At 45.6% G+C, this 288,358-nt stretch overlaps 1 pseudogene; it reads right to left on the bottom strand.

Moving 5' to 3' along the window:
• Window positions 1-100,259: 100,259 nt before the first annotated feature.
• Window positions 100,260-261,145, bottom strand: LOC136136930 (eukaryotic translation initiation factor 3 subunit D-like; annotated as a pseudogene).
• Between the last annotated feature and the right edge of the window lie 27,213 nt (window positions 261,146-288,358).

The following is a 288,358-nucleotide window of genomic DNA, read 5'->3' as shown; positions in this document are numbered from 1 at the left end:
CACTACTACTTCTAATGATCATCACCATCACCATCATCATCACCATCACCATCATCACCATCATCACCACCATCACCATCATCATCACCATCATCATCACCATCATTACCATCACCATCATCACCATCATCATCACCATCATCATTACCATCACCATCATCACCATCATCACCATCATCATCACCATCATCATCACCATCACAATCATCACCATCATCACCATCATCATCACCACCATCACCATCATCATCACCATCACCATCACCATCACCATCATCATCACCACCATCACCATCATCATCACCATCACCATCACCATCACCATCATCACCATCATCACCATCACCATCATCACCATCACCATCACCACCATCACCATCATCACCATCACCATCATCACCATCATCACCATCATCATCACCATCATCACCATCACCATCATCACCATCACCATCATCATCACCATCATCACCATCACCATCATCACCATCACCATCATCATCACCACCATCACCATCATCACCATCACCATCATCACCATCATCACCATCATCATCACCATCATCACCATCACCATCATCACCATCACCATCATCACCATCATCATCACCATCATCACCATCATCACCATCATCATCACCATCACCACCACCAGCAATCTCTATCAGCACAAACAACACCACCATCCTATAATAATAGCTACTTCTATCAAACACATTTCATGTGCCAGACATTCTGCCACCTTCTTATTTAATCTTCACAATGAGAGAATGTTGACACCGTTTTCTTTATTTTTCAGATAGAAAGAGAGTGGCTCAGAGCTCAGAAATCTCAAATGGGTTGTTCAATCACAGAGCTAAGATGTGGGCAAGTGGGTTTCAAGCCTAGGTTGGCTTGAACCCAAAGGCAGTGCTTTCCACAGGGCAGTCGTGCTCTCTCATTTTATTCTGGATTATCTCATTTCATGATTATTGACTGGACTCCAGCTCATCACTACCGTTTGGATTTTTAAAAAACTCATTTCATCCCACTCTTTCTTCTGTAAGGACTGTGGCTTGGAATTGACATCTGGCTCCTGTGCTCTCAGCCACCCTGGGCAGAGTCCTCCTGACTCTTACCATGAAGTCCTAAAACCAAGTCCACCCTAATTCTCATTCCAAGTGGAAAACTTGAGAATATGTCTGTATAACTGGATTGGTGAAATCGAGTTATTAAGACACATTCACTGATGGGCTCTCAGGGTCCACACATGTTTTTTTGTTGTCTACACTAAGTGCTGTCTTAATTTTAATACAAAAGATTGAAGCTCAGAGAATCCAATGTCTTGATGGGCACATCCATCAGAGCCGCTGACTGGCAAGACCCTGCTTGCCAATTCCCTTGAAAAGATTTCTTAATAGAACTTAAGAGATCTTCTTGAAATGAGTGTGATGGGATGGTGCTTTTTGCTCTCATCACTTTAACCACATTAGAGCCCAGTGCATTAAGCCTCGCTTTTGGAATTGCACCAATAATAAGCTGAAGAGCTGCAGATTTGAGTTACATCTTTGACATCTCAAGAGGAAAAAAAATCGTCAAGAAAAACATGCCTCACATTTTCTCTCCCTTGTCAGACAAATTGGTATTCTGTTGATCTTGTTTTTGAAATGTCTTGCATTGCAAGCCATTAGAAAGAGAAAACACTTATTTATCATCACTTTCCTATGATGCTTAGATGTGCACTGTCAAGGGTGATTTTTCAGACATAATCCAGCCATGTGAGGATTGCTATTTGTGTTAATTAGCATGTGACAGACTGGATTTCTCCAGAGGGCCTCCCAACTCTTGTGGCTTATTTAAAGCAAGGAGAAACAAATTCCACTGTGCAGTAAGGGATTACGGGCCTAACATTTCCTCTGTACAACCCCTTGCCCTAAGTGGTTTTATAAGATGTTTATCTCAGATGTGGCCAAGTGTGTTTTCATGTGGTCAGGCTTCTTTCTCAGGGCCCATACAGACTGTCTCTTATCTTCCATTTTGAAATCCAAAATTCTGAAGGCTGAAGGTTTTTTATAAGTATTTTGCAATAAAACATTACCTGACTTGACATGAGGCTTTTTCTAGTCTTTATCCCTTTAGTGTGGATGGGTTTGTTGGTTACTGCATAAATATTTATATTTGTTCTCCATGACCCCACTGAGGACATGACCTTTCTAAAATTAAAGGAAATAAAGAAAGGAAGAGGAAGGAAGGAGGGAGCGAGGAAAGGAAGGAAAGAAGAGAGAAAGGGAGGGAGAGAGGAGAGAATTCTAAAGCATAAGCCCTAAAACTTCCAGATACTGATTGAGAAACTGTGCCTCTATGTTGATGACACCACATGGATATACAAGTAGTTTTCATCAGTATTAAACCGTGAGTTCTACTGGTAGATTGATGACCAATTGCCAAGTTGGTAAAAACCCCAACCTTGTCTTTGGTCTCTAGGCAACCTCTCCTCCCTTTACTGTCAACATAGAAAACCTCTTCTGTTCTCCATAACCAGAAAGTCTCACCATATTGCAAATCCCACATTCACTCCTCTGACATCTTCCTTGTTTCCCTAACACAGTAATCTGCACTGCTCTCCAGGAGAACAATGCAGGTACCTTTATCACATTCGAACTTTGACTTATAGTTAATTGCACGTCTCCCCTACTTGACTGCAGAGTTTACTCATACACTTATTTATTTATTCATTCATGCAATTATTCAAGTTTTAACGCCAGTCTTATACTGGGTGCTTTTATAATTTTGTTTTCCGATTAGTCACCGCAAAAGCCTTTAACACATTATTAATGCCTCAATTTTTACAGAAGAAAAACTGAAAACTGAGGTTCAGAGAGTTTAGACAACTTAAGGATTGTAAACTGTATACTTAGGATTTTAACTCAGGTCTTTCTGACCCAAAAGTCCATGGTTTGTGGATACTACACAGTGTCTGGGGGACATATCGTCCTATTTGCTTTGTTTTGGTCATGCTATAATGCACTACTGAAGTGGTTGTTAAATAGGTAGTTAGACGTACTATTCATTTTTTCCATTAGATGACTCAGAGGAACACACAGATCTCCTGCCTTACTCTGCCTGATACAGTTAAGGAATTATGCCCTCGTCTTAGATTTTGACCTATTGTCTCCTGTACTGACCATGTTTGTTGACTTTTCCTTTTTATGCATGTTCCAAAAGGAAAGATATTATCTCAAAGTAATGCCACTTAAACACAAGAGAATGTATTATTTTTAGTTTGAAGGATAACTTTATGACTGGCTACTATGACAGCTGAGAGTAAGGCCTCAGATGCTGCTCAGTCAGGGGCTTGCATCTCCCCAAGCACCCTACCTCTGATACTGCAATACAGTTATCGTGAATCTATTATTCATCCCCCAGGATATAGTCAAGAAAGGGAATCTAAGGCTTCTGTTAATCCAACCTGATTCTTCGTTGGGTGATTTCCACAGTTCTCTTGCAAGTGACTTTTTTTCCTCAACATCATATAATGCAACTCATCTTTGCTGATATGCGTAGTGGTGATCTCTTCTGTTTCACTGCTACATGGTATTCCATTGTAAAAGTGCACCACATTTAATTAATCCATTTAGAGCCATTGCATATCAGGTTTTTCTAATTTTCTTCTGTTTTTTTTTATCCGCTTATCCATTCATATATTCAACAGATAGTCATTGAGGGCCTATCCAGTGACAAGCCATGTTCTAGGCACTTTGGAAACAAGAGTAAACCAATGTAGCAGTGTCCTTAAGGAGCTTACATTCTCGAGTAAAGAAGCAAACAAAAATAAATGTGAATACACAGTGTGTCAGATGTGGAAAAAAAAATAAAGTGGGACGAGGGGAATAAGGATTGTTGCAGTTGGAGAACACAGTGTAGTCATGTATTATGTAGTATAGTCAGGGAAATCTTCATTGATAAGGTGAACTTTTGTATAGAGACCTAAATCTGGTGCTCTCTGGAGAAGACGTTATCCAAACAGGATGCAAAGGCCTTAAGTAAGTAGGATTTTGGACCATCTGAGGCATAGTAAGTGGGCCACGGTGCCTGGATCAGGGTGAATGAGGAAGAGTGGAGAAAATGAGATCAAAAATGTTACAGGGAAGCTAAGACAGGTAGGGCTTAATGGCCCAGGATAAAGATCTTTGCTTTTGCTCTAAGTGGGATGGGAAGTCCTTGGGGAGATGTGATGAAAAAGAGTGGCATGATACGAATTATTTTTTAATAGAGTCACTCTGGCTGCTGTGTTGAGTGTGAACATTAAAAAAGCCAGGGATGAATCAAGGAGTCTGGTTGGGGGGTACTGTGAGAATCGACTTCAAGGATGATTGTGACTTGTACCACTGTAGTGAGAAGTAATGCAGTTATATAAATACAGTAGTATATTGATATATTAGCAGGTTTGAGTTTTCATACCTCCCTGTGTCCATGCTGACACTGACTTTGGACTTTATATTTGACTTATTTTGGCCAATAGGACAGTATCAGATTGAGATAAACAGGAGACTGAAAAACTGCTTATGTATTTCTGCTTTCTGGTCACTGTAATATCAACATGCCTGGACAAGCCTGCTTGAGGGATGTGAGAGATATGTTGAAGAATTAAATCGTTGAAGCCCAAGCCACCGAAGCTAGTCACCAGATGACCACAAACACATGAACTGAAGCCAGGTCCAAATAATCAAAACTGCTCTGGTCATCTGTAGGCTTCTCAAAAATAGTAAATCATGATTGTATTAAGGTTTGGAGTAGTTTGTTATGCAGCATTAGCTAACTGATATAATGCATAGAAAGAGCAGATGTGTTGGTGGGAATCTTTTCTGTTTACTTCTATTTGTTCATAGGTATAAAAACTAAGGAGAGTGACTGAGAGTGAGGATTAGGAATGGCTTTTGAGGAGGTTTTTTTTTTTTTTTTTGAGGAGGTTTTTGAGTGAGAAGAAGATCTAAATTATTTATCTAGAAGAATGAGAGAGAAAACAAACAGCAGAACTCAGTAGAATAATGTATACTAAGATCCCAGTTGGGGTTAATGCTTAAAACTGTAAAGGGAGACAGGGCATTATGCCTGTGTGTTTTTCTTCAGACATATTGAGCTGCATGAGATGGAGGCAAAGACTCGGATTTAGCCAGGCTTATTTTAGTTTTGTTTTGGAAAACGGAGGAGATGGTGTCAGGAGTCAGCACACATTTTCTGTAAAAGGAGATACAGGAAATGTTTTAGGCCTTGTGTGCCAGAGACTCTCTGTAGTGACTACTGAACTCTGCCACTGCAGCATGGAAACAGCCACAGGCAATACATGAACAAATGGTATGGCTCTGTGTTTCCAATAAAACTTTATTTACAAAGCACATGACCAGCCCCAGGTCTAAAGACTTGAGGGTATTCAGAAGGGAGTGATTATAAACTCAGTCCCTCTAATCAAATTGGGAAAAGAGGAGATTATTGAAGACATAAAGAATGAACACTCTTACACACATCGATTGGTGTAAATGTGTGTGTGTCGAAATGTTACTCACCTCGTTAACATTACTAGGTAATGGCAACTTGTTTTCCTTACAATCTACACCATTTTATCCTTCCAGTGGCATATTAGGAAAACTCTAATTTCCTCACATCCTTGTCAGTAGTTAATATTTATAGATTTCTCTCTCTCTCTGCTAATTTTGGGATTATAAATGGTATCATATTGTCATTTTAATACAACATTTTCGTGGCTCACCATGTTTTCTGGAATCCCAGAACTGCCATCTTGTTCACTCTGTGGAATGGATGGATGTACAGAGAAGCTCCACACGTGTGCCAGGCCTCTGCTCACTGACAGACCCCTGTAAGAGACAGACACATGGCTGAATCCAGTGCACATGTCCAGGCCTGTTCTAGGCCCTGGCCAACCCTGAACAAGACAGGAAGTACTTTGTGGCTTGAGGCAAATTATTTGATGGAATCTAGAATTAAGTCATTGAGCTGAACGTATTATTTATCGGGAGACTTCAACATGATCTTAAGCAGCACCGTGGTTCTACTTATAGTTACGGAAAGTGGCTCCTTCTGGAACTCATATTTCTCAGTATTAATAAAAATATGAAACCCCCTGATGACTTGGATCTGCCCTTTATAGCGTCTAGTTGCAGACGGGCTTACGGAGATGGTCTCAAGGCTAGCATGTCTCATAGATAGAAACCAATGAGTATTTTATTTTGTCTCTAATGCAAACTTCATGTGGCGAGCACTTTTAACAGTTACGGTATTACAAAAATAACTGCCCATTCTCAAAAAATTTAAAAACAAAGAAAATGACAAAAAATAAAATCAATGCATTCTGAGTTCCACCACACAGCAATGTTAATGTTTGATCAGCCTGTGCATGGGTATCTTCAGGGTCACAAGCGCAAACCACTCCCAGGATATATTACCTAAGGTGTAGATGTAGATGTCACTGTACTTTACACAGGGAGCATCTGCAACGTGTAGTTCCTTAACCCCTTTCTTGTTATGTGTAAGACTTGGTGACACCTGGCTTGAGGTTCATTAGATAGTACCATCCCCTGCCCAAAGGTTGGAGTTTCAGGGTCCCTCATAGAAATGATGAAAGCATGCATGGCTTCTGGAAAGACCCAGGAGGGATTCCTGCACTTGTCACTTACCAGCCGTGTCATAGTACGCTAGAAAGTCATTGGCTGAGATGTGTTATCATGCTATGTGCTGGTAATTGTTCTCAGTATCTTTGTGTTAGTGCCTGTAATTCTCACAAGGCAATAAAGTCTCAATAACGTCTCCATTTTACACAGGAACATATTGAGGCACTGCATAACACACCTTGTCTCAACTCCATTACCTGCAAAACAGCGTATATTAGTCAGGGTTCTCCAGAGAAACAGAGCCAATAGGATATAAATAGAGAGAGAGAGAGAGATAAGAGAAGATTTATTATGGGGACTGCCTCATATAATTACGGAGGCTAAGTCCCAGTCTGCCACCTGTGAGCTGGAGACCCAGGAAACCAGTGATGTCATTCAGTCCAGGTCCAAAGGCTCAGGAAACTGGACCTCTGATGACTGATAAGTGAGGGCAGGAGAAGATAGAAGTCCCAGATCAAGAAGAGAGCGGCTGAATTTGCCCCTCCTCTGTCTCTTTGCTCTATTTGGGTCCTCAATGGCTTGGGTGATGCCCACCCACCTTGGGGAGGGTGATCTTTACTCAGTCTACCAATTCAGATTCAAATGCTAATCTCTTCTGGAGACACATCCTCACAGACACACCAAGAAAGAATGTTTTAACAGCTATTTGGGTATCCCTTAGCCCTGTCAAGTGGACACATAAAACTAACCATCACGCAGGGCAACGATATCTTCCGAAAACTGAGGATAGTATAGAGTAATTAAGTCTAAACCACCAGGCAATGTCTCTGGCTCACAGCACGTACTCAGGAAATATTCATTCCTTTCCTCCTTCTGTTGAGGAATCAGGCCTTCACAACTGATACCTCTATTATTGGTACAACCTTCCAACTCAAAAATCAAAAAAATTAAACAGAATTGCCCGTGAGAAGAGAAGAGGAGAAATAAAGGTAACATATTCATTGTTCTCACAACCCTTTGATGTGATAGACAGGGACTCTTGCAGAAGTGATGCTCTTGGAGCGAGTGGGTCTGTCTGAGCCAGGCCATCCACATTCACCAACCTCACCCTAGTCAAGCAGAAGACCCCAACAGTACTTGCCATGAAAATACAATCTTCCTAAAATAATGCAAAAGACAGAAGAGGTTTGAATGGGACAAATGTCTGCAGCTGAGTGGTCCCAGAAGTGCACCTTGGACAAGGACTTGAGTGCATTGCATTTAGGTGGGAAGAGTTCTCAGGAAGCGCCATAAATGAATGGGGAATTGAGGTGAGGATGGAAGGCACACAGTGAATCATACATTGATGAGCAAGACACTGCTGCAAGCAGGTCGGGGGGTCCATACCATCGAGGACTTAGAAAGACTGGACGACCCACTGCTGAGTTATCTCACCCAAAGGTAAGGATACTGGGTGTGTATCCACCACTCCTGTCTGTCACTGGTTGAGGGTTTTTCTCAGGGGAGTTGCTCCCCAGCACCCTGACTGCCTCTGCTCTGCAGTTCTGACCAGCAAAGGACTCAGCTAAAGAGTCCCAGGTATTTGCAGCAGAAGGGCCTCAGGGTAAGGAAATGGTGAGTGTTGAAGGAAAAGGGACCAGACAGCAACAGCCGCTGCTGCAAATAAATGAGGCGACAAGTGAGTTTAATACAGCAAGACATAAACTGCATCCAGGACTAGCCTCACCACAGCTGCGTTATAAATATTATTCCCAAAACTCACGTTAAAACAAACAAACAAAACACTTCAGCAGGTAGGTGGGGGAACGAAGAACAATTGTTAAACTGGGGGACATGACAACTCGTTGGAACAACTCAACTGGGCTTTCTTTCCCGAAGCTTTTTGAAAACTATGCAGTAGAGAGGTGGGTTTTTTTTTTTGCAGTGAAGGAACTTCGCCAAATGACCTCTCTAGCTTCCTATGGGAAGAGCATCTGAAATGTTGAATAAAGTAAACAAAGTATGCTTTGTATACGTACAGAAGGTACTAAAAAGGAGCAATAAATCCATTTTTTTATCCACTGCATTCGTTTTTAATGTCATGTATTTAATTGCAAGTTTATGCTATAGTATCGTTTTGAATAATGGTTTCCATAACCCAGCTCTCAGTGCCTTTGCTCTTCTGATTTCAAATCCTACACTCAGTCGCTCCGTCCTTGGGAGAGTTTACTTGGTTACCTGTCTGGACGCAAAGGCCCCCCATGAGGTTTTTGATTATCCAAGTTCTACTTTTGGTAAGACAAAGTGTTTTTCCCTCTATTTTTTAAATTTTTCTTTTATTTTCTAATTTTAACTGTTGTTAAAAAAAAAAAAACACATAAGTAAAACTGACCGTCTTCACCGCCTCTCCGTGCACTGTTCCGTCGGGTTGAGTGCGTCCACACAGTTGCGCAGCCATCACCAACTTCCATCCACAGAACTTTTTTATCTTACAAGACAGAAACTCTGTACCTACTGAATTACAGCTTCCCATTTCCCCTCCCTCCAGACCTGGCCACCACCATTTTACTTTTTGCATCTATAAATGAGACTCTTCTAGATCCCTCCTGCAAGTAGAATCACATCATACAGGCTTGCTTTTCGTAACTGACTGCTCTCACTTTGCATGGCATCCTCAAGGTTCATCCACGTTGCAGCACGTGTCAGAATTTCCTTCCTTCTTAAGGCTGACTGTTATTCCATTGCATGGATAGACTGCATTTTGTTTCTCCATCCATCTGGCAATGCATACCTAGGTTGCTTCCCCCTTTTGGCCACTGTGACTAACGCTGCTGTGAATGCTGGTGTCCAGTCCCCCATTTTTTCACGTGGGGAGATGGAGTCTCGGCAATATGGATGAAATGACTTGCTGGTTCAAATGACCACAGGCAGCAGGACCTGGGCTCTGCTCTGGGTTGCCTGAGTCCAAAGGCCATGTTCTTCCCGTTCATTCAACCAATATGCTTTTTAGGATTACTTCCTGTGGCCAAGCCCTGTGAGAGATGCTGGGGATGGAAAAGGAAGTAAAAGAGACTCAGTCCTTGCCCTTTTCATGTTTATGTTCTAAGGAGGGAGACAGACAACAAACTGGCAAAAAAAAAAAAAAAAAAAAAAAAAAAGGACAGATTGTGATACGTTCTATGAAGAAAAGATGTCAGGCTCTAGTCATTGGTGAGCGTGCCCTTTACACAGGGCATGCCTCTTCAAGGGCACGACCCTTAAGAAGAAACCCAAAGGATGAGAAAAAGCCAAGCAGAAGAGAAGTCGAAGAAAGAGCCTTCCAGACAGAAGGGGCAGCAAGCATGCCTCTAGGATGGGAGCAAGCTCGGCTTAACAAAGGAACACGCATGATAGCCATACAGCCAGAGCATCTTGAGCAGGGAGGTTAGGAGTGTGATCTGAGGATTAAGAGGCAGGCAGATGCTAAGCCATGCAGGAACTCTACTGAGGATTTTATCCTAAGAGAAACAGGAAGCACTGGAAGGGTTTCAAGCATTAGGGTGTTGTAATCTGATTAGCGTTTACCACTCTGACACTATTACACTATTATTAATCATCATCATCATCATCGCTAACTTTTACTGTGTACTTACTATAGATGTAAGGTATTAGTTTAAGCTTACATTAACATCTCAATTCTTACAACACTCCTAAGAATCTATTATTGTCTGAGACACAGAGAGGTTAAGCAATTTGCCCAAGGTCACACAGCTTATATAAGTAGTAGAAGTAAAATCCCAACCTTGAAATTTGACTATAGTAACCACCCACGTAGTAAAGACATAAAGTCAATAAAATACTTTGATATAAATCCATTTGGATGCAGTTTTCCATTTGTTTATTTTATGAAGACCTATTGCACAGGGCTTTCTAGACAACAAAAACAATTCCATCTTCGAGTTGTAAAAGTTTTCTAGTTAGCCCAGTGTTTTTACCTATGGCTATCATTGTGTTTAATCCTCTCAACATCCCAGTGAAATAACAGACACGAGGGGCCTCTTATGGTGCTAGATGTTGGTGGGCAGAAGGGAAAGCCTCTTTCCACACCTGACACTCCCTCCAGGTGGAGGCCGGTCACACCGCTGGTTTCTCTTTGCAGCGTCTCCTTCATTGCTCTTCCGGACAAGACTAGAGACATGTGATTGGCGTGTATACAAGAAGAGACTCGAGCCTGCCCAGCTCATGCATTTTCTCTTCTTGGCTGCCAACAGATAGCTGGAGGCCTTGATTGCTCTCGGACACGGGGAAAAGTTGGCAGTAGAGGCTGAAAGAAGGCTGTCAGAGCCAGGAGTCTGGTGACCAGGGGACTGAGTCTCACTCATTCCCCGGATCTGGGTTAGAAGCCTAACTGGCGCTAATGCTGAGTCCTGCAGTCTCCCTCCATGAGGGTGGCGGGATATTTTACATCGGGAGATATTCTGACTTTCCCATCCCGATCTAGATTTCTTTTTGTCATTCCTCAGCTGGTTTAGAAGACAGGCATTGCATCCGCTGACCTTCCGATCCCAACAGCAGGTGCGTAATGGTGACTCAGTAATTTGGGGGTCACTTCTAATTTTCAGAGAGGTTCAAGGACCCCCACTGTGTCACACAGCTAACCAGTGACAATTGACATCAAGCCCGTATCTGTCCTCTGTGCCCCAGGGATTTAATAAATCAGTGAATGAATGAACACACGTAGAGCTTGGCTTCTCAGAGCCCCCACGGTGCCTACCACCAAAGCGCACATCCCATACGGCTTTCTCAGATGTAGAGCCCTCCCTGCTCAACACCAAGGGTTTTCCGCAGGGCAGGGGCACCTCCAGCGCTGGCTCCAGTAAGTCGTGTGCCTGGCTCTGAAACACAGCTCCTCTCGCCCAGAGCCGTAATAGCTCCAGGCGTTGCTAGCCCAGTGACAAACCTGCCATCAATAATTCAAGTAGCTGGAGAAGCTGAGTGTCTGCTGTTTTGCACAAACCCTGCTCCTTCAACCCTCTGCGGGCTGGTCGAGGGAACCGCTTGTCCATCAGGTGGGAAGCAGACAGTCTTGAACCCAGAATAGCGTTTTCTCTCCTGCAAGAAAGAAGTAAAAATAAACACTGTCAATGGTAGATGACATCAGATCACACTGGAACATTATCCAAAGGTCAGAAGGTGGAGTCAAATGTCAAAATACTGGGAGGAAAGATTGCTTTTCTGATGCGGACATCTGTGGTCTCCCCTGGTACCTAATATGCGACCAAACACTTGATTGCTGTAGAGAAGCTCATGACCTCAGGAAAATCTTTGGCTGCATCTCTCGACATTGTTTTTTTTTCTTGCTCTCTTTTATAACAGAAGAAATGGGAAATAGGTTCCATTTTTTTAAAATGAAACTAATCTTTGGGTAGTGGTTAAAATAGCTGCTTTCACCATTAATAAGGAGTGGCTGTCTGAAATGTTGTCTAATTACATTTTATACATTTTTATCGGAAGAATAAAGCGAGGCAAAAGAATATAGAGGTAGGGAGGTGTAAGAGGTACAAACGACTGTGTATAAAATAAGCTACAAGGATACATTGTACCACATGGGGAATATAGTCAATATTTTATAATAACTATAAATGGAGTATAACCTTTAAAAATTGTGAATCACTATATTGTATACCTGTAACTTGTATAATATTGTACATCAACTATACTTCAATTTAAAAAAGTTTAGGGGGGGCTTCCCTGGTGGCGCAGTGGTTGAGAGTCCACCTGCCGATGCAGGAGACGCGGGTTCGTGCCCCGGTCCGGGAAGATCCCACACGCCGCGGAGTGGCTGGGCCCGTGAGCCATGGCCGCTGAGCCTCCGCGTCCGGAGCCTGTGCTCCACAACGGGAGGGGCCACAACAGTGAGAGGCCTGCCTACCGCAAAAAAAAAAAAAAAAAAAAAAAAGTTTAGGGGAATAGTAATAGTCTATTTCTAGAACAATAAAAATAAAACAACTGTGTGTATAATACGTGGTTTTGATGGGCATCCAGCTCCTTTCCTCAGCGTAGATCATGTAATGATACTTTACTCCATACAACCTGTAATTAACCTGAATTCTACAGGATAAAATATTGAAGTCATGGTTTGTAGTCTCTTGAATCTTCTCAAATTTTTACTGTATTTCCACCCTCTAGGCAAAAATCCCAATTCTTGAACAATCTTCAGAATACAACATATAAGACTTTAAAAGCATCTGACTTCAATATAGCATTCTAGACTTAGCTTCCAAAATACCTTCCCCATCCCCTTACCCTTCCCTATTTGATGCCCCGGGAGCAGGAAACGTGTCTGGAGCCAGGCCGTGTCGGGCTCCTAGGCATCTTCACTCACACTTGGACTGGAACGCCTGGGGCTCCTCGGGCCTCTCTTTGTCTCTGCCTCTCTCTCTCTCCCCCCTCGGGTCTCTCTACAAGGTTGTTAAGCTTGCGGTTTGGCTTTTCCCAACCCAGTCTCAGATGTCACATGGTGTCCCTTCTGCCACATTCTATTAGCCAAGGAAACCCCCAAGCCTGCCTAGGTTTAAGGGGAGGAACAGAGATGCCTCTTAATGGATGGTGTGTCAAAGAACGTGTGAACATGTTTTAAAGCCACCACGTACGATTACCCATTGATTGAATACCTTCTATGCCCAGAAGCTGCACCTAACCTTATAATGATCTTTTTAGCAATCCTCTTAGCAATCTCATTGCAATGACTGTTTACCTGTTTTATAGAGGAAAATTAAGATGCAGAGCAGTTACATAAATTCACAGAGCTAGGAAGTGGTCAAACCAGGCCCATCTCCGGATTCTGGGCTACATGCCCACAATCTCACCACACCTAGCACGTTGTGGGTTCTGAATGCATATCTGGTCAACGAATGAATGAATGAACATTGGATTCCAAATCCTTGAAACATTCTATACTGTCTAACACATCTTAAATAGCACAAACTTTTGTCCTGGGCTCTAGACCCTGTTTTTATATTTCCAGTTGCTGGCCTGGATCATTTGTTTCTTTATTTATATGAGTATATCTCTAGCTTGGATCTATTTTAGACTTACTATCCTCCAGACCCTCTGCCAGGAGCTATGGAGAAGCAGTGGACGAGCCCAACCACAGTCCCTGTCACCAGAGAGTGTACACTGTAAAAAGAAGATGACATTTTAATAGACAACTTAATGGATTAATGAATTATAGGTGTGACAAATATCACAAAGGATAATCTTGGGGTTGTGATCTAAATAGAATTGTTCTCCTCCAATTATGACACGGTTACCGGGAGTTTCATTATTGCTTAGAAAAACAAGCTGGTGCCCCGGCTGGTCTGATTGAATCATCTTTGCTAATGACACCAGATTCCAGTCAGCTGAGGCTGACCAGATCCCCTGGGCATGAAGGTTTGCAGTGCTACCTATGAGTGTCTGCTCTGTGGTTATTAGATTGTGATTAGAGTGTTGTAGTGAATCAACGTAATTGATCATTTCATTGGTCAAAGCACAATTTCTCAACCTTGGCTCCAGTGACATTGGGGCAGGATAATTCTTTGTCGTAGAGTCTGTCCTGTGCATTGGAGGATGCTCAGGACATCCTACACCTCTACATACTATATGCCAATATCACCACCCGCCAGTGGTGACAATCGGAAATGTCTCCAGGCGCTGTCAAATGTCCTCTGGAGGACTCAACATCCTACGGGGTTGGAGACAGATACCGGTACAAACCCAAGGACTTCTGTTTCCTTAACCTCCCAAGTCTCAGTGACAGCATCCATAAAATGGACATATGCATAAAGATTTCCTCATAAGGTTTTTGTAAGAACTTTAATAACTTTTGCTAACATTTGTTAAGTACTCATTATAATCTTGGTACTACATTCAGGGTTTTTGCACATTAATTCACCGAACCCCACAGAAATCTCATATGGTAAGTATGATTCTTTATCTCCGTTTTATACATGAGGAAAGTGAGAGAGTCTAACCCTCTGGTCTATGGTCTGTGAAGTGCTTTATGGAAAGGATACACTATTTTTAGCCACAACATATGCCATTACTAGCTTTTTCCAAATGGCTATTGCTTGCCTGACAGATATATCCACAAGAGTTATAAGAGGATTTTTGAGAGATAAAGTAAAATAACAGGTTAATGGGAAAGTTAAAAATTACAGGATATGGCCTCCGTTCCTGGCATCGTGCCAAGTGTTGGGAATCCAGAGATGAACAGGGCTCATGCCCTGTCCTCCAGCGTGTCAGCGCCCCCCGATCTCTCTAATTAAAGGCTCAAGCTCTCTCTGCTGTACTGCAGAGGTCCTCTGGGGGCCTGGACACCAGCAGGATCACGTGTCCTGAAGCTGGTCGGTCAGAAGCAATCCGAGAACGCACCCGACCACCCAGTGACATGCTGACGGTCCAGTCTTGAGAAAGGGTTGGAAGAAAAGGAGTCTGGAGGCAAGGAGATCAGCTCAAAGACCTATTACAGAACCTCTGAGGGGAGAGGAAGCCTTCCTTGATCAGGGCACCAATCGTGGGAATGCCAAGCAGAGGATCTTACAACCCATGTGATTTGGCAAGTGAAATAGTTTTAGTCAGTTTCATCATCAACAAAATCATGACAGCACTGATTTATCCAGATACCATAAAGATTAAACAGGACCAAATCAGATAACGCATGTAATACAGGACGACGACGAATTCCTCAATCAATTTCAGCCACTATTATAACTACTGTAAAGCAATGAGCACAGAGTAGGTCTGAAAAACTAGTAGCTTTTCTTGCCCAATGCCCTTTTCTACTGTTTCCAATCTCTCCCTCACTGCCCTAAGGATAATGTTGTTACAAACACTGACCTAATAAATATGCAGAGAAACCTCTTTTCATACACTGAAGCAATGCAAAGCAAAACAAAACCCTAAAAGGCAAAGCAATTCTCTTTCGTGTTTTGCAAGTTCCACTGGGGTTTCCTTTCCAAGCGAAGATATTCTGTTTCTATTCCAGGAAATAAAGGTATTAAAAATAAGAAAGTTCCCCTTAACATTCACTATTCAGGAGCTCCGCAGTTTGGCCTTTTTATTTTCTCAGTTTCCCATATATCATCTGACTTATATCCACTCTCCTGTGTTCTCTTTCCAAGAATGTGTTGAATACATTTAAAGAGGGAAAAAATAGCCACTCAAATCAAAGCATCCAAATCTAATAAACATTGTTTCTTCAGTTTAGTCTTTCAGCAAATAATCATCGTCCACCTACTCTGTGCTGGGCATGTTCTGGGCACTCAGCAAGCACAGATTTTTTTTTAAAAAATTCTCTGCTCTCATAGAGCTCCTACTTGAGTAGGAGGGGAACACAAGGAAACAAATAAGCGATACCATTTCAGCTAATACTTAGATCTATTCATACCCCGAAGTTGATGGCAGAGACTGATGGGAGGCAGACGCTCCCTAAGACAGGGGGAGAACAGGAACGCCTTCTCTGCAGAAGTGGTCTTTGCGTTTTAACTTAATGACCTCGGAAAGCACGCCGTGGGAAGCTCTGGGAAGGGCAGTTTAGGTAGAGAGCGAGCGGTGAATCCCCCAATGTTAGAACCTATTGGGGGGTCTTTGAAGAACAGCAATCCACAGGTTGCACAAGAATAAGAAAGAGCACAGTGGTAGGGGGTGACCCTGGAGAGGGGCAGAGGGCAGGTCACATAGTACCTCCTAGGCCATGGTAAGAATGTCAGATTTTTATCCTAAGAGAGACGAATGGGTGATTGAAGAGGAACCCTAGAAGGTGCTCAGGGAACAGCTTTATAATGTAAATCCTCGGACTGGCTGATGTGCAGAGAAGAGAATTAACGCAGAACTAGAACAGTGAACCTGAAGGCCTGAGTCCTGTCTCCAAGTATTTCACATGAGCAGCGGGTACTGAAGCTGCGCTAGGAGAGGTGTGTCCGTGTTAGGGGTCCCGGGGTGCAGAGAAGGAGCTCCGGCTGAGGGCAGAACTCTTAGAGGAGCAGCGGCTTAAAGGAGTCTCAACATTCATTACAAAGAAGCCCTTGTAGCCAATACAACAGGGCTATCATAGTGGGCTAATTAATCAAAGGAATCAGCTGAAGAGAATCATAAAAATGATGCATACATAATTCAAGCATTTTGTATTGACTTAAAAACGTAAAAACAGGCCTTGTTTGCCAAGGTTCAGGTGTACGACCAAGTCGTTGAATTGAAGAAGGGTCCCTGATGGACTGCAGGTCCCCCTGGTCTTTTCTGCATAAATCCTACTCGCGATGTATATCTTTGATTTCCAATATAAGTTTCTTGAAAGTAGAGGAAAAATGTAAAGACACTCAGAAAGCAATATGAATACAGACTTCTGCATCTGTTTTTACTTCTTCATCCCCCATTTTTACTGATTTAACCATCATTTTTAAACAACTCACTTTCATCAAATTCTTCCCAAAGCATTTACATTTGTGTTCATAGAAATGACTCTCTTCGTCTTCGCACTCCCATTTCATCATTTACACGGCAATTAATTCAATGTATAAATACAGTAACAAGAACAACTGGCACAAATACAAGGGCTTCTTAAGACGCATAAACTCCCCCCTCGCAGGCAGAGGTACGCAAGCGTGCGGAGAGCAGATGATCAGCTCAGATCTTTCAAGCCTGCTCTACACATCATCAGTGTATTTTAAGAAGAATAGCTAGGTGCTGTTTAACCAGCAAATAATTAAGTAAAGCTCATCTAAGAGACTACTTGGGAAAGAAAGAAGACATTGAAGAGGTTCTATAAGCAGCCTCTCCTTCCACCTAAATTTCTAATCCCACTTTTGGCTAAAGCCAAAGTAATCAATTTACAATGAATATATGATTTGGAACACATCTGCTACAAATTATTTGATTTTTCCTTTTTTGTTTCAAGGTAATATTGATAGTTAACATTTCTCGATTGCCCGTGGCATCCCAAGCACTGTTCTAACCACCTTGCATGCATTAACTCATGTTGTCCTCAGAGAACCCCAAGAGGTAGGTACTATTACCATGCTCGGTTATGGATGGAATGGGGAGTGGGGCACAGAACGGTAAAATCCAAATCCCTTCAGGGCATCAAGAGTCCTATTTTCTGTTTCCTTTCTTTTTCCTTTGCCTGCACAGCTACAGAACTCTAGAGGAGGGGGGTGGCTAACTTTTTCTGTAAAAGGCCAAATAATGAATATTTTCAGCATTATGGACTATAGCTTCCATCCCAACTATTCTACTCTGCTGTTGTGGTAGGAAAACAGCCCTAGGTAATCCATAAACACATGACGGTAGCTGCCTTCCAATAAAACTTTATTTATAAACAGATGGTGGGTCAAATGTGGACCATGCACCATCAGATACAGGCCCCTGCCCTAGATAAAGAGGACAATTCACTATTTCTTGAGCAAATCATAGTCCTTGGTCAGATAATTCCCTACCCTGCCTTCTGAAGTCAATTCTTGTCCAACTCTTATTCCATTGTTCTATTGTTTACTGTTGTCTTGTATTAGTTAAGGTAAACCCTAACGTTCTGTGACTATCAAAGTAGAAACTTGTTTCTTACTCATGGCAAGTCCTAAATGGTTGTTCTCACTAAGGACTAATCTCCTTCAAGTGGTGGTGATTCAGGCACCCAGGTTCTTTCCATCTTGTGGCTCTGTCATCTTCAACATGTGGATTCCAGGGTCATCTCAGAAACAGAAAAAGTAAAGGAGACTGTGCACAGGAAGGCTAGGGGTGTGGAGGTCACAGTCACAGCTTCATAAAGGAAATGCCATTTAACAAGCATCTTGAAAGCCAGGTAAGATTTTACTCAATGTTGTGGGTAGTGGGTATTCACAGCTACGGTAAGATTGTTAGCCAACCTAACACTCTGCACAGGAGTAGAAAGTTCTGGCTGGAGTTTAGAAAACACATGATGAATACCTGGATATTGGAACAACCATGCAGTGGTATATATAGGATCTAAAAGTCAGAGTACAGCTAGTAATCAAAATAGTCAACAATAAATAAATATCAAAGAATTTTGAACTCTGGTTCAAGACTCTCTGATCCTGTTAAGGACAAAAGTTGTGTGGAGGAATTCACAGAGGAGGCGATGTGGAAGGTGGATGAGAAGTAAAGAGGGAGGAAGCAGGAAGTTCAGGAAGAGGTCCCAACTACAATGGCATTCATGTTACAATTACCTAAAATAACACCTGGTGGGCAACGTGAGTGATGGAGCATTGAACGTGAAGGCTGAAAACTTGAACTTAAGACTTGGTTCTGACAACAAGCAGTGGTAACCTTGAGTAAATCTCTTCTCCTTTCTGGGATTCAGAGTCTCTCTTTCTCACAGAAGGGAGTCAGGGTACAAGAAGACAGAAGCATCTTCTCCTAGTACTAACATTTAGTGGCTTGATGAAAATTAAATATAAACAAGGAACCATTTAAAATCTCTGCCACCTGTAGTACAGGGGAAGAGTCTAATTACAAAAGCAAGAAGACTCAAAAATGGACTAGAGACAGTAAATGAGAAACTTCTACCCATGATCGACTCCACGTGGCCTGAGACATGTAGCAGCCTCAGAGCAAGAATGAACGTGCCCCTTTAAGCACACCTGTAGGGGCCTCCATTTCCGCTGATAATAATGTTAATTTATTCAACTTGCTTGCACTATTCTTTTCCCATTGTCCGGAATCCATCAAATTATTCTGCCCTCTCACAAGAACTGCTGATAGCAATAGATCCATTACTTTGTTTACAGAGGCTTGCAATGTCCCAGCTTTAAAATAAAATTAAAATGGAAAAACAAAGTCCTAAAACAACCCTGCAGCAATCAGGAAGTTAATCATATGCTAGTTTCCACAACATGCTGGAGGCTGAGATTAAAAAGCATCAACAAACCGCCCCCGCAAAGGATCACAGCACACAGGGGCCTCCACTCACCACCAGAAAATTATTCTGGAGTTTCCAGTGGAAGCTAAGCAAACCCTTCTCTTTGTGGCCACTCTCACAAGCACTCCCCACAGCACTCAGCCTCGACACTGATGAGTACCTGTGGGCTGCACTTACACAAAACAGAGCAGTTTGGAAGCCATTTTGATAAATGGTACATCCCTTTCAGGTGTTGTCACTTCTAAGTGACATCTACATTGCCCAGCACGGTTAAGGCGTCATTTAAGTTCTAGGAATGTTTTGTCTGATTCGGAAACAGGGAGCCGCTTAAAACGTAGGTATTCAATTCAAGGGAAAAAAAAAAAACAACCCTCTAAATCCATGTTCTATTCAAGTATGGGCCCTACTGCCCTTGATGACATTGTCAATAAATTGGCATGACCAGTAGGAAGACACAGAACCCTAACAGGGCTGTTCCTGACAATGGTTGTCCATCTTCCAATTCGAGCAGGACCAAAACAGGAAGGAAGCCTGGAACTGTGGCCTCTATCTTACACTTGGTGCTGGCCTCTGATGCTTGATCAGACTTTTTTAGGATAGACAGTATCCCTCAGGTAGTGGTATCACCGGGAACTCTGGAATCACAGAGGGCACGGGTCCATATCCCAGTTCTGACACCCATTGGATTTGGAACTCCACGCAAGTTATTTAATTCCTCTACATTGTGATTTTTCTCATCTCTAAAATGAAGAAAAAGAAATACTTTACATTAATGTAGTGCTGTTCTTCCAATGCCCATTCATTTCTTGTCACTGTGATGTTAAGTGAGCGAGTGCCCTCAGAAATTAACATTTTATGAATGAGGAAAGTTTACACTAGTTAGGAGAATTCACCAGAATGCAACAGTCAGCTTGTATCAGAGTCTGACTAGAATTCAGGGTATCTAGTATTAATATCAATGTTACTATTAATAATTATAATAGCAGATATAAATTGAGTGCTGCATTTTAAACATAATTATATCGTGAATTAGTTGCAAATAAGTTACCTATTACGTTTGTTCAAAATCGAACATATGAAAGTATTACAGGGAAAAATCTTTCTTCCCTGATCCTACCTCCCCAACAAGTACCCTCAATTAATAGTTTCTTATGTATATTTACAGAGCATCCCTATGCATAAAAAGCAAATGAAAATACATATTCTTGATTTTCTTCATCTTTACACAAAAAGATACCGTGCTACATAACTTGCTTTCTCAAATGTACTACTATATTTTAGAGGTATTTCCACACGAGCATTTTCTCATTCTCTTTTATAGCAACTTCGAATTTGGTTGCGTGAAAGTATCATGATTAATTGTTGTACAACAATTTTGTACTGCATAACAATGCTGTAGTTAATAATCCAATGCTTAAATCATCTTATACATGACTAATTAACACTATAAGATAAATTCCCAGAAGTAGAATTTCTGGAACGAAAAGCATATGAATTTATAATTCTGATAGACATCGCCCTTCGTATGGGGTTCTGCATTTCTACAAGTAATATGTGAAAGGGTCTGTTTCCCCACAGTTTTACCAAAGAGTACATTAACTTACCTTTTCAATCTTTGACAATATGGTAAAAATAGTAAGTACAATTTTAACTTCCATGTGTCTCATTGCAAGTGATGCTAAAGCATCTTTTCATGTTTAAGAACATTTTTCTGTAAACTCTCAATTCATATCCTTTGCATATTAAGGGTTCTTCCTTTTTCATCTATAAAATGAAGACTTTCCTTTAGTTTCTAATTTGCTTTTTTTTCCCTTTTTTGACAATGCAAAGTCTTCATAAGACCTCTTTTCATCTCATCCAAACTTGACTCTGAGTGGTGGCTTGGAAATCCAAGTTTGGTTCCGTTTATGGACCAAGACTTGGGGTACGATGAATGAAATCACAGTTCATAGTTAGGTAATTTTAACTCTCCTGTGTTGCTTTGACTTATCTGATCTCCCCAGCTGTGGATATCTGGGGGAGCCTTGGGTAGGAAACACTCACTCAAGATCCAGACTTGAAACCAGCTCCCTCTATGTCCCGCCTGCAGGATGAAGAGTCAGGCAGGCGGGCCGGGACAGATTCACTCCACTGCCTTTCCGACTCGGCCCTCATTCTCCTCTACTCTCTTCTTAACCCAGCAGGCCGATATCATCCTACTCAAAACCATCCAAAGGCTCCCATTTCACTCAGAGTAGAAGCGCAACATTTGACCAGGTCCTACAGAATTGGTGCTACCTTCCTCAGCTCTCTGGCTGTATCTCATTTTTCCTCTCATTTTGTTCAGCCACACTGGCCTTCTTACTATTTCTCAAAGTCTACAAGTACACTTCTCCCTTAGGGGCTCCGCACTTGCTTCTCTTCCAAATGTTATGTTTTCAATGAGGCTTTCCAAGAATACATGACTTACAGTTACAACCCCTCTGCAACCCCCTCCTCCCTGCTTTAAGTTTTTATAACATTTCAACATCTAATCACACACACGCACACATTTATTTTAATTATTATCTCTCCCTCCACCATAAATTCCATGAAGGCGGGGATTTTGTCTGTTTTGCTTACTGCTGTATCTCCAGTGCCTCAAATGATTCCTGGCATATATTAGATACTTAATAAATAATTGTTGAATGAATGAATGAACAAAATGGTAGCCAGGAGAGGTTATCTAAATATTGAGGGATATTACTGGCAGATCCAAAGAGGTGGGCACATAAGGCACCAACTAAATGAGGTTTTGGTGGTTAGATTGTGAGTTGTAAATGACATTATTTGTGAATGTTGTACTATAGTGATTATTTAAAGAAGACTTTTACTTCTATTTCTTTGTCAGAAAAGAAAAACCATAATCCTCTTACCTTAAGGAAATAGCTCTAGCCTAGGACAAAAGATCCTCTGGAATGAGCACCACTCAAAATTGAGATTCACAGAGTGTAGGTTATGCTCAGTGCACAGTGACCAGGTTATGCAACAGCGACCAGACTACTGGCTTTGAAGTCAAATAGCCCAGAGTTCAAATCTTGGCTCTGCCTATAATTCTGTGCATGAGGACATTTACGTCCTTTCAACTTTAGTATCCTCTTCAGTACTATGGCAACACCACCATCTCATGAGGAATCAATGGAACAATACAGGTTAACTGTAAAGCGCTCAGTACAACATAAATTGTTTTAGCAATGACAATGTCGATAATACACTCCAAAATCCCACAGCTACATTTCTGAAATCTGAAGCTTTTGGTAAAACTATTTAGTGGAACAATTTAACCTGACCTGAGCCCATTTAGTGGCAATACCTAATCTGGCCTGGCAAGAGGCTAGGCTCTTTATAATTTTTATTCATCCTACTTGTGTCAACATTCATAAGTTCGTGTCAAAAATATTGCTGTGTTTAATGGCAGAGTGCTTTCCCCGACCCCTTGGAGCATATGTGATATAGTATACCCATTCATTACTTTCAAAAAAATTTCAGACTCTATCTGCCTCCAAGGAGCTTAAATATGTGGCTTTGAACCTATATTTTTACAAACAGATACAGCTGGAATAAGAAGGATTATTATGAAGTTCAGGATTCGGCACCATTGGGGCAAATGTGTTATCATGGCGCCTACTTCTTAGCTCTAAAATCAATGTGGCAATAGTTGATCGATGATTTCCCATATTCCAGGATATGAATTATTGACTATGGTACGCCTCTTCCTCTACAAAGAGCTACCTGAGAAAGTCTAAATGTGATGGTATGGGAATGGGGTGACGGTCTCAGTAGAGAAGATCTTAAACTAAAAGGTGTGACCAGTGAATTGAGACACAAACTAAAGGATGGGTAATTGGATTTCCCGAACAATCCTCAAATATTTTCGTGGAAGTTAGTCATTTTATTAAAGCCTTCTTATGTGATCAGTTCATCCATGTGGCCAGTCCCTTTGCCCATGGATGATCGTCTTATACATGCAAATGCAGGAATGAATTTGACCTTCAAAGTCAAGATCTGGGACTCAGAGAGGGAGATGAAATCAGACTAATGTCAAAATTTATCAGTTTTTATCATTATTATTATTATATATAAATCTAGTTTCGGCTGCATTGGGTCTTTGTTGCTGGGCGCGGGCTTTCTCTAGCTGCGGCGAGCAGAGGCTACTCTTTGTTGCAGTGTGTGGGCTTCTCACTGCGGTGGCTTCTCTTGTTGCAGACCACGGGCTCTAGGCCGGTGGGCTTTAGTAGTTGTGGCTCGCGGGCTCTAGAGCACAGGCTCAGTAGTTGTGGTGCACGGGCTTAGTTGCTCCGCAGCATGTGGGATCTTCCCTGACCAGGGCACGAACCTGTGTCCCCTGCATTGGCAGGCGGATTCTTAACCACTGCGCCAGCAGGGAAGTCCCTTATTATTTTTTTAAACTTCCTATATTGACTTTATTTTCAAAAATTTTTATTGGAGTATATAGTTGCTTTACAATGTTGTGTTAGTTTCTGCTGTACAGCAAAGTGAATCAGCTATACGTATACATATATCACCTCTTTTTTGGATTTCCTTCCCATTTAGGTCACCACAGAGCACTAAGTAGAGTTCCCTGTGCTATACTGTAGGTTCTCATTAATTATCTATTTTATACGTAGTATCAATAGTATATATATGTGAATCCCAAACTCCCAATTCATCCCACCCCCCCACCCTTTCCCCCCTTGGTGTCCATACGTTTGTTCTCTACGTCTGTGTCTCTATTTCTGCTTTGTAAATAAGATCGTCTACACCAATTTTTTCAGATTCCACATACATGCGTTAATATACGATACTCGTTTTTCTCTTTCTGACTTACTTCACTCTGTATGACAGTCCATCCACGTCTCTACAAGTGACCGAATTTCGTTCCTTTTAATGGCTAATATTCCACTGGTAAATAAATAAATAAATAATCAGTGTCCAAAGAGTCAGTAGGCAAGTTCTCTTGTTTCCTAGAGGCACTGATAACCTAATTTGCAATATAAAAGAATACGACAGGCAGAGTGGGACGTATGGGGAAGGCAAGTTCATGAAAGACAAGACTATGGATTAAGTCAGCTCAGAAAGCAGAAAGTCTTTACTTGAATGAACGTGGTTGGAGTCTGGATGGCCTGGAGTCCAGGAAGTAGGATTTTTTGGAAGGAAAGCATAATAGACGGTTGATGGTGAATCTCAGGATATCAGTTGAGCTTAAAACCTCAAAGCTTAGTCATCATTCTTGCCCTTAATTCCAGAAGGAGGGAGATAGCAGCTATTGAGCCAGGCTCAAGGAAGCAGTTTGGGAGGAAAAGCCTCCTGATACAGAAATATCTAGGTCTAGGATGGTCCCACTCTGGAGATTTAAGGTTTAAGGAGACAGCAATGTTGCAGAACAAAAGGGCAGGGCCTAAGGAAACTACACAATTAGACCACAGAATGGCAAGTAGAGATTTTTATTTTTGATAAAGGAAAGTCTTTGGTTATCCAAAATGCCCTAAGCAATGAGAAGAGTTAAAATGTTCATTTCCCCAGTTTTGGCAGAGAGTGGAGGCAGCCTAGGAGACTCCTCATACCAAGGGGAAACCCTTTGCATTTCACCCTTTTCCTTTTTAGGAAAGTGAGCTAGCTAACACTGCTCACTGCCTGAACTGGTCTCTTCTTCCTCACAGCATCATCCCCTCCACTGAGAAGACTTCCTACACGCCCAGGACATACACATGTCCTCATTCCCTCGACCTCCTATTACAGCTTGAACACTCAGTGATGGAATTTTTCTTGTCGGAGTCTAGAACATACCATGGAAACCTTGAGGGCAGGGACCACATTACATCTTCAAAGACCAAGACCTACAAGGGACTTTGCCTGCGGAGAACATGCTCCCCCAAAGCGGGGCATTTCCTAAAGCCAGTGGAGAGTGGCAGCTGATACATGTCTATTTTCCTGTGTGCATTTGAGGACACTGGGTATTTCTCCCATCAGTTCCATCTGCTGATGAGCAATCCGTTCAACCCGAAGAAAAATATTTTATTATTAGGAATTTGATTAACTCTTGGCTCCATGGGTGTGCGCACACTGCGTGCTGGATATTAAGGTTAGGATATCAGTACTGGGAGCTAATTTAATTCTGATGTCTCATTTTTCTCTACTTTTTCTCCTTGGTAAAGTGTCAACAAATTGCAAGTTAATTCTGCTGCTAAAATCACCCAAGATATGCAACAGATTTGTCTGCAGGAAATACAGACAGGCAGTCACCTGATTCTGCAGTGTGCCTTGCAACAGGGCTGTTTGCACAAACGTCATGAGATGCTATACTACTTTTAAAAGCTAGTTCTGTGCATTAGGTTTAATGCAGTCAATTCTGCTTCTTCTCAAGCAGAAGAGGCTGAGTTTGCTCAGATGTCTGGCTAATAAGAGCTTCCCTGTCCTAGGGCAAAAGCTGAAAAAAGGGTGCCTTTGTAGTGTGGGAAATCTGACTTATATGGATAAGGGCTCCATACATGTAGATGAAAAGAAGGAAGGCACTGCGGGGGAAGGTGAGAAAGGACAGAGATAAAAGCCGCTTACTGAGTATTTATATGTGTCAAGTATCTTATATGTTATTAAAACTCATTTAATCGTCACTGTGCACTCTGAGATGGCTACTGAAAGACAAAGAAACCGAGGCATGGAAGAGTCATGTAAGTTGCCCAAAGTCAAGCCCATGTCCATAGAATGTGATCCAGCGTAGACGGAACAGAGTTAAGAGCAGTTAATGGACTCAGAGCCGAATCCAAGACAGGCGAAGTTGAGTAAGTCGACATGTCTCTTTGAGCCTCAGTTTCTTGGTACATAAAAGCGGGATGCATGGTATTTATGGCCCACGGATGCCGGAGGAATCAATGTGATGCTGTTCATCATCGCTGAGCATGGAGTCCAGCACAAAGCGACACGGAGTGGGATGGGACCTGGGACCCTCTGCTGTAGTGCTCGCACCTGGATGAATGACTCCTCCAGCAACAGAATACAAAGAAACTATAAGGGACTAAAAAGAGCTGCGTGCAGGCACACGCAGGTGGGGCAAATTATGGACAAGATAGGAAACGACCAAAAACCCAACTGCCACTTCTGGAGAGCTGGGAGCAAAAGCAGGGTACTGCGCATGCCCCCTGCACACAACACCACCAAAGGGTGGGCAAACCACCTGAGCTACCCCTCTGGCCTAACCTCTGGACCCGTCCCTACCCTCACCCCATATCAGGAGCCAGTTCCCTGCTGCAGCAGGAGCCCCAGTAAAGCCTTGCCTGAATTTCTTGTCTGGCATCTTATCAATTTCTATTGATTAAGGAAGGCCAAGAACCCTGGTCAGTAACAGAAGTGTTCAAAAACAGTCCTCCAAGTTTTAATAGTATTGGAGCTGTTTGAGATGCTGTTTTTAGAACTGTTGTTTTGTTTTGGCCTCCCAACTTAAATCCTTCTAGGACCAGTGCCAGGTATGAATGAATGACACATGAACGATACTGGGACATAAAACCTGGCAGTAGGAGAAGTAGCTCGGAACTGCTTATGGAACCTTTGCTTGTGGGTAGAAAATGGGGAGAAGCGGACTTCAAGTCGGCCGACACTGATAAGTCACAGCGTAAATGCATGTGACACGGCGAGGGCCGTAATTGCCTCCTTTGTTGCTCACAATTGTTCATTGCGGCCTGGAAAGGCCCCCAGATCATATAGGGAACATCTGATGTGAAATATCACTGGCCTCATCTCTTTTTTAAATAAAAGAAAAATATTTAAAGGGACAGACAATCAAATTTTAAGAAGTTACAAATCCCTCTCTCACTGTGCTCCCTCTCTGTGCCCTCATCTTTGTGTATGATTGAAAAGAACTGGGAGAGAGGGTGTCTAGAACCAAAGCAGTTCAGAGCAACACAAAAAAAGCGACACCTTAGCATGAATACAGAGCGTCCGGCCTTTTGTCCCCAAACACGGATGGGGCACCTACACCACACTCTGTCTCGAGTGAGGCACGTCTCCCCACCCACCATCCCAGCCTAGAATGGCACATGGTGACAGGTAACCTCCACCTGCTCCTCTCATCTAGCCCTTCGACAGCATCCCACGCTGGCCACAGGGAAATATTCACTGGGATCTCGCGAAAGTCGTCAGGACGAACGCCTCACTTTCAGATGAAGGGAGAGGTTGGCTTCTTGCCCAGCCTGGGATTACTATTCCCCCCAAAGCCAGTCATGGAACTGGACCAGAGTCTGGTTCACCTACCTGAAAGCTCAGTGGTCTCCCCTCTACACTGAATGGTTTCCACTATACTCTGCTTAAGATGGCCTTACATTTGTTCCTATCATAATATCATAACACGAATAATATTAATAATGGTAATAATTATTACCAAAAGAATAATAAACACTAAATGTGCTCCAGGCACTGTTCTAAATGCTTACTATGTAGTAACTAATTTCAACCTCAAACCAAAGTGATGACGTAAGTAGTACATCCATTTCACAAGTGTAATCACTGAGTCACAGAGAAGTGAAAATACTTGGATTGGATCATAAAACCAATGATCTCAGGAGTCTGGAGAGGAGTGTTTATATTTCATTTTTTTCTTTGGTTAGCAGTTAGTATAGGCTGAGATCATGGCGCCCCAGGCTCTGCAACTTGACACAACGAAGGTAAAATCTCATTCACAACACATCCAGCTTGGGTTGGCAGGGCTTTTTTTCCACTCAAGAACTCAGACTGATGTTGTCTGTGTCACCTCTGCACTTCCTTGATCAGTGCTACAGGATAAAGAGATTGCTTTGGGTCTTGCTCTGAAAATTCAATGCTTGTTTCCAGAAGCAATGCAACAGTTCAAAATTTAACTCATCACTCCCCCACTGTTTCCTTTAGTCTCTCCAGCTCTCCATCTCTGCTGGTAGCAACACTTGGTCTCCCCTATGAGACACTGGGGATCGTTCTTGTCTTCTCCTGCCCCTCAGTTGTTGACAGTCACTCACAGTGTCTCCTCTAGGTGGTTCTGAGTCAGCCTCTTCCTCTCCATCACTGGTCCTCTGCCCTTGTCAAGACTTTCATCATCTCTCCCCTGGACCACTGTGGATGCTCTCTGATTGCCCTTCCTGTCTCCAACCTTATTCCTCAGAAGATTATAGAGTAACAAAGAGGTGTCCAATGTACCCCCTTTCTCACCCTCTCAGAGACAACGACTTCCACCCCTTTTAGCTGCTTGGACATCTGCCCAATCTCATTGATTTTGCGTCTTTCTGTCTAAAGTGGTCAAATTTCCCAGAAAAGAATCCTGCAATCTACTGCCTGGAGGCTGAAGTCCCGGCTGCTACGATTTCAGGAACTAAAGATTGGGAAAGGCCCACGGTTTCAACCCCCTGTGTGCAAATACTTACTCACTTTTCCTGTCCTCCCATGGTTCGCCCCTAGTCCTAGGACCCTCTCTCCCAGGGTCAGAGGATAAGCTTCCCTGGGGGATAAACCTTCAGTCTTTATTGTCAGGTGACAGGGAGGCAGTTCTCCATTGGAGCTGGTGTGAGACAATATGGGGATTCGATAGCTTCATAAAAGAAATTTCAACAGAGGTGCCTGACACTGTGTATTCTGAAGCTTTTTTTTGGAAGCTTTTACATCAGCTGGAGAGTTCACAGCTCTCCCGACTTCTGGCTTAGGACTGTTATTTTGTCAGTTCTACTAAAAAATTGTCCCCCATCCATTTTCTTTCAACCTACAAAGTGTTATTTATGTTTCCTCTCCTGATATTCTATTCATGTGGGTTTACATCTGTTTGTTTTTTGTTTGTTTGCTTTTGTTTTTGTTTTTTGCATTGGGCCTTCATTGCTGCACGCATGCTTTCTCTAGTTGTGGCGAGCAGGGGCTACTCTTCGCTGTGGTGCGCAGGCTTTTCATTGTGGTGGCTTCTCTTGTTGCAGAGCACGGGCTCTAGGCATGAGGGCTTCAGTAGTTGTGGCGCACGGGTTTAGTTGCCCCGCAGCATGTGGGATCTTCCCAGACCAGGGCTCGAACCTGTGTCCCCTGCATTGGCAGGTGGATTCTTAACCACTGAGCCACCAGGGAAGTCCCGGGTTTACATCTTTTGAAGTATCCATTTCTCTATAATTTTAGTGGGTATGGGGGAGGGATTGTAAGCGGGCACGTGAGTTAATTGTCCCATATTTAATCAGAAGGCTCTCCATTCTGTTCTTCACTTCTGAGCCTTGTTCACGCCCTTCCTCTTCTTTTTTTTTTTCCATTTTATTTTTTTCATATTACTGAGCCACAAAAAAGGATGAAATAATGCCATTTGTGGCAACATGGATGGACCTAGAGATGATCATATTAAGTGAAGTAAGTCAGAGAAAGACAAATATCATATGACATCACTCACAGGTGGAATGGAAAAAAAAATGCTACGAGTGAACTTACTTACAGAACAGAAACAGACTCACAGACGTAGAAAACAGACTTATGGTTACCAAAGGGGAAGCCGGGGGAGGAATAAATGATGAGTTTGGGATTAACAAATACACATTACTGTATATAAAACAGATCATCAACAAGGACCTGCCATAGAGCACAGGGAACTCTACTCGATATTCTGTAATAACCGATATGGGAAAAGCATCTGGAAAAGAAAGGATACACGTGTATGTGTAACTGAATCACTTTGCGGCATGCCATTCCTTTTCTTGAAAGGTCCTACTTCCTGGAAACTTCAACTGTTTCTCTGAAACTCAACTTCCGCTTCAGGAAGATCCCTGATGCCACAGACTGGACTCCTCTCCCTCATGCTCGCATTATGCCCTGTGCTGACACCTGTAGTGACGTCCACTACTGATACTACAAGGGTCTCTCCTCGTGACCGTCCTCCCTGCCTTGTAGGCAAGATTGTGATTTACTAAGCTCTCCTAGAGCAGGCACTCAATAAATGTGTTTAATGTCCATTTTAGGGTTGGGAGTATAAGTAAATAGAATTTATCTGCACAAACTAAATTAAATCTGTCATGTATTTCTAGTGTAACGACTATTTACAAGTACTTCTTTTAGGATCACACAGACCCGGGATCATAGCTCTGTGGCCCAAATAGCACTTAGAAGTCACTGAGCCTCTCTTAAGCCGTGGTTTCCTGATCTGAGAAGTGGGAAATATGGAGATAATGCTTATCTCCCAGCATCTTGGATGAGCAATACATGAGAACGTGTTTGTGCCCAGAACATGCTAATTGCATCTGAATGGCATGCAATCACAAAGCGTGAACTGCAGAGCAGGAACCAGCTGCTCTTTTCTTTCTTCTCTGAGAAGGAGCAAAGTCTGTTTGTTAAATGTGGGTCCTGGAGCTGGACTGGAAGGTTCATCTCCCGAATACGCCACTTTATCCATCCTTTGCTTCAGTTTCCTCTGCTCTAAAGTGTGTGCGATTATACATATTGTGAGGTTATTGTGAGGATTAAATGAATAAATGCATGTTAGGAGCTTACAAGAGGAACCGGTCCATATTAAGTATTAGTAAACATTTGTTGCTGTTATTTCACCTTTAAGGACATAGGAACAGTTGAAAGTGCAAGCGTTGTGCAGGCAAGAGCATGTTAACCCTGCAGGGAACTGTGTGAAGGCAGCCCGGGGCAGAGGACGCTAAAACTGGAGAAGGCAGATAGGTGTTCTATGAGATCTCAAAGATCCCTTAACTGAATCCTGGGTCATTTATGAATCACTGAGGGATCATAAACAATGAAGTAATACGATATTTTTTTAAAGAAAAATCACTCTGATCATTTCCAACTCAATGAGTAGACAGGGCCTAATGCCATATCCATGAAGTGACACATACAGCGGTGCTGGGGCTTGCATCCAGCCAGACATACATTTTAATTACTGCTGCTTAATCTAAAAGCCCCTTTTCTGCACTCTTTAGCTTTATGAAATAGAAATGCAGCTACAGTGACCCTTTGATCTCCTGACCCTTTGATCCATCTTTCTGAGATGACCCTGCTTAGGAAAATTCTGTCTAATTGAAGACAGATGTGTCACAACTGCACAAGGTCCCTTAGCTATGACAACAGTGATGGCTTTTCTTCAGTAGCCCAGGCACTGTTCTTAGTCCCTTAAAAAGTAAAATGCACTATACAAGGTACTTGACTGCTACAGCTACATTTGGGCCAACCAAAGAAAACAACAGAAAGTTTATCCCAACTTTGTTTTTTAAGAAAATGCCCAGGGCTTCCCTGGTGGCGCAGTGGTTGAGAGTCCGCCTGCCGATGCAGGGGACGCGGGTTCATGCCCCGGTCCGGGAAGATCCCACATGCCACGGAGCGGCTGGGCCCGTGAGCCATGGCTGCTGGGCCTGCACGCCCGGCGCCTGTGTTCCTCAATGGGAGAGGCCACGGCAGTGAGAGGCCCGCGTACCGGAAAAAAAAAAAAAAAAAAAAAAAAGAAAATGCCCAGTATGTGCTCAGGCTGTCCTGGAATTCATTCACTCAGAAGCATGCACTGAGCCCCTGATATCATCAGGAATTCTGTAGGTCCTGAGGATACAAACATGGAAGGTAAATCCAAGGATTCAGAAAGAGTCAATGACCGCCATGTTCATCCCAAGTCCCCAAGCTCCATCCAAGCTCAAATGAAGACACACTGGGTTTCTAAGAAAGAAAGATGCGGAGCAAGTCAGTCAACTAGTAGAATGTGTTGGTCCACAGAACTGCATAATTTCACCAGCCCATGACTTCCATCCTTCATGGGCTCCCTCTGGATTTGGAAAGCAAAGACATTCTGACCTAGAAGGTAGCTCCATCACTCAAGGTCTACCTGTCACTCTTACTGTAAATGCATAACCAGCTTGGCTGCTTCTCCTTCTTACTTTAGAAGCCCATCACCTTCTACACGCATCCCAATGTTCACTGCAGCGCTGTTTACAAGCCCATCACCTTCTACACGCATCCCAATGTTCACTGCAGCGCTGTTTACAAGCCCATCACCTTCTACACGCACCCCAATGTTCACTGCAGCGCTGTTTACAAGCCCACCACCTTCTACATGCACCCAGTGTTCACTGCAGCGCTGTTTACAAGCCCATCACCTTCTACACGCATCCCAGTGTTCACTGCAGTGCTGTTTACTAAGCCCACCACCTTCTACACGCACCCCAATGTTCACTGCAGCGCTGTTTACAAGCCCACCACCTTCTACATGCACCCAGTGTTCACTGCAGAGCTGTTTACAATAGCCAAGACACGGAAGCAACCTAAGTGTCCCTCGACAGAGGAATGGATAAAGAAGATGTGGTACATATGTACAATGGAATATTACTCAGCCATGTAAAATCTAATGAAATAATGCCATTTGCAACAACATGGATAGACCTGGGATGATCATACTAAGTAAAGTCAGTCAGACAGAGAAAGACAAATATCATATGATACCACTTATATGCAGAATCTAAAAAAATGATACAAATGAACTTATTTACAAAACAGAAACAGACTCACAGACTAAGAAAAAAACGTATGGTTACCAAAGGGGAAAGGTGAGAGGGGAGGGATAAATTGGGAGTTTGGGATTGACATATACACACTACTATATTTAAAATAGATAACCAAAAAGGACCTACTGTGTAGCACAGGGAACTCTACTCAATATTCTGTAATAACCTAAATGGGGAAAGAATTTGAAAAAGAATAGGTACATGTATATGTGTAACTGAATCAGTTTGCTGTACACCTGAAACTAACACAACATTGTTAATCAACTAGACTCCAATATAAAATAAAAATTAAAAAAAAGAAGCCGTTCACTTTGGTTGACCACAGACATGCCTTCATCCACGGCCTTCTCAAATTAGGTCAATGTTCTTATTGGGTCACTTTAGGAGAGAGCAGTGGTATGGGACATAGGGCAGAGGTCCTGGACTCTAGACATTCCCGATTTGCCTCACCGAACTATCACCAGCCCCATGGCCCCAGGCAACAACAACAAAAACGACAAAAACAAAACCAGCTGCATCTTCTCCGACCTCTTCCCAAACCCACGGGGATCAGACTGTAGTTTTATTGTGCTCGTGGCCAGATCTCAGAGCACTGTGTAGTTAGCAGACTGGGGTTTAAAGTTCATGAGCAAAGAATGGCAAGAATAGGATTTAAAGTCAGTAACTCCTCCTGAAAATTAAAAATGCCGAAACCTCCTTATCAGTAACATGACAAAAGCGATGCTCACCTTACTCCTAATTCAGAGTGCTCATGAGAATCGGAGGGATGCTGGCCATGAAAGGCCTGTGCAAATCGCCGGGTGCCCTACAGGTGCTGGAGATTATTCGTGAGCAGATGGAAAGAACATGAACTTGAAGTAAGACGCCTTTGGGCTCAAGTCTTGGCTGTTCTACTGTAATGATCCCTGGAGGCCCAGAGTCCCTTTTCCCAACCTGCAAGGTACTAAATACCTGGTTCAGCGGTTCTCACACTTGGCTGAACATTAGAATCATCTAGAGCACCTCCACAAGCCCTCATACACGTGCTCTAACCCCACTGGTTTTATCAGAATGTCTGAGGGTAGGACCCAGGCGTGGGCATTTTTTTAGGCCCTCTTCTATTTCCAGTCTGCAAGTAACCCTGAGAACCTCTGATTTCGTGCTATGAATGTAAGAAATTAGCTCTTCTCAAAACCTTAACATCTCTACATTCTAATCCTTCGTCTGTCACTTTGAGTAGCTGAGGTCAAGTCACTTGATATCTCACAGCCTCAGTTCATTTCATCGTCTATTAAGTAGGAATAATAATAACCACGTCACCCACCTTATTGGATTGCTGTGAGATCAACTTGGACGCCCTCTGTGAACAGGCTACTGCTATGTGGATCTTAAGGTGTTATTAAATCATGCCTGTTGAGATTCCTCAACCAGCAGAAGGCCCACAAGGAAAGTATGGGGATGGTCTGAAGCAAATAATAATTTCTGTTTCCAGAAACAAACACACAAACAAACTACTTATCTTCTGACAAGGAGGACCCCTACCGTCTTCACGGCAAACCACAGAAGGATCTGGGCTCAAGTATGAGCCTGAGAACAACTCTTGTTGTTCAGAGACTTTCTAATGAATCAAATGGCAGCTGGCTTCTGGTTTTCTTCTCCTATGAAATGATTCATTTCCCCTGACTCCCAGGAGTTTCTGTGCCCAAAGAAACAAGGACGAGGGGAGGATTTGGACTCCAGAATGGCGGGCTCTTTTGTTAGGAAGGCTGCTGGCAACTCAGCCGGCCCCCTCTGCCCTCCCTCTTGCTGGCTAATTGATTTAATGGGAGACCTCATGGATGTGTTTCAGCTCCACAAGGGCCTGTCCAGCTGATTTACGTCACGCCAGGAGAAACTCGTATTTGTCCTTCCTGGTTTCTCTTGTAATTGCTACTGAAGGGAAGGTGTGGCACTTCAAGAGGAAGGACAGTCATACTTCAGCTCAACAACAGCCCATATTCAGAAGGTTTCGGCCCTTCTGTTTTAATAAAAATGCCCTTTCTTAAAGGGATGGCTCTGGAGGGCATATGTAGAAATAATGTCAGCAGAGAGAAGCCATTTCTGTGTCTACCATACCCCTGGCCTTTCCCCTCAGCCGGGGTGTGTGTTCAGATGACCCACTGAGAAGAGCAAACTGTCTCCCTTCCGGTGCCTGCACACAGCCGTCAGGAAGCCCCCTGGGTCAAGCCCAGGGTTTCTCAGTCTCTGCACTATTGACATCTGGGGTCCAACGACTCTTTGAGGAAGGCAGCTGTCCTGGGCATTACAAGCTCTCAAGGGCACCTCTGACACCTAATACCCCAATGCCAGTCGCGATACCCTCAAAGTTTTGACAACCAAAAACGTCCCCAGACAAATGTCTCCCAGGGGCGCAGATGGCCTTTCTTCCCCAGCTGACAATCACTGGTCTTTGGAACAAGGAAGCAGGTAGTCACCTTTGCCCCTGACTCTGGCCCCTCTGGATGGGGTCACCTCCTTCCTCAGACGCTCAGTGTTCCCTCCTGAATACGCGTGACAAAGATTGAACGTAACAACGTGTTTGAACATGTTCAGTGAGTTAGAACACACGACAAAGGGGCAGTGACAATTTTGATGGCAACAAAGATGCCTACTGCATTAGGTTCTCTTTGTGTTTCTAGGAGCTTCTAGTGGCAGCAAAGCTTCAGTCAGACAGGTGTGGCTCTTTCACACACCTGGTTTCATTGTTTTCAAACCTTGCTTGTTATAGTGTCAGAGGGCTTCTCTTCAATGTAGTTAACATGCCAGCAGCATCCTTGTGGGTGAACAAGCGTATGTGTGTGCTCACTAGTGTAAATGTGGGTATGTGTGTGTGTCACAACTGAGGAACGAGAGGTAAGCACAGACTGTATAGCATGTGAGGGATGGGGGACTGGCTGTGTGGGGTATGGAACACGGGAAACAAGGGAAGGAATATGAATTGTGTGAGATATGGGGTTATGATGAAAGTGTGAGGGTCCCTCTCACTTTGCGGTATGTAAATGTTCATTTATTGTGTTTTTATATATGAGTGTATACACATGATAAGAGTAATGTGGGAAAGTTCTGTGTGTAACACAGGTAGGAATGCTGGCGTGGTGTGTGTCTGTAAATCACGCTTGTAATTTGGGGTGTGCATGTGTGAACGCGCGTGAGGTGAGGATGTGGGCTTGGAGGCACGCACGCGATGTCCATAGTGGGAGGGTGTTTGTCATTTGTTCATCGTGCCGTTAATGTAAACCACAGGTACTCTGCACTGGTGCAGTGAGATGTGATGGGTACAAACTTGTGTAGAACGTGTTTGTGTGTGTGTGTGTGCGCGCACGCTTATCAATCCTTTATTTTAAGCCTTTAAATCTCGACACACCTTTGTGGAATTTACTTGAATGGAATGAAAATAAAATGCTTCCCCAGTCCAGTTGATCCCAGGGCTCTTTCGTGAATTGGCTCCCGGACAATTCCTTGCTGGCCTCCGGCCCCTCGTATGGTTCCCCACTCCTCCATGAAATCCTCAGTGAACTAACCCAACAAACTGAGCTTTCTGCATTGGGTATCACGTCTCCTAATTTCGCTCTCTAACGAGCTCCCAAATGGATTGGACCCATTAATGAGAAAAAAAATTTGATTTTTCTGGTTGAATAATTTTTTGGCCCTAATCCCCAATCTATTGATGGTGTGGTATAGGACCTCAGCAGTGAAACAGCTGGAGAAATCATCGTGAGAGTAGTAATAAAGTATTAGCTCTGACTTCTGATTGTATTTTCCACATCCCATACTCAAGAAACTACTTCTCGATACAACAAACATGTTTTTGGGCTCTTGCTACGTCATACGTCTGCCGGAGGTTCTGGGAACTCAAGGATAATCAAGACATGACCTTCTTCCAAAAGCTTTCATATTAAATTAGAGAGAAACAGGGACTTCCCGGGCGGTCCAGTGGTTAAGACTCCATGCTTCCAATGCAAGGGCCATGGGTTCTATCCCTGGTCGGGGAACTAAAATCCCACATGCCAGTTGGTGCAACCAAGAAAGTTAAAAAAATAAAAAATTAGAGAGAAACAAACAATAAAAGAACCTATTTCAGTTTGGCAGGGGGCATGTCAGGCTGCTGGTGGGACAACTGGGCTTGGCTAAGCTGGCTAGTTTGGGGAAAGCCGGGGGATCCCTTATCTCATGTCACAGGGTGAGTGATATAATTCATTCCCCTGACAAGGCAAGAAGGCAATTCCAAAGAGGACAGCATGACAGTAGGTGTCTCTCTAGTAACTGACAGACAACTCAGAAAGGCGGGTGTGGAAGTGCTTTAGGACAGAGAGAAAAGCGTCACTGAGACACCGAAGAACCTCGTATGTCAGGAGAGGGGCTTGCATTTTATATGCTACGGCAGCCATTGAGGAGCTCGTGCAAAGAAATGGCATGACCAGCTGTGCGTGATTCTATTCCCTTTTCTCCACCTCCGAATTCCTATGTCAGGAAGTATGTAAGGTATTCCTGTCTGAGGCAGAAGTATCTCTGTTTCACAGCCCTCTTCTGCCTGGTATGTCCAAGTGAGCTGAAGAAATCCCCCCGTTGTCATCTGTTTTTGTGCCATTCGCTTTTGTGGATAAACCGGCTCTAATGGATGTCCAAATACCTTGTTTGAATTTATATTTTAGAGCATTAACATACAGTGTCTGGGAACATTTATGTCAAAGGCAATCTGTAAATACAGCTAGAAAGTTGCCACTGTTGCTAGGGAGTCATTTTTAACGTTTGGCCAACACCAAACCGCCCACATAAAAATGTGTAGGGGATAAAATGCCCTTTTTAATAATAGAATGAAAAAGCAGATACTTCTGATTGAATAAAATATACATAATCATGGTATATACTTGCAGTATGGGCATATTTTTTTTTCCTGCTTCATCTTCTCAAATTTGGAGGATGGAAGAGAGAAAATCTAAGAATGGTCCATGGATGAGGAACACAATCATCGTAAGATGTGACAGCAGATAAGGCAGAAGTGACTCCCTAGGTGTGAATACCCATCCCTGATCGCTCTCAGCATCTCCAAGGGCTTTGAGGAGCTCTGAGTTTGGAGGCAAGAGACCGACCTCTGCCCCAATCTTTCTGTGGAGGCTTTAGAGCATTGACTCTTAAACTTTAATATGATGACACTGACCTGGAGGTCTGCTGAAACCACAGATTGCTGGACCCCACCCCAGAACTTCAGATTCATCATGTCTGGAGCAGGGACTGAGAATCTGCATCTCTAACAAGTTCCCGGGCGATGCTGATGTTGGTGATGCTGCTACCTGTGGGACCACACTTGGAGAACCACTGCCTTCTGGAGCCATCTCCTCTCTCACAATGAACATCTCAAAGTGAGAGATAAATTTAAAAACACATTTTCGGGCTTCCCTGGTGGCGCAGTGGTTAAGAATCCACCTGCCAATGCAGGGGACACGGGTTCGAGCCCTGGTCCGGGAAGATCCCACATGCCACAGAGCAACTAAGCCCGTGTGCCGCAACTACTGAGCCTGCGCTCTAGAGCCCGCGAGCCACAACTACTGAGCCCACGTGCTGCAACTACTGAAGCCCACCCGCCTAGAGCTCATGCTCCGCAACAAGAGAAGCCGCTGCAGCGAGAAGGCCCACGCGCCACAAGAGGAGGAGCCCCCGTTCACTGCAACTAGAGAAAGCCTGCACACAGCAATGAAGACCCAATGCATCCAAAAATAAATAAAATTAAATACATTTTTAAAAATTAAAAAAAATTTAAATATAAAAACACATTTTCAAAAACACATTTTCTTACAATGTAAACAGGCATTCAACCAGGGAGACCTGCAGTTACACAGCATGAATTCAAACAAGTCAGGCACACTTCACAGCTGTCCTAGCTTCCTCTGATCAAAGGAGAGAGGTTACATCATTCCCTAAAGAGTTTTCTACTGCTTTATTTTATATTTATTTCAGCCTAAAATCCACAAGCTATATCCTAATAGTGAAAGGCATTTGGATCCACAATAATATTTAGAAAGGAGTTTTATTGTGTATAAGACCCGTATTCAATCCCCGTATCACTGACATATTTTAAGAATTAGTGAAAAATGTATACTTACCTAGGTGGTTATTTCTGTCAAGGTTTACCACATATAAATAACACTTCCATTATTTAATATTTGTACTTTTCAAAGAGAGTTGCATTTGAGATTAAACTAACATTATTTTTCAATTATAAATCTCTAAAATGTGATGTAGACAGAGCTAATATATTAAAGGACTGAGAATAATGGAGTACTCTTTAAAGACACAGAAATAATATATAGCTCAATGATGATTGTGGTCAGATGGCTCTCTGGTAATTAAGCATTAACTCGTTGATAAAGCTTGACACAAAAGAGGTGATCTAGACTTATTTGCAGTGACTACTGTCAGGTGCCAGAGTTGGAGCACTGTGCCTTCCAAGCTAATTCAGTCATTTACCTGGGACTTGCGGCCTTATATTTTGGTAATATCTATAAAAGTTTTAAATGCTTTTAAAAGCGCTATTGGACACAAACATTTTACTTCATTGAATTTGTTAACAGACACATACTCCAAAAATACAAGTACAAAAAAAATATTGTGACCTTGTTTATAAAAGCAAAAATAGACGTAACTGAAATGTTCTGCAGTAGGGGACTGAGAAAAATTAGTGAGAGTTCATGTACACAGTGGAGAACTTTGAGTACTTACAAAGTATAATTCCATCTCTTTGGAGTGCTTCGGAACCAACTCCAAGATCAAAGTGAGAGAGAAAGGTGTGGAAAAGTGAGAACAGTGTACTACCCACTGCATGCAGAAGAGGGAGGGTATGGTGAAATAGCTACACTTAAACCTACACCTACAGCTATGGCTACACCTATATGCACACTTAAACCTACAGCTACATCTATACTTATAGTTACATCTCATCTACAGGTGCACCTATATCTACATATACAATTATATCTACATCGACACCTATATCTCCCACTTACACCTATATCTCCCAACACATCTATACCCACGACTACACATACATCTTTTGATCACCTACATCTATAACTACATTTACATCTGCAACTATATCTGAACTGCATTTATAGCTACACATGCATCTATCTCATCTATATTTACAGCTACACCGACATCTGCACCTGTACCCGCACCTATACGTCTATCTACACATACATCTGTATCTACATCTCACCTACATCTCCATGTGTCTCTTCTTGTATATGATTTTAAATCTCTGGAAAAGTATGTGATCAATTGCTAATAGTGATTGATTTGGGTGTGACACAGGAGTCTGGGATAAGACAGGGTCAGAAAGAATGTTTTGTTCACTATTTTGTACAGTTCAAAGAGCTAGCTAAGTGCATGTCTTGGTTTTTCACTGTATACACACATACATAAGCTCTGAAAGAGAGCACAAGAGGTAGTCGTGTTGTAACATGCAAGTCTGACTTAAACACAAGTCCTTTCCCACGCTTTTCGGAGTTTCTGTGTCTGCCTTCCAGGTCAACCCTTGGTTGGATTTGACCTCGAAATTCTCTATGGATTCCTGGGTCCTTAAAGGCTTCTGTCTGGATTTTACTTCTGCTGTTTAAGCTTCTAGCCCAAGCTTGTTTTGAGAATTCTGACTCAACTTTCATTTGGTTTCACTAATATAACTAGGGCCAATATTACAAAGACAAGGAAACTGGGGTCAGGGGAGGCAAGTAACCCCCCAGAGTCCTGACACCGGACACTGACCGAATTGGAATTGGAATCAGGACAGCACAGGTTCAAACCTTGTGCTCTTTGCCATTCATATGGTGCCACTTTCAGTATGTCCCTGGATCCATCTTGAAACTTAGAGCTTATCATGATCTTAGGAATACACGATCAGGGAGAGTCAAATGAAAATCTTGCTGGTGTTATGTGCGTGGTCTTAATAACAAAATCTTTTTTCCTTCCTCACCTCACTATCCCATAAGCCTCCTACTGGTCCTTCCATCTCCCTCTCTTTCCAAATTGGTTCTTTCTTCCCCCATCTCATGTCTGGCATCAGACTAAACTGCATACCTATGCATTTTTCATCAATCTGGCAAGTTTCTTAAACACTTGGTATAAACACATCACCACCATATAATTCATTATGAATAGCTTCAACCCCGGTATGATTCTGCTACAAAAGAGTCAGCGTGTTGTACAATTTTTTTTTCTCTCTCTCTCCTTTGTTCTGAAAGCGATTTTAAAGCATTCCTCGTGTGCGTACATGTTAACATCCTTATTCTTCATGCTCTTCAGCCATTCATCTCGGAGCTGCCTTCACTCAGCTCTCTCACAGATGAGGATATTTGATTATATTGGTTCTCATTCTCCAGAGAAATGAGAAAGAAAGAACCCATACGGTGGTCATACAAAGAGACATCTGGGGTGAGGCGTGGTTCACAGCTGGCAGGTAGGTCAGAATTCTGCTTTCCTTTTATGATCTTCTGCAAATTATGGGGAAATGACCAGCTGTTTTAAAATGCTCAGGATAATACAGGTAACACATTATAGCTGGCTCTCCGACTGTACCAGACCCTGTACTTGCTGCTTTTTAATGTTTTTGTTTTTGAATCTACTTCACTCCTCAGGCTCACTCTGTGAGATAACTTTTCTTCTCACTTGCTGAGAAAACAGAGCTTCAACTGCTGAAGTAGCTGCCTCAGTGCCACACGCTGCTAAATGGCATTGCTGATACTCAAATGCAAATCCATTTACTCCAAAAATTTGATTGGTGTTTGTCCGTGTGTCACCCACAAATATGGGGGTGAAGCTAAATAAAATGGAATGCGATGAATGCAGATTTTTTTTTTAAGTTGCTCATGACACACCCGTGTCTGTACATCTTGCCTGGATTTCTGCCGTTACGTAATTACCTTCGTGAACATTTTCTGAGTTGGCAGTTTCTCCTCTCTCAGCCCTTTTGAGGAATATCTGAGACGCTATACAGGTTCCCTTACAGTTGAACTACATTCATATGTTTAATTAACATGAAGCAGCATTAACTCAGTAGTTGGTGTTTGACGCTGGGAAAACTTGCTTCCCCTGTGCTACAAAATTTCAGGACTTGTGAGGGTTTGACCCAATGTATGCTGCTTGACTATGCAAGAGGTCTTAACGTCTGGTGATCCTGGATGCTGCAGTCTGTCTCCAGTGACGGTCATACCTCTCCCAAGCCTGCTCTTTCTGGATCTGTGAGTCCATCAGTGTTCGGGGCTGGATTCAACAGCAGGCTGGCTGTTCTCACTCCAAGACCTGTGGTGCATAGTTCACGCGCCTCCCCCAACACCTGTTTCTGCTCTTGATCTCTTAACCTGCTCATCACTAGACCATCCTCTCAGTGTTCTGAGAGTCGAGGCATCTCTGCCTCTCAAGCTATTTCTCCCTAACCGGTCTATGGATTCTTTCCCGGAAGCACCCCCCGTCGCACAGGGCAGGGGCTCTGCTATTAGGAATTGTCTGCAGCATCTGATGAAGGCTGAACCAAGGCCAGGGCAACCGCTGGATGGGCCAGACCAGATGAAGTTGGGAAACACGGGTCCAAACAGTTACTCAGGATGGTGCAAAAGTGAGGGCTGGGGCAAAATCAGCTGATCAGAGTGGGTGACTCAGAGATGTGGACATAGGAAGGTGAGTCCAAAGGCAGATTCTAACCTGGGAGCCATCGTATTTGCTGTTATTCCACTGGCTGAAAAGTTGCATGGCCAAGCTCAGTGGCAGGGTGGTAAGAAATACCCCAAGGCGTGGACACAGAGAAGTGTGAACATCGGGGGGCATCAATGGAACAATCCACTGAAGTCAGAAGTGGCTCCACTGTCTCAGATATCAGGTCTTAGGACTAGACAGAAACCCTAAAAGACAGAGAATGAATGAGAAAGGTCTGGAAAGGGCTGAGAGGTGACATGCAGTGCAACCCAGAGCAAAAGTGTTCAGGGTCCAGCCTCAGAGTCTGGAGTTGGAAAGAGTCAGAGAGCCACCGGTGTGGATGAAAAGATATTTGGGATCCCCAGCCAGGGAATCAAGCCGTGCCATGGTGAGAGGGGAAGGAAGAGGCTGGCTTCCTTGTAGCACCAGTTAGGTAATTAAAGCTGGCAGGAAGGAAAGGAGGTCTGAGCACAGCTATGATCTATTCCTGAACGTGTTCACAGGAATTATTAAAATGATTCCCACTGAAATGCCTGGAAAAGGAAGCACCTGGCTCTTCCCCTGACACTTTCCAAAACTGCAAAACACCAAAGAAGCAAACGAGTTAATCCCCGAGAATGTCTCTGATAAATAACAGCGTTGCTATACAGTCAGCTGTAATCACCACAAAACTATAAATTCAATCCATCTTCACTCATTTAGAATGATTACTGAGCACCTACGATATACCAGGCACTGTAAATGTGCTATGTCTGCTATGCTGTAGAATGTTCACTCCCAAGAGGGCTATATATCCCATCTATAATACCCTTATTTTAGCACAAGTCATTATTCTTCTCCAATATTACTGAAACAGCCCCTCCCCTCCCCTGAGAATCACTTTCTGGGTGGGAAACAAAATATGGGAAAAACATTTTCTTTTATGTTCCTCTAAGTGGGATTCATTCACGTTTCTATGTAAACAACGGAGCACCATCTTCAATTCAAATGCCTCTGCACTTATTTAGTTTTTTTAATGAGATATAGTTGATTTACAATACTATGTTAGTTTCAGGTGTACAACATAGTGATTTGATATTTTTATAGATTATATTACATTTAAAATTATTATGAAATAATGGCTCTATCTTCCTGTGCTGTACAATATATCATTGTAGCTTATTTATTATTTTTTTGGTGGTACACGGGCCTCTCACCACTGTGGAGCACAGGCTCCAGACGCGCAGGCCCAGCGGCCATGGCTCACAGGCTCAGCCGCTCCGCGGCATGTGGGGATTTTCCCAGACCAGGGCACGAACCCGTGTCCCCTGCATCAGCAGGTGGACTCTCAACCACTGCGACACCAGGGAAGCCCAAGCTTATTTGTTTTTTACCTAGTAGTTTGTATCTCTTAATCCCTTACCCTTCCCTTGCCCCCACTTCCCTCTCCCCCCTGGTAACCGCTAGTTTGTTCTCTGTATCTGTGAGTCTGTTTCTGTTTTGTTACATTTTTTTTTTTTTTTTTTTTTTAGATTCCACATATAAGTGATAACATAGAGTATCTGTCTTTCTCTGTCTGACTTATTTCGCTAAGCATACTACCCTCCAGGTCCATCCACGTTGCAACTGGCAGAATGGCATTCTTCTTATGGCTGAGTAATGTTCCATTAGTTTTTATAGAAAAAGTCAGCTCTGGAAATCCTCAGTGTAGGCACAGCTCAGAATTTCATCATTAGGAAGACGGACAGGCTGAAATCAGCTAAGACTTTAGCAATAAGCCTATAATAATATAAACAGTGATTGATGGCAGTGACATTTAGAGAAGAGGGAAATGTATTCTATTCAGATGCACTGGTCTTCTAAATCTTACTCTTCCTTGGCTTGTTGCTTAAACAAGACTAATGCTTATAGATTATTAACAACTTACACAGCAATTAAAATACTTATATTTTATAGAAAAATCAATAAATGCTTGCTTTTGGTTTATTTCAACAGACTCAGTTACCTACACCTAAGAGTAATTTAATTATGTGCCCTAAGATGCAAAACCTAAATTAGAGATGGAAGCCAGGGAGGCTTGAAGGCTAGCACAGAATCTTCAGAACTCCATCTGGAAGACCTCACAGTATAGACCATCAGTAACATAATTACATTGATCTAGAAGTTTCTTCAAAACTAGTTCATATTTTGTTTGGTTTTTGTTTTTTCAATTTACCAGTGAAGGTAGTTTCTCATTTCTAGAATACCCTCACCTAGGGTAGGTTGTATATCCTTCCTATATCTCTACTCTTATTACTATCAGAGCACAAAATCACCGTGTTTTTGTTTGTTTCTGTTTTGCCCACACACACTCCAGACTCTGAGCTCCTTGAGATTAGCAGTTATATATGATTGTTTTCAAATCACAGTCCCTATCAGAGATCTGGTACACAGTAGTTGTTTCGTGAATGTTCTCAGAAAGAAAATTAAAGTACGTGTCCAGCATGTCCAGGGGATATGTGTTTTTGCGTGTCCTCCATAAACTAAAGCTTATAGGGTAAGGTTTCTAAGGCTGACTATAGAAATGCCTAAATAAAAGGGGTGGAAAACACATAATCTAGACACACAAATACAGTATTTTCTTTTCTGAATCATGTTTTATTTAAAATAACAAGTGGGACAGCTAACTCTCACCTCTGAGAAGAGCTTGGGAGAACACGGCTGCAGAACCTGCTGAGCTCTGGTCCAGAGCATCTCAATGACCTCTTGTGACGACCAGAGCAGAGATGGCGCAGAGGGATGTTATGGGGATGGGGGTGGGGGTGGGGGGATGAAGGGTGATCAAGAAATTCAGGAGTACTGTCATTCCTGTAGTACCCAAAGTCTGTAATATTATTTAAATACAAATTTGATCACATCTACACGCACACAGAACTCCCATCGTATGTAACACCTATTAATCTGTCCACAGAATGTCTGCGTGCTTGGGGAAACACTATTTTCAGCCTTTGTTATCAACCACTATGTTTAAAAATCTTTCTATTCTTTCCTCTCTGGAGAGTGTTGCTTTATCTCATCTGTGTTCTCAGAAATTGAAAACTCACATTTAAGTCCTGAATTTCCCAAGAGGCTTGTACGGTTGGCATTGGAAGCTGCGTGGTACCTTTATCAGAGGTGTCCCCTGTGTCTCTACAAATCACACCCAGATGAAGTTTGCTTCCAAAAGCCACCATTGCTTTTGGCAGACAGCACACCTCAAACATGACTGCTAACTCTGAAAACAGCACCCTTGCTCTTGGTGACCAGTAGGGTGGTAGAGACAGTGCAAGTATAAAATACACCACCAGCCTCTATCAGAGTAATGTGTTCTTCAATTAACCTGGAAGCTTCCTACTAGCACTGGTGGCTAATTTGGGGATGGGGGTTAACCCTTCACTACAACGAATATACCTTTAGCTTAGACTAAAGCTTATTTTTCCTGAGGATCTTTTTTTTTTTTTGCAGTACGCGGGCCTCTCACTGTTGTGGCCTCTCCCGTTGTGGAGCACAGGCTCCGGACGCGCAGGCTCAGCGGCCATGGCTCACGGGCCCAGCCGCTCCGCGGCATGTGGGATCTTCCCGGACCGGGGCACGAACCCGTGTCCCCTGCATCGGCAGATGGACTCTCAACCACTGCGCCACCAGGGAAGCCCATCCTGAGGATCTTTTTACAGCAGCCATAATTACTTTCCTATGCAAAGCTTAAAACATAGCTTAGCTGAACAAACAAGGTTAAACACACTGAGAGTGAGTTTATTTATCGAAAAGAATTAAACAGATCTAGCCTTAACTCTGGACTCTGTTATTTAATATTTGTATCACACTGGACATGCCTCCCTTCTCTCAATAGAACTGGATTAACAAAATATGTCTCAGGGTTTTTCTAAAAGGATGTAGTAACATGAGGAACATACAGCTCCTGGCATTGCATACAGCACAACACATGATAGATCTATTCACCTAATTCCCTGACACTCACCCAAGAGAAACTAGGGTGGATTATAGTAAACAATACAACAAGATATTGGTGAATGGATAGAAAACACAATGGCAATGCAATGAAAAGAAAGAAAACATGTCATCGGTGATTACAGATGTCCTATAACAAACTGCCCAAGCAAGGCATCTGGGAGCGAGAGGGAAGACATTCAGGGTAAAATGGCTTTAGGTTAAAACATCTAGGGCTTCCCTGGTGGCGCAGTGGTTGAGAGTCCGCCTGTCAATGCAAGGGATAGGGGTTCGTGCCCCGGTCTGGGAAGATCCCACATGCCGCGGAGCGGCTGGGCCCGTGAGCCATGGCCGCTGAGCCTGCGCGTCCGGAGCCTGTGCTCCGCAATGAGACAGGCCACAACAGTGAGAGGCCCGCGTACCACAAAAAAAAAAAACATCTAGGAGTCAACTTCAACCTCACATGATCCTGAATCCTTGTCAAACCATCACCGCCATAATCACCATCATCTTCATCATCATGGTTGCTCAGATCTCCAGGCTCTTAAAAAAATTCACAAAATCCTTTCTCCCACTTGACGGTCACAAGAGCCCTGAGATTTAGATGGGTCTGTATTGTCCTTCAACTACAGAGTAAAACTGTGAGGCTCAGAGAGGTTGGGAGGCTGTCCAAAGGCACAGAGCAAATGTCAGAACTCAGATTCCACCTCTGGTCTTATGAGAGCCACTCAGTTCGTCTTCTCAGTCCTCTGCTGCCCCCAAGTCTACAATCACCCTGCAAGTCAAGGAACCCCTACTTTAGAGTGTGACTTCCCTCAGGAATTAGTAACAGTGATTCATTCCTGTCACACAGCTCCCAGTTTCCTCCGTGATCTCCGCTTCTATCCTTAAAAACGTTCCTACAAAGACTCAAAGACTCCTTCAATTGCTGAGGAAATCAGCTTCCTAACTTGCTATTAATTACTCGCAAGGACTCTGGCCTATTACAGAGTAAGGTGGAGTTTCTCTTTTAATTTATTTCCTTCCTTCATTCTGTATTCTAGCTGATGGACCCTCTTGGCATTATAAATCCAGAGCAAGTAATTAACAACTACACTTTGAACCCAATTCTCTGGCTTTTTTTCTTCCTAACTGCCTCTGCCTCCTTTGATTTGGTTCATTTTCTTAATTAACTTATGTGCCTGCCAGACTTGTTTCCTTGTGTCTGTGTAAACTGGGGAGCTTTGGAAACGTGAGAGTGAGGCTGACTTCACAGCAAAGGGGCAAAACAAGGTCATGGCCACAACCACAGCAGCGTGAACCCCAAGAAAGAGCAATTAACAACAACTAAAGCCACTATAACAAAATCACCGCTAACTAAGCCATCACCACATCCCTCACTTCTCATCCTCACCATCCCCTGTGAGGGAGGTACCTGTATCATGCCCCCTTCAGTGATGCGCAATTAGCCTCAGGGGAGGTGAGTGGTCTGCTCAAGATCCCTCAGCTAGGAAGTAACTTCAAAACTGTTTTCTGTCCTACTAAGATGTTCTTAGAGATGGCCTCAAAGTTGGGTGAACAGCAGTCCAGGATAGAGTGTCCAGTGAGGCACGTGGGACTCAGGCCAAACTACAGGTGGCCCTGAGAGGGTGAATGCAACTCAGTAGGCAGGTAGAGAAACAGGCACGGAGGAGCTGGGCTCCTTCCCAAACCCATCAATTCTGGTTGACCAGTCTCTCTGGAGCTGACCTCATGCAGAGCTTGGTGGTACAAGGAACAGAATCTGGGACACAGAACCATGACCAGCAAGCAACAGGCAATTTTTCAAGACTCCAGACAACTAAATGAATCTAAAGTGAAAATGTCAGTCCCAGTGGAGGACTAGAGAAACTCAAGTAACCAAGACAGAAGCCAGGCCATATGGCAGGGCTTCAGGAAAAGACTCCCGTGGGGCAAGTGGGCCACCAGGCCCACAAAACAGAGGTGGTCCAGCTTCCAGATGGCAGAGAGACACTGCAGGACAGAGGCTCACACCGCAGCCCTTCGGGTCAGACAGCTCTGAGCCTAATCTGGATTCAACTGCTGCTTTCCTGCAGCGTGTCCTTAAATCACCTAATGTATCTGGGTTCTGGTTTTCTTATCTGTAAAATTAGAAGGATGGAACCAATCTCATGATGGGAGGTGAGCTATGACACGGTGAGCTGGTGTGTTCAGAGATTTGGTCAGCAATACTAAGTTGGTTTCCACTTTGATCAGAACTCGTTCTAAGACTGGATGGAGCTGGTCTTGGTGGCTGTACCATTTACGCTCGTGATCAATAACTCAATGCTGAGGCTGAGGCTTGGTGTCTCACTCCTTCCTTGTCTGTCTCGTCCATCATTTACTGTAACAACACTTATATGAGGAGCTTAAGAAACAACATGTTACCGGATCATTCATTTAATTTACTTTTCTGGCTGCGTTGAACTTATTAAAGTTATTTATATAAGAATTTTTTATATAAAGGAATGAATTAACTTATAAAACCATTTATACCTCCCACTGCCCTACGCATTGATTATCCTCAACAGCATTTGACAATCCTGACAGGATTGCTCATGAAGGAGAGACATAAGCCCCCTTATGTGAGCAAGGAAGGTTCAAACACGGCAGGGCAGATACCACTCATTAACCCAGCTGGCTAGAGCTGGAGTGGCCTTGGCATTAGTCTAACCCCCCAAACAGAGGCTGCTAGTGGGTCACCCAGGCCACAGATCTGGTTAATGTTAGAGACAGAATCTCAACTCTCTCCTGCGTCTTCAGCTCCAGTCGCCCGTGGGGAATGCCTCAAAAATGATCATTGGAAGAAAGGAAGGAGGACCGCAAAGCTAGAATAGCCAAGGACAAGATGAACAAGCTACATCCGTAAGCTCTTTGGTGAGAAGGTCGCTGGAACGTGGGCGACGCAGCTGACGGAGCCAGGGCCCCTCTTCCTGGACATATAAGTTTCTGAGTGAGGAAAGGCCTGGATCTCCTGATGTTCCTGACAGGGGTTTAGAATTAGCCCAGATGAACCTGAAAGTGCCTTCCCAAGGTCTGCTGAGCTGAATACTTAATTAACCGTAACCACGGCCTTTGCCTCTCTTGTGCACCCACGTTATTCTCTGCCTCTGGATCCATAAGGACACAGAAGGGAGGGCATCAACCCTCCTGTTTCTACACCTTGCTGAGAGTTGCTTCCTCTTGTGCTTGGGCCAACAATTTTCCACCGAAGCAGATGGAAAATATAGCAGTAGGCACAGGCTGAGTGCAAGGCCACAGACTTCACTTATCGGGTGTTACCTAATATGTGGTCAAATCTCAACCGATCAGAAGGCTTGGACAGGAGATTGTATTGAGCTAGAACTGCTCTACAGGGTGATTATCGATTATGCCTCTAATAGCACTGCGGCCCATTGACCGTGAATCCAATTAGAAGTAATTATACGCTTTAAACTAATGTGTCCAATGAACGCACTGGAATTTGCAAAGGCCTCTAGGAATTCTTGCATGATCATGGAATACACCTAAAGAGAGGGGAGTTACCGAGTTTTGTCAAGGGAAGTCTTAGGCTCTGCAAAGCTCTGTTGGCGGGAAGTGTTTGTGGTTACATATGTCAGAAACCAGAAACCTCAGGATAATGGCAGGCAGCCAAGTCCAGTAGACAGATACCAGTCACAGTGATCACCATTAGCTCTATCACAGCTATTATTGTATTAGGTACTTGTATGTTCCAGACATGGAGCTGAGCATTTTACAGATAACATCTGATTGATTCAATGCTCTTGAACAAAGGCTGGCAAACTACAGCCCGAGGGCCAAATTCTGTCTGCCTTGTTTTTGTAAATAATTTTATGAGAACACAGCCACAGCCTTTTATTTGCATATGGTCTATGGTGGATTTCACTATACAGTCAGAAGTTGAGTTTGGCCCAACGAATTGCATTTAGGAGAGAGCTACTCTACCTGGCCTGCCCCATGCTGTGTTCCTAAATCTGCCTGTGAGGCCTCACTTTTCCTCCCTCCAGTCAGGAGTTCTCAGCATGCTGTAGGACAAATACTCTGATGATTGCGTTTCCAACTATGGAACAAAGAAAATACTCTGTTCAATTTAACCCATTTTCCCTAGGAGTAATTCTTAAGTGTACAAGTCACTGGAAGTTAAAAGGTAAGCCTTATCGAGGATCATGAAATCACAGACAAAACTCAATTGCCCGACTACATATAGGTAAAATAAGTTAGGTCTAGTTGATGGAATGGTAAGCAACCAATGAAATGCATCACGGCCATCCAATGTTTATGATGTGATGCTAAGCGAAAAGGGAAGAATGTAAAAGTGAGTCTTTATTAAATTCAGTCGTCAACAATGATCCCACTATGATCCAGGCCTTCTGCAGATGCACCATCTGGAATAGATGTTCTCCACCCTCGGGAAGCTTACAATCTAAGGGGGAAAGGATACGGCACAAAAATCATCCAAACTGCAATAACCAGAGGGAAGCAAAAGTAGGAAAGTACAGGGTACTCTGATATAGTTTAACTAAAGGAATCTAATTTATTTTTTAAAATTTATTTGTTTTATTTATTTATTTTTGACTGCGTTGGGTCTTCGTTGCTGCGCGCAGGCATTCTCTAGTTGTGGCGAGCAGGGGCTACTCTTCGTTGCAGTGCACGGGCTTCTCACTGTGGTGTCCTCTCTTATTGCAGTTGCAGAGCACAGGCTCTAGGTGCGTGGGCTTCAGTAGTTGCGGCCCGTGGGCTCAGCAGTTGTGGCGCACAGGCTTAGTTGCTCCGCAGCATGTGGGATCTTCCCGGACAAGGGCTCGATTCTGAACCACTGCACCACCAGGGAATTCTCAAGAATCTAATTTAGATTAGAGTAAGGAAAAGCTCTCTGACACATGTAGGATGCCTTGGAATCATCAAGCGATAAATAGGGTGAGAGTGTGCCAGATGAGATAAAGCAGGACAGAGATTGAGCTTTGAGAGCAAACTCGGGGGGACGTTTGCAGGCATCTAGCAAATAAGGAGGATATTGATGGGAGATAAAGTCAGAGAGATGATCAGGGCCCGACTGTGTAAGACTGTGTTTGCTGTGCCTGTTAAGGACTTGAAATAGTATTCTGAAGACTCTGAAGGAGATTCTGAAGAGTGTAAGCAGTGTGTAGTATGACCAGATTTACATGTTAAAACAATGTCTCGAATACCTGGGGAGAATGGGTCATAGGGGAACAAAATAAAAATGTAAACATGACACATGTGTGACAAGATATGGACATAAAATGAAATTACTTTGATTTATTTTGGATGAGAGGTGGGTTTTTTTTTTTTTTTTTTTTTTTTTTTTTTTTTTTTTTTTTTGCGGTACGCGGGCCTCTCACTGTTGTGGTCTCTCCCGTTGCGGAGCACAGGCTCCGGACACACAGGCTCAGCGGCCATGGCTTACGGGCCCCGCCGCTCCGCGGCATGTGGGATCCTCCCGGACCGGGGCACGAACCCATGTCCCCTGCATCGGCAGGCGGACTCCCAACCACTGCGCCACCAGGGAAGCCCGAGAGGTGGGTTTTTTAAATTTTCTCTATTTGAAATTCTCTTCATGTTTTCTATGTAATTAGAGTTTTAAAAAATAATAATTCAATTATCCCCCGCCAAACAAATGTAAAAAGAAAATGCAATGAGGCCATCGTCTAGATTGAATAAATACAATCTAGCGACCCTTCTTTTGCTGAAGGAAGCTCCCGCCCTACCAAGCCTGCAGCTCCTCCCTCCTTGGGGCTCACCTGTCCTGCCCCAAGGCTGTGGTCCTTGCTCCAAGCTCCCCTCTCCTCCAGATTGTACCCAACAAACAGCTTTTGCCATCGATTAAATGCTGCCACTTGCCCGGAGCCATTAATCAATTTCACCAGCTGTTTACAGCTTTATTTACTATAAAGGAAGCAAGGTAATCCCTGTAAACTCAATAGATCTGAATTAACTGCATGTTCAGGAGCCAGCTTAGAAAGAATCATTGTTCCCTGACTCTGGGGGACGGAGGAAAAGAATGAACACAGAAACCAGTGACAGAGGGTGACAGAGGTTGTGACTTTCTCCCCAGTGTCCAGGGAGGTCATATCACAAAGGGCACTTACTGATCGTGTCTCTATTAACTAGGTCTTTGAGCCTAGAGTCCAGCTAAAGCCCTTCCTTGTTTGGAATCCACATTTCCTGCCATGAATCCTGTGTCTCTCATTTCTTTCTGTCTCCTTCCCTCCACTCCTCTGCCTTGAATGGCCTTCCATCCTTCCCGTTCTGTAGGAACTATTCCTCTTCCATGATAACAATTTTCTCCACATTCTTTCACTTGTGAATGATCACGATAATCTTTCATTTGTTTATCTCTGTTTCATGAAATCATATTCATTCTGAATTGACTAGGCAACAACTGAATGCCTGGGGAAGAAAGTAATATTTATATGCCAGGAATGGGTCATATAAACGCTTTTACACCACTGGATTTTTTTTCTTATCTGTTAGAACAACTCTGTAAGATAAACACTGATGTTCTTGTTTTAAAGATAAGAAGACTAGAACACTCAGAGAGATGAAATACTTTGCCTAACATAACAAAAATGGCTAGTGGATGGCCCCACTGGGCTTCCCCCTGATTTCCCAATACATGCTTCTCCTCAGTCATCATTCTAGGTCAGAAGCTGGGTGGTTGGCACTGTCGGGTCAAATCGCTTCCAAGTATAGAGAGAAGGTGAGAAAAGGGAAATCCAGGGCGACTTGGGATACATAACCCCCCTCTTTTTTTTTTAACATCCTTATTGGAGTATAATTGCTTTACAATGGTGTGTTAGTTTCTGCTTTATAACAAAGTGAATCAGTTATACATATACATATGTTCCCATATGTCTTCCCTCTTGCGTCTCCCTCCCTCCCACCCTCCCTATCCCACACATCTAGGTGGTCAAAAAGCACCGAGCTGATCTCCCTGTGCTATGCGGCTGCTTCCCACTAGCTAACTATTTTAGAGTTGGTAGTGTATATATGTCCATGCTACTTTCTCACTTCGACCCAGTTTACCCTTCCCCTTCCCTGTGACCTCAAGTCCATTCTGTATGTCTGTGTCTTTATTCCTGTCCTGCCCTTAGGTTCATCAGAACCTTTTTTTTTTTTTTTAGATTCCATATATATGTGTTAGCATACGGTATTTGTTTTTCTCTTTCTGACTTACTTCACTCTGTATGACAGACTCTAGGTCCATCCACCTCACTACAAATAACTCAATTTTGTTCCTTTTTACGGCTGAGTAATATTCCATTGTGTACATGTGGCCACATCTTCTTTATCCATCCATCTGTCGATGGACACTTAGGTTGCTTCCATGTCCCGGCTATTGTAAATAAGGCTGCAATGAACATTGTGGTACATGACTCTTTTTGAATTATGGTTTTCTCAGGGTATATGCTCAGTAGTGGGATGGCCGGGTCGTATGGTAGTTCCATTTTTAGTTTTTTAAGGAACTTCCATACTGTTCTCCATAGTGGCTGTATCAATTTACATTCCCACCAACAGTACAAGAGGGTTCCCTTTTCTCCCAATCCTCTCCAGCATTTATTGTTTGTAGATTTTCTGATGATGACCATTCTGACTGGTGTGAGGTGACACCTCATTGTAGTTTTGATTTGCACTTCTCTAATGATTAGTGATGTTGAGCACCCTTTCATGTGATTGTTGGTAATCAGTATATCTTCTTTGGAGAAATGTCTATTTAGGTCTTCTGCCCATTTTTGGATTGGGTTGTTTGTTTTTTTCATATTGAGCTTCATGAGCTGCTTGTATATTTTGGAGATTGTTTGTCAGTTGCTTCATTTGCAAATATTTTCTCCCATTCTGAGGGTTGTCTTTTGGTCTTGTTTATGGTTTCCCTTGCTGTGCAAAAGCTTTTAAGTTTCATTAGATCCCATTTGTTTATTTTTGTTTTTATTTCCATTTCTCTAGGAGGTGGGTCAGAAAGGGTCTTGGTGTGATTTATGTCATAGACTGTTCTGCCTATGTTTTCCTCTAAGAGTTTTATAGTGTCTGGCCTTACATTTAGGTCTTTAATCCACTTTGAGTTTATTTTTGTGTATGGTGTTAGGGAGTGTTCTAGCTTCATTCTTTTACATGTAGCTGTCCAGTTTTCCCAGCACCACTTATTGAAGAGGCTGTCTTTTCTCCATTGTATATTCTTGCCTCCTTTGTCAAAGATAAGGTGACCATATGTGTGTGAGTTTATCTCTGGGCTTTCTATCCTGTTCCGTTGATCTATATTTCTGTTTTTGTGCCAGTACCACACTGTCTTGATGACTGTAGCTTTGTAATATAGTCTGAAGTCAGGGAGCCTCCAGTTCCGTTTTTCTTTCTCAAGATTGCTTTGGCTATTTGGGGTCTTTTGTGCTTCCATACAAATTGTGAAATTTTTTGTTCTAGTTCTGTGAAAAATGCCAGTGGTAGCTTGATAGGGATTGCACTGGATCTGTATATTGCTTTGGGTAGTATAGTCATTTTCACAATGTTGATTCTTCCAATCCAGGAACATGGTATATCTCTCCATCTGTTTGTATCGTCTTTAATTTCTTTCATCAGTGTCTTATAATTTTCTGCATACAGGTCTTTTGTCTCCTTAGGAAGGTTTATTCCTAGGTATTTTATTCTTTTTGTTGCAGTGGCAAATGGGATTCTTTCCTTAATTTCTCTTTCAGATTTTTCGTCATTAGTGTATAGGAATGCAAGCGATTTCTGTGTATTAATTTTGTATCCTGCAACTTTACCAAACTCACTGATTAGCTCTAGTAGTTTTCTGGTAGCATCTTTAGGATCCTCTATGTATAGTATCATGTCACCTGCAAACAGTGACAGTTTTACTTCTTCTTTTCTGATTTGTATTCCTTCTATTTCTTTTTCTTCTGATTCCTGTGGCTAAAACTTCCAAAACTATGTTGAATAATAGCAGTGAGAGTGGGCAACCTTGTCTTGTTCCTGATGTTAGAGGAAATGGTTTCAGTTTTTCCCCATAAGATGGTGGAGTAGTAAGATGTGAACATCACCTTCCTCCCCACAAATACATCAAAAATACATCTACATGTGGAACAACTCCTACAGAACACCTTCTGAATGCTGGCAGAAAACCTCAGACTTCCCCAAAAGGCAAGAAACTCTCCACATACCTGGGTAGGGCGAAAGAAAAAACAGAGACAAAAGAATAGGGACTGGACCTGCACCTCTGGGAGGGAGCCATGAAGGAGGAAAGGTTTCCACACACTAGGAAGCCCCTTCACTGGCGGATAAAGGGGGTGGCCGGGGGCGGACCTTCGGAGCCACAGAGGAGAGCGCGGCAACAGGGGTGCAGAGGGCAACGCGGAGAGATTCCCGCGCAGAGGATCAGTGCCAACCAGCACTCACCAACCCGAGAGTCATGTCTGCTCACCCACCAGGGCGGGCAGGGGCTGGGAGCTGAGGCTCGGGCTTCGGAGGTCAGATCCCAGGGAGAGCACTGGGGTTGGCTGCGAGAACACAGCCTGAAGGGGGTTAGTGCACCACAGCCAGCTGGGAGGGAGTCCGGGAAAATGTCTGGACCTGCCGAAGAGGCAGGAGACTTGTTCTTCCCTCTTTGTTTCCTGGTGCGCGAGGAGAGGGGATTAAGAGCGCTGCTTAAAGGAGCTCCAGAGACCGGCGCGAGCCACGGGTAAAAGCGCGGACCCCCGAGACGGGCATGAGACGCTAAGGCTGCTGCTGCCGCCACCAAGAAGCCTGTGTGCGAGCACAGGACGCTATCCACACCTCCCCTCCTGGGAGCCTGTGCAGCCCGCCACCGCCAGGGTCCCGTGATCCAGGGACAACTTCCCCGGGAGAACACATGGCGCACCTCAGGCTGGTGCAACGTGACGCCGGCCTCTGCCGCCGCAGGCTCACCCTGCATTCCAATATGACTACCATAACCCCCTTTTGCTACTTTGTCTGATGTCAATCCAGAGCCCCTGCCTAAAGATGCCTTCATGGCCCACGTCTCTCAGCCCATCCCTTTTCTGACTCCGTCTCACCTCTTCCAAACTCCCACTGTCACGACTGTACAGTCTAGCCTTTAACACCTCAAAAGGCTTGCAAAACCCCCAAACAAACCCTGCCTTTACCTAGGCTATTTCTTCTGAAATGTTATGGTCTCCTTGCCTCTCTGGCAAATCTCTACAGAGCTTCCAGGCCTACCTCTGCCACTTACTTGAAAACATACCTTATCCCTTCCACCCTTTCCTGCCTTAGGAAGGGTTAACCATCCCGGTTCTCAGCACCTGAAGCCACCGCACCTATCACTGTGTTGTATTTACCCTCGGGTCCCTGCCACACAGAGATGTGGCCGGCACGGAATTTGTGCTCAGTCACTTTGTTGAAGCACAGGAGAGCAGGAAAGTCTCTGTCCCTCAAACACACTGGGGAGACAGGCCTTAAACACACGCAGAGCCATGAGACAGAAAAACAAGCACATAAGTTCACATCATCACAAAATTATTACCTTTTCCAAAGACAACAACCTCGTCTTTTGCAAAGTGTCATGACATCAGGCAACGTAGCAAGAGGAGGTTATTTATTCCAAGCCCCTGTGGTTTTCCCTTCTCTCGCCTTCTGTGCATACTTTTGTTCCTGGCAAGCTAAACAGGAGCAGATGGATTATACAGCACCCTTTGCTTCCTCCAAAGTCTGAATCCAGTGCAAACTCCAGTCACTATGGAACTACACGCACTTGCTATTTTCACACCCTTCCCACCCCAAGCTAAAAATGTTCACGTTGGGCTTCCCTGGTGGCGCAGTGGTTGAGAGTCCGCCTGCCGATGCAGGGGACACGGGTTCGTGCCCCGGTCCAGGAGGATCCCACATGCCGCAGAGTGGCTGGGCCCGTGCGCCACGGCCGCTGAGCCTGCGCGTCCGGAGCCTGTGCTCCGCCAACAGGAGAGGCCACAACAGTGAGATGCCCACGTACCGCCAAAAAGAAAAAAAGGAAATAAAAATGCTCATGTTCATCCTCCTCCATGGCATCATCATGACCCACCACCAGCCTCTGAGGGCAGAGTTTCCCAGTGCTAATAGATGTTCTTGTGCCTGTCATCTGCACTGACCCATAGGATCCAGTCTGCCGGGGCTTACCAGGATGCTCGACCCTTTCACACAGATGCTGCTGAAACTGTCTACAGCCCAGGTGTATGAACCCCCCAAGGAACTGACTCTCTGGGTACAATTTATAAACAACAAACAGTAGTCCTGACATCTCTTGATCCAGACTGGACAACAGACAGCAATTATGACTCGTCAAAAAGAGTTTTACCTGGTGCTCAGGACTGTACTCTTCAATTTTTAGGTTGTTTTTGTTCCTCATGCCTCTTGACTCTTCTGCAAACAGGAACCTCATGATAAACAGATGCCGAGAGGGTGTTTTGTTTATCAACGTGGTGGTAAAGATTACAAACTATGAAGTCAGCCAAAGCAGGGTTCAGCTCCAAGCTCGGGTGTTTTCCAAGCACTTGATTTGAGAAGTTATTTAACCTCTTTCAAATTCAGTTTTCCTCTAAAATAGAGTTGTCATATGATCCAGCAATCCCACTCCTGGGCATAGATGTGGACAAAACTGTAATTCGAAAAGATATGTGCACCCCTCTGTTCATAGCAGCACTATTCACAATAGTCAAGACATGGACACAACCTAAATGTCCATCAACAGATGAATGGATAAAGAAGATGTGGTACATACATACAATGGAATACTATTCAGCCATAAGAAAGAATGAAATAATGCCATTTGTAGCAACATGGATGGACCCAGAGATGATCATACTAAGTGAAGTAAGTCAGACAGAGTAAGACAAATACCATATGATATCACTTGTATGTGGGACCTAAAATATGACACAAATGGACTTATCGGTGAAACAGAAACAGACTCACAGACATAGAGAACAGACTTGTGGTTGCCAAGGGTTGGGGGAACAGATGGGTTGGGAGTTTCGGATTAGCAGATGCAAACTATTATACATAGAATGGATAAATAACAAGGTCCTACTGTATAGCACATGGAACTATATGCAATATCCTGTGGTAAGGGGGCCTCCCTGGTGGCGCAGTGGTTGAGAATCCGCCTGCCAATGCAGGGGACACGGGTTCAAGCCCTGGTCCGGGAAGATCCCACATGCCGTGGAGCAACTAAGCCCGTGCGCCACAACTACTGAGCCTGCGAGCCACAACTACTGAGCCCACGTGCCACAACTACTGAACCTGTGCTCTAGAGCCCGGGAGCCACAACAAGAGAAGCCACTGCAATGAGAAGCCCGCGCACCACAACGAACAGTAGCCCCCGCTCGCTGCAACTAGAGAGAAAGCCTGCGCGCAGCAGCGAAGACCCAACGCAGCCAAAAATAAATAAATAAATACAATTAAAAAAAATGAAAAAACAAAAAAACACATTCCTAATCATCAACCTAGCAATAACATTGGAAGAAATCTATCCTAGGAAATGCCTCCCTGCCCCCACTGGCGATAAGACAAGCTATGTGCTGGAGTTGTTACATATAAGTGCAAAAATTCTTGGAGGAACATAATGTCTAACGGAAAGAGAAGAGTTCATTAAAGTCAGTGGCATGCTAGGTAGGCCTTAGGAAATGTTCTTATAAAGATGCTACAGACACATGAAAAAATTACCACGTTGAGTTTCCAGAGTGAGACGGAAAATTGTATACAGTCTGATTGCAATAGTGTAAAATTATATAGGCATTTGGACAAGCCAAGAAATAAACCTGCAAGAATGAAAATCATCATTTTAGGGTGATGAGATGGAGGGTGATTGGAGGTCTATCTTCTCTTCTGTTGTAACACTATCTTTACTGTGAAGAAAGGGAAACAAATAAGCACCTTCCGCTACTCAAGTTTTGACCTCAGCTTTAGCTAAAGCGATCTCTTCTCTTGTAGGAAGATGGGGCCTGAGTGCCAGGCGATGGTAACAGTAATCGGAACTTTCCCAAGCATAATAACCCCCTTTTGAGACAAACTCTCTTTCTTTAAACAAGATACAACAATCCTCTAAAGATGACGGGCCTCCCTCACTCTCCTCTTTGTTGCCTCCAGGCCATTTTTGTCACCGAAGCAATCATTCTAAAGCATATGTCTGGGGCTTCCCTGGTGGCGCAGTGGTTGAGGGTCCGCCTGCCGATGCAGGGAACACGGGTTCGTGCCCCGGTCTGGGAGGATCCCACATGCCGCAGAGCGGCTGGGCCCGTGAGCCATGGCCGCTGAGCCTGCGCGTCTGGAGCCTGTGCTCCGCAACGGGAGAGGCCACAACAGTGAGAGGCCCGTGTACTGCAAAAAGAAAAAGAAAAAAAAAAAAAGCATATGTCTGATCACTCTTCTCTGGCCACAAGACACTTAGCTGGTGTCATGGGCTTCTGATAAAGTCCAGAAGCTCTCAGGCAGCTCTGCTCCCGCCATCCCACTATGTCCAGTCCTCAACCACACCTGTGCTCTCACCTCCAGGCCTTTGCTCACACCATTCCTTCTGCCCCAAATTCTCTGCCTCAGATGTCCTCTCTCAAGTTTCATCTTAGAAGTGAATTCTTGACATCTCAGCATGCCCTGCCTTGCCCAGCACAAATACACAAGCCAGTGCATGAACCCACACACATGTCCTTTCTCCATGCTCCTGCTATCACGTTTTTCATGGCACCTAATGTACACGTGGCAATTAGCTGGGCAGTGGGGTGATATTTTCTGAAACATGAAGGGACTTTCTTCTCTTTGGTATTTTCTTGAAATGATTTCCTACCTACTGAGCCAGAGGCTTCTGTACCTTTGGGAAGGTTTAGAATTGCCAGCATGTACAGGAGAAAAATCATCATGATCATGATCATGGGCTCCCACGGTGGGTACCAAGACCTCCTTTCAAAAGGCCACGTGGGACCAAGCATAACAGGGTAGCCGCCAGACTGTAGGAAAGACTGTCCAACTCTGGGGCTCTGTACTAAAGTTCCAGGGCCGCTGGAACAAATTACCATAGGGTCAGCGCCTAAAACATACCCACTGATGATTTCATAGCTCTTAAGGTCAGAGGCCTGGAGACAGGGTGGCTCAGCAGGCTTCTCTGTTTAGGGGGTCACAAGGTCAAAATCAAGATGTCAGCGGGGTCGTCTTCTTTCCTAGAGGCTCTGGTGGTCAACCTCCTTCCGACCGCATTCAGGTCATCGGCCACATTCAATTCCTCACCCCCACTGCCTTGCTGAGTATCAGCAGAGCCAGGTTTTGCTCCCAGAGGTAGCCCACAGCGCTCCACGGGCTCTCCCTGTGACCCCCTCCGACAACAGTGGGTCGCGTCCTGCCCACACTTTGAATTTCTCTGACCTCTCCTTCTGCTATATCTCTTTTACTGCAGCCAGAGAAAGTCCTCTGCTTTTAAGGGCTCATGTGATGAGACTGATAACCCAGGATCTCTCCTGATCGAAAGGCCCTTAACCTTTACTACATCAGCAAGGTCTCATTCGCCGTGTAAAGTAACACATTCACAGGATTTGGGGGTTGGAGCAAAGGCATGTCAGGGGCTGTTCTGTCTACCACGGGCTGCAAAGACCAGAAGATGTTCATGAACCCCTTTCCTGAACAACCACAAGGTCACATCAGCCACACACCCCTTCCTACAACAAAATCTTCTTTAAATTGGAAGCAAGGGATGTGTGTCCTCTGTAAGCCTGAGCATTATCTGGGCTAAAGAAGCTGTTAAAATGTTTCTCTGCATTAGACTCGGACTCGGTTTGCTCACAGAATTGTACAACCATATTTTTTTCTTCTACCCAACAAATGCTGGCTCATGAGGAAAAAAAATGAAAACTTTAGTTAAAAGGAATATATCAGTTATAATTGACTGCCTTTAAAGCAAGGCTGATTTTATCAGGCTTCCAAGATTTTGTAAAGAACATATGAAATTGTGTCCAAAATAGCCTGACACATAGAAAATAGCTACCATTTAAACTTCTGAGTGGATTTCATGGTAAAAAAGTTCACCATGGCCTAAAGAAGGAAGGAGGCTTGTGAAGACCCATCATAGAATAAGAGAGGAAATTATCAGTGGAAATTCTAGGAACTACATTCCTAGAATGTACGTGTAGGGACCACGATGGTGAGTATCCTGGGAGATCTGAGGACCTTTGTCATCTCCACTCCTGGAGAGGTAGGGAAGCATGCCTTTGGTTCTTTCCTATTGATCTTGTCTCTTTACTCATTTGCATTTTTAGACAGAACCTTTAAACAAAAGGAGGCTCTTATCCTAGCTTTGAAAATATCAGGAAGAAGAAGAAATGGAGAATCTGGGGGCCACAGCCCAGGCCAAAGCCAATGTGAGTGAAGAGAAACTCCATGTTTACAGTGGGTGGAGACAGTATCAGGAGTGGAGAATAGACTTGGTCTCCAGGTCGGAGAACTCCTATGAGACCAATAAAGGCTGGAGAAGGGTTTGGGACAGGGGAGAGTGTACTGGGATCCCTGGATTTAGTCTTTATCTGACCACTGACTGGCATAAATACACCAAAGACACATACATTTTCCACATTGAAAACAAAGATATTCAGATGTATATTCATTCGTTCCTTTTTACCTCATATTAATTCTGAGCGGTTCATCCTATCTAGCAGGGGTTAGAGCAAGCCCATGAAGGGCACTGGACTGGCAGGAGTCTATGGATCAGAACGATTAAGCAAAAGATAGAACACAAAAGAGATGCAGTGCTCTCACCCGCCAGGCTGTGTGGAATCATTGCTGAAACCCACTACATGTTCCAAGTGCAGGGACTGCAGGGCTCAGTTCCCCTGGGGCACTATGATTTTTCTCTGTTTTTGAGGGGAAAATGAAGAGTAAGCAAAATTAGTACATTATTTTATATGCAACACATTTAGAATCATTATGTTGATCAATGGAGGCTAAAATACACTTCAGTCTCCACTTCTATTGCATTTTCAGGATTTGAATCATGCATAATGACATGGATTCGGGCTCAGAACAACAAAATTCAGGTCGGAGATTAACTGGGTAAACGTTTTGTTGTTTGATAGAAAAAGCAGATAATTTGATTCCCAAGTTTCAGTAAAAGGAAGGCACAACAATGAGGGAAAGTGGAAAATCCCAGCATGTTTTTTTCTTCTGATATGTTTACACAGCCCATAGCTAAAAGCCGTGGGTTAACTATCCAAGTCAGCATATATTTTTGCATCATGTGTAAGAAAAGAAAGCTGTTTGGGGCCATAAGTTATGAACCTGAAGGGGGAAAGTGCCAGCATGCTCACCCCTTTCTGCTGGCATCTGCGTCGCTCAGATATTGCACTATATACAAACTCCCTGTGTTCCCCCCTTTGCCGAAAGACGTCAGGCTGTGCTGTGGTGGCAAAGGCTGTTGGTTCGCAAACTGGCCCTCGTACATGGAGGGCAAGGAGAGACGGAAGAAAGAGGCAGCCGCCCCAGATGAGCAGGTGGCAGGTTGAGTAAGTACAGAACTTGTAAATGAGGCTTGTCTTGAGCTGCAAGATGAGTACACCTCCACACCCACCCACCACAGTCTTAAAAGTTTACAGAGAGGACTTAACAGGGTTCAGTCACATAGACTGTCCAGGGGGGTCTCAACAAAACCTTACTGCCTCAAGGCTGTGCCCTTGGAACAGCTCCTACTGTGGGAACGATGGGCAGAGCATACATTCCAAGGACAGGGGAGGGGCCAAGGAGCCTCCAATTGCCTTGGTCTAGCTCATGGGTCAACCATCAGTCATGTCCTCCTCCAGCAAAGACACAGGATTGGAAGTCCAGAGATGTGGTTTCTCAGGCCAGCTCTGCCAAGTGGCATCACCTTGGGCACATCAGGTGGGACAGGATGATCTCAGGTCACTTCCAGCCAGCCAGCTTTCTACACATCCCTTTGCAATTATTGTGCCAGATGCAATGTGAAAGACTGGAGAAACAGAAATCAGCAGTCACGGTCCCTCCTTGCTTTCTAAAAACCTACCAACTAGATGAGACACACACATGGAAACTACCGTACAGTGCGATCATCATATGGTCCAGACCAGACTAGCAGGCAACACACGGAGCTCTGCAAAAAGACTGCATTCAGACCCCAGGAATACACTTACTAGTCTCTGAGACACGAGGCAAGTTACTTAACCTCTCTGAACCTCTGTCTCCCAACTACAAAATGCATATGAGAGCCAAATAGTCACATTACATTCCTTAGGCCTTTTATGGGGATTGGATAAAATAATACAGGTAAAGAGTTTATCCCAGATGCTGGTAGCAAATGGCAATTACTTATCCTGTTGCACCATCATCATCGCCATCATCATCATTATTATTATTATTGTCATTATCATCAATAATAATAGTGTCATTCAGAGTTTGAGATCTGCTTCGACTGGAAAAATTTCCTTTTACATTGGCTTCCGGCAAAAATTCTCCTTCCACAGTAAAGAGAGATCGTGGCTATCAGCTGTTCCTGATGCAAGCGGGCATTTCACAATAAGGTGACCCACTCCATGCTGCATCAGATTGAGGAGCCCTGCTCCCTGGGGGCTCACGCTGCTCTTATTGTCCCACCCACTTGGATCATCAAGGTGAAGAAACCTCAGGATTGTTACCTGAGCAGAAGCAAGAAGAACTACAATCCTACAGCTTGTGGAATGAAAACCACATTCACAGACAGACAGACAAGATGAAAAGGCAGAGGGCTATGTACCAGATGAAGGAACAAGATAAAAGCCCAGAAAAACAATGGAATGAAGTGGAGATAGGCAACCTTCCCGAAAAAGAATTCAGAATAATGATAGCGAAGATGATCCAGGACCTCAGAAAAAGAATGGAGGCAAAGATGGAGAAGATGCAAGAAATGTTTAACAAAGACTTATAGAAGAATTAAAGGACAAACACCTAGAAGAATGAAAGAATAAACAAACAGAGATGAACAATACAATAACTGAAATGAAAAATACACTAGAAGGAATCAATAGCAGAATAACTGAGGCAGAAGAACGGATAAGTGACCCAGAAGACAGAATGGTGGAATTCACTGCCATGGAACAGAATAAAGAAAAAAGAATGAAAAGAAATGAAGACAGCCTAAGAGACCTGTGGGACAACAGTAAATGCACCAACATTTATATTATAGGGTCCCAGAAGGAGAAGAGAGAGAGGAAGGAGCTGAGAAAATATTTGAAGAGATTATAGTCGAAAACTTCCCTAACATGGGAAAGAAAATAGCCACCCAAGTCCAGGAAGTGCAGAGAGTTACAGGCAAGATAAACCCAAGGAGAAACACGCCGAGACACACAGTAATCAAATTGACAAAAATAAAAGACAAAGAAAAATTATTAAAAGCAACAAGGGAAAAACGACAAATAACATACCAGGGAACTCCCATAAGGTTAACAGCTGATTTCTCAGCAGAAACTCTACAAGGCAGAGGGAGTGGCATGATATATTTAAAGTGATGAAAGGGAAGAATCTACAACCAAGATTACTCTACCTGGCAAGGATCTCATTCAGATTCGACAGAGAAATTAAAACCTTTACAGACAAGCAGAAGCTAAAAGAATTCAGCACCACCAAAGGAACTTCTCTAAGTGGGAAACAAAAGAGAAGAAAAGGACCTGCAAAAACAAAACCCAAAACAATTAAGAAAATGGTAATAGGAACATACATAATGAAAATTACCTTAAATGTGAATGGATTAAATGCTCCAACCAAAAGACAAAGTCTTGCTGAATGGATACAAAAACAAGACCCATATATATGCTGTCTACAAGAAACACACTTCAGACCTAGGGACACATAAAGACTGAAAGTGAGGGGAGAGAAAATGATATTCCATGCAAATGGAAATCAAAAGAAGGCTGGAGTAGCAATACTCATATCAGAGAAAATAGACTTTAAAATAAAGAATGTTATAGGAGACAAGGAAGGACACTACATAATGATCAAGGGAGCAATCCAAGAATATATAACAATTATAAATATATATGCACCCAACATAGGAGCACCTCAATACATAAGGCAAATGCTAACAGCTATAAAAGAGGAAATGACAGTAACACAATAATAGTGGGGGACTTTAACACTTCACTTACACCAATGGACAGATCATCCAGACACAGAATTAATAAGGAAACACAAGCTTTACATGACACAATAGACCAGAGAGATTAAATTGATATTTATACACCATTCCATCTGAAAACAGCAGATTACACGTTCTTCTCAAGTGCACACGGAACATTCTCCAGGATAGATGACATCTTGGGTCACAAATCAACCCTCGGTAAATTTAAGAAAGCTGAAGTCATATCAAGCATCTTTTCTGACCACAATGCTATGAGATTAGAAATCAATTACAGGGGAAAAAATGTAAAAAACACAAACAGATGGAGGCTAAACAATACGTTACTAAATAACCAGGAGATCACAGAAGAAATCAAAGAGGAAATCAAAAAATACCTAAGAGACAAATGACAATAAAAACATGATGATCCAAAACCTACGGGATGCAGCAAAAGCAGGTCTAAGAGGGAAGTTTATAGCAATATAGTCCTACCTCAAGAAACAAGAAAAACCTCAAATAAACAATCTAACCTTACACCTAAAGGAAATAGAGAAAGAAGAATAAACAAAACCCAAAGTTAGTAGAAGGAAAGAAATCATGAAGATCAAAGCAGAAATAAATGACATAGAAACAAAGAAAACAATAGAAAAGATCAACAAAACTAAAAGCTGGTTCTTTGAGAAGATAAATAAAATTGATAAACCTTTAGCCAGACTCATCAAGAAAAAGAGGGAGAGGACTCAAATCAATAAAATTAGAAATGAAAAAGGAGAAGTTACAATGGACACCGCAGAAATACAAAGCATCATAAGAGACTACTACAAGCAACTCTATGCCAATAAAATGGACAACCTGGAAGAAATGGACAAATTCTTAGAAAGGTATAACCTTCCAAGACTGAACCAGGAAGAAATAGAAAATATGAACAGACCAATCACTAGTAATGAAATTGAAACTGTGTTTAAAAATCTTCCAACAAACAAAAGTCCAGAACCAGATGGCTTCACAGGTGAATTCTTCAAACATTTAGAGAAGAGTTAACACCCACCCTTCTCAAACTCTTCCAAAAATTGCAGAGGAAGGAACACTCACAAACTCATTCTATGAGGCCACCATCACCCTGATACCAAAACCAGACAAAGATACTACAAAAAAGAAAATTCCAGACCAATATAAATGATGAACATAGATGCAAAAATCCTCAACAGAATACTAGCAAACAGAATCCAACAACACATTAAAAGGATCAAACACCATGATCAAGTGGGATTTATCCCAGGGATGCAACGATTCTTCAATATACACAAATCAATCGATGTAATAAACCATATTAACAAACTGAAGAATAAAAACCATGGGACCATCTCAACAGATGCAGAAAAAGCTGTTGACAAAATTCAATACCCATTTATGATAAAAACTCTCCAGAAAGTGGGCACAGAGGGAACCTACCTCAACATAATAAAAGCCATATATGACAAACCCACAGCAAACATCATTCTCAATGCTGAAAAACTGAAAGGATTTCCTCTAAGGTCAGGAACAAGACAAGGTTGTCCACTCTCACCATTATTATTCAACATAGTTTTGGAAGTCCTAGGCACAGCAATCAGAGAAGAAAAAGAAATTAAAGGAATACAAATGGGAAAAGAAGTAAAACTGTCACTGTTTGCAGATGACATGATACTATACATAGAGAATCCTAAAGATGCCACCAGAAAACTACTAGAGCTAATCAATGAATTTGGTAAAGTAGCAGGATACAAAATTAATGCACAGAAATCTCTTGCATTCCTATATACTAACGATGAGAAATCTGAAAGAGAAATTAAGGAAACACTCCCATTTACCACTGCAACAAAGAGAATAAAATACCTAGGAATAAACCTACCTAAGGAGACAAAAGACCTGTATGCAGAAAACTATAAGACACTGATGAAAGAAATTAAAGCTGATACAAACAGATGGAGAGATATACCATGTTCTTGGATTGGAAGAATCAGTACTGTGAAAATGACTATTCTACCCAAAGCAATCTACAGATTCAATACAATCCCTTCTCTTTGCCCTCCTAGATTCGCCTGCTATAATTTTACTGTGAGCATCTTAGGTGACTGCCTTTAGCCAAAGGTGGTGATTCTGGCAGTTGGCAACAGGTAAGAAACGGTGTTTGTGGTATGGTTGTGGAGGTCCAACTATAAGCCTGTTTGCTAAGGAGTGCTGTAAGAAATGAAATTGTATCCATCAGAGTTAAATCTGAATAGCAGAACCTAGAAATATATTATTCAGGGATGTCTGTCTATCTGCCTGTCTGTCTCTATCTCTCTGTCTTTCTGCCTCTCTGTGTGTGTCTCTCTCTATATATAGAATACACATATACGGAAGTTATTGTAGACATCTGAACTGATGCCATCGCAGGTGCTGATAACGCTACTGTTTTGCCATCTGATTTTGGAGCTTGAGTTCTACAGACCAGATAGTCAGGGTGAGCAGACAGATGTAAAATGCGTGAGCACAAACTCACAAGAGCAAGCTGGCAGATCTTGCGGCTGTGAGTGTCCAGAGAAGTGATACCCTTCTTCCCAGAGCACATCTGGCCCAACCGTTGGAGACACTGAAGGAGGACGTGGGACGGTGGAGCAGCCCAAGGACCTGATGCTGCTCTACACCACCAAGGCGAGCCAGCAGGTAAGGGACAACATGTGTGAGCTGCTGCTTCACCTGCACCCTCCCCAATAGGACCAACTCTCCCTGTTTGCCCAGGACTGTCCAGGTTTTTGCACTGAAAATCCCATGACCAGGGAAAAGCCTCAGTCCTGAGCAAACTTAGACGGTCAGTCACCCTGCTTCCTAATTTTGCACCAGAATCTGTGGACCACCCTCACCTGAAACATACCAGAAAGAGGATTCTGGACAATGTTATACATTTGGACCCCACTGACTCATTACAAAGGCACCAGAGAAGCTAACCAGTGGTCATCTTTTCTCTCTTTAAATACAATTCTTTATTAAAATCACAATAGAAACAATTTTTTTATATACAACATAGTATATAACTAAGGATATGAGAAAGATACTATTAAAAATTAGGAGTAGCCATAAATTTTGTCCCTTACTCTATTTTCAATCTCTACTTAACCAAATTTTTGGCTGCCTCTCTACTTTCAGGAATTGTTTGTAATTTTCTCTCACCTCCTGTGCTTTTAGATTGAAGAGCTCTGGGTCCCAAGACCATTGATAGTGACTGACAGATTTGAGCAACTTGGGCACAAAAGTCCTCGTGGACATTCTTCCTGCTGTCTTTTTCACTGAGCACTGTTGCTGGAAGCTTTGTCTCATGTGGATCCCTCTGTCCATTACGGACACATCCAATGACCACATCAAGCTCTACTCCTTGTCATGCACCCCCAAGGACCCCCAATGCCTATTCACCTTCATCGGTGTGCTGGAGGGGAAGAGACTTTCCTCTCCTAGGTCAGAGTACACATGATTGAGGCAAGATAATTTTACAACTATCATCTACCATCACTACTTATGACCAGCAGGAAGTACGTGTCATACTCAACAAGGAGAATGGAAGTGTTCAATGCCAGAACTATTACAAAGACATAGACAAGGTTAAGGTCAGCCAGCAAAGGATGATGAAACACTATGGTCTAATGACGACAGAGAGTAGAGACCGAAGTGGTTAGGCCTGAGGGGCAGGGTGGGGAATGGTTATGGGACCTAGAGAGTGCTGTAGTTATCCTACAGCTACAGGGAAGCACCCCTGGTAGGAGCTGTGGCTTCGGGCAGGCACACTCAATGACCAGCTGCAGCCCAGGGTGTATAAACACCCCAAACTCTCTATCCAGCTCTATCTTCCATCTCCTGTCTCTGCTTCCACCGGCTGAATTCAAGCTAGAACAGGACAGAGAAATGAGGTTGAAGCCTCCCAGGGCACAAAGCAGGCTGGTGAGGCAGGAAGGAACTAAAGGAGAAAATCCAGCGTACACTTCTTACAGTGATGCTCAAACCAACTTTTCCTAATTTCCAATAAGTAAAGGATTATCTTAGCAACAACGTTACTAACCCAGTTGACTAAGCCCTCCAAATACTTCATCATCCAATTAACATGGTCACATCTTTGTAAAGCCCTATAATTCCACGATGCATTCGGATCAATATGCCCTTGAAGGGGTCACGGATTTACTTTCTCTAAATTTTTCTTCTCAAAAAATGCAAGTATGGCAGAACAAATGAATAGAGGCCCTTGCCCTTCCTATCTGCATTCAGAATCTATGCTTTGGGACAATACGGCAAATGAAATCATGTAAAAAGGTGTTACCAATAATTAGCCTAATTGAGCCCCTTGAGCCTAAGAGAGGCTGAAGAAGCAGCACAGTGAGGATGGTGGTCGTGAAGCCAGGAGTGGGAGGGGGTGTGTGTGAGCCCTGCCTTAGGAGCCTGTGACCTTGGGCAAGTCACTTCACCTCTCTCAATCCTGGTTTCCTCCCTGCTCATGGAAACAGTCAAAACCATTCTTTCATGTGTTGTTATGAATTACAAATAAGAAAACATATACGAGTGCACTTTAGACATTGAAAAATCTATATGAGGATTTATTGACTGTTGATGGACAATTGAACTTCTTGCAACTGATTGGCAGGTTCTGGGAAGTCTCAAATTTGTGTCCCAGATATGCTTTGGAGAGAGGAAAGGTCATGACGATAATTACCTTGCAACATTTCTTTAAAAATTATAGGGAGTGTTCATCATTATCTTAACTTAGTAATAATAGCATGACATTTGGGCATTTGCCTTTTCATAACACTTTACTGTTTTTGCTTGGTTCTCTGAACAATTCTGGGAGGTAGACAGAGCACACTATTTTTTTTTTCCTTTTGATGGGTTAGAAAATCCAAAGGATGGGTTGCTAACAGAAATCAGAATACAGTACAAATAGCTAAGGGCCTAGATAAATCCATGAGATGAGGTTCATCTAGAAAAACTGGTGTGAAAGCTGACCTACTCTAGAAGTCAATGTGACCCTCATATCTTCCAGGTAAAGGAACTGACTCAACCCCTACCTCTGTTCCCGACCATCTGTTAGTCTGACCATCACCATACCCACCCGCCTGGATTGTTATGAGATTTTTTATGAAATTACATAGAGGCGTGTATAGCACATTTTCTGGCACAAGCAGGTGATAATCTTAAATGCCATCTGAATCGGGACTCTTATTTTCACGTGAAGATTCTAGGGATCTTTCTCAGGTACCTCGGACTGAGGACCCTTGACCATGGTCTACATTTTATTTTATACTTATTTCCAAAGATACTTCTAGCTTTAGCCCTCCTGTTCATTAGAGGGATGCATGTTATATTCTCTCATCAACACAGATAGTCTTCGTTCATTCATAGTTGTATTCATGCTAAAAACATTGAATGATAAAGTGCCTGTGTATGGATTTCTTGCTACATGCCAAGGATTATGCTAAGTGCTATATAATCATTATCCCATTTAATTTACACAAATCTGATGTGTGTGTTGTCATTTCCATTGTAAATATGTGAAAATTGAGTCTTAGGGATAAGGTGAATGGAATATAACCTACATAGAGCCGAAGACTTTATCTGTTTTATTCTCCCTTGTACTCCCAGCACCTAGACTAGATTCTGGTATTCCATAATTAATTCATGTTTTTTGAGAATTTACATCTGCCAGGCATTGAGCTAAGCGTCCTAAGTATATTATCTTATAGAGTACAGCAACCCTATAACAAAGCTACTCGTTCTTATATCATTTTAAAAATTAAGAAACTGAAGCACAGGGAATTTAAGTAACTTGCCCAAAGTCATATAGTCTCCAAAGGAGCCAGGATTCCAACTTGAGCATTTAAACACTTCTCTGTACTTCCATGAAACGATCCGTGTAACTTTGGGCAAGTCACGTCGCTTCTCTGGGACTCAGATTTTTCATCTGTGAGATGAGGGAGGTTGGCCGTGATTATTTCCAAGTTACTGAGCTGCTCTGACTCACCTGAATTCCACTGTCTTCCACCAACTCTCGGTAATCCTCAGAGTATCTGCAGGCTATGTTTTCTACAGAAGGCTTCACGGACACTGTGAGGTCTGAGCGGATCCCTGAAGGCTACACAGAGACCATCCAAAATAAGAGGAAAACAGATCCTCATTCCAGGGAAATGAGCTTATTGCAAGGACACGGCAACTTGGGGCTGAGGGGCACAGCCTGAAGCTGGGGAGGATTTCTAGGCTCCTAGATGGCTGGGTATCTGTGGAGTTATCTATTTCTGCATAACCGAACACTCCAAAGCTTAGTGACTTCCGATAACAGCACACTATTTCTCATAATCCCGTGTGTGGATCTAGATAGAAAACTTTCTACCATGGCTACAGGTTAACTAAGGGGTGAGCCCAGAGTATGTAGGGCAAGATACCAAGATCTATAGGTTATTACCTGGAATGGTAAATTGAAGGATTGTCTGAAGGATGGAAAGAAAACCAAGGCAATTCCAGAAGAATATGATCCACTGTCAAGTCTTCAGCAAGAAGAAATGAACATATTTAGCTTGACAGCTCATTCATATTGGGATTTGCTGTCTGGTAGAAGGGTCAGGTCAGCAGATTTAATGGAGGTGACCTACCATTTCTAAGAAACTTAATCATCTCCGGGAACCGAATTGCCAGGGTGGAAGACAGCCACGTCTGAATCGCATCTCACTCGGGAGGGGACCCAGCTTTAGACAAAGTTTCAGGTCAAAGAAACATTTAAGCATCACCATAATTAATCGCTTTGGATGGAAAGCTGGTGACCTAAATGCCGGGGTCTGTATCTTAACTCCCATCTGCAGTATCCACATTAGAGGAACTTTACAACCCTTGGAAATTCTCATCCCAAGAGGGTCCTGGTGCAGAGCAGATGTTTGCAAATCATTTAGCCTGTCGGTGATGAATTAGTTTTTAATGGCATTCTCATGTACTTGTTATAAATCATTAAGTGTCCAACAGACTGTCTCCTGTCTTCACAGTCTTGGTCTGCCGGGGTTCCTAAGTAACAAAAGTTCACAGTGATGGGAACGAGGCTGCCTCACCCAGCTGAAAACAGTAATAATCCTCGCTCGTCTTCTCCCTCGTCCTTGACATCTGTCCACAGCCCTCTTCTCCCCTCTCCTCCTCCCTCCCTCCCCACTTCCTCCTGTCACCACCCAATGTCCCCTGCCCTTTTCGACCTCCTCACTCCTCCCTCCATCCTTCCCAGCCTCCCTCACAACTCTCCATTACTCTTATCTCTTTCCTCCCTCCACCCTTTTCCCTACTTCTCTTTTTACCACCCCAGTCTTCCCTCGGCATTAAAAATAAAAGCTGTTTTCTTTCGATAAGCCGAGAGAGAGTCGCGTGCTGACACCGCATGATTCTTAACACCAGTAATAAATTCATGGTCAGCTGTTCCTGGAAATGCAGGAAATTAGAGTTGGGGTGGGGATAGGGACAGAGAACAAGAACAAACCTGAAAAAGAGAAAAAGAGCTCCAAGTGGGTTGAAGAGCAGATATCAGCATTAACTATATGTGAGACAGCGCACTAATCATGAAAACCAACAACACGGTATTCTGTACTGCAGAGTGGTCCCTCCTCTGGAAGGAACACACATGCTTCTTGGACACATGTGAGTAATGGTTTGGACCTTGGGTGTGCCACCGACTCACCAGGTGACTCTGAGAATTTGGGACATCTCTAGTCTAAGATACCGTAAATAGGGCTTCCGTGGTGGCGCAGTGGTTGAGAGTCCGCCTGCCGATGCGGGGGACATGGGTTCGTGCCCCGGTCCGGGAAGATCCCCACATGCCGCAGAGCGGCTGGGCCCGTGAGCCATGGCCGCTGAGCCTGTGCGTCCGGAGCCTGTGCTCCGCAGCGGGAGAGGCCACAACAGTGAGAGTCCCATGTACCGCAAAAAAAAAAAAAAAAAAAGATACCGTAAATAAAAGATGGTAGCACAGAATGGTGTTTCAGAAATAATTGTCTTTTCTCATTTTCGCATCTACGTGGGAGTCAGGAAAGAGAGGAAGATTAGAGAAAAGATAAGTGAAATTCAAATATTGTTAAAAGCAGTCATTTATCCATGGTGTATTTATTGAGTATTGCCATGCGCTAGCCTTGGTCCTGGGTTCAATGCAGGTTCTATGTATTCAGCACTACCACAGGCTTCTAACCCCAATAAAACTGAAAGATAGAACAAGCTTTATTTTGTCACTGTCAAGTTAACCTAATTTGAATCCAAGGCTATTCCTCTTGGCAAAAGCTCTAGACGCTTCCTTCACTGAGATGAAGACTCTGACATTTGAGGACCTTCAACTCCCATTCCCTCCTGATAAAGAGTCTCCGCTCATCACCATCTGTCTGTTCTGCTCGCTTTGTTACCAAAGCCTGTCGGGTTATTCCTACCTGCATCCTCAATGCCAGTCTGAGTGCTCTCTGTGCCACCTGCAGTATCAATTCCTCTCTCTCACCTGTATCTGGACTCTCTTTCTCTCTAACATTGTTAGGACTTTTGGCCTCAGCTTTAAGAAGTGCTCAGGCTTCCCTTGTCTTAAAAGATATAGGTCTCCTTGGCCTCCCCCCACCCCCATTTATTGAGTGACTCTCCTCTGTCCCTTTCACCTCACAGCCAAACGTCTAGAAAGAATGCACCTCACTAGCTGCCACCGTTCCTGATCAGCCCTTCCTTGAGCTCAGTGCACCTCTGTCATCGATAACATCCTTATTCTTTGTCATTGATTTTCCTTTGGCTTCCATGACCGTCTCCTACTCAGAAGACCTTCAGCACCTCATCCGAGCCTGGAGAGTTGAGTCTGGATTAAGTAGCCCAGCTCCCACATTGCTCCCGACTTTCACAATGCTTCTCCTGTTCTATCTGCCACTTCCTCTAGATCCCACTGTCCCGTCACTTGTCTTCTGTCTCTACACAGTCCCGCCCTCCTTGGGAACTCTTTCCCACGCCCCCTGCTTTAACATTAAACCCTCTGCTGTTTATACACAAATGTTCGGGTCCAGACAGTTCTCTCTCCTGAATCCCCAATTCTGGAGTACCTGACATCTGCCTGGTAGCTCTATTTGATCATTTTCTAAACTTCAAATGCAGTACACCTAGAAATGAATCCTTTGTGCCGCCCCAAACTCGCTCTTTTTCTGAACCTTCCAATTGCTAGAAATGTCACCCTTATCCTGCTGGGCACCCAAAGTCTACAGCCGACCAACCTTAGATGCCTCTCTCCTCCTTGGCCCTGGCATCAATTAGGCTGCTCAGTTCTTTCAGCACTGACTTCAGAGCATCTCTTATGGAGCCTCACCACTGTCAGTGCTACTTCCATCATCACCCCTCTGGTCCTTCCTGCAGCTTATCCCCATTCACTCGGGCTATTTCAACAATCCCGTGAATGATCTCCCTGTCGGCAGTGTCTGCCCTTCCCTACCCCTCATCCTGCAGGCCGCTGCCAATCTGTGCTGCTGGTACTCACACATCAGACTGCGCCTGAAATGGTACTGAGATTAGTACCAGCTCCTAACCTCTTGTTCAAATGCCTTCATGTTCTTTCCCAACACAGATCTTAGCATTTAAGTAGGCACTGTGTTAAGCAATATACATTTGGGCGTGTGTGTGTGTGTGTGTGTGTGTGTGCGCGTGTGTGTGCGTGCGTGTGCGCGTGTGTGTGCGCGTGTGCGTGTGCGTGTGTGCGTGTGCGCGTGCGTGTGTGTGATTATTACACTGACAAATAGCAGGTGCTCGTTCCGTTGTGAGATAAATAGTAGCTCAATAAATAGTAGTTGTTGTCATTATTACATTGAGAACCCTGAGTATTTTTCTCATATAACAAGGGAGTGATAATACATAATTCGATGAGTTATTGTGAAGATATTAAAGAATATATTTATAAAGCTTAACACATTATTTACTAAGCACATGGTGATACTCCATTGATATTGGTTTCCTTCCCACCCCCATGAACCTGGGCTTGGTAGTTACTCTCCAGGGCCTTAAAATTGAACTCGAGATCCACACATTGATTTGAGCTTTTATTAGGTTATTATAATATCAAAAGTACACTGTTAAAACCCATGGGACAGGAAGTAAATGCTATAGAATTGCAGAGAAAAATACGGCTTAAGCATAGAAGGAACTTAAAAGTTGAGATGACAGACATGCAGATTTCAGTAGAACTAGAGCACACACAAACCTTCAAGTCTTTATTCCAAATAAAACCTTTTATAACCAGAGTGGAAAGATTTTCATTTTAATCAGTCTCCGCTCATTTTTGATAGGATAATGTGTTGGACCTTCTTTGCAGATAAAAATGACTAACACTTGTTGATTATTTTGAAACAATGCCATGTGCACTATATATTTGCTCCAGCCCTGTGAGACAGGTAATTTGATCCTTCCAGTTCACAAATCAGAAATGGAGAAGCTACGAGCTCATTTCTTGCCCAAGACACACAGCTGAAAAAGTATAATGCTGACACATACTGAGATGACAGACTTCAAGACCGTTTGACTCTACTACATATACTTTTTATAATATTTGGATTATTTAAACAAATACGTATATGCATATGTATGTATGCATATACGTATATGTGTCACACATATATGAGATGCATAGGTATATGCATATATATATATATATATATATATATATATATATATACACACACACACATATGCATGCATATACGTATGTTGCTCGGGACAAAAACCGGCACACAGGAAGTGCTGCCCACAAAATATTTCCAGTCCTCCCTCTTTCAGGCACATGGAAGGGCTGCACTCCCCTTAGGGGTGATCATATGACTGGCTTTGGCCAACGAAATGTGAGTGAAATTGACAGGTCAGTTCCAGAGGGAAGCTTTTACAGTTGGTACCTCCTTCAGGATTCTTGCTTTCCTTATACCACTGACAACAAAAACAATCCAGATGGACTTCCCTGGTGGCTCAGTGGTTGAGAATCTGCCTGCCAATGCAGAGGACACAGGTTCGATCCCTGGTCTGGGAAGATCCCACATGCTGCAGGGCAACTAAGCCCATGAGCCACAACTACTGAGCCTGTGCTCCAGAACCCACGAGCCACAACTACTGAGCCCATGTGCTTGCAACTACTGAAGCCCGTGCGCCTAGAGCCCGTGCTCCGCAACAAGAGAAGCCACCACAACGAAGAGTAGCCCCCGCTCACCGCAACTCGAGAAAACCCACGCAGCAACGAAGACCCAACACAGCCAAAAAAAAAAAAAAAAAAATCCACATAATGGCTGTTCCATATGCCTGGGTACTAGAGACATGGCAACATGAGTCAGAATCCCTAGAGAACTTTGGGTGGACAAGAAGGATGAGTGAGAAATAGACCTTTGCTGTTTGAAGCGCTGAGATGTCAGGGCTGTTTGTTATTGCACTGTAACCGAGCCTCTCTTGGCCAGTGTTTCTGTTGTTGCTGCTTCTGCTGGTTTATTATTATTGGTAGTAGCAGTTGTAATGTCATCATTATTATTATATTTTGCCATCCCCACTCGTGTCTGTGAGGAAAAAGCAGAAATGCCCAGTGTGAGCCTGCAGTACTGCATATATTAAAGCTTCATTATACAGACCGTGAAGTGTGATTCGAATTCCCTTTACCATATTCCACAGGGAGACCCCAAATGGCCTCAAGTCAATCCCCAGAGGAGAAGGGAGAAGGAGTGTCAGCAAGGCCAAGGCTACTTAATCACACTCATTAACTTTGAGGTAAAAGTTGGATTTATAGTGTTATAAAATGCAAAAGCACTCCCTTGCCTAACTCCTTAGGAGACAGGCCTGAATGTCATTCTTGGTTTATTTCTCTAGGGAATTAACTGCTTGGATTCCTTCAGAGTTTAATTAAATTGTCACATAACACATAAAATAGCAAATAAAACAGGCTTTTCCTATGTCCTGGTGTTAATTTTATGTCATCAAAATTGTTTAGCTTGTTAGCTGCCTGACGCCGGCTTCCCCAGTTGCCAATTAAGGGTTCTATGCGAGTGCATCTTCCCCATTTGAACACCAGCTCTGGCTGCACTCTTGTTAAACTTTTCATTGCCTTGGGGTTACAGCTACTAATTTTTTAATAGGTTCTTGGTCATTTAAGTTTTATGCTGTGCAGTTTTAGACGGCAGAAGAAAATGTGGGAAGTTTGACTTAAGGAAAAAGTATCAACAAGCTGAAGTGTTGGTAAAAGGGGACTTTACAGACTGACAGCTCTAACCTGCTTGCGATGCTGACAAAGAAACCGAGGCTCAGAGTGGTGACCCGTGCTGTCGTGGTCCCACGATGAAGCAATGGCCAGGATGAGATTACAATCCAGGAGAGCAGGTTCTGGGCATGACGTTTTTATGGATGTATACAGCCGCCATCCTGCCTGATAACCTCCTCTCCATTCAGTGACACTTCCTGACTGGGGGTCTCATCATTTTTTAGGCAGGCTACTGATGTCATCATCTTTTGACTGGCCTTTCTGATTCTAGGCACACTGTAAGGAAGGAACTCTTATCCATCCCCCATCCTTCCTCTTTCTCCCCCTTCCCACAGCTCAGTTTCCATAAGAAAGATGAGGAGATGTTCATTTCGCTCCCGGGGGTGGGGGAGAAGAGTTGGCTTGAGCACCTCAGGTCATCGGACCCCACCTACCCCCCTTGTCCTCCCATGGGAAAGAGAGTGACCCCCATCTGCTTAATGCAGCTTAGAGGCGTGACACACGCTGGACCACATGAGCTAAGAGCGGAGCCACTGCCCTGAAAAGCCAGTGCAGACCGGGACAGTAACTGTCTCTGCCCCTCTGCTCTACGAGACAATGGGTGTGTGAACAACAGCATGACCTGTATTCCAAGGGCTGGACCACTGTCCTCCCGGCAGATCGTGCTCTCACCATGTGTCCTCTGTCTTCTGTGAGTCTGGGGAGGAAGGAGGAAGCCTCGTTTTGACTTGGGTTCAAACTGCTTTCGTGACTGTAGTTCTGTCGCGGAGCCCTGAACACTGGGGTATAACGGAAGCATCTCACCCAATAAGGGATACTGCGCTCCTATCTCCAAGTCCGTTTCTTTTTACTGGAGTATAGTTGATTTTAAATGTTTTGTTAGCTTCTACTGTACAGCAAAGTGAATCAGTTATACATGTACATATATCCACTCTTTCTTTAGATTCTTTTCCCATATAGGTCACGACAGAGTATTGAGAAGAGTTCCCTGTGCTATACAGTAGGTCCTTATTAGTTACCTATTTTATATATAGTAGTGTGGATATGTCAATCCCAATCTCCCAGTTTATCCCTCCCTGACTCCTTCTCCCCGATAACCATAAAAGTTTGTTTTCTACATCTGTGACTCTATTTCTATTCTGTAAATAAGTTTATTTGTATCACTTTTTATAGATTCCACATATAAGCAATATCATATGATACTTGTCTTTCTGTCTGACTTGCTTCACTCAGAATGACAATCTCTAGGTCCGGCCATGTTGCTACAAATGGCATTATTTCATTCTTTTGTATGGCTGAGTAATATTCCATTGGATATGTGTATCTCATCTTCCATTTCTTAAGTCATTAGAAACCAGTGTGAAGGAGGGGTGAGTAGTTGGCATCCTCAAATTCTTCCCATTTATCCTCCCGACTGATATCCAGATATCACTGGGTGGTTAAAATCCTTGAATATGTCCCCAAGGCTTAAACTTGGCATAAAATTAAAACTATTTAGAATAATGATAAAAGATGTTTCTTATATGGCCCTTCTCTACCTATCTATCCATCTCTCTCTCTCATCATAGCCCTCCTTTTAGCCTAAATCTCAGCTGTACAAAGCCACTGAGAGATCCCTCTGAAATACTGCAGTTCTGGGCATCTCAGAATTACCCCTCTGGGCTTCCCTGGTGGCGCAGTGGTTGAGAGTCCGCCTGCCGATGCAGGGGACGCGGGTTCATGCCCCGGTCCGGGAAGATCCCACATGCCGTGGAGCGGCTGGGCCCATGAGCCGTGGCCGCTGAGCCTGCGCTTCCGGAGCCTGTGCTCCGCAACGGGAGAGGCCACTACAGTGAGAGGCCCGCGTACCGCAAAAAAAAAAAAAAAAGAAATACCCCTCTGCGTGGACTCTGTACCCATACCTGCCCTCCTCCATCTCCACTTCCACACACACATAATTCACTGCTTGGCAAACTTCTACACTTCCCTCTAGAATATGCTAAAGGTTTACAACTTCAATGAGAAGACCAGATTCCAAGTGACTTGATTAGCCAGGATTTCAGCCAGGTTCAAGTACACAAAGGCCACTTGTGAGTGATTTAAAATTCTTCTTTCAGTTTCTCTATTCTTAGTTTAAATGTTTTCATTTTTTTCAGTTATGGTAAGAGCACCTCACATAACATCACCCTTTTATCAGATTTTTCAGGGGCAAGTAATGCTATGTGCAGTATTACGTACAGGCACATCTCTAGACCCCTCTTGCATATCTGAAATGTTATAAATGTTGAACAGCGGCTCCCCATTTCTTTCTCCCTTGGGCCCCTGCCAACCACCATCCTGTTCTTTGCTTCTGTGGATTTGTCTGTTTTAGCTACCTCATATAATCATGCAGTATTTGTCCTTCTGTGATTGGCTTATTTCACTTCGTACAAGTCCCCCAGGTTCATCCACGTTGTCACAAATGACAAGAGTTTCTTCTTTTATAAGGCTGAATAAAACACTCCATTGTATGTATTTACCACCTCTTCTTTACCCGTTTATTTGTGGACTGGGGTTTGGGTTGTTTCCATAGCTCGGCTATAGTGAATAATGTTACAATGAACACAGGCATACATATACTTCTTTGAGATCCTGATTTTAATTCTTTCAGATAAATACCCAGAAGTGGGGTTGCTGGATCACATAGTAGTCCTACTTTTTAATATTTTGAGAACCTTTTATAATGCTTTCGATAGCAGCTGCACCATTTTGCATTCCCACCAGTACTGTAAAAGGGCTCCAATTTCTCCACATCCTTGCCAACACTTGTTGTCTTTTGACTTTTTTTTTTTTTTGCGGTACGCGGGCCTCTCACTGCTGTGGCCTCTCCCGTCGCGGAGCACAGGCTCTGGACGCGCAGGCTCAGCGGCCATGGCTCACGGGCCCAGCCGCTCTGCAGCATGTGGGATCTTCCCGGACCGGGGCACGAACCCGTGTCCCCTCCATCGGCAGGCGGACTCTCAACCACTGCGCCACCAGGGAAGCCCTGTCTTTTGACTTTTTGACAAAAGCCACTCTCATAGGTGTGAGATGATGTCTCATTGTAATTTTCATTTGTATTTCTCTGATAATTAGTTATGTTAAACATCTTCTCATCTGTATATCCTCTTTGGAGAAATGTCCATTCAAGTCTTTAGCCCCTTTTAAAATCAGGTTATTAGTTTTTTTGCTATTGAATCACAGGAGTTCCTAATATTTTTTTTGGAAATTAACCAGTTATCAGATATATGGTTTGCACATATTTTCTCTCATTCCACAGGTTGCCTTTTCACGCTGCTGTTTCCCTTGCTGTGCAGAAGCTTTTTAGTTGTGGTCCCATCTGTCTAATTTTGCTTTTTTTGCCCGTGCTTTTGGTGTCATATCCATTAAATACATTTCCAAGGCCAATGTCAAAAAGCTTTTCCCCTGCACTTTCTTCTAGAAGTTTTACAGTTTCAGGTCTTACATTTAGGTCTTTAATCTGTTTTGAGTTGATTTTTCTGTGTGGTATAAGAATCCAATTTTATAGTTTTGCATGTGGATATCCAGTTTTCCCAACACCATTTGTTAAAGAAACTATCCTGTCCCATTGTGTATTCTTGAAATCCTTGTCAAATCAGCTGATCATATATGCATGGATTTACTTCTGAGCTCTCTCTTCTGTTCCATTGGTCTATATGTCTGTCTTTGTGCCAGTACCATACTGTTTTAATTACTGTAATTTTAGAAACAAATAGCACCGTCCCCTCTCCCCTTCTATTTCCTGGAGTCAAATTACACCCTGGACCTCAATTGCTTGGCTTATCATTTTGATTTCGTCAGTACTCTATTGAGACTGAGTAGGGATATCCCAGATTATAATAAAGTCCTTTCTCATGCCTACTTTTGAGCAGTAAAGATAATAGCCTGAATGTCATAAAGATAAACTCATGAATTAACATCATATATTCATTCATCGATTTTGTTCACCAAATGTTTAATGAACACCTACTTTATGTCAAGACTTCTGCTATTCCTTGAGGATTTGAGGATGATTAATACATATGCCTGTGCCTATGAAGTTCACAAATTAGAGGAGATGGAATTTAGATAAATATAATAAAATGTACGGGAGTGATGGATAGGATTTGATAGGGCCAGAGAGAAAAGCAAACTTCAGCCTCCTTAGGGTAGACAGGACATTTTCAGAGAGGAACTAAAACTCAGCCTGGGCCTTGAAGGATGAGGAACAATTTGCAAAGGGGAGAGGAGAAGCTAAAGCAGTCCAGAATATGAACATGAATGAATGCTAGCAGGTAACACAACGGGGGGAATGGCTTCAAAAGAATATTCTACAATCCAGTGTCCAGAAGGTTTTGTTAACTGTTCAGAGATCCAGTTCTCTACTAGCTAATACGAAGCCTTAGCAAAGATCTCTATAAAATGGAAAACCTGTCCTTTTCAATAATTATTTTCAGCAATTTCTACAGTGATGGTGCTAGTAACTAATACTGGAAACAGAGTTCTTGCTATGTGTCAAGCACTCAGCTAAGCACTTTCCATGTATTACCTAATTTAACATACAGAACCCATCTGTAGGGTAAATTCTATTATTCACATAGTAATTTCTTAAGTAAAATTCTTGGGTCTTAGTCAACAGCAAATGGGGAATGTCCCTGATTGCTGGAGAGATAATAATCATTTGCAGGCTGGGAAGAGAAGCAGAACGGATAAGGGCGGCAGAAGAGGAGCTGCTGTGGACAGCACACCTGCTGTTCAGAAACATGTCAGTAGCTGTGAGAGGTACCTGCCAGAGTGGGCAAGGTGTGAGTACACACTGATTCCTTAGACAAACAATCAGGAGCTTGGTAGGCATGTGATTAGAAAGTTAGAGAAAAGAAGGACTGGGAAACATACGTGAATGGACCGATAAAATGAGCTACAAATTAGGTGGATCTTTATGCCTCCAATTAACGTTCAGAGCCCACCTACCACACAGAAAGAACTAAACAGTCATGCGCATGGAATATCCTGTCCCCTCCCTTCAGACACCCCAGTACTTGTGCAATGGACCCATGAACATGTTGTCTACGGTGGCACATATGGGGTTTATGCACAAATTTAACGACACGGGTCTCCTCTATCTGGGATGACAGACACTGACAATGTTGGGTGCCCAACATGCCAGCAGAGATCAGCGCAAATCTTCTCTATGGCGTCATTCTTCGGGAAGATAGATGAGCCCCTAAATGGGAGGCTGATTACATTATGCGCTTTCTATGCTGAAGGAACACTGATTTGTCCTTACTGGAATTGACGCAAACTCCAGATACTAGCTTTCCTTTCCTAACTACCGTGCTTCCTGCAGCACCATTCCCAGGATTTACAAAATGCCCGACCCATGTTATCCCACACAACATTGCCTCAGACCACGGGAGCCATTTAATATACAGAAGCAACAATGGGCCCACAGCCACAAGTGTCCCTGGTCTAACTGTGTGTCCCATCATCCAGAAGTCAATTGTCTAAAAGAATCATTGCTTAAAAGCTCAAAGGCATAGTGCTAAGACACCACCTGGAGACAACACCTTATGGAGTTTGACTTCCAGGATTTGATTTACACATTAAATTGGGAGTCGGCAAACCACTGTCTGCATGCCAAATTTGACCCAATGTCTGTTATGTGTATCAAGCTTTATTGAAATCGCCATTTTATTTGTTTACCTATTGTCTGTGGTTGCTTTCACACTGAAATGGCAGATATAAGTAGCTGACAGAGAGAAGGTAGGGCCACAGAGTCTAAGCTATTTACTAATATTTACTATCTGGTCCTTTCCAGAACAACCGTGCCTACTCTAAATCAATGACATTCTGCATCCTCGACAGCTAGAATAAATGGGTCTAGAAACCACAAGGTGCAGAGTAGAGTTGGCCCCTCGTGCCATCCCTTCCAATGACCCACCTGGAAGAATGTATGCTTCCCATCCCTCAATCTTAGGCTCAACCCAGTTTAATGTCCTGGTTCCAAGGGAGAGGACTAGATCGGAAACTATGATGACCACATGTCCTCTCTGGGCTCCCCGTGCCAATAAACCAGCAAGAAAAGAAAGGAGACATTAACTTTCTGAATGTAACTGACCCTGATTTGCAGGGTTGCTACACAATGGGGGAAGGGAAGAGTTTATTTGCATGCCAAGTATTCAGTCCGGTGTCCCTTGATGCTCTTGTGTACCATTAGTAGTCAATTGGAGTAGTCATGACCTCTCGAGGGCTGAGAATTAAAGGTTCAGATCCCTCCAGAATGAAGATCTGGGTCACTAGGCAGGCAACCTAGAATAGCCAAAGTGCTGTCCAAGGGTGAGGAAAATCTCAAATGAGTGACAGGGAGTGAGATGATGAATATCACTTATGGTTCCAGGATCAGCTGCAGCACCAAGGACTGCAGCTGGGTTTGTTAATCCCATCTTCTGAGGAGACTGCAATTGGCCACCATTTTGAAAAAGTAGATAAATAAGTTCATCTTGTCCTAGTCTCACAGTGTGCGATCCAAGTGTTCTCTGATAGCGAGTCACTCTGAGTGACACAGGAGGTAGATTTACATAACCCAGTTTATATACTTCATCAGATTCCCTTGGCCCACCTGCCGCCCAGGTTTAGATTCTAGCTCCTGCTGTCTCATCTCCTAACCCTGCTGGATGTCTCATCCTAACCTGGCTGAGGGCTGGGCTTTGATACGTCCTCTGTTGCACCTGCCACAGTCCTTCCGAAAACCAGGTCCAAGCCTGCTGGACCCACAGATGACTTGACTCTTCCCACCACTTCTGATTTCAGATGAAAGGCTTCACCATGAGACATGAGTCTGTCTTTCTCTGTGGCTTCCTGGAGAGGTGTAGCCATACCACTCAGAAGTGTAGGTGAGCTAACACTTTGTAGGGCAAACATGGACCAGTAAACCAGGAGATGGGAAGAAGCTGGGAGATAAACATCCCTCCGTCCTCCCTTGGACTGACTGCTCTGAGGTGATGTGTTACCATTTAGCCGGTCTAACAGTGTCCCTCGTGCCATTCATGAGCTGTGTGTTTCTGTGACCCTATGACCAGGTTGGTAATGAACCTCCTCTTATGCTTTCCCTCCTTCCGTGTCTCACTTTCTCTCTCTCTTGCTACCCTGATATCGCACCTCCCAATAAAGTCTTAACGTGCGATGCTTATTTCAGCTTTTGTTTTCTAGTGGAACAGAGCTAAAACCACCTGTTTGAACATCAATCTTGAATGAGGCTTACCCAAGGAGAATAATCACAGAGGTTATTCAAAGCTTTTCACCTTGAAGGCATCCAAGATAGTCTTTATTCCCAACTACTGGGATCCTATTAGGCAGAAGTAAATATAAGCTTTGAGATCGGACAGATCTAATTTCAATACATGGTTCTGCCATCTGCTTAACCTGGACAGATCACTTATCTTCTCTGAACCTCAGTACCTTTGTCTAGAAGCTGGATACAACCATACCTGTTTAATAGGGCCATTTTAAAAAGGCAGCAAGGCAACATACAAAGAACCAGTATGTCACGTAGCACATGATAGGTAGTCAATAAATATTACCTTTCCTAGTTTGGGGTCCTGACTCCTAGGTATTGTAAGAACTGTGGATATCCTAAAACCAGAGCTCTCTAGCTTCTTTTTGTTTAAGTTCCATACAGAGAAGCCATATATCACAAGAGACCAGTGGCGGCTGCCTGGGACAATACACTTTCAGAATGGCATCCACATGGGAAGGGACTGATATTTCTGACACCCAGGTGGCCCATTTCCTCCCAGATGCCTGTCACATCCGAGAGACCTTATGTCATTCGTCAGCACTGTCTTGCCAGGGGACGCCTTCCATGTGTGGCTTCTACCTCTACTCTCCTTTTGGCAGAAGACAAATGAGAAAATATAACTCAGGGCCACTTTCACACAGTACAGAAAAAGCAGCTTGGTATTTAATTTGGCAATCCTGCCCAATGAACTTCTCCTGAATCTTAGGATCAAGTTCTCTGAATAAACTGTCATTTCCAACCTTCTGTGTGGGATATTCTTTCCCATTCAATCCAGGAATATATCTACATAAGTACGAATATTAACATGCAAATGTATGGAAATGAGGCCCAAATGGGGCTAAATATAGGGTTGTAAAGTGGGCATATAAATGTTCTATATGAAAAAGGCATTTAGTTATTGTTCTCTATATTTATGAAATGTGTTCAGGAGGAAATTGCCTACAACAAGAGAGATCTTAATTAAACACAGGGAAGAACTTGATTTTCTCAGGGCAGGAAAATAAACAGAAATCTAGAATGGGCTGCTGAGGAAAAGTGTGGCAACTGTGTCCAGTCCGCTTTAGGCAGAACACAGAAAATGTTTAGAGGTCAATACACGTGGAGGCGTGGAGAAGAAGAGGATGGTTTTGATTCACAAGATGTCAAGGCAGGGAGAGATCTGAACACGTATGCATCCCAGGCCCTTCACTAACCTACGTCCTATGTAAGGACACTAAGGTCCAGAGAAGTGGGTCTTTACCCCTCAGAACTTCTGCTGTCCCCAGGCTGATGGAATGTTATAAAAAAAGAGACAGAGGAAGACAAATATCATATGATATCACTTATATGCAGAGTCTAAAAAAATTTATACAAATGAACTTATTTACAAAGCAGAAACAGGCTCACAGACTTAGAGAACGAACTTTTACCTGGGTAGGAGAGAAAGATAGGTTGGGAGTTTGGGATTGACATGTGCACACTGCTATATATAAAATAGATAACTAACAAGGACCTACTGTATAGCTCAGGGAACGCTGATCTATATTCTGTAATAAGCTAAATGGGAAAAGAATTAGAAAAAGAATAGATACATGTATATGCATAACTGAACCACTTTGCTGTACACCTGAAACCAACACAACATTGTTAACAACTATGCTCCAATATAAAATAAAAATTTTTAAAATAAAATACAACTTTTAAAAAGAGACTTGGGAAAAAGCAAAGAGATAGATATGAGTGGGAGCAAAGGGAAGCTAGGGGGAATGAGAACCCTGTGGGGCTGAAAGTTGTTTTGACAGTTTCACCCTCATGAGGGGAGTGATCGCCAGCCTTCACTCCAGTCTAGGGCTAATTCTTGTCAATCTGGGTCCCAGAGCTCACCTCACTAGGAGGAAATGTCCTGCTGCATCACATCTAGAGCCGGTACAACACCGTGAGGGGAAGGTCAGAGAGGTATTCAGAGTGAACCTGCAAAAACACACATCTGATCTCCCCTCCTAGACGGGAAGTTACTTCTGGAGAGATGATAAAGAGCTGAGTCTTATTCATCCAAATTGGCCCCTCGGAACACCTAAAGCAGAGCTTACAAAATAGTGGACTCTTCAGCAAACGCCCCACACATCCCATCACTAACTCACTCAGCCTTTACTGGGTTTCCCGACATGACTACCAGCCATGCAGAGCCAGCATCTTTCAGCTGTAAACCACTCAGTATGTCTCACTAGACTTCCGGCCACCAAGGAGCAGGTGTTGTCCAATGCTGCCCCATCCCTGTGGGCGATACCCCATCTCCCCAGGCAGGGTCACTTTGCTTCCAGGTTCCCTTCTTTGCCATTTGTCCCGCTCCCTACCAGTCAGCTAAGCATTTTCTATCTTTGTGGTCTTCCCATTTAGGGAGCAAAGCGTGCCTGAACTCATCAGAAGCTCAGAGGGAGCCTCTGCCTTTTCTCTTCCAGAGTAAAAACCCCAGTCACTTAAAGGAGCGAAACAAAGGCCCAAGTAAGAGAGTGAGTGGGGACTGGAGAACACGGCCAAGTGTGCAACACCGAATGTGCTTGAAAATGAGGGCCTGCTCACCCCTTCTGTGTGTCAAAGAGGAAATGCTTCTGCTAATTTCACGTTTTCTGGATGGACTCTGAAGAGTGAGTAGAGTTTGTTAGGAAGACACTAGGGAGGAGAATGGAGGCCGGGAGGCAGGGGCCCTGAGGTGTGCAGGAGAGCAAGCTGTTTGGGGAGCTCAGCGTGGCGCCCTGTTAATTCTGCTAGGTACCCAGATGGGGTCCTTCAGACGACTTCTCAGAACTGTGGTATTTGAGGCCGACAGCCAAAGAGAGACAGATGGCTGGGTAACGGGAGGGGCCCGAAGCCTCCCTCTCTCCCTCATTTACAAGGGACCAGGAAGAGAGAGCATCTTTGCCATACCTTGGCCCAGAGAAACAGGCCCTGCCCAGCTCTGCTTACTTTCCACGTGGGCACAAGAGGGAGGAAGAACAAGAAAGAGGAACACATGGGCTCCTGCCCCTGCAGCAAAGGAGACCTGCCCCCTGGCCCACGGCTGCCCAGTGTTTGTCTTGGGTTCGGGACCAATCCGATTCTTCCTCCTCTTGCCCAGTGTGGTTGCCAAGAAGTGGGTGGGCAGCTAGCAGGAGCAGACGGCTGGGAGGCCACCTCTGCCGCACTTGGCATCTAGAGGCGGGCAACAGTAGACAATTTCGTACATAGAAATTAGGGAACAAAATAATAGAAATAATAGCTAACATTTACTGAAGCAGCCTCGAAAAATATCTAGCACATTTTACCGATTTCACATCTATTATTTGTTTCAACCTTCCCAAAAAGTCCACGATGTCTGTGTGATTAATACCTCTGTTTGACAGATAAGGAAACTGAGACACAGGGAGGCTCTCTAGTCTGTGATTCAGAGACTTACAGAATGTTCTGGAAGCCCATGAAGGTGTGTACGTGTGTCTACGCGTGTGCAGAGGGTCATGTGACCTGATTTAACAGGGACACAGATATACAAGAGAAATAGTGATCAGGGCGTCGTCCTTGACTCCCCCCTTTCTTTCATTTCTTTCATTTTTTCTCCGAGAAAACACTCAGGTCTACCCTGAACACATGTCCGTGTTCTGACCACCTCTCAGGACTTTCCCTGCTACTGCTCTGGCCCAAGTCCTCGTCATCACCCATCTGGTTCAGCGGCAGCCTCCTAACTGGTCTCTCTGCTTCCATTCTTTTCCTCTTCAGCCTACTCTCAACACAGCAGTCAGAGCCAGCCTGTTAGGATGGAAGAAAGTTCAGATCACTCTTCCGCTGAGAACCATCTGACAACCGTCGGAAGACGGTGAAGTAGGACCAAAATCCTCAAAACGGTCCAAAGTTCTACAAAACCTGACCTCCAGTTTCCTGTCTGACTGCGTCTTGTATTTTTCTGTGCTTTCTTTTGCCACATTCCAGATGTACCGGTCTCCTCCCCACTCCTGGAATAGGCCAGGCACGCCCCTTCCTCAGAGCCTTTGCATGTCCTGCCCCCCTCCCTGGAATGCTCCTCCCACAGATATCCATAAGTCTTGCTGTCTTCCAGTCTTTTCTCGAAAGCGGTGTATCACTGAGGTTTTTTCTGAACACCCTGCTAAAATTCCCCTGCTAATTTTACCCCTCAGCACCAAGTGCTAACACTTACCATGCTTTGGCGTTTCTAAGATGATTTTTTTTTTTTGGTTTTAACATCTTTGAGATCAGGATGTATTATACAATTGATGGTGAGTCTTGGCTTAGGTTCCCCTAAGGAACAGGACTGGGCTTGAGGTACTAAATGCCCACACCCATACCCCCGTGTCATTAACTCCCCCCAATTCAGGGGTATGTTGTGGTCTCAGCTAAGCAGCGTTTTGTGGCACCCTAAAATCACCATGGTGCTCACAGAAGGCAGGCCTCTGACCAGTACAGGTGTGACGCACCACAGCTGCACAGAAATCAGGTGACAGCTGGGATCACACGTGTCAACTACAGCTCATCTTAACTTCTTGGGTATCACTCCTTTCTCACTGGCCCATAAAATGGCAATGCAAATTACAATCAGTATTCAATAATGTCTTTGACCTGATGAAAGATGGTAATTTTCTTACTTGTTGTGTATCTCTGCCACTAGAAGCCAGTCTCCACGAGAGCACTGATGCTCCAAGATGGGTAAAAGAAGAACAAGCTGCCCTTTTTGGATATGCCTGGCACACAGTCGTATATAATAAACTATTACCGAATGAACAAAGCAACTGAATAAATTCTATATGCAAATGCAACTAAATGAACTGTCCACAGGGATCCTCTGTTAAAACTGCAACCACAGAAAAATCTAAAATTATTTAGCAGGATTGTCGAAGTTACTCTGTGACCAGAGGTGGTCTCCTCGACATGGTTAATGACACTGGTCTCCAAGGAAGTTCCAACACCCCTTACCCAACGTCTGCCAGAGAAGGAGTTTGGATATGGATCAAAGTCAAGGATGCTATCTGGCTACCTGGGGAGTGGGCGTGGCTGGCTGGATGTGGAGGGTGGGACTGGAGGAGAGACTTTGGAGTGAGGAAGAAAAGTTTGGTGAAGGCTCTTACCTGTGGGTGGTACAGTCTTCCTTCTGGGATGCCTTTTGTTCCTTTAAGATGTATTTTTTTCTCTGTTCCTACACTGGGATCTGCTGTAGCCTAAGGGGCCAGAAGAAGGACCCTCACTCATTCCCTGAAATGCCTAGCAGGAAGTGGCCCCAGGGGCAGCAAGCAGCCCTCAACGGGTCTCTGTGGCCTAAGGGAGAAATGGTCTCTTTCCTTCATGATCTGGGTTAGACCACATGCAATTCACAGGTATTCCTTTGGACCCAATCCAACTCTGTGTGCTGAAATTCCCTACAGGAAACAGTCACCAGTGGTGATTTTTTTTCAGAGAGCCTCGTCCACCTGTTTCTCATGTGACACTACATCCATTGACCGCTGAGGGGAGAGGCAGGGGTCTGATATTGCTTGAATATATTTTCTTGCATTCCAAGGAAACGATACAAATTCAGAATCCACAAAGGGACAGACCAGCGAAGGTGCCTCTGGAGAACTCTCACCATCTATATTTCTGTATCTCCAGAATCTATTATGGTGCCCCACAAATAATAGCTCTTCAATAAAGTTGCAAGAAAGAGAGTCAAGGGAAGGCTTCATAATGATAAATAAATCAGCACTCCCTGGTATTCTGCCTTAAATGTTTCTTTCTGTTTTACACGGAAAAATTAAGACACAAAATATGGCTCTGCGTAACACTGGACAAGTCACTGCCCCTTCTGGGTTTCCATTTTCCCATCTACAGAAATAGGGCACGATCCATATTACCCCTAAGGCCTTGGGCTTCCCTGGTGGCGCAGTGGTTGAGAGTCCGCCTGCTGATGCAGGGGACACGGGTTCGTGCCCCGGTCCGGGAAGATCCCACATGCTGCCGCAGAGCGGCTGGGCCCGTGAGCCACGGCCGCTGAGCCTGCACGTCCGGAACCTGTGCTCTGAAACAGGAGAGGCCACAACAGTGAGAGGGCCTGCTCTGCAACTGACTGGATGTGAGAGGTTACGGGGATTGGAGGATAAAATCAGCTCCTGAAGATGAGGCTACACGAGCACAGCATCACTACCTGTGCAACATTCCTCACGGGCAAGAAAGTTAACCTCAGAGAATAACACATTACCCCTGGAAATGTGATCAACTAAGTAGCCACTTTATGTGGAACACACTGAAATAACTATGTTAAGGCCACACAACTCGTTAAGCAGGTCTAACTCCCGTGTGTCACGTCACTGGCCTTGCTCTTTTCCCTGCATGACATGTCATCCAGAAATACCAACTTCAAGTAGGGTCCACATGAAACAGACTGAGCAGCGGTAGATCAAAGAACCACCTCAGAGGTTTAAAGTACCACCCCCCAGCATCTGAGAAGTTAACACCATTGTTCATCCCTCACTGGCATTTCTCAAGATCAACTGTATTTCTCCCATTTACCAGACGAGCAAATCCAGACAAGCCTGGAGTGATCATTGATTTGCTCCCATCAGCAGATCATTTTTGTTTATTTAAGCATAACATAACAGCTGTGACCTAACTGATTCCATATGTATCCCTTAGGAATGCTTTTGTCTGCAGGGAACAGGAAACCCAACATAGAATGGCTCTTGGCTCTGAGCAAAGACATTAAATTATCTCATGGAACCAGAAGACCAAAGCTTTTGTTCTGGGGCTTAACTGGGTGAGCAAAAACTCAGACTCTTCCTAATCTTCCTGGTCAACTATCCTTAAGGCCTTGACCTTTTCTTTTTCTTTGTTTATTGCCTTAGGGTCTCAAGAAGACTTCCACAACTCCAGATATCACATCCTTTCAATGATAGTTCTCTCAGGAAAAAGTAAGGCGATGCTATATGCTTTCTCTCTTAAGGCTCTGTCTTTTTATTTGGAAATTAAGCCCTTAGCAGACTTCCTCATATGTCTCATTGGACAGAATTGGGTTATACAATAGACCAAACACTAGCAGAGAATATGAGATTTCCACAGCAGCTTTAGATCAATGAAGACTGATTCTCCAGGGACTAGGGTGGGACCTCCTTTCCTAAAAATCACTTCACAAATCCTGCCAGTCAGGCCAAGAGTAGAACTTGGGTCCCCCAAGTCCTCCCAGCAGTGACCACAGCATTGGCTCCAGGAACCTAAGTCTGACCGTAAAACACCACCAGCAAACTGACAGCTCAACTTTAATAGCAGTTTTCATTATTCACTAAATTTTTTTTGAGGCCCATGTTTTACCGTACAAATAGGAATAAAGTGTTCATCTCGGTGTGCTTCCCAAAGCCAAACATATCAACAGATCCTCACTCCAGATGAAGGGAAAACAATGGTTTGGAGCATGGCTCTTGGCCTCAGTACCATTTCATAGGGGTTTGACTCCATCCTGAGATTCTCAGCCCCACTCACCATCCAAACCAGACCGACCGTCCCCAAGCACAAGCTGTGCTTTCTGAATGAATCCAGGCTGAGTATCAACAGAAGGACATCTGAAGAGCCTGAATCTGGAGTCAAGACTGGCCCAATGCCAGGCTGTGCCACTTATAACCTCTGTGAACTGCAGCTGTTTTGCATAAAGACAGGGAACTCCTTCGGGGCAGGGGCTATGCCGTGATCACCCCTAGCTTCAGGTCATACCAAATGCCTAGTATACGGCTGGGACTCAATAGATGCATTTGTTCATTTGTCCATTCATTCATTCATCAGTGTTAGGTCCTATCTAGACAGTGGAGATTAACAGTGAATAAAACAGATGTATCCCATGTCCTCAGAGCATACACTATAGCTAGCAGTGATACAGACAAGGAAATAAACAGTTACAATGCAGGGCTATAGGTATCTCTATGAGAGGAGGGCATCCTGCAGGAGCACACAGGAGGGATAGTAGTTAAAAGTCCAAGAAATCCTCATTTATGAGGGGATGTATAATCTGGGGTCCAAGGCATGAGTCGAAGTTAGCTGGGTGAAGAGGACAGGGAAAGAAAGCGCACCCTGAGGGATGGAATGAAGACTTGAGAGCAAAAGAGAACATAATGCCTTTGAAGAAGCAGAAGTAATTCAAAGTGACTAGAATATAAAATGCACATGCATTTAGGGTTCAGAATACAGTGGGGAGGTGGCAACTGGTGTTAGAAGTGTTAGGATAGCAAGACACGGAACTAGAGAAGCAGACAAAAACCAGATCATAAAGGTCCTTAGAAGCCCTGCAAAAATGCTTGCCCAATATCCCAAAGGAAAGGAAGGGCTTTCAGCAGGGGAATAAAATGATCATATTCGCATCTTTTAAAATATCCGTTTGGTTGCTGTGTAAAGAATGGATTAGAGGAGGCCAAGACAGGTGATATGAAGATGAATTAAAAGGCTATTAAAGTTGTCCAGGCTAGAAATGCTGGAATAACACTATAATATGGAAATGATATTAACTGACCCATCTATTTCACGTGCGTGTTTATTCATTCATTCTCATTCATTGCCTAGCTCACTCATTCAACCGTGGTTTACTAAATCCCTCCTCAAACGCACCTAACTCCCTACTACAAGGATGGAGAGGCCCCCGTCCTGCCATCAAGGGTTATCGCCCAGTGGAGGAGAGACCAGTAACTAACCGTTGTGTTCACGTGATAAGCGCTGAGGGTAGGGTGGTAATGTGAATGTTTGGCTTGCTGGTTTGTTTTTGGTCATCTAGGTTGCCTTTCCCCTTTCTCTGGACGACAGAAGCTTCCTTTCCTGTGGGAAACTCATCCTGTGTGGTCTGGGTGAAAATAAGCAAGCCAATCTGTTCCCTGACTGCCAAGGTTACTGAAGTTTGGACGTATAAACCTACCAGGGACAACCGAGTCCCCATGAGATTTAGTGTATATACCCTGAAAGAGAGAGGGTGTCTCTTCTTCAGGGTTGTGACTTGTAAAGACAGTGAAGACCCAGCGTTGCCAAGGGCCAACTTGCCTCCACCTCAAAGGTCTGGTGAGACTGAAGTTGGGGTAAGCAGAGCTAAAAGGTAGAGAGAGAGGAAGAACATTAACGCCCTAATTGTAACATTTAAACCATAAAATCATCTCCACCATCTCCTTATCCTAGTTACATAAACCAACATTTTCCTCCTTCTGACTATACAAATTTGAGTCAGGTTTCTGTCACTTACATCCAGAAGGATCCTAATATAAATAGATTCATGAGAATACAGAGCAAGAGGGGTATACAACGGCTTGTAGAAAAATAAGTTTCCTGGAACTCAATCTTGACCTGGTAAGAGTGATGAGTGCGTCAACCAGGTGGAAGGAGTAGAAGAAGAAGACATTGCAGGCACAGAGGAATGGACAGAACCTGAAGGCATGAAAGAATAGGGAATATCCAGGGAACCACACAAGTGTCTATGGGCAAGTGCACAAGTGTCATAGGTTGGTGGGGAGGCAAGGATGGAGCCTTAGGGAAGGTCCAGAGATGCTTCCTCCTTCTCCTGCGTCCACACCTCCCAAAACTCACATATACCCGGACAGGGGAAATGTTTGCTCTAAGCTGTTCTTATTTGATACGTACTTCAGGATCATCTGGGTGTACTGTCCTCTCATCCTTCTACCCACAATCTGCTTTTACATCCTGAAGCCTTGCTTATGGCATCCCCTAGATTTTCAACTTTCCTGACTTTTCCTATTCTCTGAAATCCTTTAGGACTTAACTTTGAGAAGCCCCTCTCGATTCTACCAGGTGGAATTTGTGCCTCTTCCCCTGGGCTCCCACACCCTTGGCATGTGCCTCTTTTAAGCACTTAGTTCATCCTACATCCTATGGAACTAATTTTTGAGTAGCCCCAGTCGGGCGAGCTCTTTGAGAGCAAGGACCTTTACTTATTCATCTTTGAGGAACCCAGCACAGTGCCTGGCCACAAGAGTTGTCAAATACATGTTTTGGCAAATGTTGTAAGTGCCAGCGATACAACCCGAATCAGTTAACAGTGTTTTGGCGTGAGCTCTATAGCAACACCAACGATGAAAATCCAAAGCCGAAGAACGTATTTGAATTTTCTAGGTTGGGAAATAGTTACACATCTTCAACTTCTGAAGCTTTTCATTAAACAAGAGGAAAGAAGTGTGAGACCAGTTCTGCTTACAATATTTTAGCTTGACAGTTTCTGGGCTCAGCTGGACTCCATGAAGGAATTTAAATAATGGAAAAAGTCCACCCACAACGTCTCTTGGAGCAAGAAGAGAAGTGGGGGAGCCTGCCCATCTCACTTCTGGGATTTGGGGACGATTTTTAAAGTGTCAAACAGTCAGGTTGAAAGGGAGAAAATCCAGTCATCCTGCTTCAGATGTGCAATAGTACCTCTGGGTCCTTGGCATCGTAAAGACCATCACTTGAAAGCTCAGGTAATTTTTCATCTTTCATACAGATGTTATGGTATCAAGCAGACTGAATTTATGGAAGGTATTTCTACCAACATGGCTATTCGCTGACCATTCAGAAGGAAGAAAACATGAACTGGATTCCTTGAGCGTAGAGGAGTTTGAAAATGCACATCTTTAAGCCAAAGCACAAGACCTTATGAACTAGAACTCAGGCTTCACAAATAATGTCCAAAAAGCTTTCATACCAATATAGACGATGCTTAGTTCGGCCAATTTAAGTTTAAAATAACGATTCTAGTGCATCTGGCATCGGAGACCAACCACACACGCACACACGTGCGCACGTATGTGTGTGCGTATGTGTTTATGTACGTTTGTTTTGCAGGAGAATAACAATGTATGAAGTCACAGTAAAGACTGCATTTTAGCAAACAGAATCCTTAGGTTTCTTACCCAGGACATTCTTGAGATACAGGGCAAGCCACTATAATAATTAGAAGATTTATGACCCAAGACTCTTTCAGTTGCAAATGGCAGAAATCCTGAGTCAAAATGACTTAAGTGATTGTGTCATGTAACTGATTCTTCCGAAAGATTCGTTTCAGAAATAGCGTGATCCGGGGACAGGACCGGGTCACCTTCTCTTCACCTCTCAGCCCTGCCACCCTCCACGTCGGTCGGTTCCTTCCTCTGACAAGGGCTCCCCTTTAGACACAGGAAGGCTACGGCAGCTTCAGATCTGGCAAGCTCTCAAATTAAGTCCTGCAGATAAACAGTGATTTCCTTTTCCAGAAATCTATGCAAAATTTTGTTGTCTCTGACTGTATCATGTGCTCATCCTTGAGTCTGACAAAGTGACCAGGGAAAAGTAATGCCCGGCTGTGCCTGGGCCCCAGAGCTAGGGAGTCAAGCCCCACCCACTCCACGGGAATCAAGGATCCTGGGTGACCAAAGTCAATGGCTGCCAAGGTCACTGTGACAGAGCGTGGAACTAGCATAAGTAGAGGCGGGGGCTCCTTGACACTTGTCTGCAACGCTGACCGCCCCTCCTGCTGATAGGCTCACTCTGTGATTAGATAAATATCATGAATTAGCCATAAACCAATGACTGTTCTGTAAGTGACATTCAACTCCATGTTGAATGGAGAGATCTAGAGAGATCTTAGGGGGTGCTCTACCAACTATGCCCCACCCCCATAATACATAACGTTGGCATTAAGCAAGGCAAAAATAAACACTGGGGGAAAAGTAAATCCTTTTTCAGTTCATTAATATTTGTTAAATACATGCCACATTACAGACACTGATGATACAGAAGTGAATAATAAAACTGCTATCATAACGTTGTATATAATTTAGAACAGGCGTAGGCAAGAGTAACAGTATTTGTTGTGGGAAGAGCAATGAACAAAGGCAGGGAGGCTTCTCTGTCTTCTCCTCCCCCCTTTACCTTACTTCTCCATAACCTAAACTTCTCATTCTTCCCCAGTTCAAAAGTAGAATACTTTACTTATATGAATGGCTATCAATAGATACTAAAGGAAAAAGAGAAAGGGACTGTGGAAGAGCCTGGGATGGCTGCCTGATCCCAGCCCACCCAGCCAAAAGGCTCTGCTTTGTGTTAATGGAATAGCAGCCACCCTGTACTACCCACCCGTTAGTCTGGTTGTGCTTACGAAAAGTTTAATTTCTTATCCTTATGAAGCTTTGATTTCAACATGAAAAAAAAAAAAAAGTCCTCAAAACAGGGGCAAAAAAGGCTACCCTAAAGGCAAAAATCACGTTACCTAATTGCCATGTGGTAGAACAATTAAACAAATGTACAGAGATTGAGAGCAAAAGATACGCTCACACATGCACACACACATTTATCCACTACAAAAACATATCATTTTGCACACGCATGTGCAGGCGCTGGCCGAGGCAACATTCTGTTGACAAGCAGCACACTTGTCAATTAGGACAGCGTAAGTCAGAGCTACTTGTCATCGACGTCGAAAGTACTGAATAGATGTTTAGGGTACCCAAGAGTTTGGGGGGGGCAGGCAGCAGCTTCTTGGGGAGGGGAGACTGACAGATTTTCAGGGGAAAAGATGCCTGGGTTGGTTTCCAAGGATGATCCCAAATCTCACCCCGAGAAGTGGGAGGGAGAGCACCGTAGGTATAAGTGTGTGAAACAGAAGAATGCGGTGTCTGTGGTGAGGGACTCCGTGTTAACTGATCACCTCCGTTGACAGCATGCAAGTGAAGCGGACAGAGAATTACACATACTGAATGCCTGGGCTCTTATTAAGGGCTGAGCCGGCCAGTCAGTGCCTGGTAACAATCTACAGGGGCAGTGACTATCACTGTTAATACACTGTTTATCAACATGCTGGGGAAAGAGGTATTTTTTTAATTAATTAATTTATTTATTTTTGGCTGTGTTGGGTTTTCATTTCTGTGCGAGGGCTTTCTCTAGTTGCGGCGCGCGGGGGCCACTCTTCATCACGGTGCGCGGGCCTCTCACTATCACGGCCTCTCTTGTTGCGGAGCACGGGCTCTAGGCACGTGGGCTTCAGTAGTTGTGGCTCACGGGCCTAGCTGCTCTGCGGCATGTGGGATCCTCCCATACCAGGGCTCGAACCCGTGTCCCCTGCATTGGCAGGCAGATTCTCAACCACTGCACCACCAAGGAAGCCCTGAGAGAGGTATTTTGATAAGGCATTTAGGGGACCAATGGAGAGTGAACCCTCCCCAGAGATCCTGAAACCCCAGATGGCCACTAAATAGTCTTCCCAGGAGAATAAAATCAGGTCCCTGTAGAGAGTACAAGTCGGGTTGGGCTGAATTTTCAGTGCCTGAGCCAGACAGTCTGAGTGCAGCACCTGGTAGGCTGGCCTCCTTCTCCACCTTTCCTGGATACAAGACTCAGCCTTTTGCCAATATTGCTTGACAGTAAGAAGAATGAGTAGTAGTAGTAGTAAGCAACTCTACTGCTTAATGATTGTGAAGCATATATTCAATAAATATCAACTTGCACTGGGCACCAAGTTACAAATCTGCACATGGGTGGACCTGGTCTTGGTAAAGCCTTTCTGCGTAAGACAAAAGCTCACTGCTTTCACCTCACGGACTGGTCCATCCTCACGAGTCACCACTAGGAGGTGCGTCAAATAGACTAGTTTTTCAAAATGAGGAAACCGAGGTCCCGAGACAGGAAGTGACTTTCCCACGTTACAAAGCTAAAAGCATCAGCTCTAACACTTGGACTCTGCCGATCCAGTCGAGACACTTCTCGCACTCTCACCCACAGCCCCTCACCCCATGCCTCATTCTTCCTCGTCAAAAGGCACAAATTATCCTGGGTTTTCCTTCCTTGTAGAGCAACTGTGAGCATTCCACGTGGCAGCCTGGTGGACAATCTCTAAGTTCCTGTGCTAACAATCAGCCATGAGGCTGCCTGAAAACTGCATTTATTAAAGGACACGCAAACCAGCATCAGCCTTTGCGTTACCGGCCGGCTTTCTCCTTGGGGATTCGCAACGCTGCTGCTGCTTATGGCGATGAATGAGTTAATAATGAAGATGAAGGTTTCTGGGTGCCTGAGCAGAGGGTAGCTGTCCACTAAAATGGATTAGCCTTGGCCAGCGGGAGTGGCCCTGAGGGGAACCCTGCTTTATGCTCCTCCGGGGACCTCGTTTAGCACTGACCACCTTGTCATAAGGATCTGTTGCTAAAGGGAAAGCAATTTTGGCCACCTGCTCGGAAACGCTGACCACTCTGGCTGCCTGGTGATTTCGAGTTTGCAGAGTGGGTCCAGCCCCAGAGGAGGGAGAACAGAGGGGAGACAGAAGTCTGGCTTCTCTGCTTCCTCCAGAGCCAACGGGGTGTGTGACCTGGGAGAAATCACCTCCCTCTAAGCCTCAGTATCCTCACATACCAATCAGAGTACAGGACTAGGTGATCCTTCTAGAAAGACCATCTGTGATCCTATTACTTAAGCCACGATGTAAACTGTCAGTAACGACAACTCACCAACACCTCCACGAGTATTTGCTGTTAAAATGGAGCCAAAGCCAATAAAACACAAAAAAAAAAAAACAAAAAAATTGGAGCCAAAGCCTTCAGCAAAAGGCTGAGTTTCCCAGTTTGACACAGTGAGAATTACCTGAGTTCAGAATGTTAAAATCTCCAAGTTTCAGGGACTGAAACTTTCTCTCTCTCTCTTTTTTTTTTTTTTTTTTTTTTTGCGGTACGTGGGCCTCTCACTGTGGTGGCCTCCCCCGTTGCAGAGCACAGGCTCCGGACGCGCAGGCTCAGCGGCCACGGCTCACGGGCCCAGCCGCTCCGCGGCATGTGGGATCTTCCCGGACCGGGGCACAAACCTGCGTCCCCTGCATTGGCAGGCAGACTCTCAACCACTGCGCCACCAGGGAAGCCCTCTTTTTTTTTTTTTTTTTTTAAGAGACGAAATAGACTTATCCTTTATTCCAACTGACAAGCTGCAGAGAGCGGCAATTAGACAAACATTCCACCAGGTATCCAAGGCCCTCCCCGGCTCGGCAGAATCCCAGACCCCAGCTCCACCTCACTGTCTGGTTTAGGTTTCTTCCTCTTCTTTTTCCTCCTCCTCGTCGTCCTCACCCCAGCTGAAGGTGCCATCGGGCAGGCTAGAGACGCGGACGACCTGCTTGCTGGGGTCGCTGAGGCTGAGGGGTTTGCCCTCCTCCAGCTTCATGCAGGTGTCGATGACACAGCACAGGTGCGCCTGGCGTTCTCCACATTCGGGTTGATCTGACTGGCAAACGCACTGGGCTTGAACTGCTGGGCGCCCAGGATGACGTGGCATGAGGAGTCTTTCTCGTGGTACCAGGACGCGTAACCCAGCTTGAGGTACTCGGATCCGGCCAGCAAGGCACAGCAGGTCCAGCGGGCCAACTTGTAGCTGTTGTTCTTCAGCTCGGTAGCAATGACGGCCCCTCACTGAGAATCCAGCTTCTGACGCCAGTCAACGCCATTAGGGTGCCTGGAGTCCCACTCGTTGAGGGTCTTGATGTTGATGAAGGACACAACCCCACTGGCGCCGGTCATGACACCGTCGTGCTCACAGCGGACGATGAGGTCAGTGTCAACTCTGAGCTTCCACCTGTGGTAACGGCGTGCCACAGAGGCGACCCCATTCTTATCCATGTCGTCCTCCACAAACGGGTTTGGGGTGGGGAAGTTGTATCTTTCCTTCCCCATCCTCAAGTACTGTGGCCAGAAGTGGTGGTTGATGTAGGTTTGCTTCCGTGGCCAGGTTGCGGGGCGAGTTGAAGGAGTTGCCTTCATCTTGAGGGGACTCGTTGGCTGCCTCACTCACCGTCAGGAGGTCAAAGTCACAGTTTTGTCCCTCTTGTCAAAGAAGAGCTTGGACCCGACTCTCTGGACAGCCATGTCCCAGGAATACACAGAGTGGGTGCAGCTTGTCAGTGTGGCCAGAATGGCGTCAGTGGCAAACACGTTCCCCTGAGTCTTTACCAGCTTCCAGATGACGGGGTCGTCCCTGGTGGCACAGTGGTTAAGAATATGCCTGCCAATGCAGGGGACACGGGTTCGAGCCCTGGTCTGGGGAGATCCCACACGCTGCAGAGCAACTAAACCCGCGTGCCACAACTACTGAGCCTGCACTCTAGAGCCTGCGAGCCACAATTACTGAAGCCCGTGCTCCGCAACAAGAGAAGCCACCGCAATGACAAGCCCACGCACCGAAACGAAGAGTGGTCCCTGCTCGCCGCAACTAGAGAAAGCCCGCACGCAGCAACGAAGACCCAATGCAGCCAAAAATAAAAAAATAAATACATTTATTATTATTTTTTAAATCTCTAAGTTTCAGGGGCCACCCCAGATGGAAAGAACTATAATCTACAGGAAGAGGCCTAGGGGGTCCCTTAACAAACAAACACCTTAGGGGATTCTCCTGATCATGCAAGTTGGGAAACAGTGGGATAGAGGAACGTAGCCTTGATGGTGGTGTGTGGAATCTGCAGGTTCCAGACCCACGGTTCTCGAGCCTGGGAGCATGGGAAGCACCAGGAGCTTTACCTTCCCTGCCACTCTGATGCCATTTCCAGAAATTCGGATTAAGTTGGAATGGGATTTTGTTTTGGGGGTGTTTGGGGTCTTAAGGACTCCCCAAGCAATGTTCATATGCAGCCGGGGTCAAGAACCTCCGCCCCAAACTCAAACTGGCTGTTAATCTTACGTCCTCAATGTTCCTCCTCCACCACCAAGGGGGTAAGTGGAAATCCAACCAAGTTCTGATGTTCCTGCCAGGGCTCTGCTCAGCCATCTGGCGCCTGGTAGAGACAAGGGAGGCCAGAGGACCAAGTTCCACCACACAGCAGCACGGGAGCAAGAGATGGGAGGTTCCTTGCGCATAATGCGGGCATCGACTGCTCCATGTTGCCAGGAGATGGGACTCACATTATGTCTGTTCACGTCATAAGTACTCAGTGGAGGCTGGTTGGATTGAAACCTGGGAAGAACCAGGACGGCTTTTAGGAGATCACAGGAATCCTTCAGTCCTAAGATACTTGGCGAATACTGTCAAGAGCAAGTTGATCATTTTATTCAATTTTTAAAAGCAGAAATCGTGGTAACTATAGCTGCTATTTTTTGAGCTCCGACTATGCCCTCTGCACTAGGTTAGACCCAACAATGAGCACCACCAACCCTCACACCATCCGCAGAAATTAGGAGTCTGACCCCATGCGTCTTAGGCAAGGACACTCAAGGTCAAAGATGCGAAGGCTGCACAGCCAGCACAGAAGTCCAAATCCACATCTGCTCCCTTCCCCAGGACACGCCAGCCCCACAGTTTATTCAGTAGATTGTCTGATCTCTGTGTAACGAAGCCTCTCCCTCTGCCCATCACCTAATTCCATGTAATCTCCATGAGCGCTGTCTCTGGAGCACTGTCTCTGTAGGAGAGAGCCGCCCTTCTCAGCCATCTGAAATGTCTACACCAGGAGCGGGGGCCCGTCTGTAGGAGGTGGTGTGGCAGTTAAGCGGCCAACGTAAGTCTATTACAGGAGGAGCGTCCATTCTGAGGGTGACCTGACATTTTTAAAATGTCTATTTGCCACCAACAATATCCTTTCAAACTTTTCAAAATCCTCTAAAACCAACAAAGTCAGCCACAGTGTGAATCAGCCTACCTTCCCTGTCACTGCCTGAGTGGTGCTATTTCAGCAATGAAAGGAGATGTGTGTTTCTGTGTGTAGATGCATGTGTGGGTGTGTGTATGTGTATCTGTCTCTCTCTGTGTATGCGTGTGTGGGCACATAAGCACATGTGTGTACGTGTATTTGAATATATGCATCTATGTGTATGTGCGTGTGTCTATGCATGGGTGGGTACATATGTGAGTGCATATGTGCATATCTATGTATGTGTGTGAGTTTGCGTGCATGCGGAAACATGTGTGTATGTATGTGTGTGGTTTAAATCCTATGGATTTAGAAGCCATAGGGACTAGGACGTGTAGACAAGACAGAAAAGTCCCCAACAACAAAGTGGACACAGGACAGGATAGAAGGACCTGATTCCATTCATTCCTTTCACGACGCAGAAGGAGAGAAAAGAGCACAGATCTGAAGACACAATCAGCCCTCGAATCCCAGCTCACCTCTGGTAATTTATCAAATGGGTTATAGGACTCAGAATCCTCAACTATTATACAGAAGGAGAAAATAGCTGTATATGGAACTGATGCCCACCTTGATCACTTGCAGGTCTCAGCAGGTCATTTAACTTCTCTGTGCCTCAGTTTCCCCATAGGATTATTATGATGATTAAATGAGCTAATAAATGTAAAACAAAACATATGGCATGTAATAAGTGTCACTGTTACTCCTAACTCAAAAATATTATTGCTCTGTTCCACTTCACTATCCTGGGAAAGACATCAAAGACGCATTTCCTTTAATATTCAAGTTAGAGAAACTGCCACCCCCGTGACTGTGAATCGACAGAGCATCCGGTCTTTCTCCTGGGGTTGCCCCCTCTCCGAAATGACTATGGCTCTCCAAGCGCTGCTTAATGGTTCTACTAACCCGCTCTGGTTGCAGGTATTTCTTCTTTCTCCAGCCATTCACGGTCCAAGTTGTCATTGCTCCACAATTTCTTTTACAGAAAGTATCCTGGTTTGTTCTAAGCTTGGGTACAATCTTCTCTGTTCACTTCTCCGCATCCGCTACCCCGCCGGTTTCTAACATTGCCTGGGGTTTGGCAAACCTTACTCCATGCTAGAGGAATAGCAAACAATAAAGCAACGAGTGGCGTATGTTTCTCCCGAGGTTGCTCCTGGGTCTCACAACTGTTAACTCAAACTTGGGATTTCATTTCACATCTGGCAGCCTTCCTGGTGAAGGAGGCATCCAATCCTCATTGATGAGACCCCGCTGCCAATCCCTCCTTCAGGGACCGACAGCCGTTCCTTGGTGCACAGAAAGAAGGTCCCTTCCAGCTCCCTGCCCACATCTGGCTCAGGCTGGCTTCTTCTCTGACCCAGAATGTGAGAAAGCAGGGAGCACCCATTTCTTCAGGACACGCCCTGTTCTTCCATCCACCTACGGGATGGAATCTGATTGCCCAGGACAGACAGGGCAGTCGTTGTTGGCATTTGTTTCTCAACTTAAACAGAGCAGGTTGAGAACACCAAGAGTCCAGCACAAATCCACATTTAGGAGGAGTAATTCTTCAAGGGCTGGGTCAGGAGAAAGACACGCTCAACTTACATCAAAAGGCCAAGTGGGGCTTCCCTGGTGGCACAGTGGTTGAGAGTCCGCCTGCTAATGCAGGGGACACGGGTTCGTGCCCTGGTCCGGGAAGATCCCACATGCCGCGAAGCGGCTGAGCCCGTGAGCCATGGCCGCTGAGCCTGCGTGTCCGGAGCCTGTGCTCCGCGACAGTAGAGGCCACAAGAGTGAGAGGCCCGCGTACCGCAAAAAAAAAAAAAAAAAAAAAAAAAAAAGGCCAAGTGCTCCGTTCAGCAGAACAATAGGTGGTGGGTTTTCCTGATATGAAACCAAAGAGCTTCAGTAGTAATTATCCGACAGATAATTAATGCTCCCAACTGCAGGAAGCAAATGTTATCAGTGACCCCAAAATGTCCACATTCCAATGAAAGAAAAAAAATTAAAGGCCCTATTCCTTGGGCACCTCATCAACAGAGATGTGGTGAAGACAAAGTGAAATGTGCTTTGTGAATTTTAGAAATTTTAGCAAATTAGGGCACAGGGAGACTTGAGAGGAAGACACCAATTCTTCAAATCTGGTAGTTAAATCCTAGAGCAATGACTCAAAAAACTTAAGAAACATCAATGTGTTTTTGCCCCAAGCTGGTGCCACCAGCCAAACGGGAAGCATGAGGGGAGCTGCCTACCTTGCAAGCTGTTTTGAGGATTAAATGAACAAACAGATGTGAAATCTCAGTGTAAATGGTTGTTCTACCCCCATCACCTTTCTTATTTCCACAGTGCCCAGAACTGCACCTTATACACTGCAAAGTCTGAGATGAGTTCTGTACAGTAAGTGATGGATGTAAAGCTGGAGTCTGAAGAAGAGGTGAATGGCACCCTGCTGCCCCAAGGTCAAAGGAAGTGAGGGCTCCCAGGGGCCTCAAAGGTCATGCCGGCCAGTCCCCCTGCTCTGCAGGAGAGGGAACCTGTCCTGAGCGGCCAAGGAGCCTTCCCACGGCCACACGACAACCCTCCTCATTCTCAGACGGGAGGTCACGCAGGCTCCTTTTCTGCTCCAGATCTCCCTGTGGGATCAGGCCGAGGCCGGGACTCCTCCTGAAATTTCAGCCTTGCTTCCCTCCTACCCCTTCCCTATCTTGCACCCTCCACCCTCCACCAATGCTTTTACTTGTAGGCTCTCCTTCGAAAATCCCTTGCACTCAGATCCTTGGCTTGAAGTGTGTTTCTTGGAAGAAACTGACCTAAGACAGACCCTATCACTCTAGCACCCCTTCTACTGGATGTCTTTTTTTTTAAACTCAAAAATGTTATTTTATTTTGAATCCCAGTTTTAATCTTTTCATGCTTAACTTTTTGTTTGTTTGTTTGTTTTAATTTTTATTGGAGTATAGCTGCTTTACAGTGTTGTGTTAGCTTCGATGGTACAGCAAAGTGAATCAGCTATACGTATACATATATCCCATCTTTTTTGGATTTCCTTCCCATTTAGGTCATCACAGAGCACTGAGTAGAGTTCCCTGTGCTATACGGTCGGTCCTCATTAGTTATCTAATGCTTTTTGTAGGTTCAGGAAGTGTCTGTAGGGTTTCAAAGCTACTCTAGGTATTCTGGACAAAATCGGTAGTTTTCAAACTGTCTTCAGAAGCAGCAACCATTTTTCAGATGAAGCAAAACCTTCCTTGGAGCCACAATGTAGAAAACAGATACGAGTCCCTTGCTCAGTCCACAGATGGTTGGACTTGAAGCCCCTTCTGTTGGTGTTCTCTTTACCCCCGTCATCCCCAAGTCACCTCTTGAAGATGTGAATACTCAGTGAAACCCTACTGGCAAACAAGCAAATTGAGGTGTTTGCTGTGATGCCTCCTGATTTGACTCTGGTGCACTGGAATGCAGTTCTCAGGTCAATTTCTATTTTTGTAGAAGAAAAGCAAACGGGTCCCATCCCTCCTTGTTTCAGCAGGTGACCGCTGCTTCTGTTCCTGGCACCATTCCCAGACCCCTGGCTGCTCGCGCCCCACCCCCTTGCCAAGCTCCACTATCAACCTCAGGTGACCAGGCAAGCTGCAATCTACTTTCCTTTTATTGCAGTTTGGGGTCTCATGCATCACGCTGCCAGATGTGACCAGAAGCCTTAGCAGTCAAATGCCCGCTGCCATTTACGGTCTGAATTCAGAAGTGGCGAGCACCTCTTTCCCGGGGCAAGCCTGCCTTTCTGCAAGAACTCACCATCCGTCATTTCACTGACCAGCCCTCTCCCAAAAATACATTAAAAGGCTCAAAGAAAAGTAATGTAGCCCAGCAGTGCATTGTAATACAACAACATTTGCAGGGAAGTGTAAATGACCAGACTCCCTGTCCTCCAGAGCAATATCAACTTGATACCACCCGCTTCATTTATAAACTAATTTCACACTCATGAAATCATTCCTATTTTCTGGCAGAAATATTTATGTCTGAGGTTCTTTGAAAACCCATATATATACTTCAAAACCCAAATGTGGCACTTGGGATGTGCCAGGGAGAAAGTGACCCAGAATGGCCTTCATGGGGAACAGCGGTTGGGTACTGGGACAGTAACGGGTTGCCCTGACTGAGAGAAATTCTTTTACCTCAAAGGCCAGGGATATTGAAAAAGTTTTCACACTTTGTCAGCTCGGAGGGGAGGCAGATTGTGGCTTCAACAGAGGCAGCTGCTGAAGGCATCGCGGCAAAAACGAAAAAACACAACCTCCCCAGCGTCCGTGCAGAGCTGCAGTGTCACAAACAGAAACAGACCTAGAACCTTTGAAAGACGGCAAAAAGACGCAGCCACAAAACGTGCAGTTTTAACTTTCTACATCATTCCGAGAAGAAGAATTTTACATTCTTGGGGCATCAGCCCGGTTAGGAGAAAGCCCACGTTTGATACACACTGACAGAAGCAACGCAAGATTCGCATCCCAGAAGGGAGTATGGGAATGGCGGAAGACGGGACCAACCTTCAACACACACCCATAACCTGTCAGAGCCAGCGACCCCTTTCTCAAGACTTCTTTAGGACTCTTGTGAGGCGGGATTATTATTTAACACCTGTATGACACCTCAAAGAAGCTGTGATCTGAGAGGCAGAGGTTTAGGGGATCTGACAAAGCTGAGTTTGCCCCCATTACTTGCTAGTATGACCCAGGGGAAGCTGATTACTGTTTCTAAGTATTCGCTTCATTTGGAAACGGGAATAATGTCTAATTCACGGGGTGGCTGCAAGAATAAAACGATGCCTGTAACTTTCCTGACATAATGTATGAAATAGAACAGGTGGTTGAAAATGTCCGTTCCCCTCTTCCTTCTCCTTGCACATTGTGCGACTGATAAACACATATACAATCTATCACATAAAAAAAATCATCGGCTCGGAGCCTTCGTCCTGACGGTGGATGACACCAAATTATACCTTGATCTAATCGAACACCACTGCCATCATCATTTAGTGAAGACCCACTGGGTTGACTGAGTTTTGAATGACTGGGTCTGTTCACTTGCATCTTTATGCTCAGCTCTGCTGTTAACAGCCTGTGGGATTTTAGGCAAGTTAATTAAAAAGTCAAAGTCTCATTTTGCTACTGTGAAATGAACATTTATGGCTGAGTAATATTCCATTGTATAAAAAAAGAATGAAATAATGCCATTTGCGGCAACATGGATGGACCTAGAGATTACATACTAAGTGAAGTAAGTCAGGGAAAGACAAGTGCCATGTAATATGGCTTATATGTAGAATCTAAACAAATGATACAAATGAACTTATACATAAAATGGAAATAGACCCACAGACATAGAAAACAAACCTACAGTTACCAAAGGGAAAGGAAGGAGGAGGATAAATTAGGAGTTTAGGATTAACATATACACACTATTAGATATAAAATAGATAACCAGCAAGGACCTACTGTATAGCACAGGGAACTATACTCAATATTTTGTAATAACCTACAAAGGAAAAGAATCTGAAAAAAATAGATATATATGTATGTATATATCTATACATATAGATCACTTTGCTGTACACTTGAAATCACTTTGAAATCACATTGCTGTACACTTGAAATCACTGAATCACTTTGCTGTACACTTGAAACTAACACAACATTGTAAATCAACTATATTCCAATTTTTTAAAAATGAACATTTAGCCCAGTGATCTCTCCTTTCCCTTCCAGACCATTTCCAGAGAATGTGTTACAGACACAAAGTGTAAAGGGAGTTCTGACAGAGATGAAGATACGGTGGGATGCTTCTCCTTGGAAATGAGTGTTTGGGTATCACCACTGCACGAGGTGGAAACTAACCCAGAAAAGAAAAGAGCTGCTTGCAAAAGTGAAGCACATCTGACAATAAGTGACGGGGAAAATATTACATATGCAGATTCATCACCTATGAGGATGTGCTCAATCGTGCTGAAAAGAAAGATCACCAGTTATTAAGGTAAACTCATTTTGGCTTACTCTGATCAAGAAATCCAAGCAAAATTCCATTCTGCTCTCAAGCTGGCTCACCTTCACGAGTTCTCTATGATTAACCCTAGCGATAAGTGACACACCGTCTCACCACTCCTCACCCCAGAGACACCATCACTGCCCTCTCCTCTAGACAACTCATCCTATACTTCTTCCACTTCCTCTCTCATAGAAGCGGTACCAAATTGTTCAAGACGTCTTTCAAAAATATGCAAAACCTTTGCTGTTTCATAATTGCTTACTGAATGCAAGATCAACTCTTTCATGGTCTTCCTTAGAGTCCTTGAGCACCAGCCTTGTGCCGGGAACTACGCCAGTTAGAGAATAAAGGGGTGAGTGGAGCCTGGTCCTTGCCCCCAGAAGCAAAAATTCTGAGTGAGATGCAGAAGACAAGTCAACAGAGCATGTTAATATTGGGGAGAGATGCCTTATGGAAGGAAGTGCTGTTGCAGGCGGAGGAGGAAAGATTCCTCCTGACACTGTCATTGGGGATGACCTTGAGGACAAAGCATAGTAACAGACGGATGTGTTGAGCACACCCCATAGTTTCCTGCCTTCCTGCCTCTGTTCACGGTGTTTCCTCTGCCCACATTCCACCCCATTCCCTCCTTCCTAACATGGGTCAAGCAACAGCTCCTTCCGGGAATTTTCCCCAACACACCCAGCTGGAATTACAGATTTCCTCCTGAGGGATTGCTCACAGTGGGCTGCTGGGCGCTCTGTTTAGCTGTCATTTTATTTTCTGTTCTCATTAGAGCCACTTGTTTACATGTGTCCCCCAGCTCAGCTGTGGGCTCTTAGAGAGCAGACTCCATGCTCTATTCATCTCCTTAGTTCCCATAGCCCTAAGTACAATGCATTGCATCTAGTAGGCAATGGATAAACAGTGGCTAGATTGAACTGTATTCATAGTCAATCCTTGTTTAAAGAGAGCAGCTGAGGTTCATCCTTAGCGTGTAGAGAGGGAACTACATGATAATGCCTTATCCTGGGCATCCCCAAACCTCAGACTTTCTGCTCAGGTCCAGGTGTACTTCCTTTCATCTTTCTTCCATGTATCAGCTCGTCTGCAGGCTCCACTCACTCGTACCCTTGAAATGTATACAACAAATGTATACAACTTCGCTCCATATGTGGATTCTGTTCCCTACTTTGCTTGTAACTATTCTACACTTTGATTTTCTCTTGTTTTTTCAAGCATCACTAAAAGTTACTTCTGTGTCTTGCCCGTGTCTGGCTCCTCTTGTTGAGGACTGGGTTTGTTTCCCCTCTACAAGATAAAACTTTTCTTCCCCCAAACTGTACTTTGTCATCTTCTTTTCCCCTGGAAGCTAGTCAGAGGAAGCAATATAACCCTCATCAATGCTCTCATCAGGCAGTAGATGATGCTCTGAAAAGGTTCCCTCCACGTGGTCCAGGGTGAGCACTCAAAACTCCCCCTCTTTCTCCCCAGAATCTTTGGTCCATGCATCTCACCTCAGACAGCCAAAGGATCCTTGCTGACCAATCTTAACACACAGATTCTGTTTGTGATCAGCTAACCCTCTATCTGCTCACAGGTAAGGATTCTGCCTTAGTCTGTACCTTCTACTAGACTCACAGCCTGCTTTCTACAAAAGAGCTGCCGTTTGTCACATTCTCCTGTAATTTGCTCTCATGAGTCAACCTCCTTAACATTCTTTGAAACTTCACCATTATCTTCATTTCCATTTCAAGTGCCTCACCTGGATGAACCGACAGCACCTCACCTCACTCAAGTCTTAACCTCTCTCCAACCCATTCACTATGGTAACGGTCTCCTTTTTGACTATATTTGATTGCACTCCAAAAGTAAAATATATTTCAGCGTGCTCTCTCACCCTCAATCTCTATCTACCTATCTACCTACCTATCAATCCATCTACCTAGCTACTACCTATAATTTATGAGTTGTATAATCTAGATTTATCATTACCATTACTTAATATCTGAACACAAAACATACATTTCCGTGAGGCTCACCATTAATGATTATGAATAGAATTCACATTCTGCTTTTCTCTTATTCAACAGAGTCACTTACTCACCCTTCCTGTGTATCAGGCAGCGGACTCTTGCACGGGGCAGGGGCTGAACTGGGTCTGCTTACTAACTCAGAGCTGGTGGTAAGTCAGGCGCATTCATACACCTCCACCCCCGAGTCCTCCAGGCAGTGGATTAGAGCTCTTTCTCGCTTCCCGGGCATCTTCCTCCCCACGTGACCCCAGCAAAATGCAGCTGTGCTCCAGGGCTCCACGTAACCTACACAGGGAGACACTCGCTTAGACAACAACCCAGGAGGCTCACGGTCCTCAATTCACGGATTTCCACTTCCTGGGGAACCTACAAACCAGTGGGATTTGATGTGGACACAGGACTCTGTTAAAGCAGGATCCGCTCCGCGTTTTACTGTAGTTGTTTCACTGACCCTGAGAATAAGGGATCTGGAAGAAGCCCTGGCATCACGGTACGGAGGAGGCGACTGGGCTGCTTCTCCTCGGGCCCCTTCCTGAGGCTTTCTGCTCTTCCTCACCTCTCAGCCTTGGGGTGCCCCTGGGCTCTGACCCACTCGCTTCTCATCACCCTCCCTCGTTAGCGGACCTCCTATATTCCCATGACTTCAAATGACATCTGTTTTTCAAGTTTTTTTTTTTTAATTAAGGTAAGTGACATAAAGTGAAATGCACATATCTTAAGTGTACAGTTAGATGATTTTTGACCAACATATGGACTTGCATAACCAATATCCCAACCCCAAACAAGATACAAAATATTTCCGTCACACCAGAAACTTCTTTTATATTCTCCTCCACTCAATTCCTGACCCTCCCCCAGAGACAGCCACTCCTCTGATTTCTGTCCTCCTAGTTTTGCCTATTTGTAAACTTCATACAAGTGGAATCATACAACACATCCTCTTTCCTGTCTGTCTTATTTTGATAAGCATAAAGTTTTCAAGATTCACCCTGTGTTGATGAGTGAATTAGCAGTTCCTTATTTTTCATTACGGACACGTGTTCCACTGTGCAAATATAGCACAACTGGGTTGCAGCTCAACTTGAAGGGAACTTAGAGGTTGTCACTCCCATCTTTACAACAGGAAAAAAACTGAACCATGAGAATCAGTGATTTCTGTTAGACCCATCAGAGAACTGAGGTTACAGGGAAACTACAGCCCTAAAATCTGGAGAGATAGGTGAATGCAGAGTCTCATCTGAGAACAGAAGCATCTGAAGCCGGAAACTGGTGGGAACACTTGCATGGTAATTTTGACAAATCAGTGGAGGCTGAGGGGGAGTAGCCTGTGTCTTAGGGAGGCCACCACACCTTTGCAGGTTTTAGCTCCAGCAATCCTAGTGGGTCCTCACACTGCAGAGCTGAGAGAGGTTCCCTTGTGGCCCTGGCAGGTGGAAGAGAAGAATAATCCTTGTGAAATGCCCCCAGCCCCTTTTTCACAACAGAGTCCAACCCTCCAGGGGAAAATATTTCACCAGCATTCTATCCCACCTTGGAGAAAAGCATTTGCAACCAAACATTTCTGGTACTAACTTCTGTAAGGCTGAGGTGCAAGGCCAGGCTGACCCTTCTCCAAAAAGACCTCTCTGGACCCCCATGGTGCGCACTAAGAACTCTTCTTCCAGCCCCTGGCCCAGCCCCGTCTTTGCAGATATGACACTATATTAAAAATATCTGCCCATATATTTGTCTTCTCTATCAGAATATGATCCTCAAGGCAGAGGCAGTGTCTTGTCCATCTTGGTGTCTCCAGGACCACAGCAGGACTTGCACTTGGAGAGCCCGCAGATCATTCAAGTGCGAGTGTGTGATAATTTGAGTTAAAAGATTGTCTTTGTAGTGAGGGGGAAATGAGCTCAAAATTCTTCTTCAATTTAGGAACTCATGATATTTCACAGAAATTCGGTTCTGTAACTTGGTCCCGTGTGTATAAGCCTCCTCACCACCTAAAGGCATGAGTCTTCATGCTTCCTTCCTTCTGTCCCATTTATTTCATATTATCTACCACTCTCCTAGGCATGGCAATGACTTCTAAAGCTTGAGCTTTTAGGTGCCGAGGGCAAGAGCAGGAAGTTCACAAAGCAAAAATACAAATGGATAATAATTATATAAAAAATATTTAACCACACTAATTATAAAAGCTGCACTCGTACAGCTTTTAAACTATTATATTAGTTTATAATAACACTAAAATATCACTTTTTCCTTCAATTATCAACGTCTTTTTAAGTGAATGTTCCCAGCTGCTGATATTCAGCAAAACACAATCTCCAAAGCACTAATACGTCAATGCCCGCAATGACCCCGTTACATAGATGTGACCTCTATTTCACATTCAGGGAAATGAGTCTCCAAGAAGATAAAGCCTCTGACTGTTTAAATTGTCCATCCCCAATCCCAAATCCTCTTCATCTCTTAACACTATTTCCAGGTATTATCTCTTTCAGGAAACCTCCTAGGATAGAGAACCTTAAGCTGGCATACTCCATAATCTCCTGTGTATATCCCTCCATCTCTGAACTTGCACGGCATTTCACATGCATTGGTTTAACGATCTTCCTCTCCTTTCATGATCATCATGAAAAGATTGACTGCTTCGGTTAATCTCTGTATACCCTCCTCCCATCTTCAGCCGCCCGCCATACCATGAACTAGCCAGCCTCAGTGAACGTGTGTTAAACAAGACTGAAAGATGGTGAGGCAGATCTGAACCTTTACCTTTCTGACCTCAAAATCCAGGCTCTTTCTATTATAATACATAATGCAGCCTTGCTGAATTTATTGATGTCTAGCTGCTGATGGGCTTGGAAATACAGCCTACAGAGCAGGCGAGTCAAGATTCCTCTCCTTTGACTGGTATGTATGATACACCCTGCCTGAAAAACAGCTTGCTTCACCTTTCTTTGGTAGACAAAATTTCAGCAATAATCATGGTGTTCTGTAGGGAATGAGCATCTTCCTGGAAACCCACCTGGCCTTTAACTGCCAGGCAATGAGCGAGAGAGGCTTTTCTTTCTTTAACATATTTATTGGGGTATAATTGCTTTACAATGGTGTGTTAGTTTCACGAAGTGAATCAGCTATATACCTATACATATATCCCCATATCCCCTCACTCTTGCATCTCCCTCCCACCCTCCCTATCCCACCCCTCTAGGTGGTCACAAAGCACCGAGCTGAGCTCCGTCCTATGCAGCTGCTTCCCACTAGCTAGCTATTTAACATTTGGTAGTGTATACATGTCCATACCACTCTCTCACTTCGTCCCAGCTTACCCTTCCCCCTCCCCGTGTCCTCAAGTCCATTCTCTACATCTGTGTCTTTATGCCTGTCCTGCCCCGAGGTTCTTCAGAAAAAAAAAAAAACAGTTTTTGTTTTGTTTTGTTTTTTTAGATTCCATATATACGTGTTAGCATACGGTATTTGTTTTTCTCTTTCTGACTTACTTCACTCTGTATGACAGACTCTAGGTCCATCCACCTCACTACAAATAACTCAATTTCATTTCTTTTTATGGCTGAGTGATATTCCATTATATATATGTGCCACATCTTCTTTATCCATTCCTCTGTCGATGGACACTTAGGTTGCTTCCATGTCCTGGCTATTGTAAATAGAGCTGCAATGAACATTGTGGTACATGACTCTTTTTGAATTATGGTTTTCTCAGGGTATATGCCCAGTAGTGGGATTGCTGGGTTGTACGGTAGTTCTATTTATAGTTTTTTAAGGAACCTCCATACTGTTCTCCATAGTGGCTGTATCAATTCACATTCCCACCAACAGTACAAGAGGGTTCCCTTTTCTCCACACCCTCTCCAGCATTTATTATTTTTAGACATTTTGATGAGGCCATTCTGACTGGTGAGAGGTGATACCTCACTATAGTTTTGATTTGCACTTCTCTAATGATTAGTGATGTTGAGCATCCTCTCGTGTTTGTTGGCAATCTGTATATCTTCTTTGGAGAAATGTCTATTTATGTCTTCTGCCCATTTTTGGATTGGGTTGTTTGTTTTTTTGATATTGAGCTACATGAGCTGCTTGTATATTTTGGAGATTAATCCTTTGTCAGTTGCTTCATTTGCAAATATTTTCTCCCATTCTGAGGGTTGTCTTTTCATCTTGTTTATGGTTTCCTTTGCTGTGCAAGAGCTTTGAAGTTTCATTAGGTCCCGTTTGTTTAATTTTGTTTTTATTTCCCTTTCTCTAGGAGGTGGGTCAAAAATGATCTTGCTGTGATTTACGTCATAGAGTGTTCTGCTTCTGTTCTCCTCTAAGAGTTTTATAGTGTCTGGCCTTACATTTAGGTCTTTAATCCATTTTGAGTTTATTTTTGTGTATGGTGTTAGGGAGTGCTCTAATTTCATTCTTTTACATGTAGCTGCCCAGTTTTCCCAGCACCACTTATTGAAGAAGCTGTCTTTTCTCCACTGCATATTCTTGCCTCCTTTATAAAAGATAAGGTGACCATATGTGCATGGGTTTATCTCTGCACTTTCTATCCTGTTCCATTGATCTCTATTTCTGTTTTTGTGCCAGAACCATACTGTCTTGATGACTGTAGCTTTGTAGTATAGTCTGAAGTCAGGGAGCCTGATTCCTCCAGCTCCATTGTTCTTTCTCAAGATTGCTTTGGCTATTCGGGGTCTTTTGTGTTTCCATACAAATTGTGAATTTTTTTGTTCTAGTTCTGTGAAAAATGCCATTCGTAGTTTGATAGGGATTGCATTGAATCTGTAGATTGCTTTGGGTAATAGAGTCATTTTCACAATGTTGATTTTTCCAACCCAAGAACATGGTATATCTCTCCATCTGTTTGTATCGTCTTTAATTTCTTTCATCAGTGTCTTATAGTTTTCTACATATAGGTCTTTTGTCTCCTTAGGTAGGTTTATTCCTAGGTATTTTATTCTTTTTGTTGCAATGGTAAATGGAAGCGTTTCCTTAAGTTCTTTTTCAGATTTCATCATTAGTATATAGGAATGCAAGCAATTTCTGTTCATTAATTTTGTATCCTGCTACTTTACCAAATTCATTGATTAGCTCTAGTAGTTTTCTGGTAGCATCTTTAGGATTCTCTATGTATAGTACCATGTCATCTGCAAACAGTGACAGCTTTACTTCTTCTTTTCCAATTTGGATTCCTTTTATTTCTTTTTATTCTCTGATTGCTATGGCTAAAACATCCAAAACTATGTTGAATAACAGTGGTGAGGAGAGTGGGCAACTTTGTCTTGTTCCTGATCTTAGTGGAAATGGTTTAAGTTTGTCACCATTGAGAACGATGTTGGCTGTGGGTTTGTCATATATGGTGTTTATTATGTTGAAGTAAGTTCCCTGTATTCCTACTTTCTGGAGGGATTTTACCATAAATGGGTGTTGAATTTTGTTGAAAGCTTTTTCTGCATCTATTGAGATTAATAAATAGTTTTTATTCTTCAATTTGTTAATATGGTGTATCACACTGATTGCTTTCTGTATACTGAAGAATCCTTGCATTTCTGGGATAAACCCCACTTGATCATGGTGTATGATCCTTTTACTGTGCTGTTGGATTCTGTTTGCTTGTATTTTGTTGTGGATTTTTACATCTATGTTCATCAGTGATATTGGCCTGTAGTTTGCTTTTTTTGTGGCATCTTTGTGTGGTTTTGGTATCAGGGTGGTGGTGGCTTCACAGAATGAGTTTGGGAGTGTTCCTCACTCTGCTATCTTATGGAAGAGTTTGAGAAGGGTAGGTGTTAGCTCTTCTCTAAATGTTTGATAGAATTCGCCTGGGAAGCCATTTGGTCCTGGGCTTTTGTTTGTTGGAAGATTTTTAATCACAGTCTCAATTTCAGTGCTTGTGATTGGTCTGCTCAGATTTTCTATTTCTTCCAGGTTCAGTCTCAGAAGGTTGTGCTTTTCTAAGAATTTGTCCATTTCTCCCAGGTTGTCCATTTTATTGGCATATAGTTGCTTGTAGTAATCTCTCATGATCCTTTGTATTTCTGCAGTGTCAGTTGTTACTTCTCCTTTTCCATTTCTAATTCTATTGATTTGAGTCTTTTCCCTTTTTTTCTTGATGAGTCTGGCTAATGGTTTATCAATTTTGTTTATCTTCACAATGAACCAGCTTTTAGTTTTATTGAACTTTGCTATTGTTTCCTCCATTTCTTTTTCAATTATTTCTGATCTGATCTTTATGATTTCTTTCCTTCTGCTAACTTTGGGGTTTTTTGGTTCTTCTTTCTCTAATTGCTTTAGGTGCAAGGTTAGGTTGTTTATTTGAGATGTTTCTTGTTTCTTCAGGTAGGATTGTGTTGCTATAAACTTCTCTCTTAGAACTCCTTTTGCTACATCCCATAGTTTTGGGTTGTTGTGTTTTCATTGTCATTTGTTTCTAGGTGTTTTTTGATTTCCTCTTTAATTTCTTCAGTGATCTCTTGGTTATTTAGTAGTGTATTGTTTAGCGTCCATGTGTTTGTATTTTTTACAGTTTTTTTCCTGTAACTGATATCTAGTCTTACAGTGTTGTGGTCAGAAAAGTTTCTTGATATGATTTCAGTTTTCTTAAATTTACCAAGGCTTGATTTGTGACTCAAGATATGATCTATCCTGGAGAATGTTCCATGAGCACTTGAGAAGAAAGTGTATTCTGTTGTTTTTGGATGGAATGTCCTTTAAATATCAATTAAGTCCATGTTTTTTAATGTGTCATTTAAAGCTTGTGTTTCCTTATTTATTTTCATTTTGGATGATCTGTCCATTGGTGAAAGTGGGGTGCTAAAGTCCCCTACTTTGATTGTGTTACTGTCAATTTCCGCTTTTATGGCTGTTAGCATTTGCCTTATGTATTGAGGTGCTCGTATGTTGGGTGCATAAATATTTACAATTGTTATACCTTCTTCTTGGATTGATCCCTTGATCATTATGTAGTGTCCTTCTCTGTCTCTTGTAATAGTCTTTATTTTAAAGTCTATTCTGTCTGATATGAGAATTGCTACTCCAGCTTTCTTTTGATTTCCATTAGCATGGAATATCGTTGTCCATCCCCTCACTTTCAGTCTGTACGTGTCCCTAGGTCTAAAGGGGGTCTCTTGTATGCAGCATATATATGGGTCTTGTTTTTGTATCCATTCAGCCAGTCTATGTCTTTTGGTTGGAGCATTTAATCCATTTACATTTAAGGTAATTATCAATATGTATGCTCCTATTCCCATTTTCTTAATTGTTTTGGGTTTCTTATTGTAGGTCTTTTCCTTCTCTTGTGTTTCCTTCCTAAAGAAGTTCCTTTAGCATTTGTTGTAAACCTGGTGTAGTGGTGTTGAATTCTCTTAGCTTTTGCTTGTCTGTAAAGGTTTTAACTTCTCTGTCAAATCTGAATGAGATCCTTGCTGGGTAGAGTCATCTTGGTTCTAGGTTTTTCCCTTTCATCACTTTAAATATGTCCTGTCACACCCTTCTGGCTTGTAGAGTTTCTGCTGAAAGATTAGCTGTTCACCTTACAGGGATTCCCTTGTATGCTATTTGTTGTTTTTCCCTGGCTGCTTTTAATACTTTTTCTTTGTATTTGACTTTTGATAGTTTGATTAATATGTGTCTTGGCATGCTTCTCCTTGGATTTATCCTGTATGGGACTGTCTGCACTTCCTGGACTTGACTATTTCCTTTCCCATATTAGGGAAGTTTTCAACTATAATCTCTTCAAATTTTCTCAGTCCCTTTCTTTTTCTTTTCTTCTTCTGGGACCCCTATAATTCGAATGTTGGTGCATTTAATGTTGTCCCAGAGGTCTCTGAGACTGTCCTCAATTCTTTTCATTCTTTCTTCTTATTCTGCTCTGCAGTAGTTATTTCCACTATTTTATCTTCAAGGTCACTTATCCTTTCTTCTGCCTCAGTTATTCTGCTATTGATTCCTTCTAGAGAATTTTTCATTTCATTTATTGTGTTGTTCATCATTGTTTGTTTGCTCTTTAGTTCTTCTAGGTCCTCGTTAAACGTTTCTTGTATTTTCTCTCTTCTATTTCCAAGATTTTGGAACATCTTTACTATCTTTACTCTGAATTCTTTTTCAGGTAGACTGCCTATTTCCTATTCATTTGTTTGGTCTGGTGGGTTTTTACCTTGCTCCTTCATCTGCTGTGTATTTCTCTGTATTCTCATTTTGCTTAACTTACTGTGTTTGGGGTCTCCTTTTTGCAGCCTGCAGGTTCGTAGTTCCCATTGTTTTTGATGTCTGCCCCCAGTGGCAAAGGCTAGTTCAGTGGGTTGTTTAGGCTTCCTGGTGCAAGGGACTGGTGCCTGTGTTCTGATGGATAAGGCTGGATCTTGTCTTTCTGGTGGGTAGGACTGCATCCAGTGGTGTCTTTTGGGGTGTCTGTGAACTTATTATGATTTTACGCAGCCTCTCTGCTAATGGGTGGGGTTGTATTCCTGTCTTGCTAGTTGTTTGGCCTCGGGTGTCCAGCACTGGAGCTTGCTGGTCGTTGAGTGGAGCTGGGTCTTAGTGTTAAGATGGAGATCTCTAGGAGAGCTCTCACCAATTGATATTACTAGGGGCCAGGAGGTCTCTGGTGCACCAATGTCCTGATCTCGGCTCTCCACCTCAGAGGCTCAGGCCTGACACCTGGCCAGAGCACCAAGACCCTGTCAGCCACATGGCCAGGTATGCAGGGAGTTTCTTGCCTTTTGGGAAATCTGAGGTCTTCTGCCAGCGTTCAGTAGGTGTTCTGTAGGAGTTGTTCCACATGTCGATGTATTTTTGATGTATTTGTGGGGAGGAAGGTGATCTCCACGTCTTACTCCTCTGCCATCTTGAAGGTCCTCCCCAAGAGAGGCTGTTTCTTAAGACACACCTCAGTCACCATAATTGGCACCTTACTCCTATTCTCTCCTCCTTTCTGCAGAGTCCAGGCTCCCCTGATAAGTGAACTCTAAAATGAACAATCTCTTGAGTTTTTTTAATGCTCCAGGCAAATAGGCTATTTTACCTGCTTTATCACTTTGAACCTCAAACTAATTCTGCAAGGCAGACTTTAGAATATTATTCAATATTTTTTTTCAGCTGAGAAAATTGTGGTTCAGAGATGTAAGAAACTTGGTTCAGGGTCATCCAGAGAGGAAGAGACTTGGAGTTTTAATGCGGTCTAACTCCTAACCACAATGCCATATGCCAGTCTAGGCCTCCTGCCTTTCCCTTTATGCTTTGTGACCCCATCCTGCCACTGGTGCCCTGACCCAGTGACGCCGTGGATCTGCAGTGAAAATGTTGTATGCCCCCATTTCCAAATCCAGTCACTCATTCCATTGTGCCGCCGAGTGACAGCGACCTCTGCCCCCTTGGAACAGCACCCCACCACCTGTCCAGCCAGTTACAACTTCTCTGGGTCTCTTCTTTCTCCAGATTCAGCACAATCAAATTTTTCCATTATATTAGCCGGCTACAGGTCAGCACCTCTCACAAATTGAAATTTATTATAGATAGCCCGCACACCACTTTATTTTTCTTCCTCTGTGTGTACCTTTCCGAAAATAGAGATGCTTTATTTCTCTACCTTCTCATCTTCTCGAGCAGCTCAGGTGGACGAGTGGAACCACGGCCATGATTTCTCCTATAGTTTCTTCCAGCCAGTGTCTTCCTCACGATGATTGTTATTCGGCTGAATTTTTAAATCCCAGATGGAAGTAAATACATGCCAGGCGGCAGACAATTTCCCGGGAAGAAAGAAACAGAGGCTGCCAGGCAGATGAGATAGTTATAATAAATTTAATTCCCTAGGACACCTACAGGGGAAGGAGGGAAGGAAAGACGATGAATTGTTTACTGAGCACCTACTATGTGTCCAGCCAGTGCTAGGTGCTTCACAACCCACCGTGAGATATTTTCTACACCTTTAAAAATGAGGGATATGTGGGGTAGACAGGGATTCATCAGAAACTAAGCTCATTACAGATCATGCATACCCGTTAGGGAAATCTGAAATGCTTTCTGCAGTCTTGGGGAGCCAACCAGCCACCAACATCAATAGGTCCCACCGTAAGACTTGAGTCTCCAAATCTCAAGACAGCACCGGGAAGTGCATCAACAGCCTGCGGCCAGAGGCAGGAGTGTCTGAAGAGCGTGGGTCTTGGACTTGGGGACCATTCAGCTCCACCCTGCCCTTTTGGCTCAGCCTCTAAGGTTAGGCGCCATCTCCTGTCCTAGGGGACCAGTTGGGCTCCCTGTTTAGAATTTGAACCCGTTGCTTACTAATCTGACTTCCCCTGAAAACTCACGTTTCACTGCAAAATATAAATGGGTTTGATGATAGGATTCTGCCCCAGACACCACTCAGTGATACATACTACCCAGTATATGCACAGCATTACCTCTCTAAGATCCAGAAAACTGAATTCTTAAAGATGCCCCCCTCAAAGGATACAGGTAAGAGACTGCAGAAAAACAAGGTAATCGACCCAGACCTGCTGGGGTGAGGAGTTGATGGAGGGACGTGCAGGCTGACCGGCCTCTGGTTTAGCCCTTCATACCCCCATCTCCAAACTCCCAGGGCTGAGGGGTTACCACCTAGGAGACCATCCCCAACTGCTTCTTCTCGCAGGTCTAGAATGAAACTCTGACCTGAAAAGTGCCTGAGGGAGGGAGGAGGGAAAACCGAAGTGCTTGTGGTCCTGGAAATCATGCTAATTATATAATCCTTCCATGCGACTGCCTAACTTATTCTCGTCAACTGTGTTTTACACTAGTTTCCTTGTTTCCTTCTCTTCTCTTGTTTCCTTCCCACCATCACACAATGTCCCAAACACTTCATCATGCTTTGCCCACATTGTATTCCTGAGGGTCCCAGCAGGTAACACAGGACACATTCAAATTAGGAGAATTTTAGGGGAGTTTAATAACAGGTCTATTTACAGAGGTGAAGGCAGGGCATGGGCAGACCACAAGGGCAGTGCCTTGCTCTGGGCTTGTAACCACCCACTGGCCTGCAGGGGTTAGGGAAAGGAAGGATTATCAACATCCAGAAGCAGAAAGTCTAATGGAAAAGGACCCCTTGGCCTTCCTTCTAGAGATACAGCCTGAGTGAGGAGTGAACCTCCAGCGAGAATGAAGATATACCCTGACTCGACTTTCATTCCTCCCATGTCCTACTGGGGTTCCCACTGGCTGAACCCACTACGTGTTATTTGATCTAATCCCTACAGGTCAGCTTCCGGGGGCAGCAAGGAAATTAGTAAGCAGGACTGGAGACCGATGACATTACCCAGAAGACTGGTCCTCACCCAAATCACTGAGGCAGGAAAGAGGTGGCTCACTGGATGCAATGCAGGGCAGAAGACATTTAAAGATAATTAAACGCACTTGTAATCACCCGTTTTACTTGTTGGTTTCTGGCAGCTCCAGAGGAGCAAAGAGTGTTTCTGCTCATCTTCTCATCAGTAGGGCCCAGCCCCAAACCTGGGATGTAGCCCGTGCTCAGCAACTTGTAGAAGAAAAACAGTAAAGGTACAGGGTGACCGAAGTGAGTCACAGGTCCTTTCAGGTCTAATGGTTATGTTTTGGTTTTGGTGTTTTTTTGTTCTGAGCGTTTGGACTGGATGATCTCTAAATCCCACAAGAACACAGGGCATCCTTGTGGCCATGACAGTAACATCGTTTCATTCATCTCTGTCAACGAACTTGAAAAATGCCCATGGTTGTTATTCAGGCCCTGGGTATTCCGGTTGGCCTACAAAGACACTAACAGGAACTGGAGAATCAGGCGAAGTTAACAAGTAAGCCCAGATCTTCCACTGCCGAAAGCCCTCCCTGTTGAATAGGTCATTCATGCCTTTGTTAATTCACGGCTCCCTTATCCCATCTGTCCTGCTACGGCCTCCACGGCCAAATTTCCAGCTATTCAGAAAACCACAGCTGCCTCGGCTGCCTGAGCATGATGATTTCTCGAGAAGCCAAGCATATTATATGAGAAAGAGACTGCTGGATTCATCTCATCTGGGGCTTTCTCAGTTTACAAAAAAATGCTCTGTGCATACACCTAGTACAGAGGAAGGAACTAGCATTTATTAAGAGCCCTTAGACCATGAATCCCCTGTTGTGTAAGGAGGAGAGGAGACATGCCCGGTCTAGATGGGGCCCCAAGCAAGGAGGTCACTGTCACTGTCTCCCAGAAAATCAGTGGCAGAGCAAGGGGATAAGAAGTCCAGCCTTCCTGATCCCAATCTAGCATTGTTTCTGGAAGCATCTGTCAAATGATTACTACATTCAGCTTCCACACGTTTTTTGTTTTTTTTTTTTTGCGGCATGCGGGCCTCTCACTGTTGTGGCCTCTCCCGTTGCGGACCACAGGCTCCAGACGCGCAGGCTCAGCGGCCATGGCTCACGGGCCCAGCCGCTCTGCGGCATGTGGGATCTTCCCGGCGGGGCACGAACCTGTGTCCCCTGCATCAGCAGGCGGACTCTCAACCACTGCGCCACCAGGGAAGCCCTCCACACATCTTTGGGCCAATTTCAGTGTGTTGAGCATGGCTCCTTGAATCAAAGACAGCTCAGAAACCTCCGTTCTTGCTGCTTGGTAGCTAATAAAGTCTATTACACATGCTATAATAGTGCTGACAGTAATAATATTAGTATTGGTAATTTAATTTCATAGTAATAATAATAGTAGGAGGCAATATTCTGGCACAGTTACTCTGTGCTTGGTTCTGTGGTAAGAACTTTATGTAAATCAACTCCTTTACATCTTATGATAACCTTCTGCCTTAGGGATTAATATTAACCTTGTTTTACCAATGAGGAAACTAAGACATCAGAGAAGTTAAATCACTTGGTGGATGTGGGACAGGGAGTAAGTGGGGAAGCTGAGATTCAACAGACTCTGATTCCAGAGTCCCCGTACTTTCCCAGTCTTATCTGCAAATACCAGCAGGGAATGTAGGGCACTGTTTTAATAGGAGTATTTTATAGGCAAGGATCACGAGGCTGGAGAGTGGAAGTGACTTGCTGATAAACGGTGTACTGTGTCAGTGGTTAATGAAAGGGCCTAACCTATCTGCAGAGTCAGGATTCTTTCCCAGGTCCAGCAACCTGAGAATATATGTCCATATGGGTACTTGCAGAAATTAAATGAGATAGCAGACACGGAAGCATAGAGTAAGGAACAGTTCCTCAGCTATTACTGGTTCTTTGCAGTTTTAAAATTCTGTCCTTCAATGCCTGAAGTCCTTTTAGAAGGTGGAAGAGCCAAGACTCAAACATAGTTTTCCTGACTCAGTCCTTATGCTCTGATATCTATATATCTATAGACCTCAGGCTTGGCCATACGACTTTTGGGAGTAATGAAAATGTAAGCAGAAGTAACAAGTATAACTTCTAATAAGTAGGAGTTCTAATGTAAGAGGGGAGTTGCCTCAAGACCAGAGTATTAGGCTACTTGGGCTGCCATCACAAAATACCATAGACTAGGTGACTTAACAACAGAAATGTGTTTTCTCACACTTCTAGAGGCTGGAGGTCCAAGATCAAGGTGCCAGCATGGTAGAGTTCTGTTGAGACCTCTCTTCCTGGCTTGCAAAGTGCCACTTTCTCCTTGTATCCACACATGGCAGAAAAAGAAGAGAGAGAAAAAGCTCTCTGGTGTATTTTCTTATAAGGGCACTAATTTCATCATGAGGGCCCCACCCACATGACCTCATCTAAACCTAATTATCTCCCAAATACCACTACATTGGGGCTTAGGGCTTTAGTATATGAATCTGGAAGGAACAGAATTCAGTCCATAGCAGCCAACAATTGTCCAGAAAGAGGCTCTCCCTAAGCCTGGGACCAGAAGCGAAGACCTTGTGGAACAGAGACACAGCTGACTCATGACGGACAAGTATCTTGGTACTTGTAAGCCACTGAAGCTTTGGGGCCGTTTGTTACTGCAGCATGCTCTGGCCCATCCTGACTAAAAGACCACCCTACTCCCTAACATCTACTCAGATGAGTTTGCTCCATGGATGAATAGAAAATTCACCCTTTGTCTAGACAGACAGATTTTTAAAGAGGGAAGAGAAGAGACTGAGTTGGACAAGTTCAGTATTTTTTCCCCAGATTTGCTCATCAGTTAAGTTACTTCTGCTTCAGTCTTGAATTGTTCATATTCAATATTTTCCTCTTTGGGGAAGAGGAGTAAAAGTTCCCTTCTTACTATGAAAATCTATTCAGTGGCAAATAAAGTTAACCTATTTTCACACAGGTGTGGGCTGTGCAGGACATTAATACTAAGCACAGGAGTGACAGGAGATTTTTAAAGAGCCACACAAGAGCTGTGATTTTTGTATTCCAATTTGGAACCCAGAGTTTAGAGTGTTCTAAAACATATCCTATCCTTAGCATTGATCCCCTCCGCTCCATATTTGTTCACTTCTTGGTTGACTCTGCCATAAGGTCCTTTAAAGGATGGTAGCAGGTCTAATTCAGATGGTGTTTCTCATACGACCTTCTACCCTTCCAGCCAAGGTCAGCTCTTGGCAATAGTAGGTCCTCAGTAAGTCATTGTTTGTAATGTCTTTGCAACTGGAGATGTGCCCCAGCCCCTTCCCTCCACGCTTTGTGCTTCTCTGAAACAAATTCCAAGTCCTAGGGAATGCCTACCAAGAGCCCCAGGGCCCATGAAAAGGCATCATCCAACCCCTTTGCTATGGCATTGTTCATTTATGACAATTCTGAATCTCTTCTCGTCTTTCTCCCTCATGGCTAGGGATCCACCTGCTCACTGTCGCATCTGCTCCTGCCAAATCCCATCCCCAGGGAATGCGCTTGGCTCTTTGGCAGTGCTAGCTCTAATCCTCCTGCCAAGAACAGAGGAAGGTAAATGACACAGTGCACAGATGAAATAAAGCCGAACTATAGAAATCACGCTGTATTTTTTTAGACGCAGAGTTTTAAAATTAGGCAAGTCAGGAAAGATCTTACGTAACATTTGGCCCAACCTTCTAACTTTCCACACTGAGAAAAATAAGACTGAAAGACTTTGTGGGATTGGGTCATGGTTACCCTATGAGGAGAGTCATGTCTCTTTCAACTTTGCCCTGCTGAGCACTGATTAATTAGAGCGCTGTGCGTCTCAGACATGTTTTCATGCTATAAAGATGTAAGTAAATATCTGAATTCACCTCAACAGTGAGCATTCTGAACATCTCAGTTAACGAATATTCCCCTTAATGTCAGGTCACCTAGTCAAGCAGAGAGAAGCCTCCATAATCATATTGGCCAGTTCCTTTGTCTCTCTCTTTTTCTGTCTCTTTGTCTCTCTCTTCCTCTCTCTCCCCTCCCCGCATTGATTCTATTGATTCTGTTTCCCTGGAGAAGCCGAACTAATACAATACCTCAATTAATGAGGTAATGGTGTAGCCTGACACCCAGTTAATGAGGTTGTCATTAAGTGATACCTTCCTCTCCTCCATCCCTATGGCCTCTGTCAAACTTTAGATCTTCGTTTTCTCTCCCCTGGATACCTGCGACTACTTATTAATGTTCTCCCTGCTTCCTTTCCTCTCCTTTTCAAAACCATCTTCCTCATTATTATAAGAATCACTTGTCGAGAAGACCAACTGCCTAACTTTTTTTCCTTCTAAAAACCCATGAATGATAATAACACGGCCACACTAGGTTAAAAGCACAATTCTAAATGTTTTACGTAATTCAACTCATTACATCCTCCCAGCCACACTATGATGTGGATACTTTCAGCGTTCCCACGCAGATGAGGAAACCAAGGCAGAAAGTGGTCAAGCAACGTGTCCAAAAACACACAGTGGCGGAATGGGGCTACAGGCCCTGGCAGCATAGTGCCCGAGGCCGTGTCCTTAACCTCCATATTGTAACGCATCTCACTTCCCTTCGCCATCAGGAAAAAACCCATATTCCTTGGCATGCAGGTCTTCATGACATTGCCTTAGGGCTGCCACAATGAACAATTCCAAGAGTATCATTCACAGCCTAGTGCACCTTGCCAGCCTCTGGAATTCTCGTGACTCAGTAACTGAAACTCCTGCATATTATACATACCATTCTCGTGAAAGGACTTAAAATTCCCAAGCATACCATGCAAGTTCCAACCTCACTTCCTTTGCACAGGCACCTGACACCACCTGGAATGTCATTTCCATCCCCCCGGGCCGCTTGGAAACTCCCTCTTTTGAGTCTCACTCTTCTTACCTCTTTTGTAATTCCTCCTCTGAGACCCCTGGGCCCTGGGCAAAGCCTCCCTGTGGCCCTAGAGGCCTGAGCTCTATCATAGAGCTATCCAATTGAACTGGAGTGATGCATTTCATACTTCTTCCTCTCTTAGGGCTATAGCTTGTATAGAATCTTGTAGACCTTAATATTTGCTAACTCAATAAACTGAATATATGGCTAAATGAGTGAGTTATTGGGTTTATTGAAACAAAGAGAGTGTTAGAGAATCCAGAAGATTCACAAGAACCACAGGGGCAAGAATGGCCTCCTTCGTGGATACAGACACAGGGCGAAGTCCTCAGGAGTACGATCCTATTGATTAGTTAAAGCCTACAGTTCCACCATCAGCGTTTGACTCTTTTAGCTTAAAGTCATAACCGACCTAAGAAGCAAGTCCAGGAAAGGGTCAGAATCAGCGGAGAGACAAGAGGGCTGAGACACTGGATTAGTGAGTCATTTTTCTGAGTGCGTCAGATGAAGACCTGGGGGGAGCAGCCCCAGCCCAACAGCCGATGATTTTCTGATGACCTCCCTTCCCGCAGACACAGCCCTCCCCCGTGCGCTCCCCCCAGGCCATCTCAATCTTTTACTTTGTGAGGCTAACAGAGGGAGTGAGTCGAAGACTCCAACACAAGCCCTGGTTGGGCCATTGCCAAGCTGTGCATGTGTCCCTGGGCGAGTTGCTTTCACTGCCGTGTATCACGTTCTTCCTCCAGGCCAGGCCCTCTGCTCAGGACTTTAAAGCTAGTGTTTCCGGTTTCCTTAACTCTGTGAAGGAGGTAGGTCTTTACCATTTTACACATGAGGATACAGGGGTCCAGGACCACAGAAGGACACGGCCAAGGCCACAGGACCAGCAAGTGGACAGATGGAAACCCCAACGTGGGTCAGCTCACCCCGACTCCCTGCTCTGCCTGGGCTCCCGTGAGCCTCAGTTTGTTCATCTGTAAAATGAAGGGGTTGGGATGATTGCCTTGCCAGCTCTTTCGTTTTATGACTTGATAGTCAGTCATGATTGGGGCAGGTTTCAAATTATCTCAGAGACCTAGCGTCTGCCAAATCATAATCAAACTGGCTGCCTAGTCGTAAGTCCAATGAACAATACTGTGTCCATGCTTGAGGACAAGCCCTATGTCCAAGCCCTGCTTGAGGATGGCGACGGCGTGTTTCCAGGGATTTCTAGAGCCCATCGGGGGACTGGCCCCAGGTCATGTCATTCCTCACGCTGCACGCAAGGAGACACCAGCCTTCCAAAATACATCAGCGCGTTCCTTTTTGCTGCCATCAAATCCTCTGCTCGATGACTCAATCACGGTGATTTATTTTAATTGAGAAGTCTACCAGTCACCCTTTGCCAAAGCATCTGGCCATCTCCTATTTGATTTCCTACCAGAAAATGCCCAGCTAGCCAGCAACAATTAAACGGGCCGCCGAAAGGGAGGGGGAGAGTTGTAAAAGGCCATTTGGCTTCAGTCTGACATTTAAGAAGATCCTCAAATTTAGATTTTAAACTGTTTTTTCCCAAATGACAATATAAAAAGCGTTGCATGGATTTTTGTAGCAGTTTTTAAAGTGTTTATAATAAGTAGGACCCAATATTTCACCTTATTTTTATATTTTTCTCTTAAAATTCAGTCAATGCATCAAACAAATGAGAGAAGCCAGGATTTCCTTAGTTCCTGAGATAGTGGGGGCGGTCCAGGTTTCACGCCTGTCTTTCCTGCCCTGTGTCTTCAGACACATTAATTTCTCTTGATCTTGGTTTCCTCACCTGTAAAGCTGAGCTACTACCACATACACATGAATGGTCTGGGCTTTCTTTCTTCTTTCATCCTTTTTTTTCTTTCTTTCTACCCTCCACGCTGAAAACTTGTTCACTTTTCAGTGAGGACTAACTGAGAAAGCATCGGAACACATATTTACAAATTTAAAAGGACCAGGCAAAATTAAGTGATTCCTATTAGGGAAAGTGGAGGGGAAAATACACACACACACACACACAGGAAAAATGAGGGAGAAAAGTAGGGAGAGAGGGGGGCAAGAAGAAAGGGAAGATGCAATTGGGAAAAGGAGGTGCAAGAACTATCTGCGTACGAGGTTCTTTCATATTTTTCCAATTGGTCTGCATTTGATTTTCAAAAAAAGCCCATGATAAACAACTTGCAATTCTTATTTTACAGATGAGGAAAGCCAGGCTTGAAGAGTTTGCAAAACTTGTCCCCGGTAACTCTCCTGTGAGCAGAGAGGTCGAGATCTAAATGTAGCCTCCCCACTTCAGTGCCAGGCTGTCCCCCAAAACTGCAGTCAGGGAAGCATCCCTGGAGTGTCCTCTCGGGGTGGCCTCCAGAGTCACTGGGGACACCACGACTTTATCAGGCTCCTGTGGGTGAGGCTGCACCACAATGCAAGGTGCCAGAAACAGACTTATTGCACGTGTGATATTGGAACAAAGCAGGTGTGGGGGAGTGGCAGTTTCCAGGAAGTGACAAAGGAAAAAAAAATTCCATCCTGATAGTTCATGAACTCACAGCACCGCAGGGGGTGGAAGGGAACTCATCCACCTTCCACTCAGTGCAGGAGTTCTCCCTACAAGTTCACAGTCAAGTGGGTTCCTTCCCCCGGCTTGATGGCAACAAGGAGCTCACTCCTCACCGGCAGCAGCCTCTGCGGGGCATCCTTTCCCAGACTGAACTGACAAAGTCTGTGCACTGGGGGTAGCTCTGCCTTCTAACCTTAATCTCCCTCCATCGAACATGAGAGACCTTAAGATACAGGCTCACATTTCTCCTAAAGACTCCTATTCATAAAAGTATCACTTCTTAAGGCAATTCCTCCCGCGACATGGTCATTGCGTGATTAAGCTAATATTCATTACCCACTACGTGGTAGATAACAGCAAGGACCTTTGATGTCTTGCTTGTCAGAGGACCTGGCTGTCAGGCTCCACTCCCTCACTTTCTCTGTATAATATTGATTGGGTTTTCTTCTGATTAAGGAAGTAATACATATTAATTGTAGACACCTTAGAAAATAACATGGATAAACAGATCATTATTAACTTCTAATTCCGAACCAGGCACTGTGCAACGTACACTTGAACATACATTATCTCATTAAAAATGAGATACATTATCTCATTAAAAATTCACAACAGCCTTGCAAGGTCCTCTTTATTCCCATTTTAGAAAGAAAGTTTAGGGAATTCAGGTCGTGTTCTCAAGGTCACACCCATGAAAAGAGAATTCAAACCCAGGAATCTGCCACAGACCAATAAAGACAATGACAACCACCAGTAACCTGGAGGAATTATGCCAGCATATTTAAATGCATCTTCCCTGCACTTATTCTACTCACAGATATGCGTACTTTCGTTTTGTTTTGTTTTCCTTCAAATTGGAAACATGCTGTATGGACTGGAAAAGGTGAATATAAAGTACCATTCAGTGGATATGCTGCCGATGTACTTAAACTTTTCCCTCTTGATCTACATTTAGGTAGATCTCCACTGTTTGCTAACATAAATAATGTTGTGAGAAGCATCTTTATAAATAGATACTTGTGCAATCTGCAATTTTTTAAAGATAAATTCTTAGGAGCAGAATTCTCTTTTAAAATTACCTGGAGCTGAGCACAATCTCCCCAGTAGGGGTACTACAGCACGTACGATAAAAACAACTATGCCCAGGAAATTCTTCATCTTTTTCCAGATAAGTCTATGAGGGCAGCAGCCTGGACTGACTCATTACGCCTGGTATCCCAGGGCCTAGAGCAATGTCAGGCATACCCTGGGTACTCAATAAATACTTGGATAATGACTGACTGAATGAATGAAATGAAAGTGACTTCACTGAGCCTCTTTCAGGGGAAGGTTCTCGTATTCCCTGAGGTTCCTAGGAAATGAATAACTATGTATGAAACAAGGACTGCTAAGTTTACCCGCATGTTTGACCCAAGGATGCTTTGTCTCTCCCTGTTCTCCCCAGATTTCCTGTTCCAGCACATAGGGAAAACCACAGGATTTAGACTCCAAAAGACTTAGGATACAAGCCCATATACCAGCTGTCCGTGTACTAGCTGTGCACGTGCCAGGCTCTGTGTGTACACGTACGCGCACATACACGAGTGCTGTGCATACACAGGGTGGTGGACAAATCTCTAGGTGGTAGCTCCTCATTACCACGGCTGGTTAGATGAGACGATCTCTGCGTAAAACCCTCTCACTTCATCTAAGTTAATGAGAAGATAACTGGTATGTCTCTAAAGGTTAGGATTTGGATTACAAAAAAAGAGAAAGGAATCTAATGCTTCTTAACTGCTGGGTAAAGGCTCAGCTAGTTAATGATCTGATTTCCATTTCTACAGCCCTTCACAGTTCATAGACAACTTTTACACACATGGGTCATATAATAACCTCATAAGATACACCTTATCATTCCCATTTCGCAGATCAGGAAAGTAGAGTCTGAAATTCATTCTCTTAACTAACTCAAGACCACACAGCAAGTAACAGGCAGCAGCAGAATCTGCAGCCGTGCCTGTCTGAGACCCAACCAGCTGTTCCCTCCACTACAGCATCCGCCTGTAGACCCTGCTGCCGCCTCCCCCCTCACTTTCCCCTTCTGCTCCCCCCACTTCCGCACTCCCCTGAGGTCTCCAGTCACATATGGATATGCTCAGACCCCCCAATCAAAGATCCCAGGCCTCCTCTCCAAATGGCCACCTCCTGCCATCTGCCTCAGGGACCAGGCCCACACAGAAGAAAGGGACAGGCCTGGTGTTGAGTCTGTCCCTGTGATAAGAACAAGAAACAATGACTCACTAGGGCCTGGCCTGAAAGCATCCCATGTCTCAGACACACTGCAGCCCAGCTGTCCGACACAAGCACTTCTTATCACCAGGAGTCTGGGCCATTTGCAAACCAGTGACCTCAAGGTAAAAAGATTCGGCCAAGTAGCTCATTAGCAAGCCACAAAGCCTTTGAAGCCAGCCATTCTGCCCCAACTGGCTTGCCCCAATGTGGAATCATTTAGGAGGATGCGGTGAAGGGTGCCATCCGCAGTGATGAATCTAACTGGTGTCATCTTTATTTCCCAGGGGGAGCTTTGTGCACTCCAAGTAGGAGAGAGAGGTTTCCTGGCCCAGCCTTGGAATAAATCAAAGACAGCAGCAGACACCTCGGCTTTCATGGAAATGGTGCCATTTTAAAGCAAGGGACCCTTCCTTGATCACTCAGAAATTCGGAATGGCCAGTGACATTCTGAAGTTCTTAGGAGGGGCCAGTCCCCGGTATGGCTGAAATGATGGTCATGGACGGAGCCTGAGAACTCGGGTGTCCGGCAAGGAGGCTGGCAGGCAGACAAAACTGTGGGAGGACTGCCGGGCAGAAATGAGCCAAGAGGTAAGAAAGGACAGTTGCACAAATTGAGTTCAAGAGTAAAAGCTGAACAAAAGTGGATCCACCTCAGGAAGTTCATTCATCCACTCACGTATTCATTCATTTACCAAATATTTACTGAAATGCTGTTCTGGGTCATTAAAGTCTATCACCGAACAAAATCCACAAAGATCCCTGTCGTCACGCAGGTTGTATTCTGTTGCGGGAAGACAGATGAAAGACAACTAACTTACAAAGTAAATCAATCCCATAGCACATTACCATAGACACAAGAGCTCAATCTCAAGGCAGGGTTTTATCCTAAGATAGAATAAAAGGTAAAGGCAGGTGCAGCTACGAAACGGAAGCATTCAGAGGTGAGACTAGATGGCCCAAGGCAGGGGGAGGAGGAGGCCACATGGGGCAGACGTGGAGAGTCGGTTTGTTCCCATGCCGCTCAGGGCACTGTCATTCATTCACTCACTCATCCAGCCAGTGAGCATACACTGTCCACCTCTGTATATGAGCCACTCTGCTAAGCACACACCGTTTACAAGAGATGCCCAGCCTCAAGGAACTCACAATCCAGAGAAGCGGTTTTGAACACACCTGACATCATCCGGGGAAGATATTAAAATTCAAACTTTCAGACCTCACTCCTGAAAGGTCTGATCCTATATCATTGGTGTTTTCAACAAGATCTCCAGGTGGCTCTCCAGAGATGGGTTTGACATATAAATAGTTAATTATAAATAGGAAGACCAGAGATAGACATAATGCAGACTGAAGGAGTGATCAATGAGGGCTTCCTAGAGAAGGACTATTGATATAAGTCCTCAAGGTGAAGTCGGAGTTGGCCAGGCAGGTTTGAAGTAGGGCGGTATAGGGGCCAGCGGGGAGAGCACAGGCAATGCCACTAAGACGAGGTGGGTTACCCAGGAAATGGTTAGCATTTGGTGTTGCTGGAAGCCAACGGGATTAGAGATAGTAAGGGAAAGTTAGCCAGGCGAAGTCTTACTGAACAGAGCAGCTACGAGATCTGTTGGTTCTCCATTCCACAAGCTCACCTTTCTTCTTGAAGAAGACAGTAGGCGGGACTTCTAATGTGGACTTGACCAACCCTTGGCCATGATTCTCAGCCCTGACTTCCTTTGTTTCAGCTTAGTGTCCACCCACCGTCAAGCACTGGTAAGAGCCACCTCAGCACAGAATAGCTAACCTGCAAGTGTTTGTTAGTAAATTCATTTCACAAGCAGTTACGGGGCTTGGGAAATGCTGCACGGAGGTGACATTTAAGCTGGATCTTAAAAGTCTGCCAAGGGTACTCTTAAAATATATATAGGGCATAAGAACGCAAACCTGTTTGGGAAGCTGTAGTGGCTGCAATACGGTGATTCAGTAATTGTCAGGGGAAAGTAGGACATGAGGCTGATTAAAAAAAAAAAAAAGAAAGAAAAGAAAAAAAAGGTTAAAGCCAGACTTTGAAGTGTCTTGAATGACATGCAAAGGAACCTAAACTTTATTCTGAAGATAAAGGGGCCTTTGGTTATTTTGAAAAACATGCATTGAACACCTGTTTTATGCTGGTCGTTGTGACAGGTACTGAGGACATGACGATGCTTAAGAAGGCGATTCTGTCTTCTCAGGACTTACGGTCCAGAGGAAAAGGGGGACAGCTGGCAGTGCATCAGGGTGAGTGTCTAGCACGGCCCCAGCTGGATGAGGGACCCTAAGCTGGCCACCCTGATGATATCTGAAGGTCATCCCTTTATGTCACCACTGACCCTCCAGTGGTCTCAGTCCTGCCTTCTATTCCTGGGGAATCACAAATGTGCTGGAAAATGGAAGACACTGACAACACAAGCAGGCCAGACTGAGGACATAACAGGGTATGGGATACAGACAAGCCTCACTTCTGGATGCAAGTTCAATAGGCAATGTATTGGAGTCAGTAACAGGAAAAAGTGGGCACTGCCTTCCACATCCCTCTGCCTCCCTGGTGCTGGTTGGCTCCCTGCTGGTCAACGAGCAGGGTGTTCCTGAAGACTGACTCTTGGCACCTTTCTGCCTTACACTGGAAACAGTATTTCTTAAAGCTCAGTAGTGAACTACACCAAACAAATGCAATCACAAATGCCAAGAAGCAAAACCCACGTGAATAAATGATCATTTTCCTTCTCACCGCTTTTGGAAAGCTCATTATATCTGAACTCACTAAACAAGATTTCAGAGACTATTTGTCTAGCTTGTAATTAAAGCACGAGTTTTCCCCAGTCTGAAGTCAAATAAGGGGGGAAAACTTCGGCAACTTGTTCTCAAAATGGCATTCTTTCTAAATTACTTGGAAAATTTACATTGCAATCGGCTCCCCATTAATAGAGTGTATATTTTAAATTTGTGTTATTCTAGCTTAGTTAGCTACTTGCTACTCAAAAAAAAGAAAATAATCGGGAAGGCAGGGGATGGAGAATGCACAATGTCTATGTTCAATAACTGCTTAATGATTACATTGGAAGGTTCATATTTAAACAACTCCAGCACTCCAAAATCCAGGAGTGCCGGCTTTTCTCTACTGGAGGATCAGCCTACAGATTGGTATCCTGGATTTCTTAGAAGGGAAACTGGGAGTAGAATTGTGAACTTTGCCTGAAAGCTGCTATATGGTGCAATGGAACAAGATGAAAACTGCAGTCAGAAGAAGTTATGTCAGTTAAGATAAGGTCCATTTGAAAACAACGGGGTATCCAAAGTAAAACTTAGTAAGACACAAATATACTTCTCTCACCCATAAAAGAGGTATGAAGACTGGCAATATAGAGCAGGGTAGTTTCTTGAATTTTTCAGCACCAAAGTTTCTTCTGTCTTGCTACTCTGGCAACCTCCGCATACAGCCTTTACCTCAGAGTGCAAGATGGTTGCTGAAGTACCAGCCATCACAACTCCCAGCAGGATGGAAGAGGGTGAACAAACACATGCTCCCTTTGGAAACATCTTCTCTAAATCCCACATGACACTTCAAGAACACAGTCATTTTGACACACTGGACTGCAAGGGAAATAGAAAATGTAATTCTATTCAGGGCAAGCACACATTCAGCTGAAATTTGCTGGTTGGAGATGTTTGCAAATAAAGAATTAAAAATAAAGATTTGGAGTCGAAAATCAGTCTCTACTGGGGATAGGAAGTGGTGTACAATTTCTCAGCTCAAGGGATGCACCCATCCAAAGGACTGGGGAAAAACTAACTTGAGCACTTGTTGGGCACAGAAAGCCTTAGCGCTTCTAGAACACACTAACTGCTTTCTCAGATGTCTTGGGGTCCTCTAACCTCATTTCCATTCCTCGTGATGAAAAAGAGGAGAAGCACAAACACTGTTTGCACATCTGTGAGGGAAATTTTGGCTCCTTTCCGCCCCAGTACTAGCTGGTGAAATCTTCCCTTGTTCAATGAGAAGGAGTTTAAGTCATTTCACATTTCAGATGGAATTTTCATATACATATATTCACTTTGATCTGATGAAGAGACATGCCTGGTACAGTTTTTCACGTTCTTTCAAATGACATTGGCAGGCTGTGGGCAGGCGAGAAAAAAAGAAGTTACTGTTGGTGGTGAGATGCCAGGCATTTGCCAGGAGAGGAAATGCAGACATGCCAGAAAGCCAGCATCTGGGAAACCACCCAAAGATCCAGTGCCCGCTCATCCCTGCTGTTCAGAGGAAACCGCCCCTCTTTTTACAGAAGTTCTATCCTTTGTTCCTATCAATTCTTCAAATACATATTCTTGAGAGAAGGAAAAAAGCAACAACACAATGTCAAATCTCATCTCAGATTCATGGGGTGGAAGTAAGGGGGAAAATCACAGTCAAGTGTGGCTCTGTTTAAAAATACAAACCCAAGTGCTATAAAGGGGTGGTGTTAGAATGAGAAATCAAGGGTGGAAACATCGCATCTCCCGATCACACGGGTATCACCCTTTGCCCCGTGTTTGTTTGTGTTTATTACGCTAAGTCAGCTTTTATCATTTCAAAAACAATCCTTGTTCATTTCAGATGATATGGAAAATACAGCAGTAGAAAAATATAAATGAAGAAGTTAAAATTCCCTATTGCTATGGAAGGTTCTCATTTAACTACCCTCTACGGGGCCTAGCTGACCGCCAAGTAATATTTTCCATTACTTTTCAGGTGGGATCTACAGACTGGCATCATTTCCTACTGTTCTTGAGCAAAGTATTCCAAGGTCTACATGAGTATAGTGTGTAATCCCTGGAACTATACTAAATATAAAGGATACTTCTAGCAACCTGGGCAGTCTAAGGTGATAGCGGTAAGTCCACTCCTGTTACAAAATCATATATATGCTGAAAAATTATAACAAACTGACACAGACATGAACTCAAAAGAATGAAAGGAAATTACAGGGTTTTAGTAATAAAAGAGAAATAAAACGAGCACGATAAGCCTGGACTGATGCTGGGAGGACCCTCAGGGTTTTGGACCAAGATCTGTGTCATAGATGATGAGAACAAATGTTCTGCTATCCAGGAAGAGAGAAAAGATGTGGCTTTAAGTCCATGGAAACTATGAACTGGAACTAAGTCCTCGCATAAATTCCAGATTCCTAAAGAGTTTTTCCTTCCATGAAAACTCTGCTGACTGCTCTGGGAAATAACTCTGTCAAGGGTATTAGATGTGGTTTAAAAACACCAATGAGGGGCTTCCCTGGTGGCGCAGTGGTTGAGAGTCCTCCTGCCGATGCAGGGGACACGGGTTCATGCCCCGGTCCAGGAAGATCCCACATGCTGCGGAGCGGCTGGGCCCGTGAGCCATGGCCGCTGAGCCTGCGCGTCCAGAGCCTGTGCTCCGCAACAGGAGAGGCCACAACAGTGAGAGGCCCGCGTACCGCCAAAAAAAAAAAAAAAAAAAAAAAAACACCAATGAGAAAACAAAACCCAGGTCTGTGTCATAAGATCATAAATTAACATTAAAAACTAGTCTGGGGGCTTCCCTGGCAGTGCAGTGGTTTAGAATCTGCCTGCCAATGCAGGGGACACGGGTTCAAGCTCTGGTCCGGGAAGATCTCACATGCTGCAGAGCAACTAAGTCTGTGCACCGCAACTACTGAGCCTGTGTTCTAGAGCCTATGAGCCACAACTACTGAGCCTGCGTGCCACAACTACTGAAGCCCACATGCCTAGAGCCCGTGCTCTGCAACAAGAGAAGCCACCAGGATGAGAAGCCTGCACACCACAACAAAGAGTAGCCCCCGTTCACCGCAACTAGAGGAAGCCCGTGAGCAGCAACTGAAGGCCGAACGCAGCCAAAAAAAGAAAAAAGAACCAAGAAGTCTGATAATGATGGATACACGTCTTTACACAGTTGTCCAAACTCATAGAACGTACAACACCAAGAGTGATGCCTATTGTAAACTGCGGTATTTAAGTGGTTACAATGTGTCAATATAGGCTCATCAACTGTAACAAACGCAGCCCTCTAGCGGGGATGTTGGTAATGGGGAGGCGGTGCATGCGTGAGGACCGGGCTCTATGGGAAATCTCTGCGCCTTCCTCTCAATTTTGCTGGGAACCTAAAACTGTTCCAAAACAAAACAAACAAACGAAAACCTAATCTGGTCCATTAAAAACCCAAGGCCCCTCCAGAATCAATTAGGAAACTCCACACAGTACTCCAGTGAAAAAAACTCAAAAAATTAACAGCTCCATAAAGATTATCAGGTGTAATGAATTTAAGAATTAATGTCTCAATAACTGGCTATTCTTAGAAAACAAATTTAAGGGGAAAGGTGGGGGGGGATAAATTAGGAAGTTGGGATTAACATATACACGTTACTATATATAGAATAATCAACAAGGACCTACTGGATAGCCCAGGAAACTCTACTCAGTACTCTGTAATAACCTATATGGGAAAAGAGTCTGAAAAAGAATAGATATATGTATAACTCAGTAACTTTGCTATATACCTGAAACTAACACAGCATTGTAAATCAACTATAATATAAAATAAAAATTTAGAAAAATAAAAAAAATAAAAAAAGAACTAGCTATAATAGCAACAAAATGAAAAAAAGAGTATTAACTAACTATATTAAAGACACAAAGGAGATTAAAGCATAAATGTAAAAAATAAATTAAATAGAAATACAGTGTGAAGAAAGCAAGCAAATTTGAAAATGTCCAAAATAAGACTTTTACTAATGAACAAAGATTTGTTTAAGTAGAATAACTTTAACTGAAATTAGATATGATTGAAGTAACATTTAGTAAACTGACAGATCTGATGGAAGCATCATGAATGTAAGAGAAAGAAGGAAAATCAGTAACAAAGAGAGTTAGAGGTGGAGACTGAGAAAGTCCAGCATACATCTAAGAGGAGTCAAAAGTTTAGAGAGAATGAGAGGGGCTCATATTTGAGGAAACATAATGAGAAGTTTCTCAACATTGAAGAAAGATGAGTCTCCAGCTCGATAAATAAGTTCTCAGCAAGATAAACACAAAGACACTGTAGTTTTCCTATGAAAAACAAAATAGAACATCAAAGAAAAACAACTGGAAAAAATACTGGAAAGGGAAAACAAATAAGACTGTCAGCAGACTTTTCAGCAGCAACAACAGATGCCCCAAAACAGTGAAATAACCTCTTCAAAGGACTGAGGAAAATAGCTATCAACTCATAATTCCAGAGCCAGATAAATTACCCTTCCAAAGTGAGGACAACATAAAGACATTTTTAGATCAATTCTCAGAGGCTCTTACTGAAAAATGCCACCTTAAAAATGCATTGCAGGGACTTCCCTGTGGCGCAGTAGTTAAGAATCTGCCTGCCAATGAAGGGGATGAGGATTCGATCCCTGGTCTGGGAAGATCCCACATGCCGCGGAGCAACTAAGCACGTGTGCCAGTAGTACTGAGCCTGCGCTCTAGAGCCCGCGAGCCACAACTACTGAGCCCACGGGCCACAACTACTGAAGCCCGCGTGCCTAGAGCCCGTGCTCTGCAACAAGAGAAGCCACTGCAATGAGAAGCCCGCGCACCGCAACGAAGAGCAGCCCCCGCTTGCGGCAACTAGAGAAAGCCCGTGCGCAGCAAGGAAGACCCAATGTAGCCCAAAAAAAAACAAAAACAAAACAACAACTAAGAAAGCTTTAAATAAAAAGAAATGCATTTCAAAATAAAGGAATTTGAGGGCAGGAACAAAAGCATGAAGTTCAATAAGTACAGGTGAACAAATTAAATATCTAAGTTTGTGGGCTTAAAAGAATTGCTTTGGACTAGGCTACCACACATATTTCTTCCTGCTAACAGGGTATACTCCAAATTTATTATTAATTTTATGAAAGTATTTGAGGCTTGGTTTGAATTTGTTGGCCTAGCAATGTTTTGTTTTCCAGGCAGTTATAATCTTTTAAAACCCCAGTGTCCCATTTCAGATAAAGTAAATTTATTTATTTTTTTACAGAGACATCAGTGGTTTAATGGATGAGGGAGCTTACACATCTGAAATAAGGTCCTGGAGCGACACCCCACCGTGGGAGGCGCTTGGCAGGCAGGACATGTTGGTAGCCTTCTTCCAGGGTGGGGGGAAGGGGAGATTACCAGTTACAGGGGAATTGACATCCGGTGGGCTCATTAGTTACGAGGGAAACCAGTCGAGGGGCACACCCCTCACCACCCCTCTGATAAGCTGTCACCAGCTGGGGCCAGGGACAAGTAGGTAGGAAGGGCAGTCAACGTGAGCAGGTGTGGGTGCAGCGGGCACTGGTCAGGCAGGCGATGGACAGGAAGCAAGAGCGCAGCCATCCTGACCACACTCTGCATCCCTACATACCCTGCACAACCCTGACATCTTGGTCCTCCCCTCTTCTGCGCAGTCAGGCATGTAGGGGGCACTGCAACCAGATGCCACAAACTCAATACAGACAGCAGCAGCCAGAGTATGAAGAATAAGACACCTACTATGTTCAGGACAGTCATTTGCCCGGATGTGGGCAAATCCGGAAGCTTACCGAGTCAATGGAGAGGGAGTCAACAGCGGCAGTGCCCTGCCCAGTTATAAGGAAGGGAGGGCCACCTCTGTTTTTCACAAACCCAGAGCCACCCCCATGAGGAGGGGAAGGCCTGGTTTTAAAAGAAATATTCTGGTGGCCTAGCCACCAGACAGACTGTGTTGGTCACAGTACAGATCTTTGCAAACAAAAAGCAGTTAATCTCACTAGCTGGACTTGTGTGTCCAGAAGCCAGCCTATTCCATTCCACCCAGCATAGTCCGGGGAGGCTCAAGGGCAGTCAGTTGTACAGTAATGTCTACCGACGGGGGTCCTTCTGAGGTACTGGCTTGTGGGACAGGAAGATGGTGAGAGTCTTTCTCCCCCAAGGTCAGTAGCTCCCACAGTCACAGGAGCCCCCACAGTCACAGGAGCCGGGTCGATTTTTCATGGAAGCCCGGAGGAGGGCGACAACGGCATCTCGCTGGGGACCCAGCACTTGGTCATTCCACAGGGAGGGCGGTGTTGCTACCCAGTCCTTGAATAGATTTCCTCCCTCAGGTTAGGGAGGGAGTGTAAGACATCTAACAGGCACGACACAGGGAAGATGATGACAATTAAGCAAAATACAAGCAGTAACCACATTCTGAGATAATACCACACCCACCGGTGGTTTGTCTTCGTCTGAAATACAGTTCAGAAAACTCAAGTTTTCAGTAATACAGGAATGTGCCCCAAATCATGCATACAATGGCCACCTAGTTTTACTTTGAATGTCTGAACCACAGCTTTTTGACTTCTGACTTTCAAATCCATCCCCTTCCTCAATGGCCAAAGCAGATGTACAATGCATGTCTGAAAGGCCACAAAACAGGCTGCTCTGATCAGTAAAATTTAAGTTAAACCATGTATAAACCTTCTGACTTCCTCAGACCTCAACATGTGAAGACTCTTCCATCATTTCCCCTTTTGACTGTAAATCTTTCAGTAGAAAGCACTGATGATCAAAATATCCATCCCTCGGTGCTGGGGTGCTGACTCCTACCCTCGGTTCAGATCATGTCCCTCCATGCTAGGCCTTCTTTATGTCTGCCTAGTCATTCACTTTGGGGGAAAACTAACCAGATCTCATGAACAGGCTCAGAGGCACGTTAATGGGGAAACACTTTATAGGCTGTACATTTTATCACTTATACCTCATTGTGACAGAAGCATTGTACATGTGCTTTTAGCTGCAGACTTAAAGCAAGCAGTGTCACAGTTCATGAGTAGCTATACTCTGTGATAATTTCACTAGATAATTTTCTTTCCATCCAGAACATCAGGGCAAAAGTACGGATAACATAATAACTTTCATAAATACAGACCTCAATGAACAGAACTAGAATTTAACATCCACTGAAACATAATATTGTTCTCTCTAAGATTACCCTCATCTCCACCAAATACGGCCAAGTCAAGACTAATTTGTTGGCATAACAAGTCTGGTCAGTTGATCATATAGGCTCCCCCAAACTGGCTGAGGTAGAATTCCCCAGAAGGAGTTCTCGGACTGAATTCCCAACAGACTTCTCAAGGCCAGGAAAGTCAAGCCCAAGGCCTGCCATCAGGCTCTGCCTCAGTGGATTTCTCAGTCCCCAAAACAGAGATTCTTGCACGTGCCAGAAAGACATGCCAGTCCATCCCATTCACCTGACTAGGCTGCCCAGAACTGGAGTTCCCAATTTCTGGTGGGACCAGTCAGAGAGAAAAGAAAAATGTTTCAATTCTACCCACAGGAGTAATTTCCCAAATTGCTATAAATCATAACCAACTTGAGGTGAAGGGCTTCCCTCTATCCTCTATTACACAGCAGTGTAATCTGACACTTATCAGGGACGTGTTATTGTCAAAAGGTTCTTCCTATGGATCTTCTTGAAGATGAAGCACTTACATTTGAAGCCAGGTCCTAGAGCGACACCTTCTAAAGTAAATTTAAATAAGAATTAATTGTAAGAACAAAAACGATGAGGATGATAATCTGGATTGATTTAAAAACAAGGTGGAACTTATGTATTTGGCTGTATTAAGTGCTGATTAACTTTAGACTTTGTAAGAACGCCTAATACAACTGCAGAGGGCCACGAAATAATTGCAATAATTATGTTTAACTTCCAAACAAGAGATGTGAAATAGATTTAGATAAAACTCAATCTTTTATCAGAAGGTGGAAAAGAGAGGGAAACAAAACTAGAAAAAGTTAAATATAAAATGCAAAAATAAGATGTAGAAATAAGTCCAAATATCTGCCTAATCACAATAAACATTAGATTCTCGGATTTTACTTTAAAAATATGTTGTTTACACTTATTCACAACTAAAAAGAAATTCTAGTTTCAACAGGTATTGATGATCCATCCACAAGGCACTGTGGATATACCAATGAACAGAATAGATAACGCTTTATCTTCACGGAATTAATATTTTAGAAGGATGAACTCATAGCAAACAAACAAAAGAGACAAATACTGAATATCAAATATAAATAAGTCTGTAGTGGGTTGAAGAGTGTATCCCAAAATTCAGGTCTACTCAGAACCTCAGAATGTGACCTTATTTGTAAATGGGGTTTCTGCACATATAATGAGGTAAGTTAACATGAATCATATTGAATTAGAATGAGGCCTAAATGTAATGACTGGTACCCTTATAAGAAGAGAAGAGCATCTCCAGAGACACACACAGGGAGAAGGTGTGTGAAGATGCAGGCGGAAACTGGAAGGATGTGTCAACAAGCCAAGGAACCCCAAGGATTGCCAGCAACCACCAGATGTGGGAAGGGACAAGGAAGGATTCTTCTTTAGAGCCTTCATTGGGAGCACGGTCCTGCTGACAGCTCCATTTCAGATTTCCAGCCTCCAGAGCTGTGAGAGAATACATTTTCTGTTGTTTTAAGCCACTCAGTTGTGGTACTTTGTTACAGCGGCCCTTGGGATCAAATATTATGAAAGCTTCCTCATGTAGGTATGATCAATGATTAACACCATTTCTAGCCTTTCCCCCTCCCTGGAGGATGCCGGGGGGAGCTAGAGCTGAAAACTCCAACCTTCTGATCATGGCTTGGTCTTTCTGGTGACCAGCACCTCCATCCAGAAGCCATCCAGGAACCCACCCAGAGTCACCTCATTAAAACAAAAGATGGTCCTACTGCTCTTATCTCGGGAATTTACAAGGGTTTTAGGAGCCATGTGTCAGGCACTGGGCACAAAGACTAAAATATATATTTTCTATTTTCTCACAGACATCAAATGAGTAATTAATTTCCTCTAGTTTCCTCACCTGTAAAATGGGTTTAATAATAGTATCAGTTTCAGGGAGGGATGGACTGGGAGTTGGGGGTCAGTAGATATAAACTATTACATATTGAATGGATAAACAACAAAGCCCTACTGTATAGCACAGGGAACTATATTCAATAGCCTAAGATAAACCATAGTGGAAAAGAATATAAAAATGAAAGTGTATATGTGTATAACTGAATCATTTCGCTGTACAGCAGAAATTAACACAACACTGTAAATACTTCAATAAAAAAAATAATAGTATCCTCTTCAAAAGTTTGTTGTGAGAGTTAAATGAATTAATACACGTAATACATCTACACCACACTGGGACTCATGATAATTACCTATTAGGTGTTACCCTTTATTATGATAAATGCCCATGCTCCCAGGGTACCATGGTCCTCTTTATTTTCATTACATGCTATCTTGGGCAATTTTGGGGTTTTTTTAAATTTTTTTAATTGAAGCATAGTTGATTTACAATGTTGTGTGAGCTCCTCCTCATTCCTGCTACTCTCTACATACTGATGATGTCCACCTTCCCTGGGATCACCACACTAGATACCACAAAGCTTTGCCAAGCCCTCACCATTTACTTCTGATTTACCTCTCAGTCCTGCCTGACCATTCCATTTCTTTAAACTATCTCTTCGTTCAAGATCATTTTAATTATTGGAGGTCAAGGGCCTCACATCAAAGATATCTACTGATCCATTCCCTTCTACATCGCCCTCACTGCTGCTGGCCTCTTCAATCACTCAGTATTCTCCATACCAACTCTTTCAATATCCATTCAGAAAGTCCCTTGTACCTTCAGCCAGTGCCCTCCCATTCTCCCACAAATAGAATTGACTTTTCCAAATAAGTATCAAGTTTTCCATAATAATATTAGTTCATTTAATATTTTTCATAATTCAATTCAATAATATTTCTCTAATTTACCTATTCAGTAGGTCTGGAAAGACTTCTCTTAGTGGAATGTAAATTTAATCACATCACTTCACTTATTACAAATGTCTCAGCCATTCCCCATTGCTACCAGTGAACCCAAGCCCCTTGGAATGATGCACGTGGTCCCCCAAAAGGATCACAGGAGCCAAAGAGAATTACTCCGAGTTTTTTAAAGAGAGTTTGCTGCTTCATGTTTCCATGCCTTTGTAGACAGTTCTCACTCTACCTAAAAGGCTTCTCCCTCTCTTATCTGAAGATCACCTACCTACAGATAAAAGGACAAAAATGACAATACAAATACTGTACTTCTCAGTGTACCTTTTCTACTGACTTGTGTCTTTCTTATTGCAAAATATTCAATCAATGTGGTTTTTAAAAAGTATAATTAGGGCTTCCCTGGTGGCGCAGTGGTTGAGAGTCTGCCTGCCGATGCAGGGGACGTGGGTTCGTGCCCCGGTCCGGAAGATCCCACGTGCCGCGGAGCGGCTGGGCCCGTGAGCCATGGCCGCTGAACCTGCGCATCCGGAGCCTGTGCTCCGCAAAGGGAGAGGCCACCACAGTGAGAGGCCCACGTACCGCAAAAAAAAAGAAAAAAAAAGTATAATTAAATGTCTCATAAGTTTATATTTTTGTGACTTTTATTATAAAAAGATCCACAAATCATAAAATAATTAGTTCGCAAATCTCATGTCTCAATGTGGGGTTTGCACAACCTGGTGAATGGTGAGTTTGAGATCTTTCTGGGAGGCACAGGGCAATTATTTAAGCTCTAGAGGAACAGGCAGGGAGTTCTGCATTGTTTTTTTCAAATCCAAACCTCAAAGACTCTGATTTTGCTATTTGAATTTTGTCTATGATCACATAATTTAATGTACTAGCCTGGATGAAAGGACTGATTATCCAACCAGCTTTTTCTCAAACTAAATTTGGTGAGTCAATGAACAAATCAAAAACTGGGATTACCTTTCCTTAGTAGTGTCTGAAAACACTAAAGTGATTTTATAAAAGAGAGTAAAACAATAAAAGTAAAAAAGTAAGCTCTTATATCTAGTGCTTGGGATAATAATGAACCCGCTGTGTGTTCAGGAAATACAAAATAATTATACTTGTCTAATACATACCAGTCTTGTTTATCTAGAGTAAACCTACCCAAAAGATTCAAATAGCATAGATCTTCCTTTCCATACAGCACAATCTAAGTGAACCAGAATCACGCCTCGTCTTATGTATTATCAGGGCAGAGAAAAAGATATGTGTAAGAGGCTGTAGTCACTATGGCCTAGTCAGTCCTAGGTACCAGACACCACTCAATACATTGTACGTGGACCAACCCTGTGAGGATGGCCGTGCTATGCCCCCAAGGATACTGGTCTTCAGAGAAGTTAGGAAACCCGACTGAAGGCACACAGTGTGTAAACCAGGTGTTTCTGTTAAAATTATGTGCTAATGCATATAAGGTGTTTAGAAAAATGACTAGCACATAGCATGCATTCAGTAACAGTCGATATTAATATTATATATAACATAATGGGCAAAACTTGACAGTCTGCAAGCTATATGTAGTCATGCCCATTAAATCAAGTTTCAAAATAACAACAAAGAAGAAAAATTATGGAAACATAAGCAAGAACCTGCTAGTGAGAAAGGATATTAGAGGTTTGGTGAGGAAGGAAGACTTAATCACACATTCTGATAGTTTGACTTTTTTAGCATATGCACATATGCTTTTATTTAAGAAACTATAATATTCTTTATCTGCTATAAATTAAGATCAGAATATAGATTTCAGTTTTAGCTAGAATGGTCTCAGTAGAAAAGGATCACACGATGAATTACAATTTAGGTTGGGGGGAGGCTGTGGTCTTGGGGAAAAAGGTCACACAATGACTAATCTGAAAGTCATTCATCATCTGTTCCCATCTCTGTCCTCAAATCCCACACTATATCCCAATGTCAGGCAGGCAGGAATCCTGTCCTCCAAGTTCTCAGTCTCAAAAGAAATCTACCCACAGATCCACTCAAGTTAAAAATGGTTACACTGAACTTCTGCTTTGCAAGTATTCATGAAATCTTAGTCCTGTGTACACAGGAAGTTTTATTGGATTATTCCCTTATTTTGCTTCAAATAGGAACTGCTTCATCACACTCAGTAAACTTTGATCTATGTTTTGTTGCAAATGTTTAAAGCTTTATGGAGGCTTAATTCATACACAATGAACTGCTCATACTAAAAGTGTGCATTTGGGACCTCATGAAACTTCAAAGCTCTTGCACAGCAAAGGAAACCATAACCAAGACCAAAAGACAACCCTCAGAATAGGAGAAAATATGTGCAAGTGAAGCAACTGACAAACGATTAATCTCCAAAATTTACAAGCAGCTCATGCAGCTCAATATCAAAAAACAAACAACCCCATCCAAAAATGGGCAGAAGACCTAAATACACATGTCTCCAAAGAAGACATACAGACGGCCAACAAACACATGAAAGGATGCTCAGCATCACTAATCATTAGAGAAACCTCACACCAGTCAGAATAGCCATCATCAAAAAATCTACAAACAATAAATGCTGGAGAGGGTGTGGAGAAAAGGGAACCCTCTTGCACTGTTGGTGGGAATGTGAATTGGTACAGCCACTATGGAGCACAGTATGGAGGTTCCTTAAAAAACTAAAAATAGAACTACCATACCACCCAGCAATCCCACTACTGGGCATATACCCTGAAAAAAACCATAATTCGAAAGAGTCATGTACCACAATGTTCATTGCAGCACTATTTATAGCCAGGACATGAAAGCAACCTAAGTGTCCATCGACAGAGGAATAGATAAAGAAGATGTGGCACATATATACAATGGAATATTACTCAGCCATAAAAAGAAACGAAATTGAGTTATTTGTAGTGAGGTGGATGGACCTAGAGTCTGTCATACAGAGTGAAGTAAGTCAGAAAGAGAAAAACAAATACTGTATGCTAACACATATATATGGAATCAAAAAAAAAAAAAAAGGTTCTGAAGAACCTAGGGGCGAGACAGGAATAAAGATGCAGACGTAAAGAATGGACTTGAGGACACGGGAAGGGGGAAGGGTAAACTGGGACGAAGTGAGAGAGTGACATGGACATATGTACACTACCAAATGTAAAACAGATAGCTAGTGGGAAGCAGCCGCACAGCACAGGGAGATCAGCTCGGTGCTTTGTGACCACCTAGAGGGGTGGGATAGGGAGGGTGGGAGGGAGACGCAAGAGGGAGGAGAGATGGGGATATATGTATATGTATAACTGATTCACTTTGTTACAAAGCAGAAACTAACACACCATTGTAAAGCAATGATACTCCAATAAAGATGTTACAAAAATAAATACATAAATAAAAGTGTACATTTGATGAGTTTGGACATAGGCAAATACCCATGATACCATCACCACAATCAAGGTAATAGACCTAGTACCTATAGTTTAAAATATGGTGCTTTGTACTTCAAAGTTTATTAAGAGGGTATATCTCACATTAAGTATTGTTACCACACACAAATAAAGGACACCAGGCATGGCTTCCCTGGTGAAGCAGTGGTTGAGAGTCCACCTGCCGATGCAGGGGACACGGGTTCGTGCCCCGGTCCGGGAAGATCCCACATGCCGCGGAGCGGCTGGGCCCGTGAGCCATGGCCGCTGAGCCTGCGCGTCCGGAGCCTGTGCTCCACAACGGGAGAGGCCACGACAGTGAGAGGCCCGCGTATCGCAAAAAAAAAGACACCAGGCAATTCTGGAAGATGTTGGTTTATCAATAAACTTCTACTGAATAAGAGATATTGACACTTACTGTGTATTTTCTAACCTGTGAGGTTAAATACCATTATTGCTCTCAATCTGATAATCTGAAATGGAAGTTTAGGGTGACACACTGAAGATCACACGGGGAGCAGAGGCAAGACCCAAACGCATTCTGACTGATCTCCAAGGCCCATAGCTCAACATTACACAATGCTGCCCCAATAAATAAAAGTTATTCCTGTTTTTAGCTCTTACCTCCATTTTTAGCTCTTACCTCCATTTTTAACTCTTGACTCCATTTTTAGAGTCACTGAATTCTCTCATACCTGTGAAAAATGTTTTTTAAGTATCCTACCAACCACTGAAATAACTACTTTATTTTTTTTACTCCTTAAATGTTTGACCATTACCTGTGAACAGTGCATGGCCTGCTGATCTTCCAACCCATCCAGTCGTGTTGCAGTGAGCACCCAGTTTAGACATAGACTCAGACAACCTCTGGACTGTCTTCCTTCCTGCATCCTTTAGGGCATCTCTGGGTAATACGTTCTATGCTTTGAGTTGAAATGATGAATGGTACTTACCCTGAAATGAGCTGAAAACATATGTTTTCACCTTTCCCTGTTGTATCCCTGAAATTCAAAACTCTCACATCGTCTGACTTAGTCTGAAGCCCGGTGAGGTTTTTTTCTTTTTCTATGTCCACACAGAAGCTTAAAGCCTGGCTCTGGGCCCAAATTGTATCATATTTCCTTTCAGTTGGAGTTTTGCTTTATTCCATCCCCTCTGCTGTGAGAGTGATTCCCTCCCAGAGCTGTGAAGCTTGGGTGCCATATAAATTAAAGTTTAATATGTGTTATTATGATCACTATTATTATCATTGCTGTTATTAATATTGTTCTTTTTAGCAGCTTTTGGGAGCCATTCCATCAGTGACATTTGGCTCCTAGCATAATGGATCTTTTTATGTACAGGCTTGTGGACTTGATGCCTGCTGTTTTCACTTCAGGGAGGGCAATTTCCTGACATCAGGAGGCTTGTGGGAGCCAGAAACTGTGAGCCTTAGTTGTATTTTCCAACGTGAACCAAAGCTCTCTGGGTGACCAAGATGGAAAGACTGCCACAGTCACCAATGAAAACATCGAACCCACGTGACTATTTATTCATTTATTTATCGAATAAAAGTTTGCCGTTCACTTGTGGACCATTTATTTTATTCTTTTTAAAGTAAAGTGTGGGCCAAGCTCTGCCGTAAACGCTGGAGATAATACGGTGAGCAAAGTCAATTACTCTTCCCGCCATCTGGAGCTAAGTGCCTTGCAATAATGTGTAAAACGCCGCAAAGACAAGTGCAAAGAGAGTCAGACCCATGAGAGTGATGGGGGCAGAATCTGCAGGTGTTGGAGATGACGTCTTTGAGTAAAAGTGATGATGGGTCTAGAATCTGAAGGATGAGTGGAAGTTGACCAAATACAGGAAGAGAAGAACATTCCAGGGAGACAAAACAGCAGGATGCACAAGAGCCCTGTGTACGAAAATGAGATGAGGTACTAGTCCTCATTCATCAGAGGAGGCTGTGCTAGCAAAGGCATCTGATGAGGGCTGCCATCTACAAACCGACAGGGAAGAGACATGCGCACGCGGCTATATTTAAAATGGATAACCAACCAGGACCTCCTGCATAACACAGGGAACTCTGCTCAAAATTACGTAATGATCTAAATGGGAAAAGCATTTGAAAAAGAATAGGTACATGTGTATGTATAACTGAATCGCTTTGCTGTACACCTGAAACTAGCACATTGGTAATCAACTAGACTTCAATATAAAATAAAAAGTTAAAAGAATAATAATAAAAATGAATCACCCAAGGATACGCATCCTACCTTGCTCCTAATCTAGTAAGGATATAAGACATGCCTGATAGATCGTTAAGTCCCACACACTACATCAGTGAGAAAGTGTGATTAGATTTCAGAGAACAGTGAGACAGTTAACGGCTGTAGGCTATTGGGAAAGTTCCCCGAAGTGCTGCAGAATTTGAACATAAAGATGCCCATCCAGCTCCCTGATCAGTGTTGGGCCTGGGCGGCATGGAACTGGGAGCCACCATCAACAGTTCAGTGTGGGCCTCAGGACAGAACAGGAGTTGGGAGGCTGCAGGGTATAAAGTGAGGAAGGGCAATCAGGGGACAGCATTTGGGGATAAAAGGACCCCAAAAGTGAGGCAGATCATCTAGGTAAGTTGTGGTCCGGACAGAGGAGCCCTTTTGCGGGTCGGTGGGATAGAATCTGGGCCACAGGGAAAAGGGAACATGCAAAGTGGAAGGTGGAAGATGGAAGATGATGCTTGGAAAAACTGCTTGGTCAGCAGGAAGCAGCCCAACCCTTTTTTGTCAGGCTTTGCAGGCCCTGGTATGAGAGGAGAGGAAGCCACAAAAGGGCCCACCAGCCAAGAAGGCTGCCCCCCAGCCCAGGCACAAGGCCACACTGCTTTGGCAGGCAGAACTGAGTCAAGCATCTACAACACCTGACTTTCAACCCAACGTTACTTTCTTGCCTTGTCTTATTTTTATTTATTTTTCTTGTTTTTACCAAACAACTCTCTTGGCTGAGAACAACTCAGCTTTTCCAACCCTGAGGGATTGAGCAAAGCAGCAGCTACGGAGAGAGAGGTCTCTGAGGTCCAATATGCAAATGGCCCCATTTTTCATGAGCCTGAGGGTTCTCGGATGGTAACTCCCGGTAGTTAAATATCCTCCAGAAAGTAGCAGAACGGAAAATTACTTGTTTTCTTTGAGTGTTTAACCTAATTTATAGAGAATGAATTCCCTTAACCATTTGAAAGATTTTTCTGGTTTAGACTCACTGCGAAGTTACTTTGGAAGTTAAACTCAGAATTGTTCTCCCCTATTTTCCTGATGACTAGGAATCCCGAGAAGACTGACCCGGTATGTCTTAACGCTGCCCTACCTGCTCTCAGAACATACTGAGCAGCCTCTTCTATTCTCGTTTTCTTTGTATAGTTTGAAAATGGTTCCATAGCACCTTCATGTGTATTTTGTCATCTGTCACCACCATTCTGTTGTCAAGGAGCTGTTTCTAGTCACATTCTACAGGTAAGGAAACTGAAGTGCTGTGTGATTGAGGAAACTTCCTAAGTTCCCGGAGACACTCAGGTGTCCGATCCCAAGTCCTGCGCTCTTTCTGCTTCCTCTACAGTTTGAGCACTGGAAACCCCACCTCCTCTTGGTAGTCACAGCCTTCCTAGGGTGTCAGAACAATGTGGAGATAGGCACTCCGAGGTGTGTCAGGTGTACCAAGTCAGACTCATTCCCTCACAAAGGGAATCAACTGTTTGTGACAAAAATCACTTGGAACTTCAGGTGACCTGTGAGGCATTTAAACTCTAGAGGCTTAGTTTAGGTAATTATCAAAATCTGGCTGTAGCCATTCAGTTGCTCATTCAAAAAATGCATTTATTTATTGCATGCCTTTTCTTAAGTAGGCACTTGTCTGTCAATGCCTTTATTTTCTCAAGACCCAGTCTAATTTAACTAGATTAATCTCTCTCAACTGGACCTCTAGAGGTGCATTTAGTACACGCAGACTTACTCCTGTATGCACTTTACACAGGGCATTTACTGATGCACTAAATGTGAAGTCCAAATTGGTGAAGCAGTAGTTCAGTCTCCAGGTATCTTTCTTGCTCTCAGTAAGACAGACCTAGTATGTGCTTCTTCCATCCTCATTCTTCCAGCTGGAGCTCTCATTCCTTCTAAGATTCAGCAAAATGCATTCCTTTTTCTCTCTCTTGTTATATGAACTTCCAATGTGGTTAAATACCAAAACATAGAATCCTGGATGCCACTCTTTATATAATCGCAAAATCTGATACAAATCGCAACACTATACCATGTGAATCCTCATCCTACCAAAGAGCAGATGACTGTAGGAAATAAATCAAGGTCCACTTTTTGTCACTTTCATAAGCTAAGTGCTTTAACAGACCCTCAACCCCTGCCCCTAACATAAACCATCCTGAAGAGGACATACCTCTTAAAGCATTATCCTTCTCACAAAAGATAATGTTCATCTTCAATTATTTTCCCATCCCAAGTAGCAAAGGGGAAAAAAGAATCAGAGCTAAAGAATGGTGCACAGGGCTTCTCTGGTGGCGCAGTGGTTGAGAGTCCGCCTGCCGATGCAGGGGACACGGGTTCGTGCCCCAGTCCAGGAAGATCCCACATGCCGCGGAGCGGCTGGGCCTGTGAGCCATGGCCGCTGAGCCTGCGTGTCCGGAGCCTGTTGCTCTACAACGGGAGAGGCCACAACAGTGAGAGGCCCACGTACCGCCAAAAAAAAAAAAAGAATGGTGCACATGAAGTCAGTATTTTGGCAGGAAACTGGGAGGTTCCCTAAAGGCTGATGCTGATAACTGGGAGCTGTGGGACAAAGTTGAGATGGGAGATGAAAGCCTTGGGCTCCAGCACTGAGTCAAGACTTTTGAGGAGCATTAAAGGGGTCTCTGGCTGGTAAGAAACCCCTGAAAGCCAGAAGAAACATCTGTGCTTCAGAGGAAAGTTTCCCCAATGATGTTCTCACTGATTCTGATAAATTAAGATCAAGGAATGATCTCAAAACCAAAGATCAGAGAGTACCCTGGATACCAAACCACCATGGATGAGAGTCAGCAGAAAGTAGAAAGAACACACTTATGTCTCTATGGATTGCAGTTATTGGAACTGGGAGATACAGAATATTAAATCACAATGTATAAAATGTTTAAAGAAATAAAGACATCACCACGAAGATGAGCAAAACAGGGCTTCCCTGGTGGCGCAGTGGTTGAGAGTCCGCCTGCTGATGTAGGGGACACGGGTTCGTGCCCCGGTCCGGGAAGATCCCACGTGCCGCGGAGCGGCTGGGCCCGTGAGCCATGGCGCTGAGCCTGTGCGTCCGGAGCCTGTGCTCCGCAACGGGAAAGGCCACAACAGTGAGAGGCCTGCGTACGGCAAAAAAAAAAAAATTCAATGGGTAGTGACTTCATCATGGCTACATGAGAGATATCATTACCAGACTTATCTTACTACCCTAAGCAACAACAAAATGTATCATCATCATCATCAACAACGAGGCATGTTTTTTTTTTAATTATTTTTTTAATTTTTGGCTGCACTGGGTCTTCATTGCTGCATGCAGGCTTTCTCTAGTTGCGGCGAGCGGGGGCTACTCTTCCTTGCAGTGAGCGGGCTTCTCATGGCGGTGGCTTCTCTTGTTGCAGAGCACAGGCTCTAGGCGCACGGGCTTCAGTAGTTGTGGCATGCAGGCTCAGTAGTTGTGGCTCGCGGGCTCTAGAGCGCAGGCTCAGTAGTTGTGGCTCACGGGCTTAGCTGCTCCGTGGCAGGTGGGATCTTCCCGCACCAGGGCTCGAACCCGTGTCCCCTGCACTGGCAGGCGGATTCTTAACCACTGCACCACCAGGGAAGTCCAAGGCATGTTTTTAGGAACTGGAGAAGAGCCAGAGGAAGACTGTGGTCTTAATGAGAAACATCTGATGTGAGACTATGACAGCCCCCCATCTCCTGAGCCACCTCCTGAGTGCATGTTCCTAACCACAGAGCTGCACCCAAGCCGAATGCCTGAGTTCAGCTGAACTGAGGGGCGTATATAACGGTGTTTGAGTTGCTGGAATTTGTGGGGAAGGCAACCAGAGAGGAGGACATTGTGCACAGAGGTGGCCCCAGAAGTTTGCGTGAGAGTCACTGCAGCTCTTAGCAGAAAGTCAGGATGGACATTTATAGGAAGAAACTCAGCATGCTTAGTAAAGAGTGGCTGCTGCAGGGCTGAAGGCTGAAAGGCAATCTAGAGATTACCCAGTGCTGGAAGACACTGCTGTTCCAAGTTAGCAGAATGGAGAGACTTCACTGAGCATTCTTGCATGCAGCTGAGATCCCAGAAAGACCTCACTTTAAGAATAAGGTCTTCTTTTTTTTTTTTTTTGCGGTACGCGGGCCTTTCACTGCTGTGGCCTCCCCCGCTGCGGAGCACAGGTTCTGGACACACAGGCTCAGTGGCCATGGCTCACGGGCCTAGCCGCTCCGCGGCATGTCGGATCCTCCCGGACCGGGGCACGAACCCGCGTCCCCTGCATCGGCAGGCGGACTCTCAACCACTGCCTCACCAGGGAAGCCCCAAGAATAAGGTCTTCTTTAGTGAGAACAATTTTTTTATTAATAAGGGGAAAATAACAGGCACTTCTATCATAAAAGGTATAAAAACCAATACGACAGGATAGAGAGGATACAACCAATAATTTAACTGTTTTCCCTCTAAAGGAAGACCACATGACCTATAATTCCTACAACCTATCACCCACAAGAGCCACCATGTAACAAAAACTTTTAGAAATGTGAGGAAGCAGGAAAATGCAGCAAATCATTTAAGAAAAAGAAGTTAATAGTAACAACCATGAAATAACACAGAAGGAGAAAATAGCAGAGAAGAACTCTGAAAGAACTATAAAGTATGTGTAAGGATTTAAAAGAAAATATGGGTATAATGAGTGAATAGATGAGAGATTTCAACAATGAACTGGAAACTACCAAAACAATGGAAAGTCTATGAATAAAAAAGTAAAATATTTTAGAAATAGAAATTTCACTGGATGGGCTTCATAGCGGGTTGGAGAGAACAGAAGAATCAGTGAAATTGAAGACAAATCAGTACAATGTTGAATCTGATGAACAAAGTGGAAAATATTTTTCAATGATCAGGGCCCTGATGGGATTTAAGGTAATTTCAAACAGTCTACCATACGTGAAGTCACACCCCTTAGAAAACAGAAGAGAATGAATGAGCCATAAAAATATACATGGAAATTAAATCATGGCCAAAACATCCCCAAATTCAGTTAATAATAATAATGACTTTAACTTAAAGATCCAGGAATTTACTTGGTAAATTTGCTGAGTAAAATGAAACACAAACATAGACATATCATAATCAAATGTCTGAAAATCTAAGATGAAGAGAAAATCTCTAAAAATAAACAGAAAAAACACAAACGACACCTATACATTGAGAGGAACAACCAAGTCAGGAAGATTGCTTAATGGAAACAACAGAAGTCAGGTGAAAGCAGAGTGACATCTTTAAAATGCTGAATAAAACAAAAGTCAACCCAAAATTGTATACACATTTAAAACATCTTTCAAAAATAAGGACAGGGGCTTCCCTGGTGGTACAGTGGTTGAGAATCTGCCTGCCAATGCAGGGGACACGGGTTCAAGCCCTGGTCTGGGAGAATCCCACATGCCGTGGAGCAACTAGGCCCGTGAGCCACAACTACTGAGCCTGCGCGTCTGGAGCCTGTGCTCCGCAATAAGAGAGGCCGCGATAGTGAGAGGCCCGCGCACCGCGATGAAGGGTGGCCCCCGCCTGCCACAACTAGAGAAAGCCCCCGCACAGAAACGAAGACGCAACACAGCAAAAATAAATTAATTAATAAACTCCTGCTCCCAACATCTAAAAAAAAAATAAGGCCGAAAGTAAGACCTTTACAGAGAAACAAAATCTGAAAAAAATTGTGGACAACTGACCTACACTGCAAGAAATGTTACAAGAAGTTATTTAGGCTAAAGAGAATGATACAGCTAGAAACTGAGATCTATCACACAGAAAAAAAACCACCTGAAATATGTATATATGTAAGTAAATACAAACGTTATTTTTTTTTCTTTTATAGTTTTATTGTTTTAGCTCTTATGTTTAGGTCTTTTATCCACTTTGACTTAATTTTTATATATGTTGTGAACTATTTATTGAAGTCTATTTTTTCTTCATTGAATGGTTTGGCACTCTTGCTGAAAATTAGTTGACCAAAGATATACAGGTTTATTTCTGAACTCTCTATTCTATCTCCATTGATCTATATATCTAGCCTTGTGTCAGTACCATGCTGTCTTGATTATTACCACTGCTTTGTAGCAAGTTTTGAAATCAGAATGTGTGGGTTTTCCTAGTTTATTCTTGTTTTTCAGGATTGTTTTGATATTCTGAGTCCTTTGCAATTCCATATGAATTTTTTAATCAGCTTGTTGATTTCTACAAAGAAGGCATCTGGGATTCTGACAGGGATTACACTGAGTCTGCAGTTTAGTTTGGGGGAAATTGCCAATTGTTAAGTCTTTCAAACCATGAATGTGGGATGTTTTTGCATTTATTTAGAGCTTCTGTAATTACTTTCAGCAATTTTTTAATAGTTTTCACAGTGTAGGTTTTTCACTTTTGTTTTTTGTTACTTGTTATTATGAATGAAATTGTTTTCTTAGTTTTGTTTTTGTATTGTTCATTGTGAGTGTATACAAATACAATTGATTTTTGTATGTTGATTTTGCATGCCACAACCTTACTGAACTCATTAATTCTAATAGCTTTTAGTTGATTTTTTAGGATTTTCTATATGCAAGCTCCTGTCAGCTGTGAATAGAGATTTACTTCTTCCTTTCCAATCTGGATGCCTTTTATTTCCTTTTCTTGCCTAATCTCCCTGGCTAGAACCTCCAACAGACATTGAATAGAAGTGGTGAAAGCAGACATGCTTGTTGTCTTTATCCTGATCGTAGACAGGAAGCATCCAGTCTTTTACTATCTTCTTCCCTTTTACATGAGCCTCTGATATAGCCTTCTTTCTCTCAAATGCATCTTCTCACATACCAAAAATTATGCAAAGACCAAGGGCACAGTAATTTTTATCAAAACTACTTCCTTGGCTTCCCTGGCGGTGCAGTGGTTAGGAATCCGCCTGCCAATGCAGAGGACATGTGTTCAAGCCCTGATCCGGGAAGATCCCACATGCCGTGGAGCAACTAAGCCCGTGAGCCACAACTACTGAGCCTGCGCTCTAGAGCCCACGAGCCACAACTACTAAGTCCACGTGCCACATCTACTGAAGCCTGCGTGCTCTAGAGCCTGTGCTCCACAACAAGAGAAGCCACCGTAATAAGCCTGTGCACCACAACGAAGAGTAGTCCCCGCTCACTGCAACTAGAGAAAGCCCGTGCACAGCAACGAAGACCCAACACAGCCAAAAATAATAAATAAATAAAAATAAATTTATTTAAAAAAAAAAAACTACTTCCTATTCCCAAAATAATCCAAGTTTATTCAGTTATCCGTGGTTGGAGAAAAAGTGGGTCGTGTGAGGGGAAGAGAGGTCATCAGGCATCCCGCTTAGGCATTTAAGGAAAAAATAACTTGTTTGTTCCAAGAAAAGACGGTTGTGTTCTGAGTGGCCCTAAGCTTTGCTTTTCTTCTGGGTGCCCATTAGCCTCAGATTTACTGCGGGGAGCAGATGTACTGGCCCCGAATCAGCAAAGATAAGAGGCTTCTTGGCGAGAAATAGACAAAGAGGACTGGAAGCAACAGAGGGGGCCAGAGAAAGAGCAGGAGAAAATGCTGTCCAGGCAGCAGTAAATAAATCATTTTGCTGAAAAGGATTCTGGCTAAATTGCCTCCCAGTGTCTATTCCCACTGGGCACTTTTGATCAGAAAATGCAGAGCATCGTGAAAACAGTTCAGAGATGAGAACCGTGTTTCACTGAAAACATATCCGCGGTTGCAGAGGAGGGAGCCACATCGCCAAACGTGCATGGGGGCTCCAGTCACTCTCTCTGATGTACCACCTAAGTGATCTTGGACTAGAAGTAAATACACGAGTCTCTCTTTATCATCTGTAATACAGACTATAACCTCTGTTTTGCAGAGATGAAGGGTTAAATCACGTGATGCTTGGCTCATCATAGGTGCCCAAAGTAGGTGAGCTTCTTTCACCCTTTCTTCTGATAGCATTTTAAAAAACAGCAAGTTTTAGGGACATCCCTGGTGGTCCAGTGGGTAAGACTCTGTGCCCCCAGTGCACGGGGCCTGGGTTCGATCCCTGGTCAGGGAACTAGATCCTGCATGCATGCCGCAACTAAGAGTCCGCATGCCACAGCTAAGACCCGGCGCAGCCAAAATAATAAATAAATAATATTTTTTTAAGTTTAAAGAAAAATAGCAAGTTTTTTTTTTCAGCATGGTCCATAATATTTTCATAAAAATCCTACCAATTATCAACAATCTCCAAGACTTACATTTAAGTCCTACCTCCTGAATCTAGTAAACTGTCAGCTCGCTCCGATTACTTCTCTCTCTCTGAATCTCAGTTTCCTAATCTATCACCTGGGGAAGGGGCTGGCCATTTTAAAAGATCCCTGTGATCAACTCTCAGTTTTATCCCCGGTGCCTGGTCCACAGCCCGTCCATACAAGACATTCAGTCAATATTGGCTGAATGAATGAGGCATTGGCTGAACACTGAGATAATTCTACGAATAGGCGGGATCTGGCCACCAGACTATCAGGTATCAATTCTGAGATCTTGGACCAGACACTAGAAGAAAAGGCAAAGTACTCACTGCCTTGGCTAAGGGTGCTGCAAAGTGTTGGCATCTGGGGATTCGGACAAAACACACAGAAATCCTTCATCCTGTTCAAATTCTGACTCTATTTTATTTCCCTTTTGACCTTCAGAGTTTAGAAAGGATTGTCGCTTACAAGGCAGAGGGCACAGAGAGCTTAAATAAAAAGTTCTACTTGCTTCAATGTACCCCTGGGCCTCCTCTTCTTGAGACTTCTTACTTTTTTCTTTCCTCCTTTCCCCTTCGTCACATCTTCCTTCTCTCACATCTGCTTACCTTCTCCCTGTCCTCACTTTGACTCTCTTTCTCATCTGTAAAATGGGAGTAACTGAGATTTTGCCTACTGAGGATACTAGGATTCTTTGAGGATTAAATTATTTGTGTGAAGAGCTTATTGTAACACACATAGTAAGTATCATGGCACATAGTACGTAAGAGCTCAAGAAGCGATCTGTCATTATTTCTATCACATTTAGCCCTTCCAAGAACCTCAGCAGGTGAAAAGTGACCCACCAGGGCCAACGAGAAAAATCTAGATCTGGATACAGTGGTCTTCTGATCCTACAGCCCATGGTGATCCATCTTCCCAAGCTGGAAGAGAAAACGGAGAGGTGCCTGGAATTGCATTTGCCCACTGAGACAGATGGCAAAGGAGCTGGGAGGAACCAACCCAATCATGTAAAATAAAATGCAGCCCAGTGCCACAGGAAAGGCACAGTACAAGCACCACAGATATATTTGTAATAAACGTGGGCAATGGAGCACAGGGAGCCAGATTAAGCAAGGTTTCCAACTTGTAGCGAGCGTCTGTATCGGGTTATAATCAAGTCCAGGTAGACAGGCAAGTCCAGGAGACACGTCCAGGCTTGAACGTTCAGAGACACAGCTCTGTAACACAGGAGAGGCTAAAGCCAGGCGGGACTACACTGACAGGAATCATGGCCAATGACTTGGGATGGAGACCAAGGCTACAGCCCTATTAAAAAGACAAAGGCTCTCCAAGAATGATGATCGGGAGGAAGGGACTGAAGTGACTTAATAATGAAAGATGTATTTTACTGACCATCTGTCATTTTCCAGGTGTCTTACATTGTGGTTTATTTCTGACATCAACTCTTTACAGTAGGTATGATCATCTCTAACAGGCAAAGAATAACGAGGCTCAGAGAAGGCAAACAATGTCTCCTAAATTATATAAAACTTAACTTGTCAGCAAGTAAATAAGAGCTAGAAATTCAGTCAGTTCTATTCAGTGCCAAAATAAGTGCTCTTTCCACTTTATCACTGATGTTATAAATTACATTCAAGGTATTCAGAGCCTCATTTCTTAGAGAGTTCTGGGGGCAGGTCTGTGACCTCAGACGCGGCAGACATCTAATAGTCACAGCCATGGGGAAGAGCTGAAGTCCAGAGCTTTTCTGGGTCTGCAGTTCCCTTTTGAGGTCCTTCCCTCCCTCCTTTCCTCCCTCCTTCCTTTCCTCCCTCCCTCCCTCACTCCCTCCCTTCTTTCCTTCCATTCTGGCTCTGCACAGTCTTCTTCCCTTGAACAAAATTAACTGTGCAAAGGTGCAAATGTGCTTTCCTTATCCCTGCAAAGCGCATAACCTTGTCCTTCAGCCCATCTCACCTCCCACCTTGATTTTCTGCCCTCCCCTTCTGTGGAAGGCAAGTCCTGGTGCCACCTGAGTGCTTCTCTCTGAAGACACGCCCCCGGACTGTGTTTCATCAAACAAAGTCATCCAAGCAGAATAAAGGAGTGATGTGCTCTCAGGGGAATGTTCCCACGCAGATGGTGTCAGGGCAACCCATCACCAAGAGGGAGGAACAATGGCAAGACAACCTACCTCATACATGTTACCTGCACTGCAATTTCCTGACGCAGCCCTGATACCCACTGGTAACGCCTCCTCTCTATAATCAGCTGGATCTTCTTCAGACACAGCTAATCACGTGCAGGAAAACAGCTAGATATTTACTCCATGTGTTGGCTATGTAGTCCGATGAATATGGTACAAATAAACTTCTATATCAAAATAAAGCCGAGTCTTTCAGACCAAAGTCTTCACTTAGGATTAGTTCAGATGAAACAGTAAGAGAAACTAATCTCATCTAAGCCTCACAGTAACCCCCTGAACTCAATATCAATATGTCCATTTTACTGCTGGAAACACTGAGGCAGAGAAGCTTGTGAAACTTGGTCAAAGTCCCAACGGTTTTAAGTGACAGAAAAGGGTCATGAAACAGGCTTAACAGGCACTTGTCAATTGTCTTCCACTCCATCGTGTTTCATCCAAAGAAGCTCAATCATAAAATTAAAAGAAAACAGTCATATTTTGAGAGGAAGGGAGTTCCTTAGATAGTATCTAGTCCACTTCCACAAACATACGGCTTCTCCCCTATGGCTGAAGAAACTGAGGTCCAGAGAGGCAAAGTCCATGGCAGATCTGGAACAGGATTCACGGCATGTGAGAGTTACTGTGATGTGCTTCCCAGACCCCACTTCCAGGACCGAGGCCCCTGGGTCCTGCCTTGGGAGTGCAGAATGCTAACCTCGAATGGCTGATGACGGAGAGGAACCTCCCGGCCCAAGGCCAAGTGCCCTCCTTGGGAGTGACCTGCATCCAGTGACTGCTGGACGAGTGGCCACAGAGTCCTGGCCCCCTTGCCTCAGATCCCAGCTCCGGAACCCCGTCCCCTGCAGGATCTGCTGAACCATGGGAGCAACGGCATCACAGTCCGACCTCTTCCTCCACCTAATTCCCACTCCCTTCCAGGCTTTATTCTTGAGAGCAGAGCGCTTCTCAGTGAACTTCCTGCACACAGATCACTGTCTCGGACTCTGTTTCCAGTGAATTTGATCTAAGACAGCTGAGGCCTGAAGTGGTGCTAGGAAACCAATGCTAAAATGGGCTTGGGAGCATATTCACTGTTAAATGAGGAGCCCACTGCTGGTGGCTGGTGAAGTACCCATTACTGTTTGCATTCTGTTAACAGTGTAACCGTTCAAATTTCTCCAGTGGAACTGGGGTGGGGTAACTGCGGAAGGGGGTGTGCTGGCTGGTACAGTTGCTCAGGTGTTTGAGAGTTTCCAGAGAAAGCAGTCATTGTAAGGAGTACGGCAGGCGATGGCTGTTGCCGAGGGATATTTACTGATGCCTTGAAACAAGACAGCGAGAGGCTGGGGATGACTGATCACCAGTTTTTTAAACTGTGGAAGTTAGAGCATCACCTTGGTTTGGCAGCATATCTGGGGACATCCACCTCCTCCAGAAGGAGGACTTAATTAGGAGGGCTCAGGAGCTCCAGAGAAGGTTGAATTCCTCAGCCCAGAGAGGCTACTATGCCTAGGTCAGGTCCCTAACTGGCAAGTTGAGGGATTTTGAGATTCGGGATCGGAATCTCAGTCAATGATCATGAAAGTCTGGAATTCCTAGACTCTGTTGAATTCCACAGCTGGTACCTTCCTCTTTCTTGAACAAGATGGAGAGGCTTTGATTTGCAAAAAAATATGAGACCGCTCAGGATCTGCCCCCATCTCTTCTCTTGGTCAACAGATCAGTAACAAGTCAAGTAATAATATAATGTGGCCGGGGGAGTGTAGGGGTGCTGAGGGAGCAAAGGCATCGCGTGTTTAAGGAGAAGCCAACATTTGGGAGAATCCATACATATGCAGAGACCGGGTCCCGCAGGTGCTGGATCAAGGCGGGAGGGGGCAGACCATAAAGTTGGATAAGGTCCAAACATATGTCAAATATTGTGATACAACATGGCGATAAACTGGCAAGGAAATAACACCCACACACTGATAAAATGGCTTTTAGAAATGTGGAAATAAATGGTGAATACTACATGAAGTAGAAATGCCAGAAGTGCTGTGGCCGATGGTGAAGAGAAGGATCAAAAGACTCAGTGGAGTGAGGCTTCCAGAGTTAAGAGACCACATAAGAGTAAGAAGCCCCCTGGCTAGCTCTGTGTCTGTTCTATGTTCCAATGGAGAGACCCCCTTACCACTGATGAGACAGGCATCACTGGGATGCTCAGCGGTGGCCACCCTCTGTATCCCAGGCCCGAAAATAGGACATGCCACTACAAACGATGGCAATGGGTACATCAGGGTCCAGATATAACAGGGGCCAAATGGAGACACTTAACCCTTTGAAACGAGATGGGCACGAGTGCTGTAAGGAGAGGCGATGTCAGAATAGCAGCCAGGGTGGCCCCACCTGCAGAGTTATGGTGACGATGGTTACAGGACAAGACAGTCCCACAAGTATAAGGAACTGAATTCTGTCAACAATCAAATCAAGTTGGAAGCGGATTCCTCCCTAGAACTTTCAGGCAAGAGCCCAGCCTGCCATATACCCTGAGAAAACCAAAATTCAAAAAGAGTCATGTACCAAAATGTTCATTGCAGCTCTATTTACAATAGCCCGGAGATGGAAACAACCTAAGCGCCCATCATCGGATGAATGGATAAAGAAGATGTGGCACATATACACAATGGAATATTACTCAGCCTTAAAAAGAAATGAAATTGAGCTATTTGTAATGAGATGGATAGACCTAGAGTCTGTCATACAGAGTGAAGTAAGTCAGAAAGAAAAAGACAAATACCGTATGCTAACACATATATATGGAATTTAAGGGAAAAAAATGTCATGAAGAACCTAGGGGTAAGACAGGAATAAAGACGCAGACCTACTGGAGAACGGACTTGAGGATATGGGGAGGGGGAAGGGTGAGTTTTGACAGGGCGAGAGAGAGTCATGGACATATACACACTAACAAACGTAGTAAGGTAGATAGCTGGGGGGAAGCAGCCGCAAGGCACAGGGATATTAGCTCGGTGCTTTGTGACAGCCTGGAGGGGTGGGATGGGGAGAGTGGGAAACATATGTATATGTATAGCTGATTCACTTTGTTATAAAGCAGAAACTAACACACCATTGTAAAGCAATTATACCCCAATAAAGATGTTTAAAAAAAAAAAGAGCCCAACCTGCGAACACCTGGATTCCAGCCTTGTGAGACCCTAAGCGGAACCCAGCTGAATCCACCCAGACTTATGAACCACAGCGCTGTGAGATAAGAGATGGGTGTTGTTTTATGCCACCAGATATGTGATAATTTGGTATGCAGCAAAAGAAAACTAATGCGACCACTGTATACTACAATGTCCCCAATTTGTAGAATACAGGGTCTAGGAGCCAAAGGGCAGTGCTTCTTAACCATAACGCTCAGTGATGCGCTGTTTCCTGTCCCCAAAACATAAGGCTCTGTAGTCTAGAGGGTCTAGTTCACATAGGAGAAATGCTTGCATCAGGAATACGATGACATTCCCATTCGATCTTCAGCCGAGGCTACAGACCAATCACTGCAGGTTCCCTGTGCCAAGAGTCCAGCAGGCAAGGAAATGAGTCACCATCCTGACAGGGGCCACTGACCCTGATCGTCCAGAAGACAGCGGGCTTGTCCAACACATGGGAGGAGGTGGAAAAAAGGTTTGGCACCTAAGTGATCTACTAGGGTGCCTCTTGGTACTCCCATGCCAAATGGTGACAGTAAATGGACAAGCACAGCATTCACATCCCCCAAAAAAGGTTCGTAAACAAGGACATCAGGGATGAGAGACTGGGACGCACCACCAGGGAAGTCCCTTAGGCCCGCAGATGTGCTAAGAGTGAAGGAACCTAGGGTCAGCAGTGGAGAAAGGAGACAATGGGTATCAGCTGTATTCTCACGACCTGATGGAGCAGATCTTAGGGGAGAATAGTTTGTACTATTAACATTCCTACTATAACTCTCCCGAGGCAGAGAGACCAACAAGAATCTTGGAGGAGCTGTTCCCAGATGGGATCAACTATCGTACAAAGCAAATGGACCCAAGTGCTGCAAAAGATGGGCTATAGTGGCCGGTGTGGCACAAATCCTACCCCCACCTCCTCAGCACCAAAATACTCACTCTTCCGGCTGCAGGAAGTACTGGCTGCTGAGCTCTCAGAGCTGAGCACCTCTCGAAGAATGAATTGCCCTTGGCAAAGAAAACTGCCTCCTCTTCCCCAAGGGTAGCCTACAACCAAAAAACTGGTCAAAAATTCAATCCTTCTGCCTCAATTCTGCGCAGGTCTAAGGGTCGTCCTGCCTCCAGAATGCCCTGTAGGACCGGTGTTGCAGCTGCATCACAGTGCAACCTGTCCTCTGCTCAGTCCTGCTCCCCTCACCCCCTTAGGGAAGTGATTCTCAAGAGCATTTCCCAACAAACTTCCCACACACAAATCTCACAGTGCCTGAAACCCAACCTATCATGTCATGTGTTTGAATGGAAAAAAAGTCAGGCTTTGGAAACGGGTCTAGGTTCAAACTAACTCCAAGTTTTATAACTTTGGGGACATGACTGAACTTGTCTGAGCCTCCAGACCCTCAGCAAAAATGGGGGCGGGGGGAACAAGTCATTCAAATGAATGTGTGATCATATCGTCAGCTATTATTCTTGCCATTTGTCATTACTGTGAGTCCCTTTCATCTCAGAGCGTTAACAAAGAACCTCAAGGAGCTCAAGGCTTCACCATTTCATCTCAAGAGAGTAAACACAGAGAGAGTAAAGGCAGGAGTGGGAGATGTCACGTGTTGAGCTTCGATGTTTGGATTTTTTTTTGATGAAGTGGAATTTGTATCTTCCTACTGCTGCCGCTGACATATTCTAACCAGCATAACGGATCTCAAATTAATCCATCACATCTTTATAAAAATGATCATGTGATTTTTCAAAAGACTGTAAATTGACTGCAAGGAAGCCTCTTTTGGACTGTCATCCCATCCTTTGGAAGGTGAAGCCGTGAGAATAAAAGGCCCAGGACAAATGCCGTTCCCACCCCCCCGCCACACTAGAACACTCCTTCTCAGCCAGCTGTACCCAAGTCTTCCAGGCCGCCTGTTTTTTACATCCTCATCCTTCCCCCACCTCCTGGAGATTATTTTTGGAGACCGAGCAAGTTGTTTCAACATTGCAATAATTAAAGAGCAATCGCTGAGAAAAAGCAAACATATTAAATCCAAATGCACGTGGGATGTGGCACATTAGGAGGCTGTTGCTAGTTGGCAGACAAGAATTTATTTTTAAAGTTCCAAGACTCTGCTTCCAAACTTGGTTCCCTCACTACCCAAAGACCTGGGAGGCTTTTCAGTGAGGGCTGCATTTACCCTTTTGCAGGAGATCCTTGGCACTGATGCTGGCTGCAAACTTCAAACGGACTCATCAACTTAATTGTGCCACATGGCCAGGAGTTAAGTACAAGTGCAAAGACATTGCTGTGTGCTCAAGAAGTCAGACTCAGCTCAAATGTGCAAGAGGGGTCATGCTATCCGTGGGGAAGGAATGCAGCCAGGAAGTCAAGAAAGCTGCAGCCAGCACGGTGGAGCGTCCAGAATCCAGAGGCAGGAAGGCTCTGAGCTTGAAACAACTTTACTTCCTGTGAAACCCTGTGTGTGTGTGCTAAGCCTTTCGCTGTAGCTGACACTTAATATTTGCCTAGAGAGAAACTGACAAAAGACGCTAAACCACGATTTATAAATCTTGTGAGTTGCATATCGTAACAGAGGAGCAACCAAACGAATAATTATTGGTTAATAATAAAAACCGTTTTCTGCTCGTGGTTTCAATTCACAGTGTCCAACTATTTTTAAAACATGAAAATGAAAAGTAAAAAAAAAAAAAAAATTTAAGTTTATGGACTTAAATCTTCCTCCATTACTTGAATGGATTTAAAGAGAAAGAAGAACTTTCAGCTGATGTTAGTTGAAATTCTAATGGACAATAATTTTAAAATTTCTTCCTCTATTTAAAATGGAAATGACTGTCCCAGTGCTGAAGGAAAAAATTTTTTCTGCTTATTGGTAACCAGAGAAGTAACTTTCTCCAGTAATAAGTAACTTTCTTCTCAATGTCATGTTGATGCACCGGTTTCTCTTCCTCTCTCTCTCTCTCCCCACCCCAGAATAATAGCATGAACAAACACTAATTATAATAGTGATAGATACAACCTTGGCTAAGGAGACAGCATAATCATCATGACCATGTAAAAAGGGAAAAGAACCCTATTTTTTGTTTTAAAAAAATCAATGAAGGAAAACTATTCATTTTGGGCAGAGTATCTAGAACAGGTCCTTGTGTTTAGTAGCTTATATTTCGCCTCCACCAGCATACTGTATCCCGTTAAAAATCAGAGAATTCAGCAAAGGCAAAACTATATCTTCAGTGGCTAAATCAAACCCTTAACAGGGAGCAAGCAGAGGCTTAATAATAATAAGTTAAAGTATTCATAAAATGTATGAGGTAAATGTTTCATTATGATAGTATTTATTGACCAAAAAAATATTAATAAACAACTCTATGCTAGGCCTTGGGCTGAGAGATTTTTTTGTCCTTTGAAACTTGTGAACAAATCCAAATGAGGTAAGTAAAAAAGAATTATCATCTTTATTCTACAAATAAAAATAATGGCACAGGGGCTTCCCTGGTGGCGCAGTGGTTGAGAGTCCGCCTGCCGATGCAGGGGACACGGGTTTGTGCCCCGGTCCGGGAAGATCCCACATGCCGTGGAGCGGCTGCGCCCGTGAGCCATGGCCGCTGAGCCTGCGCGTCCAGAGCCTGTGCTCCGCAACGGGAGAGGCCACGACAGTGAGAGGCCCGCGTACCGCAAAATAATAATAATGGCACAAAGAATGATTAGGTAATTTACATGAGCTCTCCCAGCTCGTAAATGATGGAGCAGGTATTCAGACCTACGCAGGCTGACAACCTGTTGACAAGATTAGTCTGAAGGTTTTTTGGTGAGTGTGACTGTGGGATGTTGCTTTGCAGCTGAACTGCTGGTTGCACCTCAATTTGCATCCTCCCATTCTTCCCTTTGTATAAGAATCCCTGACTTTAGCTGGACCCATAATCACCCACAGAAAATATGTCTGACTTCACCTGCAGCCAGGTGTGGCCGAGAGATGAGTTTCTGGGCACAGACAGTCCTGGAGAGGTTGTGCCTTTAGAAAGGATGGGGGACCCCAGGCCCCGCGCCTGTTTCTCTCTCTGCCTGTCCCCCGACACCACGGCAGAGTAGGGATTTCAGTAAGTCTCAGTCTGATCAGGGGGATGTAGCTCCTTCCCTCACCCGCTGTGGGGAAGTGCTTTCACTGAGGCTGTGGATGGCCGAGGTTCCTACTTGCTAAGACCCAGCCCGAGCCTCTGGAGCACTGGAAATTGTTAGCTACATCCTCCTTCCAGAAATCATTTCCCTCTTGGGTTCTGGGAAGCCTCTCTCTCCTGCAGCTCTCCTTCCGGTCCCCAACTGCTCCGTTCTGGCCCTTGCCCCACCTGCCTCAATACTGGGTATTTGGCCAGAGTCCATTCTGGGCTTTCTTTGACACTCTATTTGGACTTCCTAACCATTCCACAAATGCGGTTCACTTCAGTGCCGTCTAAATACCCATCTCTTAAATGGCCCCCTTCGGTCTCTACCTCTCCTCTAAGCTGCAAACTTCTAGCTATAACGGCTTACCTTGGCTGCTGGAAGCCTCTGTCTGTATGTCCTACATGCAAATCTAACTTTAACCTGCCCTAAATCCACGTACGAGAAGGACATCTATCCACCTGGCCTGTCTTCTCTCTGTTGTCCTCCCATCTCAAAGCATCCCTTTTTGAGATACCCTTGACTTTCAGTCCTGGAATAAGACAAGGCAGGAAGCCTTGTGCATATTATACTATATATATACAGATAGATATAAAATCTATATTACCTTATATACCTGCATACAAGGTAATGGCTGTACAAGTGGAAGGAATGGAATGATATGCAAACTTTCCACATACAAAATTGGCCTGAGAATCCCAAGTGTCAAGCAGGCTGCACTCGTAATAACGGGGATGGGCTACCTGCTCGAGGTCAGTCCCAGCTCCTGGAGGGCATGCAAGTCACTGGATTCCCCATCTGACCCATCTATCACCTTTGGAGGCTGACTCTCCCCAACTGCAAGTGACCCCAGCCACTGACCTCGGCCAACAAAATCTCTCATATTTGCAAAGTGCTTTAACATTTTAAAATACCACTTTCAGATCTGTCTTTTGTTAACACATTTGTCTTAAGCTCCAAATATGTCTTGGGCCCATCAATGATATCCTTTGGTGGCATGAATCTTCTAGTCATCAGACATGAGTAATGGAGTCACATCCACTTAACATTTCACTTCCCTTGCACAAGGAAAAAAGCGTATTCTAGTTTAGATCAAAGTTCTTTGAGCTGATACCTTCAGGTGTGCCCCATCCATCAGAGGAGTGGACACTGTTAACACAGATATTAACAAGAAAAAAACAAGCAAAACTCGCGGAAATATCTCATTGACACATGACATTAGACCCTAGAGAGCCCTCAGAATTATCTGTTTCTTGCCCACAGTCTTCTCTTTTTATTCTCAACCTTCTTCTACAACACTTGCTTCCTTTACTTGTTAGAAAAGCATTTTCTCCTATTGTTATTTCATCTGGATCTTAATGCCTTCAAACCGAGAGTCCACAGACCAGCTCCCCTCTACCAAAGAGGACATCATTTGAATAGTTTAAGAGATGGGAGGGTGGCCAAAGGAAGATGCGCCAACGTCTTCAGGGAGAAACAATACAGGGTTGGAGGAGACAGCATTTTAATCCCGTGTCTGGGACCAGAATTTCTCATGCTCTAAATGCATGAGAAGATGGAGCCCAGAGAGGAATGAGGAAGTGTCCCGGGGATGCCACTGGCTTCCCCAGATCCAGCCATGCCTGATGAAGATATAGACCCGAACTTTCCAATTACATCAGTCACTGCACGCTTTCCCTGACTGAGAGCAGTGTATCAAGAATGTCTCCTTGCACCCTTACACGTGTGGTGCTCTGTTCCACCGAGATCTCAAATATCCTAATTCTGCACTAATTTGCTTAAGCGGTTTATGTTCATTTCTCTCAAGACCCATTTCCTCATCTGTACAAAAATGTGATGGTCATTAGAAACCTAGGTATAGGGGATTTGGAGGCAGTTCTGGGTGCTGTTACCACCCACCTTGAGAGGTGACCTCTAGCACGTGGAGTGAGGGCTCAGATGGCAGCCCCACACCCGGGGTTTCAACCCACCGTGTCACAGTTTAGCTATGTGACCTGAAACATGTTCCTGATGTATCTGAGCATCATTTCCCTCCTGTGTAAAATGGGAATAATAAAAAAATAGTAACTTACACAGGCATTCTAAGGACGAAGTGAGCTAGTCTTTGAAAAGCACTTAACGCACTGCTCAGAATATAGTTAGTGCTAATTAACGGTAGCTATTCTCAATATGATGAATCCTAAAATTATTTCATGCTTTCCTAAAGTAGAGATTCCAGCAAAAACCCTAGCTCTGAATAATACTTCAGAGCAAATATATATATATATATATACACACATACATACATATGTCATATACATATATACTCTCTCTATACACACTTATATACATGCATACATATACATTACATATATAAAAATACATATTCACATGTATATATAATGATTCTCCAACTTTTCTGGTATGAGGTATTACTACTGTCCTCTTTGATCCTCACAACAACTTTAAGGTCGAGGCAAATATACTGTCCTTCTTGACTGACAGATTAGGAAACTGAGGCCTGACAAAATTGAATTTCCAGCTATTTCCACAGCTGGTGGCAGCAGGACTCTGGCACGCTTCCCAATTTACTGTCACACAACCCAGTTTTTTTCTTCCCAGCAGACAACAGTGCCTAGACAAACTTTCAGGAGCAGCAATTCATTCACTCATTCATGGTTTTTGCTGGAGGCGGTTTTGTTTGTTTTTTCTAAGTAGCAGCAGCAGCTTGCTGCCTTCTGAAACGGGAGAACTGGACACGCAAACCTCTTCGTGGCTAGACGTGCTGGAGATTAAAGAGGTAACTGTCCTTCATAATTCACACTCACAAGTGGTGCAAAATAATCAGTTATTATCGAGAGGAAAGAAAGAGAGTAATTTATAGCCAACCGTGAATACTTAATCATTAGGCCCAGTGACGGTGCTCATATTAACTCAGCCAAAATAAATCAGCCGTAAATCCGCCGCTGACTTCAACACGGCATCGCGAAGATAAATCAACGGGGCCTGGCGTGAAAGAGTCTGTTTGTGAAACAGAATTATTAATAAGTGGGAAACAGAATTATTAATAAGTGCTAACCCGCGACCCTGCCCTTCCCCTGGCACCCAGGCCAAAACCGCCATCAGCCCAGCAACGAAAGTAACAAGACTGCAGATTTTTATAACCAGCAATTAGAGTACCACAGCAATTCCGAACACATTAATTACTCCTAAAAGGCCCCAGGTTGTCTTTCTGTTAATTTTGCGGTGGATAAATTTGCTACCAGGTTGACAAGTTGAGTAAAACTTCATTAACTGAGACTGCCCGGGGACCACAGTCTGAGTTAGTGAAAAGTGCAAATTTCACATTTATAATCAAGGAAATGTGTTGTCTGTGCCTCTGAGAACACCGGGTAATTGGAAGTAGATTAGCAAAAGTTTTATTTGCGTCACTGTGTATATTTGAAAGCAAAAGGAAAAAAATACTGATTTTTACCCAAAAATTATTTTTCCATAGAGATTCTTAGATCCGTTTTAATAAAGAGATAAGATTTTTGTTTATAATTAGCAGAGCGATTATTTACAAATGGCACTGCAGATAATCCGGAAATTTTTTAAAAAACTCTTTAAATGTTTCTCTTCTCTTTCACTTCTGAAGTCTTTCAACATTATATAATCTGGTTAACAACCTTCTGTGTCTTGGGTAACCTTCAGGCTAGTATTTTTCCAAAGTAGTTCTTATAAGTGCACTAAAATTAATGTGGTCACATAACACATCTCTCTCCTATCTGCCTTTCTTCGCCCTGGCCTGCACTAACTCATTTGATGAAGTACCGCAGATTCTGCCATGGTTGCTTCCTCTAAGGATTTGTTAAAACATAAAACAAAAAGATCCCCTTCTTCTCACCTACTGGTGCCACATATGAAGCTGACTCTAAGTGACTGCCCGCTGACTTTTCTTTCAACATTTGTCATCCGAACATATCACATGTTATAAGGCGGCACGGAGATCACTCTCCAGATCTCCCATTTATCCTCTACTTTTGCAAGCATGGGTGGCAGCATCTCTATGTCAACCACAACAAGAGTGTCGGGAGGCCACCTGGTCCCCTTTGTCAAGACTGTGCAGCCCTCAAACAATTGGGCAAATCTCAATGAACCAGCCTGGAGCACGGGCACAGAGGAAGGAACCAGTGCATCAGAACACGTACACCTCAAAACAACCTTCTGAGCCGGGTATTTCCACCACTTGGCAGATGAATAATTGAGAATTGCAATAACGACCCAATTTCTCAAGATGTCACAGTTAATACCTGACTGAGTTGAGATTCAGACCCAAGTCCATTTGAATCTAAATGCCACGAGGAGAGAGAGATTTAACTCGCTGGGTGTCCCTCAGAAACCCAATTTAGTTTCAATCCTCATTGGAAATCTTTCTGCAGGACATCAAACAACACCCTGCCGAGGATGAACGGAGAACAAAGGTGGCCCTCTTCACAGGCTGAGGAGCCAGTGAGTGCGAAGGACGCATGACCGGAGTCAGTAGAAGAAGGAGGTACAGGAGATTGGGCAAATGCAGGCTGGATCCAAGAAAAATACATGGAGATGACGACTTTAAAATAAATTCCTGAAATCAGCTTCCTATGTTTGAACTCTTCTTCCTTATGGTAAAACTTCAGCCGAAATGAACAGAGACTTCCCTGAGTATTCTAGGTAAGGACCTAGTCCTTTAAATAAGGAATGAGGAGACAAAATCATATACGCTAAAGAACATAGACTCTGGAATAAAACAATTTTGATTCCACAATATGTATCGATTACATTTGAGACAAGAGCTCTCTGTCTCAGTAACTTCTCAGTGAAACTTTGAGTTGATAATACCTATTCTGTGTCATGCTGTTAGGTAGATTAAAAGAGAAAACACATAGGGAAAGTTTCCCTCTCTAGCTAGCATGGAGTTTATGCTTAGCATAGATACCAATTATTCCCTCCCTTCTTCCTTTTATTTCCCTGCATCTAAAAAATCATATGTGTCAATAGACCCAGGTTCAATTATTCAGTCTAAAAGGGAAGGAAACATGTTATTGTGGAAAGATCTTGGTTCTTAACAATCGCTGTCATTTGGGACATCCATCTTCATGAAAAAAAAAAAAAAGGAATGATAATTCCTATCATAAAGGATTGTACATATAGAGTGCCCAGGGCAGTGGCTGGCAGGCAATTTTCTATCTTTTTGACTTGAACAAATGATGTTAATAAATTATGTTCATTTTTAGGACCTCAATTTTCTTACATTTATTCATTCTACAAATTATCATGAAGCACCTTCTATGTGACAATGCTGGCGATACAGCCACAAACAGGTGGATAAGGTTCATGGTCTCATGAAATCACATTCTAGTGGGAGAAGCCACAAGAAATAACAGTCAAAATAATGTGAGACAGTGATTCAAGCTGGGAATAAAATAGCCAGGATGATGTGAAAGAGAGGCACCATACGGAGAGTAACGCTGCTTTGAGGATCCTTCCGATTCTAATATCCTGGCACTGTACCTTCCACTAGAACTTAGACTCCAGGCTCCTGATGCTGTGTGGGTGTTCTCTGCTCTAACCCACTGCCTATACGCGCCTTGGGTTCTGGGCAGTTTTCTGATCTGGACAGAGGGGCAGCAAGCTGTCATGAAAAGAGCTCCAAGTTTGCAGGGAGAAGTTCAGGGTCTCATTTTACCCCATCATCTCCCCAAACAGTAGGAAATGAAGCACATAATTGCCCTGCTATTATGTCTCAATTCTCTCGTCCATGAGGCAAATATTTTTGAAACCCCAGTTTTGTTTATAGATTTTTAGTTGTATTCTCACCATTTATCAGCCCCCAACCAGACAGCCAGAGAAGTGCTTCTCAAATTTTGTGTTTAAGATTCTCCAAGGAATCTTGTCAAAATGTAGACTCTGCTTCAGTAGGTCTGGGATGGGGTCTGAGATTCTGTTTCTAACATGCCTTTCGATGATGGTAATCTACTATTCCAAAGACCAAACCTTGAATAACAAAGAGTCAGACCACTCTTCATGTGTATTGCTTCTAGGAAGGGATGATGGACAGAGAGCAAAAGGGTAAAGGAAAAAAAAAAATCTCTTCCTGTTGGTTTTAAACTCCTAAAGATCAAGTTTTCTCACCCTCCACCCTAGCTGAGAAGATGATCCCCCCAGAGGGGTTAGGAAAAAAAATAGACAATTGACAAGCAACCACAACCATTAAGTTGGTGGGAAATGGAATCCAGGAAGAGGCAGATGGGGAAAGGAGCTGAGTCTGAGTGTGTAGACAGCTCAGCCTCCCCTCCTAAGGGCACCTCTATGCCAACACCCAGGAGTGGCATGGGCACTGAGACTCCCCTTAGGTGCACAAGGAGCTATTGGTAGTGGGGATGATGGTGGTATTTACTGTGGTGATGGTTAGCCGTAATGATGGCACTGGCGGTGGTGGAGATGACGGTGATGTGGGTGGTGGTGGTGATGGCGACATTAATGCCGAGAGTGGCAGTGGTCATAATGGTGGTGGTGGTAGGGGTGGGGACAGGGATGGTAAGGGTTGTGGTGGTGGCATTGATGGTATTTATTTACGGTCATGGTTTCAAAGGGAAAGCCTCTGAACCATCCTTGCACAGCCCTGATGAGAACCAGTGTTAAGGTCCCCATTCGGCCAGAACATCGCAAGTCACAGCTCAGTCGCATCCGTAAAATGGGCACAATGAACCCTAACTCCTAGGCTTGTTTTGCACAAGATGTGAGCTCACGTCTACTGCAGAGCTTGAAGAAATAAAAGACTACGTATATACATTTTATCATTATAAATCTATATGCCAAAATCACAGAGAATGTCTGCTTGTTTATCTCACTCATATTTGCCTAGAAACAGGCAGCCTCTAGAGTTATAACTCTTCAACGCAGAACTTTCTGAGAACAGGTTCTCTGACACTTGGTTTTTCCAAGGGAGGTATTTTTGGCCCAGGGCCCTGTTCTGAACATCTTCAGATCACACAGCTCGGGTTACTGCCTACTCTTCCCATGGCCAAGTCTGCATAAATTTCAAATCCTGTTACTCTGTGCCATGGACAGTAAAAAAATAAAAATAAAAAAAAGCTCTCCTCAAAGTTTCCTTAATAAATGTTCAGAGAACAGAGGTCAAGAAGTGTGAGGACTTAATTATAAACACTCTGCAGCCTGCCTTCCCAGAATGAGAGGAAAAAAACCAAATTTTTAAAATAAATTTTAGGAAAAACAAATGGAACTTTTTAAATTTCAAATGGAAAATTTTTCATGAAAAGCTATTTTGACACAGTCCCCAGAAGGAGATACATGCTTCAGATTAAAGCCATGAGGAACGGCATCGTCTAGAGGGAGCTCCCGCTGGATTCGGGGGTAGCTGTGAGTTCCTCAAGCTGCTAAGCTGTTTGTTCAGAGGCAGTGGTTGACCATAAAACATGGCGGGGCCCTGCCGCCATCACCATCATCCACTGAAACAACTCCTGCCTCAGTGTAACTGACGTTAAAGTCAGAGAGAAGGGACAAGACCTATGGTGGCGTGCTCTTCATTCATCCTGGTCCCCCTTCCATCTCCCATTATACCCTCCAATTATTTTCTCAGATACAATTTCATCATTCTTCTTCCTTTATTTCATTTATCCACCTACCTTATTATTTCATTTATTTGATATACATTTATAATGATCTGGAAGATTTAGAAAATGTTTAAAAGGTACAGATATTCCTCTGCAGTGATGTTCAGAGAGATTATATAATACTAGAAATGTTTGTTCTCACTCATCTTAAATTGCCGTGAAAAGACACCAGAAAATCTTGAGTATCCACCCTAGAGGGAAGAACCAAGAGATTTCCTCACCCAACTGGAAAGGCAAATCACATTTTTCAGTTAGGATAGAACAGGTTATACTGAAGCAACAAATACACTCCCAAATCTCATTGTGTTGACACAATAAAAGTTTTCTCACTCATGTCAAAGTCCTATAAGGGTCATGCAGCCCTTGGTGACATTCTTAGTGGTGACTGGGGCACAGGCTGCTTCTGTCCTTTACCTATAACCTCCAAGACACACATCTTCCAAGGAGACTGTAGACAGGAGAGTGAGGGCTGAAGGATCGGCAGAATGAGTTTAAGGGCAACCTTAGACCTTGCTTATACTCTATCTGCCTACGTCTAACCAGCGAGAGCCTAGACATATTGCCCCAGTGCAACCGTAAGTGTGGCGGGGAGATAGAGAGATACTCATGGGTATTCAGCGAATGTCGAGTCTTGCCATCGAGACATCCATGGTCCAGGAGTCTGACCCAAACCCTTCCCTCATCCTCCGACTTTTGTAATAGTAGCCCCACCCTTGGCACCCTCTGTGTGAACTACACTTGCACAGAAGGCTTCCGTGAGAAGGCGCTGGTGCACGCCCGACCTCTCACACTTCACGTCGCATCTCTGAAAAGGGGCGGCACAAAGTGGTTACGTGCTGGCCTGGGACTACCGCCAATCTCCCCCACCTGTCCATGACATACCCTTGAGCACGCCTCTCGATTTCTTTGAGCATCATTTTTGTTCTCTACAAAATAGCAATGATCACGCCTCCTTCGAAGGCATTACTAAGGATAAGTGAGACAATACAAGTAAATGGCTCCTTGAGGAGTTTTATACCGATTGCTAATGTCTGTTGTTACCTGTGACAGGTTCCTACTCTTCTACACGGATCTCACCCTCACTGTCGTCACACACCAAGAGTGAACGCCCAAAGCAAAGAGAGGTTTTGCCATTGCTCCCTTTGTTGACAGAATGATACACTTGCAGTGAGCTTTCATTCTCAGGCCCAGGTCAGCAGAATGGTTGGAAATACTCTACTATAAACGTGTTCACACTGGGGTCTCGACTGAAGGGGTGGTAGTTCTGTCTAAGAGCATGTTCTCTCCAGGGCGGAGGCTGGAAGCACTAGACCGTGCTTCTTATGGTCTAGGCTTGGAACTGGCCCACCGTCCATCCACCCACATCTCGGATGCCAAGGCAAACAGCAGGGCCATGCCCGGCACCGATGGGGTCGGGGGGTGGAAGTGCAGGGTTGTAAGGCAAAGGCACAGGAAGAAAAATCAGAAATAATAACACAATTTACCACATACTATCATCTATTTCACCCCCAATTCCTCCTAAAAATCATTCCCAAATTTGGGAAACAATGGAAAAGCTGGAAATAATTTTAACTAAAAACTCCGTGTTATAGATAAGCAATTAAAGGCCCAGAGAAGGCATCGACCCACTCAGTCCAGCGTCTGGTCGAAAATGCCCGCTCTTGATTGTGAAAGGGCCCTAGAAGGGGTAAGATGGTTGAAATCAGCCCGTGAAGTCTCCGAGACCATCTGTGTCAGGTGTACTGTGATCTGACAGAATAACTTTGCCGTGTAAGTCTTATTTTCTCCACTTCACAAACAAGGCAGGGGAATCAAATTACATGAAAAAAGTATCTGAAAGCCACTCTTTTTTTTTAAAGAGAAACTGTTCAAATTGTACTTGCTAGTTTGCAGCATTTGGGTTACAGGTTTATCTCAAATGTGTAGAATAATATATTTAAGTAACACTTAAAAGTGAAGTGAAACGTGGGAGAATGACCAACAGGGACTTCTGCGGCGGGAGCCAGGCTAGGGAAGGCGTTGACAAGAAGGAAGGCAAAATGCTTTTTCCACTAACATAACAATTTGAGAGCATTTAATGATGGCTGGATTTTGGTGACTGCAACTGAAACACTTTCTCTGTTTGGGGAACAGCACGTCAGAATCCCAATCTAGGTTAAGTAGACACTGTCTTTAATAAGAAGTCTGATGAAAGATAAGAATAAGATAAGAACCACCCCTACATTATAAGGAGAAGAGGCTGGAGCGGGGGGCAGTGCTATATAATTTCCTTGAGACAAAAGCTAAACCGTCTCAGTCAGCAGACTTCAATTAACAAATCTTCCCCGCTGGACAGATGAAGAAACAGGAGACCCAGAGAGGCTAAATAACTAGAATTCAGGTCACTTGAGCTCGATGCTCATTCCTTTGTTGAACAATTACTCATTGGAATTTATCTGTGCCAAGCAGTTCACTTGTCTCTAGGACAGAGAGAAATAAACCAGAAGTCTCTGCACTCAAGGAGCTCATGGTTCCGAGAAACAGACCATCAAAATGATAGATGGTCAAGAAATACATACACACACACATAATATTATATATAATATGCTAATATATTATATGTAATATATAAATGTTCTTTCCACTAATATAAATATCACACGGCTGTGAGGTCATAGACACTCTGGCTACACAGGTGCATATGCTACGCCACAAGAATCTCATGCCTACACAGACCCACATGCGCCAGGACAGACTCAGCAAAAGGCATGCTCATAGCAGCATGATTCCTAGCAGCTCCAAATGTAAAACTGTCCAAATACCTGTGAGCCAAAAGATACGTAAATAAATTATAGCATCTTCACCCAACGGAACGCAACACAGCAGGAAGAGTGGACAAATTACAGCACACGCAGCAGCGTGGTTGAACCTCTCAAAGCCCACTGAGTGAAAGAAGCCAGGACCGCAATTACCCCTGGGGTGGCGAGAAAAGGGAAGGATGGAAAGAAAGCATTAGGATTCTGGACAGGCGGTAATGCTTGTTTTCTTGATCTGATGGTGCTGGTGACAAGGGTGACTGTAGTTTATGGAAATTTATTAAGCCAGGCCCTTAGGATATGTGTGCTTTTCGGTGTGCGTATTGTAAATTACTTGGAAGTATTTTTAGAAAGGCAGTAAACGATGGCCCCATCCACTTCATCTCTTTAGTAATTCTCTGATTTGTTTTCTTTGTCCTGGGCACAGCCAGAGCTCGGATTGCTATAATATACAGTATCCTGGGTTAACAGAGCAAGCAGACATCTTTATTCCCGTAACAAATCAGCAGGCTGATAAACAAGTGTATTATCAAATGTGTGTCTGTTTTTCTAGCTCTTTTATTTTTCACTCCTTTAGCATAAAGACCAACACACCCTGGGTCTTCAGATTCTGCTCCAAAGAAAGCCATCAAGTTCTGATTAGCTGCAATCCAGAATGAATCTTTTCAATGAATGAAAATGAGGTAAGATTTTATGGGCCTATTACCCGAGGGCTTCTAGTGGTATTTTCACTCTCCATATTTGACCTTAAAAATGTTTTGTAGTTTGCCAAGGATATAATTCTCACCCAGTCAGGCTGCAGGGGCAGCTAATTAAGTGGTGTTTAATGACATTTGTTCCTTAAAGGAGGCCTGATTAAATGTACCATGTAATTTTTTACCAAATCAAGCAATTCACCCAATTTCCAAATGTGCTTAATAATCCAGGCCCAAGTCATTACAGCCCGCCAGCTGGGTGACTGATGTGCTCTGGCTGGAAGGACTCTCAAACGTATTTTAACTTCCTCCCTCCTTGCCTCTGTCCAGGCCATTCCTTCCACGCGGACATCCTTCTCCATTCCCCCTTACCTCTGCCAGTCTGACTCACTCTGGAGACTCCATCTGAAACCTGGCTCTTTTCCTTGGAATTTTCTCTGTCTGGAATTCTCTCCAGTGTAGCTGAGATCATCAGCTCTCCCTCTTCCCAACTCCTGTACCTCGTGGTATTTGCCCCTTATCTTTGAATTTGTGCCCACATCTCACACTGTTTGGTCCTCTTTCATCCATGTGCCTCTAATGCCCCCAATTAAATTATAACCAATGTGAGTTCAGAATCCATTATTCTACTTCTTCCAAGTCTCAGAGCTTTACCCGGTCCTAAGGACACAGATCACCTCAAATTTGGGATGAGCAGGGCAGCTGCTTTAGGAGGACATGCAGATGTCACAATCTGGCCACTGTGTGTCTGTGTGGCCTTGGGCAGTTAATGATTCTCCTCTCCCAGTCTGAGTTCCCTCACCTGTAAAAGAATATACACAAATCTCCCTAGTGCGACTCAAGTGGGAGTTAAATAAGAAAAGGCAGCGGCTCTCGGGACTTCGCTGGTGGCACAGTGGTTAAGAATGTGCCTGCCAATGCAGGGGGTACGGGTTTGAGCCCTGGTCCGGGAAGATCCCACATGCCGCGGAGCAACTAAGCCACAAATACTGGGCCTGCGCTCTAGAGCCCACGAGCCACAACTACTGAGCCCGTGTGCCACAACTACCGAGCCCACGCACCTAGAGCCCGTGCTCTGCCACGAGAGGCCACTGCAATGAGAAGCCCGTGCACTGCAACGAAGAGTAGCCCCCGCTCACCACAACTAGAGAAAGCCCGTATGCAGTAACGAAGACCCAACACAGTCAAAAATAAATAAATTACTTACTTACTTAACTTTTTTAAAGGCAGCGGCTTTCAAACTCTGCTCGGCCTAAGAATTATCAGAGTGGTTGTTAAAAATGAAAAATCCTAGGCCACTCTCCTTTCCCCCACCCAGAAAGTCTCACTAGGGCTCGAAAACACTCAGGAATCTGTAAGCATCCGTGCGTGATGCTAGTGCAGGTGTTCAGAGGTATCGGCCTTTGAGAAACACTGAGATGTGAAATAACAGTAACAATAATAATATTTACTATTATTATTATAAAGCAAGTTAATGTCAAAATTTAAAGAGCTAATCAATGGCTCTTCAACTCTCCACCCAATGTAAGGACAAATTAAGAGACAAAGAAGCAATAAATTCCTCATATAAGTGATATCATATGAGCATTTGTCTGACTTACTCCACTCAGTATGACAGTCTCTAGGTCTCTCCATGTTGCTGCAAATGGCATTATTACATTCTCTTTCATGGCTGAGTGATATTCCCTTGTACATAATGTACCACATCTGCTTCATCCATTCCTCTGCTGATGGACATGTGGGTTGCTTCCATGTCCCGACTAATAAGGACCTACTGTATAGCACACGGAACTCTACTCAATACTCTGTAATGGCCTATACAGGAAAAGAAGTGAAAACAAAAGAGTGGATATCTGTATATGTGTAGCAGATTCACTTTGCTGTACACCTGAAACTAACACAACATTGTAAGTCAACTAAATTCCAATACAAATTTAAAAAAAGAAGCAATAAAATGGATAGAGACTGCAATGCCACCCACATTTTGTGGCTTCTATCTGTGAGCAAGTGGACTAATACCAAAGTCAGGGCTTAGAAAGTTCCCGCTTTGCCACTTTGGTTGGGCTTCTTTGGTTGCAACGGAAAAAGCCCTTGTTAAACATCACCTTTCCACCCCTCTCTGCAATTCACATCCCACCCTAGCACACAGGCATGACCCACCTGCCCCGTCTTGTCCTTGGCCGCTGTTTGCACTTGCTGCAGCCCAGCTCTTAGTAACATATGTGCGTCGTGCACGTGCTGTAAGCCTCAGAAATACAACAGGGAACAAGAAAGGTCCAGGACCCAGGCCCTGCCTTGGAGCTGTCAGAGTCTGGGAGGGTTCAGGAGGAAGCAGTTCATGGAGGGATGTGCTCAGGGCTATGGCAGTGGCGTATACACGCCCCCTTGCCGCCACAGTGTGTCAGCCTAGGCCCCGAAAGGCCTTTGTCCACTTTGATCAGAGTCTGCACGTTCAGTGCTGCTGAGGCCCCTTCCCTGGTCTGTCCTGTTCTTTGCATCCATCTCTCCTCTCCCTTTTACCCAGGACTGCACGTCCTCCTCTAGGCAGCACCCTCTCTATTTTTTGTGTTTAAGGGACATGTGAGGCAGAAGCTAAAGTTAAAAAAAAAAAACTTAATGTTTGTTTGTTTGCTGAACAAAAGGTAAGGAAGGTGCCCCCACCTAAGACTGGGAAAGTGAAACCACCAGGACCTGGAAAGGCCTTTTGTCACGTTATCAAAAAAGCCCAGGCCAAGGCCTGTCTCTGCAGGGACCCCTCTAAGCTCTCAGATCTCCCCATCCTTTCCACCCTTCATATGGGGGCAGGAGCCTGGAACAGCTCTTTCCTTTACTGAGCAAGAAAGAGTCAAGAAAGGAAAGGGGAACACAGTGAAGGGGTGCCCTGAGCCACCCTAACCTGATGGAGGCTCGAATTTCCCACTTACTAGCTGGTAACTTAGAACAAGTCACTAACTTTTCTAAGTCTCAAGTTTGCAAAGCAGGAACAATGGTCATGAGTTTAATTCAGACAAAACCATTAAAACAGGCGCTGGTATGCAGCAGGGGCTTTAAATGTGAGTTCTTGCTGCACGAGGCTTGTACCCAACTCTTTCTGAAGATGGGAGGACAGGGTGTGCGCCCAGGCAGACAGGCTAGGGCTTTTTGAAGTGGCTCATGGGCTCATAACAGAAATCAAAAAACTTTTAAGACACCATTGCATCCCTGGATGCAGAATAAAAGCTAGCCAAGCAAGAAGACATACTCGCTTCAGCGGCTCAAATACCCACTGTCGCTTTGCTTTTTACCTGTAAGAAAAAAAAATCAGAACCTTTCTTCTCATTTCTTTTTTTCATGCCTGGGTCTTTGTTCCATGCCTCCCACACCCTAAATCTCTCCCTTAAGATCTGTTTTCATCACCACTTGCCCCAAGAAGTGCCCTCACTGGAGCGGTCGCTGGCTTCCTGACTATGACACAGAGGTGCAGCTTCCCAGCTCAGCCAGGACCGCTGTGTGGGAGGGCCCTGGAGGGCAGGGACTTTCTTGGGGGCAGGTGATGCCTGAGTGGACGGCTGGCAGAGGACTAAGCATTAACCGGGTCAAAGGCAGTGATGCAAGGGGGCACTCACCAGCCTGTCGTGTTCATGGCAGGCTTCCTAGAAGAGGTGTCCATGCTTGTTAGTGAGCAGTAGCAGTGAATCAGGAGGTATTTATTGAGCACCGACTTTGTGCCAAGCCCTAGGTTCTCAAGAAGAGTTGAACATGTGAGCCTACAGCAACTGGAATTCCAGAGTGCAGGCGCGGGGGACTAAGTGACAGGTGCGGGGAGCACAAGTCACTGCTGGAGCACTGCAGGCAAAAGTGGAGAAAACATGGGAGACGTGGCTGGACCAGAGCACAGAGGGCCTAGAGGTCAAGCTTGTGTCCTAAAAGAACTCAGTCCCTGTACGTACAGAGCCCAGGGTCGCACACCCTGGATGGCAGAGCTGGGATTGAAACCCAGGTGGCCCAGCTCCCCAGCCAGAGCTTCCGGCACAGTGCACGATGGCTTCCCCGACCACTTCTTTCCGTCGTGGCAAATAACACCAACAGTAATAATAAGAACAGCACCAATTAAATATTCTGTAATAACCTAAATGGGAAAAGCATTTGAAAAAGAATAGATACACGTATATGTATAACTGAGTCACTTTGCTGTACACCTGAAACTATCACACACTGCAAATCACTTATACTCCAACATACAATAAAAATTTAAAAAGAACAACAACACTTAATGTTTACTGGGTATTCACTGTATGCCAAGTGCTATTCTAAGCACCTTACGTGTTTTTATTTCTTGCAACAATCCTGTGAAATAGATGTTATCATTAACCCTCATTTCACAGAGGAGTCTCTGGAGGCACAGAAAGGTTAAGTAACTCAGTCAAAGCCACACAGTTAGTAAGAGGTAGTGCTGGATTCAAACTCCAGCATTCTGGCTCCCAAATCCATGTGCTGACTGCCTATGCTCTGCCGGCAGGCGAAGCCGATGGTCCCATGGCTGCACTGATCTCAGGGCGGCTGGGGGCCATCCTGGCCTCCAGACCGATCTCTGAACTTCCCATCCGCCCTTTCCTTCAAAGCCATCAGGGACACTGACTTGAGACTGGTAGCTCTGACCTCCTCCAAGACACAAGGACGATGCTCACTACAGACCTGGTCCCATGCCTGGGCAGGCGAGTTGGAAGTGATGCTCGGCTCTGGGCTGGGGGCCGCCACCTTTTGACCCCTGCATGCCTACACCATGCACCTTTCTCTCTACTGTAATCCCCAGCCGGAAACTCCTAGGCCGGTAGAAAACCATGCAAGCCATGGTGTGGGAGCGAAGGGAGAAATGGCAGGAAGATGAAAAACTCTCATGGAGAGGCAGCAGGGGCCCAAACAGCAGTCTGAGCTGTCCGTCTAGGGGCAGCATGCTGTCCTGTTATTTTGCAGGACAGACAGTACATTAGTTTCTTAAATGTGTTAATAAGCCTTTGCTTCCTGGCCTTCACAGGGGAAGAATTGAACTAAATCCCTTTCTTTCAAAGAAGGCTGTGTAAAATGTCTGTGCTGGCCAGACCAAGTTCTGAGGATGGAGAACAGGGAGTGAAAAGGGGCACTTGCTGAGCGGGTACTGCGTGCCAACCCGCAGGTACTGCGTGCTTGGGTCCAGAATCTGAGAAGCTTCACTATTGTCGTGTTCTGTGACTCTGAGCCTCGTGCAGAGGTGACCCATCTGTGTGTTCAGCACCCGTGGATCGATGGTGGAGCACATGCCCGGGCTTGGAAATAGACAAGTGAGAGGCCCGGTTCCCACCGCAAGGAAATCACGCCAGTGGGACTACAACACAGACGTGGACAAGGGCAGCTCAGAGCAACACGTGCTGGCCAAGTCCACCTGGCCATCCCACTGACCCCCTGATGAGGCATGTCTCAGTTTACCGTCACCCCCTCCCCTGGATTCCATATTTCCAATGAATCACAACTATACACTGAGACCGAAAAGCCAGAAAGCTAACAGCCACTCACCTCTCCCCGGACCCTCCTCTCTCAGGTGCCACCAGGGCTGCTGCTTCCAGAGCTTCCACATCTCTGCAGGGCGACCTGGCCACGCACAGAGGTGGCACCCCCACCTCTGCAGGCCCCCCACCTGCACCAATGAACTTTCCTCCGCTCTGACCCAGCTTCCCTCCCACCGCCAGGACCCCTGCATCGCCCTCTGTAAAGCCCTTGGCTGGCTCTCCATCACCTACCACAGGGGGTCCACTATGATGGCAGATGTGAGACCCCTCCTTACCTCTCCGGACTCCCTCCAGGTGTCTGCCCCCAACCACCCCTGGCTGTCCACAGACAGCGCCATCTTCCTGAAATAACGACGATACAGGTAATATCAGCAGCCGCAAAGAGCGGCTACTGACTCTGTACTGCATGCTGCAAAGGGATTACCTTGTTTCATCCTCACCGCCACCCGACAAGGTGCACTATGCTTTGAGACCTATTCTACAGTCAAACACGAAAGGCTCCGAGAAGTCAAATCACGTTTAAGTCCACAGAGCTGTGACAGGTGACGATGGGTCTGACCCCAGATGGTCTGCCTACAGAGCTGCGTTCCTAACACAGCGACACACCCACCCAGTACTTTCTGAGCCAAGCCCGCCTCATCCTTCAGCCGCAGCTTCAACACTGCCTCTGTTTAGGAGGATCCTCTGAGCCCAAGGGGACACGCACCTTCTCCACGATGGTCCTGTGCTCCATCACAGTGCCCATGAGGAAACCGAATACTCGGCGGAACTTAATTCTGTGCACAGCTCTTCCTGGAGCCAGTCCCCACTAGTCTCTGAGCTCCTCGGGGACCACCCTTCTCCCATATGCCTCATCCAATGCCAGCCAGGGCCCCGGGACCAAATTAATTCATATTTGACGAAGGCATACATGAGCCGCGACGCCCTCTGGGCTGGTGGGGTTTGGGGGGAATTCATTTCTTGCTCTCTCTCTTTTTCCTTTCTGGTTTTAGTTGTGGGTGCTTTTTCTTTGGCAGAGGGAGCAAGGACGTTAGGTAAGAGGTGACCCAGAGCAAAGGAAACAGAGAAGCCGCTGCTGAGCCCTGTATGGGGCTCTGGGCTTTGAGAGAGAGAGGGAGATTCATCAAACAAGGAGACCCCTACAGCGCAGGCCGCACCGTAGCGTGGGACCCAGACTCAGAAGCCAGACTGCCTGCTTTCAGGAGGCTTGGCCACGCTCACCAGCTGTGTGATCTGAAGCAGGGCATCTAACCTCAACAAGCCTCCTTTCCTGATGCATGGAACAGGGGCAGTAAAAGTACTGCCCTCATTAGGGTTGCTGCGAGGATGAGATGAGTTAATATATGAAGCAGTCTTAGAAATATGTCTAGCTTTATTATTATTCTGAAAGTGTAGTCTCAACTCTCAAGGGCTGTAGAAAATTTGATAGAGTTTTCTCCATCCATTTAAAATAATTTCTCTACATTTTAAATAATGCAGGATGGTTTATAATAAAATAGTCATTCAGCTGGATGGATGTAACTCATAGAACAGAATAACAAAGTAGGAATCAGGAGAACTGGATTTGCAACCCGATTCTGTCTCTAACCAGCCATATAACTTTAGGGCGAGTTTCTTAACCTCTCCTATCTGCATTTTCTTCAACTGTAAAATAGAGATCATGGTAATGACTGGGATGCTTTTAGTAAGAATTAGAATAAAGACAGCTTAGTCGAATTTTTAGTACTTAACCCAGTTGAAGAGTGCCAAGGTTATTCAATAGAGAAAAAACAGACTTTTCAACAAATGATGTTGAGACAGCTGGATACTGACATGCAAAAAATAAAGATGAACCCTTACCTCACACCATATACAGAAAATTAACTCAACTACCATATGACCCAGCAATTCCACTACTGGGTACAAATCCAAAAAAACCAAAACACTAATTTGAAAAGATACATGTGGGACTTCCCTGGTGATGCCGTGGTTAAGAATCTGCCTGCCATTGCAGGGGACACGGGTTCAATCCCTGGTGCGGGAAGATCCCACATGCCGTGGAGCAACTAAGCCCATGGGCCACAACTCCTGAGCCTGCACTCTAGAGCCTGTGAACCACAACTACTGAGCCCATGTGCCACAACTACTGAGCCCGCGCACCTACAGCCTGTGCTCCGCAACAAGAGAAGCCACCACAATGAGAAGCCCGCACACTGCAACGAAGAGTAGCCCCCGCTCACAACTAGAGAAAGCCCGTGCGCAGCAACAAAGACCCAACACAGCCAAAAATAAATAAATAAATAAATTTATTTTTTAAAAAAAGAAAAGATACATTTCTATGTGTTGATTTGATACATTTACGTATTTCAATACAATCAGCACCGTAGTGTCCCCTAACACCTCCACCATGTCATATAACTATAATTTCTTTTCTGTGGTAAGAAAATGTAAGGTCTAGTCTCTGAGCAACTCCAAAGTATAAAATACAGAATTGTTGATTATAATCACTATTCTGTGCACTCGATCTCCAGAACCTATTTTTCTTCTAACTGCATGTTTGTACCCTGTGACCGACACCTCCCCAGGTCCCCTCCAGATCCCCGGTAACCACCATTCTCTGTTTCTCCGAGATTGTCTTTGTTAGATTCCACATATAAGTGATATCGGACAGTATTTGTCTATCTCTGTCTGACTTATCTTACTTAGCATCATTTCCTCAAGGTCCAGGCACACTGTCACATGCGGCGGGATTTCCTTCTTTCTCATGGCTGAATAATAGTCCAGTGTGTGCGTGTGTGTGTGTGTGTGTGTGTGTCCTACATCCTATTTATCCATTATCGGTCCATTCATCCACTGACAGACTTTTAGGTTGTTTCCATCTTCTGGCTTGTGAGTGATGCCACCACGAACATGGGAGTGAGTGATGCAATTTTAAACCTAAGGGGCCACTGCTGATAGAAGGAGAAAGGCATTCACTGTTAGGGATGCCCTGGGGATCCAGTAAGGGAGTTTTCGGATGAAAGTAACACGGTACAGTACATGCTTTCTCAATAAAGATCACTGTGGTGGAGGGTGGAAAATGGGACGCAGGCTGATTGACTATACGCCAGGAGGCCACCAAGCAGGAGCCTACCAGCAGAGTCCAAAGACAAGCAAGAGTGAATTAAATCAGAGGCACGGCAGAGGAAGTGGACAAACACAGATGGATTCAGAAACCAGAGCGGCCAAGGATCCTTGGATGGCATTTGTGACTCTGCCACGTGCCAGCTGCGGGATTCTAGGACAATCATCATTTCAGTTCTCTGCTCAGTACTAACTGTTGGATCCACTCCCAAGGTGAGGTCAGGATTAAATGAGAGAGTGGACACCTCCCTGCTTTATTTTAATTGGGGTAAAATTCACCGAACATAAAATTCACCATGCCAAGGTATACAATTCAGTGTCTTTTGGTATACTCATAACGCCGTGCAAGCATTGACACTAATTCCAGAACGTTCTCATTGCCCTGAACTGAAACTTTGTACCCATAACCATCACTGCCCCTTCCTTTATCCCCCTCCATCCCCAGCCCCTGGCAACCACTAATCCACTCTCTGTCTCTATGGATTTGCCTATTCTGGACATTTCATTTGAACGTAAACATCCGATATGTGGCCTTTTATGTCTGACTTCTATCACTTAGCATGATGTTTTCAAGGTTCATCCACACTGCAGCGTGTATCAAGACTTCATTCCTTTTCATGTCTTGATAACATCCCATCGTGTGCATATCCTACATGCTGTTTATCCATGCATCAGCTGACGGACATTTTGGGTTGTTTCCGCTTTGGGGCTATTAGGAATAATACTGCGATGAACATTTGTGTACAAGTTTTTGTTCCAGTGCCTCTTTTTGAGCTAAAAGACTGCGTTCACTTCACTTATTCACTCAACACGGTTCATGTGCCAGAGGGTGTGCTAAGTTCTGTGGTTTAGAACCATGCACAGGACAGGTAAGGTGCCTGACCTTGGGGTATGTACACTTTCTTGGGGGAGAGAAGCAGTAAATGAGGAGGCAAACAAATAAACAAGATAATTGCAGGTGGTGACAAGTCTTTTGAATGGAAACAGGGCAATGATAAAGCAGAGCAACTTGTGGAGGAAGGAGACGTGAGACCTTGGGCGGGATGATCTGGGTATCAGTCAGGGTTCTCCAGAGAAAGAAGAGACCAGGAGGATGTGAATACAGAGAGAGAGATTTATTTTAAGAAATTGGTTCATGCCATTGTCATGGTTGGCAAGTCCAAAATCTTCAGGGAGGGCCAGCAGGCTGAAGACCCAGGGAAGAGCCCATGTTGCAGTTCAGCTCTGAAGGTTATCTACTGGCAAAACACCCCCTTGCTTTGGGAGGCCAGTCTTTGTTCCAGCAAGACCTTCGACGAATTAGATGAGGCCCACCCACATTACGGAGGGCAATCTGCTTCACTCAAAGTTCACCCATTTACGTGTTACTCTCATCCACAGAAACACCGTCACAGAAACATCCAGGATAATGTGTACCACATCATCTGGGCCCCACGGCCCCACCAAGCTGACCCGGGAAATTAGTTGTCATAATCGAGAAAGGTGTCCACAGTCAATTCCGGCTGTGATGTGAGAACAAGCAGGTGCCTTCTGTGCAAAAACCTAGGGGAGAAGCGTGCCAAGAAGAGGAACAGCAAGGGCCTTGGGTAGGCAAAGCGTGCACATTAGCTGAGGCTTGAGGGGGATCGGAGAGGTGACGTCCAGAGGTGAGCAGGGCAGGCGCAAATGCTAGGACATTCTTTTTAGGGAAGGAGAAAAGCCGTTTTCTGCTCATGGCCCCCTCCCCCACACCCCACTGCCCCTGGCAACCAAGCCACAAAGCCTCGTTCTGCTGTGGGAGATGGGCTGGAAACAATATCCCCAGGCAACCACACGAAAAGAAATCATCGGGACTTCATCGAAAGAAAACCCAGGGAAAGGTAACATCTAACATAAATATCATTTCTCATGGCTCTCTCCCGTGCTTCCAGAAATAGACAAATTTACTTCTAAGTTGTCCTGCTGAGTCGGCCTTTATTACCCGCCTTAGGAAGGCTGCATCTGGGCCAGCTGGGATGTGGGCTGCCTTCAGCAACGTTCGCGCCTCTCAGCTTAGATGGCGCCAAGGCCAGCAGAAGCTTGATTTCCCCACAGATCCCAGCAGCGGCCCCGTCGCCTTGATTGCTTCTGATCAAGGCAAACTGAGAAAAACGAAACAGGGACATCTGTTCTCTTTCTGTCACTTGAAGCCGGCAAAAACCTGCAGTCAATGCGGCCACTCAAAACCAACGCAAAAGCGAATTCCCAATACAAGAAGCCCTGATCGCAGCATTAGGAATTAAAACTTCGCTCCATCCTCTATTCAGAGGGAAAACCACAGGCTGCTTTTAGTCAGAATCCAATGCCTAGGACTTCCCTGGTGGCACAGTGGTTAAGAATCTGCCTGCCAATGCAGGGGACTCGGGTTCGAGCCCTGGTCCGGGAAGATCCCACATGCCGCGGAGCAACTAAGCCCACAAGCCACAACTACTGAGCACATGTGCCACAACTACTGAAGTCCGTGCACCTAGAGCCCGTGCTCCACAACAAGAGAAGCCACCACAATGAGAAGCCCGCGCACCGCAACAAAGAGTAGCCCCCGCTCGCCACAACTAGAGAAAAGACCCAACACAGCCAAAAATAAATCAATAAAAATAAATAAATTAAAAAAAAAAAAACAGAATCCGATGCCTATGTGTCTTAGTCACACCAGTCTGCCAGGAGAAGCACCGGCTTGTCTTACATCCTGACCTCGTCTTTGACACTTGGTACCTGCTAACACCTTTGACAAACGCGTATCAACACAGTCTGAGTTCGGAAGCACTCTGTGCCATCACCTCTCAGCCGAGCTGCCGCAGAGCCTCCTGACGGGCTCCCTGGGTGTCCCCCGGCCGCTCCATCCACTCCCCGTGCTGCCCTCGGCCGTGGTCCTCTCCTGCCTCCTTTCTCTGCAGACCCCACCTCAAACACGAGGTCAAGCCTTGGGGCTGCTTCCTCTTCTTCCAGCAAGTCATACTCCCTTTCACCTCTGCACCTTTGCACAGGTGTTCCTTCTACCTGGAACATCCCTCCTCCTCAGCCCCCTACCCTAAGGGCATCGACGAGCTAACCCCGATCCCTCATCTGGTCTCAGCTTTGGGAAACCTTCCCCGACCATGCTACCTGCATTAGAACCAAAGTCCCCGCTACGCTTTACCAGACACGAGTCCCAGGATGCTGTGACCTTCGCGTGTGTCCCCACCCCACTGCTCACCACGGACCCCCGGGGCCCAGGAGGGTACCTAGTGAAGGCAGGTGCATCCCGTTACTTGTTGAATGAATGAACGAATGGCACAGTGACAGACTCTGAGTGTACAAGGTTAAAGACAAGAAAGCTGGTGCCTTCCAGAAGCCTACAGACAAAAGGGAAGAAACAAGAGGCAACCACAGGAAGCGATGCCACCAGAGTGGGGATACGCGTGGGGAGGAGGGACGTTACCTGGTCCCTGCCAGAGGCTCAGGAGGCTTCCAGGAGGAGCTGACACCTGACCTGAGCCTTGAAGGATGAGTAGTGATGAGCAAGTGTGGGGAGACAGCCTAGGCTGTGGCATGAATCGAAGGCAGAGGGAACCCGGGCACCCTGGCGTTTGCGGGAAGCCAGTTCTGTACAAACAGAGCTTCGTGTGCGTGGGGAGTGTCAGGGGATGAGGCTGGCGTGGTCAATGCACAGAGATCAGGGCTAGAAACACAGCTCTGACGTGAGAGACGCGCGTACCACAAAAAAAAAAAAAATTAAAAATATAAAAAAAGAAAAAGGTCTGGAGGAAGCAAAAGGTCAAGAGCAAGGGGAGGAGGTGATTGATGAGTGATGCTGAGAACAGGCAGAACGGGCTGGGGTCAAGCCCACTGGTGAGTGGCTGGCCTTGTACAGGAGGAAAAGTGACTCAGGCTTGAAAAGAGAAAGCACGCAGGGGTAGACAGAGGTAAGCTTCCAGGAAGGAACCGAGGGCGTTCATTCCCACCTCAAGCCCTGGCTACTAACCTCCCCTGGCTCTGATTTATTTTCTCCTTTGCCAAGTGCAGAGGACGTATTCCCAGCTTGCAGTGGGTCCGGGACAGAAGAGCACCATGGGATCCTTGAGGCTCTCCTTTGCCGTGAGGATGTGAGATGCTAGTCTGTGAAGCTCGAACACACCTAGAGAAATTCCGACGCTTCCCATTAATTCAAGGAAATGGAGAGACTCCATGAAGACAGACCGTCTTAATGTGTTGGGTTTTTTTGTGGTACGCGGGCCTCTCACTGTTGTGGCCTCTCCCGTCGCGGAGCACAGGCTCTGGACACGCAGGCTCAGCGGCCATGGCTCACGGGCCCAGCCGCTCCGTGGCATGTGGGATCTTCCCGGACCGGGGCTCGAACCCGTGTCCCCTGCATCGGCAGGCGGACTCTCAACCACTGCGCCACCCGGGAAGCCCCATCTTAATGTTTTAAAAGTCAAAAACACCCACATTACGTGAATCAAGTGAGTGTGAACAGAACTCCTTCAAAGATTAAGCTCTGGCAGCACTGGGCTGCTTATAATAGGCCAGTCCTGATGAAAGTGGCATTTCTGCAAATTGAAACGCGTCAACGAGCAGCAATGTTTGACCGTTCTACCTAATGGGCCCCCTTACCACCCCGGCCTTTTCTTGCCCCAAACCTTCATCCGTGCTGTGTCCCCGCTCTTTTCAATGTCCTTCTCCCCAGGGCACCCCACTCACTCCTCCCTATGCGGATGGTCCCCAACATTCGATGGTTCAACGGAGGGTCTTTCGACTTTACAGTGGTGTGACGACAATTCGCATTCAGGAGAAACCAGACTTCACATTTTGCATTTTGAGCTTTTCCCAGGCTAATTATGCAGTAAGCTCCTCTCCCGTGATGCTGAGCAGTGGCAGTGAGCCACAGCTCCCAGGCAGCCCTGCGATCACACGGGTAAAAGACCAGCACACTGGCTACCATTCTGTACTCGGACAGCCGTCCTGTTTTCACTTTCAGTACAGTGTCAACTGCATGCAGTAGTCAACACTGTATCATAAACCAGACTTTGTGTCAGATGATTACGCCCTCCTGTCGCCTGACGTCTGTGTTCCGAGCACGTTTAAGGTGGGCTGGGCTAAGCTGCGATGTTGCGTGGGTCAGGGGTAGCAGATGCATTTTTACTTTTTTTTTTTTTTTAAAGAGAGGAAAGTTGCTTTAATCAGAAAAGCCGGCAATCTGGGGAGAAGGAGCATTTACGCCCTGAGACCAACCTGGAAGATTCTGCGCAGCCGTGATGATTTTTAAAGGGAATAAGGGAAAGAAGCTCGGTGAAGCATCAGGTGGGAGGGTGGATTCCGTATCACTGTCCCCTGCACACAGCCTGGCTGACTCTTCCTTCACATGGTATCTTGCCCGTGTGACGGGCCTGCGGATGGCTAAGGAAGCTGCTGAAGCTGGAGAGCTAGTCATTCGTAACTGATCAGGACCTGACCCCACCGTCAGCCACGGGAGGTCTGAGGCACCTGGCTGACTCCTACTCACCCTTCAAGGCACAGTTCAGGCGTCACTTCCTGCAGGAAGTTTTCCTCACCGTGTCAGTTATCTATTGCTACATAATGGTATTACCACAACCTTAGGGGGTTAAACCGGTACACACTGTATTGCCTTACAGCTCCTGCGGGTCAGGAGCCCAGCCACAGCTTAGCTGTTTTCTACGAGGCTGCAACTGAAGTACCTGTCAGGGCTGAGTTCTCATGCCAGCCATTCATGTGGTTGCTGGCAGAAACTCCTGACTCTGTAGGTCCACCCGTAGGGCAGTTCACATGGCCACTTCCTTCATCAAAGCCAGCAAAGGCCAGGAAGGTAGCACGATGGGCATCACACTCTTGTTTAACCTAATCAAGTGGCATCAGTCACCTTGGCTGTTTTCTACCCAACAGGTGGAAATCACAGGTCCTTTGGGGGAAGGTAATGCACCAGAAGGCGGGGATAAGGGGGGCCGTCTCAGAGTTTATCTACGACAGCCAGTAAGACTTAATTATGGATCCTCTTCTGAGCACTCACTGCCTCAGGCACGTCTATACCTTTAGCTTTGCTACATAAACACGATGATGTTCTGTTCGTGTGCCTCCCCCGCCCCCGAGAACTTGGGAGCTTTTTGCTGGACGGCATTGTGTCCTGCTTATTACATCCCTGTAGGCGGCACAACGCCCGGTGCACAGCAGATACTCGGTACACACGTGACAAACTCACGAATTGAGGCTAAACTGACAAGTCTCTGGACAACCCAGGCCAAAAGTATACTCTAGGCTGTATCCATTTTCAGTCCAGACTGGATATGCTAACCCAATTCTTATACTCCACAGTGAAGTTACAAAATTAAAACCGGATGAATGAAATCAGTAAAGGAAATTGCAGTACGCTGACGAGCAGAGACACTAAATGAGACCGTATGGCGCCACGTCGAAGACTCGTCCTGGCTGCACCTGAGGAGAGCACTCTCACCGCAGAACTACATGACCCAGCAACAAGCCACTCCTCAGATGCGAGTTCTGGAGTCGGTACTTCTTTGTCATGATCGTTGAAACAGAGAAAGAGCAAACACCAGGAGAAAGAGGGGATGGAGAGGGAGAACAAGAGAGGGCATAAGGGCAAGAACAAGGGCGAGAGATAGAAAAATATTAAGATATTTAGTGCGTAGACACCCAAGATACTCCAAAGAAATGGGTGGGGCTTATGGAGGTAAGAAGATGGGAGAGGGTCAAAGCCTGTAAAACAAAGTGACTAAACCAGGGAGAAGCTGAAACTCACATCTCTGCCTGGGATCCAGGGTGTCCAGACCTATGATCATTAAAACTTCTCGTTTATAGAATACCAGTAACAGGGCAGGCTCAGGGCTAGGGGCTATGGATACAGTGGTATCAAGACATACCCGGTCCCTGCACTCATAGGGCGTACATGCCGCCACTGGGGAAGCCTGGTCAGAGATAACAAATGAGTAAATGACCACAACAATTTCAACCTGGGATCTTCTACCCAATAAATGGGTATGGTGAGAATGATAAAGGTTATTCGCTATAATCACTAGTTTTACTATCTCAGCTAGTTAGTTAATCTTCGTGACCATCAATGTTTTCATCTGAAGTTGGGGCTACCAATCCCTACCCGCCAAATAAGCACTGGGATTAAGTCAGTTAATGAAGATATAAACAGCACAGCACATGGCATTGAGAAGACCTTTAATGCCACTGCTATTACCATCCAAGTTAATCGCCCACCTGCATTTCCAATTTAAGTCCTACCGTTACGCTGGACTATAAGCGGATGCTCAGTTTGCACGGGCTGGGCTCTGAGGCTGGGCTACCGTTATGCCAGACTATTAGCGGATGCTCAGTTTGCACGGGCTGGGCTCTGAGGCTGGGCTTTTTGACAGAGGATGCAGGCAGCACTGCTATTTAAACACAGATGCATGTTCCCATGAAGAAAACCATATTTTTTTATTTTACAAGCCTGGGGTGGGGAGGAGTCATTAAATTAAATAGTTCCCTTGCTGACAGCCGACGATAGTATCACTACCCACCACCCAGTCAAGCTAAAATTAGTAACAACCTTACTGATTCAGAAACCCAAACGGGTATATGGATAAATCAACAATATAACATGTCTACATGATATTACGGTCCAAAAAGGAAAAACCAAAATCATGTCAGCAGACCTGGTTTCTAGTAATGATGTGCCATTGACTCAGTGTATGATCTTGAGAAAATCACTTTCCCTAATTAGGTCAAAGTGTGCTCCTTTTATTTTTTTTATTTTTTGCTCCTTTTAAATTAAGTAAATTGGAAGACAGGATTACATAGCTTCTTTTCTTTACCAGAAGGTTTATAGAATTCTTCCCTCTCTGGAAAGAGAAAGCAAGCTGGTGTGGTAAGAATCACTAGGGTGTCTACCAAGTATTCCTGGCTCTTTGCTTGCAGACCTGTAGTGGGATTGCTATTCCCACCCCTGACGAAGTTAGATACGTCCGTGTGCCTTGCTTTGGCCCATGAGAAGTGAGCAGAAGTGACATGTGTCGCCACTCGTCATTAGGTTCAATGACTCACACAATTCACCCCAGTCTCTTTTTCCCTCTGACAGTAACTAGCAATATTTGAGACGGTGGCTGTCCCGTCAGCCTGGTCCCTGAATGCCCACAGTGAGCAGAACCCTCCCTGCTGACCAATGAGATTGTGGAGCTGTTGTTACTGCAGCATGACCCAGCCTATCCTGACCGATAGAGGGGACTCTAATGAGGGAGCGAAGGATAATCCAATTCCGAAGCAAAGGATTCTGGTCAGAGGAGGAACCAACAAAATCAAGAATTGCATGCAGGGCCAGCTTTCAGAGCAGGTCACCAGAGAATTACCAAGGGGCTGTGGAATATCTCTAGAACATACACGAAGACCCTCATTCCCCAGGAACTTCCAGACCTGGAATATTCGGTGATGTGGTTGGTGTTTGGGTGGGATCTGGGAAGAGCTGGTAATTACCAAGGACAGGGGCTGTGGAGCATCTAAATCACGTGTGTCTCTAGTATATGGGGCAGCTGTATGTGCTCCTGGCTACACCACGCAAAGGAACAGACAAAGCTGACTGGTGGCATCTTGGTTCGTTAGAGGGAGGCCAAGACCATCTAGACTGGGGGTCCTGGTACACTTTTCTAATTCTGGCAGCCTATGAATCTGAGATTCCGTTGTGCTTGGAAAAGACAACGCAACAAAAGCCGCATGTCTGGACATCTCTCTAAACAACAAACAACACCAGGCAGAAAGGTGACTTTTTAACAAAGGAGAGGGTGACTGAGTGAGTTATTCATCTTTCCTCGAACGAGGCTGCCGCCGTGAGCCTGGAGGGAGTGGGCTTAACGAATGGCAGCGGGTGGAATGCACGTTAACCCGAGAAGGAGAGCATGTCGGCAAGGGTTACGAAACGCCAGAAGGAGTGACGGATGAGGTCGTGTCATCTGTTCTCCTTGAAGATGCCCGGGAAGGGGACGGAAGGCTCCCCTCTAAGTCAGATGTTGACGAACAAGCCCAGGCCCAGGCTAGTGGGAACTGGGGTTGGAGGCCTCTGATGGGGGCAGGGCACATGGTGGTTACGAGGGGGGGCATGTGGTACTAAGGCGCACTCCTGTTTCCTACCCAGGTTCTCAACAAACTGAGAAATCGGATGAAGAGCAAGGCAGACGGAGGTCAGCATATCACCTGGGAGTCAGGGCCTCAGGGGCCTGTGTGATGAGCCGCAGGAGGCGGCCAGCCAGTGGAGGCCCAGGCAGCCCTCGTGCCGCGCACCGGGACAGAGCCCTGGACAGGGCCTCAGCCTCGTGTCTCTGCGTGCACAGCGCCCTCTAAAGGAGAGTAAGGTCCAAGCTGAGCTGAGCGTGTGTGACTGGTGTGACCTGGTCGGTCCTCCAGTCAGAGAGGCCACTCCTGTGCCTGGGACGGAGGAAGGAAAGAAGCAAAGGGATCACGTCCAGTGGGCTCCCCAGCAAGGAAGGGGGCCCCTAGGGGGACAGGGATACCCCTTCCTGGTACCGGTCACTCCCTGCCTCTCTCCACCTCATGACGTCCAAGTGGTGTCCAAGACCTTCATGTTCCTGATTGCATTTAGTCTTCTGGAAACCCTGGGAGGAAGGTATCAACACCACACACAACTCACAGACGAGGAGACTGAAGCTCTGAGAGCGTATCAGCCAGTGGAGACAGGCCGGGAGCCGTACCAAAGGCTCGTGATCCCACCTTCTCTGTGATCTGTATTTTTTTTTAGTGCGTAAGTCCCAGCAAAGAGCAGTCCTTTACTCTGGGAAAATCTTACCAATAACTGGTCAGAACGTAGGCATCCATAATGATGTTAAATTTCTCTTCACCTCTAAAAGCCACCCTAACCATGAGACCCCGCCATGGTTTTATGGGGAATGGTACACAAAAGTGTCAGAGAGACACAAGAGGAGAGGAGAGGAAAGAATCTCGGATGCCCACAGTTCGGACCCCATCACTTTACAGACCAAAGACTGCTGCTGAGAAAGGGGAAGAGACCGGCTCAGGGCCATCCAGCTGGTGAGTCTCAGAGCTGGGAGCTGGGAATCCCAGTCCTTGCTGGCTTCCTCTGCCAGCACACAGGCATCCGTGGACCCAACATGCACTCAAACGCACAAGGATGTGGTCTGAGCCCGTCACCACGTGACTTTAGGCAGATCACCTAAACCCTTTGAGTCTCGTTTCTTATACCAAAGCAAGAAACCATCCTAATACCAGGTCCACCTGCTCACGAATTCCCTTGTGAGTGAACAGCCATGAGAGGGTGTTATACAAGTAACTAAAAGATGGAAAGTAAAATTTTAAACTTGGGACTGCTCCTGCAGAGTAGAGCAGGACCAAGGGGCTGGCACTGATTCTGCATATAGTTATATCATCCGCGCTCTGGACCAGGGCTGAAGTGGACCAGGCCTTTGTTCCCTGTGGCCGTGTTCAGGGTTAGGGCTTGACAGTTTCTTTCCAGTTCCTTTTACTTAAAATCCCTTCTATTTTGTGACAAGATGACTTAAGCTTTAAACCCAGGCCGAGGGTTCTGGAGAGCACCTCCTCCACCTGCCTGCGGGAAAGGCCCCAGGGCCAACGAAATGGAGACAAGCGATGAGGCCTGGTGATGACTGACCTACCCTCTGCAGTCCACATGTTTTGAAAACATGACTAAATACTTTTCACGTGGGGGGGGGGTTCCATTTTAAGTTAATAAATCCCCTCAAGGAAGGAAATGTAGCGAAGCATACAAACAGCTCACAACTGAAACATTTTCTTCCAGAATATTTTTTTCCCCCAAACTTGGTGATAATGCAGCAGGAGGAAAAGAAAATGTTTTTCAAGTTTATGTCACTTCTGTGAGTGGAAGATTCCATATACTTAACACTTTCAGACATCATCACTGGTGCTTGAAAATTTTGTAGATTCCCCCCAAGCCAGCAAATGTCCACCTACTGTGTGCGTAACACCATGGGGGAAAAAGGACAATGGGAAACACAGGAATGGATAAAGAGGGAGGGAGGTCAGTGATACTGCCAGGTGGGCAGCCTGGGTATCTGACAGAAGAAATCAACCAGTCGTAAATATTTATGAAGACCCGTGAGAGGCAATGACCTCATCCGAGAGCTCATGCGTGACCCAAAGAACAAGCCCCTGCTCTCACGGAGCACATGGTCCATCTCATTCCACAAGGATGTGCTCCTCTCATTACCCGAGTTGTGTAAACAAGGAAAACTGAGGATCAAAGAAGTTAATCAACTTGTCTAACAGCTTAGAAGAAAGGGAGCCAGGACCCAATCCAGACAGTCTAACAAAAATGCTACTCTCTCCACTGCACAAGACTCCCTGTGCTTTGACTGGACCCCAAAGTAAAGCTCATCCTCAAGGTTAGACTGTTTCTCACCCTTTGCCAGGCCAGATCACTTCTCTTAACAAGACAGACCAGCTTCTTTGGTTTCTACAAATCCCGTTAATCTCTCATCACACAACACTGTCCTAAAGAGATTTCAAGGGAATGCTTCAAATTAAAAACAACCTCCGCGCTTCCAGTGCAGGGGGCACAGGTTCAGTCCTGGAGGGGGAACTAAGATCCCACATACCTCGCAGCACAGCAAAAAACAAAAACAAACAAAAACAATTTAGAAAGAAATCAAACTCACAGAAACAGAGAGTAGAAAAGTGGCTGGTTGCCAGGAACTGAGGAGTGGGGGAAATAGAGAGAGGTTGGTAAAAGGGTGCATCTTTCAGCTATAAGATGAATAAGATCAGAGGATCTAACGTATAACATGGGGACCAGGGTTGGTAACACTGTATCGTGTGACTGAGATTCACCAGGAAAGGAGAACTTAAATGTTCTCACTAAAAAAAAAACAAACAAAAAAAAACAATTTAAGTAAATCAATATGTGAGGTGATGGATGTGAAAATTAACTAGATGGAGGGAATCCTTTCACAATGTAAGAAGATATCAAATCCTCATGACGTACACTTTAAATATCGTCTAATATATACCTCCATAAAATTAAAGAAAAATAAAGAACCAAGCAAACCTTGGAGAATAGTAGCAAGGGAAAAATATGAAGTCAACCACCGGGAAGCCACATCTTCCCTCTGTGTCAGCAGCTCGGCATCCCTAACACATCTGCAGGGCGAGCTCATTAACCATGCCTGGAGATGAGTGCGCTCCTGGCACGGAGCATAATTTATTTCACTTCGGTTTCTTGTCTCCTGCAGATTGAGGCTTTCTTTACATATTATATTTTGCAGTTAAAAAAATATGCAAGATGATGATGGCTTTTGTGAGACTTTTTTTTTTTTTTTTTTTTCGTCAGGCTAATGTTGAGAAAACCAATCTGACTCCCTGGCCCTCTCCTCCACGGCTGTGAAATCACAAATCAGGCATAATAATAGTGTTCTCCTTAAGGATTCACCCAAGCGTTGCCGCCAGCTCGGTGTACCAATGATGAAATTTGCACTGTGCTTACAGGACTGTTTTATTGATACAAATGGACTTTTGTACCCAAATGACTGAACAGCTGGTTCCTGTGCCTTGGTGTGTATGGGATCTCTTGTTCTCTTCCTGGATCCCTGGAAGAGGCCAGCCGTGAGTGACCGTGATAGCATGAGAGGACAGAGGCGGTGGGTGATGCTGTCCGTTCCAGCGAGAAAGTCATCTGGCTCCAGCCATGTCCTTCTTCTCTATCCTCCCTGCCTGCCCCTTTCCTTGGAGTCCACAGGCCTCAAGACATGAATTTATCCATGCTTCCCAGAGGCCTGCAATGGCTGAGCAAGTGCAAAGATGGGCCCCTGGGCACGTGGCCAGCCACGGGGGCTGGATGGGGATACGGTGTAGCCACAGCATATGTGGTCAAATATTCCAATGTTTCGGTCAACGGGAAGCTCAAAATTGTAAAGTCTAAAATTCCATGTGCAGCTGCCTTGACATCTTTGAGCCCCACGGAGCCCCAAAGACCTAACCACGAGCGCCCCTGCTCTCCCCAGACACGCTCCCACCCGGCAGGAAGGCTCCCTACCCAGCGAGTCCCCCTTACTAGCCGGACCAGCTGCACCCCAGCCAGTCCTCCGCACAGCAGCTTTCCCCTCCCTGCCAGCCCACGGAATCATTCCAACAAGCCGGCCACATCCTCCCTTGGGGACCAGGGGCCGGCCACCCCACCCTCTTGTCACTACAAAGCCTGTCTCCCACTGCCCCTGCCAGTTCACCTTGTCCCCAAGGACAACCTCTGGGTGGCCTGCGTGGCTCGAGGTATGCTCCTCCGCTGGCCTCTGAGTACAGGACTCACAAACTGCTGTCAATCTCATCCGTCCGGCGTCCTGTGTTTGACCACCATGTACTATTTAGGGCAGGAAATCCATCCCTCCCCAGTGGTGTGAAGAGGAGACCATCAAAACATCTTTTCCCAAATTAAAAAAAAAAACAAACAAAACACAATTCCATTTTAGTTGCATTAACGGATGGAGAGGAAGTGGGATTATTCTGCCCTGAAGTCAACCTGATCACAGGGCATCCCGAGCCCTCTTCAGCCCTAGGAAGCATGTGTTTAGGGAAAGCCATGAGCAAACTGGAGCATGCTCAGAGCACCCTGATCAGCTGGGTGAGAGGGGACCAGGGGCCAGACTCAGACTGGACTCCTTTGCTGAGCGGTGAGACAGGCAGGATGAGGCCAGACTGCAGGTTAGGAAACTGAGGCACATTCCACGGAGGAGCTGTATGTAGCAGAGGCTGCCAGTACTCTGCCCAGCCCCTCCTGCCCCAGCCCCCAGCTTCTACGGACTTCTTTCCAAACGACTCACCCCGAAACCTTATTGAAAAGATTATCTTTGTGGTCCTGGCGCTACTTCCTTTGGGCAAACTGTGAGCCAAAGCTTACGACCCTGGAGCCGTCCAATGACTGACTGGTACGGGAGTGTGGGGGATCCCCTGCCTCAAGGACGGACACACTCTGTGCGGTGTAGCTTACACTCCAGAGCTCCCCTCGGGATCCAGCCCAGGTCAGGGATGCACGGAGGCTGTACTGTTTTTGGCTTCTTCCCTCTCCTATCCTGTTACCCTGCTTTTATGCAGGTCCTCCCCAAAGCACTTCCTTCACGAATCTTCACCTCAGAGAGCCTGAGGGGCCTGAACTAAGTCAGCATCCAAGGGCCATGCCTCAACCAGGTAAAGAGATCATGCACCAGAGGCTGCAGGTAGCCGTGGGCAGACAGAAAGGCAGAAATCAGGGAAGATACGCCAGACAGGAAGAACAGACAGGTGACAGTCCAAATGGGTGCGTCACCAAGGATTTATGGCCCAAGGAGCTAACGCATCATCACCACAGGGAATCGGTACACCGAAGGGCCACCAGGACCCTGGGGTAGGAAACAGGCAATGACAGAAAGAACCATCCGAGTGGAGAAGGTAATCAGCTTGACTCATTCAAATGTATTTCCTGGGAATCCAAGCCGATTACCTTAGAAAAGAAGCAGGATAGCCAACTTCTGATACTTGAATAACACCCACAAAAAAGAAATTTGAAATGTTCTCTGGGGTTCCACAGGGGTAATTTGGATGCATTATGTGGAATGAGGTAGAGATGGATTTGGGCTCGCTTTAAGGAAGAGCATTCTAAGAGCCGTAACGGGTCAAGGGGGCACGGTCCTCCCAGGAGTTAATGAGCATTTGGCCACTGGAAGCGTACCACACTTTTTAGGGACATAATTGAGCACATCAAAGCATCTCTTAGAGGGGATGTGGAATTAGATGACTCATAAGGTCCATTCCAGCCAGAACCCCCAAAATCATAGTTTCTTTCTCTACTCCCAGCCTCACAAAGAGCCTGAGCAAATAGACCAATGTTTCCAGCTCGATTTATTTCCCTCAGGGTTTCTTCAGCACTTTACCAAAAGTTTAATAGGTAAAAAAAAAAAACAATCTCCAAAATGAAGAGTACCCTAAAACAATGGATACAACTATTGTATATTTCAGATTTCTAAAAAATAATAACTGAGTGATCAAGGTCAGGCAACTTAACTGACTTTGCAGTACAGATCATTAAAAACAAAACCTAAAATCAATTTTTAAAAAAGGGTTGTTTTTCCCAAAATAGGTAAGTTGGCGATATTACACTGGCCGATACACCGTGAACAGGTGAAAACTTCATTACATACTAGTTTTGTTCCACAGACCAGTATTTGGGAACCTTTGCCCTGAAAATATATGTCTGCTAGAGTCTCACCGTATCGCTGTTTCCAGTTTTCACAATTTAGAGGATATATTTAAGGAACGCAGTCAGGTAATAAAAGGTCTCTTTCAAACTTCCATAACTGAATTCAACATTCCAGCAATAACAGAGTCAAGACTGCTAGGATTCTACGTTGTTTCATGTGACGCCTCACGAATCACTTGTGCTACTGAGTTAGTTTATAAAACATTTCACTGGGCGCGCTCAGCAGCTGTGTGTCGCTAGGTAGAACGGTGTCATTCCTGCTCAGAAACGTGCACCTGGGCTCCAGGCTGGCTATGAGCTGGGCACAGATGTGCCACTGTGAGGGGGTGGGCCTCTCTCCTCCTGCCTAGCTGCCCGCGCTGGTGCACGGGGTGCACTCACCCTGGAGAAGCGCCTTTACAGTGAGAACACAGCACCTGCCTGAGGAGTGGAGGGAGGGGTCCGGGAGGGAGAGGATGCTGGCGGGGGCAGGGGGCACTCCTGCTTCCTAGGCAGAGGAGTGGGGCAGTCAGGCAAGGCTTCTCTGAGGCCCCGTTAGGGAAGGAAAAACACACCAAGGATTCCGCACCAAAGGGGCAGCAGGGGACAGGCCTACAGACAAGTGGGCCTGGGGGCTTCTGGAGTAAGAGCTGGAGAAAAGGAGAAAAAGCCTGAGGAGAGTCCTGGGAGACGAGGGAGCTCACGCTGAACACGGCGGTTCCTCTCCCCTGCCGCCCCCGTCTCCATCTCCTCCGTCCCAGTGAAGGGGGCCAACCTCCCGTTTCTCAGTCAGAAGCCGGGGAGTCACCCCGACACCTCCCTTCCCGTAGCCTCTCCCTGCACCACCCGTCCAGGTCCGGTCAGTTCCAGTTCTGGTCCCACCCTGGGTGGAGCTGCCATCACCTCCCACAACTTCAGGGGCCTCCTAACTGGCTGTCCCCAGGCCAACGCTCGCCCTTTTCCACAGAGCAGCCTACGTGCTACTCTAAAGACACATCTGACCAGTTCACTCCCCACATAAAACCCTTCAATAGCTTCTCTTTTCATTTAGAATAAAATCCAGGTCCCTTATCGTGACCCCCAGGCGTCCGCATGGCTGACCCCTTCCCGCCCTCCCGCGTGCCTCACGAGGTCTCTGTCCCCACGGCTCACTCACCTCCCCACAGGCTCCCCGCACCCCACACTGCATCCCATCCCAGGTCACATGGCTCCTGGTCCATCCCTCCTCTCCCCCGCTCCTCTGATAGCTCTTCCCACAGCTTCCTCAGGGGAAGCTTTTTCTGCCCCTAAACTAGGTTAGCAATCGAGTAATCCCACCCGCATCGGTCACTCTCGTAACACGGACCACTTCTCATCCTTCACTTCTCTCTATTGGAACGAAATCCCTCTCTGTGTCTTTTGCCCCGACTCAGGCACGCGCTCGGTTTTGTTCACTCGTCTATGCCCAGGGCTAAGCACAAGGACCGGCGCATTGTAGTAGTTTAATTAAATGTTCTCTATTAACCTTAAAAATGAGTAGAAAAATAAAATCAAGAAGAGGAAGATGAAGAAAGACAGGTATGCTGAAGTGTCCAAATGGCTCACAACTGCGAGGAGGAAGTGCTGCAGAGTTTTCAGGAGATCTGCTCAGCTTTGCCTCTCGGAGCAGAAGGCCGGGGCCAGACTGACTGGGCGCGGAGAGAGCAGGCGGGCTGCGGTCAAGCTGCTGCAGTGAACCGGGTGGTCACTACTGAGACCTCAAACTGGACAGTGGCAACGTGCAGTAGGTGGAGGGGAAAGAGTGAAGAGCTACGAGGGGGTGGATTTGGGAGAACGCATTAGCTGGCTGGGTACCTCGGGTCCAACGGGAGCGAAGGAGTCAGGACATGGCTCGGGCTTGAACGACTGGCCAGCCGATGATGCCGTCCGAGGAGACGGGACCCAGGAGCATGAGGGGGGATGCGCTTGTATTAGCTTCCTACGGCTGCTGTAACAAGTTACCACACACTAGCTGACTTACAACAACAGAGACTTATTCTTGCACAGTTCTGGAGGTCAGAAGTGTGAAATCAAGTTGTCATCAGTGTTGGTTCTTTCTGAAGGCTCTGAGGGTTCTCCAGAGAAACAGAACCGACTGGATGAATGGAATAGAATAGAATAGGATAGAATAGTAGAAAAAAAAGATTAAAATATACATATAAAATAGATACATGATATATCTACGGAGGATATATCTCTCTATATAGCTGACCATTGATCAACAGGAGTTTGAACAGCATGGGTCCACTTACACGCAGATTTTTTTTCCCTATAAATACGTCCTATGGTACTCTATCCATGGTTGGCTGAATCCCCTGATGCAGAACCTCAGGTACCAATGCAGTTGTAAAGTGATACACAGGTTTCTCTGCTGTACAGGGGTTGACACCCTTAACCCCTATGTCATTCAAGGGTCAACTATAATATTTTTATAAGTATAATATAAATAGATTTATTATGAAGAATGGGCTCACATGATTACGGAGGCTGAGAAGTTCCACAGTCTCCCATCTGCAAGCTGGTGACCCAAGAAAGCCAGTGGTGTAGGTCAACCTTCGTCCAAAGGCCTGAGAACCAGTGGAGATAAGTCTCAGTCCAAGGCAGGAGAAAACCACTGTCCTGGCTCGTACAGTCAGGCAGAAGGGGGAAATCTTCCTGTCCTCTGCTTTTTGTTCTATTCAGACCCTCCGTGGATTGGCTGGTGCCCACCCACACTGGGGAGGGCCGTCTGCTTTACTGAGTCAACTCTTCCAGAAACTCTCTCACAGACACACCCAGAAATAACGTTTAACCAGATATCTGGGAACCCCATAGCCTAGTCGACATGACACATAAAATCAACCATCACAGGGAGAATCTGTGCCATACTGCTCTCCTAGCTTCCAGCAGCTCCTGGAAATCTTTGGTATTTCGTGCCCGGTGGACACATCTCTCCAATCCCCGCCTCTACTCTCCTCCTGTCTTCTCTCTGCTGTCTCTGTGTCCCGAACCTCCCTCTACCTTTCTCTTATTAGGCCTCATGTCATTGGACTTAGGGGCTACCCTAAATCCAGGAAGATCTTATCTCGAGATTCCTGCCTTAATTATTGATACATCTGCAAAGACCCTTTTTTCAAATAAGACCACAGTCACAGGTACTGGGAGGTGAGGATTTGGACGGATCTTTTGTGGGGGTGGGAGCCACTGCTCAACTCCCTACACAGGAAATGTGGAAATGTTGACTCTCATAGGCCTGTTTTGCCACATTTTAAAGACACGAGAGAAAGAGCAAATGGTCTGGAGTCACTCACAAGGGTAGACTGACACCGAAGACATCCTTAGCAATACATGGGGTTCAACAAAACAGATCCGGCGCTGTTTAAAATGCAGGGATCGGCACTGCGCCCATCTCTCTTTGTCCTTTTCATTTCCCTAAAATCACTTGATTTAAATACCCAGCTTTTGCATTAACTCGCCAGAATAACTGACATCTCAATGTCCTCCTCTCTTTGTCACCCGTTACTAAATATACATTCTCTTCAGCAAAGTTTTCAGATTGACTGCTCCTGACAGGAAACACAGATTTCAACATTTACACAGAAGTTGTCTGTCAAAAAAAAAAAAAAAAAAAAGGAATAGAAAAAAATGCCCTATTTTCGGATGTCTCTTTGCTTAAAACGCAGGAGAGAGAAGAGGGAGAAACCTCTCCCGGTGCAGAACACCAATTTATGCCAGGATGCTCAGTCTGGCTGGAGAGGTTGCTTGGCAACCGCCTGGCGGTATATCAGGGGGGCAAAGGAAGATGGAAGGTAAAAAGGCACCAAGGCCTGGGTACTACAGGACACGCAGAGACCCACCTGGGACAACTCTCTGCCCCCTCCACTGATGGCGAGGGCGACTGGATGGGTGAGTTTGCAGCTCTGTGGCCTGGAAGCCAATAAGCTAGATTCCACACTCAAAGCCCGGCCTGGAACACAGCCACTGTCACTGGCCATCTTTTGTGCAGTGGAACAAGCTTGGGAGTCCAGCAAAGCCTGGTTTCTCCATCTGTAAAGTGGTGATTGTAACTGTAGCTACATCACAGTACGGCAGTGATTGTAACTGTAGCTACATCACAGTACGGCGGTGAGAACTTTCCTGTACTTTCCAGGCCCCCGTACTTACCTGCCTGGCAGCAGCCACTGCGTTACGCTGAGATCTTCCGTTCCTGTCTGCTGTTCCCAGTGGGACTGTGGGGACCGCATCTTCCTCATCCATCATTGTCTGGTGACAAGGACATGGCCTGGAATACAACAGGGGATCATTAAATAATTTTATTTTCTCTGATCTGAATCAAGGCCTCCTAGAGTGTCTTGTAAGAGCATTGATGCTCTAGCTTCGCTTAAATCTCCGCCCGCATCACAGACTGTCCTTGAATCTTCAACACACCCTCCCAACCCCAGCTTGGCCTTCTTCATTTTATCATCACACATCTCCCTATTTCCTGAGTGAACCTTGATCTCTGAACCATGGTTCCCTCTCCCCCATTACCTTCTGGTCAACTCCTACTCATCCTCTGAAACCCAACTCACGCATGGCCTCCTCCATGAACGCCACGTGTGAATTTATTTAAGCATCTAAGCTGCAGGTGGAGAGTATGACAACAGGGAATAGAGTAGACAGTGGCACATCAGAAACCCATTCAGAGATAGATAGATAGATAGGTAGACAGACAGATCTATAGATCTATAGCTATATAGCTATACAGAGAGAGCTGTCCATTTTGTGATCTCTGCTATTCCAAGTCTTGGGGTTGTAATCAATATTTGACTTGCTGAAGGTCACACAGATAGTTACGGGGTAGTCACATCTAAGACAAAACCCAATTCTATCTGGTCCCAAATGTCCTGCATACCTCTTCAAATCATAAAGTGCCTATTACATGTAATGTGAACCATTCCTTCACTAATTCAAATATGTAATCACTTATTAAGCACATGTTTTGGACTAGGTGCTATGGAGGCTGCCACAATATTGTGTATTCATTTACTCATTCAGTTGAGTCATTCACGCTTTCATTCAGCAAAAGGCACCACGCCAGTCCCTGGACATTCAAAGGTGAATACCGCTGCCCCCAGGCTGCTCAGGTGAACACTGTAACGCAATTCTGGGCTGGTGTGTTTCATGTGTGTGATGGGTCTTATCTCCATACTTGGACAGTCGGCACCTTAATGGATGCCCAGGTCTCACATCCTGCCTTCCCGCAGCTGCCGGCTTGGGGCTCAGGACGTAGGAGATGGTTTATATCTTCTTGTTGGTAGAAATGGAGCTCCTGGTATGTTTCCTTCAACTAATTTACGGAATTTGATTCCACAAAGGCAGCGGGGGAAGTAGCAACTATGGAGTACCCACCATGTGTCTCATCTTGTGGGTCCCCTACATTTAATCCTTGCAACAGCTCTTTGAACCAGGGGTCATGACTCCTGTCTTCGTCCGTGAGAAAGCTGAACTCGGGGGCAATAAACAACGTGGCCATGGCTGGTCACTGGTGGAGCCAATGCTAAAGACAGGGTTTCTCTCGAAAGTCTCTATTTCTTCCATGACAGCATGCTGCTTCACACAGGCCTCGGAAGATGGCTGAGAATTCCACAGACACAGACTAGGAAGAGGGGGATGTCAGCGGAAGAAACAAGGGCAGAGGCACGAAGGTGCATTGAGTCAGAAAATCGTGGATGCTTGGGACAGCCAAAGCAGAGTGGGGCCACAGACGGACATGGAAAACGTGGCTGAGATCTGGGACAGAACGTGAAATGCCCCGAGAATCCTTTGCGCGCTGCCTCACGGTCTCATCCCCCCAGAAGTATTCAATGATAACAATTCTGTCTTTTCCCTGTTAAAGCCAGACCTCATCTGTAGAGGTGGACCTAGGAAAGCGTTACTTATTCTGCCGTGTTCATGAATGTTACCCTTATCAGGCCCACGGCAGAAGCTCCCTAGTTCTCAAGGCGGTGATCTCACTGCACCCCGATCACTTTTGAATCCATCTCCCTCTGACTGAACGTGAGCTCCCTGAACGGAGACTTTATTTTGGTTGCAACTCTGTGAAGCCACCACCTTGCAAGATGCTAACCCCATGACAGGGGCTAACCCTGTGCTCTATTTAGAAGCGAGACCCGGAATCAGCGACCAAGTGAAACAAACCATTTCTCATTTCCATGTAAATAACAGCAACTCAAAATCTCGTGAGAAAGCTACCTCATACTTGAGTAAGTACTTAGTACCTGGGGCTCCAGTACTTGATTAACCCCCTTTGCAAATACACGACAGAGCGCACGCGGCACTTTACTAAGTTCCACCGAGCCTGCAGCGATGTGCAACGCATGTCTGATCTGGCTCCTCGGGAAGGATATCCACTCCAGATCTCAAGGCAAAGAGCAGGTAGTCCTGCCGAGCCTGGGGATGGACAGACCCGGAGCTCTGGCTGTTAACTGGGCTGGTCTTAATCACAGTCATTCCTCATGCTAGGGAGTGCGAAGGAGAGGGAGGAAAAGCAAGGGTTTTATTTTTAATGATGCACTTTTTGTGAGGAGCATGGCCCCCACTGACAGCAATGAATGGACGGGGCTGAATTATTAAGTGCATATAATTAGGCCCTTGGTTCCCGGAGCTGGGAAGCGAAGCGCTCTGTGTAGTGCAGGGGTGGGGAAAGGACCATCCATTTTGAGTTTCTCATCATTTAAAATGATAATTAGTGAGAGATAATATGCCTCCATAGCCAATTTCGCCTCTGATTATTTACTTGAATATGGTAATTGTGTGGTTTTGTTTTGTTCCCTCTTCGACACGCTTCCTAAAGTCCTTGTAATGTTTTAGGGGGCTGCAGGTTTCATTATTATCTCTGAAAGTAACCATGGAAATACATAATTAGACGTTATTCAGGGTAGAATGACCCAGGGTGCAGGAAGTCTCCGTGGGACCGTGCATTTAAGTGTGCAAGGACGCTCCTAATAGCAGCTGGGGATTCTTTTCCCGAAGATTCAATAGTCACAGCTCGTAGGGCTGCGGAAGGAGTCTACATCCAGGCAACAGGAGACATGCTTGCCGGTACTGGCTCTGCCCCTTTCCACAAATGGTTTTAACGTCTCTGGAAACTGGGGGGAGGGGGCCCTGCGTGATTTCAAATTCAACACTAAGTACTTGCGTCTGTGTTGTTTTGTACTGCGTTTCTTTATTTCAAGTGGTAGGTCCCTGTCAGATTTCTTCTTTACATTAGAATGGTTGAGTCCATCAAATATGGGTGGGGGGGAGTTCTGGTTTTGTTAAAATATAAATATTTATTTGGAATATCATCGATACATAAGGAGATGAAAAGGGTTAGGTTATGTCATCTGTTTGGAAATCTGAAAAGCAGCACTCAATCTAGAAAGATGGGAATTAAGAAGCTACCAAAAGGGACTTCCCTGGCGGTGCGGTGGATAAGACATCATGCTCCCAACGCAGGGGGCGTGGGTTCGATCCCTGGTCAGGGAACTATATCCCGAACGCACGCTGTAACTGAAGATCCCACATGCCGCGACGAATATCCCGCATGCCGCAACTAAGACCCGGAGCAGCCTAAATAAATAAATAAAAGAAGCAGCTACCAAAAGATGGGGGAGGGAGGGGCGTAGAGGAGGCAGACTGCAAGTGAGGGCTGGAACACCTGGCCAAAGTATAGTACGGACGGGGACTGTAAGGTTTCATCGAAGGTTCAGTGTGTCACCGGGGGTGCCATTTGTGAGCGTAAGGCAAGGAATCCGTTTCAGAAGCTCAGCTCCTTTGCAGGTGAATGCCAGACTCCCGAGCATGGCACAGAGAGCTGTCTGTGACACGAGCATGACCCACCTTCCCAAGGTCCCTGCCTCGTCCCCTCCACACCAGCCCCATGGCCGCTCCCCCCCTGCATTCCAGTCACATCAAACTTCTTGAAATTTCTAGAATGCCCTACACTTTGTATCACCTCTGAGACTTGGTCTGTGTCCTTCCTTCTGTCCGGAATGTCTGTGTTCCCTCTTTGCCTAGATAACTATGAATCACCCTTTAAAACAAAACTCAAGTATCAATTGCTCTAAGAAACCTCCCCAGTTTGGTTCAAAGGTACTCCCTCGGTACCTCCTTAATATCCTGCATCTATTCCAATATTGTCCATACCTAGCACACAGTAGGCGCTCAGTAAGTGTTGGACTGATTAGAATTGATTAATGTAGTTCTCGGAAGACTCATGCACGCGTGCGTGCACACGTTTTGGCACCATCCTGGCTCGGGCACCATTATGCTTGCAAAACCCTCTAAAAGTGACATCAGTCGGAGGCTCGACAGACCAAAGAACTGTGCCGAGAAGTGCCTTGCTCTCCAGAAACCACTCCTTAGGAGAGGAATTTTAAAGGGCAAAGGCAGCAGTGGAGAAAGTTAAGCGACAGGTGTGTGGAGCAAGATGGTGGAGTGGAAGGACCCTGGGCTTCTCTCCTATGACTTATGTAGGATCTCATCTCCTCATGGTGTCGGTTGAGTTGGCTAAGTTGGGACTGGAATAAGAAGGAGACAAGCAGAGCAAGATCATAGGATCTGATTATGAATATTTTTTTTCTAAGGTGAAGGTGGGGAAGGTACTAACATTCTCCTTGGTGCCATGGTTTTCACAGGCTGTTTTGTTTACTTCCCACAACACTCTGATGGCAGGCAGTGCTATTCCCATTTTACAGACAGGGAAACAGAGACCTATTTTAATTCAAAGAATCGCTTTCCACCCAGCTGCCACAGATGGAAACCTATGGTGCCGACACTTAAATCCATGTCTCCAGCCCAGATCTGTCCTCCAAGCTCCCACTTGTCTCTCGGCAAGGACGTCCCAAACATAACATGTAACAGAACTCATCATTTCCTGCCAACCAAGCCCCCAACTCATGCAGAAATCATGGTCATCCAGGCCACGCAACCATGAGCCAATCCTGCTGAGGCTCCAGATGGCCCCTTCTTACCACCCTCGCCCTGGGTCACAACTTCCGCAATCTCCACCTGGACTCATTCAAGGCCTCCTACTCCCCCCACTGTCCACCACACACTGTGGAAAGCTCTCCTACAATCGCTACCAGCTTTCTGGTAGGTGTTTCCCATCACTTATCATCTTCCCCACTGGGCTGTAAATTTCCAGAGGCAGAATCGGTGATGTCTACTCCTCTGCACCAGCTTCCTACCCAGACCTTGGTGTAGGGAAGCACCTTAACAGCCTTAGGTAAATTGAAAATGGATTGATCTGACCTCTGCTCCCTGTTTTCTCAGGTCCAGAAATAACCTTATTTTAGTGGTGGCAGAAAAGTCCCATTAGACAGGATTAATGAGAAACAATGAACAACAATGTTGACTTGCGCACAGCTCTACCCTGCTTCTCTTTTTTCTAATCCAGTGTTCTAAGTGATCTCAAGCTACCACCTGGCAAGTGTCTTAGACGAAAACCCCAGTGTACCTGTCCAGAGTAAGGTCAGTATGATAATAGCCAGAGTTTCCCAATTCTATTTGTAGCAAGCCCCAAGAGAACAAATCAATTCTGCTCCTAAAAAGCAGCATATGCAAGACCTAATTCTCTATCTCTAGCAACCATGGCTGTGTTACATCCAGTGTATTTCAATGCTTTCCATCTGGGGGAAAGAAATGTGCATCCCCCTCCCTGATTAAACTGTAAAATGCCTCTCCTGTCCCCGTATGCCCTTCTTCACCAGTTTTCCCATCTCTGGTCCACAGAGGTCTTGTTGGGTGGCAAAGGTAGACAAAGAACATTGCCATGATTGCAACAATAGAACAAGAAGAATTCTGATAGCTTCTTGATAGTTATTAGAACAAAAAAAACAATGAGGTAGCATCACCCGGGAAAATAAGAAAGAACTGACACCCTGCCGTGGAACCTGGCACCGTGTGTATTAAATGTGGAGATGTGTCTTGTATGTGAAGGTCATGGCCTCGTTAGGGGAAGTGCCTCCCTCTTCCCAAAACAGACTTCTGCCCAACATGCAGTCAGTTGGCCACTCACATCTGCCCCTTTTAAGGATGCCCTGATGTTTCCCTGGGACCAATGGCAAGTCCAGGCTTGTGTGGAAGCAGCCCTGAGGCAGACACTATTTGGGGACCCCGCTCTGAACCGCTACACAGGGAGGGCTCTTCCTGGACACCCGTGACTCTGCCTGCACACAGGCAAGCTGGACAACCCTGAAAGTGGCTCTCGGCAAAGACAGAAGCAGAGAGGGTGGCTAAAACCCCAGCCCCTCACAGCCCAGGCGGATAACTCAGAAGTGTGTATTCCACCCTGGCTCCCAGAGCTCTTCAGAAGGACTGAGTTCCTGCAGCCACAGAGGTCATTTTCATGGCAACACTTTGCTGGCTTCCTTCTCTCCCTATATTACTTCGCCCCTCTTTTGCTAGTGTTTCTGGGAAGCATCCTTTAAGTAAGTCACCAGCACTAAAACTCTGATCTCAGGATCAGCTTCTGCGGGAGCCCAACGATGGCGGGCCCCTGCCCTGATCTGGACAAGAGTCTTGCTTCAGAGCTTCTCTCCAGAGACCTCCCTGCCCGATGGGCAAGGTCTTGGTGATCTGAGGTCTTGGTCGGTACCATTAACCTGCACAGTTAATCCGGGCATCGGACAGTTTCTCTTGCCTTCAGGTGCAGAGTTAGGAGCTGAGGAAGGGGACAGTTTGTAAAAGAATGACATAGGGAAATGTCAAATCAACTTGAGGCACACATAGTAACCAAAGCATCAGCATCCACTGGGGGTGAAAACAGAATGGGGCACTGACACCTCAAACTCAAATGCCCTAGAGGCATCTCATTCCACAGATATGTAACGAGTATCTTCTACGGGCCAAGGGTGGTGCCAGCTACATTCTGTCCTATACGAGACTCCTCCTATATGAGAGTTCTCACTACCATCTTCTTTTTCAACTGTGATCTCATATTTTAAAAAATGAAAATAAGAAAGGCAACATTTTATACGCTTCCAGTGAAATGCAGGTAATAAGCTAAGAGAAGGCTCTCCCTTGGATAAGGTATACAGAGCAGAACAGGCACCTAGGCCTTTCAAAGGAGCCTATGGTACCTGCCTTGGGAATCCAATGCCGTTGGCATGGAAACAACATCTCTCTAAAGTTCTGAAATGCCTTCAGGTCATTAACACAAGGATATAATCCAGCAGCCCATAGAGGTGACTCAGAGTCAACACATAATCCTTATGGTGCTGGAAAAAGAAAACATCCAGAAGACTCCAGAACTAAGCAAAGGGTGGAGGGAGAGTGGCTCTCACCTCCTGCTTTATCTCCTCAGCTATGGTGTGCTTTCTCCACCACGGGGATGCTGTATACACCACTCCCACTCCTGCTGTTCCCCAGTCCAATCTACTCATCTCCTATTTACTCTCCAGGTCTCAAATATTTTGTCACTCTTTCAAGGATGTTCTCCTAGACTTTCAAGAACAAATCCTACCCCTTCTTTATGAGGGTCTCCCTGGTGCTCTATGCTTTATGTTATGCCATCTATCATAATTGATAACCACGCATCTATTTGACGCGTCTATCTTTTCTGTGAGTTCCGTGAAAGTAGGAACCAGGTCTGCTTCTGCTCGCCGTTGAATCCTCAGCATCTAGTTTAGGGTTCGACCCGTAACTGGGCTCCACAACAATCACTGCGTAATGAATAGAGTGAAAACGCTGCTGTTTTCCCCAACACCAGGGTGGGCTGCCGAGCCAGACCAGATGCATTCCTAGCTCAGGGTTCCTCCGAGTGTACTCTACAACAGGGGTCTCCAACCCCCAGGTCCGGGGCCCGCTGGGAACCGGGCGGCACAGCAGGAGGTGAGCTGCGGGCCGGTGAGCGAAGCTTCATCTGCCGCCCCCCATCGCCCCCCATCACTCACATCACCACCTGAACCATCACTGCCCCTCCCCGCCCTGTCCATGGAAAAACTCTCTTCCACGAAACCGGTCCCTGGTGCCAAGAAAAGGTTTGGGACCACTGGTCTACAAAACACTAGCTCCAGGGGACTTCGCTGGCGGTCCAGTGGTTGGGACTTCACCCTTCAATGCAGGACGGGTGGGTTCGATCCCTGGTCAGGGAACTAAGATTCTACATGCCTCTCGGCCAAAAAACCAAAACATAAAAAAAAAAAACCTGAAGCAATATTGTAACAAATTCAATAAAGACTTTAAAAATGGTCCACATCAAAAAAAGTCTTGAAACAGAACAAAACGTTAGCTCCAGGTTTTATGCCAAAAGGAAAAAAACTGTTTTTTTCAATGTGGATGAAATAAGTTCAGGAACTCAGGCTTTAATGAAACTGTCCAGGTGTCTTTAGTTCTCAGAGCACTTAAAATAGCAAGGTGCGTGGCGACCACCAAGATGGGAGCACACTAAGGGACACGTCCCAGCCTGTCTTCTCTAGTTCCACCTGCCCTGTGTGCTGGCCCAGGCATTTGTATCACCTGTGTCAAAGCACCTCTAGCAGAGTGTGGGCAGGAAACATGTAAGTGATAAAGGAAAAGAATGGTGGGAACAGGGAGCCTGGGAACGGGTACAGTTGATGCTTTGCCAAAACAAAAGCTTATACAATTTGGGAAACTACTTTAAGAAAAATATGGAAAATTCTTAATTGTGTGCATTTTACAAAAATATATGATTATGTGAATACATAAATAGAGATCTGCTTTGAAATCATACCCAAGCTGCCTGACCACCTCTGTGTTCTCTGGCAAGACGTGCCCTCGTAAGTATTCCCAATTCACTCAAGGTGAAAAGCTTCCAGAGGTAAGAACTATGCTTTTTTTTTTCAGCTCTCTGTATCCACTGCTCTCTTCATTAACCACTTTTTTTTTTTTTTTTTTTTTTTGCGGTACGCGGACCTCTCACTGTTGTGGCCTCTCTCCCCTTGCGGAGCACAGGCTCCGGACGTGCAGGCTCAGCGGCCACGGCTCACAGGCCCAGCCGCTCCGCGGCATGTGGGATCTTCCCGGACCAGGGCACGAACCCGCGTCCCTTGCATCGGCAGGCGGATTCTCAACCACTGCACCACCAGGGAAGCCCAACCACTTTTTTATTTGAGCAACATCCTAATACACAGTAGGCACCCAATTAATGGCTGATTGATGATAAACTGGAAGGAGGGAGGGAAGGGAGGGAGAAACCTGACTTGGTTTATTCTCTAAGCACCAGAATCTTTAGAGTTTCTCATCACAGGAAGTTCACTTAACTTAAGCATAGAAGATTGATGAAGAATTTCTTTTTAAATTAACCAGAGCACAGCATAAAGGTCAGGAGTAAGTTACATTCTTCAAAACGTGCAAAATGTGCAAGAGAGTTTCCAGCTTCTCTTCTTCACTGCGTCAAATCTACTCTCTTTCCCCTGCACCTTCAGGAACTCTTAACTTCTTCTGGTTCCTGCCCTGTCATGGAAAGCTAGGAAGACTCTACACTGGGGACTCACATCGGAGCCTAAAACAACCCTACCTTGAATGTTAGTTCCATCTGTAGATAAGCCAACCCGTAGGAGGCCTAACAGGGAAAAACATGGGCTTGAGAGTCACTAGTTGCACACAGTTGGGTCACCTGGGAAGCTCATTAAAGACACATCCCCAAATCCCAGCCCAGACCAATTAAATCGTACTACCTGGCAGCAAGGCCCGGGCATAAATATGTTTTAAAAGCTCCTTATGTGAGTATGAAGTGCAGCCACGTTGGAAAACTTCTGGGCTACCGAAATGAATGCTGCTTCCAAAAGCTGCCCTTAACTCCTTATGTGAGCATAGGTAAATTTATTACATTTTCTAGACCTCAGTTCTCTCATCTGTGAAATACGTGGGATGAATGATATCCCTAATATCCTGTTTAGAGAGAAAATGGTTAAAGTTCCATACTTGGTGTATAACAAACACTTTTGTAGCTACAACAAAGGCAAGACGCTGGAGAGTGCAAAGATACAGGTGTGGCCCCTGCCCTCAGGCTGTTTACAAGCAAGTTTTAAATCCATCAGTTACCTTAGAGTAAAAGGCAGAATGGCACTTGTTGGCTTGATGGATGGGTGGATAGATAGGAGAGAAAAGGGAGGGAGGGAGGGAGGGAGGGAGGGAGGGGAAAATGTGTTTTCCTTCTGAAATATCCTAGGTAACATTTTGATTCCTTACATCCCCTTCTAAATCCTACCACTCTCCTGATGTGGATCAGAGAGAAATAAAACACACTGTCATGTAGCTTACAGGAAGATGTAAATCAAAATTTTATATTTGTGTTGTTTACTTTATGAACCTAAAGCACACAAAAGTTGTAATTCTTGGCTCAAGAAACACTATCACCAGTGGTCCATGCCTTCTATTATTTCTTAGGGTTTTGATAAATTCATACCTGTTAGGTAAAGAGCATCTATATATCCATCGCCTAACCAGGAAGAACATTAGTATCTAAGCCTTAATCTAAGGCTCTTCTCATCCCAGTCCCTTGCCTTCACCACCCACCCAAGTCCAGAGATAAAAATGACTTTAAATTTTGTATCTTTCAAAGTATTGTTTTAGAAAATTTTTCATCGTAACACTGCCGATTGCCAGGAGGAAGTCCAGAAAGGGTCCGTTGGAATTACCAACAAAGACAATATTGGAGACCTTGGGAAATGCAATGTCAGTGGAGCGGTGAGGGCCAGAGTCTGCATATCCCAGGTTGTATAGTGAGTGATAGGTGAGAGAGAGAAAAGAATGGGTGCTAGAGACAGATGAGGGGAAGAGAGATAACCAGAGGAAGCATGGGCACAAATAAATAATCTACTTTAAAGATGCAGAGACTTAACATATTAAGATGGTGAGGGGAAGAAGCCAATGGAAAGAAAATCCGAAAACCTAAGAGCACCTGGCTGTACAGCAAGAAACTAACGCCACACTGTAAAGCAGCTATACTCCAATAAAAGTTAATGAAAAACAAGAAAAGAAAATATAAGACCAGCCCTTAATTGATGAACAAAAACCTTCTGAATGGGGAGAATTTGAGCCCTCCTCCCTTATAGCTGGAAGTTGGGTAATCTTTGCTTTGGAGTTAATTGGTATTTTCCTTTGGCCCCCAGCCTATTCAAAGGAGTTATTCTAAAAAATCAAGTATGATTTCTGAGTCTTTCAGATCCAGTATTTATAAGTTTTACTAACACAGTATTCCCCATTATTTCATAGAACCTGAGAATTAGAATCATCTGGTGTCCAACCATCTCATTTTACTGACAGAAAACTGCCATCTTAGAACTTTATTCCACTTAACCAAGGTGATAATAAATACTATAATAAATTAGTGATGGAAATAAAAATTATCCCAGGCTCATTGTTGGGAGCCAAGAAATTTTCGCCATTAGAAGATGGCCGACATCCTGCTTCTCTTCCTGCTTAATGAGATAAAAGCCCGCGCCTAAAACGAAAGCCCGCGCACGCAGCACCAATGATAATTTGCCAAGTACTTCCCTTATTCTGGATCCCGCCCCCCTTTCTCTGTACTGTATAAATACAGCTACTGCAGCAATAAAGGTTTGAGGCTTGATCAGGATTTTGTCTTGCCTCCATTCTTTCGCGTCTCCTGCCCCTTCTTCTCTTTTCAACCCCTACAGGTTCCTCCTCGGACTCACAAGGATTTGTCCTGCTGGTCGGGACTCCCGGGGACGCCCGGGGCCGAGCACAGCTCATAACTCTAGTTTAAAAGTAGTCCGTTCAGGGAGTTCGCTGGTGGCCCTAGTGGTTAGGATTCCGGGCTTTCACTGCCATGGCCCAGATTCAATCCCTGGTCAGGGAACTGAGATCCCGCAAACCGCACAGCACGGCCAGTAATTAAATAAATAAATAAATAAATAAATAAAAATAGGCCAGTCAGTACAGTTCAACATGTACTGACCACATGCAACTCAGACAAAATCTCTGTCCTGTGGCTAATACAAGACGATTTCCACTAAACCAACCTGTCCTTACACGTTTATATTTACGTCTCTACGAAAAATAAAACAACACATTTCCTGGACTTCTTTAATGAAGACTAGAGTCAATTTTCACCTCTTGATGGCACTGAGGTCTTCTGGCCCCCTTTTGCTTAAGTGGTCTCAGCTTAGTAAGACATAATACTGACCATTGGGCAGAGTGAAAGAGGGCATCAAGATCACCAGAACCCTTACTCCATCACAGTTCTGCCCTGTCCCAGTTGTGTGACCTTGGATCTCTGCTTCCTTTCCTCTGTCGTATAAATATTTGTTGTAATTATACGAAGAGCCAAAAGAATAATGTATTATCATTTTCTGGCATATAGCAGACCTCCAGCACATACTGGTAGGAGGTAAGTTTGAAAATTTCAGACAGAGACACAGAATGTTCAAACAAAAACAAAGAATTAAAATAGAATTTAGAGATTATTTTCCCCAACAAAACTGCTTTATAGAGGTTCTGAACCCCAGGGAGGCACGGAGATCCTTCCAGAGCAGCATGACCGGTCAGTAGCCTCACTGCACCTGATCCTGGACCTTCCAATTACTAGCCCAGAGATTTTGTCGCTGCCCAATGGTATCGTACCATGAAGGCATCTAAGTTTTGTCCTATGAACGATGGAAACTTATCAGAGATTATCAAGAAGTGACATGATGAATCACCCATCAGGGCTGGACACCAAAAGTGTGTAATAATTGGCAAGGACCAGAACTGGGAAAAGAGTTCCTGCCCTCCAGATGAGAGTCTCCATTTATCTGGTGAGCTCTATTTCTAAATTTAATTAACTGTGAAAACTCTGACTTCCAACAGACACGTTAAAATAATCAGAGTCCACAAAAATGCCAAGAGATGTACAGATTCAGTTTCCACAGGCCTGCCCACCTCCAGCGGGATCCTGAGTCCTTGAAAGCACTTGGTATGCATTGAGTTGATCAAAAACCATCAGGGAAAACATATTTCATCTATGGACATCATTTTTCTTTGGTACAGAGTGACTTTTTCACTCCCGACCAAGAAAAAAAGAAAGAAAGAAAAGCGAAGTCTTCATATCAAAGCCTTATTGATTTTTTTTTTTCATTTACAAAAACTCAACCATGCCTGTCTATTAAAAATAGAATGTCTAAGGGCCTGAACTTACAACATGCCAAGATCCCAAACTTTCTGCTGACTTCAAGGAGGGTTTCTAGGTTGGAACAAAAGCAGAAGAGGCCAAAAGAGGGCTAGGAAATCAAATCCCAAACCCAGGCCTTCAAAACCTTACTTTCTTATTCTCTCCCCACACTCCACAAAGTTTTGAGTTGAAATATCACACAGGAGGTATCAAAGGGCTTTATATGAGGTGCCACGTTGTGAGTGAAAGCGAGACAGTCAACAGACATTTGAGGACCTATATTGTGCTGTACCAGCAGTCACGAAATATGACTTTCAAGCTACCTTTCTAGACTCATGGCCCATCACTCCCCCCATCTGCCCTCTACTCCACCCGTCCAAAGTGCAATCTGCAGTCCAAACGCAAACATGGCATTGACCATAACATCTCCAAACCTTTGCCTGTATTCTACCACCTCGTGCTTCGACGCCCAGCCTAAACATCTGAGGTCAGTCTGCGCACACTGAAATTATGTTTTAAAGTCTGCTTCTTCCATAATAATGGGAACTAACTCCACAAAGACACCAGGCCTCATTCACTTTGTACTTCCTGTACCTATCAATTGCCTTGGAAAAGTAGATGGATAATAGGTGTTTCTTAAAGAATACATGGGTAAATGAAGAAAGGAGGAGTTAAACGCAGATTCTGCCATCAATGAAGAGTCTAGAAGGGGAAGTAGTAATGCAATAATATTAACAGAAATCTTAAAGTGAAAAACATGATGAGAGATGCTCAAGAAAGTCTTTAGAAGCATGAACTAGACAGTAGCTACTGCTGGGGAAGAGGGGAGGTGTGATCAGGGTAGGCTTCATGGAGGAAGTGGCATGTGAACCAAAACTTGGAGGATGGCTGGAGACTGAACCAATTAAGCCAAGCAGGGCACTTGTAAGAATTACAGGCAGCATAAGCAAAACACCAGGTCCACAGTGAGAGCTAAATAAATGGCAGCTAATAATAATGAAGATGATGATACTCTAGCTAGTCTCAAATGGGTATGTCAGTTGTCAGTGCTTCCATTTTATTTCTTTTATACTTTATCCTGACTGGAGTCTCAGCATGTATGAGTGTGAAATTGGTATGTCTTACCTATGAGGAAGTCTTCATGTTAACGGCTTTTGCGCAGTCATGGAGGATATCGAGCTCCTGGTTCGTTCAGCCTTGGGCCTAGCATTACTTCCTAGAATTTGGTTGAACTGGCAAGGCCACTGCCTGTGCTCATAGTCTACTCTTTATAGTCAAGAGTCAGCTCAGATTTCTATTCTCCCACCTAAATGGCCCCAAGTCGGGGCGGGCATCCCTCCTTTCAACAAAATGCTCTTGCCTCTAAAGGAGGACACCAAGGCTCACCTTGAACTTTCATCTTGATGACCTTGATAATTAACAAACAGTGATGGAGGGCTCTTGCTCTTCAAGTGAGATACATAACAGGTGTTCCACCTGCTGCTAAAATGGTTATGGATTTTTTTCAACCCACGTATATTTCCATATATTTACAAGGGACCCGTACCGTTCTCGGTTCTGAATGCGGTTGCAGTAAACATGTACACAATTCTCCTAAACGCTCCCTGGCTCCTGCCTGCAGTCCAGCCTCACATGACACCGGTGTGGTCTTGCTGACACACAGACCTCCTCAGGCCACTCCTCTGTTCCAAAGCCCTCAATGGCATCCTGTCCTCTGTTGCAATGGCTTTCCAAATGGGCTCCACCAAGTCTTAAAATTCCTCAGTCAGCCTATGAATGACTTTTTTGAGGGAGTAAAACAGAGGGTACAGCAGAGATATGGACTCTGAAATGGCAGGTTTGCAGTTTAAAACCAGTAGCCTACTGTTAAAAAAAAAAAAGTCAACAAAACTCATTCAAGATCACTCAAGACCTTCCCAACCTCGCTGCTCTTTCCTCACTGACCCGACCCGTGGCCATGCCCTATGTATGCACTTAATGCTTCCACAAACAACTCTGTATCTTAAATGCACTCACCCAGACGCATGTCAGCAACATCTGCTAACATATATCCACCCTGCACCCTAACCCCGTCCGCCCCGGGACACTCACATTTACCCTTTAACACCCAACTCAAATGCCTCGTCCTCTGTTCATCGTTCCTTAGCTCTCCCAGCAGAGATCAGATGCTCCCTCCTCTCGACCCTCCCAGTGACCTTTATACTCATACAATAAAGAGCCTCCTCTTAGTACTGATAGCTACTCTCCACGGTTGAACAGAGAAGCACAACAATCTTAACACAAAAATAATCACGATCGGGCTTCCCTGGTGGCGCAGCGGTTGGGAGTCCGCCTGCCGATGCAGGGGACACGGGTTCGTGCCCCGGTCCGGGAAGATCCCACGTGCCACGGAGCGGCTGAGCCCGTGAGCCATGGCCGCTGAGCCTGCGCGTCCGGAGCCTGTGCTCCGCAACGGGAGAGGCCACGACAGTGAGAGGCCCGCGTACCGCAAAGAAAAAATAAATAATAATCATGATCAACTGTTGAAAAGAAAGCAGTTCTCGTTACAACACTCGCATCTACTCCTACCATCAGCTCTGTGTTCTTGTTGATTATGCCATGCCTGGCAAACGTTTCAGATGTTGTACAAACACTGTGGAAACGGTCTGCAAAATTAAATTGTAATTCTTACAAAGATATAGAATTCCATGAACTTAACAAAAGCGATACTGGAGAACTACTCAAAGCATAGGATACCCGTTGACAAGTGACGATCTGAGAGACAGTTGTCAAGTAAAAAGATAAAATCTGTAGATAAGCAACAAGGATGTACTGTATAGCACAGGGAACTACAGTCAATATCTTGTAATAACCTATAATGGGAAAGAATCTGAAAAAGAATATATGTATGTATAACTGAATCACTTTGCTGTATGCCCCAAACTAACACAATACTGTAAATCAACTATACTCCAATATAAAAAAAAAAAAAGATAAAATACGCAACCTGAACAGGCAGTTCACAAGAGATTTATATGAGTATTACAGGACTAAAAGTAGCCGCTGGTAAAACTGGTGAATCCCTTAGAAAACTGGACACTTTACATTCATAAAGGTAAGCTAACTATTGTAACAAACAACCTCAAAATTCTCAGAGGGCTAACATGAATGCAAGTATGTTTCTCACTCGAGACGTATGTTTCTCACTCAAGATGTGGTCTGATGTGGGTGGGGTGGGGTGGGGTGGGATGGGATGGGATGGGAGGGAAGTTCTCCTCCAATCAGACTCCTTCCATCCATGTAGATCTGCCAACGTCTTGACCAGAGGTTGGCAATCTTTTCCCGTAAAAACTAGACAGTAAATCTTTTCAGCTTGCAGGTCAGCTGGTCTCTGTCACAGCTACTTTACCATTGTAGCACAAAAACAGCCATAGACAATGCATAAATGAATGGGTTTGGCTGTATTCCAACAAAAGGACATTTACAAAAATAAGCCGTGAGCCCGTTATGGCCTACTGGCTGTGGTTTGCCGAATTCTGTTCTAGACCTTCATCCTTCTCTTTCTTCAAAAGGTAGAGAGGAAAGAGAGAAGAAGGACAAGACACACCTCATGAGGTTATTAGTGCTTATACAGTCCATGCTAGAATATGAACCCTACTAGAGGTTTTTCCCGTTTTTCACCACTGATCTAAATACACCTTTGTAGGTGATTGACAAATATCTATTAAGTGAAATTATTGAATGTATTTATTATAATACAAATATTTTGCTTTTCAAAATTAACCATTTTGTGCATTATAAAAATTAAAAATAGTAGCTAACGTTTATTGATTGTTTAATATATGCCATGCACTATTCTAAATCCATTACGTGTAATATGCCATTAAGTTTCTCACAATGACCCTAGTAAGTTCCATTACTGTAAACTTTTTTTTTTTTTCCAGATGTGAGAACTAAGGCACAGGACGGTTATCATAGTTTTAATTATAACCTAACTATGATTCATTATAAGTAAAATGCACTCACTTTCAAAATTTTGAATTTTATGTTTCTAAATTAAAATATCACCATTTACTACAACATTTTCTTCTTTTAAAAGGAAAGTCTCCTAGGGTGTCTTTTTCTTGGTATTAATTATTCTCCCTTACTGAGTGCCTCCTGTGATGGCTTATAAGTGTGTCCATTATCAATTTATTGCCGCTGGACTGAAAATTAATCCTTCAATGTCTGTTCTGCAAAAAACTGGAGCTGGGCCCTCTGAACATTTTTTCCATTGTGAACTTTGCCAACAGAGGGCGCTGAAGAGACCTAGCAGAGACCTAGTAACTCCTCAGCGGGCTCCTGCAGCAAGGTGGCTGCCGGCATCACAGGGCTGTTCAGAGAAGAGTTAAAAGACAAAAAGGAATATAAACTACCTGGCACACAATTCATGCACAAGCAATCTCGTGTCCCTTTCTTAATGAGTAATTATATCTGATTTCAATACTGTGGAGGATTAGCAACAGAATGTGGGGATGAAAGAGGCATAGAAAATTTTTTCTCTCCCTTCTGTTATTTTAGGAGGAAAAATACCACTGTCCCAAAAAGCAAATATTTATTTTATTTGTTAAGATCATAAATTTACAGGTCAATGAACAAACATTCCCTATTTAGTCCTTCTGTTGGAAGAGCAAAAATAGAAACAGTATCATGTATCAGAGGCATTTTGTCCTGGAACCTTAGTTTGCTAGACCTCCATTCATTCCTGGGAAAGAAGATTCTGAGGTTGAATGTTTCTGTTTTTGTTTCCTTTGTCTTTTGGTTTGTTTTTATTAAGTGAACTGCTTTTATGGAATAAGAAAAACTAATGAGGTATTCAAAATATGTAACAATTATTTATCAAGCTTGCAAAGCAAATCATTTCTGATCATCAAAGTAACTACAAAAGTTAGGAGGTATAATTTACACATTACATTGAGAAAACATAGTTCAAAGAATTTATGAAATTTGCCCAACAGCACAAAGATTAAAAGTGACGTATCCAGGATTTGAACCCTAGATGTGATTGGCCCAAAACATACCTTTTACTCTGACATTGTCATACTTCTCTCAGAAACTGTCAGTGACAATAACATTTGATAAAACCAGATTATAAGCCCAGGTCTGCCTGAGTCCACAGCAAACACATTCTCCCCTAGAAAGGGCAAGGGGATAGGAGAGGGGGGTGGGCAGGAAGTCAGAACCAAGCACAGATATTTACCATGCACCAAGTCAAGAATTTTGGTGACGAGTGACAGAATTCTAAGGCCAACTAGTTCAGCAAGTTGCAATAAAGAGAATTTATAGACGCATGCAACTGGCAAGTCCTGAGACAAAGCTGCCTTCAGGCACAGCTCTGGATAAGGGCTCAGCAATGACAGTAGCTCTCCACCTTTCTGTCCACTCACGTCCTTCTCTGGTTCCCTTTGTTAACTGGATTTTCTTCCTGTAGTCAAGCTTTCTCCACACAGCAGTCGAAATAGCCATCACCAGCCCCACGTCTACATGTTTACCACCCTTGATTCAAAAGAAAAAGACAACTTCTCATCTACTGCCAATAATGGAAAATTCCAGGAAGGTCCCCAACTGGCTGAAAATCACTAGACTCTTGTAATAACCTGGAAGTGGGAGGTATCCCCAAAGTCACTTGGAGGGAGGAGGGGTACCCCAAACCATGAGATGCTGACAAGAAGTTGTCACCACCTCCCTAATACACACATGCATACAAGCCAGCATTACGATATAATTCTAATACCCCCCAAACTGAATATTCTAAGTGATAAAACATGGCACATTTTAATATGGCACAACAGATAAAATCAGCTAAATCACAATCACATTGTTTTGTTGTAGAATAGACATCATAAATTTTTCATCAAATGAGAAATCAAATAAAATGAGAAATCAAATAAAATATAAAGTATTAACTCTATCTCATGGAGAGATCTATCATCTCTACGTCAGACTGAGCCTCGCGAATAGCGATGCCTTGGCTTGTTGTGTGAGCTTGGATATTATAAAGCGTGTGAAATATTGAGGCATCTTGATGTGATGATATTTTTGCCCAACCCCCAGAGGACTTGGCTCCCATCCTGGGGAGACCATATGCCTTTAATGCTGGATGACTCTTACCTCACGTTAACTGGCACCTAAAAGGATAGCCTAAGCTCGGGTAGGTATCTGTATACATTAAACCTACACTTCTGAAAGCATGTTCATATTCCATGGGGCACATACCCTCAGCTGATAAATTTTAAAAGGTTCAATGGCTAAAAGCATACCATAACCTTCTCTTAGATGATGATAATCTGAAATAGTGGATAAAACTCTCTGAGAACTGTAATAAAGAGGAACTATTTAGCTTTTCCTGAAACCATATCTCTTCATTTCGATTTCCCTACAGGCAAAGTCTGAGACATAGATTCGCACAGTTATAAAGGTGATCACAGGAATCAGGATAGAAGGAACGGCGAGACGGGGAAGGAGGAAAAGGTAATAAATGCTACACTATGGAGGTGGCCACCACTATGGTTACCTGGGGGTTGGTCTCCGGAGGGTCCCTACATGGAATAGAGGGAAATGCCCTCAGAGTTTTGTCTCCAACTTCACGAAGCTTGCATTTAACCACCACTTCTGATCCTCTATTGGTTGAGGGCTGACCCCCAAAGCATTAACTCTCTTACACCCCTGGACACCTTCACACAGGCCAAGAGATCTGCTGCAGCTTAGGGGAAACCATGAGACAAAACCACAGAGGAATACAGCATGAGATGCTACTGCAGCGGCAGAAGGCAGGACCCCAGCAGGCATGGAACCAGGTACCAAGGCTGTGTTGGAATCAAAGGTGGAGAAGAGCACATAACACAGGAGATGTTTTTAATATGCTTATGTATTACTTCTCAATGTTTTTTGAGCATAGAATCCTTGCAGTATGAAACAACTTTTAACATCACACACGATGTGGAAAATACTCAGTCCATTATGCAGAAAAGAACCAATGAGGACAGACTTCCAGAAGAGCAGAGAAAGAACCTCTGAAGATCTACTCCTCCACAAAGACAACAAGAGCGCTGGCAAGAGAAAAAAATAAAGAAAGGTCTAATCACATTTTCCAAAATTCTGGAAATTAACAAATATCTTGCACTAATCCAAGGAGCACTTATTCAAGAAAAAATAGCTGAATCTTGGTAAGAATCGGGAGTGTTGTGATGTTTTAACTTGCCCTATTTCCATCCCTTCCTTCCCAGCTCCATAGGGACCTTGAAAACCAGCTGCCTTGCAATGTTGATTGCTGGACAAACAAGCAGCCTCGCAGACACTGAAGGGTCTGGGGCTCTTCAAAAGTCCCATCCCCATCACACTGCACTATTTCTCTTGTCTGGCAACTCCCTGGAAAAGCCCCATTATTTGACCTGATTCAGAGCTCACACAATGAGAAAAGTTCTATCCCCAGGGTGTTTGTCAAAAACAATCAGTGGTCAAGAGGATGAGAAAACAAGCCACAGACTAGGGGAAAATATTTGTCAAAGACATATGTGATAAAGGACTGTTATCCAAAATATACAAAGAATACTTAAAACTCAACACTAAAAAAAAAAAAAGAATAACCCAGTTAAAAACTGGGCAACAGGAACTCTCATTCACTGCTGCTAGGAAAGCACAATGCTAGTGCCACCTTGGAAGACAGCTTAGCAGTTTCTTACAAAACTAAACCTACTCTCACCATATCATCCAGCAGTTGTGCTCCTCCTTCCTAGGGTTCCTGTTGCTCTACACCCTCACCAACATTTGATGTTGTCAGTGCTCTGATGTTGCCCATTCTAATGGGTGTGCAATGGCATCTCACTGTTGCTTTAATTTGCAGTTCCCGAATGACATAACGATGTTGAGCATCTTTTCACATGCTTATTTTCCATCTGTATATCTTCTTTGATGAGGTGTCTGCTCAGATCTTTTGCCCAGTTTTTAATTGGGTTATTCATTTTTTTTTACTGTTGAGTTTTAAGTATTCTTTGTATATTTTGGATAACAGTCCTTTATCAGATATGTCTTTGACAAATATTTTCCCCTAGTCTGTGGCTTGTTTTCTCATCCTCTTGACCACTGATTGTTTTTGACAAACACCCTGGGGATAGAACTTTTCTCATTGTGTGAGCTCTGAATCAGGTCAAATAATGGGGCTTTTCCAGGGAGTTGCCAGACAAGAGAAATAGTGCAGTGTGATGGGGATGGGACTTTTGAAGAGCCCCAGACCCTTCAGTGTCTGCGAGGCTGCTTGTTTGTCCAGCAATCAACATTGCAAGGCAGCTGGTTTTCAAGGTCCCTATGGAGCTGGGAAGGAAGGGATGTTGAAAGGAGTTGAAAACTTATGGTCACACAAAAACCTGCACACATACGTTTAGAGCAGCTTAAATCATAACTGCCAAAACCTAGAAGCAACTAAGATGTCCTTCAGCAGGTCAACAGATAACATAAATTGTGGTCCATCCAGACAATGGAATACCATTCAGCTCTAAAAAGAAATGAGCTATCAAGCCATGGAAAGACATGGAGGACCCTTAAACGCAATTACTAAGTGAAAGAAGCCAATCTGAAAAGGCTATGGACTGTTATGATTCCAACTACATGACATTCTGGAATCGGCAAAATATAGAAACAATAAAAAAGATCGATGGTTGCCAGGGGTCAGGGAGGAGGGAAGGAGGAATAGACGGAGCCCTGAGGATTTTTAGGGCACTGAAACTATTCTGTATGCAACTACAGCAGTAGATGCATGTCGTTATATGTTCGTGGAAATCCACAGAATGGCCACCACCCAGAGTGAGCCCTAATGTAAACTACGGACTTCGGGGGATGTGGCATCGGTGTACCACTCGGGTGGGATGCTGATGCTGAGGAAGCCTGTGTGTTCGTGGGGCCTGGGGACATACAGGGACTCCCTGTGCTTTTTGCTCAATTTTGCTGTGCACACCTAACACTGCTCTGAAAAGAAGTACACTTAAAAACTGAGTGGCAACTGTTTCATACTGCGATGCAACAGCTTGCGGTGGTGATACTATTTGGGGCAAAAAAGAGGCGAGCCAAAACCTCTGAAAGATCTGAGGAATGCGACGTTCACAGGGGACTTTGAAAAGCTGCAACGCGTCCCTGGGATCTCACGGGCCACACACACGTGCACGGGGGTGCACGTTGCCAGGAAGGACCACTTCTGGCTCCCCTTGAGACTCTGTGCAAACAGGAAGTAATGATTAAGGCAGAGTTACAAACTGCTAGAGTAGCGAAAAGGTGTCCAAACACACCCACACAAACACAGCTCCTTGGCAAAGCAGGAGACTTATTGGTTCAAGGATTTGAGGAAATCTCTGTCCAATCTCCAACTGACCATGGAGCTAAGTGGGCACAGACCTCAGTGGTGGCACAGGACAGGAAATACAGGTGTTAGAAGATTAGTCCAGAAAAGTCACGAAATAAACAAGTAGCGTCAATAACAGCAACAAAGAGTAACAACAATCAACCCTAGCGAGAGGGGAGTCACATTTCCAGAGTAGCCACATTATACTGTTGAAAATGTACAGCTTTCAACAAAAGTGATTTCACCTGCAAAGAAAAATGTCCCATACCCAGGAAAGAAAAGAGTCAAGACAAGGTGTCCATGCAGAAGCAGGGACATGCTTGCTGGGTCTTTCCATCAGCTCTGTAGATCAGTTATCAGACTATGTTCCGTGTGCAGCGATGTAAAGCAGATATGCGGCTGCTGGTGGATGGCAGGGTGGCAAGGAAGGATTACAAGGGAATGGGAAGACGCTCTGGAGGTGATGGATGTGTTCACTATGCCAGTCGTGGTGATGGTTTCATGGGTGTACGTGTAACAGAGAGCTTACAAACTGTTAATGTGTACGGCTTATTAAATGTCACTATTACTTACTCCTACACGGGAGCTGGGTTGCGTGGATGCTACTAAGTTTTAAGTCAAGATTCCGAGGCCCCAAACGGATGAATCCAGGTGAGGCAGTCCCCTTCGGAGCCCTGAACGACCGTCCCCGCTCTCTCTCCCTTTGCTGCCCTGCACACAGTCCACAGCGGAACTGCGCAGGGAGCCACGCCCACTCTGGACCCCTCAGCCCCCGAGCAGGTGAGTCTGAGGTTCTGATGCTCGGCTCCCTCCCCGCCCGCCACGAGGAGAGCCAGGCGCTTTGAGGGCTTTTCAGCTCCTCGGCCCGGCAGGCGGCGGCGCACCCCGCCCACTCCTTCCCTGCAGCCGCCAACTCCAATCTGCCGCCTCAGAAGCCTGTAACTAAAAATATACCTCGACCAGGCCCTGGACTCTGAAACTCTGCCCCCAGGAGTTTCCATTACTTTCCTTGCTTCCTCTTGAAAAGACAGGAGGTGCCATTTTACAGTTCTGTAGAGGCCAGCAATGAGAAGACACTGGCAAAGCTGTCACCTGGAGGACCTGAATAAGATGTAAGGAAGGTTTCCTTTCCCGAGAGTGGCTCCGGTCAGCAACGATGTTCTCTGCACCTGCGGTGAGCCAGGCCCGCGGTGAGCCAGGCCCTTGGTCACGCTCTGGAAGGGAAGGGTGAGCAGGGAGCCTTCCTGCCCCCTGGGAATGTGTAAAGTCGTCTCTGAAAAAATATATTGTTAAAAACGGAGGGCAGGGCTTCCCTGGTGGCGCAGTGGTTGAGAGTCCGCCTGCCGATGCAGGGGATGCGGGTTCATGCCCGGGTCCGGGAAGATCCCACATGCCGCGGAGCGGCTGGACCCGTGAGCCATGGCCGCTGCGCCTGCGCGTCCAGAGCCTGTGCTCCGCAACGCGAGAGGCCGCAACAGTGAGGCCCACGTACCGCAAAAACAAAACAAAACAAAACAAAAACGGAGGGCAGAGTAATATTCCATTGTATATATGTGCCACATCTTCTTTATCCATTCATCCGATGATGGACACTTAGGTTGCTTCCATCTCCTGGCTATTGTAAATAGAGCTGCAATGAACATTTTGGTACATGACTCTTTTTGAATTATGGTTTTCTCAGGGTATATGCCCAGTAGTGGAATTCCTGGGTCGTATGGTAGTTCTATTTGTAGTTTTTTAAGGAACCTCCATACTGTTCTCCATAGTGGCTGTATCAATCTACATTCTCACCAGCAGTACAAGAGGGTTCCCTTTTCTCCACACCCTCTCCAGCATTTATTGTTTCTAGATTTTTTGATGAAACTGAGTTATTTGTAGTGAGGTGGATGGACCTTGAGTCTGTCATACAGAGTGAAATAAGTCAGAAAGAGAAAGACAAATACCGTATGCTAACACATATATATGGAATCTAAGAAAAAAAAAATGTCAGGAAGAACCTAGGGGTAAGATGGGAATAAAGACACAGACCTATTAGAGAATGGACTTGAGGACCCGGGGAATGGGAAGGGTAAGCTGCAACAAAGTGAGAGAGTGGCATGGACATATATACACTACCAAATGTAAAATAGCTAGCTAGTGGGAAGCAGCTGCATAGCACAGGGAGATCAGCTCAGTGCTCTGTGACCACCTAGAGGGGTGGGATAGGGAGGGTGAGAGGGAGGGAGACGCAAGAGGGAAGAGATATGGGAACATATGTATATGTATAACTGATGCACTTTGTTATACAGCAGAAACTAACACACCATTGTAAAGCAATTATACTCCAATAAAGATGTTAAAAAAAAAAAAAAAAATAGAGGGCGAAAGTAGTGCTTTGATGGCCCAGAGCAGGAGTAGAATGCATTCTGGCTTTGCAGTTAAAAGCAGCCACGTCCCAAAACCCTGAAAGAATGATAGTAAGGGAATTCATTAAATCAAAACCTATAAAGACAAGAGAGGTGAGAGAAGAGAGGACAGCCAGTGAGAGGCACACACTAAATTTTAGACAACGGAAAGCAAGCATCTTAACCCTAAACCTGCCCAGAGGGGCGCCAGCAGGAAACAAGCTGTGCTAGCTGGTCATCCAAATTCTAGCCCCCTCCGTGCTTGATAAAGAAGACAGTTTGGCTTGGAGCAGCCAAACATCCAACCCAAGGAATAGATCGTGACTGACCCCAGCCATCAGGGTATCCGCGGTCTCTCGTTTCCCAGCCTCTCTCCTAGAGAAGTATGGCCATGTTCTGGTCTCTGAGGCTGAAGCAGATGTCTTTTGGGGCTGGTCCTGAGAATTGTTTGGCTTTCTTAATAAAAAAAGATGTACACCTCTCTCCCCCTTCTTTCTGCCTGGAATGCAGCTGTGATGACTAGAGCTGCAACAGCTATTTATATTATAGCCCTGAAGGTAAGATCAAAAGGATTGCAGAGACACTGACCTGGCAACAACTGCCCACCTCAGATTGCTTGCCACATGATCCAGCATATATCCCACGCCTGGGCATACATCCAGAGAAAACTCTAATTCGAAAAGATACATGCACCCCGATGTTCACAGCAGTACTATTTACAACAGCCAAGACACGTACAACCTAAATGTACATCAGCAGATGTACATCGACGGATAAAGAAGATGTTGTGTATAGATACAATCGAATATTACTCAGTCATAAGAAAGAATGAAATAATGCCATTTGCAGCAACATGGATGGACCCAGATTGTCCTGCTGAGTGAAGTAAGGCAGACAGAGAAAGAGAAATATATGACGTCACTCATACGTGGAATCTAGAACAGTGATACAAATGAACTTATTTACGGAACAGAAATAGACTCACAGACATAGAAAAGAAACCTATGGTTGCCAAAGGTGATAGCAGTGGGAGGGGAAGAGATAAATTAGAGTCTGGGATTAACATATACACACTACTATATATAAAATAGATGAGCAGCAAGGACCTACTGTAGAGCACAGGGAACTATATTCACTATCTCGTAATAACCTGTAATGGAAAAGAATCTGAAAAAGAATGTATGTATAACGGAATCACTTTGCTGTACACCTGAAACTAACATATTGTAAATTAACTCTACTTCAATTTTTTTTAATGGTTTAAAAAAGGAATTGGCAAGGTTAACATAAATGGACAGTGAATGACCAACCTAGCCAGTAAGTGAAGAGACAAAAACTAAAAGAAGAAAATACCTTCAGCTATTACACCTGAAGGAATGGAAGAGAACGATAAAAATGAGGGTGAAACTGAAAAGAAATCTGCACGCTTATGGATTGTTGGTGGGTGTGTAAAAAGCCAAACATTTCTGGAGACAGATTTGGCCACAGCCATAAAAACACTTTATTTTAAAAGTTAGCCCAGGAATTCTAGTTCTAGGAATGGATCATAAGGGAATCATTGGCTCGGCACAAAAGGATGTATGTGCAAAACCATTTGTTTCTGAATCGCTTGTGGTATAAAAACTGGAGACAAACATATAACCAGTTAAGAATTATAGAACACAAAAGGAGATTCATAATATACTACTGACAGGAAAAGCGTGCTGTAAATTCGTGATATGTGATTCCATTTTTGTTTTCAAAATTTTGTATTTTCTAACATATATACACATATAAAATTTAATACAAAGTTATGTATATAATTAGAGAGAGAAAGTCTCAGAAAGTTCTGGAAAGTTACACACCCAAATGTTAACAATGGATATGTTTTGGCGGTGGTTCTTGCAAGAAGAATTTTAAGCCATTATTTCTGTCTTCAAATATATCCCAAATTTCACTTTTATCCTTCTATGATCATAATGAATCTTGTTATATAATCAAAAATAGTCTTTTTAAAATGAAAACAAGCATTACATTTAAAACACTCAGTACAGTGTTTAGGCTGTAACGGGTGCTCATTAAACAGCTGTTACTCTTAACAGACATTTGAAGCAAGAACACAAAACAAAATTAAGTGATTCATCTCCAGCTCAAATTTATGAACTTGATCCTATTCCCTCCATTCTCTGATCGACTTAACTAGAACCTACTAAAGAAAATACGCATTTTAATGATCTCTGAATCTCATGCAGCCCAGTACCTGGCCCACAGTCAGTACTATGTCAACACAGCGGGGAAAATGAGTAAGTGAATGAATATCCTCATAGAGAAAGGTCTTCACAGGAATCTAGAAAGTGAGGGGCAAAGAGATGGAGACTGTCCTGAGTACTATGCCAGGTGCTTTGTTTATGTGTCTCATTTGATCTCACAGACCTTGATGTCATCACCTCCCTCTTACAGGTGAGGAAATGGGGGCTCAAAGAGGTTAAGCTGCTTGCAGAAGTTGATACAGACAGCCAGTGGTGGAGAAGGGCTGCCAGCAGCTCCGTCTGACTTTCAACATCTGTTCTTTCCTCCACCCCACCAAGCTTCGTCTGCAAACGCATGCACTAGTGGGGGTTAAAAATCAGACTGGTCATCCAGACGCTACTGCCTTCACGGTATCAAGCAGTACAGGTGTGGGTCCTGATGGTTCAGAGGCTCGCTGAGCAGGAAACGAGCCTGCAGAGACACAAACCCCTGGGTGATGGGATGGAGCGGCAGCCCTCCTCCACTGAAGAAACTGAGTGAATTTCCATCCAATCCCCTAAATTATCCTTTTCCCCCCTCAGGAGACGCAGCAATTGAAGAGACGATGCCAAGAGAAGCAGTGGGCTTGCAAAGGTCAGTGGTACTAAAATGCCCAGACTCTTCCTCCATTAATGCCCTAATTGTTTTTATCACCTAGTTTTCACTCAAACATCAAACTTCATCTCTGCCTTTCTCCTCCCCCGGGTCACAGATGTTTAATACTCCTAACCAAGACATAATGAACCTTTTTATGTCACTGTAATATTCAGTCTCTTTAAAACATGATTAGCTTCATCCATTGTACAACGCAGGGATGACTGGAAATTTTGGAGATGGGATTCCATTAGGCGGATATTATTACCAAGTCAAGCTGAAAGGGAAATTAAGCCAGGTGGCAAAGTTCAGTGGCGATAAACAGCACTGCCAGCCTGGGTTGATTATCTGTGAAACTCAGGTCAAAAAAAGTTGAGGACTGGGGTATTAAGGACTTGAAAAGTTATGATTTTCTAATTTTGTGAAAGTCTGCTTCCCCAATGAATATATATTTTTTTAATGTTCCAGCGTAGCGACACTTTTTAAAGGATAACTTCAGTCTCTGTTCTTCTAAATTGCAGTGCTCATCTTGAATGGCTCATTGGGCAAAAATAAGTTCACAAGTCAATGGGTAGGCAGTTGCTCATAAAATATCATTGAAAAATGTAAAGTGCAAAAAAGCATGAGGATGCACCTACCATTTTCTTTTCCTCTCATTGCTCAAAATAACATGTAGCCCCACGCTCACGAAAAAACACACAGTATCTTTAAAGCACCCCAACAGATCACGCAAGAAAAAATAAAACTGAGCTGAACAAACTCCAGGGCTCTTTGTGGCAATTACTCCAATTCTAAACATTTCATCCCAGACTTGTCACTTCAATTTTTACCTAGGAATTCACTCTTTATTTTTGTCTCCCAGTTTTCTATTCCATCAATGACCTGAAACTTGAAACACCCCCGGGAAGAAGAATTAGGATGGTATCTGACATTTCTTGTGAATTATAAGTAATAATAAAAGCTACAGAAACAGGGGCCACAGTTACAGAGAGGGGATCTGTGAAGCATTTTTATAATTATCAAGATACAAACACTGGCTCCTGATTTCTGTCAATTTACTAAAATAATATTAATAATTAAAATTCTAGTAACCATATTAGAAGGATGAATTCTAAAGACATAGCACCAATTAGATTCTGCCCTCCAACATGGGCCAAACCAACTATCCAAACCTGGCAAACTTCACTTCTTAAATATTTTTTATCCATCTGTTCTCTATCTCTGTCATGGCCACAAGAGATGAGCCCCTCATCAGCTCTCAGCTGGACCGTTTCTACAGGAGCCTCTGAACTGGTCTCTCTGCCTCCACGTTTGCCCCCAGCTCACTCGATGGCTTTATTGCCTTCAGCCCAGGGTCTTCACCATGACGTTCAAAACCCTCCTTGGGCTGGCCTTTTGCAGCCCTTTCCTCTATGTCTCCACTTCCAAGCGGGAAGCTTTCTTCTCGGCTCCGGAATTTCTACTGCTGCGCGGGCACAGACCTGCAGCCTGGAAGGATGCAGGCGTGGAGTTTCATCTGAGGGGAGGGAATCTGGCCTCCTGCAGATACAGAACCTTTGGTTCCCTGCTGACATGGTTTCTGAAAAAGTGGCAGAAGGAATGCACTCGGAAACATGGAATGTAAACGAGGCTATTCACAGTCCACTGATAATTTTCTTCCTTCATATATATCACAATGTAATAAACAGCTTTTGGTACATAGCAGTGTATGTATGTGTATGTATATATATGCAATTAGTTTACTGATTTCTAGATATTAATTTTGAATCACACTATTTTATTAAATTATTTTTAATATTTTTGTTAATTGCCTTGAATTTTTCAGGTATATAATCATATATTTAATTACTGACTGTTTCACCTCCTCCTTCCGAGTTTGTACATATAATTTCTTTATCTTATTAACACGTCTGGTATGATGAGAAATTATGGGAGGGATGGCATCCTTGTCTTTTTCCTGAATTTAGTGGGAATGTTTCACATTCATCCTGAAAATGCCTTTGGGACAAAAGAAATACCGTTTACCAAGTTAGGAAAATATCATGAATTCCTCTTCAAGTTTTTTCAAGTTAAAAATGGATTTTCAGTGTTACCTAATGCCTACTCAGCAGCTATGAAGATTATCATAAGTTGTTTTCCTTAGAATTGCCAATATGATGAATTAAACATATTGCCTTATAACATACCACACTTGATTACTGGAATAAATGCCATATTGTCATGCTGTGCTTTTTTTTTTTAAATGTGCTGAATTGTTTGTTAAGTTTTTATTTAGGATTTTCTATTATCATGTATGCCACAATGCATTGCTGGAGGATTTAAGCACATCCCGTGTGACTCCATTAGGAAAGGATGCTAGGAAGCTTGTTCCTGGTTTCCTCTGAATTTTCCCCGGGTCCCCTTTTCTTTGACTGATTGGGCCTTTTATCATTTTGCTGTGATAAATTACCCCAAGTGCTTTGGAGGTCTGGCCTAAAGGGAGGTTGAGTTGGGGATATATTTAGTGGCGACTTGTTGATATTATTTATGTGATTTGCTGTCACTGCCATTTATAGTTGAGTTATTGCTAGCCATCCTGGTAGAGGAAGAACTTCTAGAAGTCTCCACCTCCCTCTGTGCCAAATTACCCTGCACGGTGACTTGAAGATTCAGGGTTTGACCCTGATAGGAATCTGTGCTCTATTCCCTGGCACTGGTCTGTGTAGCTAGTGGGAGAGAAACAAGGTTTGAAATGTACACAGCCAGAAGCCAGAATTTTCCAAGGGCTGAAAATATTTCCAGTCATCAACTGTGAACAATTATACGTTTGTTTCTCCTTGTCTCATCAAAACAGAGGCCCTCTCCTGTCAGCAATAGGCTCAAATATGCTCAAAATCTCAGAAGTTATGATTATAAATGGACCGTATGCATTTTTCTTTGAAACAAAATAGAATTTATCAGAATCCCTGTGTTTGTAGAGTGGAAACCAGTATCAGAACAATAAACAGAACAATCACAGCAAGTGTGTCTGTGTGAGAAGCTGTGTGTTTCATGTATTCTAACATGTTGGATTGCATCTACCACAGCCAACACATCTTGTCCTGAGGAAGTCTGCTGGTTCCAGATTAAAGAGAACGTAACATTGTCAGCGACACAGAAAAACAGCCTGAAGTAACAAGTGACAAACAAGTGACAATCTCCTACACATTCATCAGTAAGTCAATGGATGAGGAGGAAGAATAATTGGATTACACTATTAAGTAGCTCAATACAAAGTGAAAAGGCAGTTTTTAAAAGCATTTGAACTGCTCTTGTTTATGCTTTAATTTCAGAATAACTGTATACATTTTAAGAAGTATTGATCAAAGCAAAATGAAAATCTGATGGGAAATATCTTAGTAGAAGTAAAAAAAAAAAAAAAAATTAAGCCAAGACTGGCAGAATCTTTATGTCAAATACTCTATTGTTATATCACAACAGGAATTAAAATTCTGATGGACAAAATGAGAAAGATGCAGAAAAGGATCCTGGTAACCAAAAGGATAAAATTAAAATGACAATTGAAAGATAACAAAAACTGGAAAATCAGGACACTCCCAAAGAGAAAACAAAGTCAGGAGGGAGATGAAAATAAAAGCAAAGTAAGACACAAGTTGTACAAGTGACAAAACTGGCATGAAGGTCAACAGTAGCTCCCCTTTGCTGAATTCATCAACTTCAGTAACTTCTGTGATATTTCGTGATAGACTGTTACAGTGAGCGGTATTTTTATTCACATAGGTTTAACTAAAAATAACTTTTTTCTAATATCATGATCACAGTAATATGAAACACCATATTACAAAGAAATACAAAGAATCCAACAGAACTGGACATAAAAATGTTTCTGAAACAAGTAATTAAAAAATTAATGAACAAACTTCTGAGATCCTGGCTGTCCTATAGGATGTCCTATAGGTGTGTCCTGTATGGCTTGTTGCTGTTTCGGTTATAAATCATGTCCCATTAAGAGAGGTATTAAACATTTTGCTTTTTTGTTTGTTTATTCATTTTTTATATTCCACATTTGAGTGGGAAAAAAAATAAGTGAACAAACCAAACCAAGCATAAACAAACACATAGTTAGAGAGAACAGAGTAGTGGTTATGGGGGGGGAGGGGCTGGGGGAGGACCATATGGGTAGGGGAGTCAACTGTATGGTGAGAGATGGAAACTAAATTCTTGGTGGTGAACACATTCTAGGGTTTATAGGAGTAGAAATATAATGCTGTACACATGAAATTTATATAATGTAATAAATCAATGTAACTATTGAGACAATCAAAATTAATTAATAACATCCAGGTGGGGAAAAAGAGAGCTATGTCAAATAAACCACCCCCTAAATATTATACTACTCCATTACTGTAGGTCCTCCTTGGGATGTAACCAACACTGAGCTGTGGCTAGTACTGTGTGCTAGTTTTTTACCAAAAATCCTATGAGAAAATTTTAACTTTTTTGCAGACTGATAACTATCTATCGATGACTTCATTCAACCAAGGGAAACAAGAGTGGGACTACTGTAGCCCGCCCTTGAATGCTATTCATGGTCAGTCGCATGAAAACACGGCTACTATGGAGAACAAAGGACTCCACATGCGCTTTTAAAACATTTTAAAATGGCACAATGTGTGCAGTGAGCATGTCATTGCCTTAAACCTACTGAAGAGAAAGCTGCCTCCCCGGTGCTGAGGTTGTTGATGCCTTTGGTATTCTGCTACACTAAATGTTTTCTTTTCAGATTTGAATTGTAGACGTGTTATTTTATCCACACATGCCAAGTCGGATTTTTCTTTAAAGATTTTAAGGGTGATAAAATGGCCTGGCCATTATAAAGCTATTCAAGTCTTGCACATGGACTTAAAGACATTAAAAAGACTCTGACATACGCTTTTGAAGACTCAGAAGAGAAATCTGAGCACAAAGAAAATGTAAAAAAAAAAAAAAAGAATGTATTCAGAAAGTTGATAAGGCTTCAATACACCATTTCCACTGCAATTTGAAAAGGCATTCTGGAATGTTTCAATAAAACAAATAAGAAATACAGGCTCCTGAAATGGATGTTTATGAACATCCCATTTATCATCTTCATTTGTTAAGGTGAGGAGAGGAAATTCAATTAAAAATTAATGGAAACAAAATGAAAAAATGAAGGAAGAAAAGCAACAGAAGTTAATCTGGCATTTAGGAGTGAATTGTAACAAAAACTAAATGTGGTCATTCGTTAGAAGGAAGAGCGACTCTCATAGACATAATGCATAGGCTCTTAAATTGTTTAATATTTTGATCAACCTAAAGGAATGGATCATCTGAATATACTGGGGAGATATTCAAATGCCTGGCTGATCTGAAACAAAATGCTGACATCAATAAGGTCACACAAAACTCAAAATATACCATTACAAGAGGAAATCACTGAACCTCAGTCATTCAAAGATGATTCAGTATTTAGTTGTTACACAAGAAAACTTCAAATGCTCTTACATGTTATAGCCCATCTAGGGAAGAAGTTAAATAGAATTTTCCCTAAAGTTGGTAACAAGCCTAGAAACTTACATGACAGGACCAGCAGTAGATTGGGATACTGAAGAGAAATTTTCTAAATTATGAATAAAACTATTTTAGTCTACCATGCTAGAAGAAACACTGAATAAGCTTTCTATCCTCTCATTAAAAATTATTATGGGGCTTCCCTGGTGGCGCAGTGGTTGAGAGTCTGCCTGCCGATGCAGGGGACACGGGTTCATGCCCCAGTCTGGGAAGAGCCCACATGCCGCGGAGCAGCTAGGCCCGTGAGCCATGGCCGCTGAGCCTGCGCTCCGCAACGGGAGAGGCCACAACAGTGAGAGGCCCGCATACTGCAAAAAAAAAAAAAAAAAAGAAAAAAGAAAATTATGCAGTTGTCATCCTGTGAAGAGACAATAAAAGAGTATGCACCGAAAATCTTAGGGAAAACTTGTTATAGATGCGTGCCTGGAAGTTATTAATATCTTTTTTTAATTTAGGTTAGATTTTGTGAGATTACATTGAATTTTATAGATTTTCAATCTGTATAACTTACTTCTTTTCCAGCTCTAAATAAATATTTATTTTATATCTAATTTTCTGTTCACAATCCTGTGGTATTTTTCTTAGAGAGCCCGTGTAGTTGTGCAATCTGCAGGCCTCACAAAATGTTAAGAGCAGTAATAATATCTTGTATATAAAAACAAGACCTGAGGGCTTTCCTGGTGGTGCAGTGGTTAACAATCCGCCTGCCAATGCAGGGGACACGGATTCGAGCCCTGGTCCCAGAAGATCCCACATGCCGCAGAGCAACTAAGCCCATGTGCCACAACTACTGAGCCTGCACTCTAGAGCCCGCGAGCCACAACTACTGAGCCCACGTGCCACAACTATTGAAGCCCGCGCATCTAGAGCCCGTGCTCCGCAACAAGAGAAGCCACCACTATGAGAGGCCTGTGCACCGCAACCAAGAGTAGCCCCCGCTTGACACAACTAGAGAAAACCCACACACAGCAACAAAGACCCAATGCAGCCAAAAAAAAAAACAAGACCTAAGGAGAGCATTAGTGAAGATGTAAATTTGGGGTAAAAATGTTGAGCCATTATTAAACTTTAATACCTTACAAAATGCCTCTCCCATTGCTCCACTGTTCAGAATCTCTCTCCTTCCCAGATAATTTACAATCATTGACCTACACAGGTTCTGATAGATGCTAGGTGTTGGTCAGTGGAAAAACAAGAAAAAGACAAACTGACTTCTCAGAGCTGGTTAACAAGAAAACACAATGATAAACTATGCTTTCTAATACAAGGACCACCAGAAAACACTGCATTCCTGGAGCAATGCCAAGATCTTTGTCCATCATTCAGGACCCTGAAGAGTCTGACAAGACCAGAAGAACCACCCGGCTGAGCCCAGCCACAATTGCTGACCTATGGGAGTAAAAGCAAATGAAATATGTGTTGTCTTAAATCATTATATCATGGGGTGGTTTGTTACACAGCGAAGGCTGACACACTAACAAAGCTGCCCATTTAAAAGACAGCCAGCTATAATGTTGATCAAGTTCTGCCTTCTGTCCACTCTGAACATAACCCCAAGTCATCTAGCTGTTTTGAATGTGCTATCCCCTCTTAGATGCCTTTTTACTCCACTTTGCTGATGAACTCAAACATTTAAAATCCTTGCTAATGTTGCTCAGTCTGCAATTTCCTTTTGTGAACCACATAGTTAGCCATCCTCTCTATCATGCCTCTAGCATATGTTATCATTCAAGTATCACGTGGTTTTATTTATTTTGGTGTCTTTAGTAGCTGGCACAGTGACAGCCATGTAATGTTTTCCAAGAGAACAAACGGCATTTTGATTAATAAAATGAGCTTTCACCTAAGAAAGACCTCACTTCACATCCCAGTTCTACCACTTACTAGCAGTGGGACCTTAGGAAATCATCCTGGCTGTGCAGAACAGAAAACCTATATGATGTAGTAAATGAAACAGTAATTATTTTCCTCTCATTAAAATAAGCCTGGGGTAGGCAATCCCAGGCTGGGCTGGTGGCTCCCTAGTAATCAAGGGCTCAGACTTATTCTATCATTTTCCCCATCGCTCTTCACTTGTGATTTCCATTCTCAAGTTCCCCTCATGGTGCAAGAAGTCTGTAAGTGCTCCAGCTATCACATCCTTGTCCCACGCAAGGAGGAAGAACAGGGAAAAGGATGCTGCTCTGAGCCAAATTATCTCCTTTTAAAGAGCTCCCCCCAAAAGTCTCAAGCAACAACTTCTTGCCACATCTCATTGGCCATTCCCATCAGCAAGAGAGAATGTAAAATACGCTTTTATAATTTGACATGTTGCCACGTCCAGATATATATAGATATATTGATATATATGGCTTCTGTCACTAAAGAAGAAAGGAGAATGGATATTGAGTAGGAAACAGGAAGTCTCTGTAACATTTTAAACCAATCAGTTCAAAATTTTTGAGCCTAAATTTCCTCATATGTACAATGGGACTAAGACTCTTTCTAGGTGGCTGTGAGGATTTTGTGAGATACCTCATGTGAAGTACCTAGCAGAGTGTCTGTCCCATAGCAGATGCTCAATAAGAGGTCCTAGCACAGACACCAGTTGAACCTGACCAAGTTACAATATTCTAAGCCTAAACTGCCCCTAGTAGGGCACCAGAAAAGTGCAGGAGACGTGTTCCCAGCCTGCAAGGGACTCACCGTCCACTTGCAGAAAGAAGGTGCACATCTAACAACAATCGACAAGCCACTGCTCCCACTCTGCCTTGTGTATATTTTAAAAACTGTCAGATGAAATAACGGTTACTTATCAGTGTGGCTCAAGCACTAAACTGGGAGCTCCGTGAGGACAGGACCAGGTCTAGTTTCTCCACGGATCCCCAACAGGCTCACGTGCTAATGGAGTGAGTGGTTCAGATAAGATGGGATCAGGAAGTTCAGCAGGTGGCTGGCACACACTGAGGGCCCATAACTTCATTAGATGAATGAATGAATGAATGACTATGTCACACATTACGGTTATGTATTATCTATCCATCTGCATGAACAGCGGTGACAGAGTCTGTGCCATGATCTAATCCCACCCCTCACCGACCATATGCACTTGGGTTCCAGCACCCTATTTTCTCATTTGCCTCAGCTTCCTCACTATGAAATGAGACGTTAAGTCAGAGGATTCCCACAAGAATCAGATGCCATCACTGTTCCCTCTATGAAACAAGCCACAATCAAGCACCACAGGGCACTCACCCTGGTGACACAGGGACAGGAAGGCACTGCCCACAGCAGTAAGTGGATCCAAGCCCAGGGCAGGTCATCTTCGTGGAGGTGAGACAGATGACTCTGTGAGCCACACACAGCACACCCTGAGGAAGGGGGCACGGCCACAGCCAGTGGACAGGCCACAACTGGCCAAACACTCAACAGGGCAGACTCAAAGCGCACAGAGAATAAGGAACACTGACCTTGGTCTCCAGCTAAGCCCCAGCTGGGTGCCAGTGTATTTCTCCTATATTGGTTCTCATGTCTTATTTTCCACCTTTCTCTCTGTGTGCTTCTCATTTACCCTGTTCACAGTCCATGGTGTTTTCCCATTATCTTGTTTCGCAGGGCCGCCCCGAATGTTCTAACCTGTGACCCCCGGTGACCCTGACTGGATAAGGTAGTGCGTGTGAGCCTCAGACTCCAGCCGCCTGCAAATGCTGTGGGCAGAAAGTGTGGCACAGCGGACACGCAGGACAGCCACGTGTGTGCTCCCTGAGTTTTTCCATCAGCGCTGAAAGCAGGTCTAACAGTAACTGAACCTCAGCTCTGCCACTCACCTAGCTGTGTGAACGTGGGCCACGTAACCTCCCCGATTCAATTTCCTCATTTGAAAAACAGAGACAGCAACACCTACATCACTGAGTTTAAGAATTAAAACCAAGTTTTATGAGTACTTCTTATAGGCCCAGTATTGTTCTAAACATTTCTAATGTTTTAACTGTTTAATTCTTGTAACATCAACTATTAGCACTCCCATTTTATGGATGCAGAAAGCAAGGCAGAAGAGAGGATCAAGAGAATGCACAGCCAGCAGTGGCAAGCCAGGAGTTAACCCCAGACAGAAGGTGCCAGAGCCCACACTATTAACCCCTCTTCATACATCCCGGCCTTCTGTATCAGGACTCAGCGAGCTAAGGGTACGCAGAGAGCACAGTATGTGTCCAGCACATAGTAAGTGCCCTAAAAATAGTGGTCATTATTCAATTCCCAGGGCACATGGAGAAAAAAAATTGCCTGGATTCAATTTGGGTAAATCTCCAGTTTATGAATGAGTGACATGAGAAAGAAGACCAAAGATTGTGATGACCCAGGGAGCTAACTTCTAGAGCACTGGTTCTCAACTAGGGGTGTTTTTCCACAGCAGGGGACATTTGGCTATGTCTGGGGACATCCCGGTTGTCACAACTGGGATGAGGATGCTCCTGGCAGCTAATATGTTTGAACCAGGTATTCTGCTAAACATCCTACAACGCACAGGACAGCCTCTCACAATCCCCCCACTAAAAAAAAAAAAGAATTATCCAGCCTCAAATGTCAATCATACGAAGATTGAGGAACTCTGTCCTCAAGCAATGAGTCTGCACCATGCTCACTGATGGGGGCTAACTGCCCAGTACCCAGCCTCGCACGGAGTGTGTATGGATACATATTCCTCAGCGCTAAGATGCTGCCGATTGAAGAATGTACTACCAGCCTAACAGACGTGGTTCAGGGGGAAAGGAAACAGCACCACAATGACTGTAAAATACACCACAAGTCAAAAATGTTCAAATGAGTGGGAGGTGGGGGAGATGTGCATCTTACAAGGGAGTAAACAGAGAATATTTCTTACGTTTAAAAATAAACTAATCAAAGAAGAGACAATCTTTCCAATGTGGAAAGGACCACCAAAATATAACCCAAGATACCTTCCGGGCCTTGCTCAGCCCCCAGAAAGACAACACACAGAGTACCAGGATGGCGAGAAAATGTTATCTTGAGCCTCAAGTGTTTGGTAGAGGGCTGGGTTGAGAAGGATTATGAGCCAATGTCTCAATTCAGCAGGACATACATCCATGATTGATTAGTGATGTCTGCAGACGTGGGAGGGGAAGCAATATTATGTACGACACCAACCTGCTGTCAAAAGAAATATACTATAGTCAAACCTACTATAGTCACAAGAACAGTGGATTTTGAATCACACTATCTGGATGTGAACCTCAGCTCAGCCACAGAAGAGCTACTCCTTGGGGAGATCCGTCTCCTTCTCTGAAACTCCAACTATTCTTGTATAAAATGTGTATAATACATCTTAGTTCCGTTACACGGTTCTTTTGATGAGCTCCGTTGGGTATAATGAAAATGCTAGTGATCCGAGATTCAAATGAGGTAATCTATTCTGGTGCTTCTTAACCTGAAGTTCCCAGGTACTATCTGGGAGCTATTCTATTTTCTGTATTTCAAAGTGTACACTGGATTATCATTCTTTTTTTGTGCGTGTGTGGTACGCGGGCCTCTCACTGTTGTGGCCTCTCCTGTTGCGGAGCACAGGCTCCGGACACATAGGCTCAGCGGCCATGGCTCACGGGCCCAGCCACTCCGCGGCATGCGGGATCTTCCCGGACCGGGGCACAAACCCGCGTCCCCTGCATCGGCAGGCGGACTCTGAACCACTGCGCCACCAGGGAAGCCCCTGGATATCATTCTTGATACAGCCTCACAGGTCATTAGTGACTCAGTGCAGTGTGTTATATAGCAGTTTGTGAGACATGTCTATATTGTTTAGGTTACATGATTTGAAGGAGTTGTTTTAGGCCATCCTTTAGGCTCATTTATGTCCTTTTTTAATCTAGATAAGATATCAGGGCTGGGCATGCTTTATGTAATAGGAAATCGACTGCAAAATAAATTACTACTCTAATAAATGCCCTTTCCTGACTCAGATTAGAGCCTTCCAGGGACAAAACATATTCTGTCCACAGCTAAAGAGGATACACAAAGGAGCTATCATAACTAGTCTCCCCACAGGCCCTAGTTAGTCAGATCTCCCAGTACTGACACTCTTGCATAATGTTTGGCACTTGAATCTAGTCTGGTCCTTTTGCTTTAACAAATAGAATATGTTTAGGAAGTGACTTTTCAGGCTGGGTCAGAAGAAAACTTGCAACTTCCTCCTTGATCTCTTGGTACATTCATTCTCAGGGAAACCAGATTCCATGTAAGCAGTATGATAACCTTAATACTGCCATGATGTGAGGAAGCCCACGCTAGCCAAGAGCAGCTACGTGAAGAGAGAGACCAGCCAGCCCCCAGGATTCTATACAGCCAACCACGGCACCAGACACTGGTGAAGACATCGCCTTGGTTGTCTAGCCCAGCTGAGTCTTCAAATGACTCCACCCACAGCTGTCATCTGACTTCAACCATATGGAAGACGAAGGAAGAACCACCCAGTGAAGACCTGTGAACCCACAGAACCTAGAGAGATTGTAATAAATTATCATCTTAAGTCACTAATTTTTGGGATAGTTTGTTACCCGGTGTTAGAGATCCGAACCAGGAGCCATCTTGGATGTGGCCGGTAGGAGAAAGACTGCCGTGGGAAACTACTTATCCTCTGCCCTGCAGTAGGTCACATTCTGAGGTACTGAGGGTCAGAACTTCAATGTTTCTTTTTTTTTTTTTTTTCAGGTGGGGGGGACACAATTCAACCCACAAAGCAGATATTTAGATTTTTTGTGGCTGGAGTATAATATCCATTAATTATACTTAACAGGCGATGAAACTAGAAAGTATCTGTCTGATCCTGAAAGGCACCGCATGCCATGCTAAGGACTTTAGACTTTACAGTCAAAGAAACACAAAACAGCTTTAAGCAGAAAAGTCATATGATCAGACCTGGCTTTGGAATAGACAACCGTGACTGTAGCAAAAAGTAGGATAATTCATAATAGGAAGCTGGGGTGGGTACCAAGCAAGAGGCTATTTTGAAAGTCAAGGTGAACCTCACACAGTACATAAAAAATTAATTTGACATGGTTCATAAACCTAAATGTGAAAGGTAAAGCAATGAAGCTTCTAGAAGAAAACATAAGAGAACATCTTCACGACCTCTGGGTAGGCAAAGATTTCTTAAACATGCCACAGAAAAAGCACCAGCCATAAAAAAAAAAGACTGACGAATTGGACTTCACTAAAATGAAGAACTTCTGTTCATCAAAAGACACTGTTAAGAGAGTGATAAAACAAGCCACGGAGTGGGAAAAGATACCTGTCGCACATATATATGAAAAAAGGCTCATATCCAGAATATATAATTCCTACAATGCAGAGACTTATAACTCAATTTCTTTAAATGGACCAAACATACACATGCACATGTGTGTGCGTGCACGCACACACACACGAGTCTAAAGGCAAAAACAAAGTGTAGAAGATATGGAATAATTTCTACTCTCCTACATTGCTGGTGGGAGTGTAAATTGGTTCAACCGCTTTGGCCAACTATTTGGCAAAATCAACTAAAGCTAAACACAGATATTCTATGACCTGGAAACTCCACTCTGGGCTTCGTCCCTAAGAGAAATGAAATCTTCTTTCCACCAAGACAGGCACAAGAATGTTCATAGCACTATTCATAATAACAGAAAGATGGAAATTACTAAATGCCCATTAAGAGTAGAAGGGATAAATCATTTGTGATATAGAGATATAAATATAGATAGATTCTGTTCCTTAGCAGATGCTACAGACTGTGTCCCTCTGAAATTCATATATTGAAATCTAAACCCCAATGTGATGGTATCAGGAGGTGGGGGGCCTTTGAAGGGGTGATTAGGAAATGAGGGTGAAGCCCTCATGAATGGTATTAGTACCCTTTATAAAAGAGATCCCTTGCTCCCTCCACCATGTGAGGTTACAGCAAAAAGACAAAAACATGGATATGAACTAGGAAGCTTCCCTTCACAAGACACCGAATCTGCTGGCACCTTGATCTTAGACTTCCAGTCCCCAGAACTGTGAGAAATACGTTTCTCTTGTTTACAAGGCCCCCGGGTGTACAGTACTTTGTTAAAAGAACCCAAAAGAACAAAGACAGTGGAACCCTTCGTCGTAACGAAAAAAAATCTACTTCTAAATACAGTAAGTTGGATTTATCTCATGGACATAATGGTAAGAGTAAAAAAAGAAAAACTAGACACAAAAAAGTGCATTCTGATTCTATTTAGAAGTTCAAGAACAGGTGAAAGTAACCTTGATGTAAGTGAGAAAGATAATTGAGCCTTTGGTTACCAACAAGAGGGCCCAAGGGAGCTGCAGGGGTGCTGGAAATCTGTCTCGAGCTGGAGGTTCCCCAGGTGTAGACATATGTAAAAATTCATTGGAGGTTGGGGCTTCCCTGGTGGCGCAATGGTTGAGAGTCCGCCTACCGATGCAGGGGATGCGGGTTCGTGCCCCGGTCCGGGAAGATCCCACATGCCGCGGAGCGGCTGGGCCCGTGAGCCATGGCCGCTGAGCCTGCGCGTCCGGAGCCTGTGCTCCGCAACGGGAGAGGCCACAACAGTGAGAGGCCCGCGTACCGACAAAAAAAAAAAAAAACCACACACAAAATTCACTGGAGGTAGGGCCGGGGTTTGTGCACTTTGCTTATGCAGGTAATAGCTGAGTGAAGAAGAAAGCAGGTGAGCCAGGATGGAAGTGTGAGGCGACGGGAGGAGGGGCGGGGAAGCACTGGGGATGCAGAGGAAAGGCACCTGACACCTACTGGGGGCGGTGGTGACGCGTGGACATGAAACCCATTTCCCCTGCCTTCCCTAATCAAAATGGTCTGCAAAAGACTTGCACGTCCTCCACGCCGCAAGTAGAGTAAACCAGAAGATGCTTACCCGAGTGGTTTGGCGGGAACTTGGACTCAAGCTGCATCTTGTTGGAGCTGAGCTGGTTAAGATTGCATGAGACCACGCACCCTCCCACTGGGCATGCGCGAGTGACCTTTTGACGTCAGAGGGCAGAAAACTCCACCCTCCGCTCGTGCCAAGCGCCTCCATTTTTGAACGTGCAGAGGCCCGTGGCTTAGTTACGCCTGCGCAGAACGATTGCCGCACCTTTTTGCAATCCCCTCCCCCACGCTCCCCACGCTCCCCACGCTCCCCACGCTCCCCACGCTCCCCACGCTCCCCACGCTCCCCACGCTCCCCACGCTCCCCACGCTCCCCACGCTCCCCACGCTCCCCACGCTCCCCACGCCGGGACCTCCCTGCTGCGTTAGTCCTCAACCCATAAATACCTCAGCCCCTGGCCTGTGGGAGACTGGTTTCAGATCTATTACTCCGGTCCTCTTGCCTCTCTGTCTGTCTCGGGAAAACCTCTCTGTTTTGGCTTGCTGAGCTCGGGGCTAAAGCCACCCTGGGTGGGTAACAGTGGGAGAAGCAAGAGTGGGAACCAGCTGGGTGGAAAGCAGGGAGGATGAGAAAAGATTCGTCTCGTTAGTCGGGAGCGAAGGGAGGGAACAGGGAATAGCGCTCAGAGAGGCGTGCAAGAAGCCAGAGCCTGACCTGGGCCCTCAGCGAGGGGCTGGGTTTTGTCGGCGGGGATCGGTGGGCAGACGAGGGGGCTGGTCCCCGCAGGGTGAAGACCACGCACAAGGGTCACTGGAGGGGGTCGATCACAGCCTGACTTGCCCCCTGGGGGGAACCTGTCCTTCTTGCTGGATAGAATTTTTCTAGGTTTTTGTGGTAAGGGTCGAATTTAAGTCAGTGTTTTGGCAGAAAAAGTGACAGGAGGCCCCAGAGTAGAAAACCTCTAGTCAAGTCTTCCTCCTAGACAGGAAAAGGTGGGGGGTGACTGTACGTGAAACGCGCAGTGCTGCAGCCTTTCAGGAGAAATGCTCTCCGAATCTGAAGCCCACTTCATCACAGGTGTCAAAACGGACTCGGGCAGTACATAATGCATGATTCTGGGGTGGCAGTTGAGGGGAGGAAGCCTAAAAGATTGGCTTATTTTTCTTATTAATATTTATAGGCTAAGAAACAGCTCTATCCCCACTAGACAAGAATATGGGCTTAATTTGAAGCAGACGTAACTTGATTTGCGTTTCTGAACCCCCGTGGCTTGGTCCTCAAGGCTGCCTGGAGCAGAGATGGGTGGGCAACGCCACCTTCTTCACTCTGCTGCCCCGTGGCGGTGGGGACTGAGAACACAGAAGAAGTGGGTCCCTCTGATGGAGCTTGTCCACCGCAGGGACAAAGATGGGTGGAGCTGAGACTGATGCAGACAGGAAATGAAAGCCCACAGCACAGAGCTTGAAAGAAGCAGGGAGGGCACAGCCAGCCCAGGGGTGCAGAGGAAAGCGACATGAGCTACAGGTTGGAGGGCGGGTAGGACCTAAGTGAAGTATGGGGGAAGGGTGCTCCAGGCAGAGGGAACAGCATGTGCAAAGGTCCAGCGGCATGAAGGACTGCATCTTTTCGCGGGGGGGGGGGGGGGGGGGGGGGGGTTCTCTCTCCCTTTAGGAACACTAAGTGAGAGAAACTAAAGATATCTATCATTGATAACTGGTGTTGGGGGAGAAGGAAGCAGACAAGAAAAATTGGCAATAGCTCCTTTCTAGAGAGCAGAGTGCTGAGTCAGGAATGAGGGTTTGGAAAACTGCCTGCAGGTGGGAGCCATCTCCAGCCTCCTAGTGATGGGCAAGGTATGTTGATGACACCTGGGCTTGAAATGAGGCAGGCAGACTGTAAGGCTCTGTACCTCACCTACAGCAGCCTGCACAGAGCAGGGCACAAAGCCCCTGCATGATCTCACTGCAGCCCAAGAGGTGGCCAGGGCGGGTGGTCCTATCACAGCTGGTCACAGGGGAGGAAAAGAGGGCCGGAAAGGGAGGCACTGCCCAGGTTTCACTCCACGCAGAGTCTGGACTTGGACTCTCGGCCCCTAACTGCAAATCCGGCGCTTTCTCCAGAACGTGACCTCTGTCCATCTCTGCTCCAATCCCAAGCATAAACTCGGGTTTTACAGAGACAGGGAAGGGCTGAGGAAAAGGAGGATGGAGGAAGAAGGGGATGAGAGGGCGGGGCTGAGGCGATCAGGAACTGGGCTCTCTCCCGCCCAGCTGGGCGAGTTTGGACTAGTGACATAACATTTGTGAGACGTGTTCAAATCTGTGGAAAAGAGAATTACACCCATTTCATCAAGCGCTCATGAAATTAAAAGGTTGCAATAAATACAACTGAGCACTTCTTATGCGCCAGGCACTGTGCTGGACACTCTTGCAATCTTATTTACTCTCTAGACCATTCTGCAGAGCGAGTGTTATTACTTCCATTTTCTGGAAGAGGAGACTGCGGCCCCAGTGACTCTGCAACTTTGCCCAAAGCCAGTGGCACAGGGTTAATAATACTCTCCCTCTTTAAAAAAATAGAGAAAAACCAGTCCAGACAAAAACACAAGGGGGAGAAGTCTGCATGCCCCCCACCAGACAAGCCCTGGCCCCTCAAATCCAGCAGTTAGAATCCACCCCCAAGTGCTTCCTTCTCGGTTTATGCTCTTTCCTTTGCCTTTTTAGTTTCTTTTCTTTGCCAGGAGTCAAGATGGCTAGAGGAAAGCCTTCTGTCTTTAGGTGTGGTTTTTGAGAAGAGCTTTTAGGCTGTTTTAAAAAATCTTTTCTGGGGGCTTCCCTGGTGGTGCAGTGTTTGAGAGTCCGCCTGCCGATGCAGGGGACATGGGTTCGTGCCCCGGTCCGGGAAGATCCCACATGCCGCGGAGCGGCTGGGCCCGTGAGCCATGGCCGCTGAGCCTGCGCGTCCGGAGCCTGTGCTCCGCAATGGGAGAGGCCACAACAGTGAGAGGCCCCTGTACCGCCAAAAAAAAAAAAAAAAAAAAAAACCTTTTCTGAGAAAACTCACTCCCAGAGAAAAGTCTTTCCTCGGAACAAGAAAATTACGAGGTAACGGATTCTGATCTCATCAGCCTCCCTGAGAGGCTCATCAGCTGGCCTCCCAGATGGTCTCTCATCCCCGAAGCCTCAATAAAAGCCCAGCCCAGGCCCAGGACACTGTGCTGTGGCTACCAGACTAATGGGATGTCTTTCCCAGCAGAGACCCATGCAGGAAGACCCCAAAAGAAGTACCAAAGGGAGAATTAGAGTCAGGCCTGGGGTGTTTCTAGAGAGAGGAGGATATCCAGAGGACACCTGGAGGGATTCAAGGGGAGGAGGCGGGAAAGATGGGGGATGGAGGGTGTCTTCATGATGACACACACCCACAGCAGTGGGTTGAATTGTGTCCCCAAAAGAAAGAGGTCCAAGTCCCAACTCGCTACCTGTGCATTCACCTTATTTGAAAATAGAGTCTTTGCAAAAGTTTTTTTGAGATGAGATCATCCTGGATTTAAGGTGGGCCAGAAATCCAATGACTGATCCTTATAAGACAAAGCACAGGGAGATTTGAGGCAGAGAGAGACACAGGGAGAATCCACGTGAAGTCAGTGGCACTGGTTGGAGTGATGTATCTACAAGCCAAGAGCACCAAGGCTTGCCAGCGGCAACCGGAAGCCAGAGAGAGGCCTGGCGTGAGCCTCAGAGCACCCAGGAGGAGCCAAGCCTGTCGGCACCTTGATCTCAGACCGCTGGCCTCCAGAGCCGCGAGACAGTGAATTTCTCTTGTTTTAAGACACCCAACTTTGTGGTAACTTGTTACATCTGCCCTAGGAAACTAATACACCCACCTAAGGGCCAGAGCCGCGTAGCTCCCCGATTTGTAGCTGGTTTCTGACTGGCTTCCCCGGGCCTCACAGTCAGAGGGGATGATGAGGCAGTGGGGTCCTTTAGCAGTAAACTTCCCGGGCTCATTGGCCCCACGTCTCCGTGTTACGTGGGGCTGCAGGAGCCAACACTCTGGGTCATGTTCTCCGCTAGCAAAGACGTGCGAGGCCAGGCGGGGCCCTCCTGCTGGTGAAGGAGCAGAGCCCAGCTACACGGCCTCCCCTGCCCCTGCATTCAGGCTGCGGGCCTTCCATCCTGTCTCCAGGGCCCGTCCCTCCCCGCAGGACTCGGCCCTGGTCCACAGCTGGGAGGAGAGCCCAGGCCTCAGGGCAAAAACCTCCATCCCCGCCCCCTTCCCCTGGCAAATTACTCCAGCAAGTCAAACACCTGAAGGGCTAAGAGCTCGTGGACTCGGCAAACCACCCGTGCTGACTCCCAGCTTCTGCTTACCTTCCCCTGGGTCCCAGCTGCCATGCTTTACCTTGTAGGGGCCTCACGAGTCCCTTGAAGTGGGCAGGTGCTGATGGGCAAGTATCCATGCAAGAGGTTCTCTTACTGTTGTTTCTTCTTTTTTTAAACGTTCCATAAAGGCAGTCTCCAGCAAAGCTGATGCCACCCAGCCTGTGCCCACGCTGGTCCCTCTGCCTGGGGCCGCCTCCCTCCGTATTCACATGAGCCCCTCGACGTCAGCTCAGCCACCACGTCCCCTCCCCCCGTGCCCTGCGCTGGTTCCGACACCTCTTTCTTCTCCGTGCTTTCTGCGGGCAGAGGAGCCCAGCTCAGAGAGGCCGAGGCCCTTGGCTAAAGGCACACAGTCGAGAGTGCAGGGCCAGGAACGGGAAATGCACGGCCCACGGGACAGGGTCCTGCCCTCACAGGGCTCGTGCTCTGGTGCCGTAGGAAAGGAGCGCAGACAAGTTCAGGCGACCCTTCAGACGGCGGGGGGGGGGGGGGGGGGGGGGGGGGGGGGCCACTGCCCCAGCCCAGGTCAGAGTCCAGCCCTCCCGCCAGCTGCGCGTGAGCGCGTCCTGGGGCGGCAGGTCACACCTGCCCACCCATCAGAGGGGCCGGGGTGGGAGCCCTGAGGTGCCTGGAACAGGGGGCGGCAGGGTGAGGCCCGTGGACCCGGTGTGCTCGCTCGCGAAAGAAGTTTGATTGGGAGAGAGCCACACGCACTCGCTGGTGGCTTGTCATTGCTTTCTTGCTCCAGTGGCTGAGCTGAGTAGATACGAGATCTTCTGGCCCGGCTCACAAAGTTTGAAACAGTTACCACCTGGCCCTTTACAGAAAAGGGTTTGCAACCGCTGCTTTAAAGAGCAGAGGCCCCCCCGGGCACTCGGCGTCCTCGAGGCAGGGCGTTCCAGCCCCGGAGGGGGACGAGAGCCACCCAGGTGTGTGCGTTTTGTTCTCTCCGGGATCAGGCAGAATGTGCTAGTCCCTGCAGGTGGAGGCTGTGGTTGGTTTTGCTCTGTATTTCGGCTTGTTTATTCCTCCTGTTTGTGTTACCGAGTCCAAGCTCGCTCTGCTCTCCGCATGACAGGCCAATGAGTCGGAGACGAGGTGTTGAGGCAGGGAAGAAGCCGGCAGACCGAGAAGCCGGCCGACTAAAATCTCAAAATAACCATCGTGTCAGGGTTTGGATGCCAGTTTCTTTTATAGCACAGAGAGGGGGAGGAGATGAGGAAGTAAAGTAAAAAGGCCCTAAGTTTTGCAAATGTCCCCTGGAATGGCCAGCCTCGGGGAGGGGATGTGCTAATTTCTTTCTTGCAGCCACCGACAGGTGGACAGGGTCCGGATGTTTCCCTGAACAAAGGCACTTTGGTTTAACATTCAGCCAGAGGGGCAGGGTTCCCTGAGGCAGGCCATTATGTATACACAGTATCCTTTTAGTGAACAAAAGCAGCGGGAAGCAAAGGTTAAAGTAAAAGAAACAGATCCAGACTTCCCTGGTGGCGCAGTGGTTAAGCATCCGCCTGCCAATGCAGGGGACACGGGTTCGAGCCCAGGTCCGGGAAGATCCCACATGCTGCGGAGCAACTAAGCCTGTGTACCACAACTACTGAGCCAGTGTTCTAGAGCCCGTGAGCCACAACTACTGAAGCTCACACGCCTAGAGCCCGTGCTCTGCAACAAGAGAAGCCACTGCAATGAGAAGTCCACGCACCACAATGAAGAGTAGTCCCTACTCGCCACAATTAGAGAAAGCCTGCGTGCATCAATGAAGACCCAATGCAGCCAAAAAAAACAAAAAAAACCACACCACTCCAGCCTTCCTTTCTGGCTCCTTGCAGGTCACGAACTCTTGGCCTCAAGGAGGCTGTTCCTTGGAGGTGATTCAGTCTGAACTCGGCCAAGGTGGTAGATACCAGATGTGAAGACGGTGGGATATCCGCTCTCAGGGGCAGGGCTGCCTATGTCCAAGCATAGACCTCCTCTCTCACTGAGGTGCAGGGGTGGCCATGAGACACAGACTACCTTGCTCCAAGCTGTGTGGGTCTGCTCGTGGCCCAGTCCCTGGTAGGGAGTAGCCAGAAAATTTAGACCAAGCTTCCTCTTGCAGAAAGAACCCAGTCCACTGGGAGGAAAGTGGAGAGTCTGGAATGTTATATGGATTTATTGAGCACCTACTATGTGTCAGGACTATGTTCAGGATACGGTGATGGGCAAAGCAGACCCATGGAGCCCCCAAGGAGCTCATGGACTCATGAAACAAACATGCATTTGACAAGGCAGCCCCTACATGTAAAATCATACCATGAGAATAGTGTTGTCTTTTGATTTCCCCAAAAGTAGAGCTGAGACTAGGCCTCGGGTGCACAGACTTTATTTGGGATGTGATCCCAGGAAGCAGAAGGAGGGAGGGTGGGCAGGCAGGGAAAGAAAGGAGGAGAGGACACACACAGGGATGCTCTGGGAGGTCAGTACAGACGAGCAGGGGCCAGTGCTCCTGGGACCCCTGAGAAGTAGGCAGAAACCCTCCTGGAAGGTCAGCCGGAGAGACGTGGTGGGAGGGAGACCGGAGCACCATCCACAGCTCCAGGGTGCCCCCCGCTATGAACGCGATCCCACTTCTCCAATGTGGCTGCTCTCGGGGGAGCCCTGGAGGAGAGAGACCGAGACCCCAGCCCTGGACTCAGTGCTGTGCACCGAGACCCACCTGAGTTCTGTGAACTGACGCCCAGGCTGGCGGAGGGAGGCGGAGGAGGGCAAGGAGGATGTGACGTGGGCCCCAGATGTGTCGCTGTAGGTGCTCTAAAGGCAAAAGCGGGAGACAGGGAGACCCGTCCAGCTGGGGGCAGACGAGACGCGCCTGAGGAAGGGTCCAGCGGGACCGGCCCAGGAGGATCACAGGATGCAATGCAAGGATGGCTGGGGGAGGGGACAGGAGATGGGCTGGTGAGGGAGGGGGCATGGGTCCACATTCCTGCAGGGAAGATTACAAGGAAGGGAAGAACAGGAATTCGTGATTTTTGTCTCTCAAAGCTCAGATCCTCAGGCTCTGGTCTGTCTTCCTCCCTCCCTGCCACCTTCCCTTCCCTCCTTATTTTACCTTTCTCCTTCCCCCAGTGGCTTCCCCACATAAAATTAGTACCTGTGTGTTTTATAAAAGTTACGGATGGCACGTTGTGCTGAGTACCATATCCGCTCTTGCCGAGATGGTGTAGTCAATTCATGGGCAGCCCCCCGCGGAGCCGGGAGGAAGGGCAAAGTCCAGACTTGACCCCCCACCCCCGCCCCGTGACCAGAGGGCTCTGCAGAGGCCCGGAGACCCACCTGGGGAGTGGGCGTTGCACGGGGGGGGGGTGGGGGGGGTGGGGGGGTGGAGGGAGAATTCTGCCATGCTGGGTGATCTAGAACGAGATGACGATCGTCTAGGTAAGAAGAGAGAGATTCTCCTGAAAATCGTGCCTCGTCCATCAGGATTCCAGGGGTCTTCAGTAGTCTAGTCTCATGTCCATGTGTTTTTTTATCTGTAAACATGTGAGTACTACAGATACAGATGGCTTCACATTCTGCTGACCCACAAGTCCAAAGTAAATCATTTTCTTAACATCGGTCACCAGAGAAGAAAACTATAGAGGGTGAAATATAAAAATATAAATATTTTTATACCCTACAGGCAGGTTGAAAATGAGGTACAACAAAGGAAAATGCAGCTCCTATGTATAAAAAGCCAAAATAAATTAAAGCAATAAATCTGGAACAGTGACAGAAGGCAATTTAATAAGCCTTTCCAACAAAAGCACATTCTGAACAAGAACACACATCATTACCACCACTGTCCCCATCACCACCATCCCCACGGCTTCAGGAAGCCAAATGTGGAATGACGAGAAGCTGAGTGAGAACTCTGGGAGTTGGTATGGTACTTTTGGTTTTCCTGATGGCCTCATCCTAAATCATGAAATAATGCATGGGTCGATTTTCTGACCTGTCAAATGCGGATAATAATGATTGCTTTGTGACTGTACCAAAGCAGTTAGAAAATTTGGAAGGAACCCCATTGGAAAAGCATAAATCCTCTATAAATACCAGTGTCTTTGTCAGCATCTTAACCATTTTTATCAGAATTGAAGTCATAACAGCAATAATAATATATCAGTTAATACTTAACCAATTTCTCTCGGGACTATAAAACCCCACTTTATGGGTGAAGATAACTGCAACTCATCAGGGTCAGAGCTGCCATATACAGTTGCACAGGTTGTGCACTGCACAGCTCTAGGCTCTAGGGATGCTGTTTTTGTTATCACAGTTTGGGACACTCTCAGCAAAGGGCAGTGAGAAGGCTTGAGCAACAGGCAACCTTTGTTAATTCTCAAAAAGGTTTAGCAGAAGGCTCATCAGGAGTTCAGTTTAATTGTCTGACTCGAAGATGACACCTGAAACTTAAAAGAAAGTGTGATCTTTTTTCCAAACTAAATGGTGTAGAATCTCAACATAAAGCCTTCCTTGCCCCATTCCCTGCTGTCCCCAGCTAGGGCCACCCTTGTACTGCAGCCTGGATTCTGGGACTGGGGAGAAAGTTGTGGGTCCTCCCTGCCCACCACGCCACCATGGATGGGGGCAATAACAGATGTCAGCAACAGCCATCTGGGGCGGGGGGAGGTTGGAAGATAGCCACGCATGAGACACCAAACCAGAGGGTCAGCAGTCGATAACAGCAGAGGGAGGTGGGGCAGTGTTGTGCCCTGAAGGAAAGTTTGAAGAGAACTGAAACCCAGGCCCCAGTCCCCACTGCCCAAGCCGTGCACCATGTGGTGAGAGGTGCACCTGCCCAACAGAAGGGCACCTTTGCTGGTTCACGAAAAGGCCTCCTGTAGGGAGCTGAGTACCCAAGGGGAAGGGAGGGGAGGGAAGGAGGAAGGGAAGGTGAGGACAGGAGAGGGGAAAGGGGAGAGGGATCCTGTATTCATCTGACAAGCATGGCTTGGTGGTTAAGAGCTTGGGCCCTGTGGTCACACTGCCTGGGGCTAAATCCTGGCCCCAACACCTACCAAGTGCATGACCTTGACAGTTACCTCCACGACTCAGTTTCCTTCTCTGTAAAGTGGGATGGATAGCTCCTTGAGGCTTAAGTGAGTTAAGCGGGGGGCAGGGAGAGTGCTGGTAGATACCCCGCATGTGCTCAGCGACTGTCCGCTGTTGTGATGGGCGTGCGCTGGGCTCTGGGCGCCCACGGATGAACCAGACAGATCCTGGGAGGCAGATTCATAAACGAAGATGGATCTCAGCTGTTTCCAGGGGCTGTGATCAAAGACCAGGAAGTCAGGTCAGCCTGGCAGCCAGGCCCCTCAGGACAGAGCAGATCCAAAGAACAGCAAGCTGACAATGAGGGTTGTGTTTAACCCCTGCACATTCAGGGGCAGAGACTTTACCAAGAGGAGAAAGGATAAAACCCAGCTACTCACCAAGATCTCCCCAACCCAGGCCCAAGGGAGCGCCTCCCGGTCAGCGCCCTGCCCCACCCAGCACAGCCCCACAGAACACTGCAGTCCGCACCTCCTCTCCTCAGGGACCTCTCCCCCGCATTCTGCGCCCACCCCCAACTCGTCAGGGTTTTGAAAACAAAGAAACCAGCTCGAATCCTGGTTCCACCCTGTTCTAGTTGGTAAGCTACAGCATTTACTGGGAAGATTCTGTCCCAGCAGGGGGGGCAGGCCAGTCCTTACTGTACACACGGAAGGAGGGATGCTCAGCTAGGAGCCAGAAGGCATGGGCCTTCCTTCGCCTAGTGGTCACTCACCGCAGGCAAACCCCGTAACTTCACTGAGCCTCAGCTTCCTCGCCTGAAAAGCAAACAAGGGTAATGATGGTTGAATGAGAAAATAGATTTAAAAACATTAGAGCCCTACAAGGCACACAGCTAGTGCTCAGTAAATACTGCTGTAATTGTTACACCTGTTGTATAAACAATGCGCCCCTCCCCAAGGTCATGGTTATTTCAGTTCCACAAGCAAATTCTGAGCTCCGCTGTATAGCAGACCCTGGGCTGTATTCGGGGTGAGGAAGAGTGTGGTCCTTGCCTTCAATATCTGTCTTAGAAGGGAAAAAAACTCATTAATAACCATACTGCAATGGGGTCATTACCTCTCAGCTATTGTTACACAGTGCTGTGTAACAAGCACTCCCTAAACTCTGTGGCTTACAGCAATAGTCACCTTCTCACACTGCTCAGTCCTGCAGCATGGCCTACGGTGCTGTGTGTTTAGCCGATGTACCCTGTGCTCAGCTCTGCCACATGTCTCTCCTCCCCCCGGACCTGCAGCCACCCAGGGCACGCTCTTCTCTGCAGATCACAACCTCAAGAGGCAAGTCCAACCACGCAAGCACGTTTCAAGCCTCTATCTGAGATGCATTCACTAGCATCCCATCGGCTAAAGAAATTCACACAGGCAAGCCCAAAGTCAAGGTGTAATGATATACACTCTGCATCCACATGGTTCTGGGCAGGGGGTGTGGATGTAGAATGCGCGGGTGCAAAGAACTGGGCCCAATCTCCACGGGAGCCTGGACTTCAGTGCATTCTGAACACAACGGAGGTGTGAAAGAGGAATAAAGGCCCCAGGAAGATCACGCTGGTTACAGAGAGAAGGCGGCCTTAGAGGAGAGAGGGACTCGAAGCAGAAAGACCTCTTACAAGGGACCCCCTAGGAGTTCCACAACCTGACCCCTGTGAGTGACCGAGGGATGAATCTGAGAAACAGACCACACTCCCCAGTGCTGTGCGCCAGCCCCAGGCATTTTCCAGGAAATGAAAATCACTCCCCTCGGTCACTTGATAACTTGGGGAAGATCGGTCAGGCGGGCAAGATGATTTTTCTAAGGCTCCATTAGCGAGGATCAGACGAACACCAGGACCAGCTTTTGCTTTCACATCCACCAGCGTGGGTTGCCCACACTGCATTGCATATTGTTGGTTGCCCTTTGAGAAGTCTTAATTATCTGGATCCGTTGGAAACCGTGTCAGTTATTTGAAACCAAGAGATCGATAGCTCCAATCAATGCCGGGCCATTAAGGCACAGAGAGGTCGATAGAAACAGCCCCAGCTCCACACGCAAAACTCACGGTGCCCGAGGCACCTTCATTTTCTGAAATAAGAACAGAAAACTCTTCAAGTTGGACAGTGTGGTCACTGACTCTCTGACGGGGCCGTCACCGCAGCTCTCAGGAGGATATAGAATTAGATTGAGATCTTTTATTTTAGGTGGTTGAAAAGTTTTTGCCATTTTCCCCTTAGGAAACTGGTTATTTATTTTCAAATTGAGCCAGACCTGCCTGAGAAGGTTTTTTTCTCTCCTTCTCTCTCTTGTCTCCCCTGGGGTCCCACCTGATTCCAAAGGCCTCACCAGGCAGAGAAGAGCTGGGCTCCACTCACGATGCCATCATGGCTTTGCCGGGTGACCCCCGTGTCCAGAGGCACACTTAGCATTCCCCTTGGGTGTCCTTACTTAGACATGGCATGACCAAGCCTGTGCCTCTGTGTCTCCTCTATCTCAGAAAGTGGCATGTTGTGGGTGCCATCCACAATTAAAACAGGGGACTTCCCTGGTGGCGCAGTGGTTAAGAATTCACCTGCAAACGCAGGGGATGCAGGTTCGAGCCCTGGTCTGGGAAGATTCCACATGCCGGAGCAACTAAGCCCGTGCGCCACAACTACTGAGCCACATGCTGCAACTACTGAAGCCCGCGTGCCTAGAGCCCGTGCTCTGCAACAAAAGAGGCCACCGCAGTGAGAAGCCCGCGCGCTGCAACGAAGAGTAGCCCCTGCTCGCAGCAACTAGAGAAAGCCCGCACGCAGCAACAAAGACCCAAAGCAACCATAAACAAAAAAAAAAATTTTTTTTAAGTGTTTGGTGCATAGTAGAAGCTCCACAAATAATTACTGAGTGAACAAATGAAGGACACTGGGGAAGTTATATAATTTCCTGGAGGCCACTTTCCCACCAGTAAAGAAATGCAACTGTTTCTTATCCCTAGGAGCAGTTTAATGATTGGCCCAAAATAGGTGAGAACTTTAGCACCATGCCTGGCACACCTGGGCCTGCTCCTTCTGCCAGTGGAGACAGGAGGCAGCCACCTGTGGGCCATGGGGAGAACTGGGGCTGGGTGTTCCCAGAGCAAAGGGAGAGCAGGGAATTGAGAGGCCCAAAGTTTCTCGTGCAGGTTCAGAACCAGCCAAGGATCCTGTGGAGAGAGAAACGAGATTCTCTCGTTGGAAAAAAGCCCCAGAAAAACACCAAGTTGCCAAGACTGAATGTAAGAGACCCACGTGAGCAGCTAGTGATGTCAAAAAATAAGGGGACAGCACTGCAGCTGGTGGGGGGGGGGGTCATGAATCGCTTATTTGCTCCATACAATATGGCTGCAGGGTTCCGGCCACTACATCCTCATTCCAGGTAGCAGGAAGGGAAATGGAGAATGCAAGGAGCACTTCTAGAAGCCTATCCATTGGTTGAACTCAGTCCCATGGACAAACCCATCTGCAGGGGGCGGTGAGCAAGGTAACCTCTCAGCAGGGCAGGGCTCCCTCTAACAAAATGAGAGTTTTCTTATTTTGTTGGCAGTGAGGAAGAGCAGAATACACATGGGTAGGGGGCCAGTAGACTCCGCCACAGGCGGCTTCTGCCCAGATAGCCAACATCATGCTGGGAGGTAAGGGGGGCTGAGCATCTGGGCCGCCCTGGGCCAGAGAGGACTCCAGGAGGGCCTGAGCTGCCGGCTGACAGAGGAGACAGGACTCACTGTCTGCTCCCCCTGGCTGGCCCATCTCCTTAAAACAGGGAGTAGGGGGCGAGGACCAAGAGACAGCATAGAGGCCAAGAGGAGAGAGGTCTGGGAGGCCTGGGTCCCAAACAAGGGAGCTGGGTTCAGGGTCAGGGTTCCAATCCCACAGCTGGGGTCTTGGATCTCGTGTGAGCCCCCAGGGCCGGATGTGGAGAGCAGCTGCATGGATTTATACTCCACTATTTTCAACAAAATGGAGTTCTTTCCATTTTATTAATTTTTTTTTAGTTCTTTCCATTTTAAACTAATCACAAGCACTGAAAAGTGATGTCAATGCCACTAAACACTAATTTTTTAAGAATGGTGAAGATGTGTTGCATATCTACAGCGGAATATTACTCAGCCATAAAAAAGAATGAAATAATGCCATCTGCAGCAACGTGGATGGACCTAGAGATCGTCATACTGAGTGAAGTAAGTCAGACAGAGAAATAGCTATGATATCGCTTGCATGCAGAATCGAAAAAGAAATTATACAAACGAACTTATTTACAAAACAGAAACAGACTCACAGACTGAGAACGAACTTATGGTTACCGGAGTAGGGGGAAGGGTGGGGAAAGGGGTAGTTGGGGAGTCTGGGATTGACATGAGCACAGTGCTGTATTTGAAATGGATAACGAACAAAGCCCTCCTGTAGAGCACAGGAGCTCTGCTCAATGCTATGTGGCAGCCTGGATGGGAGGGGAGTCTGGGGGAGAGTGAATACATGTATACGTACGGCTGAGCCGCTTTGCGGTGCGCCTGAAACTGGCATGGCGTTGTTAATCGGCTCTACTCCAATATCAAATAAATTTTTTAAAATGCAAGAACTGGCAACTCAGACACTGATACAACCAGCAACGCGGACACTGACACACTGAGCAAGTCCCTTTTCCTCCTGATGGCCACTGAGTCCTGCTGGCCTGCCCTCCAAGCGTCAGTGCTCAGCCCCTCCTTCCATCCCCACAGCTCTGCCTCCATCTGACCCTCATCTCTTTGGTTCTGGACCATCTCCATCACCTCCTAACTGGTGTCCCTGCGTCCCTCTTCCTTGCTCTCCAGGCCATCCTCCACCAGCTGCCAGGAGGGATGATTCTAGAGCTGTGGTCCTGGGTGCTTGTTACAAGCACAGATTCTCAGGCCCCACTGTGGACCTACAGGACACCATCTGAACTGTCACACTATCCCCCGGGGATTCTCACGTACAATAAGGCGTGAGAAGCCCTGTTGTAACCCACACCCCAACCGTGCCACGTCACCCCGGCGTCAAGGGCACCTTCACAAGACCCTGAAGGACAGTGTTCTTAGCCCTCCCAGCTGCCTCACCCCTCCCTCCATGCGCCCCTAGAACCTTCCACTCCAAATACAGCAAGCCACTTACCATCCCCCAGACGCTATTGTTGTGTGTCCCCACATCTGGCCCTTTCATTCATTCATTCAGTTATCATTTATTCACTCCTTCCACAAAGATACACCGATGCTCAGGGCAAGGGACTGGGGGGCGCTCGTCCTCAGGGAGGTTAGTGTCTCCATAAGGAAGACACTAATGGGGAGAGCAGTCATTAAACATTAAGTGACAGATTATGTGCGATTAATTACGTCCATGTGAGGGCCTTGCCTGAGACGTTCTGGGTGATGAGAGCACACAACAGGGGTCTAACCTAGAAGACGCCTCTAAGAGTATGAAGACAGGCCAGACAGAGGAAGCGTGTGTATGAGGCCACGAGAAGTCCAGAGCTCCCGGAGTATGGAAGCAAAGAGGAGAGTGGCCCCAGGAGGCTCTCTGGATGGTCCTATGTGTCCTCAGAGGCCACGGTAAGGGATTGGCCAGATGGATAGATGAAGTGTGCTTAAAGAGGCCCCATCGTCAGTTTTCCCATCTTTGGAGTGACCGGGCCAAGCTTTCTAAAGTGCCTCTCCCCAGGAAAATGTTGCAGTTCTACACTATTCACAGAGGAGTTTCCAAATGCCTTGGAAGTTATCCCCGGTTTTCCTATGGTGACTGCAAATAGCAGCCACTGCTCCCTGTCACTTGGGCGAAAATATGGCCACATGTATGAAATGGATTTACTACCAGAGAAAGGGGTATTAATCCAGCTGCAAGTTTTCTCTGCTGCAACCCAAGGCAGTAAATTCCAGCTAGCCGGCAGCAGCTCTGATACAGCATGAAATACGGCGCTTATGGTGTGTGTGTGTGTGTGTGTGTGTGTGTGTGTGTGTGTGTGTGTGTGTGTGTGTGTGTTTAACAAAGGGAACTCTTTTTCAGATTCTTAATTGACAATCACATGTTCCCATCTAAAAACCAGAGCAGATGATGAGATCATAAAAACGTGAGGCAAAAAAATGCCCGTTTTCCTGCCCTTATTGACTCTTCAACGTACAGAGTTCATTGAGTGAGAGCCTTCTTGTCTGCGGTAGGGACTTTCCTGTGTTTTTGAGTATCAAAAGGAAATTAAACCAGCCAGAATAATTCATTGAACACATAGTAAATGCAAATTGGCTTTTAAGAACAATAATAGCGAGTATTAATATTCCTGGTTATTATTGTCACTAACATTTATTGAAAGATCCCAGGACGTGGTAATCATTCTAGAGCTCCCTCCTGTAGATTCTGAAATAGCCAGGAAAGGCAGGCTGCTATTATCCCCGTGTTTCTGTTGACGAGCACTAAGATCAGAGAGGGTAAGTGTCTCTTCCAGGCTTGCACAGGTGGGTAAGGAGCCAAATGTGAACCCAAGCTTGTATGTTTCCCACCACATCACAGGAATTAGACCCAGATCCCCAAGGTTGACACACTTCCTCATGCTCTAAAGTGGGAAGCCCCTCCACTCTCCCCAGCTGCACCTGCACCCCACCAATCCCCTATTTCCACGGGTTCCAGGGAAGATTTGATGAAGTCCCAAATCCCCAGCTACTCCCTTGGTCTGGTTATCTGAACCGGACCTTATGGCAAATTTCTCCCCAGAACAAAGTCTGTTTCCAAAGGCATTTTCCTGGCAATGTTTGATGCTAACAGGGTTTTTCCCAGATAGCTGTTGTTTTCAGCCCCCGTCTTGTTCATTTCATCAACGTTTATTGAGCACCTACTGCATGCGATGATCCCAACCCTGGGGAGGCAATCATGTGGCTCGCACTCCAGCGAGAGGGAAGAGAGGGAACCAAGGCAGGGAGGAGCGCTCACCCGTCCCCAGCCAGTGGCCCCATCAAGCGTACTTCCTTGGAGAGCCTTTCCCATGATGGGTGGAAGGGGGCTTGGCCAGCGAGCGCTGGGCACAGGAAGCTACTTGCGTCCAATAGCTACCTTTCTCTCCCTCCTTCTTGACCAGCAAAACCTGCCTCTCAATGACAGAGGTTCCAAAGGCAGGTCCTCAAGTTCTCAGGCTCCCTTGCCACTAAGAGTGGTCATGTGATCAATGCCAGCCAGTGAGAGTGGAGGGCAAACCTGTTGAGACTTCTGAGGAACATTTCTCTCTGATAAGATACAGACGCACAAATAGAAAGCCTCAGCCCTGTCTTTTCTAATCTTGATTTTTTTTTTTTTGCGGTACGCGGGCCTCTCACTGTTGTGGCCTCTCCCGTTGCGGAGCACAGGCTCCGGACGCGCAGGCTCAGCGGCCATGGCTCACGGGCCCAGCTGCTCCCCGACATGTGGGATCCTCCCGGACCGGGGCACGAACCCACGTCCCCTGCATCGGCAGGCGGACTCTCAACCACTGCGCCACCTGGGAAGCCCCTAGTCTTGATCTTTTATTTGGCTATGTGAGGAGATCAGAAATCCTGTGACATGGAGGACTTCAAAACGCACTAAGGAGACAGAGTAGAAAGAAGGAAAGGACCTGGGTTCTTGACAGCATCCTTAAGCTGTCTCTGGTCTGTAAAAGGAAGATGTGTCTATAAATGAAAATATGGCAGCCTGAGCAACCTAGACATCAAGGCAAAAATGGAGAAGAGCCAAGTCAATAATAACCGTTTCTCTCCAGGAGAAAGCAAATGGATTTATCAGAGCAGAGACAATGGCCATAGGACCTAGCACCCAGTAACCCTTTGTCCTATCCCTGAGTTTTCTTTTTAAGATATATATATACTTTTAACGCTTTTCTGTTTTAAAAAAAATTTATTTATTTTATTTATTTTTGGCTGCATTGGGTCTTCGTTGCTGTGCGTGGGCTTTCTCTAGTTGTGGTGAGAGGGGCTTACTCTTTGCTGTGGTGCGTGGGCTTCTCACTGTGATGACTTCTCTTGTGGAGCACGGGCTCTAGAGCACAGGCTCAGTAGTTGTGTGGCTCACGGGCTTAGTTGCCCCGCGGCATGTGGTATCTTCCCAGACCAGGGCTCGAACCCGTGTCCCCTGCATTGGCAGGCGGATTCCCAACCACTGCACCGCCAAGGAAGCCCCCTGAGTTTTCTTTTAAAGTGTCCACAGTCAGCCCCAAACCAGGCGGGGGCAGGATGCTGTGTAGGGTCTGAAAACAAATCCCAGGCTCTGGATCCCACCTTCACTGAACCCTACCAAGATTCCTCAGCTGCTTCTAAGATTGAAAAAGAAAAAAAAGAAAACCCGGCCCTGAAGAGCTTTCCTTCAGCAGCAAGTCGGTCAGGATGGAATCAAACAATCCATCAAGGAGGAAATGAGGACACTTGAGTAGGGAATTGGAAATGAAGCTGAGACTGTACAAGAAAGTAGATGAAGTATGAAAAGCAGCTTTCCTTTTAATGCATTTATACATGAGAACATCAAAAATACCACATCTGAGAGGGCCTGCATTTCCATTTGCAGAAGGAACCTTGGGACTAAAAGTCTGGGTGGAAGGTAGCAGTGGCATCGCTACTGGGCCACTTGGAGGCCCTTGGGTTTTCTGCTCTGTCCCAGCCAGTGCATCCTCGGGATCAGGGGGGCAGGGAGGCAGCCAGAGGGCTGCTTCCAGAGTGCAGAGCTGACCTGCCCCTTTCAGACCAAAAAATGCCCATGAACTCTGTTGTCCCGAGGCCTGGGAATGGCTTCTTTCCACAGAGTCCTGAGCTCTCTGTGATCTGACCTTGGCCCCCTTCCCCTGCTGCCTGTTCCTGGCTCTGCTCCCTCAGTACCAATCCACTCACTTCTTCCCTCCTTCATGCCTCTGAGCCTTGACCCATGTTTTCCATCCTTCATGCACCCAACAAGCATTTGTTGAGTGCCTTCTGTGTACCTGGCATTGGAACAAGTAACAGTGTATAAGGGTGCATTTAGATACATTCCAAGCTTTGAAGAGTTGCTGAGCCCAGTGGGGAAGACAAATACATAAAAAGATCATCAAAAAGCAGTGTGCACAGGACGACCTGCACATTTGAGAGGGGAGCCTTGTGTGAGGTGTCAGAGCCCGAAAGGGGTGAGGAGGGCAGCCTGGCACGGACACGGCCAGCGTGGCGTGGAACCCAAACTGGGGGAAGAGGACAGCCTCATGGTGGGGCAGCTGGACAGGAGAAGTCAGAGCCTGGGGGAGATGGTGGGAATGAATAGGGGAGATTTCACATACAGGAGGGTTGATAAATAAATGAATACGTTAAGGAGGATGGAGGGAAGTCAGGTTTCTCACCACTGGACTTACAAATACAGGAAGAGTGAAAGCTAGAATAAACTCTCTGGGGTTGGATTGGAACTGAATGTCTTGTGGGATCTTAGTTCTTAGTTCCCCGACCAGGGACCGAACCCAGGCCCTCAGCAGTGAAAGCGCTGAGTCCTAACCATTGGACCGCCAGGGAATTCCCAACTCACGGTTTTCAATACATACAGATAGAATTAGAAATAAACATCCATATACATGTCTGATGCCACCAGGCAGCCATACTCCATTAACACCAAGCACACCTCTCACCCAGCCCTTGGCTTCTAGATACCCTTGTCTTAAAGGAATCAGGCCTTCTTGAGCGACGGCTATTTACATATTTTGAATGTAATCACCTCACAGAATGTGCTCGAAATGGGAAGTAAAGGAGATCTGGACATCCCATCCTACCCAGATGTTCAAAATGATGGGACAAGTTGAAGCCACAAGTACGGCATCACTTCTGTGACATTCCCGTCAAAGGGGCCTGACCCAGCCTTGAGGGAACGTCAGCCTGAAGTGAGGGATACTGACAAAATAACTGGCCTGACGTTTTCAAAGGTGTCAAGGCCATCAAAGTCAGGGAGAGATTCAGATCTGGGTCCCCCCCCCCCCATCCCCGGGGGCCCTTGGAACCCCTTGGCCTGCCCTTCCTTCTCAGCAGGGTTCATGGAGAGCTCGGCTGTGGTTCCATACATCTCCCCAGAGCCCCTGAGATGCAGAATTTCATATTACTGTGGGTCACCTCATCCCCTTCTCTTACAAGTTCACCAGGGGAACAGGAGAAATTAAAGAGAGCGGCAAGGAAAAGAATTACTGGGCTGAAAGACTTGATAATTGCCAAATGATTGAAGTTCGCAGAGAGCTGGAACTATGGAGACTAGCCAATTGATCTTCTCGACAAGAGTTCAGCAACGACAGCACTACCTGTAGCAATAATTGCAGAGTTTGCTAGTCCCAGGAGGGAAAAGCAAGGCCTACTTCCAAGAAAGTGATCTATATAGCTATGGAGATGTATTTATCGTGTCCCCACTCCCAGTCAGCAGCAGACCGGTGAGGAGATACGAGTCCAAGCTTGGGGTCAGGCTTTTCAGCTGTCACAGCATTCACTGGATGTGGAGCCCTGGACGAGTTCTTATCCTGAGCCCCAGTTTTCTCTTTTATAAAATGGGTTTAACAATACAAATATCACAAGGTCGTGGAAGTGTTAAGTCCTACGTAAGTTGATTATCACAGTGAGAGCTCGGTGAGGGCTGGCACCTGCTGCAGTGGCTGCGTTTTGCACCTCTATCTCTTTACCTTATAAGCAGCGGCGATGAGAAACAAAAACGAGGGCCCATGAGTCCAGAGAGGAAAGAAAAGCCAACTCAACTCACAAAAGAAGGGCTTCCCTGGTGGCGCAGTGGTTGAGAGTCCGCCTGCCGATGCAGGGGACGTGGGTTTGTGCCCCGGTCAGGGAAGATCCCACATGCCGCGGAGCGGCTGGGCCCGTGAGCCATGGCCGCTGAGCCTGCGCGTCCGGAGCCTGTGCTCCGCAATGGGAGAGGCCACGACGGTGAGAGGCCTGCGTATCGCAAAAAAAAACCCCAGAAAAATACAAAAATAAAAAACTCACAAAAGAAATCTTGCTTCCTCCAGGAAGACTTCCCAGGCTTCTCAGGGACAGGTCACTGATCCCTCCCCTCCAGGCTTGCTGCAGCCAAGAAAGTCTGAGTCAGACCACACAGAACCACGCCTGCAACACAACGTGAGGGGCTCCTCCAGCCCAGCACTAGTCAGGGACCCTCCCCTGGTGCCCATGCTCGCTCCAACCTGCCGTCTATGCCTCCTGAGCCTGACCTTGGCCTTGCTCTTTGGACTACTAACAGGTATGGCTTCTCCACGTTAGACTTTTGGCTCTCTCTGTCTCTTTTTGTGTCTCTGCTTCTGTGTGTGTCTCTCTCTGAGAGACCTCGCCTCTACTCCCTAGCGCTCACGACCCCCCAGCCTGAGTCCCCCAGGCTCAGTGGTGGAACAGTGGGATTGGTGGGATTCTATACCCAGGCCCCAGCCCCAGCCCGGTTCGCCTGGAAACCGCCCCTCCCCACCACAGCTGCAGCTCCAGGGCTATCCTCAGCCCCCCTCCCTCTTCTAGGGCTGGGAAGCCAACTGGACCCAGGCCCAGCAGAGCTGTTACCCAGGAACTTCCAGCTACAGTGGATACTTCACCTGCCTCTGATGATGGAGGCCACGGGGTATGAAGCTCAGAAGCTGAAAGTGAACAGCAGCCCCCGTGTGAAGGAAGCTAACTTGCAGCAAATGAAAATTAATCCAGCAACTGGGGGAAGCGGGGCCGGCGGAGCAGGGCTGGGCGCTGTGCTCCTGTCTGAAGCAGGGTCTTTGCTGCCCGGCGCGGCCCCCGATTACCGCTGGACGGACGGCCAGGAGGCAGAGGCTGTGCTCCCTGGTGACGACAGGCCTGTGCCTGTGCTGTCCGGTGGCCCCGGCTGTCCCCACTCTTCTGCAGGCTTCGTGTCGCCTCACCTCCTGGCCGCTGGCCCTGCTGGCCTTCAGGGCCTTAAAATCCAACCCCCCGCACTTGGCAGGGAGCCTCAGGGTCAGTGGCCCTCACAGTGGGGCTGTTTCCCAGAACCCACGCCCCCTCCCTTCCCTGATCCGAGTCCAGCCGCTGGGCGGGGTCAGCGTCCTGCATCTCCCACCAGCCCCAGCTTATCGCGCCCGAGGGCGGCCCTCTGACCCCCCTTCCAGACCTCCCTTCCCCAGCCACTCCCACATCCATGAACACCCGAATTCCCACTTCAAATTCCTACGGGCAACTCTTGCTGAGCCCCCATCCCCGCCCCGGTGGACGATGCAGAGGTGGGAGGGAGCTCGACCGGATTCTGGGGGCTCCAGAGGCCCAGGTGAGGCCTCTCATCTGTGGTCGTCCGGCCCCTCGATCCCAGTGCCCATTCTCGCCTCCCAAAAAGCCTGTGTCTACACAGCAGTCACCAGTGATCTCCTAAAGCAGAAGACAAATCATGACCCTCTTCGTTGCTTTCTCGTCACCGTCGAGGAAGGTGCCTGACTCTTCCCATGACCTCGAAGGCTGTCCGTGCCATGGGCCCTGCTGCCACTCTGACCTGTCCTCCCGCCACAAGCCATGCTTCCCTTCCTGCTCTCCTCTCAGGCCCTGTGCTGGGGCAAACTTCCCGGCGTTCAAGGGTCAGCTGCCCTCACACTTTGGTCTCAGCTGCAAAGCCCCTGCCCTTGTGCCCTCTGTGCGCAGGCCCTACCCGTCCACTGGCCTGGCTGGGGGAAAAGGCAGCAGAACCTCCCAAGAGGGCGCAGGGCTCCCTGCTGCCCCCCATGAGTCTCTGGTCAGTGCCTGCCCGAGGCGTGTTCCAGTCCCAGCTGGGACCAAACTCACAAGGCCAGGATGGCACTTTTGATTTCTGTTCTTAGCACCCTGAGGTCCTAGTAAGATGGGAAACACCGGAGGCTGGGTTTGCAAAGGACCCGAGGAACTCGGAGAAGAACCAGTGGTCCAAGCCTTTGTGTCTGAATGAAGAAAAGGAGGCAGAGGGGAGACACTGCCGACTTAAGTCCCCAGTGAGTGAGAGACGAAGCTGTCACGCATCCCTAAAACCTGCGGATGTGAGGGCAATAGCCAAGAGAGGAGTTCCCCCACGAGCCTCTCCTTTAATTCTCCGACATGTGTGCCCTGAGCTCCGAGGAGACAGGAGACGGAGGTCAGTTCTCATCGACTAGGTCACCTGTCCAGCAGAGCGCCCTCCCCAGAGCTCAGTGGCTGAAAACATGTTTACTATTTCTCCTCATTCTCCCTCAGCAACCAAACACACACGCACTGCAGGCCTCCTCGTCCGGGCCCAGGCCTGGGTTGGCACTTGGAACACAGAGGTCGGGGAGAAAGAGGTTTTGCTTCTGGGTTGATGGAGCAGCTCACGCTGCTGCCTTCAGCTGAGAGCTTAGCTAGGGAGCCCTGGCTCTCCTCCACGTGGCCCGACTCTCTGTGTGCTGTCTCAACTCCTGTGGCCTCTGGGTGAATCCTTGTGTCCACCAGCCGATAGCCCGGACTTCTTAGAGCATGGCAACTGGATTCTGGGGGGGAGCCTTCCGAGAGGACAGGCCCCAACACGGAGGCAGATTTAAAGCCTTTGCTGGCATCACAGGGGCTGATGTGACCATTGGCCAAATCAAGTCATGCGGCCAAACTCAGAGTCAATGTCAGAGGGGCAGGGGATGCCAGGGAGTGGGGTTCCCTGGGGGCACTCAGGCACCTGTCTGCAACACTCATCCTCCCCACAGACAGACATGCAGCTTCCCCAGGAGAAGGAAAATGTAGGGCCGGCCAGTGGAAAGTCTGACAGGAGAGTCTAAATGAAGCTGGAATCCCAAAGCGCTAGAATGTGTTCCATATGTGTGATTAAACGGGGAAAAAGAAAAAGCACACACTGCAGGCTGCAGAGAGATAGCAGGAGACTCTGCCCACTGCTACCTGCCTCAGCACGGGGTAAAGAAAAACCTCCCCTGAGGATCCGTAACCACCAACCAGCTCTCACACATATTTGCAGACCAAAGTACTCCTCTACCTGTAGTTCCAAGACCCTTTGTCTGCAAGGGCGGCCATAACAAAATGCCACAGAGCAGGGGCTTAAACAGTGGAAATTGTTTTCTCATAGTTCTGGAGGCTAGAAGCCCAAGATCAAGGTTCCTGGAGGGTTGGTTTCTGGTGAGAGGTCCCTTCTCTCTGCCTCACATGGCCTTTCCTCTGTGTACATGGAGAGAAAGAGAGAGAGAGAGAGAGAGAGAGCGCTCTGGTGTCTCTTCCTGTTCTTATAAGGACACCAGTCCTACTGGGTTCGGGTGCCACACTTATGACCTCATTTAACCTTATCTCCCTAAAGACCTTATCTCCAAATATAGTCGCACTGGGGGTTAGGGCCTCAACATATGAATTTGAGGGGGACACAGTTTAGTCCATAACCAATCACAAGCTTAGAATTCATTTTAAAGTAAAGCAAATATGAATCATTTCTAGAAGAATGCAACCATTCCAGTACTGGAAGAATTTCTACAGATAAATATCCAAGGAACATGAATTCACAGTTAAAAAAAAAATCTCAAAACACTTAAGGAAACAAAACACTGTTAATGTGGAACCAGACCCACAAATAATTAGGTGCAATATCATTTATACATTTACTGTTTAAAGGAATAAAAGAAACTATCCACAGGAATATGAGATGGTAAAACTGACAAGCAGATCTAAAAAGTAGTGCTTCTCTAAATTGAAAAAATAATAATTGAAATTTAAAACGCAGCAGGTCAAATTGCAGATTGGCTACAGACGATGGGAGAATTCATGAACAGGAAGATAATTCTGAAGAAATTGCCTCAAAACGTAGCATAAAGAGACCAAGCTGAAAAATATAAAAGCAAGATTAAAAAAACAAGAAGACTCATGTGAAAAGGCTTACAATCTTATGATCAAATTTCCAGAACAGTGAATATGGGGAAGAAGAAATTTTGAAGAGAAAATCTAAGAATTTTCTAGAAATGAGGAAAGACAGGTCAGGATTCAGGAAGCTCAACCTACCACAAGAAAATATCCAGGCTCATAGTGAAGAACACTGAAAACCAAGATTCTAAAAGCTCCCAGAGAAGGAAGACAGATTCCCTCTCATGGAACCATCACAGATTGGGAGCTGACTTCTGGGTAGCAATAGTGAAATGCAGAGGATGATAAGATCATATCACAAATGTCCTGAGAGAAAACGTTTGTCAACCTAAAACTATGTTCAGTGAAAATCTTTTAAAACGGAGCATGCAATCAAGACATTTTCCAGACAAGTACAAACCAAGAGCATTTATGACCAATGGCCCTTCACTGATGGAAACTCTGAAGGAAGAGTTTCAGGAAAAAAAAAAAAAAAGTCCTCTGAAAGCAGAAAGTCCCTCAGAAGAGACAGTGAGCAAATAAGTGGATAAATATATAAGCAAATCTGGGCTTTCCTGGTGGTGCAGTCGTTGAGAGTCTGCCTGCTAATGCAGGGGACACGGGTTCGAGCCCTGGTCTGGGAGGATCCCACATGCCGCAGAGCAACTAGGCCCGTGAGCCACAACTACTGACCCCCAGTAGTGGCCCTGCCGCTGCCCCTCACTTGTCATCAGTGAGAGCCAGATGCCAGGAGTGGGGCTGTGCGGCTCGCCAAGAGCGGGAGGGGACCTGCTGTCCCAGAGGTGCCCCGGCCTGACCGGATCTCGGGCCAGTCAGCATCTTGGGGGGGGGGAGGGGAGGGGAGGGAAGATCCCCCCAGGAGTGGAGAGGGGACACTGAGGGGTTATGGGTGACCGAACACACCACTGTCCCAGTCGCCCAGCGCCGCCCCCAGCCCCGGGAAGTGGCCCCGAGATGAGGTCCCTTCCTTCCTCCTGGATCTCGCTCTGACCCTCTTTTTGTCAGGCTGGGCTGGCCGTGACCAGTGGACCCCTCTTCTCTACCTTTTTGGCTGCGTTTACTACAATGCTAATAAAACCGAGCAAACAACTTTTACGCACCCAGTGCCCTCAAAGTGGCCCCAGAAGAGAGGGTGAGGCCCCGGAGACCGCTTGGTCCTCTCCCCACTCACTGATTTTCTTGCAGCTTTTCACTCAAGGAAAGTTTCTACCTTGGAGGCGGAGGGAGGCCCCCTCCCATCAACCCCGCCCCCCGCCCACCCCCGGCCCCAGCGCGGCACATCTCTTCTGTGAAGCGTCTATTTACAAAGCAGGTCACGGTCTGAGGAGCACGCTGCCGTCTAAAAATAGAAAGTCATTACGCAGCAGACAAGCGCCAGCTCCGGCCTGCAGAGCTGCGAGCTGGGGCAGCGCTGTTCCCTCCTCTTCTCCCCTTTTGCTCCTTCAGCCCCTCCTGGCCCAGCACCGCCCGCAGCTGCAGGTCACAGGCCACCTGGCCGCCCACGGGCCGCGCCACCTCCACCTGGGTCCTGGCTCAGCCCCAGAACCCAGCCCGGGCAGGACCTGGTTTCCCTTTGATTCTTTCGACAATCCCCCAGAGGCTAGTGTTCTCGTCCATTCGTCCACTGAGGGACCCGAGGCTCTGGGCGGCAGGTGACTGTCCCCAGATCAGGAGGCCAGCGGGTGGCAGAGCTGGGAGGAGTGGCAGGTCAGTCTCAGGGGATTTGTCCATCACGCCAGGGGCTCCACCTCACGTCCCCAAGGACCATTCTCTCTGGGACGAGCGCCGTGGGCCCTGGCACCACGAAGAGACCCTGGGAAGTGCGGGGCCCCTCTCTGCCCGCCCCCTCCTGGGGGGCCTGCCTGGGAGGCGGGGTAGGGGACCCTGAGCACCTGGCCTGGGATCCAGAAGCCTTGCCCCCCCCAGGGTACCGAGGGTGCACCAACTGCCCTGGCCCGGGAGAGCCTTGCGGCGCCGCATCAAGGACAGCTCTCCAGATGGGGGATGGCCTCTGACGCCGAAGGAGAGACGGGAGGCCTTGGGCATGAACAAGGGCCGAAGAGGAGCCCGAGACCCGGAGCTGCTGTCAGGCTCTGCGCGGAGCAACCTTAAAGCAAAGTACGAAAAACGAGAGCCTGCGCGGTTGAGAGAAGCCCCGCCCCCGCCCCGGGTGTGGGAGTGTCTGGACGTGCGGAGGCCGGTGCTGCGCGTGGCCCTGCTCGGTGCGGGGCAGGGTCAGCTTTGTGCATTAGGCTCGTGCTCAGGTGGGGGCATGTCTCCTGGCATCTCTGGCCAGTGTGGCAGGGCCCCTCCCTTCTCACCTGCAGGGGCTGCTGCAGCCGAGGGCGGGTGGAGGATGCCCCTGACAGTCTCCCGCGCTGGGTGCCGTCTGCTCGGGGGATCCTCTCCCCTTGACCCACGGGGAACCCGGACAAGGCACTGCTTGTTTCTTGAGTCCTGCCCCTGCTGAGCTCACAGTGAGCCAGGAGGTGTAAGGAGTATGTTTTGCATAACGGTGCAAGTCACCATCCTATCGTGACACAGAGGGAGGACTGGGTTGTGACTTTTCCAGCTAACTTGATTCCTTCATAGCACGCGGAAGAAAGGACGGAACAAAACCTTATTGCTTGGGCCATGGACTTCAAATGCAAATAGCAAATGAGGCCAAATAGTTACCAGCAAATGCCTGCAGCGGCCTGGGTGGGAGGCGATAAAGAACCGTGGGGACTGGGGCAAACCCCGGGGCCTGTGCCTCGGTTCCATGGCTCCACGCCCCAGCAGACCCAGGGCACGCAGAGCGCGGGCTGAGGTTGCAGGTCCCCTGCTTATCGTGCAATCAGAAATGTAGATAATCGTGTAGCGTTATTTGGTAGCAGATGAAAATAATCTAAAACACTGGGAAAATAATCTAACAACACTTGTTGTTGGCAAGTCAGAAGCAGAGAAAATAGGCACACTGCTTGATATTTAATGCAAAAGTTTTTCTAAGGTATCTACAGCTTGACCTAAACTATTCAGTGTAATAGACGTGTAGGAAAAAGTATCTAGGGAGGTGAATATTCTGTGATACAGTTGCACCATTTGGTTTAAGATGGAGAAGTTAAGCAAGGGAAGGACCAGCTCTCCTGGATCAAGCCTGCACAGCCTTAGGAACGACTGAAAGGGCATGTGTGTTCATCATGAAAATAGTCTGTGGTTTCCCATTATGAACTGGGAATCCCTTTCAATCCAGAGAATCCAGGCGGAGAGGCCTACACAGGGCCCACGCTCCTGGGATCTTCTTGGGCTTGGGGCTTCCCCTACAGCTGCTCCGCAGATGGCACCGCGGCGACCACGGGGGGCCCGAGTGGCTCTGGACTCGGCTGCCCGGTGGACTTGCCCTTCGCGTCCCTCTTTGGAAGATGTTGGATCTTGCCCCCTGCATCATCATCTTTGGAAATCATGAATTTCCTGCCCACAAAGGGAAGCAGATCCAATCCCCTCTGCCTGCACCGTTGCGTTATGATTCGCTTTGGGTGTTGACGTTGATGTCCCCTCGACAGCCGCCGCCGGCTTCCCCAGGAGCCCGGCCTTGGGCGAGGCAATGAGCACAGCATAGCATTTTGTTTGGGGAGATCGTCCTGCATTTTGCTGAGCAGAAATACCACGTGAGGCTAGCCCGGAGAGCTAAAGGGGCTCTGGTTTTTAGAAACCCTGTGTGATCTTCCCGCCCACGTGAGGGTGGGCGCGTCCTCCCCGCACCCCGCACAGTGCAGGTGATCAGCCCGCCCCCGGCCCCACCCTATCACCCCAACTGCTGGCTTCTGAGAGTCCCTCCACCGCACCCCGAGGTGGCGACAGAGAATCTCCATCTTAGCGATGGAATAACCGAGGCTCAGAGAGCTTCTACATGGCTCAGCTGATGGGGAAGGACAGGAACGGGGAAGCCTGGGCCTGGCTCCGGAGAAGCAGCCAGGGGTTAAGGGTGATAGGACATCGGGGGTTAACACGACACCCACGGGGCCGGGCGCCTCTGTCTGGAACCGCGGTGGTCTGCTACTGGGAGAAGTGGGTGACGAGTCACTCGGTCGGCAGCCTCTCGCTCCCGGCTCGTTAGACCGGTCGAGGCAGGGCCCAGCCGCCGGCCAGGGGGCCGGGGTCCTGGGGTGGAGGAGGCCAGGGCCTCTGGGAGTGATGGCTCTGGAACCAGTGGGGAAGCTGGGCTGAAGCCCCCTCGGGGGCCGTGAGGGTCAAGGGAAGGCTGTGACCCACACCTGAGGACTGCAGGGGCTGCACCCGGCGCACCGAGTGCGCGCCCGGCAGCTGGGGGACCACTCACTGGTGGGTGGAAGGCGCCCTTGCACCTGGCGGGCACTTCACGGGAGCCTGCTGTCGTGGTGAGTGTCGTGGGGAGGGTGAGTGTCGTGGGGAGGGCGAGTCCTTGTCCTGCCCTCAGGTCACTGTCATGGAAATGAAGGCTGAGGCTCTTCACCTGGGGAGGGGGGCGGAGAGTGGCGTCCGCGGTCCCCCTGGGAAGTGCCTCTGCGCATGCGCGCATGCCAGTCAGGGTTCTTCCCGTCCTCGTGCACAGCTGACAGCTGCCGAGAGCTTACCACGTGCCAGGCCTCCTCCTGACGATCCGGGAGGGGGGCACGACTCTCCGCATTTTGTGGGGGAGGACACAGAGGTGTCAAGTGACCCCCCCCCCCGGGGGTGGGGGGAGCCCGGAGCAGTCCCCCGGCCATACTATCCCGCGGGGGGTGGGGGGCGGGCCGGGGAGGGGGGGGTAAGGACCACAAGCCTGTGGAGGAAGCGACGTGATGTGACTTCTGAAATCAGGGCCGAGCCTGTGGCCCCCTCGCTTGGGGACTCTCTCTCTTGGACCTATTGCTCTGCGGGAGGCTGGCCGCCGTGTCTTGAGGACCCTCGGGCGGCCTGTGGAGGGGCCCGTGGGACAAGGGCCAGAGCCTCCCGCCAGCAGCCCCGTGAGTGACTCGGTGAGTGGATTCTCCAGCCTCCAGGGACCGCAGCCCCTGCTGACGGTTCGCACCCTCGTGAGACTCTGAGCCAGAAACAGTCCCTGATTCTCGACCCTCAGGGAATGTGTGACATTGTAAATGTTTGCTCTGTTAAGCTGCTAAGTCCTGGGGCGGTCGGTTACACGGCAGTTGATAACAAGTGCACCCAGGTATGGGCTGCAGGGAGTGCGCTGTGCCTCCAGAGGATGCCCTGTGCTGGGTCACCCCCATGAGCCAGAATGAGGGACAATTTGGAGGAAGAGCGTTTGGGGTGAGGGCAGAGCAAGGGCAGCAAGCCATCTGGGACAGGCTGCCGGGGAAGGTGCTGTCTAAAGGCAGGAAGGTGGGCGCGGACGTGGGCACCGGGAGAGAGGCCAGAGCCAGGCGGCCCGGGGAGGGACTCGAAATCACCACGGAGCCAGGACACGGACGAGAAGCTCTTAGCTTCTGCACAGAAGCATCCATTTGTCGGAGCTTCCCATAATGCAATGCAAAAGCACCAGGCCTGGGCCACTTTGCAAGATTTAAGTCGCACCGAAGGCAGGGCCGTTGGACTAGCAGAAAGCAGAGCTCCTTCGGCGTCGTGGTCGTGATTTTCACAACTCCACCAAGGCATCCCTTTAAAAAGCTAGCTCTAAGGGTTGAAGACAGTTAAATACACATTGAAAAAGCCATCAGCTGTTATTTTTAAAACCACGGGAAGTTGCTCAGATCCTTTAAAAATCAAACACTAGAATGGCTATCTCAGCCTGCCATGCTTGAAAGCTGCTGCTGACAGACGGGCCAAGGAGGAAGCCCCGCTGAGACGGACCAAAACCAGCTTGGCTGGAGAAAAGTAAAGTTGGAATTTCAAATCGAAAGACTTTTGTCCAGTTGTTCAGGGCTAACCGCACCCTCTCACACCTCCTCCCCAGCCCGTTAGGGGTCTGGCCCGGGGCTGAGCTGGGATGCAGTGGGGCCTGCAGAGCCCTGAGGCCAGCGCAGGACCCACGAGGAGGCCAGTGACTCCAACGCAGTGTGACAACCAGGCGGGGTCTCTGGGGCAGAGCTTCCGGCACCAAGTCTTAAAGGAGGCACACGAGTTGGCAGAATCTCAGCGCTTCCAGATCCCTGTGATGCAAACGGGTCCCAGATCTCCCTCCCCGGGGGCCACGCAGTGAGGCCTCGGGGCTCTGAGCTGTGTGTATGTCATCATTTCCTTTTCCCTGCCACGTCCTGAAATGGCAGGGAGCACGGAGCAAGCAGAGAGGTGACCAGGTCGACAGGACGCGTGTGCTGAGGTGAAACGCAATGAACGGGTACCGACGGTCTGGGCGAAGGGCCTCAAGCAGCCCCCCGTGAGGGGGACGCACGGGGGCACACGGTGCGCAGCGTCAGGGCGGCCGAGTGGGAGCTAGGCCCTGCCCCCAGCTGGCGTACAGAATTAGAGCCACCTGAGGATGGTGGTCGCAGGGGGGATTTCAGGCTGGAGGGGTTGGTAGGGGCCAAATCGCGGAGGGCCTGGGAGACAATCGGAGAAGCCGCGGGCGCCCCAAGGGTGCTGGCCGCGCCTCTGAAGGGCGATGTCACACAGCCCTGGCAGCAGGCGCCCCGGTGCGCGTATATGCCGAGCTGTCCCCACCTCCCCGCCCGGCCCCAGCCCCGCCATCTGCGCTGCTGTCGGCCACGCCCGCTCCTGTGCTCCTGTCGGGGCATCTCCCCAGCACCCTCACTCTCTCCCACGCTCTCAAATTTCTCATCTCGAGGCCACAGCCCTCTCCAGCGATACTTTACAGCAAACTCCTTGGAAGAGTTGACTACACAGGCGGACCCCGCTTTACTACGCTTCGCAGGTACTGCGCTTCTTACAGATTGAAGGTTTGTGGTAACCCTGCGTTGTCAGGTGATGGTTAGCACTTTTCAGCAATAAAGTCTTTTTTAATTAAAGTATGTATCTTGTTTTTCTAGACACGATGCTGTTGCCCACTTAACATGTTTCCACCGCACCGTAGTCTAACTTTTACACGCACTGGGAAACCGAAACCTTTGTGACTCACTTTACTACCGCAGTGTTTGTTGCCTTTACTGCGTGGTGTGGAAGCGAACCCCCAGTACCTCCGAGGTCTGCCTGCTCCATTCTCTCCTGAATCTGCCTAGGCCTCACTCTGAAGCAAAGCATGGCCAGCACGGCCTCTACGCGGCTACCGTGTCCAGTCTTCCTCATGTCACCTGCCCCCTGCAGCAGAGGGTCACGGCCCTCCTCCGGGAAACCCTCTCTACACATGCCGTCGAGGGCAGGACTCTTGGTTCTCTTCTTACCTCCCGGCAGCTCCTTCCTGGGAGCTGGGGTCTGGTTCTTCGCCATCTCACTGACTTGTACGTGTTGTACGTTCCCTGGGCCTGTTCTCTCATGTCCACACTCAGGCTATACCTTTACAAGACATCTATATTCTAACGGCTCTCAAATTCCCATCTCCAGCTGAGATCTCCCCTCAAACTTCAGATCTGTATCTTAAACAGTCCCTTCTGCAATCTTCCCATCTCAGAAAGAAGTTTCTATTTTCCCAATGGCTCTAGATCAAAATCTTTGCATCGCCCAACCCCTTCTTTTCTGTACCTCACATCCAACCTGTAGACTAAGTGTTATCGGCTCTGCTTTCTAAGTGCGTCTCAAGTCTGGCCAGTCCTCAGGACTTGCAGGGCGGCCACCCCAGGGCCATGCCAGCAGGGGCCTTCTGACAGGTCCCCCCCCTACCTTGCCCCACTATCGCCGCTTCTCCACGTGGTTGCTGAAGTGATTCTGTTGAGATATACATCGGATGGATAGCATTCCTCTTGGGCTCGATGTGCCTGACAGTCCCTCTGAAGTAAAGCTCGGAGACGGCCCTCCACACCCAGGCCCCGCCCCCACCCTGACTTCCTTCCTGCATCCTCGGGGCTCCTCCAGCCCTCGTGTTCCCACCTCAGGATCCTGGCACCTGTTAGCGTCTTGACGTAGCTCATTTCTTTACTTTTCTAGGTCGCGGCTGAAACATCACCTTATTATTCCCCTATGGCCCAAAGTCAAGTCTAACCCCTCTTCCCGTGACTGTGCTCTGTCGCCCCCAGCTCTGTCACTGCCTGGCGTCCTCTGGTTTGCGGGTGATGGCCTGGCTCCCCCCACTGGGAGGTAAGCTCCTCGAGGCAGGAGCCCCTCTGCTCTGTCCTGTGCTCTCACACGCAGGGCGGTGCCCAGCATGCAGGAGGCTCTCAGTAAATGTGTGCTCAGTGAACTTAAGTGATACAGGTGGCACAGTATGAGGCCAAGACTAAGGCAGCGAGAGTGAGGCTGGGAGAAGCGGGACAGGCAGGAGGTGAGTTGGACAGTTCGAATCCCTGGGATTTCACTTGCAGCTTTATGACTGTGTCTCCAACTCAGGAGGGGAAAAGGCTGCAGGCAGAAAGGGAGCTCAAATTCCTCCCCACTTACGACAGTCTGGCTCCCATCCTAAAGTTCCTGCTTGTTTAGGATTAATTCCACACAGGGGCACTGCTGCCCGTGCTCTGGTGAGCACCCACGCCCACTCACCGCAGCACTGCCGTGGCCCTCCGGGACGCGGGCCTTTACTCCTTGCACTTCTGAGATGGAGAACCACGTATCTGACAAACGCAAAAGTGCCAACTGCCAGGAGTAGAAGATCATGTCTTTAGGGTGCATCACGAGAGGATAAGGAAAAGCAAACCTATCAGAAGTTGTTCTGTGCTTTTAACACAACGCTCCCAACATGGTACCCTGTAAAAAGTGAACGCCTTGAGGGAATGTGTCTTTGAGGTAAGAAAGTGACAACTTAATGATGCACAAGACTGTTTCCGAAATTCCAAGACTAGGAAGCGTGTTGTGTGAGCTTCTAGCAGAAGGAATAAAACGCGTCCTGCCGGGGCGTACTGAATTAAAATCACAAAGCACCAGTAAGTGATGAAAAGAGAAGGAACTGAGTAATACTGTCCATGGGGATGACGACCTTTATGTTCCACAACAAAGTACAGAGGCATGAAAACCGGGCTTCTATTCTGACAGCGCCACTGCTTCCCGCAGAAGCCTTTATAATTAACCTTTTATGTGGCCGCTTACTTTTGGCATAACATGTTCATATTTACTGGTCCATAATTGAGTTGGATAAAGCATTTTCAAAGCTGGAATCTGTGCTGAGGCTTGACTTCTTGTGAGCTGTGAGTTGCAGCCATATATGGTTCTCAAGTGTGCAGAATTTAGAGCTGGGCTGAAATAACGAGCCTTTGTTTTTCTAGGTTTATATTAAAGTAGAAGAGATTGAAATGGGCAGCCTTTGTTAAGCGATACACCAATCCTTTGTTCCGAGGAGACAGAGATTGACTTTCTCTCCGTTTCTCAAACAGATTTTCCAATTAAAAAGCATACCATCTTATAAAACATTTCATGAAACAAAGTGGTACCAAAAAAGAAAAAAGTGATTCAAGTTCTCAAGTGAATTCATTTACTGACTAGGCACGTTGGTGAGTTGATTATTCTTAAGCAGCCCATAATTGCAAGGAAAGTTCCTGAAAGAGAGGAAAATGATATATGTTTGTACACTTCAAGTAACAAATTATTTACACTCTGGTGGGAATGGCAGCATTTAGGCAGAGGAAGCAGGCAAAATGAAATTTGATAGAAATGAGAACAACAATGCAAAAGAGAATTGCAGAGATTAAGGACATAAAATATTTGTGTTCAGTAAGGCAGATGAGTGATTAAACAGTATGGCGATGATCAGACTCCTCCCTGTCATGACATGTATGGGTAGGAGGCTTTCAGGATGGCCATGCCTCTTTTCACACGGAACTTCCCGTACTAAAACGTGCAGTGACTTCCTATGGATACACACTGGCACTGTCCTTGCCTTCCTGTCACCTGAGAAGAGACTCGGCTTTCAGGTATATTTAAACAAAATTTTATTTACTAACACCACACAATATATTCTGACGTGCTAATTACAACAAAAACTGTTGTTTCAAAACCCAAGCGGCAACCAGAAGGAAAGAAAACACAAAACAGGACCTAATCACAAGAGAAGACGCGGCCTTCGCCATGCTTGCTCCTCACTGCTCTGGTCACAGATGAGCAGAGGAGGGGAGGGGGACCATCCTCGAGGCTCCCTGTGATGTGACCCAGCCCCGCCCAACCCTCCCACCTCCCCCCCCCCCCCCGCCCCCCACCGGCACCTGCCTCTTAGTTCCCAGCAACTGCTTACTCGTCCCCAGACACACGAGGCCCCTCCCTTCCTCCCCCACGACCTGCACCAGCCTGGCAACTCTGACATCTCCTCCTCCGGTGTCTGCTTCAAGATTTCGACTTAACTGTAAACCCCGCTTCAGGTTTCTCCTCCTCTGTGAAGCCTTTCCCTCCTCGCCCTTCCTCGGCCAGAGCTCCTGACCTGTGCCTCTGCACCCTCTGCCTTCACCTTGCCTGTCACGACCGCTCGCGGAGCCAGGGACAGTGAGCCTTGGCCCCCGCACACGGCACTGGTGTGCCAGGACGAACCAGACACAGACAATTATTTTCAAGGCTAATACTTAAAAAAAGGAAACAGCTAATAGAGGGCATCTATCCATTAGGGTACTGTTTAATTCATCAGTGCCTGTTTCCTGAATGGCTTGATGACTGCGTGCTCTTAAACTACACATGACGGGCTTGCTCCTGACCCCCGAGGACTTCTCAGGGCTGCAGGGCGACCCACACATCAATCAGCAGATCAGAATTAGGGGTTCGCCACTTGGGTGTTACTGGCCAGTACTCTCAGAGTGAAGAGAGACAAGGGTTCTCTGGGCAGAAGGAGAGAGAGAAGATCTTGAGGAACTGGCAGGCTCTGGATAGCCAGAGGAGAGGAGAAGGTGGGCAAAGATACGGCGGATGGAAGGGCCAGCTGGGGGCCGGCTTCCTCAGAGAGACCGGGGGCCCCTTAAGAGCAGAGGCCTCCCCTTCCCCGGGTGCGTCCACAGTACTGAGCACAGGGCCTGCCACTGCAGGTGGGCCTTAGAATCCATCGGCTCGTGAAAGGAGGCTCCAGGGGTGAGGAGACCAGCGGGAGCCTGAGGAAGGCTGGTCTTTCACCATCCCTGTAGGACACAGCCGAGCGCCCAGAGCTGTCCTCGCTCACTTGCTCACACGGGGATCCAGCCCACCACGTGCCCACCTCCGTGGGAAGGAAAGACCACTGTGAACCCGCTCTGCGCGGGTGAGTTTTCTGTGTGACCGCCCCCCCAGCAGGTGCTAACAGTTGTACGCGGTGATGGAGAGTATAGCACTGAGGGTTCAAGTTTCCTTCAGAAAAGCATATTAAGATACACCATTACCTCTACGGGGAGCAATACAGTAATAACTCTAAGAAAATGTAATGACTCAATAAATCTACCTTAGAAACTTATTCTACAGATGGATGCGAACGTGCACAAGGACAGAGATGAAGGGCTGTGCTTTCTAGCACTGTCTTTAATGAATGCAAAACACTGGAAGCAAAGCTACTTGTCAACAGTTGTTTAAATTATGATGTGTTCATATAAATATTATTCAGCCAATAAAAAGAAAAACATACCTTTAGAATTTAAAATGATAGAAAACGAACTCAAAGGTATACTCTAAAGTGAAACAAGGCAGGTATAAAAAAGTGTACTGTTCTGTATGTTAAAAACAGTAACCATTAGTCTGTGAAGAAGCAATGCATGTGTTTTTCTATCTCTGAAAAAAAAAAAAAAAAAAACCCCAAAAAACCCCAAGACCAACAGCTGCCTCTGGGTGCTTGAGGGCAGGGGTGGGAATTAAGACCAACTTTTCATTGTACCCTTTTTCCGAAGTTTTGGATTTTGTACCGAGCACATGCTATCACCTACTAAATACAGGGCATGTTTTTGTTTTCCAACTTCTCCTTTTCCACTGAAAAAGCCAATGGTTACAAAGTCAATTATCTCATGTCCACTGATAAACCAAACTAACATTGAGAAGGGCTCAGTGTCAGTATTTTAAGAATTACGGCGTCGTTTGCTCATTAATTCATTCAGTCATTCGCCCCTCAATGAGCACTGTCAGCCCCCGCTTTGCACCAGGCACCTCGCTGGGATCTGGACGGAAAGTCAAATGAGACGTGGTTCCGTCTTTAAAGAACCTGAAGTGGTGCCGCTGGTGAGAAAGACAAATACACCAACAAGTGAGCAGAGATCGGCTTCAGGAGGGCGCCTCCAGCCCCGCGCCCGTCACAGCGGCGTCTGCTCATCTGTTCCACCTCTGTGTTCTGAGAGCCTGTTAGGTGCTAGGAAGTGTGGCAGTGAGCAGACGTGGGGAGGTGAGGAAAGGCGTGGATCTTGCCGTGGTGGTCGGGTGAGCGCTTACATACGTGCATATACGAATGGCAACATTTAACAACCTGGTAAATTCTCTTCCAGTGGAAGAATGACCCTAACTTGACCCGGTGAAGCCGGTGAAGTCCTAATCTACACTGTCCCGTACCAGGAGACACCACGCCACCTTGTTCATTTCACTCACCACCTACATGACGGCTGTGCTAAGCCATGGTACCTGCACTGAAGATGTTCACATTCGGGGGGGGGGGGGGCGGGGGATGGAGAGGAGAGTAAACAGTCAATCGTAGGACCCCATTCTGCAGAGGAGGGCCCTCCAGTAGGGATTCTGCACCCAGGGAGATGTGGAGACACTGGGCCAAGGAAGACTTCCTGAGCGAGGTGATGCTTCAAGTCTCACTCCAAAGTTGGACAGACCAGTACTGACCAGCTATATCGAGAGCTGGGGAGAAGAGTAAGGAAATGTGATTCCAGGCAGACAACGGCACAGATATCAAAACACCGCGAAGGGTATTCGAGAGTAAGGCTGCAGCAGAGCAAGGCTGAGAGCGGTACGGCAGGTGGGGGAGCAGCTGGAGGCGCAGGCCGGACCAGGATGGCGCGCTGGGAGCCACGGAAGGACTCACACTAAGACGAGCAAAACAGGCACAGCAGTCGGTGCTGGTCCCTGAAAGATAACCGGGTTCCTGGAACAAGAATCCCATCCAGAATCAGCTTCAACCGGAAAGGATTTTCCATTAGATAAGCGGAGGATGGAATTCAGATTTTAAAATGTTCCACAACCTTCCTCAAAGATGGAAACAGAATCAAGCATAAAGTAGATTTTTGTTATTTTAAACATAATGATGGATTTTTTCTTTTCTATTCCTACAATATAAATCAATATAAATAGTACATCACTATAAATAGTAGATATGATTTACATATAAAATAACTAACTTTATTATTTATACTTATCGCATATAACCTGTAAAGCAACTTAACTTGGTTTATTAGATTTTTGACTACATTTTAATTTTTTTCATCAAATCATCTGTTTTAAATTCTGGGACCTGTCTCTCTGTACACAGTGACGAGCGTCACTGTCTAATTTTGAGTTAGACTATTACTGTTTACATGAGTGATTTTTTTTCTTCCTTCTTTTGGGTCTCTGTGAACTATCCCTAACCATTCCTAACACTGTCTATTAACGAATCATACTGATCACACCGACAGTGTCATTCTTTCACATTCACTGTCTTGCTCAACACTTCCGGCCGCCAAATCCTGTGCTAAGAGATGGAACAAAAGGATGGAGAGGTTAGGCGCCCCCTTTTTAAGGCTCTCACCATCTGGCTATCAGATCAATAACCAGTGCAAACAGGTCTGTACAGAGTTCCTGCCGGAACACAGGCTGAAAAAGGCACCACCTCTGCCTAGGGGGCTGCAGCAGGGCCAGCTCAAGGGTGAAGAGGGTATTTATTACATTTCAACGTGGGCTCACCGTATTTAACCTTCTTAGCAGGACTTGCAAGGTCCTTCATTTTGTGCCCCTTGCCCACACAGACAGCATCATCTACAGCTTTCTCTAATTACCTAAATAATCGAAATTTCCTAGATAACTGTGTTTTCTTATAATCCAAGTACCTGCGGAAAGCAACGAGCCAGAGCATGTACCTAGGTTTGTGCCAGGCATGCTTCTAATCCTCGCAGCTCTACTGAGCTAGATTTCACGACTGTGTCCACTGTATGGACGGGGAAACTGCAGTTGAGACTGAAGTTCAGGAAGGTTAAGTGACAAAGCTGGTAAATGACAGAGCTGGGTACGACTGCTTCCAAGAAGACCTGCCCTACATGGTTGCCTTCTACTGGTCCTTACAGCCCTGCTGGCACCCGTCCCACCCCTGCCACCCCGCCTGGCGTCCGTGTCTCTCCCACGCTACATCTGTCGCCGCCCAGGCACGGGCGCCTGACTGGCCCACTTCCCCAACAGACTGTTGTCACCACTGCGTCTCCACTGCCTGCAGCATAGCAGACGCTCAGCCAGCGTGTCTGCATGAATGCTGACACTTATTCAACTTGCAGTATCTTGAACAAAGCAAGATTCAGAACCTAACTACAGCCAAAGAATCTCTCCAGGGAGGAACGTGGGGCAGGGTGGGACAGGGACAGAGGGGCGTCTGCCAACACTCAGTGTTGGGAGGCTTACTTCTAGGAATACAAGGCGACATAAAAATCAGCCCCTGCCCTCAAGGAGCCTTTAATCTAACGGGAGAGCGAGTGCTAGCCCAGAGAGCCGACAGTCTAACAGCACGGTTAGGACAAAGACTCTGGATCAGAGTGGATGGTCCAAAACTGGCTCTCCCAGTCACAGGGCCTGGGGTCCTACACGGTGATCTCACCTCTTGAAGCCTAAGCGTCCTCCTCCGCAAAATGGAGACGACACTCGCCTTCCTACCGTTGTGAGGATTCAATGAAATCATTTATAGCAAGGGATTAAGCACAGGCTTGGTCATAATGGCAACTTA

The sequence above is a fragment of the Phocoena phocoena genome, chromosome 17 (genome assembly GCF_963924675.1).
Source record: "Phocoena phocoena chromosome 17, mPhoPho1.1, whole genome shotgun sequence".
NCBI classification, from domain to species: domain Eukaryota; kingdom Metazoa; phylum Chordata; class Mammalia; order Artiodactyla; family Phocoenidae; genus Phocoena; species Phocoena phocoena.
The sequence above is the reverse complement of the archived record's forward strand: the minus strand, read 5'-3'. Positions and strand labels throughout refer to the sequence as shown.